Source organism: Corapipo altera, unplaced genomic scaffold (genome assembly GCF_003945725.1).
Source record: "Corapipo altera isolate COAL_440 unplaced genomic scaffold, ASM394572v1 140b, whole genome shotgun sequence".
Lineage (NCBI taxonomy): Eukaryota > Metazoa > Chordata > Aves > Passeriformes > Pipridae > Corapipo > Corapipo altera.
The window spans coordinates 1,182,645-1,471,002 of NW_020884956.1; the positions used below are offsets into that span (position 1 = coordinate 1,182,645).

General features: G+C 39.5%; 1 protein-coding gene and 1 long non-coding RNA gene across 4 annotated transcripts; one reads left to right on the forward strand and one right to left on the reverse strand.

Moving 5' to 3' along the window:
* Positions 1-44,387: 44,387 nt before the first annotated feature.
* LOC113956821 lies at positions 44,388-51,728 on the reverse strand. The gene is made up of 2 exons (XR_003530960.1): positions 51,511-51,728; positions 44,388-44,706 (listed from the first exon to the last, which is right to left on the reverse strand). It is a non-coding gene; the product is annotated as an uncharacterized LOC113956821 (long non-coding RNA).
* Positions 51,729-88,193: 36,465 nt separating this feature from the next.
* Positions 88,194-242,623, forward strand: CDH8 (cadherin 8). Of its 3 annotated transcripts, XM_027663734.1 has the most exons (14): positions 88,194-88,630; positions 104,157-104,247; positions 104,341-104,603; positions 145,690-145,984; positions 162,638-162,757; positions 175,175-175,342; positions 179,171-179,358; positions 181,973-182,226; positions 189,464-189,600; positions 202,531-202,575; positions 207,857-207,978; positions 214,898-215,015; positions 238,698-238,949; positions 240,566-242,623. In XM_027663734.1, the coding sequence occupies exons 2-14, from the start codon at positions 104,166-104,168 to the stop codon at positions 241,057-241,059; spliced, it is 2,538 nt and encodes an 845-aa protein (XP_027519535.1). In that variant the 5' UTR covers positions 88,194-88,630; positions 104,157-104,165; the 3' UTR covers positions 241,060-242,623. The 3 variants fall into 3 exon arrangements, with proteins under 3 accessions (XP_027519535.1, XP_027519536.1, XP_027519537.1); XM_027663735.1 differs by lacking the exon at positions 202,531-202,575; XM_027663736.1 differs by lacking the exon at positions 202,531-202,575 and having other exon boundaries at positions 104,157-104,603.
* Positions 242,624-288,358: the final 45,735 nt, after the last annotated feature.

Below are 288,358 nucleotides of genomic sequence, written 5' to 3' on the forward strand. Positions count from 1 at the left end.
TAGACAGGCTTAACTTTTCTCCAGCCTTGCCTTGCAAAGGCTGATTTTCCAGGTAAATGTTATTTATTCCTTCTCCCTCACCATCACTCCTCACGTCTCAAAGCTTGTGCAGTTCACGGTTGTTCTGATCCTCCTAAATTAAGAAACAAATGATCCTTCCCTTTCTGTGTAAAACTTAAAAGTGAAAATTAGTGGTGTGGGTCGTGCAGGTGTCAATCCAAGAAGCAAGAAAGATGGATTGGTTTAGTTTTCATGTAGAAAACACAACCCAGTCCACTATGTTAGGAGAAAGTGAAGGTTACAAAGACAGAGAGTTCAAAAGAGCTGGATTTAAACTCACCTGAAAAGCCCCCTTCATGTAATTCCATTAAGGACAAGCTGAGTGCTAGGGATGAGTTTTTTCACAGAATCACAGGATCATTCAGGTTGGAAAAGTTCTCCCTGAGTTCCTTGGAGCTGGATGGAGAATTTTAACTCGAGGTTTACAATACACCATGTATCTATGCACTTACATGTTTATATAGTGCACAAATACATTTATAATGTAGAGTTTTCTTTGCAGTGGGCTGCACATTTCTGGTATATTTTCAGTCCCCTGTCCTATATAGCTTCTGCCTCCTAACAGTACATTAAGACACTGAATTAAAACCACCTTCCCTGGTAGAACCCCTCTGCAGCATTTTTCATTGCTGGCTCATTGGTTTCTGTGGATAAAACAGTAATAATCATCTGTCTTCTGAAACCAATTTTCCAAGAAAAAGTCTAAAACTGCCTGTTTAACCTAATCTTTATTTTTTTTTAATTGAAACCCCCCCAATTTTTCAGCTACAACTGTTTCAGAATTACAAACTCAGTTCTGTTTCTTCCAGTGAAAGTAGATGTGACACCAGGTACCCAAATGTGACATGCATTTGGTTCATGCCTTAAACCAAATAACTGAGCAGAATTTCACAGAAAAAACCCCCAGATCAGTGCTAAGAGAATGTTACAGTTTAAACCAGTGTTTAGTACATTATGTGAAGAGGCAGCTGAACAGGAAACAAATCTATTGAGGTTCATCCTGTCCAGGAAGGCATATCAAGAGGTCTTAGCCACAATCAGGAGAGCAGTGTGACAGGGTAACTGTGATGTTAACAAATTCACCCTTACAAACTCAGAGAAAGTTGCTTGTCAACATGCAGCTATAGAGATGGGAGTATTTAACAAATTCAGCAGGTAAAAATACCTGATAAATGCTGAAAGAAACCCTCTAACACAAGAACTACATCGTTACATCTCAGATTTGATGATGCAATAGCAATAAAATCTAATTTTAGTATCTGCTTAAGGTTGAGAAGGATTTTTTTCTTATTTGGGTCAAGTCAAATGCCAGAAACAATTTTTTCTTTTTGTTTTATTTTTTTTAAATAAATCTTCTATACACTGAGGAAAAAACCCACCCCGTTTCATATATGTTCTTATTAGGTCCCTGAAACAACAGCTGTTCTCACAACAGCCAAATAAAATGCACATTATGTTGTCATGTCATGTGTTTTTTAAAGTGAATAGTAGCAATCATCTTCAAGGATGTGCTGGTATAATTGTATTTCTATTTTTAATACATTTCTAATACATGATCTAATTTACATTTGGCTATAGATATGTAAATTTACATTCCACACACAAGTATCACCAAGGCAAACTCCAGTGCTGTAGGAATTGAACTGTGCAAATGCTGAATGAATCATGACTTCGTATAAAAACTTAAATGTTATAGCTGAAATATTCCTTGTACAATAAGGAATCCAAACAAATGGAAGAAATCCTTCTGTTTTGATGAGATATTTAAAAGCGAAGAGTCTCTAAAATTCTTATGTGGAATTCTTACAGATTCTGCATCTGGATGTGCTGTGATAAGAACCCTCAGCAAAGAGCAAACACATTTTTCCCTTATATTCTGAAGAGGCAGTGATACAGTCTATGTAGTCTCTATGCAGTTCTCAGACAAAACTGCAGTTGGAACATGAAAGCACAATTCAATATCAAAACCAGTTAATGAATAATACAAAAAGTGAATAAACTGAACGAATGTTGGTGGTGAGATGGAATCTCAGAATGCTGCACCCACAGTTGTTTTTTCTTCCACCGTGGATCTATTACAGGTGATGAGATTAGATCGTCATTTAAAAGAGCTCTGCTTTCTGCTGCCTTTCAAATTGCTGATCTCCGATGGAAAAAAGTACCCTCAGATTTGTGACACTTCTTAATTCACTGATGAGAACTCTCTTGCTGCTAATTTGAGCACTGTGAATAAATTCAGCTCTGGCTGAAGAGCTGTGGAAGAAGGAACTCCTTGTTTACCACTCAACTAGAGAGAGACTTGAGGAAACAGTTCTCCAGATGTTATTGAAGGTAACTTGGCGGGTTATTTTACTTAAATGTAGCTGAATGATTTGGTAGAGAATTTGGAGATTAAGCCTCTGTTGGAAAACATTCTGTGTCCTGCGTAAGAGGATGCCCTGGGGGAGGCTTGTGTTTGTCAAAATGTTAATTCTTCTTTTTTTTAAGTAAATAAAAATTCTGTTTCTCAGAATTTTTCTCAGAGACCATCTCAAAAACCAGAGATGGTTTTTGCAGGCTCAGCAAACTTTAGCATAAAAATTTCAGTTGAAAAGTAATCACTAGATGGACCTAAAGCAGGTAGGTTAAGCTTCTGTAAGCTGATCTGGACAGTAAAATAGACATGATATTCACCATCATTCTGTGAAATGAGTTCAGAATTCCATGTGGTTTGTCTTTTTTTCTGATAAAGCTACACTGACAAGATTTTTTGCAGTTTTGCAACTGAGTTTTGCAGGCTATGCTACATCAATGCTTCCTCTAAATTCCTGGTTACTGTACCCAAATAGTTGCCAGGCTGATGAATCAAAATGTATTAATTTAGTCCTACTAAAACTTCTGGTTTGGCATTCATTTTCATATAGATTCACCTGCTTAATTTTTGACAAAAGTAGTTCTGCAACAGTTTAAATCCAGAATATTTCTGAAAGCAACACTGACCAACTGAACAGAAAAGGTAGATCTACCTTAGGAAAAGTTAAGCTGAGACCAAAATTTACAGCATATGCTGGCAATTTATTGGGTCAGGGAAGGTGGCAAGACCATAAGGAAATTGGTCCCAAAGAAGTAAAATAGAAGAATAAAAGAAATAGGTGGTGAATAGAACTGCAGACAAAAATGCAGAAAAATTAACAAAAATGTGAAACAAAATCTTTGTGATGAGACAATATCACTACAAATATTATTTTATTAGTCAGAGAGTGGTGTAGAATTTGCTTAGACATTCAGGGCTTCCTGCACTGAAAAGGTGAGTCACAGTAACTGTATTTTTGTGCTTTACAGAAAGTTTCACTGAGGGCTGACAAGGGGGTCTCTGAATAGTGCAGCATAAAGGGTAGGAGCAGGTGAACACCAGATGACTCTTTTTAGCAAGAACAGAAAAATTACAGTAATCCACATCAGAGAGCTGGAAAACACAGGGGAAATTTAATTCAACTCCTTTTTGCTTCAGTAGAGAAATAATAGTGATTCATTATATTAATTCCTTTGACATATTAGGTTTAGGAAGTGAGATTCAATATCTCCAGGTACTGCCAGGAGTGTTGTTTGGGTGGCCTGTCCAGGTCCACCACCGTGTGGAGTGGCTGCATCCCAGAGACACCGCGATGGAAACAGGCACTGATCCCACCTCAGCTGCTTCCAGGGGAGTGCAGGACCATTCCTGCCCAGCTGGAGTCTTTAGGGGCTCTTGGAGCACAGATGACAGAACATCTCTTAACTGCAGGAATGCAGAGAAATACAACTTTGCATGGGAACTGCAAGTATTATAGGTAAACGTGCTAAAATCATTAAGTGATCAAGAAGCAAAACGTGCTAAATTACCAAGGCTTAGTAACAAATATTTAGAGGCAAGTATATCAATTCATACAAATTTTAAACTGGGCAAGATTGTCAGGCAGCTTTAAAGAACACAACATTTTCAGAAATAAAATAGGGAGTTGTTTACACAAACATTTTGGAAGACGACGCTGAGCTTTTTTAATTACCTTCAGAGACATTTTCTATTATGATTATTAAAATTTTAATCTATACCTTGGTAACTCTGCATATTGTCCAGGTTCGTTAATTTAATTAATTATGATTACATGATATATATTCACAGTCCACAGGCAATGTTACAGTTATACCTATGATTGCTTTTTCCCTTTGTTATTCTAAAAGAGGACATGAAAGATTGCTCACTTAAAACTTTGGGGTTCTTCTACCACACTGTTATGCTCAGTCTCATAAAAGGTTTTCTAGCAAAAAAATACAAAAGTATCTTTGGTGAGTTCCAGTTACCAGCTGAGTAACTGGCTTGTCTTTGGTAGAAACCATTTTTTGTTCTTTAAAATTCAGTGATTTATGATCCTTTGGTTTTAGTTCTGTGCCAGACAGAAGAGTTTTTCTGTCAGTGGGAAAACAGATAAATGTTCCCAAAATTTTTCACTACATCAATACTTGAACTGTACTAAGATTGTTTTCCTAAATCAGTAGAGCTCTGGCTAATTTTGCCTAACTCGTGTCAGGATTTTCGGAACTGTAGTGGTGAATGGAGCATTATAAATATTGAAAGATATTGTTCATAAACATTTAGCCATTTCCAAGTGGAGTTTAACTTCAAAGCATATTGTTAACATCATTATTCATGTTTGGCTTGGATTTATCCTAAGGAAAATACATTAATTGGAATATTAACCCTGCCTTGGCAGGGGGATGGACTGGTTCATCTCCAGAGGTCCCTTTCAACCCCAACAATTCTGTGGTTCTGTGACCAAAACAAGCTTTTGCTGCAACTGCAACACAGTCAGTCATGGGAAAAAAAAATTGCTTTAAGCAGCACAAAAAATTATGATGGGGTTAAATTTCTTAAATTATTAAGTAATTTATTAAGTCCCAAGCTAAAAGAATGCAGTGCGACTCAACTGCTTATGCAGCTCAGTTTGAAATGTGAGTTGTGAATATTCTCTGTGAAGAAATTTGGGTCATCTGGGTTAGAAGTTATGTCTACAAAAGATAAACAAAATCCTTTGGTAAAGGCCTGGAATGTGTCTACATGCATAATGCTGACGGGCTTCCTTTCCTGAATACATATTTCCCATCAGTATTTAGTCCATATCTGCCTGTGAGCAGGTGGAGTGCATATATTCCAATGAAGTCATTAGTCTATAAGGGGCAGAAGTTGTGTTTGACCAGCCAAATTTGGATATTCTGCATTGAAATCAGTTTGACCCATGCTTGTAGGTACCTCATACTTTGTATTATTTTCTGTTGTCTTAGTTACATGGTGAGGGAGAAGAGCAAAAGGACAGATAAACATGCCAATAAAAGGAGACAAGTAAGCTCTTATCCATCCCTTTGACTGTTTACACTGAGTAAAACGGGAATTAGTATTCCAGGCTTGTGACTCTACCTCTTGGCTCTCAGACTTTTAAATGCAGTTGCTAATAATCTCCATGCACTCCTGCCTGCTGACAGATATGCCACAATACTTTAATCAGCACTGGCTACAAGGCTAATAAAGGTTACTAATAAAATAAAATTCTGTAGGGGCTCCCTCTTTACAGGCAATATCGAGCCCTATGAACTTTTAATGCCTACTCTCTCTATTTAGATAGTCATGGCTTAAAGCCTGTATTAAAAATAGCATGGAATGCTTATTCTGAAGTGTTGGAAAATATTGCAAATTACACTGTAGTATTGGCTCACTCCAAACCAATCTTATCCCTTACTGACCTTTGCAGAAACACTTCTCTTTCATTTGGCAGCTTCGTTTCCCTTCTTTCCTTCTGTCTTATTCCCCTGTCTTTTTACCTGTAGTTTATTTAGTCATCAGGAATTGGCGAGATGGGGCTGCTGCTTTTTAACTATGTAGCTGATAGGTTTGTTGTGCTCACCCAGAAGCAAATACCTATTTCTCATTCCATTTCCATTGCAGCTTCATTTTCATCTCAATATTGTATTCCTCAGGAGCTGCACAATACATTTCTTTTGAGGAAAGCAATGAATGTATTTACTCTTTTCTTTGCCTCTGTACTGTGGATTTTTCTGTCTTTTATTTTCCTGTTCATTTTATAAAAAAAAAATAAATTTATAAATTCATCAGGAAGCTAAAAATAAATGCAGCAGAAATGAACACGTACACATGCATTTGCAAAAAAGGTTTTCAATTAACATTATTTATTAAAAATAGATAGAATACAGCAAAAAAAGTGCAAAAATTAATAAGCCCAGTGGAAAGCTAAAATCTTCTTACAATGAAAGATGGATATATCTTGTATTTTTTAAGATCATCAAACCTCTATCAGGTCTAATTCTACCCTGATCGTTGATATAATTTCGAGACTTCATAATGGAAATTGAATCTTTTTACAGTCCTGAAGGAAGAATTGAAGCTGGAGTGGTCCTGACACAGTGAGTGCATTTAACTATGGAGCCCCTATTTCATTTCAGACCACATAAAATAAAATACCCAGACATTGATCTGTACCATAGTCTTGCTTCATCTCAGATCCTCCACTCACAGGACCAGGTGATATTGGATTTTTGTTTCCAGGCTCCATCCTAATCCAGCAGTCAGTGGACTTGCCAGACTCCCATGAATCTGTGGCAAAAGCAGCCTGTCACTGACATTCCCATCACAGCTGTTGTTATTTGGGTGGCTCATGAGTTTATGGGTCAGCTGGAATGGCATTATCCCTGTGTTCTGAATGGGATACACTCCAGTTGTGTCAGAGCCCTTGACAGGACACACAGTTTTTCCCAGTGCTCCTCCAAAGAATGCTATAATCCTGCAGGATATCATGCTGTTACACTCCAGGGCACCTCCAGTTCCTGTGGATGAGCTGCCCATGCTGTCAGAGCAATGCCTACATTGGCTGCAGTGTGTTTTGGGAGGTCCTCCTTTGCTGCACTGTGCTCAGCAATGTGGTTTAAGGAGCTGAAGCTCACAGAGGTTCCCTCATCAACATTCACAGCTTGCCTGGATCAGCCTCCATCCTCAAGGATAACACTCCAGATGCCCAGGAAACGAAGTGCTCCCAAAGGACAAATGGCTTTGAAGAACAGGTGCCCTCATGTTCAACTTTCAAAGTGTGGATGATCTATAAAGGAATGAATTAATGCTCTGCTCCTGTTCATCATGATGAGGAGTCCAGAATTACCCCAGAAGCACAGACCTGAGGAATGGACATTTCCTCTTCCTTTTCTGGGCCCCTGTTTGATGGGTCTCGGGTCAGCTTTTATATCTTACTGTGAGATGTCCCTCACCCTCAGGTGCAGGGAGGATTCAGACCCACTTGAAGGCCTGATAAAGCCTCTCAGTCTTCTCTTTCTGAGGAGATCTCTCTTCCCTCATGGTGACACCAAACACAGTGCACTGGAGTGCTGCTTCACTGCAGACTTCTTCAGGCTTTTCTGCCACATCCTGACCTTCTCCCTTGGCAGTTCAGTTGAGGTAATTCTCAAGATGCCCCAGAGCATCCCTGTACTGCCCTTCCTGCAGGGTTGCCTGCCCTGCCTTTGTAGCCAGAGATATGTGTGCATTTGCCACGCTGACAAATATCAAACAGTTCCAGGAATGTCAGCAGTGTGAGCTGAAAGACTAGACACTAAAAAATATTAAAAAAACCTAAGCCAAAATAGCAATAAACAATACAAAACAGGTCTTAATTTTACTTTTTTTTTTTTTTTTCAGTTTGGGCTCTACATCTTGATATTACTGAATGCAGCTTAATTTTCACTGTTTCATCCACTATGCTCTACTATAGGCCATAGATAATGAATAATCACATCTAAGTTACACATCTCAAAATTCTAAAGCCAAAACAAGACTAACAAGCCTCAAACCAAATGCTTATGTTAAATATGTCATCAAGATGCTTTAAAGAGTAAATCTGTGTTCTATTCAAGGACATCTGAGAGAAAAACAAGACCAAATTTCTTGATTACAGTATTTGTTCAGACTTTGTTCAAGTTAAGTACTAATTCTCTTCCTTTCATTTAAGATAAAAAAAAAAAAATTGGATTAAGTGCTTTGCTGTGAGGAGGACCAGCAAAGTGACTATTCTGCTTATGACTTATTTTCAGGGCTAAAGAAGGAATCAAATGATGCTTAAATTTTTGTGAAAGTTGTTAGCAAAGGTATGAGTCTTTTCCAGCAGAATAGCACAATAAAAAACTAGGTTATTTTCATATCCATGTATTACAGATGTTTAAAGATGTTTCTGGAAGGACTACTTGCAAACACAAGGTTATATCCTTTTTTTTCCTTTCTAGCTGTTTTCAAAAGGCTTCTTTTTTTCCTAATAGCTTTTACACTCCGTTCATGAAAGAAAACCACCCACCGTCAGTTATCTGTGCACAGAAAGCCTTATGTTTTGTAATAATATCCCCAATTTATGGTACTATTTTTGCAATCCTGCCAGTGTTTAAGACTTTGCTATTCATCACAAAGTCAGACTCAATTTTTTCACTACTTGATTTCTTCACTAGTGCTACAATTAACGCGTCCTCAGTCCTGTTCTTACTTATCTTCCTCTTTATCAACTACTGGCAAACCTAAAGTTTTGTGGCACTACAGTTCTGCAAACATTTACAGCCGAGTATTTTAGGTGACAGTTCTGGATGTAGAAACAGAGTAATTCTCCTTTACTGCAGTGCTTTCTTTTTGTTCTTACTTGACTTCATCACAGCTCTTTCCACTGAGGAATCTCCATCACATTTTTTGGCACCAGGATTTCCAGTGTGAAATCCTGCTGGTGCAAAACTGATGTGCTGTGCAAGAATTATGCCTGATACTCTTTGGAAGTGGTCTGTGAGGCTCACAGTGTAAAGAAAAAACTGGATTATACCTGGAATGTAATATTTGTTGAATATCAAAGCTGTCTTTTTTCCATAGGTGTACAACAAAAATTTAACTTTTTCACCACCTGGTTACCAATGATTTTCTGTTCAGGATTCAGTGGAATCATTCTCACCAAACTTTAACACAGTTAAACCACAACTGCACCTTCTGTCTGAGAAGGGTAATGTGCTGTTGGAGATGTTGACTGATATATGTGTTTTTTTACATTTAGGACACATCTATGTCACAGCAGTAAGAGTCCCAGAGTGAATTCAGAGGTGTGATTTGCAGTGAGTTGACCTGGAACTCTCTGCAGCTGATCCCTGTTTCCAACTGGCTACATTTCATTTGTTTGTAATCTCCAGGTACTACTAAACTACAACTAAACAACAAGAACAAACCAGTTACAGTTCTAGGTCTGCAGTAATGCTTTGCCAACTTGTTAGATGCCAAGAAACTTATGTGTAGTCTATGTGTGGTTGCTCAGAGACTTAACAATGAATGCTTTACGTCTTTCTAAAGGTTAATATAGTTTCAGAGTCAAAGATGATCCTACTCATATTATCCATCAATATCAACAAAAGCATTAAAGTCCTCGACTGTTATGTTAAAAATATTTAGTAATATATTTCTGTTCCTTTTTTCCCCTCAGTGTTTAATTGTTGAAAATTATTTTGGTGTAACATAATAGTATATTTTTATTACAACCTTTTTTGGTTTTTTCTATCCTTTTACTCCTGCTTTCTGTTTTTTCTTTCTCTTTTCACTGCACAGCAGTAGCCACATGTTATCTATACCTACATTATTGAGTAGTGTGACACGACATGACCATGTCTGTGAAGCCAAATGGTTGGTGCTAAGAGCTTATGCACATTATGGGAACTTCAAGCAGGTTTATTTCAGATTAGTTTTCATTAGGTCCAATGGATTAAGTACAAATTAGTGGTTGGATCTAATGATGAAAGGGATCAACTGAAAGGAATCAAGTTTGTCCTCTCCATGCCTGCTCCCATGGTCAGTAGTCTTCACCTAGACTCTTGGGAGATGGGCTTCAGAAGTGCCATGGTGATTAAAACTAAAATACAGATGAAGTTACAGAAAGTAATGAACATATGGGATTGTATTTGGTTGCTGGGCAGATTTGCAATGCACTTAATTTTAGTTTTGTGTGTCTCTACAAGGCTACTGCATAAACTTTGCACTCTAAAGAGCTAAAGGCAGTTCTCCACCCAGGAGAACCTCCACGCTGAGGAGAAGTAAAAGGTAGTAAAAGCCCACCCATGGGTGTTGGAAGAGAAGGAGCAGTCCCAGACTGTTTTCCTTCCCTCTGTTCCCCCACTGCCACATCTCTGAAGGACTGTGTGACAAGTCCCTGTGTCCATCGATCCCCCCAGCCCTGCAGGGAGGGTGATCAGGCTCTAAGAGGACGGGCTCTGCCAGGCTGGTGAGAGCAGGGCAGGGGCTCTGGGCCCTGCATCTCGCAGATGAGCTCCAAGGAGGCAGGAGCAGACACAGCAGTGATCATGTCAGCCTGGCAGGGCCAGCCCTCACACACAACAACAGCACCCAAGATGGGCAAAGCCGAGTGACCCAAAAAACTCTCCCTGAAATTGTTTTGCACAACCTGACAGTTATGGACAAGGCCTGCTCTAATGGAGGAAAGCCACTGCAGAGGGGAGAGGAGAGTGAAGGGAAAATTACCATGGGAAGAATTTATATGTGATTCTGACACTTCCTTTTTCCATGTAACTATTAACATGTTTTTCAAAAGTCCATTAAAATTTCCTTCAGATTGAGATATAAGAACAGGAATAAGGGTAATGCATTGAAAGATCCTGTGTTGACAATCAGTTTTAGGCAGTAACCTTAATCAAGGTTAATGTCATTTCAGTGCCTCATCTCACATCCTCATTTTGTGTCTTAGGTAAGCCTTGCATTTTTGCTTTTTTTTTTCCCCCAACTAATCTGTTTTTTTCGTGATATGTGCTGCAGACTAATTATTCAGGCTTATCACATGTTTAAATAACTTCTGTGATGGAACTTCATAAAATATTTATTAATAAATGTAAAGTACCCAAGATCTAAAATTATTTTTTGCATGGTTTTATTTAAAAGCAATAATATTTTATGTGGGCCTACATACCAAGTTCTCAGCAATTTAAGTACCTGATTGTTCCACTCTTGCTATAGAAAAATCTATAGGAATTTAATTCTATTTCTAGGAATCACAACAAATAATTCTTTTTTTGGTTTTGATCCCTGCAAGATCTCATTATGCTGTGCATGCCTACATTACACTGTATTAATTCTAGCTCATTAAATGTGTTTTATTACAGCACAGTTTCCAATATAAGCCTCCTGATTCTGCTGCATAATACATCCTACTTAGATAATCTATTAGACTGCACCACTGATGTGCCCTACTGACATTATGTAGTCTCATAACCTTAATACTTTTAGCTGGCAACTGATATTCCTTCAAATATAGACATAACCCAAATATGTGTGGTTTAAACTTTTGTGCAAAGGAGAGGGTGAATATGAAAATTCTCAAATATTTTAGTCATTTAAGATCAGGGTCTGAAATTGTAGAGTCTTTTTCTGGCAAAAATTCAAATCCTGCATTCAAAATGCTGATCTGACAAACTTGGTTACATGAGTCATCCTAATTATGCAAGTGACCTTACTGGCTGTGTCACATGGCCATGAGTTTTAAGGAAAGATTAAAAGATTTGGTAATTGGGAGGGGGTGTAAAATTTACTGCATTTAATTGAAAATGCAGGGAACACTGGGATGACAGGATGGTGTAGCTTTTGTATCTAAAGCAGACTCTAAGAACATTGTCTCGTTATTCACCTTATTTTCTAGGAGTAGAATAAGTTCTGGATTTCATTTCTTCTTTTTCACTATGTAGTATGTATTTTGCAAACAGCACCATCAAGTGGATGGAAAGACAGTTAGGTCATTTAGCTTCATTTTCAGAGCAAGACAAAATAAAATTACAGTTGTGTTTGCTTCAACGCAGGTAAAAATTTGATTCTCAGCCAGAAGGGATAACTAATGCATTTGCTGCACAAAGAGAATTAACATCATCCTTACATCTCCCTCTGTTTGAACTGTGCACAGATTTGCCTTGTTCTGTGTTAGATGTGAAGGTCCCAGTGTTGGTCAGGGATTGTCACCTGTGTTGGACCCAGGCAGAGCAGTGAGTTATGGGTGGGGCATCAGGGAGCTGCTGTAGCAAAGTCTCACCTCGTGGAAAGGGGGTCTGTAAGTGATGTCCTAGGGATGAAAGGCACCTTCCATCTCCTCCTAATAATTCCTTTTTTGACCCGCAATTAATATTGATTAACCTCTTTTGGAGCTGCATGTTTTGTTGAATGGAAGTTATCCCAGGCTGAAATGGGATATATATTCCTGGGCAAATACGTTGAGGATGAGGTTTTGTTTGGGGCCTCAAGTACGGGTGGGAGTGACATGTGAGGCAAAAATATACAGATGGTCATAATCTCCTGTATCCATCTGATTTATTCTTTTTTAATCACAGTACATTCTGATTATAGCTTTGACTTTGCTCTGCCTTTGCTACTGTTTTCCACTGCATATCAAAAAACTTTTGTCTGCTCTAAAAAATATTAAGCAATGGTCTAAGCTGCTCATCTGCTAAAAGCTACCCATATTTATCCACCTCTGGTGTTTACTGTCATTAATAGCAATTGCATTTCACAATCTGACCTTGAAATGACAGTTTATGTGCATAAATTCTCTCTCCCTCTAACACACATAAACACATAGTATTCATGAACACAAACATTACATCAAAAAACCTCTAATTTAATACTGGAAAAATGCAAGCGTGAAGAAAGAGTACTTAACAGTATTGAAAATGTTACTGTAAAATATATTTTTTCATTAAATATGTATTTTTCATTTTGAATTTTCCAAAATAATATCTGCATCCTTTCACTTCCCTGCCCCCTCAGCACAAAAAATATCAAGTGCAACTGCACAGTTAGAACAGAGGCACTGTGTGATTGTAGTGCTGTTCCAGAACAGAATAATAGCACAAACACTAGGAATTCTCTTTTCTAATAAAAGCAAATATACAGTCGGTTCTCTATAAAGAATTTTTTGATTGCACCTATAGGAAGTATCAGGAGACCAGCTGATGCTAAACTATTGAGCCTCCCACTTGGTAATTAATTTTAAGAATATATTCTCTGTTTTCTATTTTCCTCCTGTTCTGTGAGCATGAGGACAGTTATGGCACTGAAGATGGGGAAAGGATGCTTTGTCCATCCTACAGGTGGCTGTGTTTTTTTGGGATGAGTGGATGTTGTTCAGGGACATTAGTCACTAAAACACCCAGGAATCCTTCAAGACAAAAGGCACTATAGATTAACTTCTCTTAGAATTCTGTACCACATCTAAGTCTTCATTTTCTGAGGAGGATTGATAGTGTTTCTCATTACTGTAAGCACATTAGATCCTCCAGCCTTATATTCAGGCACTGATGGAAAAGAAACAGAGCTTATAAGTACTTAGATCCTCTTTTGCCAGCTTTCTCTGGGGGGACATGCATTTTCCTTACCATAATGAGGACCATAAAGAAGAGAAATGATGTGGTCTAAGTATAGATAGGGAGTCACATTACAGTAACTTTTCACCAGAATTAGAGTAGTTAGAGACTACTATATTATAGCAGGGGTTGGTAACTCTGCTACTGTTCGGAGTCAACTGTTAACATTTCTGTTATAAAACCCATTTTTCAGGACTTTATAATTCCTCTGGAAATTCCACTCAGGGTGAAGCTTAGTTTAGAAAGACTAAGTAAGGGAGTGATCCTTTGAAAATGAGATAAAGGGGCAAACAAAAGCAACCTGAAATCCATGCATTTCCTAATTTGTTTCCTTTACCTTCTTGTTTTATTTTTAGTATAAAGGACTTGCAAATAGAGTTTTCAAAAACAGTTCAGTGCTGATACAGAAATTATTATTGTATAGTTAGAATCCAGCTATTAAATGGGTACAGAAATGTCTGACTCCCCTGGGAGAGTCTGGTAACAGGAGGAAAAAAAGAAACTAGAAAACCAAGTCATCTACAAAATGAGCTGATGGAGATGATTTTCCCCTGTGAGGGTGGGGAGGCCCTGGCACAGGTTGCCCAGAGAAGCTGTGGCTGCCCCATCCCTGGAAGTGTCCAAGGCCAGGTTGGACAGGGCTTGGAGCTGGTGGAAGGTGTCCCTGCCCATGGCAGGGGGTGGGACTGGATGAGCTTTAAGGTTCCTTCCAACTCAAGCCATGCTGTGATTCCATGATTTTGAAGTCTGAAGGGAGTGTCTTACCCTGGCATTGAGGGCAGTGGAGGTACTGCTTTTCCAAGGGGACTTTAAACTAACAGCCCCTTGTAGGCACTGGAGTTTTCCTTGAACTTTTCTTCCAAGATCCTTGCAGTAACCTTAGTGTCATAGCCAAATTTGCCAAGTGATTACTAGCAGTGACAGTGCAAAAATAAAGCTGTGAGTTTTCATTCAAATTGCAATGCAAATTTATGGCTGGTTTTTGTGACCTTTTTGAATAAACCTCTAGAAGCATCCTTATGTTCAAACTTTATTAGAATGCCCGTTAAATGTCAAACTGTAATGATTTGCAAGATTAATTTCTATTTGCAGTGTATCTTCTGGTGTCAATTCCAGAAGCACAGAATGGTTTGGGTTGGAAAGGACCTTAAAGATCATCTTGTTCCAACCCACTGCCATGGGCAGTGAAAATTATCCATTATTGATGATATCTCGATGATCTTAGAGGTCTTTTCCAACCTTAATGATTCTACGATTCAAGAGTGTTGCAATGCAATGTTACATGCTAAAGCAATCATCAATATGATCATATCAGAAATACAGAAATAAGGAAACGTAAAAAAAAAAAAGGCTACGTATTTCATTCACATGCAAAGTTAAAAGGATGAGAAAGGTATCTCAAAGTTGTTCAGATTTCTTGCACCTTCTTGAGCCCAGGGAAGTGCTGGAGCCCCTGTCCTTGGAGGTGTTTAAAGACAGGTGGATGTGGCCCTTGGGGACACGGGTTAGTGGTGGCCTTGGCAGTGCTGGGGGAACAGTTGGACTCAATGACCTTAGAAGTCCTTTCCAACTGAAATGATTCCATGATTCATTGATGGAATGCTCCATGGAACACTGTGGTGTCACAGAACATTTCCACTTGGTGGTTCCTTTGATAGACTTCCATCTCCTGGAAACATGATGATGTTTTTCCAGCCTGGTTTCCCACCAACCTCTGGGGTCAGAATCCTCCCTGTGAGACATTTCATTGGGGGCCCATCTGTTTCTCTCAGAGCACAAAACCCATTCATACAACACGTTCCTTTTGCAGAACACAGTTTTTCTCTGCCATTCCTGCAACTGAACTCCCATCTTTCCGTTGTATGAAGCGAATAATTTTTCCGCATTTTATATTTAGTTAAATTACAGTGAAAATTAATGAAAGGTAAAAAAAGAACAAGCAGCAACAGGATGAACAATAATTCTAGTTGTGCAGTTTTATGCATGTTTTAAATTGTTGCTTGCCACTCATTCATTCTGCCTTGAGTCAAACAGATGAATCACCAGCTCACATTTTTCCTCTCCTTATTTTTTATGATTCTCTGTTCTTTCCAGGACAGTAAGTGGGAATAATTAATTGCCCAATTTCTTTGCTGGATATTCAAATAGTTACTCACAGTATGAGTGGTATAAAAAGTATCTCATCATTATCACCTTTTTTTAACTTTTTTTTGGGTGTGTGAGCATGTGCTCATTGTCCACAGAGACATGAAAGGACAAAATTTTATTTAATTTTATTTTTTATACCAGTCTTGACTTGGACACAAACAATTAAGAATGGGAGACGCAAGGACAGATTATTTTCTCTGAGAGTTAGGGAGCTAAGGATATTTTACAATTATCAAAATCATATTTTGTTGCTTCCTTGCTGTTATGACAACATAAGATAATTGTTACTTGTTATTCAAGGGCCAGAATGTCCTTACAGTCCCTTCCCTAAATTTCCTTCATAAAATAAAATTCTTCTTTTCTTTTCTGAAATAGCCACTTATAAATTTAGATTATTGCTGATATCTTACCAACTGAAGCAGAATAAAATTTGAAATTGCCATTAACACAGTAATTTCAGCCTCTATTTTGATATGCATTTTGTAGTGCTCCAGTTCTGAAAAATAAAAACAGCACTATGGGTGGAAAAAATCTTTTGTTAACTCTTCTCACAAAGGGAGATGTTTTGAATACACTTTTAATCAAATCAGAATCAACAATATTTTTTTTTATGACTTTGTGGTTTGAGATATATATCAAAGTATGTAAAACTATAGTAATCTCTGACATGAGGAATAACAATCACTTTAGGGAGGAGAATTTACATTCTTCTGGGGAATGGGTAAACCCATGTGGAAAAACCTACAGAAAAATTAACCAAACAGGTTGTTCTGGCATGTCAGATAATCTGTTCGAATGAAGTGCCTGCTTTCAAAGATAATTGCTTCTAGAAGGAAAAAGAAAAAAACCTTTTCTTTGATTTATAATAGAATAATATTCCTGGTTGAACACTGTGAGCAGATTTATGTCTATGAGAATATATTCAAATACATACTAGAATTCTGGGTTGAAACCTTATGTTTTCACTTTGGGAGACTGAGAGACTGGCAAACAAAAGGACCGAAATAAGTTTTATTTTCCTATTTCTGCAACTCCTGACTGGGGTAAGGTTATCAGCAGAGATAATAACGCCTTTAAATGACTTGGGATTTATTTGGTTCACAAAATCATATGGGAAGATTGACAGCATCTTAAGCAGCAGCAGCCAGGGAGGATGTGGCTGGAATATTGACAGAAGTGATTTTTCAAGTAATGAAGAACGTTCTGTGATGAAGTTCCCCGAAGCAAACACTGTCTGCCTTGGGCACTTACTGGATATTGTCACCCTTCTGTGGCACACAAGAGCTTCCCTTTTTCCAGGAGCAGGATCAATAGGATTAGGGGATTTGTGCTCAAAGCTTGCCTGTGGCTTCTCGTTAAGCATGTTGTGTGCTTTAGAGCTGCCTTTGACTGGCTCTCTGCACTGTTCTGGGGTGTTAATCACCTAAATAATATTCCTTCATCCTGCTGGTCTGGGTAGTTTTTTTTCTATTAGCACTCTAAAAAATATGGTATTTAAAGAGGAGTCAGAAGTCCCACTCTGAAATTCCTGTTTTGAATTTTCAATAATAGTCCTCCGAAATCGTGAGTCCTCTTCAGCTCTCCCAGAAACTGGTGGTGCTCAGGGTTTTATATTTCCTTATTAGAAAAGCTGTTTGACTGCAGGTGTTCTGCAGAGGAACTATGGTCTTTGTGCAGCAGACAGGATGCCCAGGGAAGCCTGCAGAGCCAGGGGAGCGGTGCAGTCTGGCAGAAACATCCAGTCAGATCTGGACAGGACAACCTGGCTGGCTCCTTGCAGGTCAGCTGGCAACCATCACAACCTCTCGGGCAGGGGAGGTGCATTTGGCAAGACATGATTTGCATGAAATGGTGAAGTTTAATGGTAAAATTTAATTAATGGGCTTCCATTGAAGTGTGGAGTTTAGGCATTTTTTTCTCTGGTCTTTATTGCTGGTGGTCTAAGGGATTGGGATAAAGCAACAAAACAAAGCTCAAAGAAGTGATTACAGCAGCAGCTGAGGAATCAAGCCCATTGCAGAGCCCTACACGAAGCACTTGAAGTGCCAGCTTTGAATGATGGCTAGCAATATTTCATTGCCCCAGTTCAACAACAAGCCAGGAACATCTTACCCACTTTAATCCAGTTTATAACTTCTATATCTGCCCCCTCTATGGAGACAGAGGCTGTTGGGACAAACACTGACTGCACACACAGGGGCTCACGAGGGGAGAGGGGATCAGCTAAACCTGGAGCTGGGCACCCTGGGAGGGCCCATCCCTATACAGAGCCCTTGAGGGGGAAAAGGAATTTTGTTACCAGTGTGGTATATTTTTAAAAGATCTCCCATAGAGCAGTTAGAAAAAAAGATGCAGCATACCTGCTTTGCAATTGAGCAGTTCATTAGAAAGCTAATTAGATGAAGTGCTTGATCAGTGATGGGTAAAATATGTCAGAACTTATCTAAGCACTGGTTTAAGGATAGGCTTATCCTTTTTCTACCATGTAACAGAAATAGACTCCAAAAGCAGAATGAGCTGGTTCTCAGGAGAATTTGGCTTAAGAAGTTCACTATTAAAGAGAGAGATTTAACTCAATTTTATTGTTTTGGAGCTGAGTTAGTGGACATGAATTAAGCTTTATCATCCTATCCATGGAAAGGAAAAAGCACATAATTTTATGTAAAGGAGTCCAGCAGGACAAGACTGCATGGAACTTGTTGAAACTCAATATGTGTAGATTTGAATATTTGGTACTTGAGCAGAGGCAGGTAATAGTGACTGAAATTGCAATAGGAATGGACATTGGTGCCAGCTCAGTGAAAATAAATGTACTGGAAAAACTGGGCATGAGGAAAAGCCTGGTTATATATACATCCTCAACTCTTTTATAAAGGACAAAAGGACACAGGAATCATTGAGAAGAGTGAGTTATATGCCTACTAAAGGATTAAACTTTCTCTGATGTTCCTAGTCTAGCAAACTGGGATGACTTTTGCAATGATACTCTTCAACTGCAAAAATGGTCAGCTAAAGAGAGGGGGAAACATTTCTACTAAAATTGTCATACAGACTTTTAATGAGAATCTTTGAGAGTTACTTTTCTAAGGACACAATCAATGATTTTGAAAAAAAAAAAAGATTTCTATTCACAACTGAGTACAGATATTCATCCAGGAAATTACACTAAATAGATTACAGATAGCTAATAATTTTCTAATTTATTCTGTGTTAGATACCTGGTGCCCAGATGGAATGGATGACTTCAGTTGTACTGGTTGTGCTACAACAGCAGCAGTGATGGTCAAAATAAAGTTTAACACCATGAGAGAAGTAGTTTTGATTAGAAAACATGAACAGGCAGTAGAACTGATAATAATCAGATATTTTTTTAAGTGATTATTGTCTTTAATTGGGGAAAAAAATTAATTTTGGCATAAATATTGGAGAATAAGCAGAACTGATGGAGTACACTTATGGCTTATGCTAAGGGAACCCAAAATTTTCCTGTTCTTGTCACAGATCTCTCAGTGGTTTTAATGTGTTGAGTATTTCAGTACCAGCTTCCATCTCTCCTTTCTGTTTCTAGATTACAAAATTAGTGAGAAAATAGTCTGAACCAAAAGCTTCCTTGAAATTCCAGCTGTTGCTAAACCTGTTCATTTTTGTCTGTACTAAACTTTGCTGATATTTTTATTTGTGGGTTTTTTTAGTTGTTTGTTTTTAGTTGTTTGTTTTTAGGCTTTGCTTGTTTGTTTTCGTAAATTTTAAACAGAAAGGAGGAAAAGAGCCTAAGTTCCTGTCCTCAGAATGAAAATTACACTTGTTGGTGGAGAACATTTGAGTTGTGATAAAAATAGTCCTGAAAGGTCCTGAAGGGAAGAATCTATTATTTTAAAATGTAAGGAACTGTGAGAAAATAAGAATTTCTTAGGTAGCTCTATGTGCTTTTCTGTCTCTTCACTTGGGTTAAGTTAATATTACCAGCTTTAGTATATTTTAATAATAAGGGAAAAGAGAATGATACAGTCAGTAGTGTTGTGGTGATCTGTATGGTTTCCTTGATTTTTTTAATGACAGTTTTTTCCACCATCCTCAGAGTGAAAGTTAGGATTTCCTAGTAGAATTATGGAGTAATTAAGTTTGGAAGGAACCTCTGTAGGTTAACTGGTCCAGCTCCAGGTACAAGGCAATTGAAACTGGTTAACCTATAAGAGACCATAGTTGGATTCCTGGTACAGGAATTTTTAGCTGCCTTTTGATTTAACTTAATTTATTTTGTTTTTAATTTTATCTTTACATTTTTTACATTTACATTATGTGCAGAGCATATTCATACTACTTATAGAGGTAATAAAACCAGGCCCAGTCTGAAGAGCGTGAAGTGACAGGACAAAGGGGAATGGCCTCAAAGTGACACAGAGTAGGGTTAGATGGGATATTGGGAAGAAATTGTTCCCTGGGAGGGTGGGGAGGCCCTGGCACAGGTTGCCCAGAGAAGCTGTGGCTGCCCCATCCCTGGAAGTGTCCAAGGCCAGGTTGGACGGGGCTTGGAGCAACCTGGGCTGGTGGAAGGTGTCCCTGCCCATGGCAGGGGGTGGAATGAGATGATTTTTAAGGTCCCTTCCAATCCAGGCCATTCAGGAATTCTGTGACTGTGACACAAGATTATCAACTTCAGAAACCATTTGCTGGTGGGCCACTGAGTTAAGATGGCTTTGGCTGCTGGGCTGGCAGATTATTCTGACTGCTGAGGTACCTGTCACAAATTGTTCATCATAAATGCAGGATTGTTGTTTGCAGTTCATGGCACAGAGCCAGGAGTGCCCTGAGCAAAATGACCCATCATGTCACTGTTTTTTTGTAGTTCAGGGAGTGCCAGGAGACCTTCCTGGCTGAGGTCAGGCATTCTGGATGAGAATGATGAAGCAGTAAGGAGTTAAAAACGCAATAATTTGATAATCTATTGTGATAATGCACATTACCAGGGTAACCTCAAGAAGACTGGGGAAGGCTGACAGTAACAGGGCTTCAAACAACTGAGAACAACCATCACAAAAAGCCACACAACTTCATAGGTGTAATGTGAATAGGAAATAGATGCCATTTTTAATAGTCTTGTCTGAGAATAAGGTGCAGGACTTCATTATTTAAGAAAAATGAACGTCCTGTTAGGAGAAAAAATAAGGTGTCAGAATTACCTTGTCTTTATAATCTTGATCTCCCAGTTCAGTCACTTTGCCCTCTCAGGAGTCAGTGGAAGTTTGAATTCCTACAGAAATTCCTGATGCAAAATGTCTTCCTAAGTCCAAATATGAGTAAGTAGAGGTATAAAATTTCACTTTAGAAAGTATGAGGAAAAATAAGGTGAATGTTCATTTTTTACATATAAAAGTACTAGGTAAGAAAGTTTGAGTTTGGACACAATAAAGTTTGGGGACACAACAAGTGTGTGGATAAGTTTATCAGCTATTATGGTAAGAAAACCTATGGAAGTTTATTATTTGATGATTGTAGAGCATCTGGATGCCTTTATCAAAGAGAAATCACTGCAACACATCTCATAAGTTCTTTTTCTGAAGAGCTTTGAGTGGGAAATCCCTATTTCTAATTTACTGGGGCATTTAGGAAATCACTTTATATACCCAGTGAAAATATTCAAAAGACTACTCCATCTAAATCAATCCAAAAATACAAATGACTAATCAGTGAGATCAGTAAGTTACAAATTATGAGCAGCTCAAAGATGCAGAACTTGATTGGATCCCAGTGGCAGAGGGCAAATAGGAACGACAAGACTTTGGCAATAAGAGGTAAAAATGCAGGTGCACAAAAGATCAGGTTCCAAACCTGCTCTCAAATGTGTTGGCTGATTTAGGTTATAAACAATTTGGAAGAAGAAATATAGAGTAAGGCACAGAAATATGCTGAGGAAACAAATCCAAGGCAGAGTGGTCAATACAAAGGGCAGGACAGTAACAGCAGCTCACTAGAAAGGAGGTTATATCCCACATTATTAATGGCCTAATGTGGAAAGATTTGATGTTTTAGTCGAGAGAAGCCTGGAAAAATTCAGGTGACAGTGCGAAAAGGAGCCTAAAAATGAAAGTCTGCAAAACTTCCCTGGAAATACAAAAAGACAAAGCTTCTTGTGAATTTAATGGGCGTTTTTATTCTCTGCCATAATGGCTATTTTAGCCCATAACTAGAAAATAACTCTTTATTTATTTTTATTTTATTTTGAGCTATTGTATCCATCTAAATTGGGGCCATGTTTGAAGGGTGTGAATCAGAACCAATGATCCTTTATTCTTTGAACCTGAAACCCCATTCTCTGAGTTCTGGTTGTTTCTCTACAGTAGAAGAGATAAAACTAATTCAGAAAAGAAAAGTAGATCTCATCTGAGTATAGATTTTTGTCCATCATCAATCTTTATTTAGTTTATTAATATTTTTTACAGAAATAAACATCATTACACTTCTGAGAAACACTATTTATGTTATTCTGGAAAGGGAGTTAAAAGTAATAAATAGAAATAAGATAGACCAAAGTAAAAAAATGAAAAATCCTTCTGGAAAAGAAGGCGCAATGTAGTAGCATCAACCATCTTTATTCTTAAATATTTTCTATGATTTCAAGTCACTAATCATTACACACACTTAACAAAAGGGAGAGATATGGTTCAAGTACCTATTTGAAGCCAATAATTTACAGTACCACTTTCTTAGTAAATCCAGGCATAAAGAGTGGGATGGGGTTACTATTGATTTGCCTTTCATTGTTCTCAGATTAACTTCCTTTGTCTTTACCTGGATAGTCCCCTTCCTGAGGCAGTTGGCTTTTTTTTCTTTTTCCCATAAAAACTGACAGACACATTAGAGATCAAAAAAAGAAATTTAATTTGTGACAATTCTGGCTCCTGTGTCATGGAACTGAAACACAGCCCTGAGTAGGTTCTTTTCCTTTGATGGACCAATTATTGAAAAACTTTCAGAGATAAACAGAGCAATAATAAAACAACAAACTCTGTGATTAGTCTTCTTATTGTAGTAGTCTTCTGAGTTTCCAGATATTTTCTGTTTAACATTTGAGCAGGAACACCCCAAAATGGGTTTTTGGTACTTTCTATACATTGTGATATTTGTTTTCTGTAGCTGTCACCGTTTCCCCACTAATTCTACTAAAATCTTGAATTTTGTTATGCTTATGCCCATGTAAACTATTGCAAAATGTGAGATAAAGGGTGGTTTTCCCATAACAAAATAAGATTATGTTTTTTCTTAAACAATATTGTCTGTTTGTCCATTTGATTAACTTATCCTAATGACTTCAGGATGTTCTAAAATCCAATACATGATTAGATGATTGAATTCAATCATCTATGATTACATGATTGAATACAAAAGCAAATTTGTGTTCCCAGGAGACCACCCTGAACGAACATGAGGAGTGGAAAATGACCACTTTAAACAGGTTAATTTCAGTTGCTCTGAAATCCAGTCTTGAAATTCTGGATATTTCTCTTCATGCCTTCAACAGCAAAGAGATAGTTCACATATCAGATGAGTGGGCAAATTTTGCCTATAGTCATTTTAGGGCTTTAAATGTTTGTGTTACTAAAATATAAATAAATAACAATTAATTAATTAATTAATAGGATATCCAAACTAGATGTCAGTACACAAGTAAATTAAAAGCTGTTTCATCCACTTCCACATAACCTGTTTTAAAATCTAGGACTTGTCAGCTTTGTCCCCAGTCACTTTGCTGAAGCTCCTTATCTAAATCTTATTACTAATATTTCTGCAGGGCTGTTTTCTGTCATCCTAAATATATTTTCTCTCCATAGTCATCACTTTTTTCATCATTCCTGGGACAAATCTTAAATGCTGAGGATGTGAAGGTTTTGTTCACATTTTCAGTGGAAGTTTTGCTCAACATAAAAGAGAAAAAAGTATCTATAGTTACCAAGAAAGAGTTGCAGGTACTTTGGTTATAAATCATAATTCCATGTTTTAAGGAATTCTGGTTCTAGGTGAGGATGTGAGCCTTAAAACTTTTAAAATCACAATTAAATTAGAAGCTCTGAAAGTAACTTCTGTTGGATAAGACACTTCTATGTTGGATTTGGGGTGCTTTTTGTGAAGATTAGTGCTACTTATGCAAACGAACAAGAAATATCTCCTACTCTTCCTTTTTATTTGTGGAGCAACAGCAAATAAGTTTTTTTCCTCACACAAAAAATATTTGCAGTAGCTCCTACAAGGTAGTGTGACACCTGTGAGTGAGATTGGAAGTGCAACTGTGCAGAAACTCCCAAAACCTTCAGAATGAAACCTTTTTTTTTTATAATTCTGGCAATTTCAGGATGCATATAAATCTATAAGTACATTTCTGTGGTCATAAACTTGCCACAGAGCAGCAGTAAAAGAGTAGAAATAAATCACCAGGCTAACCTTTTACTGAGACAATTAGCAGGGTGGGCATTTAACAGTGTGAGATAATTATTTTTATCAGAGGCAGGGGATTTCATACAAAACAAGAATAACACTGCAGCTGAATGGATGGACTCAGGGTGTATCTATGACTTGTACGAAATGTCTAGTTGTGCAATGATTTTAAAATATTATTTTTTTAAAGTATGTATATAAGGAAAAGTGTACACACACCTACTGATTATTTCCAGCCTTCTACTTTCACTGCAGATTGGGAAAAATCTCATTTTCTATTTCATCTCAAATTAGAAGTGACAGTTTTCTGCCATGACTTGTTTCTTGCAGGATGGCATGGACACAAAATTCACCCAGTATTGGCTTTCACCCCTTCCAGCATCACTGGGGAAATAGGAAGTGGTCATGTTCATCTTTCCACTGTGCCAAGGATTGCTTTGAACTATTACTGCCCAGCTTTTGAGCCCAAATCCCTCTCTATCTTGCTCATATTTGTTATGAGTATACAAATTTCTCATTGCTTTCTCAGAGGGAAGTCCACAGTTAAAGAATCACAGAACCCCAGAGTGGTTTGGGTCGGAAGGGACCTTCAAGGTCATCTTGTTCCAAGCCCACAGACCACAGACAGAAATCCCACCAGCTTTGAGGAGCTACAGGGTTTCACCCCAAGAATTCAAGCCTTCCAGCCTGTATTTGATTTTTACTCTCACGCTTTGCCTCATTACTGAAGGGTTTAACACACTGGAACATCAAAGATGAGACACCACAAATCACCTTTTGCTCTGACATCAGAGACTCCGACGTTTTGTTCAAAGGTGTAACAAATAGCAACACAAATTTAATCTCCTTCCACTTCTCAGAGACGCTCCTGGAAGAAGCACACAAAATGCCTTTGAGCCTTCCCACACTTTCCAGGCTGATCTGGCTTTGATAAAATACACAGCGTGAAGAATTTGAGTTTGAAGCAGATTCCACTAATGTTACCTATTTGTTTGAAACACACGTTGTTCGTGTTATCCTCAAGTGCTGTGCCCAACTATATTCGTGTTTTTACCAGAGAAAATGTGATTATCATAGTAATTATGGCATTAAACCTTTAAAATTAATGTACTTTTTCAGCTTTTATAATCACCTAAAAGGGCATTTTCTTTGAGCCAAAGTAGAATCAAATCTTACCATGTAAATAGTTTAGGATAGACCTTTAGGTTCCAGGGTTTTTTTCCCTCCCACAGTTACTTTAATATTAAAAAAAAAAATGTTCTTTGGGATAAGTCCACCTCAATTCCACCCACACATCCAGCAGAAGCTCCAAACAGCAAACAAATTAGATTCACATTTATAAAAAAATACTTTTAAAGCTCTACTGGAATCCAACACAGAATAATTTATGGAGAAGGGAGTAGTTACCAGGCTCTTCTAATGCATTTGAGTAGCTAATTATTAGCTATCTCTAAAATTGAGAAACATTTTTTTATTTGAAATTATTTAACTTTATGAATTTAAATAACATCAAAAGTAACACTTGTCCTGTCCATTTTCTTTCTTGTCAGTATTTAATATCTGAATATTTGTCTGCTGATCAAAGCTACAGAAAGCACTTTTCTGTAGGGAATTAGTGCAGTTTCACTAACAGCATCAGACATTTATCTATACCATATGTTAGACAAATAGCAGAATTCTGCTGTATTTCTATTTCTTTCCCAAGGGTAGCCATTTTAAAGATTTATTCTCTACCACCCACTCCTTTTATTTTGTTCATACTAAAAAAACACTTCTTACTTCTTCTTTCTACTGTGTTCAGCCTAATCACTGTCAATACCCCCATACCATAAGCTCTCAAAAAGCAGTATAAGGTGGAGAGAATATCTGTTAGGTCTTAGTTAGGAGAATAGCAAACCTTAAGTATCCAAACATTAATATCCAGCCTTAATTCTTTAGAGGGAGAAGTCAGAAAAAGTACCTCTTTACTTTCATCTAAATATTCCCCCCTCTACTCTGAAGGAAAAAAAGGATTCTGAAAGCTTTATAAATAATTATAAACAGCTTTTCAAAGAAATGGGATACATAGGGGCTGCACATTGTTTCAACGCAGTGATTGCTACAGCTAATTAATCACATTATTAGAACAGTGGCTTATTTTCCTCATGAAGTTGTGATGAGTGTTCCATTAGCTCCATAAGCCACAGTGCATTTGGTACATCCCAGGAGGAACATTGCAGTGGTGCCTCAGTCCATCCCCTGCTGTCGTGGTGGGCTGACCTTGGGGCAGTGCCAGGTGCCCACCCAGCTGCTCTGAATTGCCCCACCTTAACGAGGCAGGAGGAAAACACCAGCTAGAAGGTAAAAAGCCGAGAGGTCTCCTACAACCACCTTCCCAGGCAAAACAGGCTCTGGGACAATTCATTTTATTTGTTGCTAGTTAAAGAAGATTTGGGTGGTGGGAGGCAAAGTCAAAAACGCCTCCTTTCCTCTGGCTCCATTTCAGTCCTTCATTCCCGGCTCCTGAAGTCCCCACCAAGTGGCTCCAGGAGGTGACCAAGAGAGGCTGCAGTGCCTCCAGAACAACTGCTCCTTCCTCCTCGTGCTCTTCCCCTGCTCCAGCATGGATCCTGCCATGCACTGCAGTCCTTCAGGATAAACCTGCTCCAGCACAGGCTCTCCAGAGGCTGCAGTTCCTTCAGGACACATCCCCATCCAAGAGCTGCACTTGGGATATCTGCTCCAGCGAGTCTTTCCACAGGTAAACGTTGTGCCATGATAATCCTCTGCACAGGCAGCAGGGAACCCCCACTCCAGCACTCGGAGCATCCCCTCCTGCCCCTTATTCCCACCTCAGTGCCCCAGGACCGTTTGTTTCCTCCCTGCTTGACACAGTTCCACTTTTCCTAGATGCATTTTCCCGGTTGTGACACCTGGAGGTGTTTCCCCCAGAGAGGGTTGGGATGGTTTTATTTCTCCTGAAAATATTAGGGGGGTTGAAATATTTTTGGGAACCTTAAACTTCCTCTGGATCTTCACATCCAATTGTCTGGAGCTTAGAGGTTTTTGGAGGTTAAAACTTGTGGATTTAAAGGGAATTGTGTGCATCTGTAGTGATTTCAGTCTGTGTTGGTGCTGGTTTTTCCTGGTGTAATTTTGATTAATAGGAAGAAGTAGTGTTTGTTTCATAAGTGATACTTCTTAATTTTATCATTTCATGTGGTTTTAAATTCAAAAAGGACTTAAAAAGCAACAATGTGTGTGGCGTTTTATTCAATTCTATTCCTTTAGCAGTGTTTTTACATGAATGCTGGTTTCACTTTGAGATCTGAAGGCAAGACTAGTAGTTGGCATCCAGTATTAAGTGGATTCAGGTGTGGGAAAACTTTGTTAGGCAATTTCTCACCTGAGGAATGGCCTGGGCTGCTGGGCAACACTGGCTGAAATGGCTGTTTTTCTGCCTTTAGAAGACAATATATTTTGGCAGGGCCAAAATGACCTTTATTTGATTCTTTCAGTTGGCTGTTTTTAATTTTGTGTAATAATGCAGTTTTCCACGAAACATTTGCCTTGTTACTCTCCTCCCTCCTTACAAAATTTCTCAGCAGTTGTCCTTAATTGCCTCCTGACATTACTGCTGTGGACCTTCACACACTCCTATAGACAGCATGGCTCATGAAGCCTAATGAGAGTAAGTTCATTAAATTAATCCTAGTAATTAACAAACTTGCTGCTTACTTCTCAGTTGTCTGATTTGTGACAGTCTTGGCAATTGGCTTCCACTGTAAGTAGGATTGCATCCAAAAAGCCCACAAAAGTGAGAAGTAAATTCATCTTCATTAGAATTATATTATTGAATTTAAAATCTTTTGCTGATACCTATTGACGTAGAAATGTTTTTTCTCTTAGAAAAAGAAATCAATAAGAAGAGATTTCACTACAGTAGCTCTTCTTCCTTTACACTAATGTCTGAAATAGATTTTGGATACAGTACCTTTCCTTGAGTCCTTAGAATACACCTTTGGGCTCGATGGGAAGTCCAAGTGGACAAGGTGGATCTAAATAACATGTTCTAAAAGCCTAAAACCAAATACTCAATACCTTCTGGCAATGTCTCAATCTTAATTTAATATTTGTATTCAGTATTAAGAATGTCAGTCAGAATAAGATGAATCTTTTGTAGAAAGTCCTATAAAGGAGAGGTGATGGATCTGACACTCCTGAGTGTCAACCTTAATAATGGAGATTGATTGGGAAGACTCTGGATATGCTTCGATTTTTATTTTTACTCAGTTGACTTGAGTGAAGTTACTTGTTTATGTTCCTCTATATGAAACTAGAGTTGGGACTGTTGAGATTTTGTTATTGTTAAAAGGTTTTATCCCTGAGATAAATTTTGGTCTTTGATAGAATTAACCATTTACTGATACAGGAAAAAAACTTTAAAGCCTCTTTTCTTTCTCTGCCTAAAATTAAGAAAATGTGTTATTTCAAATGTTGAATTTAGGTTTTTGAAGCAGGTGGGGCTTTGCAATGAACAACCCTTCTGAGTGTTCATGGGTTTTATTTGAGGCGGGATGCAGAGCAAGGGGACAGTGTGCTGTGTCAGGAGACCCCAAAGCTTCCCCCAGCCCCACACTGCTGTGAGAGCTGAACTGGGGAGGCTGCAGGGCAGGACAGGGTTTGCCCTCAAGATACCAAACCCATGGAGACATCTGAGCTCAGCCTGGGGGGAAGGGGAACTCCAGGAATGTTGGCAGTTGCTGCCTGAGGTGGAATTGAGAGCGTGGCTGGAGGGAGGAGCCTGGCTTCCTTTCCCATGGGAAGGGTGAGCAACCCAAAAGCTACTCAAGCTTATCCCTTCCAGACTTAGACTACACTTGGACCAGATGTGCCTCTTTCTCCTAAAAGTAAATTCTGGAAAGACATCTGAAAGAATAATGATTTTCTTTCTCTTCTCACGCCATACATGTAATATCACAGTGGTTGGGCTGCCTGCTCCTGAGCCACTTTCTTGCAACTAAACTTGAATTCCTGACACCAAGGTACCCAAATGTATGTCTCGTAAACTGCAGGCCCTTCATGCAGTCAGCTGGGGTGCCCTGAACAGCTGCTTCTGAACATGTGGGGCTGTGCAGCAATTCCAAGTTGGTGGATGGGAGAGGGAAGCAGTGGGGAATGGGAGTGTGCTGGCCAGGACTGCACTGCTGAAGGGGTTCACGATACACAGACAGGCTGCCCAGGGCCCCGGGCAGGAGGAGCAGTTGTGGTGATTGCAGTTTGTATGGACATAGGGCACTCGAATTAAAAATAAAATTAAAAAAAAAAAAAGTTGTTAAATAGAATTCAGCTTAAAATAACTTTTCTAAAGTTTACTTTTGTAAATGTAAGCTGTTTGACCAAGGGCCTGCTTCCCAAATAAGAATACTGCTTTAATTGCAGAATTAGCAAGGCTGAGGAGATTTGTCTGATTATAAAATGCCAGAGAGATTATGATGTTCTCTACTGTTGCATATGGGAATTTATTTTTAATTTTGCTGTTGGGTGGCTGATTTTGTTGACTGTCCCACCATTCTTACAATTAGTTATTTTTGTAGACATTTGTCCATGGAATAGATTCACGGTGCTTTTAGGCAGGTGATCTAGGCAAAGATCTTCAGAAGTGACTGTGTCTACCTAGATTTTCAACAGCTTTATGAGTCTGCAAATCAGTGGTATGCATGTGAAGGGACACAGTGGTTTCCTTTTTTCTAACCTGATTTAATTCAGCTTCCCCAAGGTGATTCTGCTAATGATGATCTAATTCAAACTAGGATGCTTGGCTCCAAGGCAGGCTCTTTTTCTGTTTAAAGACCAACAGGAGAGAATGCTCTAGGGAAGAGAGAGGCTGAAAGCAGCTTATATCAAGCTAAAAAAAAAAAAGAGTTTTAGGAGGAAACATTGCTTCCTAAGATCACTGCAAGTACATATATAATCACAGAATCACTGCGGTTGGAAAAGACCTTCAAGATCATCCAGTCCAACATGTGCCTGAGCCCCACCTTGTCCCCCAGCCCAGAGCACTCTGTGCCACCTCCACTCCTTCCTTGGACACCTCCAGGGACGGGGACTCCAATACTTCCCTGGGCAGCCCCTTCCAAGGCCTGACTGCCCTTTCCAGGAATAAATTCCTCCAGAAATGCAAAAATAAATATCTGCAACATGTAACCAAGTGCCTCTTTCTTCTCAAACAAAGTTTGCAGAGTTCGACTTCCTGGTGCTGGTCTGTGAGAACTCGGAATATGGTGCAGGCTGTTGCATTATGAGATCTTATGCTTCCATCTGTTTTTTATGGCTTTTGATTTCACTAGTTGAGAGGCATCCTACCTTTCCAATTTCCTTGATTAGCTGCAGTTAGGAGGTTCTGAATGTGTCTGTTTGTAATCTTATATAATTGACTCCAGGCAAATTGTTTATTTTTAGTGTTTGAGTAACTGAGATCAAAATTATTCTTGCATTGTTAGCACTCATCCAGGTGCTTTCTTTCATTTAAAATAATGAAGTTGTTCAAAAAAAGAACCCAAACCCTTTGCATGTGAACATGTGCTGCATGTCTGATTTCCTACTTTAAAAAAAAAAAACCAGGAGAAAAGCTCAGATTTAAAGAGTTAGAAATCTTTGTTCAAGTTTTGTAGCTAAGATTCACCACAGTGGGTTTGAGTATGTTCCTGGGCAGAATCTAGAGATTAGGAAAAAAACCCCAAACTTTCAAATTGGCAATTTCTAAGATTTCTGACCAAATTGTAAACTCTTTCTTTTCATTTGTAAGTACTGAAGAAAAACAGAAGGGTAGTAAATATAAGAGTGAGAAAGCAACAGCACTGATAGCTTTTCAGACCCAACTTTAATTATTTCAGTAGTAGAAGTTTAATAGAAGATTGTATAGGATTTTCAGGTAACTTCAGAGGGAAGAGATGTGATTTAAATAGTCTGAATCTACTTGGTATAAAATATTTCTGTGTATCAAAAGCTAGACCGTTATATATATATTTTTTTTTAATGCAAAGTAAGGAAATCACTGAAAGGGCAATAGAAAGCTTAGTACTGAATATTACTTGGTGAAGGAAAGAATTATTATAAGAGGTTAATATTTAGGAAAACAGAAAAATGTTGTATCTGCTCTGAAAAATGAACCTTCTGTCTTCCCCTTTACCCTACTTTTTGGGACTATTATGTTTTAATAGAACAGATATATTAATAACTGATGAATAAACCATGATAACTTTCTGTTCAATAGAGGAGTGAAATTAGCATCAACCTTTTAATCTTGATGATTGGTTTAAGACTAAGTCATTAAAATCATAGTTAGAATAAGTCATTTATTCTGTAATGAATTCTGTAATCAATAACAATAAGGGATTTTGTGAAGTCATTATTTTCCTGAGTAAAATGTGGCCGTGTGCTTAAATCCACTTTTTTCCCCCATTTACTGATCTGTTTATTGCTGTTCACGTTATTTATCCTTGCACAAAGTCCACACTTTGTGGAAGTTCACAAGCAATATTCCAGCTCTCAGTTAAGTAGTCTGGGGAACAAAACTCATGGCTCCAGAATTGCCTCTGCTGTAATAAAATTTTGAACAAGTTATTAAAAAAACCAACAAAACGCCACATTTTTGATTGTAATTTGTTTACCTGCTGTGAAGAAAAACATATGTAATTGTATTTTCAAGATGAAAGGATTATTTATTGAAATAATCCAGCATATTACTCTCAATCTTAAATAAGTATTCATTTAATAAGCCTGGGATGCAACAGGTTCTTGTGTGATACAGAGAATACGGAACAGAGCCAGGAATTTTCTGAGGGCTGTGCTGAAGTGTGGCTGGGTAGTGATGACCAGTATTGATCCAAAAGCCTAAAACATCTTTTTATATTTTTTCTAATGGCATTAAGACAATTTTGGTGCTGAGGTAAGGAATGGAACTGTGCAGGTGACAGCGTCTTCTCAGTAAATTGGCAGGTGGTTTTGAGTTTTCTATTGGCAGAGTTGAATGTATCCTTGAAAGCTGCTTCAGATGCAAAGACAAGAATTCAGCCAAGGCTGTTTTGTGTCACTTGTTTGCCCCCCAAGACCTTTGGCTTCTGGATTCTGGTGTCATTCTGTGAGTTGAGCCACAGGGAATACACAGCTGCCACGCTGACCTGAGATAAATGTCCTGCCATGCTTGACACGTGCCTGCCATTATCAAATGCAAGAAAAACTTGATGCAGATGAAGTTTTTCATTTCAGAGTAAACTGAGCCGATTTATTCTTTGCTTGAGGGAGGTTAAGAACATAAACACAGGCAACTGTGGGAGTGGAGGGGATGGGAAGTGGTTAATCCACATTCCTGAAGCGCTTTTCAGTGCAGTGTGATCTGGCACCTCTTCAGCTGAATGATCCACAGATCTTTGCGTTTTTAAGTAATTTCTTTGATGGCCAAAGAAAAAGAAATAGGGAAGGATGAGTGTTGACAGGTCTTCATATTTGTTGTGGTAAGGTTCTGAGTGATAGGTGTGTGCTGAGTGGTCAGAGGGTGATAAAAAATGGAGAACCAACAAGAAAGTACTGCTGACCTGTTTATTTTGTGTGGAGTTCACAGACTCACTGAATGGTTTGGGATGGAAGGGACCTTAAAGATCATCCAATTCCACCCCCTGCCATGGGCAGGGACACCTTCCACCAGCCCAGGTTGTTCCAAGCCCCGTCCAACCCTGGCCTTGGACACTTCCAGTGATGGGGCAGCCACAGCTTCTCTGGGCAACCTGTGTGGGGGCCTCACCACCCTCACAGGGAACAATTTCTTCCTAATATCTAATCTAAATCTCCCCTTTTTCAGTTTGAAGCCTTTCTCCTTGTCCTCTCACTCCAGGCCCTTGTCCAAAGTCCCTTTCCAGCTCTCTTGGAGCCCTTTTAGGTACTGGAAGGGGCTCTAAGATCTCCCAAGAGCCTTCTCTTCTCCAGACTCTCTTCTGTAATTATAAATTTGGAGTAATGCATGAAGCTCTGATACATTTTCTTAGTGGATAACAGGCAGGAATTTACTTCCAGTCTCTTATATATTTAACTTCTTTCCAAAATATGCCTTTATACCATGTGTGTGTTTTTTCAGTGCCATGAATCCTAAATCCTAATATTTTCATCTACAGTGACAAAGTCATAACATCTCCTGAGAGTTTGACTTCTCTCAGATTAAGACCACAAAACAAACTCTCTCTTGTGCCTCTAAAAGTAACAGAAGCTGGAAATTGATTCTTTGCATTTTTTTTCATATTTTCCTTACTCCTTTAAAAAAAAGGAGATGTTTATAAGAATATTGAAATATCTTTCTAGCCTTTGTATTTTCTGTTGTCTCTTGAAACCTCAGATGCTCAACTATTTCTAGAAAATGTAATAATATTGCAGTGCTTTCCAGTGATCTGTCAAACCCAGACATTTATTCCTGAATCAGATTGTTTGTGTGTGTGGACATGGAATATATGATCTATCATTCAGCACCTTTTGTCTATTCTAGTCTTGTCTGGAAGCGTGTGTTAAGTCTTGTTGGTTTAATCCTGTGTTCCCCCGTTTCCCAACACACTCAGATAAAACATGAAAGGCAAAATGAAGACAAAGAAGTGACAAAAAGCCTGAATTTCTGCTGATTTTTATATTTGTGGTGGTTTCTTCTGTGCTGAATTTCAGGTAAAGGCATGTTGTACTAGCCTTTCATCCCTTTGAGTGTTAGAGTAAGATCACCATTTTATGCTGTCATAAAACCTCTTTTAAAGGCAAATCTTTCAACATATTTGAAATAGGGGAAAAGAATAAAACAGTTGAAACTACTCTCAAAGCTGTAAATGAATCTACCTGCCAAAACAAACCTGATGACAAAATTGAAGCATTCAAAAGACAACAAGGAGCACTAGAAACAACAAAAAGGTGTCTCAGAAGTAGATGGGCTTATTTTTAGTTTGAGGTGATGAGGTAGAGAGAACTTTTGATTTGTGATATGATTGTTCTGAAAAGTTTCCATGCAGACATGGAAAACATTCCACTAAGTTTTGTGTGTATTACATCACTGCTTACAGAAAGTGGATGAAATGAGCACGTTCTTCTCTTCTGTTGGTGAATATTTTCAAGCTTTGCTGGGATTTTTTTTTATTTTATTTTTTTTTATTATCTACTTGGGAGTGATTGAGTTCATGGTTTTGACTTCCACCCCTCTGCCAGCAGACTGTTTTTGAATCTCCAAACAACTTTCTGTAGACACTCTGTGGGGCTCAGAGTAATTTACCCCGTGGCTCAGTCTTGACATAAGAATGCTCATGTGATTTGCTGACCTTTATCTCGTACCTCAACGTGATACCTTTTTCCCCCCCCTTATCTTGCTTCATGTCTCTGTAGAGTGTATATTTTTTGGCAAGGTGAAAAAGGCTCTGTAGTGCTAAAATACACTTAGATTGCAGCGTGTTCTCTTTTCCCAATAATGCTTTGTATATTTGTGTTTCTGTGTGAAAAAAGCCTAGAGAGAAAGTATCATTTATTTCTTGCATTAAAGCATGAACAAAGTAAACAAGTGGGAAAGAAGTTGAGATATATCCAAGTATTGTGTTACTTTGCTCTTGTTGACTGAATTGGTATTTGCTTTGAGAGAAGATGTTTCCCTGTAGAGTCTGATGCCTTTCTCCAAGTTTGAACTGTTTGAGGAAAATGAGTGGGTTTTTTTGCTTTGTTGCACAAAGGTAATAACTAATTCAGTTGATCAATGTATGTTATCCTTTGAGAAGAGCTTGGAGATTAAATTTTTAGGTGCATTTTTGATGTTAAGACTTGTACAGTACAATTTCTTTTTTTAATAATAGAAATAGTATAGGTGAGGTTAAGCAGACTTATTAGTGCATGATGACCCCAGAAGTGTTCCATGCAGATTATAGCTTTTGGAGAAACTCTTTTCCATACCAGTGTTCACATACTTAGAAGCTTTGGTCTTGAGTATTTGGTAATGATACCATTATTTCAGAATAAACTTAATTAGGTTCCTGTGTATAAACTTCACTTTAAAAGACTAACTTGCAATGTGATATGAGCATAGAATATATCAGTTCTGTGCTCTGAAACGCAGAAAACTGCAGATATTTTAACTGATTATTGCTTAATGATTGTTGTTGACTTACAGGAATAATAAAAGCACAGTCAGCTGCAGAACTCAATATAAATTCATGCATCATGTAATGCTGTGATAGGTACACCAAGGACTTATTGCCACTGTAGTTTTTAGCCTGCTCATTTGTTTGAATGGTCTCTAGCTGGTCTGTGACCAATTTCTTCATCTCTTGTTGCAGAATGGAAGCACTAACAATAATGCTCATGTGATACTTGGGGATAAATTGAAAGAGCAGTGCCAGCAGGAGCTGCTCTCTAATCCACTGGCATTCTTTCAGACCCTGAATATGACAATTTCTTTGTCCTAGATTACATTTCTAGCAGGAGAGAACACTCCAACTCTGTGACATAGTTTCCCCTCTCTGAAGAATGCTTGTTCTACCCTGTTTGTGTCTGAGAGGGGATGTGATTTGTGCAACCAGCAGTTGGTTTCAGCACAACAGAACAACTCTTTTAGAGTAAGTCAGATTATTTACGTGTTGTGGTAGCACTGCTTATATCTCTGCCTGGTGACTTCTGCTTCAATTTATGTCACTGCAGAAAGCATCTGGTTGTTCTTTCAGTTTCCTGACAGTTCAGGTTTGGGTTTCACACTCTGCTTGCACTGTTTTCACATTTCTGCCTTCCCTGGCTGACTGTTGTTATAAATCAACATTTGGTCAATTTGTCTTCCACTCTGTCTCAAGGCTCCCTTAGATGCATGCTGACAGTCTGAAATAGTTTCTTCATACTAACCAAAATAGTTCCTGCTTGCATGCAAAATGTATTAACTTCTACCTCTCCAGGAGGAGGAAGGAGTGAATGGAGAAATTAAGCCTAAACTGTATTTATCAAATAAATACTATGGAAACCCTCTGCATTCTTTAGAGCACTTTAGTACAGCCCTGCACTTCATGAAATTCAGAGTCCCTGGTAGTTCTCACAGTGGCAAGTGTCACCATAATGGTGGTGCTAAAAGAATAGTTCCTTCTTGGGAAGGTTTTGTGTTCAGAAAGAGAGTCAACTCAGTGCAGAACAGCAAATAATGCACTGTTCAGAATGACCATTTCTTGGACAATAACTGGTTGTACAACTCAGTGCTGCATGTGGAGCTGATGAGCTCCCCTATGGAAACAGGCTGGGAGAGCTGGGGCTCTTCATTCCAGAGAGGAGAAGGCTGTGGAGACCTCACAGCACCTTCCAGGACCTAAAGGGGCTACAAGGGAGCTGGAGAGGGACTGTTCATCAGGAATTGGAGTGAGAGGACAAGAGGGAATGGCTTCAAACTGAAAGAGAGGAAATTTAGGTTGGTTATATGGAAGAAATTGTTCCCTGTGAGGGTGGGGAGGCCCTGGCACAGGTTGCCCAGAGAAACTGTGGCTGCCCCTGGATCCCTGGAAGTGTCCAAGGCCAGGTTGGATGGGGCTTGGAGCAACCTGGGCTGGTGGAAGGTGGACCTGCCCATGGCAGGGAGTGGAACTGGATGATCTTTAAGGTCCCTTCCATCCCAAACCCCTCTGTGAATCTATGACCTGGATGTAGTGCAGATTTTTAATAATGGTGAAGTGGTTCGTGGGTGACATTTTTCTTCAAGGCAGGAAGATGCTGAAATACCTTTAAGCCCAACAACCTCTTACAAAATGAATGAAGCATGGGAATGGAATTTGCCAACAAGTGAATTTCCTGCCTTGCCAAAAGAATGTTTATTTACTGACAGGTGAAACCAAAGCTTTCATCTGGAGTTTTGAGCCTACTTTAGTATGTCTGGCTGTACAAATTCACTAAGCTGTTTTTAAGTCTGCATAGGGAAAAGGTAGGAAGAATTCACCACAGTTTTGATGAAATCAAATTAAAAATTCATGGAACTAAAGCACTGTTCTGCCTGATCCAGCTGGAGACAAGTTTGGGAAATAAAAAAGCATTAGGAGATGCAGAAGCCTCTGGTGCATTATTTTATTTAATTTTAAATGTAACTTGTCTATTTTGTGATGATATTATCACTTGCCTCTTGAATACAGTAATTCTCAGAGGAATAATCTTGCCTCCTACGCTGCTGATGTAGGAATGTGCTGTATTTGATGATCAACAAGAGTATACTCCAGAAAGGGCTTTAAGCCAGTAGTGCTTGGAGGAAACAGAGATTGTATCAGTAGCAAATCAATACTTTCTTTTCATATGTGGGGAACATACATATTTGTGCTAGATAAATACAGCAATACCTAGCTTTGTTTAGTTTGCTTACCTGCACAAATTCCAGAGATCATATCTGCATTTTTTTCATTATGATCTCAAAAGTCTGTTCACAACAGATAGCTGCAATATTAGGCTGGGTTTTTTAGCATTCCCTTTTGCATGATGGAAGTAGGCACAGTCTGGAAAATAATACAGGACTAATAGTAAACCTTCGTTAAATTAGCTATTGCAGTCAGGATTAGCAAGGAAAGTTAAATATCCCTTACAGGGAGATTTGAGCTATTTCAGTGGGATACCTCACAGATGAGGTATTGTTCTTGCTTTAAGCAAGAACAATAAAGCAGGAATGCTATGTGACTCTAATTTGCAGCATAGTAACTCAATTAAAATGAGAAAAAATACAACAGTGTGGAAACGAAATGGTGTGATGAACAAGTGCAAATTGTATCTCCAGTTTCATACATTTTGATAATTACAATTTCTTGACTAAGTCTGTGTACTTCCAGCGGTGTGTCAGGCAATTTACAGAAGGAGAGAGAGAAGGTCAAGTTCAGTAAAAGTCCAAGTGTGGTCTCACATCATTCCAGCAATAATGAATCAGGTTCCTTAGAAGTTGGGGCCACTCAAACCCATACTGAAGTGTGCAGAAGAAACCTGCTCATTAGATGAGCAATATTTTGAGAACCAGGCACCTTGGTACGAGATCTGCAATGAGCAGATACCCTGAGCAGGAAACTGGAGGGGCAGGGATGTGACAAGGAGAGCTGAGCACAGAGGTGTGCAGACCATGGCTCAGTCCATTTTTGGGGCACCCTGGACTGCAGGGAGGGCAGGAGACATTTTACTCGTACAACATAGTGGCTCAGGGTCTGGGACTTTGTTCTCTCCATGTTCAACTGTGTCAATATTTTCACAAAACACTCCTGGCATCCAGGACTCTTCTCTCCTGGAGTTGCCTGTGCTGTCTAAGCAGCAGGAGACTTCCAAACTTATAATGATAAACCAGCCAGCACTCCAAAGAGCCATCAGTGAGGAGAGGGGGTGCATTTCTGCTTCCACTGCAAAAGGGCACATGAGAGGGACGGGGTGGGGTTTTATGAGTGCAGAGTTTTCTAATTGCTGAAGTTCTGTGTCCCACTTTACATATTAATGCTCTCCATACAATCGCTCAGTATGGCTGTAATTCCTGGGATGTAAATGGTAGCCTAAAGGAATAGATTTTATAAAGTACTGGGAAATTGCTTTGCATTATGTTCAGGGGAGTATTATGTAATGGAAGCAGTAATTTAAAAATTATGTGCTTTCGTCTCAAGATGGAGAAATGTTGGGAAATCTTTTTTGTCTAAAATGTTCAATGGTTGAGAATTCCATATTTACTGCTCTGGATCTTGTAATAAATATTGTCCTAATCTGCTATAGAAATGCAGCAACTTCAACTCTAGTAAATGAATAGTATTGTCTGGGTTCTGTAAGTGGATTGGATTTAAAATGGTTGGATTCTGGCTTTGTCAAGTAGAGAAAAAGGAGGGCTCCTTCCTGAGATAGCTGTCTAACTGAATAGTCCTTTTGAGATAAGGCATCAATAACTTTCTCCTAATCTTAGTTGAGCTTAATCAAACACCTCACTTATCAGACTTAGCTGCTCTCAGGTAAAAGCCTCCTTATCTGGCATTCACAGGGTTTTATAGGAAGTTAGTTAACATCAAAAAGCGCAGATTTTGAGCATGACAAAGTCACCTCTACTCTGCAGAATACAAGCAATCACACTGCTCACATCCATAAAAAGTAGCTAAAGCTGAGATCTTTAAAGGCTCCAGTCACAATTGGGGAAAATTTTCTTTATTAATGATGATTATTGCTGGGATTTTTGTTCTTTGGAGCTGTTGTGTTCCTGACCAGCATAGTGCCAGATTAACTGTGCATGGTGGGTTGAATCTTTACTGCTTAGGGGGGAAAAAAATCTAAAGGACAGTGAAAGAGACATAAATTTGCATTGTTGATGGATTATTTTCATAATAATTCAGTACACCAGTGGGCCTACATTGCCAAGTTAAGTTATATATAGAAGGCCAACTGTTAATTTTGCTTGTTTGATGCATTTCTATCTCTGAATTTTTACTTATTGGACATGTCATCCTGTGCAGCAGAGGAGGGCTACCTTAGGATCTGATTCTGCTAATTTCATTTAGAACAGTGTCTTTTTTTGTTAGTAAATACCCAGAGAAGATCCAGAGAAAGGAATTTGTTTGTTAAATAGTAAAGGAGATATGAGAGAAAAGATGTAATCCAGAAAGGGAATTGACTTGGCACCGATGTAAAGTAATAAGGGTGATATGAAAGTCTAAGGGAAATGTTTCATTTCAAAAGATAAAAAGCATTATGAAGATTTCAAAGACCTAGGCTGCTACTGAACTGTATCTGGTGAAAGAGGAGTGTGAAATATTAAGCATTTGAGATGTTTTGTTCATATGGGAATTCATTTGAAATTGTTGTTGATTTTATTATGCAGTTCATGTTAATGGATATTTGACTGTAAGGTTGATTATTAATGAAGGACAAATGAAATCTATGCCTAATGTTATGCCATAGCATGTCACCTTGAAACTTTAATTGTAAAAATTCAGTAGGGCCAGACTTGATCAGTATTTCAATGGAGAGCCATGGGATACATGAAGTGGTGCTGTGACAGGCCCCAGAACAGCTTTGTGACAATTCAGGCCACCTTTAGAGACCTGGACTGAAGGACTGCAGCCTTTCATGAGTTTATATTATTTTAAAATGGAAAAAAAAAAGCCCCAAACCAACAAAAGACCCCCATTTTAGAAGGTCTTGGCTGGACTCCAGTCAACAAAACCTGTGTAACACTTTCTATAATAAATAGTTTCTTGCTGGCTGTAATATTTATTTTAAACTGTTTAGAGAATGATAAGTGATTGTTTTGTTTTACCCCATGATCTACAAGTACAAATTTGCTTCAGAATTCGAGACCCCCTTATAAAATGTTTTACAATGGTACAGTAATACTTTTTGGAGCAGGACAGGACTCTTTGGTGTCCATGTGGATGTTGAGGGTGGAACTCTTTGGTAATTTTTTTTTATTTTTCTAGTAGAAAATATTGGTTTGTCAGAAGTGTTTCCCTGAATATCAAACATTAGCAGTAGATGGTGCTTTTCTCAGAACTAAGGAAAAGCAGTCTGCTTTATTCCCTTTCCACAATCCCAAAGCACAGCAGCTCCCGGCAGTAACCCAGCACTCAGGGTTGCACCCTTGCTTTCCCAGCAAAATGGGACCCCAGCAGAGTGTGGACTGGGAACCTGGCCTTGGCCATGGTTGTAAGTGATGGAGACTGATGGGAGCAGAGCTGGAGAACAAAGCAGCTGTTTCAGAGGACCTGTCATCCACCACATGTACTTTTCTATGGGTTCTGTCACGAGCTGTCACCCGGCTCGAGGGAAATAAGTGCACGTTTGCAGTTGGAATGTCACAGTGCCACGCTGTGGTTGTTTGGAAGATAGATCATAAGCAAGGAACTCGTCTGTGGACCCCTAAAACCATAGTACAGAGCTTTGGGCCTTGCTCATCCCTCACTCAGGTGACACAGGCTTGCATCAGGCTGATACTTGTGAAGAGGATGAGCAGGGCTTTTTGTCTCCTCTGTTATTCTTTTCCATGTCATTGGAACCAGTGCTTGTCTTGGGCAGGTTTTTATATTCCTGTGAGTAACTTGCTCTGAAGTGAGCAAAGGGGAATATCAGGAGAACCAACATAAATTCAGTAGTCTTCAGTTTGTTCTTGTTTTCATTTCTTTCCAAAGCAAAATAAATTTCAATATCCAGTTGCTTTAGTCAGGCTTCAGATGTAACCTGTATATTTAATATTATCTAATATTCATTAAACAATTCTAAAGATTCATTGTTCAAAACCGTATCTGCCACTGGAGCCTCTAAAGGATTCCCTCAGGTGATCCCTGTGGAACTGTTCCTCTGCAAAAATCCCTCTCTGATCTCATCTGTCTCTCCACTCAATGTGCTTGTGAAACTAAAAACCTGCACAAAATCAAAGAAATAAACTGGGAGGGAAGGACAAATCTCTCTTTTAAAGCTGCACCTTTATGTGTCTGTGGCCCAAGCCAGAGAATGGTCACCCTGTGCCTGTCAAACAGCTCAGGGTTTGTGAACGATGCCAGAACATCACCTGCACAGGTTCAGCCTGTAAAGTAAGCGAGAAGAGTAATACTCAAGCAATTATCCATCTATTTGAACTTCTGCACCTCCAGCTGGATTTCTTCAGCTGCCAGTGGGAAGCAGGCACAGATAATTGCAGTGTTATGTTGTTTGTCTTACATGTCCTAGGGATGTTATAGCCACACAAATTTCAAATCTTTTGAATGATGGCAATTTGAAGAGGCCTAAAGGGTAGAGAACAAAAGAGACGTAGTCAGGAGTGTGCAGTGGCTGTAGCAGAGCTAGAAAGAGAATTAGGAGTTCACTCTTCCACTTCTGTACGTTAGCAGAGATTCTTTAAGGGTGCCAGGTCTCAATGTTTTTATAGGTGTTGAGAAGAACAATTGAAATGCTAAAATTGATATTTAAATCAGATTTTTTAATGAACAAATGACTGTTCCTTTGTGACATGGGATACTGCTGGAATCTTTAGGATTGAGACATATGGCCTTAACATGGGTTGAACAACCTTCATATAATTAAAATTATAGAAGTCTTTTCAAGTTATAATAACAGTTCAGTGTTTCAGGCACTGTTGTCTTTTCCCATTCCTTGCTACCAGCAGCACATATGTGACTTGGCACTTTAACTCTGTACATTGTTCACATTATATCACATTAATAAGGTCAGTGCACCTGAGGTAGGATGAGCTATTGCACAGCTTTTCCCCCTCTCTGCTCCAGCATGTGTCACACCACAGGCTCCACAGGTCATTGAGTTGGTATCTCTGGGCTTTCTTCTGCCAGATGGTTGGGTTGCAAGTGTGAGGTCTCAATCTCATTCCTCTTTTATTTTTTTTCCCTTCCTTTGGTTTATCTTTAATTCTGGAGAGTTTGTTAAATCTGAGTGCAGCATGTATAATTTTCTCATTAAATCAAAGGACAAGGTCATTATATGTTAAAAGGAGGAAATAACTAGTTCACACATGTTATCTTCACAAAAATATGAGCTGAGCAATTCTGTACTGACCTTTCAATATCATTCAAAATTAAATTCCATATGCACTCTGCTGCTATCTTCTGTTCTGCTGCTATGATGCTGGATTGGCTTTTAGTAAAAATATAAATGGGAACTATTTCTTTGTAACTGTTCCACTGCAGTTGCCTGGCTCTGATTTTTGTTTGTTTATCTATATTTAACTTTGTAATGTAACACACACACATGTTTTCACTGTATTGGTCGCGGGAACATCAGGTAGTTGCTAATGGCAATAAACCCCACTATGATCTTTGTATGCACTGCTGTCTCCAGAAATCCAGGCCTTGATGTGCTTAAAAGTAACAAGTGGAAGGACTTGCATCGTTAAATACAGTAGAAAAGACATTAATATAGATTTGTAGTCATAAAATGAATTGGTCTGTCTCGGTGGCAGGAAGTAATTTCTGCAGGGTGTAATTCCAAATACAAAAGAACATTGCTACAAAGGTGCTGGGAAGATATAGAACAGTAACAGATAAGCCCCCAGAGCACACATTTACTAGAGCAATATTAGAGTGATTTGAGAATGGAGAAATGGAATAATAACACTCAGGGCTGCACTGTTCACATCTGTGAATATGCTTAATTGTTTTATTGCAGAGCTTTAAATGTGGTGCCTGACAAATAGAAATGTTTAAGGTGCCTCCTTATTAGGGCTTCACCTGAGGCCTTAGGATGGAGGCATTTATCTTTGGCAGCAGCAGAGTCCTGTGTGAGCTAATAATGTATGAAAATGCATGGATACTGTGCCAAGGGAGGCAGCTACTTCATGGGGAAAGCTTTGCCTGGCTCTGTTTTCAGAAGCTATCCAGAGATGGCTTTCAGTGTTTACTGTGGTCTTGGAAAATAGCAGAGCATAGAGAAACATTTGGGGGATGGGGTAGAGATGATGACTACTTACTTAGGCACTTTCTCTGCCTAAAAGTAAGGTTTGAGGCCAGAGACTGTGCTGGATAAGTGGGTAATATTTTATTGAAGTCTTGATTGAGACCTGATCTGATGGTGATGAAATTAGAGGTGGGTAAGAAAGTGTTTCATCTTAATGCAGGTTGTCTTTGGAGGCTCCAAAGTAAAGATTTGTGCAGCAGGAGAACAAACTTTGCCAAGGTTGAGGACAAAATATTAAACAGCAGTAGGAGTGCCATGTTTGGTTGGTTCTATTCCATCCTAGATTAATGTCCTGACCTTCCTATTTTATTAGTCTGGGATATCTCCATATCTTTCTGGGTTTGACCAGAGTCCTTTTTTCCAGTGTATTGCTGAAGTTGGTCTATTATCAGCTTTTTGTCTATTGTGGCTAAAAATAGTTTAGTTGAGCTAGTCAAGAATTTGGCTGTTTCAAATACAGACAGACAGGGTGACTTGCCAAACTAGAAAGAGCACAATGAAATGGTTTCAGTTTGAAGTTCAGTTCATCCCTTTGCTTTAAGATAAAAAATTCCTGAACTGAGAAGGCAGCTACAACTTCGACTTTAAGAAAGGACACAAGGAAAGGTCAAAACAATTTAGAAGAGATTTGCCTCTTCAAATAAGGCAAGTAGTTATGTTGTTTTAAAAAAGGAAATGAAATCTTCATTGTGGAGGACTTATTCATGTAAAACAGATTAAAATATGCATTCATAATATGTAAATATAGAGTCAATTAACATGAAGCTTTTTTACAGTATAAGTGATTGTAACCTGCCAGTGTCCTCTGGGACGACTTTGAAACTGAAATGCTTCTTCTCTGTAGTCCCAGTTAACAAAAATCAATAAACAGTAAACAGAGCAGTCTGTTGCCAAGTGAGCAGTGTCTGAATAGGACAGTTTAATTTTCAACAGATGAGCAGAATTCACTGGGAACAGATAGACTCAGGAGCCCTGCCTGCATTCCAGGACCAGTTCCAGTAGGCAACAGAAAGTAAAATTCAGAAAGAGGATTAAAATTGGTGTGTTTGGGCTGACTCCTGTCTGGTTTGCCTCAGATTTCATCAGTTACACCCCTATGAAATCAAGATGAAGGGAGTATAAAAACACTGAGACGTTTATTTCCCGTTCCAGTTTGATCTTTTCTTTGATCCTTGAAAGCTTCCGTCAAAGCAAGACAGCTGGAATCTGTCAGGAGGCCTGTTGGGGAAGAAGGTCGTGGTGTGTCAATTTAGCAAAGGTGACATCTTTCCCCTGCAAGTGATTCTGCTCAGAGTCCATGAAAGGGGTGCCAAGGACAGAGGCCAGGCTATTACTAACTCTTACCACTGCCACAATTCACTGTGACTGATGCTGTCAGGGATGCTCAAGTCAGAATAAAGACATAACATTGTTTATACATAAAATTAGGCAAGTCCATGTCTGATTTTTTTTTTCCCCTTGAGCAGGTGGGGTAACTGAGTGATCCTGTGTAACACAGTGTTCTAAGTGGCCATGCTTTGCTCCCTTATCTAGGAATTAGCCTTTTTGAAGTCATAGAATATCCTGAGCTGGCAGGGACCCACAAGGACCATCCAGTCCAACTCCTGGCCCTGCACAGACACCCCAACAATCTCACCCTGTCCCTCAGAGCATTGTGCAAACCCTCCTGGAGCTCTGGCAGTCTTGGGGCTGTGCCCACTGCCCTGGGGAGCCTGGTCAGTGCCCAACCAGCCTCTGGGGGAAGAACCTTTGCCTGAGATCCACCCTGACCCTGCCCTAACAGAGCTCCTGTCATTCCCTGGGATCCTGTTCCCAGTGACAGGATCTAAGGGAACAGCATGAAGCTGTGCCTCCTGTATGAATTCTCCCTATACGAACACACGTAACAAGATATTTGAAAATTATTACATGGGACCTGCTTATGTGCCATGCTCTGTTCATAGCTCTGAATTTCATTTTGCACATGATCCTTGATCCTCATGACCACACCTTTAATTGCATTAATCCAAACTGCAAATAGCCTGCATGTTTCTGGCAGTGCAGAGTTTGGCTCAACTGAGTACAAAACTGAGTTTTAAGTAGATTGACAAGGGTTTTGAGCATTTGGTATGTTCAGCTTTTGAAAGCAGTTTCTGCTGAAAGTCTGTCTGCTTAAAATTCAAGCACTCTGCAACTAAGGAACTCCAAAAAGAGGTAATGAACCATAAATTATTGCCGTTAGATATTTAATACTCAATCAGTATGTGCTCTCTCATGCATATCCCACTGGCATTGCATTTATTCTGACAGTGTGGTACTGGTTCAATTACTTTGCTCATTTACAATAAAAGATTAATGAAAAGAGGTATATTTTAGTTCACAGAGATTAATTGCATCCCCTACTTTCCCTACTCTAGAAATATTCAACCCATAATCCTGATAGCTTTTTCGTCAACAAGTACATGGAAAATTAATAGACTTTCTTCTGCTGGAATCCTCGGTAGGCTTGCAGATACAAACATCCAGGGAAAAGCTGACTGAAAGCTGGCTTTCTGGTATGGAGGAATTAATTTACCTCCTCTCTCTCACTCTTTCTCTTTCCTTTGCTCTGTAATCCGTTCTGATGACACTTTGAATTAGCCAGAAAAAAACCCCAAACAACAAAACAGGTTTTATGCAGCAAATGTTTGATACCAGAACAACCTTTGTCTTATGTCATCCAGCTAAAACTTGTGGTGTCTTTTCCTACTGATGTGTGTCCAAAGAGAGCTGGTCATTGTGAGGGGGGATGGACATTTCAAGAGCTTTCTGGGGTGTTCATGCCTTATAAAATTTATCAGCCTCTAAATTTGCAGAGTACTTGCTAAGGTTACTAGTAAAATTTATTTTTAACCTTGTCATGAATGGAGTTGATACCTGCTTAAAATTGCAAAGTTTCTCATGTAGTTTAAGGCTGAATAATCTCTTGGGAATTTCAGTTTGGAGTTGTGGCTCTACTGTGTAAAGATAACTGGGGGGGGAAAAAACCAACGAAAAAGGCATCATGTGTGCTTTGACATGTAGGGAGAGAAAGACATCTTGTTTTATAGGAGTTCTATCCACATTAAGAGGAAAATGAATCTACGAAAAAGGCCATAACTACGATATCACAAGAAAACACAGCAGGGAAAGTCACTTATAAAAACACAAATTCGAGGCTTCCATGCAAGCTGCAGGACCTCAAGGCAGATCTTCAGCACTCCACATTTGTAGCAGGGCAGATTTCAAGAGGATTGCTTTGAGTTCAGCTTAGATAAACATGCAGAAGTTCAGAACTTATCACAAATTGCTAAACCTGTTCAGCTTACAAAACTAGAAGGGAAATCTGATTAAAGGAATAATTCCTATAATGTTACGGCATTTGTGGATCTGTTCGCTACTGGAAACTAACAGTTGGGGGAAAAAAGGATAAAACATTTCAGTATTTTGAACTTTAAACATTGATATAAAAGTAGATGTACACTTTAAATATGTATCTAGTAAATGCACGTGTTTTACCTAAATTGTTTGCCTCTCTCCATGGTCATATAGAAAAGGCTCTTGGAACTCCCTTTGAAATGCTTCCTGGATATCCTGCTCCAGATCTACAGTAAAATATGTAACAACTCACTTAAAGTCTACATCCAACTCAACCTCAAAATGCAGTTTTATGCATTATGATTCTTTCTAATCTGTACTATTTTCCATCTTATTAAGGCTCAACATTAATTCAGACTTAGAGAGCAGAATGAAAGCTGACCTGGTTTGTGATGGGATGGCACAATTTCTGAGCAGTTTAGGCCAAGGTAAAGGAAGACTCCTGACTTCAAGGAGTCTCTGTGCTCTGTGGCCACTGCACAGCCAGATTTGTCTCTTCAGAGGTCTGAACAAAGCTGTGGATAAAATATTCAGGCTTGGGTTGTTGGCATCTTACTAATGAGGGCTCGAGAGGGCTGTTTAATCCACCTGGAGTAGGGCCTGTGCCTCTTTCTTCAACTTTGTCTTGCTACCGTTGGACAGTAGAAGGGATTCTGAGTTCTCAGCTTGAAAAGGAGGGATTAAATCACATATGCTTGTACAGGTTCTGAAGAACTGAAGTTAGACAATATTACTTAATCCGTGATACTCTTCTTGTATGATGCTGTTGTTCATTTTCCTCATCTCGCTGAGCATGGGGCATCTCTCCAGAAATGATTTCACTGGGGGGAAAATGTTGTTTGCTGTTCTTTGGGATAAACTGGGTTTGCTTCTTGGTACTCTTTAATGAGAGTTGAATAGTTTGCTGGTAGCTACATCTGATTTAGAAAACTGCAGCAAACCGCTGCTGCAGCATGTAATTCTTTTCTGTGTGAAGACTGTTTTAAATCTGAGTAATTTAGCTTATTTCATGTCTGTCTATGCCCACTATTTCTTTGAGTGCTGGATGATTCCATATTTAATTTCTGATCTTTCGACTAGCGGATTTTTTAATTTAATAATACAATAATATGCTTTAGAGCTGCCTGTAATTACTTGGAAGATATGACTTCTCTTTGTGTAAGTTATATGTCTGTAATTAAAAGAAGATCTGGCATATATATCTCCAGTTAATAATACTCATGATAATAGAAAACTTGTGTCGATTTTAATAGGAAACAATTTTTAATTTGCTTTTATTGAATCCTGTGTAAATTGACACAAAACTGCTTCCCTCCCATTGCACAGTATGCCTGAAGGAGGAAATCTGATACAAAGACAGTTTTAAGTTCTGCATGTAGAGCCTGCTTTGAGCACCTTTGCAGAATTCCACGTGGAGCTGTGTCCTGCCATTGGGTTTCTCTGCAGGGACATGACACAGCCAAACTTGCAATGGTGGAGAATCATTTGTCTTAACCCTTGTGGGCACCAAAGCCGCGTGCACAGCTCAAATTCTGACCTTCACCCCTTTGTGCAGAGGTGGAATTTTAGATGTTTGTCCTCGGTGTGTCACTCTCCACAGCCTGAGAGATGAGCCTGAAAGTCAGACCAGAGTTGGTGGGTTTAAATCCCCAGTGGCACAGAGCAGGCCTGAGGTCAGGATCGAGCTCCAGGTCCAGTGTGACAGGAGACAAAAGAGACTGTCAGAGCTTTTTTCTACAGCATCCTTTATTTCTTGACACATATCATCAAATCACAGACTGGGTTGGGTTGGAAGGGACCTTAAAGATCATCCAGTCCCCCCCTGCCACGGGCAGGGACACCTTCCACCAGCCCAGGTTGCTCCAAGCCCATCCAACCTGGCCTTGGACACTTCCAGGGATCCAGGGGCAGCCACAGCTTCTCTGGGCAACCTGTGCCAGGGCCTCCCCACCCTCAAAGCCAAGAATTCCTTCCCAATATCCCATCTAACCCTACTGTGTCAGTGTGAAACCATTCCCCCTTGTCCTGTCACTCCAGGCCCTTGTCCATAGTCTCTCTCCATCTTCCTTGTCGGCCCCTTCAGGTATTGGGATGTCGCCAAAGGATTTTTTTTGTCCCAACATAAGAATGAAAAATGTTTTGAATATCTTGAGGCACGTTGATGGTTCTAGACTAGAACTCCAGAAGTTATAAAAAAAGGAAAATCTTTACATTCTGCTATTCCTTCCTCAGTCTGATTACCCAGCTCATTGTTAATATTCTGCATGAACATTTTGTCTCTGTTTCTCTGTTTCATACCACAGAAGGACTGGGTGGTCTGTAATTTGAAAGTGCAATTATTCTTCAAGCAGAGACACCCCTTGAAATAACATTCACAGTTCAGCAAGTCTTACTCATACAGAACTCCATCTTATTGCACCCCAAATCCTGAGCCAATTAATTCGGTGTGTATTAAAAGATGAAAACAAAGGATATTTGAGAGAGAAAGATGTATTTTTGAACTGGATTTGTTGATCTTGTTTCACTTTCCCTCCAGTCTGTCTTCTGCCTTCTATCACAGACCACATCTTAAATTGTAACATTTTCAATCTCTTTGAGACTCTTCAAAAAAAATCTGTTGTAAAACCGTATGTTTTTCTACATCTTAAGTCTTAACTGATTCTTAATCTAAAATTTTGGACAGATAATTTTCCACAGCCCTCATTAGATAAATCAGAGCACCTGTTTCTTTAGCATTTGATTTTCTTGCTGTTGCAGTCAGGGATGGACCAACCAAGGGAGAAAAGAAGAGCATTGATCTCTTTTTTTCCACTTGACTGAGTAAGATCTCTGGTGATGTTTGCTTCTAGGATGTAATTCAAAAGTTCAGGAAAATCAAAATTTACTTCAGAAATCTTTGAATATGGCTTATAGTGGATAATTACTTTTTTTGGTGTATGTATATAAATATTAAACCCAGGAAAATCTCTGTATAGACCTAGCTTCATTAATTAAAAATTGGCTTATACAGGTATTGATTCTTTAGTTCAGCAAAAACAAGGCAAAGAGCCAAATGATGATGTGTCTTGGGGGAAGAAAATCTAGCAAAACACTTTACATCAAGCCAGTAAAAAGAAATATGGAATAAGAAACATGGACTGATGTGTTGAATTCTTTTCATGATCTAGAATGCTGACTCAGACTGCACAGAATTTGAATTATTTTCTTGAGGAGGAGGAAAATCACCTTCCTACTAAAAAATGCAATCAAATATCCAATGTAATTCTGCTCTTCCTTTAAGAAAACAAGGCAAACTTTAGTTATTTTACTTATAATTCAATTCTACTGAAACTTAGTGTCTCAACCTTATTGATTAATGCAATATTTTAAATCAGAGCAACTCAGTGAATGACTTTGTTAGGCAGAATAAGCAGAAATCAATCAGTGTACATATCAATAGTTGCATATAAGGGTGGTTCTATTGTGTTCTCAGAACTGTTGTCCTTTAACAACATCCTTTTTCCCTGGAGTCAAATAGGGAAGGCAGGGAAGAAAGAAGTTGCTTGAATGTCTGAGTCAAATATACTTTAATATTGCCCTCAGTGTCTCAAATCCTCATTCTGCTGCCTCCCTACCCTGACACTGCTTAACTCCCTGAAAATAAATGGACTATATCAGTTTATAGAAGGGTTTATATGGCAGAGGCAATTGCTCCTCAGGAAATTCCATCTGCCTCTACATACTGGGGCTCAAGAGGGAAGAGCAGGCGCAGTCTGAGCTGTAAAGCTTAAAATTACTTATGCATTATAAATCATGTAAGGGTGAGGAAAAGTTCTAGAAGCTTAAAGGGTAATGTAGGTCAAGCTTGGGTATCTTTTCCCAAAATCACACTGCAGTGCTTCCATGATCAGCCTTTCCATGCTTGAGATCCCGGAGTTCTCAAAATTGCTCTTAGTTGGGTTTTTATCCAATGTCTTATTTTTTCACTGTTGTTTTTTATCCTCCAAAAGTAATAGTTAAGGATGGTAAAACTGGTTAATAGTGGGAAAATTCGTAGATGCTTCATTAAGTGGATTTTCTTTTGTACATTTACAAACAATACCTCTGAATCTCCATAAATTTGGAGATTTTCTTGTGTTCAATTTAATGTTGATGTGAAAAAATATGGAATTTCATTGCCTGGCCCTTCTGTATCAAAAATTCTACTGGCAAAGCAACATATCCTGATACTGGCTATTCCACTAGATTTTGTGTTTCGTTTCTTAAGGGTAAAACTGTTGAAAACAGCATTTATTAGCTGAGAGAGTGGGCATTTTTACTAAACTAAACATCACCAAAAAAGTTGTTATAGATCACTATCTTTACAAAAAGGTAATTGGGTGAGAAAGTTGATTAGGGATCAGTATTTTCTGCCTTTTATTACAGATTATTTTGTATTTAAGTCTAACACCTGAGGCTTAACATTTTTTTATGAACTTAACTTTCTAGAAAGAAAACCAAAACCAGGAGTTGAATTCATGATGTTGGGATAACTTGTTCTGTACAACAGCAGTTCTTTGTGAATATATTTAATGACATCTAAAGAGCTGTCATTAACTACAGGGAAAAAAATAGTTAATTATGTCTACAAGTAAAGAAACAGCATTCTAAAACAACTTAGAAACTCACCTGTTGCTGAAGGAAAGGCATGTGTTTTCTTCTTCCTTCATCAAGAAGGTAATGGAGCAGTATATTTTTAGGGATAGCAATATTGATGGTGACATATGTCTCACTTAAGCAGACAAAGGAACAAAAACCTTCAGAGTACTATTGAGGGTCCAGTGGCTCCAAGATTTATGCCTAATTTTGTAACTGGTGTATGTTTGCTAAACTTTTTGAGCTTTTCTAATGGCAAAAAGAAAAGTAAAGTACACGAGAAACAAGTTAAAAGAAAACATTGCACAAGTGCTGTTTGACTAGTTGTTTAACCTTCCCACACAATATAAATCATTCTGAGGAAATGCGTCTGTGTTGGAGTTCTGAGGTTTTGTTCATAGAATTATAGAATATCCTGAGCTGGAAGGGACCCACAGGTCCATCCAGTCCAACTCCTGGCCCTGCACAGACACCCCAACAATCCCACCCTGTCCCTCAGAGTGTTGTCCAAACCCTCCTGGAGCTCTGGCAGCCTTGGGGCTGTGCCCACTGCCCTGGGGAGTCTGGGCAGGGCCCAACCAGCCTCTGGGGGAAGAACCTTTTGCTGAGATCAAACCTGAACCTGCCCTGACACAGCTCCAGCCATTCCCTGGGTCTGTCCCTGCTCACAGAGAGCAGAGATTGGAGCTGCCCCTCGTGAATAAGGTGCAGACCCCAGTGAGCTCTGCCCTCTGTCCCCTCTCCTCCAGCTGAACAAGCCATGTGCCCTCAGCTACTCCTCTTATGGCCCCTCCAGGCCCTTCCCCATCTTCTTTGCCCTCCTTTGGACACTCTCCAATGGTTCAATCCCTTCCCTACATTGTGTCCCCCCAAACTGCCCCAATGTTGAGGTGAGGCCGCTCCAGGGCAGAGCAGAGGGGGACAATCCCCTCCCTGATGCCCCAGGACAGGGATGTCCCTCCTGGCTGCCAGGGCACTGCTGACTCAGGGACAACTGGCACCACCAGGACCCCCAGGGCCCTTTCCTGGCTCTGCTCTCCAGCCTCTCATTCCCAGTCTGTCCGTCCATCCGAGGTTGCCCCATCCCAGGGGCAGAATCCACTGTTGTACTGTGCTGCCAATACAATCATTGGGTATGTCCTGCATCTGCTTCAAAACCACAGGAGTTCAGGTGTGGGATAAAAAGTAAAGGATTAAACTAAAAGTGGAAAGGGAGATGTGACTGAGCCATCTGAGGTAAGGGTGGCAAGTCAAAATAAGTTGTAGTCATTGCTTTTGTGAGCCAGCTAAACTTAGAGCATGAACCTTCTACATATTTATTTACCTTTTTTTAAACACCCTCAAAGATAAAAAGAGCCAAATTCAGGCATCAATTAATGCAGCTCTGCTGTTGATGTTTGAGACATTACTTGTCTAATAAAGGTATGATGACAATACTTGGATCCTTTGTGTTCTAGAAACTGAGTATTCTACTTCAAAGTGAGAGGTTAGATGTGTGTGAACATGCCTGGAGCTGAGAAGGAAAAGGAGATTGATGGTAGCCAGCCTCCACAGATGAAACTTGGGATAGATCAGTTCCATAAAGAAGAGAGAAGGTGAGGTGATGATTTCAAGGATAAGTACATAGACATCCTCACCCTGTGCAGGGGAAATCATATCAGTTTATTTCTTGCAGCAATGAGAAGCACCAAAATCCATTAAGACCAAACAGTTCTTTGTGACGTTCTTTACTCTGCTATTGCTCTTCGACTATGACATGTCTGAGCTGGCTCAAACACTCATTTGGGGGCATTTTTCTCATGAAGGTAACTGTCAGTATAATCAGTAGTTCAGCTGGACTCAATAGTTTGCTGTTCAAATAAAGAAAAGGAAAAAAGTGTGTATGTGTGGGGAACACCTTTATAAAAAGCCACTTTTCTGTATCTCTTTGCACTTAAGGCAATGTTGCAGCTACAAAGCTGACTTAAAGGGAACTTAGTTTGAAAGAAAAAAGGACTACACGAAACAATTGGCTGTAAATGCATAGATTCTGTGACATCTGGTAAAAGAATTGGTTCTTGTGGGTTAACAGGATAATAAAGAGAAATTCTTGGAGCTTGTTCTTTTGTTTGGTCTTTGTCAGAACATTGTTTTATTTAATGTCAGTCTTTTAAACAGACATCAGGTCTTTGCACTTAGTCAGCTGCAGAGATGTTCTACCAGTCAGTCTCTGCCACCACTGACTGTCTTGCTGATCTTGCCGTGACCCAAGTGTGGAAGAGAATGCTTTGAAAGGCTTATTTCTTCCTCTGAAGGAGTTAGGCACTATACCTTGTAGTCATTGAGATTATACTGAGAAGGTAAAAAAAAAGTCTCAAGTTGCCAAAGTAAAACTCACATTGATTTGTTTGTGACTCTGGGGAAGAGTTACTGCCAAAGATTCAAGAAAATAGTACTACTTTGAAGGGTGACAATAAAAGAAGCCAGGAGGTGTAGTGTTTTTTTCCCAAAATAGAAAAGAAATGGCTGGTGGGTAAACAAGAGAGTGGGAGAGTCTTGACAGGGAAGAATTGGGTCATTGTGGAAGGGGTGATGTGCCCCTGACAAAAGGCACCAGTTGGGCAGAGCAGTCAGATTCAGACCAGGAGAGAGGCAAAAAAATTATATGAAAGCTAATGACATTATTAACAAACTTATCACACGTATTTCAGAATAAGACTTGATGTGAATACAACTGAAATGACCAGCTGGTGCATTTGTAATCCTTGAACCTTTTGGTTTTATCCTCTTCCAAACTCTCTAGTGATTTTTCTTCTGTGAATTGTTTTTTCTTTGCAATCTCTATCTCACTATAGGGTTCTCTATTCAAAGCAGAAAATGAAAGAGTGGAAAAAGGAAACTGAACCATTTCACAAGAAATTTATTGCAGATAGCAATTTAGTAGACTCATTATCCCAGCATGAGGAAAATACAGTAGAATCCTAAGAAAACCAACACAATACAAATGCAGTGAATATACCCAGTCATTGAATAGACAATATCATAATTTCTCAGTTCAGGTTAATAAAGATCCTAATTCATTTTGCTGTAATAGAATGTATTAAGTAAATGTTAAGTGCTAATTAGTATCCTGCTATTGAAAAAGCAAGAAGTAGATCACATGAGATGAGTTCAAACCAGTAGAAATTCTTAAGTTTCTGGATAATTGAGAATTCTATACCTAAGGTACAGGCAGAAGCCTCAGTAGCAAAAAGGTTAAAAATTCTTGTAAGAATTATCCAAGCAAGTCTAGTTACAAAAAGAAAATAGATTCACCGCGGAGTTGGTGGGGAAGGGCAGTTTTAAGTTTTTAATATATATTTTAAGACTGCAGCAAACAAACTAGAAAGGCAGTTTCAGCACTGCTGGTACCATTAAGTTTTCTTCATTGCAGCAGTTTTAATGTATGCTGTTTCCTGATGGATTCCTTCTTGTATCCCCACTAAACACTTTTTTTAAATGCAAAGACACCCTTGTAAATGGAGTCACCAGAGCTGGTCAAAACCAGTGAAAAGGCAGTGATTTTGTGGAACATATTCTGACTGGCTGTGAAAATCAATAACACTTCAGACACTGCATTTAGATATATGCTCATCTCTGTGGTATATCCCAGCTTTTGACTCAATAGGAGGTTTTGTTCCGTGGATGTGCAAGCCATGCTGTAAACTCTGAGAAACTCTCAGTAAACTCTGCTGTCTTGAAGGGAATTGCATTTGTCAACCAGCTCTGACAGCCTAACCCAGGCTTTCCCCACCACTACAGAAACAGTAATTCTAATTTAGATGGTGAAGTGATAAGTAGTGCGTCAATTTATTCTTAAAAGACACATTTCATAGAATCCTAGAACAGTTCGATTTGGAAAGGACCTTAAAGATCATCCAGTTCCACCTGGGCAGGGACACCTTTCCACCAGCCCAGGTTGCTCCAAGCCCTGTCCAGCCCAGCCTTGGACACTTCCAGGGATCCAGGGGCAGCCACAGCTTCTCTGGGCAACCTGTGCCAGGGCCTCCCCACCCTCACAGGGCAGGATTTCTTCCAATATCCCATCTAACCCTACTGTGTCAGTGAGAAGCCATTCCCCCTTGTCCTGTCCCTCCAGGCCCCTCTCAATAGTCTCTCTCCATGTTCCTTGCAGGCTCCCTTCAGGCACTGCAGGGCCACAGTTAGGTCACCCCAAAACTTCTCTTCTCCAGGTTGAATAATCACAATCCCAGTTCTCTGAGCCTTTGCTCACAGCCGAGCTGCTCCATCCCTCTGATCACCATTTCAAGTCTCTATCCACATTATAGCAACTGTGAGCTGATGCAGAAAGCACAGTTTGCCTGACCAGCAGCACACACACCAGAATGTTGAGTTTACAGATTTAAACTTTGTTGACTTATGGTGAATTAACACAGCAACTAATGAAAATACTCCCTGCTGTTACTGGAGTTCAAAAGGTCTGGCACGTGAAGACTGCATGTTCAAATGAATTCAGGCAGGTAAGGGATACTTTCTCAGTGAAACTGTTCCCAGACACCTGGGAACTGTGCAGTATCCACATGCCATAAAAACCATCATAGCTGACCCTTCCAGCAGATCAAAGTTTACTGTGGTTTGGGCTCTCTTTTGTGTAGTTCAGTACCAAATATCTAAGTGCAGGTGTAATGGTGACTCTGTTAGTAAAAACCAAATATTGACAAGAGTAATCTCTGACTTGTCCAGTCTGTGTAGGATCCGAGTGCTCGTAACAGACTCGGTAGTACCACCCTCAAAAGGATAAATGTGCAGTGAGTGGCTCAGTGTGCTGAACGTTATCATGGGAATGAAATATAAAAGAGTTGCCACAAATAGCTTGTCGTGGTTTTGAAAGCTGCATACAAAGAACGTTGCCTTGTGCAGCAGTGTGGAATTGCAGCAGTTATTTGCAACAGGGTGTATATTACTGGTATCAATACTTGCAACACCAGGCCACCCTTCCTTGAAGGGAGAGAGGACAACCAACACATGATTAGGACATACTGGAACTTGGGTAGAGTAGAACTTAGAAACTTCAGGGCTGGAGATGGAAGGTCTTGGCCTTTTGCCCTCAGCAGCAGCATTTGCTTTATAGGAGGAACTCGACAGCTTGGCTGTCTTCCCTCTCTTCACCCCAATTCAGCCCCAACGCCAGCTGTGGTCTCATTACCTGCTTTTAATTTTACTTTCTTAAACTAGAAACCTGTTCTTTGGGGGTTTCTAGACAGCAAAGTAAAATATCTTCACCTCTAAGTTCCCCAGCTCCTCTGCCACTGCTGCACACGTGTGTGATTACTGCACCAAACCCTTATCCTGACTAATACCACAAAAATGTGGGCATTTATTGCTTCCTGAGGGGAACCAGCTACAAATCTAATTTTAGGCTTCTGCTGAACAGTGGGCAGAAAGACTGTTCCTGTTCGTTCAAGGACTTCACTGTATTGTTGCAAAGGCAACATCTGTGCAAGTGTTTGCTTAAACTTTGGTTTTGACTGACCTTTTTGGGTCTGTGAACAGTCTGAAATGTGTCGAATAGATATCTTATTGACACACAGAGCAAACTGGAGAAGTGGAGTCTTATGTCTCATAAAACTTGACAGAGTAGACTGAAAATGTATGCTTTTATTTAGTTCAATATAAAAAAGAATAGATGACCTTAATCCTTTCTCTGTTAAGAAGAAAAATGTGTTCTTATAATTAGTTATGTTAACTACTTGCCAGAGTCACTTTGTGCCATCCCAAGACCTTGTAAACCTTTACCAAATTGAGCTATTGAAATGCACTTTCAGATAGACTTCCTGTAATGGATTTGTATTTGTGCTGCTGATGCATTCAAGAGAAGTTATTGAGTCCTTCTATGCCTCTTTGCCCATTCATTCAAATGGTACCCATAGAAAGTGTTTTCCAGAGCTAATGCTGCATTTTCTGTGGCTATATTTTTATAAACTCATTAAAATTACTTTTTTATGTGAATGCTACTCTTTGGGGATGAGATTTCAAAAAGTCTTCTACTTGAGAACAGCAGGGAGAAAAATAAAGTCCATTTAGCAGTGCACCAGACTTGGTGTACAATAAAGTATGTATTAAGCACATGAAGAAAACTTGTACCAAATGAGGTGCTTCAGCATGTGAGGTGGAGTTCTATATGTGACATAAATGTGGGGAAACTTACTGTTGTCACTGAGCTGTTGCAGAATTAAGGATCTAATTTTAATTGAGTTTCCATGTAATGATGACTTCAACAGTAATTTACTAACTTTAATTAAAATACTTTCCAGCTAATCTTTGGACATTATCCCTTTAATTATAAAAGGCATCTGTTATATTAATAGCCTTGGAGATGGCCTTATTTGCTTTAAAATGTAGGTGCATGTACAATTAAACTTTTGCCATGTTTCACTGTGTTCTGGGCAGGATCAGTGACCATTAAGCATTACAAGGTTTACAGAGCTGTGATAATGAAGCAAATTTGTGCTGAAAACCTGTACTTCAAGGGAGTATTAAAGCTCATTAATTTCATTAGCTGAATGCATCTTCTTCAACATAATTTTAAAGAAATCTTGCTACACCATGTAAGAGTACTGTGGCACTGCAGAATGGACCAATTTATTTAATAACTGTGACTTCATAGCAAATAAACATTTTCACATGATTAGTCTAATAGTGTGCTAAGGCAGGATTTTCTTTCAAAGTTTGGCATTTTCTCTTTTGCATATTTCTGAACTGCATTCAGCAGTGACATGTTATATTCCACATCATTAGGAACTAGTACAGTCTCAAGAAATGATATTGCTGGTACAGAACAAGTGAAGCTCAGAGTTACACAAACAGGCTCAAGCGTGAGCAGAGCTGGAATCTAGGATGGGAGGACAAATCAAACTGATGTCTGAGGAGGCTGGAGTTGGCTGCTTTCAACTCAGCTCTTGTCTTATTCTTGCAACTCTTTCAAGCTTCAGTTGTTGCCTTTTCTACAGATATGAATCGGAAAAATCTAGTCTTTTGGGACTGCTGTTCTAGTTGTACATCTTTCTTCTGAGCTCTTTTATTTCCTGAAGTAAGAGAAGACTGCAGCTCTCTACTAATTTTTTTTTTTTCAGTAGCTGGGAAGGGTACACTGTGGAGGAGAAAGGAAAGAAAAGCTGTTTCTTTTGCTGAGGGGGTTGGTAAAAGCTTGAAGGTGCACAGTTTTAGGACAAGAGACATACTGAATGTCAGAGGAGTTTATGATGAGCAAGGGGAGTTTTAGGAGTGAAGTGGACTGAGCAAGGTTGGCTTTGAGGTGTGTCTGTGTCAGTTCAGTGTGGGGTGGTGCAAACAAGACCCAGAGTTCTTGGAGACAGAGGAACCCTCCTTTCCCCTGGTTGGGCGGGCAGAAGATGTCATTCACACCTGTTTGGGTCAGCTTTAAACACCTTCCTGACCGTTGTTTTGGGAGACCACCTACCAAAAGACGAACTCCCCTTCTTCTAATGAACCCATTTTCGTACTGATGCAATGGAAGTGCTAAATTAGGATCAGAAGGGACCTCAAGGATCACCCAGTCCAACCTTTCCTGGTAGAAACAAATGTTGGTTTGCATTTGTGAGGGCCCTTTATTGTGTTCTATAGGGTTGGCTCTGTCCAGCTACCAAATTGTGGTATGTCAGAGCTGACACCTCATAAAGGCTGTCTCCATATTTAGGTGAGTGTTTGTCAGGCTTTGGTTGCCTTTTCAAGAGTTTCATGTCAACAACAAAAGATGGTTCTCTACAAAATGTGATTGTGGTTTCTGCTGTGAAAGGAGCAGCATCCCAGGCTCCACTACTGGTTTCAGAATCCCACTGACAGCAGTGTTATTGTCAAGAGGCTGGTAAAGGGTGTCAGAATTTAACCTGAGTCAGCCTCCTGGAGATTATACAGCCTCAACCAGTTAAGCATTTTGGTTACCTAGCTGTTATTCCAAGAAATACTTGCTTTTCTAAAATAACATGCTATCGGTGATATTCAGTGCTGCACTTAAAAAATGAAAATGTCTAAATATCCTTTCTTTGACAATACACTATTACATAAATATTTTCCCCCTTTTTCTCTTTTCTAATGTGAGATCTAAGTGTTGTGGACCCTAAATTTAAAGAATCTCCATAACCCAGCTGCCTAACTAGAAGTGCTTACTGGAAATTGTTGCCTTCATATCTTCCACATGATAATTGTATGCTTTATTTATGTGAAGAGCTAAAGACAAAGAAACCCCACCTGCTAAAGTCAGAACAGTTTAGTCTGGCAGGGATGCATCTCATAAGGATAGCTTAGTCTAAAGGCTCAGTTTTGCTGTTAATTGAAGAACTTTACTGCACCCACTCAATGAGTTACTAAAAATGTACCCCCCACAAATAAACACCACTCTTTACTTTTAGAGAAGTCCCATATTTGTTTCTGTACTGAAGGAAGTAATTTAAATAACGACTTGATCATTATAATGATCATAATTCATCATAAAATTGGTTTAGCTAATATTAACTCTGAGCCTCTTTCCGTAGTTCTTGTTCCTCTGGAGTAAGAACCTTCTGTACAGAACCTTCTGTACAGTCTGAATTATGGTTTTGTTTCTGGTGGGTCATTCTCCCTGCTGGTTTGGTACTGTGTATTTCCAGAAGTGTCCCTTTGCTTTTTGCATAGTCACTATTCTTTTTTTAATAGGCAGAAGATGCAATAAGAAATCCAAGAGAACCAGATGTTCCTAAAACGGTAAAAATCAGGTTTGCAGTTATGAAAAATAAGTTTAAAAGTGATTCCTTAAGCATGAAACTTAATTTTTTCAAATAATGGCAGTACATTTTCTCATAAAAATATAAACCTGTTATTTCTTCTGTCCCAAGAAGGGTATTAAGACAGGGAAAGTGCAGCCCATATAATTTTCCTTGGTGCTGGTTATTTCCAAGCTCTCTGCATTCATTGTACACGCAACACAACATCAGCTGTAGAAAGAAGGGCAAAGATCTTGACACACGTGCAAGAAGCAGCCAAACCTGAGAGCAGGGAGGAAACCCTTCATCCAAAGCCAGGCTGGTACTGCAGGGGTTCACTGAGAAGACTGTTCTGAAATTTCAGTTCTTTCCTTAATCACTATCATGCGACACCAAGGGTTTTGTGTAAATCTTGTCTCCTGGCTGAGAAGGGTTTGCATTTCAACACGTTTTCACTGAACTGTGTTGTTTACCAGGTTTTGTTGGAGCGTAGGTTTGGTGGGGTTTTTTCCCTTCTTTCCCTGATTTGTCTGCTTTAAGTCACAAAAGTAGCATCTCCCCTGATTTACACAACCAAGAGAAATCCTCAACCAGAAAGCAATTGTTGTTAATTAGTATCACACTGCCTTAAAGAAGAGTTGTTGAGTCTTTTAATTTTGCATAGTTGATTTTATTTTAATGTCCCCGCAGACTGCTTTCTCCATGAAGTTTAGTGATGTTAATGATAGTAAAGTCATTTGCAATTACTGTGATACAACTTTGGTTAAGACAAGCTAAAAGGAGAATTGAGCTAGAAACTAGTGATCCTCTCCTTATTTAGTGGTTGCTTTTAATGATGTAATTTAGTTGAAGGGTATCTATGAGACGCCTTGGGGTAGAAAGATGTTTGCCTAAAATTAAATCAATGACCTGAACTTTGTGGCACAGACAATATTTCAGTGTGGTAAAACTGTGGGTCAGCTTCTCTGCTTCAGTTAACTTGATTTGACCTCACTGGAGTCTTTGTGCTGCTTCCAAAGTGACTTCCAGTCCCATTATCTTCCATGGAAATATTCATCAAAGCCCCGATCTGTTTTGAATAGGAACCACTTGGCAGAAGAGAGAACGTGTGCCACCCTCTCCCTCATGTTTTTATAATCCTATTTTTGAAGAGCATAACACTGCTTCTATTACAATGGTTCCAGTGCCAATGTTTTCGTTATGAATAGTCTATACTTTGAGGGGAGGGAAAGGTGAAAATAGAAGGCAGCATATGCTACATTTGGATTTTCTTAATGTGCAAACCTTTTTCTAATTACAGAATGAAAAGACAGGCTTTCATCACACTCTAGGTATTTGTAGAAATAATGTTGTCTGCAGTTACTGTGATAGGAGACCAAATAGAACACAATGAAAAATGAAAATAGAAATTTTTTCAATCTTAATGCAAGGTGTTGTTAATGCCCCTAACCTTGTTTGTCCTACAATGCTGATATTGAAATTGTAGTTGTGTGGTGTCTTGCTAACTTGCTAATTGTTTTATCTCTAATGGAGTGTTACTTACTAGACCTTGCTCTTGATCTTTTCAAAATTATCTATTTAAACACTCTCAAATGTAGTTCAAGACCGAATTAAGACAGATTTATTCTATTAGTGCTTAACTATTGCACACTACTTTCAGTTTGCAACACACCTGTGATTAAACACCATACATTACATAGTGAGAGTAACTTCTTAGTCTTTCTAAATGTCTCACTTGCTCTCTGTGCCACCAGGTCCAACTTATTGAGACTCAGCATCATGAGACTGAGGGTTTTTTTGTTTTAGTCATGGTCTAACCTGAGATAACAGATGAAGCAATGTTATTCGTGTAAAAAGTAAAAGGGCTTATGCCATTTTACGTAATCAAGTTTTTGACTGTTTCTGATATAGGACTGTTCTGTGATAGTCATCTTGCTTTTAGGATTTCCAGAGGTTTCAGCTTTATAAAAATCAGTCATTTAGTAGAGGTTTTTGCAGTAGAGTTAGTTCAGTAGTTATTAGTTGCTTCAAAAAATCATAGAATCATGGAATCATAGATGGATTTGGGTTGGAAAGGACTTTAAAACCATCTCATTCCCCCCCCCTCCCCCGCCATGGGCAGGGACACCTTCCAACAGCCCAGGTTGCTCCAAGCCCCGTCCAACCTGACCTTGGACACTCCCAGGGATCCAGGGGCAGCCACAGCTTCTCTGGGCAACCTGTGCCAACCAAGAAGTTCCTCCAAATATCCCATCTAAACCTACTCTGTCAGTGTGAAGCCAGTCTCCAAGTGTGTCATTTATAAGCATATGATTTTTAGCTTGCATATGTCTTTGTTTGAAAATCTGCCTTGGTCTTGGAGCCTTGCAAAGGTGAAGGCACTGCCTCGTATCTCTTTAAAAACCAGAAATGGGACGTTTGCCTTTGACTCCCAATTACATAGAGTTTTGAACAAACTGCATTCATATGTTCCTAATTTAGAAATATCTTACAGTGTATATTTTAGAATGAAACTGTTTTTTTGATAAGCAATCCTCCTGCAGGCGTTAGTAAAAAAAAATACCAAAGCAGTAATTTTGTCATCTGGGCCATGTTGATAAGAGACAGGATCAGCTGGACAACATCTGATGTGCTGTGTTGTGCAGAAGGGGTATGTGGGATGGAGGCCTGAAGCAGAAAAACCCAACGCTGGCTACTGAAGGGACAGGCCATGAAGTGAGAAGGGGACACTGGATGCTTGAAATTACATGGGTTCTTAGGAGAAAAAAAAACCAAACCAGAAGATGAAGGCCCTTGATTAAAAAAAGTAGTGTGAAGAGATTTCAAGGTTATCTTGAGACAAAATATCTCTTGAGAATCCTAGGACAATACTGTAATATGCTTTTGCTTTGAATTAGCTACCTGATCCGATCACTTTTTCCTTCCAAAGGTCCAACAAGGCATCTAAAATCATTTGCACTCAACTATTCCAAGCTGTATAAATATTTGATGACATAAAGTCCTGTGGGCACTGCAATAATTATACAAATTGTAATGCTAATCCTTGGTATCAATAATGCCTTTGGAGAAAATAGCATTATATACTTCACTCCCAGAGAATAATAACAATATTAACGCAGCGCTGACACTTGGCAGAACTGCTTCCCCAGCCTGTGTTCACTTGGCAATTGGAATTACAAAGAAGCACAGAAAGCAGACATTTCTGGCTGCAGTTCTGCTTCCAGAGTGGCAGAAAGAATTTGGCATTTAATGATATGCGAAGTGTTGTTCCTGTTTGATTGTAGTATACTATACATGCCTTGGAGCATGACTTAGAGTAATTTAACAACTAGAATAACAGGCATTTGGGAAGAAACTAATCTCATATGAAGGCAGATCACAGACATTAGGCTTGTTCATAAAAATGTTGCCTTGTCATGCTGTGTGAAGTTGGATGCCAAGCTAGCAAGGTGATGATGTGGGGGGCAACATCACTGAACTCAGACTGGATGAGATCCACTTGAGAAAATAACATCATTAGTGAGATGTGAACACCACCCTGACCTGCTCTGCAGTCCCATACCAAAAGTCAGAGGTCTGTGGTTTTTCTTAATTTTTCTCTGATTTTCAGTTTGGACTCTTGCACAGGTTGCCCAGAGAGGTTGTGGACTCCCCATCCCTGGAAGTGTTCAAGGCCAGGTTGGACAGGACTTGGAGCAACCTGGTCTGTTGGAAGGTGTTCCTGCCCGTGGCAGGGGTTTGAAACAAGATGAGCTTCAAGGTCCCTTCCAACCCAAACCGTCTTGTGAGGTTCTGTGAGATCACAGAACGGAAGGGTCCACAGTGGCTCATCTGGTCCCACCTCCCTGCTCCAGCAGGGCCACCCCAGAGCACATGGCACAGGAGTGTGTCCAGAGGGTTCTGGAATATCTCCAGTCAGGGAGATTCCACACCCTCCTTGTGTAGCCTCTTCAGGGCTGGGTCACTGCACGGCCAAGAAGGTTTTCCTCATGTCCAGGGGGAACTTCCTGGGCATCAGTTCCTGCCCATTCCTCCTGTGCCATTGCTGGGCCCCCCAAGCAGAGCCTTCTCCATCCTCTGCCCCCTCCCTCAGTAATGTTGGGTCCATCCCCCCTGGGCCCAGAGGCTCGTGGGTGTCTTAACAGTCATAGCAGGTCACAACTATTTCCTCCTGGACTATGGGGATTTGGAATGAGATGATCTTTAAGATCCCTTCTAATTCAGACAATTCCATGATCCTGTGAGGGCTTCACTCAGCTCCCTGGCACAAAATTCCAGCCCTGGGAGCTGGTTATCCTGAGGACAACTTCAATAGGTTTGGTATGGAAGACTTAGGCAAAAGTATCTCAGCCTTTTCCTCATGCCTTGACACTGCTGCCCTCTGCATCCAGCAGAGAATGGAGACTTGCCTGAGCCCTCCTTTTCTTACCCCTGTATTTACAAAAACTTTTTTGTTGCCTTTAGCTGCAGTTTCCAAATTAAGTTTCAGTCTGGCTTTGGCCCTTCTAATTTTCTTCTTCCATAACTAAAAAGCATCCTTGTATTCCCTCCAAGGTACCTTGCAGAGGTTCAGCCTAAGTTCTCCATTTAACCAGGCAGGTCTTTTTGCCCTGCCAAAGTGTACATGATGTAGCTCTAAATACCTTTAAATATAAAGGTATATAAATATATAAAATAAATATATAAAATAAATATATAAAATAAATATATAAAATAAATATATAAAATAAATATAAAATACCTTTCTGTGAGAGGCACATGTATCCTTACTTAATGCATAACTATATAAAATAGGGTGGGAATAATTCAGAAAAATCAATATAACCCAGCCTTCAATCAGTGGACTTTACAATTTCTTGATATGGATGTCTTGCTTAAAAAAAACCCTACCTACTTCCAAAATAAATTAGGAAATGGAGAACTAAGACTAAAAGTGGTATATTCTTGCCATTTCTGTGTTACTTTTCAGAATTCAATGTGTCTGACAATGCAATCTGACAAGTGCAGTAGGAGATGGGTGTTATATCCTATTCTGAATTTTGTTACACTTGCCATTTTTGGTGAATAATAAGTTCTATTTGACACCTCTCCTGAAACATTAGAATTCAATGGTATAATGAAAATCATAGTAGAACATGCCAATGCTCATTTGAGAGCTGTCTGTCTTATTCCCTTCAGTTAAATAAAAAAAATCACTTAGGAAATGCTTTAGGTGAAATTCTAGATTAGTGTTCTATGTGTTCATGCTTAAAATTGGGTTCAGTTTCATCTGTGGTGGCCTATAAATCTGATATTTTAGAGACTTTTTTTTCCACGTTAGTTCTTAAAGTTCATTGTGTATCAGCAAGTGATCCTTTTTCTGCATTTTTAGCAACTAATCTCTGATCAAAGGAATATAAAAACCTAGACATCAAAAGTGCTTTTTAAGGGTTTACAAATCTCTGCTTTCCTCTGTATCACAGAATGTGGCAGCTAGTTTTGAGGATACTGCATTTTATTTTGGGGGAAGAAGCCTTCAACCACGTAAACAGTAACAGATTTACTGTTAATTTATATCCCTATATATTATATTAGTTTTTCTATTTCTTCATCAGAGCCATCTGGGAGTTAGATCACAATAAAGACATTGAATATAATTATAGTAATTCAAACAAAAAAACCCCTCTTATTTAAGTAAAAATTAACATTGTTAAAAATTCTGGTATGACTTTCAATTACTGAAAACGCTCAGCAAAACCGACTAGTCTGAAGGACCAGCAAAGCAAGTGCAGCAGAGAAATCCATAAAAAGAAGGAAAAAAACAAAGGAGTCAACTAAACATCAGTGACTGAATGCTGGTCATCTCCTCCATTCCTGGTTTTTGTAGCAAACTTTTGCAGGATTTATTTCTTCAACGTACCATGTAGGTTTTTTTCTATTCATTATTATTCCTTTGTTCGGGAACTTTGACAGTACGAGAAAATCTGAACATCCACACACAGTGGTACATTTATCCAAATTTTAGGCATGAAACAGAAATCAAAGACTCCCAGAATGGTTTGTGTTGGAAGGGACCTTAAAGCTCATCTCATTTCACCCCCTGCCATGGCCAGGGACACCTTCCACTAGCCCAGGTTACTCCAAGCCCCGTCCAACCTGGCCTTGGACACTTCCAGGGATCCAGGGGCAGCCACAGCTTCTCTGGTCAACCTGTGCCAGGGCCTCCCCTCCCTCACATCCAAGAATTTCTTCCAAATATCCCACCTATCCTTGCCCTCTGTCAGTCTGGAGCCACTCCCCCTTGTCCGGTCCCTCCAGGCCCTTCTCAGTTGTCTCTCTCTAAGTTCCTTGCAGGCTCCTTTCAGATAAATCTTAGGTTAGTTGTGTGGTCTATATGTGCTGCCTTTGCTGTTAGAAACTTCAATAGATCTCAATAGTCAGCTGTGCTTTCTTGAAGTTTTCCAGTGAAAATCCCCTAAAATCCCATGTTTTCTGCCAAACTTACTATATTTTAATGTTTTCTAGTGTACTTTGCCATGACACTGCATCTCTAAAAGCATATATGATAAAAATCCTACCATCCATGTAACCAAAAAGAACACTTATTTCACAGGTCAGGTGAGATCTCAAGGTCTCTAAGACTCTGGTCTCATCTCCTTTCCTTTTGTCAAAGCTCAGGTGTGGTCTCTGCTCTACTTCCTTTGACTTTTCTGCTCGTTTTGAACTCTTTCCTTGCTTGCTTTCCGCTGGACACAACCCAGCATGTCCTCTTCTGCTCTGCTCCTGTAGTTAATCACTGCTGGGCCTTTTCAGGTTATCATAGAATATCCTGAGTTGGAAGGGACCCACAATGACCATCAAGTCCAACTCTGGTCCCTGCACATCCCCATGATTCTTCCTCTCTTACCCAATCTACAGGATTTCCATTTCCCCTCTTTTTTTCCTTCCTGCCAGAGATTCTTCCTAGCGTTGTTGTTATTGGGCTTTTAATTTACTCTGGATTTGGCAATTTCAACATTTGGATGCTCTTTTTCTTTTTTCCTCCTTCCTTCTCTCCTGCCATGGTATTACATGACAGATCCCTCGACATGAACATAGGGAAGAGTGCCCTGTGCTCCTGGTGGTTTGAAGAGGTTTGGTGGCTGCGTGTTCTCAGCGTGTAGGTGGTGGTACAGTTGTGTTGCAGTAGTAAACTTCAGCCAGGATAACACTGGTTTAAACCAAACTGTGACAGGTCATCACTTCATACTCGGGGGGAATAAATAGTAAGGGAGATAGTAATGATGCATGTGGGAAGAGGATCTGCAGCCAAAACCTCTGACCCCCTGCCATCTGCTTGTGTGGAGTGCTGACAAAGGTTACACACTGTGTTTTTCTGTAGCAGACCTTGGGTTGACCCAGATGTGCCAGGCATAGATTTTTGGGAGATCTGTGGAGTCCCCATAATTATCCAGTGTGATGGCATGGAATTCTGCACGGAGTAGCTACGTGGCTCTTCCCTTCTGATTGCTATTGTCCTGGAAAGTGATGTTTAACTCCACATTGATCCGTATGGGAACTCAGCTGGACTAGCTCCAAATGCTTCTGAAAGTCCTACTGGTTCTCCCTACACTTTGATTTATCCAGTCTATTGTAAAGGGCAGTTTCAATCCCTAATGGATGCCATCAGTATTTTCAAATGAGGCACCTTCTAAAATGTGGAAGGAGCTTGGGGAATAATTCCTGGTAAAGCAAACGTTGAGTGTTAGCTTTTTGTCATTGCTGTGCAGAAAAATACAGTTTTGCTTGGGGTCGATAAGAGATTGAAAAGTGTGGGTAATAATAAAAGCTGAAGTGGGAGTTACTTTAATAATGGGATGTCATGTGTAAGCCTATAAAATAAACAGTAATTATCACATTTGAGAAACGACTCTGTTAGAATTCACATTGCTCTTGACAGCTTCGTCTGTACATCAAGCCTTTCTGGAATATGCACTTTCTTGTTCTTAATGAGCAAACAAACGAAACAGGAATTCTTACCCTGATAGAAGGTGTTGATTTCAACAAAACCTAAACAGAAAAGTAGATAAAAGTGAGCCAGAGAAGCAGCCTGCAGTTAGTTCTTGCTAACACATTTTGCTGTTACAGAATAAGATGAAAAACCAGAGCTATAGTCTTATTATTGATGGTTTCCCTCCATCTTCTATATGGCACATGTTGAAGGAAATGGGCTTTACATGTTGCATCAGAAAATCAGAAGTTCAAAGAACAGTAGTGAAAATCAGAATAAAACTGTAGTTTTTGCAAAGACACAGTAATGTCACATGATTGCAAATCCAAAAACTCAGGTATATAAAATTTGGAGAAAATAGTGAGTATTTCTGGTGTTTTTATTCTCTTTCTCTCTGTATCCCCACACAGCCAACATTTAAGGAAAATTCCAACTGTATTTGTTCCTTGAGGAAATTTATTTCTTTATCTAATTTAACATGATATTAAAACTACAGATTTTTTCAAAATGCTCACAGTAAATATATCCAGGAAAATAATCTATTTGCCATATCACTTTTATAACTTTTATTTAATTATTTTTATTTTTTTTCATAATTTATAATTGAATTTTCATGTTGTTTTGCATTCTTTGGGAAGATTGAAAGTGTAACACTCTTTCTAGCGATGGAAAAAGCTCTTTGTCTTATCAAAATGAACTTCATCAATACCTAATCCATAAGAACACAGTCCAAAGTGGATTCACTTTGGCAGTAAATAACACATACTGGGTTACAAAGATAAAACTAACTTCAATAGATATTTAAAGATATGTGACTTATCTTCTACACACTAGTTCTGGATTTAGACTTTTGAGGCTTGGAGAGCCAGAGTCTGAATTGGGGTGTATCAAGAAATAGGAAGAGTTCAATCAAGGGAAGTAAGGAGCAGAAAATAAGTTGCTGGAATCTCATTACACTGTCCCTTGGAAAGAGTTTTGCCATGTTTTTAATTTTCTTCCTTTATTTGGGGCAATAAATTCACTAGTCTGTGAACTGGAGGCGCTGTGTGTGAGGAGGGTGTAGGGCACACACCCCACCACACGCACGGATTTGCAAATCCGAATCACTGCCTCACGTGTTTGTTCTTAATTTTTTTGTTTATTGATGAAACATATTTTCAGTAAAAGTTGTTTCAACCGCCGACTTCATTCCCGGGGAAGTTCGTGGCAAAGCCATTGATTTGGACATTAGCAGGATTAGAGAGTCTTTACAGTTTTATCTGAATTTAGCCTTGTGTCCGCAGGCACGCTCTGATGCCAAGGAGAAAGGGCAGACGTGCCCGTCCAGCGGGTCACATCAGAGGCTCAGTTTTCCAAAAGCACTCGAGGGAGCAGCACCAAAGAGCAGCGGCAGCGCTGCCGGAGCTTTGTTTGCACCAGTCTGGGAGGAGGGACCGCCCGGGCGGGGTGGGAGCGGCTCCCCAGCGCACCCCGGTCCCTCCCACGAGGTGGCAGGGCGATCCCGGTTTCATCGCGGTGACTGGGGAAGTGGAAGCAGCACAGTTTCGTTCCAGAACCTGTTTGTCATCCTGCTTCAGCGGGCATTGATGTTAAGTTAATCGCAGCGACAGCGCGGCGGTGGCAGGTCGGGGCTGCCCGCGGCTGTCGCGGCGATGCTCAGTGTCACCCTCCGGCCCGGGGGGGTCCCTGAGCCTCTGGCCGGCCCTGGGGCTGCTTTGGCAGCACTGAGGTAACAGCGGTATTGTAAAGGCTGTTTGCAGTTCCCTGACAGTCACACAACAGCCCGAAGCTTTGCTGCAGCAGAGATCCTTTTTGGACAAGGATAATGTTTGAGCTACAGTTCTAACGCAAAGCTGCAAAGCGAGAGGCATTTTATTTAAGCAGCAGGGGCACAAGTGCCAGCAGGTCAGGCTGCAGCCCCAGTCAGCTGCAGTCCCAGTGCAGCACTTCAGCCATTCATTTTCCCCCATGGTACTGGCTGTTGGCACCCAGTTCCAGAGAGTGAGGTACAGTCAGATGTTCCCACATCTGGGAACGTGGCACTGCATGTTGATGGTGTGGGGAGGGAAGGGAGCAGGGCCAAGCAGTGCAGATGGCATGAGGGGCTGTAAAACCCCAGGTGCATATTCCTGGGCAGGGTTTGAGCCATAGGGCTCTGTAGGGAAGAGCCATATCTGAAATCTAAAGAACTGGGGAGTTTATCTTCCATTGTTCTTGACTATTCAGCAAACAGTCAGGGTTTCCTGTTGACCCTGTCACAGCTCTCAGGCATTTGAACATGGTCTGCAGCTTCCTGGTGTGTTCCCCCAGTAAAGTGTTTTAAACCTGTGTGTTGGTGCCTTTATAAAGCATTATTTTCATTGTGGAGGTTTCCTTTGTGGTGATGATGCAAAAGAAAAATCCTATAAAACCAGAGCTGGTTACACACAAGGAATAAATGCTGTAGGAGATTGATGTGCTGTGGAAGCCTGGAAGGAGCAATAACACAGGACTAAAAAACTCTCCTGAATGTATTGAGCAAATGGATTGATATTTTTTTGTGGTTTGTGTCATCCCCCACTCCTACTCAAAGCTTTTTAATGTTCCAGAGAGAGCTAAATACAAAGAAAATCAAGGGAGCAACTTGACTGTATTTTTGAAAGGGTGAAATGAGACAACAGAATGAATGTTAGGCCGCTGTCCCCAGCATGATACACACTGTGCTGTGTCCAAGTTCAACTCTCTTCACTTATGAAGTTTTCTAAAGCTAATAAACCCTTCCTAATTGTGGGGTGGGAGGAACCTGGGATTTATGTTCATTTTGTGCTGCTTCATTGTTGCATGAGTCTGCATTTTAGTCATGGAATAAAAATCCCTGCAAAAGCTAATTATGATAAATCAGTGGTGGCAGAGGACAGTGCCAGCACGAAACCCTAATGATCAGGAATATCTTGGCTAGTCCACACCATGTTAGGCAGTCAGGCCTGGACTCTGCTGATGCATTCTTTTTATAGTTTGGCTTCTGTTCTCACTCCAGTCTAGAGCCAACTGGATCACAAAATGGGGAGACTCTAATATTTGCTGTAGAAAATAGTAAAGGTGAGGCAGAGAAGTGATCGAGAGCAGCCTTGGGAGGGGGAAGGACTTTGGAGACTGGTGGGTGAGAGGCTGGACATGCCCCATCCCAGAAACTCCCCATGCACTGGGCTGATCCCACAACGTGGGCATGAGGGGAGGGGGATTCTGCCCCTCTGCCCCCTCAGGTGAGACCCCACCTGGAGCACTGTGCACAGTTCTGATGCCCCCAACATGAGAAGGACATGGAACTAAAGTCCAGAGGAGGCCACTGAGTTGATAAAGGGAGCTGAAGCACCTCCCCTGTGGATATAGGATGGGAGAGTTGGGGCTGTTCAGCTTGGAGAGGAGAAGGTTGTGTGGAAACCTCAGAGCACCTTCCAGTGTGGGAAGGGGCTACAGGGAAGGTAGAGAGGGGCAGTTCATCAGGAACAGGAGCGACAGGACAAGGGGGAATGGCTTCACACTGACAGAGGGCAGGGATAGATGGGATATTGGGAAGGAATTCCTGGCTGTGAGGGTGGTGAGGCCCTGGCACAGGTTGCCCAGAGAAGCTGTGGCTGCCCCTGGATCCCTGGAAGTGTCCAAGGCCAGGCTGGACGGGGCTTGGAGCAACCTGGGCTAGTGGAAGGTGTCCCTGCCCATGGCAAGAGATGGAACAGGATTAGCTTTAAGGTCCCTTCCAATCCAAACCACTCCATGATTCTATGATTCTAATTCCAGTGAAATACACTTATTTTCCAAATGTCTTTTCAGCTGTTCCCAAATAATGAAAACAACTTGCTGTGGTGTTTGCATTTCTTTTCACTTAATGCAGTGCCTACTCTTTGCTTCCCTCTTTATAAAAGCAAGGATCATCCCAGATGGGGTAGAGCTATAGCTCTGCAGTAAATTTTACCTGAATTCAGAAACCCCTGGGAGTTAGTTTGCATTTGAAGCAGAGGTGCTAGCTTTTGCTGTTAAAAATTAACTTTCAGAGATGTAAGTCTTATTTACCAATGTCCTGCTGTGTTGAGAATAACATTAATATACGACATAGCTTCAACTAAGCTAAGATTTCTATCTTGTAATTATATTTTTTCCACCTGAATTTTTCTGTCCCTCACTGAGAAAATGCTTTGTGTTATACAAAGGAGTTTAAAAAGCCACAAACTGATCTGGATTTGTGGTGCATAATTTCTAGTCATTTTTATGTATATTAATGTTAAATCATGTTCTTGATTTCCATAAATGACCCACATAACATGCCAAATTTCTTCCACACTTTAAACAGCCCTAGGTTTTGATGAACAAAAATTGATAGGTATGAGATGAACAAAAGAATACTGATGACACATAATATAAGCCTTGATCTAAAGTTGTGAACTTGTCAGATGGTCTGCCAAAAAATGGATTATTTTCTGAAAGTTTGAAATATGGTCGAGAAGCATGCTGGCCATTATTCAAAGCCTTTAATTTATTCCATTGATGCTGTTGGACAAGTGATAATCATAGGCTTTAATTTCCTGCAGAATTGGGCATAGGTGTAGAATGCTTTATATCACTTAACATGCAAAAAACCCTTCAGAGCAGAGAATGGAATTTATATCCGTGTCACTATAGGTTGTCTAATCTGACACAGACTGATATTAATACTCTATATAAAATTGGAATTTTCCTAGACCTGTGGCATCCTTCATGTTCACACTTCAGGAAAAATGTCTATATTCAATTTTATGTCCATCTTTGGTCATATACAATCTGTAGCATTTTGTTTCATAAAGTGTCCTATCATTTTCTTCTGACTTCATAACACTCTTGTTCTTTATTCTTGCTGGATTGTTGAGATCTCTAGAAGATTGTGCATAAATCATAAACTTACTGATTCCATTGTCTTTTTCTACACTTAATAGTAACCCACAGTATCTGTAAACTGTGTGACAGTTTTCTAACACACATAACTGTTTTGAGTAAGCACATTTTTGATATAGGTTTTGAGGTTTTATTTGTGTATTTTTGTTTCCTTCTGCAAGAGATAAAAAGAAGGTACAAATTGGTGGGGAACTGCCTGAAAGAGTGTGTTCCCCAGGGCATGGCTCCTCTGGCCCTGCAGGGAGCCTGAGCAGCTCAACGACACTGATATTCCCTGGAATTTCAAAATATGGTAATTTTACTCAGCTACTTATAGGTTTCCAGAAACGAGATTTCCAAAGATTTATTTTTTTTTTTTTAGGCTCTTGTGAAAAATATATAATGCAAAATGTTTGTAGGATAACTCTGCCTTACCTTAAAGCAACTGGTTCCCTCTGCAGGTTTACAGTAAACTTTGTATTTCCTTCCTGAGGCTTTTTTATTAAAAACTTTAAGAATATTTAACAAAAGGTGTCATTTCAGCCTGGAGAAGAGAAAGCTTCCTAATTGCAGCCTTCCACTGCCTGAAGGGAGCCTGCAAGAAAGATAAAGAGAGACTATTTCCAAGGGCAGGACAGGGGGGAATGGATTCAAAGTGACAGAGGGCAGGGTTAGATCAGAAATAGGAAGATATGAAGGTGGTGAGGCCCTGGCACAGGTTGCCCAGAGAAGTTGTGGCTGCCCCATCCCTGGAAGTGTCCAAGGCCAGGTTGGACAGGGCTTGGAGCAACCTGGGCTAGTGGAAGGTGGGACTGGATGAGCTTTAAGGTCCCTCCCAACCCAAACCATTGTGGAATTCTAACAGTTTCATGGTCTTTAATTGATATTACTCAAGAGTCTGACACCATATTCTGTGGTCTAAATGTTCTAAAACATTTTCCTATTTAATGTATTTTTTTGTTGAACTAAGAATATAGAAGGATCTGACTAACTTCATGTTGTAGAAAAGAACAGGTTATGTCTATTTGTAAGTAAAAGCTAATGTTTTGCATTTTAACAGGGAAGGAAATGAACAATGGCACTAAAACCACATCTGCCAGAGCAGAGCCTGGTGGCAAAAGTTACTTCTTGTTACTGCTGTGACAGTATCCAGATGTCACACAGTAAGGGGCGTTCGCTAAAATCTTTTTGAAGTAGCAACACCTGTGACCGTCAAAAGTGATAAATATTAGATAATAAAATGCATTCCTGGTAGGCGTGCTGTGTAACCTACACAGTTAGTGATAGAGCAATCAAATTCCTTGCACTTCCCTTCAAAACACTTGCTTGCCTCTTTCTATTCCTATTTATATAGCACTTCTCCCTTGGCTGAATGAATCTTTGAGGGCCTCTTACTTTACTTTTTTTGCAGCTGTTTTATATATATGTATGTATATATTATTGTGTGGCTTCCCATTTACTTTCCTGCCTTTTTTTTTTTTTTTTTGACTTTCATTTTTAGACTGATATTCTGCAGGACTTAAGTTCAAATGTCTGTAGTTTTAGATTCAGTTAACCAAGGAGAATTAAGGATGCATCTCTCTGTACAGCTGCACATTTGCTTAAAGTCTGCTGGGTGTTGCCCCATTAAAAGTAAAGAAATTGGATACAATGAACACATTGCCATGAGCTACTTTTAAGCAAAAACATCTGAAATACTTTTCTATGGCTTTGAGATGTTATTCTGTGGTCTTTGCTTTCCTCAGTTCCAGTGAATCTGAAGTAGAGTTTGAGGCTCTTGTGGAAGCAGAACCTCCAGCACGCTTGAGTTCTTTATTCTTTAACTCAGAATATTGCCTCACCCAAAGCAAAAAAGAATCCAAACTCATTTATTTTGCAATGGGCCATAAAAGCTTGACCACTTGCAGTCCCTCTGTCTGGAGAGTTGACTGGTGCCATTGCTTTGAAGCTGCTGGCAATTCCCCTCTTCTCCAAAACAACAAGAGGATAGCACAACACCCTCCTATTGCCATGGAAAAGGATGTTGTCTTCTCTAACTGCACTGCTTCAAATGTGCATTTTCAATCCCCAAAGGATATTTAAGGTATCCTCTGAGTATCTGGGTTTAAAGGGAAATGCACACAATTCTGCATTTCAGGGGGAAAAAATATGATTACACTTTCAGTTTTTGAATAAAAATGAAATGACGTAAGTCTCTGCTGTATCAAAATCCCCTGTTTCTGTTTGATACATCAAGAGTGACCTCTGGGGCTGCTGTTCTGCTTCTCAAGGGGATTCTCTCTCTGCTATTCTGGCTGGACTCCAGGTTTGGATGACAATTTCAAGGTTAGAGTTTATTTTTTTATCCAGAGGCAGGGGAGATCAATCCTAATCTATAGAGAGAGTGAATCTCAAATGCCAGAGTGCCAAAGCCTTGACCCTTGGAAGTGCTGAGCACTCCTTGCAGGCTGTTGTGTGGCATTTGGCACCTCACGGGGTCAGACTCCCCACTGCCATCCCCTCCTGTGCCCTGAGGACTGAATTAGTCTCTTACTTTGCTTTCACACCAGAGGATTTTCTTCCAGTTTCTGTTGATGCCATTGAATTCTGTCTTTGCAAGTAAAGTGGATAGTGGCATTTACTAATTTCACTCTCAAAGTATTATTTGAGACTCACTGGTTGTTTTTCTTTTATCCTCAGAGTGTTTTCCACTGGTCTTCTCTGCTCTGGCACCCTGTGATCCTTTGTTTCCTGTGTTAGCTCAGAAATATAAGAAGCCAGGCTCCCGGTTCAGGCAGCAACATCCTTTTTTAGGAACTAACCTTTGGTCTTTGATGGACTCGAGGCAATGCTGAACAACACAAGGCACTGCTGTTCTGGCGTTGTCAGCAACAGCAAAGAGAGACGTAGGAAAACTGTTTCAATTCCTTCTGCTTCACGTGAATCCTGAAGACGTTTCCCTGTGGTCCCTGAAGGGGAGGTATCCCTGCCTGTCCCTGGTGCTCTGTGACCTTTAGCAGTCCCAGAAGGAAGCTCGGTGCCGGTGACAGTAGGGAGATGTCAGCAGACTGCAGAACCTGAGTGAAAAAAATCCAAGCGCAGCACTTCTCCAGGATGACTGAAATCCTATTTATGGAGACGATAACATCATAACCTTTTAATTTTCCCTTCTATTTTCTTCCCTGGTGACAGATTGACAAGCTTAGAGGATGAAGGTGTCTATTCATAGCTCAGGTTTGGCGTGGGCAGCAGCACCAAGTGTTTCTCACTCCTGACCTCGGGAGGCTCCTCCTGAGCCCTGGGAGTTTGGTCCAGAGTCCTTCTCCCTCCCACTGCCCAGGTGAGGATGCTCAGTGCCTTTTCTGCTCTCTGGTTCTACAGAGAGAACAGCTCCCCACCAGGCCTTGCATTGATCACTAACCAGCCGAGCTGTTCAGAGCCTGCAATTCCAAACAACCATCTCATTTCCTGCCCCAGCCAATTTTTTTCTTCTGTTCTCTTAACCACTGCTCCCGCTTCAGATGGCATAATTCAAATCTAAGAGCAAAATGTGGGTCTCCTCTTATGCGAAATTACTTTAAGTATTACTAGTGAGGTAAAAGAAATGGACAAGATCACATGGAATCAGTTTGCAAGTTGTTTAGTTAATGTTTGTTTACAGGTTGTGACGCAGGTTAAGAAAAAGATGTGCCACAAATTAATCTTTTCAGTTAATTTTTTCTCTTAGATAAATAACTCCCCTTTTCTAAATCCGTATTTCCAGTGTTGATAGTAGTATTGCCTCCAGTTTTTGTATGAGAAAGACACCACTTTTTGATAATGAAGACATTAGTCATACAATTACCAGAATTGCTGCTTCTGAGTGTTTTATTTTAAAAGAAGTTGGGGGGCCTTCCATCAAATATACAAGAGATTGTGCACAAAGAGAATGATTCTGCTGTCCCTGCTGTTGCTCGTGTGAAATCTCATCCACTGCCTCTGAGAATGAACAGCAATAAAGAATATCCAGAACCAAGATAGGATAATATCTAATAATTTCCTGCATGGACAAAGAAAGTTTTAGGGTGACTTTAATGATATGATACTTTATATTAATTTTAAAATCCTCAACTTCAAAATATACTCATGGCCTCCACTCTCAGCCCACACAAACCTGCTAAGACAAAGTACCTTTCCAGGCTAGAAAGAGCCATCAGTCAGCAGCACACAATAGATATCAAAGACATCACAGTTCTAAAGGCATCATTAGTACCAATGCAGAAGAAAGTGCACTGCAGCTTTTCATACCTTGCTTGAAAGAAAACCACACAGTAAATCCCACTTTGCGTAGCTGGGAAGGAGGAAGGGATGATGCACTCTAAGATTTCTCAAGGATGAGCACAAATTATGTCTGGTCAGACAGTGTTACTTGGCTTTATATTTGCTTGTGGATCACTCCAGTTATTCCTTTAGGAAATAAGGCATTATACTGTCAGTCTTCAAAACTGTGTATTGTTAATATTAGCTTTGCTTTGCATTAAACATTTAAATTATGTATGAGACAACTCAGGGTAAGGGTGTGCAGTGAACTGTGGTGTGGAGACTAAAAGTCTGTCTGGAGGCACTTTAGCAGAGCACTCTGTGTGAAGGCCATACCCCTGTCCAAGCATGTCTGGGCTGAACTGGAAAGGGGATGATGAATCCTGTCTTACTGCAAACGACAGCAGTCACCGATTTTTCAGAGGAGATCTTGCAATGTCCTGAAGGTTTGCAGAGCTCTGTGGTAAAAGCACACGTGCACAGCGACACCTCTGTGTGCACACACGTGTGCTGGTTATGAGGCTGTGGGGACAGAGCAGCTGGGCAGGATGGTGGGAGTCACCCACCCACACTGGAGTGAAAAGGAAAGGCAGAATTGTCCTGGGAAGGCATCCTTAGCTGGGGGGTCCCAGCCCTCCTGTCTCTGCTGGCAGCATCTTCCCGTTTTCCATGTCAGCCCAACCAACACGGAAGGGAGGTATGGCAGGGGGTCCTTTCAGACCATGGCACTCACTGAGACGTGCACCCAAGGGAAGTCTTGGTGGGGACACAGCTGAGAAGTGGTTGCCAGGGAATTTTCAACATTCCCTTCACTGTGCTTGGTTGTACCTGTGCCTAGGAGGACTGCCTTATCTTAGTGATCCATTTGGAACCATGATACATATTTTATTCCTTGTTTGTCCTACAAATTAAACTTTCTATTTGTAAGCAAAGTGTCACTTTTCAATAGTCAGTACGTTGCCAGTCAGAAACAGATGCCTTATTTATGGAAACTTTAAAGCAAAGTAAAACATAACACTAGTGGAAGCTTGGGTGTTATTTCTACTGCCTCTTGAGCCTTAGTTAAATGAAGTGATAGGAGATGATACTGCCTTTTTTTTTTTTTTTTGGCAACTTTTCCAAATAAATAATCTCCTGGAAATAAGGTATGACATTATGAGGCAGGCACTGAAGTGAAAGCTCAGTGCTTGTTTGCTTTGTAGCATTGTTTTACTTGTGCACTGAAAAGAATATTGTAGCAGTGTGAGTGGCAGCTTTACATAATGGAATATGTGTTTATCCTTGGTTATATTTGCAGCATCATGTGTATTAATTAGAAGACTATATCTCCAGTGCAGTCCTAGCTGCCACATGTAAATAAAGCTTACCTAGTTTTAGGTGAGTTATCCCCTCGTGTAAACAAGCAAACTAGACTTAGTTCAAACTTTTTGATAATTCTCAGGAATATTCTTTCACTAAGATTTGATTTATAAGATTCTTTAATATTCTGCACAGTATTTGCACTGCATAATGGCAGCACTCCTGCCAGCAACCCCATGCACTTGTCTACCAAAAAATAACATTTCTGTAATTACAGTACGGGTGATGAGGGATAGAGAAGTGGGAAATGGTGAGGGACTGGGAAGACAATCATAGCAACAAAACACACAATCTACAGAAGATAAGTCAAAAGAATATTACAAAAATAAACAAGAATTTGTAGGGATTACATCAGATTAAGTGTTACTCTGGTAAACAGAGAGAATGGCTTAGCTACAAAAAGCACAGTAGTTGAATAGAGAGGGCTTTTTATTTTTGTGTGCTTGTAAATGAAGAGAATTTCCACTAAAGCATCATTAAATTTTAGCCTCTGATAGATGTGAAATGCTGATGAGTTAGATTTGGTTTGTTACTCTTTACCATTTGATTTTAATCAATGTTTTTGTGCATGTCATGTAATACCAGCTTGCAGTGCAAAGCTGAGACAGGCAGGTTAGCTGGGTGTGGGCTCTGCACCTGCAGCCAAGGCACAAAGAGCAACGGGAGTGCCCTGAAGAGACAGAAATGTTACTTAGAAGTACCATAAGTGTAGGGGCACACTGAAAGTTTTGGAGGTGTGCTAGAAAAAGAAGTTTCCTTCTGGCAGGGCTGCAACGTTGTGGGTTAAACTGTTACCTGGCATTTGGTTTGATGCAGAAGCTTTTGGCTGCAGCAGTTTGTAGAATAATTAAAAAAGGCTAAGAGAGAATAAGCTGAGATAAATTAATGCCAAGGAAAGAGTCTGTGACATTGATACAGGGATGATGGGGGGGTTGTATCCCTGGCAAAGCTTTTACCTCCCAACCCTCTGCCACCAAACTGGCCCTTTCTCTCGTTTGCAAGGTGGGGACTCCCTGAAGATTTCCTGAATTTCCAGCTGTTGCTGTCACACCTGTGCTCTGCCAGTGACAGCAAGGGGGGGACTCATCCCTGCAGGCCAGAAACTGGTCTTTGAAGCCCTTTTAATGGGGTAAGATGCTAAATGGAATGCTAGAAACACGGGTGGTGACAAGCTTTCTTTGTGCCAGCTTAACTCAGTTCTTCAGCAAGGCCAAGCTAGGCCTAGAAAATGAGAATAACTGAAGAAAAATGCTTAGCAAAGATGCAGCCCCTTACCAGCCCATCCAGGCAGGGAGCTGAGGCTTGAGGAAGTACAGGTTGTTCTGTCCTGAGAGCTGACCTTGAGTTGAAGAGGTAACATATGGCTCCCATCTCCTTTTTCTGTAATTGCAGGGCTATCCAAAAGAAATACCTCTTCTGTTCTTTTTTTTTTTCCCCTTCTTTCATATCTTAAAGGCATTTTACTAATGTAATAGATAAAAAAGAAATATGTTAAATAAAAACATTTATTGGAGGGCATAATTTTAAATATTTAATGCTATAATTAAGTCTTATTAATGTAATGGTCTTTATTCTTCAGTTTAAAAATTCACAAGGTTATTTCCCTTTCATCTTTATTACACAATGTTTGCCACAATTATTTGTTATATGCTCTTATAAATATTTTATGAATATTAGAGATTTTAATTTAAATACAAATATGAGTTGTTTTTTACCACAGTGTTACTCCAGTATTAGGCTGGAATTAGTGAAATTAGCACAGTAGTGAATCAGGCCCTGCTACTCCTTCAGTTATTGCACAGATGGATTATTTGATTTGAGTACTTCATGGAGAACATGGGTTTTACTCCTGTCTCTTTACTTCTAAGGATTTGCAAAGAAGCTGAGGATCAACAAGTAGCAGAACTATTGGTCACATCCTTTTCGTGCTGTTTCCTCCTAGGGACATTATTTGCATCATCTCAGTCTCAGATACTTATTCACTTGATTTTGCTACATTTGACAACAAAAACCACCTATCAAAGTTTATAATTTAATGTTGAATATATTTCAGAAGGTATTTACTTGATTCCCTAAATTACTGGCATTAAAAATATGTAGTTTGAGTAAAATGGTCCTTCCTCTATATACTCTGCCATTTTAGCTCCTTACTGAAAAAACGTCCTTCAGCTCTAAGTCCTGTGGATTTAAATGGTTTATATTCTCCTTCATTAGCAGTATTTGTTATATATGGACCAGAAATATTTTTAGGGGAAATGGATGGTTTCTTTTACCACAGCATTACCTTTTTTCTAAGATCAGTCTGGCAAACTACGATGTCAGCAGTTGCTGAAAAATCCCTTTATGGGCAATATGTTGACTTACCTTCTTAATTAACTAAAGAAACAAACCAGAAATCTCTGGAGAAAAGTACTTTGAAACAAGCACATACTCCTAATCTGTCACTGCATTCAGAATGGCAAAACAAACAGGATTTGAGTTTGCAGCCAAATTTCAGCTTGTGCTGCCATTAGGTTTGTGGTATGAGGTGTGCAAAACTACCTTTCAGGGAATTTCTTCAGGTGGTATATGCTGGAACCTGAGACTTCTGCTACTTTTCCTTTTGTTAGTAACCACAGGTACCTTTGGAATCCTTGCCTACTGTCACTTCACATGGCCCTGAGACATGCTATTGCTGCTCTAGCGAGGGCAGGGAGTACATGGGGACAAACTGAAGAGATTTGTTTTGTTCAGAACAGAGCCAGCAGAATGCTGTCAATCTGGAAGTTATCCATTTTATAGCAGGAAGCTTCTCTTGCCACTGAGGGGCTTTCCCCTTTCCTTATGTGATCCTGGTATCCAAAGCAGGTGTACTGGCTCCTGATGGTAATGAATGCAGGTTGTTGTCCCAACTCACTGTCAAGACCTATCTAGCCCCTAAAAACATGTACATCAGCTCTGTACCTGCTCTGAAGTGGGACAGCAGCGTTTCTGGAACAAGTCTGATTGTTACATTACTGCCACCACCTTGCCTGGGTGCAGTGTGGCTGTTAAAATAGATAAAATAGGCCATTAAGTGTTAGAAAAGTGTGGATTGGCAAAGTGTGATGCTTAGGTCTCTATTCTGTAGCCTCCTATGCATGTTTAAGCTTTGCTAGAACAGTGTATTCTCTGTAGAATGCAGGAGGAATAGTTAAGGTACGAAAATTAACCTTCCAAAAAGCCAACCTGCCAAGCAGGGAAGAGTCTAAGCTGGCAAACAGGAAGCAATCCTGTGGGCTTCTCACTTGGAAACCACAGCCCCAGCTCAGAGAGAGCAGTGATGAGTCTTTCCACTTATAGGAAGTCCTACTGATTTTACAACTCATAAAAGATTCAATTCTCTCACCTTGCAGCGTATCCCTGTTATAGGCAACCATTTCATCTCTCCTGGGATCCACCCATCCCTCTTACCTCAGCTTTCAGAAGTCCATTAAAAATCTGGTTTATGTGGGGTATGCTTAAGCTTGCTATTATCTTGGAATTTTATGGTAAATCCTGCTTGAAAGTGAGTACTTGGCTCTGATTTCAGACCACAGTGAAATGAAGAATGGGGGGTAAAATTCCTCAGTGATTCCCCCCAAAATTAACTCGTTTGTGCAGTGGAGAAAGTCAGGTGGGTAACTCAAGTGTTAAGTCTGATTTTTAAATACAGGGGAGCCCCTCAGAAATAGGATTAAGTTAAACAACCACCTCTTGCAGGTACACCTACTGATATTTTTTTATTCTTTGTTCCTGGAGCTGCACCCGGTGATTTTACCTCTCCAGACTTTTATCTCCCAACACCTTCTCTCTTCTCCTCCTCCCACTGTTCTTTATCTCTTGTCAGGAAGTTGCTGTACAGAAGTTGCTCCCACTGACAGACCTGGCTCCATCTATCCAGCCCAGGGATGGCAGAATTTTGACCGACAGGGCAGATCAGTCCTGCTGGAAAGCACAGATGAGAACACACAGAGCTTGTTACATGTGTGCCTCAGTCATTAGATTCATGTAGAATTGCCTGTTTTCTAAATTGGGGACAAAAAGTACTGTTAAAAACCTCTGGAAGCATAATTAGGGGGGTTGTTGTTAAATCTTTTTCAAGGGTCATGCTTTGTTGATGAATATGTTAATTTTCTTTATCAGAGGGAAGGTTTGTTTTGATTCTGATAGCATGGAAAACTGTACCTTGACATTTGCACAATGCCCAGAAGAATTTTTGGGCTTTATTTAACTAATACCTCTGAGAATAAAACTTTGACAGCAACAGGGGTGATTTGATTTTCCAGAGAGGAGATAATTCATTTATAGCCACACGATTAATGCAGCGAACATTGAATTTCTCTTTCCTCTGGAAGAAAAGCAGCATTACACATTACTTTGGGATTTAGAAGAGTGGCTGTTAGGGAAAAAAAAAAAAAAAAAGGGAAAAAAATTTTTTAACCTGCCTAATTACTGCACACTAGAGGGCACTTGAGGTAGAGCAAACAATATTTGCACAGCTACTGCAACCGATCCAGTTATCGACGCTCACAAAGTACAGTGAAAACTAACAGCAAAAGATTAACTTCCCAAATTGCATCCTGTCTGACTTTTACCCTTTTGCACATTAATATGCAAATAAAAAAAAAAGGATTGAACTCCTTGCTGGATATAATTTTCTTTCGTCTTCATCCTAGGGTTTGATGCACAAAAGGAATAATTGTTTTTTCTAATAGCCAACCTGACAGCAACTAGTCAAAATTGCAAACAGTGCCCAAGGAATAACAAAACCTGATAATGTGTTGGTATTTTCATGTACTCCGTAATATCATTGGTGTAAATGGTACACAAATGAGTAGTTGGGGGTTTTATGTTTTATAATCTCTAGAGAGTGAAAAGGGCCCAGAACTACTTATGTTTTATAGTACTAAATGGAGTGATTTGGGGATGGGAAAAGGATAAGTTAAGGGCCCACCAGCCCAGTGCTGCTGTTGGGTTAAATCTGTGTTTCTGTTTGACTGTCCTTAGGCTGAAAGAGGAATTTCAAGGGTTATAAGGTTGTGTTTGTCAACAATCTTATATTGTTGACATACAACAACATATGTGTGGGGTAACAAGGGACTGGACTTGAATTGGGTGTCTTTCTCAGAGGGCCAGACTGGAAAGCAAGTAGTTTTGGATGGTTGAGAATCACTTTTGTCACTTATGGCTGCTGCTGCTACTTTATGGGCTGCTCTTCCTTCAGTGGGACTTTCCAAGCTTTCTGTTCCAGTGTTGGATATTGGATATTGGAATTTTAACCTCTGCAAATCCCTCACTTGAGTTTCTCAGTGTTCCTATGCTTCCCTGTTAAAATGTAAACTGGAATTACTTTCGGGGGGGGGGGGAAAGAAAACCAAACCCACCCCAAACCATATACCTTTATCTTCCTTTGTTTTAATCTACAGCATCAGTTGTAAGCATTACATAATGGATTTTTTTCAAGAAGATGTCTTCAGTGACTTCCAAAACACAGGAGATCGTTATTTTTCCCGATAACCAACTTGTGATAACTGTATACAAGCAGGTTTTAAAGGTTGTAAGACGGTGATAAGAACCCATGTTCTAAAGGTAATTATGTCTCTGTGCTGGCACAGGGAGCTGATAAAATCACATATTTTATTCAGAAATGTTCTGGATTTGAGATAAATCTTGTTTCTTCTTAGTTTATGGAATGTGTACTCTAGCATGCAAAGCAAATTAAATTTAGGAATAATCCCTCTCATGATCTGAGCAAAAGGTGCAAACGATGCAGTGTTTGGGTATCGCCTGAGAAAACAGCACTGATTGTATTTAAAGCTTTAACAGGATAATGGCAGGTGACACCACAATTCTGTAAACTTCCTTTAGTAACTTTCAGATCAGTTATTAATTTCTTATTAATAATATTGCTTTGAAGTGGCATTGTAGTGGTAATCCCTATAAGCAAAGGTAGCTTGCAGCAAAGTCATTTATCTTGATCAAGCAAGTCACGCCGGACCCATTAATTTTGGATCAGGCCTTATTTTGTGTATTAAAAACTGAAATGAGCTCCTGATGCTTTGAGGGAAATCTCTCAGTGCTAGGTGATCTGATGGAATAAAACCTGAACGGGAGGAATTAGAAGAGTGCCTTCTTTTCCCTTCGCTCTCCTCCCCACCCCTTTCAAGTCCCGGCTTTGGCATTGTAATTGAAATGAGGTGACGCCGAGCACTGACATCAGCAGCAGCCCTGCTAAGGCTGGGCTGTGATTGAGTTGCCCCTGAAGAGCTCATTTCAAGTCACTCCTATTGAATGTTTTTAAGCAGTAAGGTCTAAATTCTCTGTCTTCACAAAACAGTTTATTGCACTGCTGAGGAACAAAGAATTAGATGATAATCAACAACTGTTTTCATGAAAACATAAAAGCGAGAAAAGATGGTTGAATTCCATTATGACAAGTATTTTAGGTGATAGATATTTCCTGTCTTATATGAAAGGGAAGTCACACTGGGGTTTTAATCCTTCTTGCTCATAAAGCAAAGCAATATGGAAGAAAATCTCCAGGTTCTCTTCCAAGCAGAGGTTATTTTTTTCCCCATTGTCAGTCACAACCGGTCAAAAACCAAACAAAAATAATCCCAAACTCCACCAATAACAACGAAATAACAAAAAAACTGCCAAAACCCTTGAACTAAACCAAAAAAAGGAACCAAAGAAGATGAAAAATAACCCCAAAATAACAAAACCAACAACCAACTCATCCCACAAACCAATATACTTTTTGAATATTCTGGTTTGTTGTTTTTTTTTCCTGATCCAAAAATTTAATATGAAAATTGCATTCCAGTTTGATCCAGGATGCATTCGGTCATATGCATTTTGCAGATGACATTTGTTCTTCAGTACAGTTATTAAACTAAAAATTTTCATCCCATTTCAATTGGAGTCTGAGCTGCTTTTTGCTTAAAAAATGAAATGGCCATTTAGGAGGTAGAGGAATAATCTTCCTCTTAATATTTATTTAAGAGGAAACAATTTTTTAGCCAGCATATTCATCAGTGTTATGCAATAGTGTGTGTATATATATCTCACTATGGTAAATATCATTAAATCATTTCATTTGGATAGGATGCAGAAGGTTGCAAATGTTCCTTTGCTGTTCCAAGATTATTTTTACATTAATTTTAATCCATACACTTCTTGCTGTCAAGATTTACTCCATCATCTGAAAGGCTTTCCAGCAGGGGAATCCATGGATGACATAATCCATTTTAACAAGACACTTACATCCTCTCCTACAACTTGAGGATGAAAGAGCAGAGCATTTGCCCCAGTAATTTCCAACTGCAAGAGAGGTCACATAGAACAAATGGCACAAGTCAAAGGTTGAAATCAAAACAAAAACCTAAACTTTTAAGCTGCACTTGGAGGTACAACCTCCACCATTATCTTTCTTCCCACACCACCGCGCTGCCTGTTTAAAGCAGAGACACAGGGGATCTTATTAGAGAGAACTTTTATTCTTGGTGGCTTCCACTGGGTGTTTTTAATAGAAATTAAAGCAAGGTGTGCAACTACTCTTACTGAAACCCTAAAAAAAGTTTGAAAACTGTCATTGATTACCAGGAGTAAAGCCAGGCTAAGCATCCTCATGCTTTCCTTGTGACAAGCATCTGTTTTCTCACTGTGTTGTTCAGTTGGTAGAAGGACAGGGGAGAAAAACACCCTTTGCCTCTGGAGAACCCCAGGTAAAGGGAAGCCACATTTCTGACCTTATCTGTTGCACTGCAAAGTGTTTTGTATTTCCCTCAAAGCTCTCTGACTGCTTCAAGTGAGGATTGTGTATTTTTATATCCATCCTTCTCCAAGGAATCATCCCAGGCTCACAGCTTGGAAAGTGAATGTTTGGGCTGAGGGAAGCAAAGAGATAGTTGGATGTTTCTTCATTGTCCTTGAAAAATGTCACATTCTGGGTACATTTTGCTACATTCCCATGAGTTGGAAACTTTTCAGAATGAGGATTTGTGCAAGAAGAAACACACCTCTTATCTGCAATAACTTGCATTTAGTTAGAATAAAGTCAAGCAGGTAAGAGCTCCAAATGTGATCTCATTCACTGTCTTACATGTGTGTGTGCACACATTGTAGTATGAGCATGAAAAATAAGATTAATAATCATTCAACTAAATTATATTGTATTCCTACTATATAAAAGAATATTAGGGTCCACTTTCCATCATCCTAGATTGATCTTCAACAAAACAGTCATCTTTTGCTTAGGGTGAAGAGGTTTCCAGGTGCTCTGAATGAGTGTAAGACGACCAGCCTTTTAAACATAAAGTTGAGCAATGAACCAGGTTCAGTAATATAGAACCACACTGAATGAATGTTCATTTTAAACACAGCATATTACTGGTCAAGGAGAGTTGGAGAACGAGGATGGAACTGAGTGCACTTAAGCTTCCTCAACAGCACTAGTTCAGTGTTGAATCAGTCCTCCATTTTAAGTCACTGTCTGTACCTGACCATGTCTATACCTTGTGCCCTTACCCCTTCTCTTCTGGCAAACATTAAACTTGGGAAATATTCAGAGCTATGACGTATGTAATTATCAAAAATAATACATTTAACCTGCTGATGGATAACCCATGCAACATAAAAAGGGGGAAAACTCAAAGTCAGTGGATAAAGAGGGTGGTCATGGGGCAGGCAGGGTTCCCTTCGCAGGGTTCCTCAGCCCGGACCCGTGCGGAGCCCTCGGACGGGATGAGCCACCTTCAGCTCTTTAAGCCAAAGGCGGGTGAGGATCCCCAGCGCTCAGGATGCCCGAGCCTCTCCCGGGCTGTGCCGGATCCCAGCGCTGTCACTCACAAAGCGGATTGGGAAGCGGGGTCAAGGACTTACTGCGCGGCGCTGCCCTCCAGCCGGCTCCTGCTGCGGGGAGGTCTCGGCGCTGCCTCCGGGCTCCCGCTCCCCGTCCGGCCGCCACCCGCGGCTCCGGAGCAGCGCCGGAGAGCCTTCAAACCCGCCTGCGGTTCCCCGGGGCGCCTTGGGAAAAGGGCTTTTAAAGGATGCCCTCCCTGTCCCCGGGGCGCCCGCCTGCAGCGTCTGTCACACGGAGACGAACAGCTGCCCGCGGCCCCTCCGGGAGCATCCCCCGCATCCCCCCGTGTGCCCCCCGCGCCCCCCCGTGCCCGCTGCCTGTCTCCCGGCCTCCCCTTCCAGGCGGGCATCGCCCCAAAGGATGGGGGGCTCTGGGCACGTCCCAGCCCCGGCGGGCGCCTCCCCGGTGGCCCCGCGGCTCAGGGCCCGCCCGGTGCCACCTCCGCCCGTTCTCCCTCCCTCCCTGCATCCCTCCCTCCCTCCCTCCCGGGCGCAGGGAGATGCCCCGGCGCGGAGTTGGCGGCCGCGGGGAGCGGGCGGCACGGCCGGCCCTGGAAAAGTTGTGTGCTTCCCTCGCCGGGGGGAAGGCGGGGTGCGCGGGAGAGGGAGGGGGAAAAAACCACCACCCCAAAGTGCTTACACGAATTTCCCAGCGCTAGACCTGCCTCCGAGATCAGCCCAATAAGAGCTGTCAGGGGAGGCTCCCGGCTCACTTTTCCACATCGCTTCACAGTTACATTTGGCAGGCAGGCAGGCACGGCGGCGCGCTCAGCCTCGGAATTAGCGGATTTATTTGGAATATCCCTGCTTTCCTGGAGACGTGCTGCTGCCGCTGGCTCGTGCGAAGGGAGAAATTAATAACTGCACTCCAGCATGCAGGCACAGAGAGCCGGGAAGCCCAGCAACCAGCGTCTCCTCCAGCATCAGCAGCCTCGGAAAGCATGAGAAGAAAATCTGGAGAATCTTGCCTGTTCCCAGGGACTGGCTGATGTTTTTTTACCTCACCCTTCCAATCCGTGCGTGAGGTGGCTGTGGGCGAGCGGTTCCCTTGCTCCTTGAAAGAGTGAGTATTCATTTTATTAATACAATTTGTGGCTGGCTGGCAGAGGGCTCTCGCTCCGCGGGTTTCTGTCTGACTTGGGCTCTGTGTGCGTGCAAGGTGCGCTGTGCGAGCGCCTTCCTCGTCCATAGGTGCGGTATTGGGCTGAACTGTGGTGCCTCATTCGGTCAAGATGTTTTCAATTTCCCGATAATGAAAACGCTTGTTAGGATTTTTAAAATTATTATTATTCCCTCGAGAGGAGAAGTGGTGGTAATTGTATTTCTCCTCCCGTTTGGTTTTTTTTGGGGGTGGTTTATTTTCCTTCCCTTCTTCACCCCCCTATAAACGATCAGAAGGACTTTGGATCACAGAGGGTTGCTTCCAAGGCTGGAGAACCCGTTTCCTTTCCTTGTTTTCTTATTTAGTACAATAAGTCTCTGGGCTATTTCACTGTGTTGAATAGATGCAGGGCTGCATTCATGCATTGAAATAGATTGCAGTTTTCGTGCTGAGAATAAAAATCACCCACCAGCCAGATATGTAAATGAGGGAGGAGGAGGAGGCTGGAAGAACCGTGAGGGGGGGAAATCCCCCTGTTTTATCACCATCTTCCCTCCTTCAAAAGCTTTGCACTCCCTAAATAAGTAAATAAATAGGAATGGCTTCACAGCTTCCTTTCCTACTTTCGGAGAGGAGAGCATCCCAAAAATACCGCTCTTCCTCTTAAAAGCTCAGATGGGAATGAATCTTTAGCCATAACTAGCCAGGAGTCATCCTTGTCCCACAAGTTGTTTTGCTTTGGTTGACTAAACAGAGAATGCACCCAGCTGAAACTTGGGAGAGGGGGAAAGCTCCTCAGCTCCAGTCCCTCGCTGCCGAGGCTCCCAGAGAAGAAATACAGACTCTGTGGCCCCCGGAATCTGGCTGTGCCACTAAACGCTTCATCTTGCCTTTGAGGGAGGCAGAGGAGTAACACATCATTCCATTCTGCTTGGCTACAATATCTGCCGGGTAGCAGCATCCCAATCGGGAGCCCCGAGCTGCCAGGCAGCATCCCTGCTAGACAGCATCAGACCTGAGCACCGCTTGACTGGGGAGCCTGGGAGGCACTGCAAAGCTTCAGCACAGAAAGCCTATGGCAGCTTCTAGGAGGGTAATATAAAAGAGATTAATTCAAATCCTTATTTAGACTCTGCCTACCGCCATGAAGGTGACACTACTTAACACAGGCAGGGATTCCTCTGTGGTTCGTTGCTATTCAGTCATGTCTTGAATTTGTCTCAATTCAAACAGTTTGCATTTAGTACCAGACTAAATAGGGTGGAATCAATCCAACCTGGCACAGAACGGCTCTACACAAACCTGCTCGTGTTGCCAACAGGTATCAAAGTCTGTACCCTCGCTTCTCCCTCCCTCTTTCTCTCTTTCAGGCAGGCACAAACACACACGCTCTGTTTCATGCAAACGAGTCTGTCTCCTCTGAAAGTAGGAATAAACACTCATACAAGTTTTATAAAGGCTGACACCTCTAAACAGCCAACTTGATCTCATAAACGGCTCACCATTTGTGGCTCTGGTTATCACAGCCAGATGTTTTTTGGGGGATGCTGGTTGTAAGAACTCAAATAGCATTAACTGTTTATTGTTTCAAATCTACCATGTTAGTACTTAATAGAAGGGACGCTAACAGCTGCTCACTTCAGTTTCAATTAAAGAATAGAGCTGATAACTACCAAAGCTATAGATAAAGAATCCTCTTAACTTCACTCATCCTCTTTTGGAAATTCTTTAAGAGTTTCTCTGCAATGAGGAGAAGGAAAAATATGCAGTGCTCTTGTATGAATGATGATCCTCCTCTGTGTTCAATACTAGACTGCTATGAACCAGCAGAGATTTGACAATAGACTTCTCAGTAAATATAAGTAAGTAACAAATAAATTCAGAAGACTGAAAAATTACCCTTGCACATATTTTACCTCTCTTAAATAAAATGATAAAGCATCTACAAGGAGTCAGTATTTTGCATACCTGTGAAATTATCGAATTTCACACCCATAAAATCTGACAACATCAAACCCCAAAAGCTCTCTGTAGTGTCACCTCCCAACCTAATTGTGTGGATATTTGTGACAGAAGAACCCTAGGAAAGGAAGTGATTATTACATGATATTTTAATCCATTAAACCTTATTGTTCCACCTTACTGCTTACAGAGTGAGCCCAGCTCTCTCCCAGCTTTCTCCTTGGCTATTAACTCCTTTCTTTTTCCAAAACTTGCATCCTGGCTGTGGAGAACTTTGATTTCCATGTCTAGTTGTAAGCTGGGGGCCTTCAGTGTCCTCAGAGATCAAAGTATTTTGTGTAAGTTGGTTAAATTATCCAGCTGAGCAATTTGTTAACTGGGCATGCTACTGGCCAAGAAACTAACTTTGGACATTTTCTTCAATATTAAAAAATCAATAACACTACGTGTGCCTGCTTAACAAATGCAACTGGTTTTAACAAGAAGTATCCCCATATAGGACAGCTACTCCTTCTGCATCTTTCATTAAAAAATAAAGGAAGTTTTCATCACTGTGAGGTGAAGTAGAATCCTCCTTAGATGAAGTCACTCAGTGCTTTTTCAATATCCTTTAGTCATTCTCATCAGCTCCTTCTACTGAGATCCAAACCAGAGTTGTAAGGGGAGAAGTAACCCCACAATCAGATTTAAATTCACTTTTTATCACTTGTAACCATCAGGATTTTTCCAACCATGTTACACCCTTATCAAGTACATTTATTTGATCCCTGGACACTGTACTTGGATCGCTGTTAACATATGATGCATTGTCTTCTCTGGAAAAAAATATACTTGTACTCCCTCCTTCAGGATACACAACCATTCCAAGAACAGCCATGGATGTAGATTTAGGTTGTTACCCCGTGAAGTACTTCCTGAATTTTCTATCTCCTCTTGCACAGTTGCAGGTTTCATCTCTTTAAATCTTCATTTTGAAATGAAGTTCCTACAGACTTTAGCTGGGACTTTTTCAGACACTTATTGAAAATCAGGGCCTGGAACCCACCCACTTGACTCTTGATACTCACAGATCATTTAATTTCCAAAACTTGAGAGTCTTTAAAGGAAAAGAAATACTGACCTTTGAGTTTATGAGAGAGAAGGAAATGTGAACACGTACTATAAGTTATCGGAACCATGTATTTCTAAGTGTTGGTTGTGTGTGCTTTGTGACAGAAAGCAACTGCTCATGATACTTAGTAAAAAAGGTATTTTTATAGCATACCTCATAACCATATATCTTAGCAGTATTCCTTTTCCATTTTAATATTATTAAAGCCTGACCTACTGTTAATACTGACAGTTGTATGCTTACATTATACACTAAAGTGGTGTCATAAGAGTCTTTCAACTACAAGTATAAAATAATAAAACCTAAATTCTTGCAGTGGGAGGCAAATGCTAAGGCAATTTGAGCTTGGAACGTTTTAAGCATCATTGCTACCAGAAGATCACATCAATAGAATTAAATTAGATCATGGAAACTCAACATTTTTCTTAGTGTTGTTGCCATAGAAAAGGTGGCTCACTTCATATCTTTCCAAACATAACTATTTGAGCAGTAGACAGACAGAGAACAAGGTAAAGTCCAATTTGAGATTTCAAATGTGTGTGTATATATATATATATTTATTTGTTTTCCTCTCAAACAGATCCCTTTGTTCTAGAATCTCTTCGGCACGTTTCTCATTTTGTAAATCAGGTAAATAATGCCAACTCAGTGGCATTAATAAAATTTTGTTCCCAAAATACATTAGGTACTGATGGTATCTGGAGTAGTAAATGCAAGCTGAAAAGAAATAAAAAAGTATTTCTGAACCAGTTCAGTTACCAACAAATGGATTTCAAAGCATCTGACTCCAGACAAAAGACTGATTTCTACCTGCCTTAGTCATGAGCCTTCATCCATGAGCTGCAGTGATAACACTCATAGAATTGATTTTCCAAGGTGCTGATCATGATGTGCCTTGTGAAAATCATTTGAAATTGAGAATGATCAGCACCTTGGCTTGGCTTGCAAATTAGCAGTGCCTGCCAGTCCTAGAGCTGGGCGAGGGAAACCTTCCAGGAGAAGTGTCCCCTGTGCCCTGTGGTGCCCAAGTCATAGACAAGCTCAGGAAGGTGTTTCTCGGTGTGTCTCAGTGAGCTCTTTGCAACAGATTCGGGAGTTCAAAACATTATGAAAACAGTCAGTCTTGGCAGTCATGAATTCATAGTTTCAGCCTTTTCTAATCTGGTGTGTGTTTGGCTGAAGTGCCTTTCTGCAGGGAAGCAATGCTCCAACGCTCAGCCCCGTTGGAGGAACTCTGATAAACCCATTTCCTTTGCAGCCACTGATGATCATAATCATGTGCATGTATATATTTTATAGTTTTATGTGTATATATAATATAAATACAAACATAGGAATACATATTTGTCTTTATATGTATATATATTATATCCAAGCCCTTAATACTAATGCAAATGGACTGTATGCACTCAAGAGAGAGTGCAATTCACTAATTGAGTTTTGCAACACTTCAGATGTGAATCTCTCTCATGGATTAAATGTAACAGTTCTGATTGCCTTTTAAGTAACAGATTATCAAAACTTAATGTCACTGAAGCTTAGACTGAGTACTGTATTCTAGTCTGTGGCCTTTAGTTTTTGTGCACTTCCAAAAGTTAGATTAAAAAAACCGAAACAAATAAATGGGGGGAAAAAAAAACCCCAAACCCAAAACCTCAACTTGGCAACTGCCAAAGGAATAAGTCTAACATTGAAGAACGCTTAATTCTTTCCAAACAACTCATTTTAAATCGATGATAAAACTGCCATCAAATTCAAGGATGCAAAATTGAAGAGCTTCACTTCTAATTTCATATGTCTCAGCAGAAGAGATTTGAGTAGATTTGTTGCAATCCATATACACGTGTGGATGTTTATGTACATGTGCATACTCCAGGTAGGTTAACGTTTTTCCTTTTTAAAGATTTTTTTTATGTACACACACATTCATACATATGTAGCTTTCACTGAGTCATGATGTCCACTCATAATTTTATATTCTTAGTTGAATCTAAATAAATACCAGGAAAACTTATGGGGTTTTCCTTAATTATTATGTTTTGTTTAATTCTGTAGAGAACACTTAACGCTCTTTAAAGAAACCCAATAAAAATGAAAGTTCTGTTGTATATATATATATATATAAAGACTGAAAAAGAAGCCCAGAAAGTAAGATATTTATGTCCTTCATTAATATTTAAATGTTTTTTCGGGAAGTACAGGATAAGCACATCCCAGCTGCTGGAACTCTCCTGATAAACAAAGCCCCAGGCAGAGCATGGGTAACACCTTTCTCAGTCACAGCCCAACCTGTGTTCCCTTTTTATGAGCTCTCTGTGTTGTGCACAACTTGCCTTTTTTTTCCCTTCTCTCCTTTAAAAATGATGTAGGTCTTCAAAATCTGTAATACACCTTCCTAGAGCGGGCATGGCTGTGAGGGATGAGGTTGGTATGAGCTGAGGCTGTTAAGTCTATAAGCAATGCAGTTCTATTTTAGTCCAAGGAAAATCGCTTTAATCAGTGGACTGGAGAGAATAAAAATGACTTCAGATCACTTCTTCCTCTTACTACAATATGGGAGCAACACTGATGCACCTATTTTTGTTCTGTTTAAGTTTCTGGACCGCTTTGGTTGTCTGTCTTTCTGTTCTGAGGCTCCCTCATGGGATTCTCAGCACGATGGCATGAGGTGAAGTGATGTTCTGACACACATCAGTGGAGTGTCTGACTCCTATAAATCCCCAAACCTTTCTTTTTTTTTTTCTTTTCTAAGTGCAAGGAGTTGAAAGGGACAGTTTCAAACACCTTTTGTTCTATGGTAGAGCTAAAATAGCCGTGTTGTCATTTTAATGTCTATTCCTCTTTTATCAGCTGTCATGAAAAAGAAAAACAAAATCAACCAAAAAAATTCACACACACGAAAAGCCACAAACCCAAACCCACATCCAAAAACCCCAAACAAACAAACAAACCCAAAACAACCTTAAAATGTTGTAGATACACATTTCACTGGAGAGGAAACTTCAGCTTCCAACTGTGGAGCACATGGGGCCTCTTTGTCCTGTTCCTGTTGGATCCATGACTGGAAATCCTGAGCACTACACAGTGCAAGGAATCATAAAGGGAAAAAATAGTTTGAAAGTTCTAACAACACACTTGGTGAGGGGTTTTTTTAATGCATTCTGGTTCTCTAAAGTAGTGAACACCTCTGGAAAGACTGACAGCTTTATATACAAAGAGTCTGAGTCTTGGCAGCTATAAAGTTGGCCCATATTGATTTTACTACCAAAGAGCAACAAAAATATCCCCAATAAGCAATTCTGTTGATACCAGTAGAAGTTAAAAAAATAGCATTACATCACGGTTCAGGATACTCTCTTGGGGTTTGTTTGTTTGGATTTTTTCAGAAAGGGATTTCCTAATAGTAAATATTTGCCAAAAATTATAAAAAAAAAAAAAGATAGTCACTTATCTAAAATAGTCTTTGTAGATGTTAAGTATCATGTTGAGAAGTCACAGAATAACAGACAATTTGTTACAATAGATTACTTTGATTAAGGGAGATATATTTCAATGTCATGTACATGTAATTTTTTCCTTATCCCAAAGCATTAGTCAAGTTGTGTAATGACCTATATCCTCATCTCCACCAGTTATGGTGTTTCCCAGTTAAAGCACAAGAGTAAGGAAACTAAGGAAGAGGAATTTATCTTAGAAAAGCTTTTTTAAACCTTCCTTCTCTCTGCCTCTGAAACAGACCCCTAAAACTGAAGTGCCCCACTTTTGCTAATAATAACTTTCTAGATTGATTAATGAACCTCTCAATAAATATTAAAGGTCTAAATACTGAAGAAACTGTTACATTTTTGCACCTGCATGTGCATTTGTGCTTGTCTGTACTTCCTCAGTGCAAGTACATGGATTCCATCAGCTCTATCCAGTGCAAAGACTAACCCTGTGCTTAAAGCAGTCCCTTAGTATTTGACACAAGCTTAGGAACTCACTTAATAACCTAAAGAACTGTTGAGAAGTGTTTAACTGTAAAGAGTAGCAGTGCATGACTAAGCTTAAAAAAAATAAAGTAGAATATCTCTGTTCACTGATTTACTCCGTGTGCAGGGTAAAGAAAGAGAGAGATGGTGTCTGTTGCCATTGCTGCTGAAATAAATAATGCTTTAGATATCTCCTTTTGATTTTCCAGGCAGCCATAAGCAAATTGCCATGAGTAATATATCAAAATAAACTCGGACAATAGATTTGCACTTGCATTGGCAGGATCCCCTGACAGCACGAAGTATAATTCACCCTCCTGCAATCGTGTAACATTTCCCATCTCATTTCCCTTCCTTTGAAATTTCAGGTGCTTGGCCAGAGGAAAGGATGTGTGGATAATGCTTTAATGCTTTTCTGTGTTCCAGCTAACTCCAGGTGACGTAACAGTCCCTTAAAATCACTGTTAGTCGGGGAAATTTAGCGCAGCGCCCCGGGATAATTGTGACTTCCAGCAATGCCTGGAACGTGCCTGGCCCGGAGTGTGGCTGCTGGCTCGAGGCCACTGCCAGCCCCTCTGCCTGTGCAGTGGGATGTGCTGGATCACAGGAGTTCCCCTGGTCTGAACAGCAGTTTGATGTTGCCTGGCTGCAGCTGGGGCAGGGGGGAGGCTTCCATCCCTAAAATCTTCCAACACCGATGAACAGAGGCACACCGGATTGCCATGGTTGGATACTAGGAGTCCATCAGAGATTTAAGTTTACTGTCCCTAATTGCCTGTTTTCTCCTCTTCTCCAGAAGTTATCCTCCACTCAGTTTTGTTGATTCAACTATTTCTCTGACTGCTTTCTGAAGCATATAGTCAAACTTCACATGCTTTTTGTCAGCACAGTTGTTTCCAAAACTTCCTGTCGTTGTTCTGTAGTTTATGGGCTTTTTAGTTGTGGGTTAAAAACTTGAAGGAAAAGACTTCTTGAAACAGGGTTTTGTTGAAAATTCTTTTGTTAACCACATTTCACTGATGTGTCTTGCAGTGTTGATTGCAAACAGCACAACTGCAGGGACTGCAATGGAGAAGGGATGGGGATGGAGATGAATTATTTGAAATGTGTAGCTTGCATGTTGTGGGGGCTGAGGGGGAGTGGGACAAGAACCTCTTAAATTAAAATTGCTCTTGGTGGAATAATAGCATGAGCAATGCCCTAACCCAGCTCTGTCAAAATGATTTGGCTTTAAAAACACCTTACTATTAAAGGCGTTTAAGTTAACAAGATCATTTTGACAGAACTGGGTTAGGGAATGACTGCACACACAGTTCTGCTGGCAGATAAGAGGCAGTAAAGTCTAGCCAGGGCATGCAAGTGGCACTTTGCAGTGGGCACTGTGAGCAGGATCTGAGCTACTGCCATGGCAGTGTGTCTGATTACAGCCTCAGTCCCTCTGGTCTCACAGTTAGGTGGAGAATCGCGTCTTAATTTTAATTTTTTGGGAGTACATGACTGATCTTTGCTCAAATGAGTAATCCACTGAAGAATAGGAGTTGTTATTTATGGCAAGAAGTATTCATTCCTTTGCAGCATGACAATGCTGCCTTATCCAAGGGGATTTCAATCACATTCAGGTACAATTTAATGGATATGTACTGGAAACAGGGTGAGTGTAGAGCAAAGGTGTGCAGGTGAGGATGACATGATTATTTTTTGGTCATGGTTCTGGTGAACTTTGGTTTTGTTCCACTTTATTGGCAAATTAAAAACCTTATCACAGTTCTTGTAAGGGTGAGGGATGGAGCAACTCTGCTGGGAGGAAAGGCCGGGAGAGCTGGGATTGTTCAACCTGGAGAAGAGAAGCTTTGAGGTGACAACTGTGGCTTGGCAGTGCCTGAAGGGAGCCTGCAAGAAAGATGGAGAGAGACTTTGAACAAGGGCCTGGAGTGAGAGGACAAGGGGGAATGGCTTCAAACTGACAGAGGGCAGGCACAGATGGGATATTGGGAAGGAATTCCTGGCTGTGAGGGTGGTGAGGCCCTGGCACAAGTTGCCCAGAGAAGCTGTGGCTGCCCCTGGATCCCTGGAAGTGTCCAAGGCCAGGCTGGACGGGGCTTGGAGCAACCTGGGATAGTGGGAGGTGTCCCTGCCCATGGCAGGGGGTGGAATGAGATGAGCTTTAAGGTCCCTTCCAATCCAAACTACCCTGTGATTCTATGAAGAAGAGCAAGAAGAATTCCTACAAGTGGGACTGGAGCACTAAGACCTACTGTTTTTTCACTGAAAACTTAAGGCTCTGTTGTGCTGCCAACTGGGAATCAGTGAAGGAAATATAGTGGTTCTTATCATGGTGGGAAGCCTTTGCATCGTGCTGCTGCTGTTGTTGGAAAAGGACCCTGTCTGAATCCTTTAGAAATGGGGCTAGGAAGCATAAGTTGTTGTGTAGCCAATACCTACAGAAGTAAAAGTAAACCTAAAAAAGTTTAAGGAACAAGAACAGTGTGAAATAAATAATATTAATAATAATAAAACCCCAGAACCAAACGAAAAGATATTTCAGATACTGTGGGGACAAAAATCCAGGAAACTGAGAAATAGCTGGAGGCAAAAAAAAAAAAAAAAAGTGTAAATTTAGCAATAATAAGGAATTTGCTTGGATGATGCCAGAGGAAACACTGAATGGTACAACGTACCTGTGTACAGACAGCCATAGTGGATCCCAGTTTTCCTGACCTATTGAGAGGGGAAATACAAACCCTGATCATGAGCTGTGGAAAATGTGTGATAGTGTAAAGAGAAACTCATTGTTGCCTAATGAATTTCAGATAAAGGAAGCCACAAGATGTAAATTTTTCTCAAGGACACCTGCTTAACCTTCCTATTTTATTCTTGTAACCTTTATGAAAACCTACCCACAAGCTCTGTTTTGTAGTGTTAAGGATCCTTGTTTCTGGCAGACATTAAGTTAAATTAATTCTTCTGGATAAGAAGCCCATGTGGGTGTCTGGGTGGAATTTCAAGGCTCTAAAGGAATCACACAGAGTCCACTGGAAGTCTCTGGGTGGTCAGTAAATGAACACCACTCATCAATTATTTGAAGCTGCTTGTATTGCAGTGTGGATTCTCTTAAACTGAATTAGCATCAAAGGTAGAAATTACATATTTAACGTACAAAATATAATGGATCCTGAAAATTCTACAAAAAAACCCCCAAACAACTTTAGGCAAAAATCATCAACTTTTCTCTGGCATTTCTAGTGTAAATTATTTAAAGAAACCAGTACTCAAGGGGGGGGTCGGTATTTACCTTGATAATAGTTGCTTAGGAACTGATAAAATCTACCATAATGAAATAAGGAGGTCAAAGGGCTAAGATACTGCATATCAACACTGAGAATAAAATAAAGACTTTGTTGTAATTCTTAAGACAACCCTCCATGTCTCTTGTGTGAAAAAACACTAAAGTGGCTATAAAATCTTTTAAACTAAGATCACGGTGTAAATCAGTGCACTGGCATTGTAATAAAGTGGTTCATTTGACCAGATGAATATTCTGTGGTTTAACTAAAAAAAAAAAAATATTTTTTTTTAGTTAAAGCTTTTTATGATCTTATTTTGCTTCTTTTTCAGTAAGCAGTTTATATCTTCTACTACCTTTATTAACTTTATTAATCTTTTTAACAAATCTACTGCATTCCAGTGTTCACCTTTTAAAGCTATAAGATGATTTTAAAGTAATTTTGGTGAAATGAACCCCATCAGAGCTCATCATAACATTGTAAAGCTTTCCACCACTCATGCACAAAATGGGAACTGTGCAACTGTTACAGCTGTCTGCTGCCATACCTGGCTCTAACTATGCAGGGACTGAGCCTGTAACCTGGGTAGATTTTAGTTCCAAAAGAGTTTGTAGTGTATATTACATTGATTTCTGAAGTTGGTGTGCGAATACTGTGAGGTTATAAACTTCTGCTTTGTGTAACCACTTTCTGTGTTGTACTTACACAAGACTTAAGCACTCCATGGCCTAGAGTTTTATGAGTAGTGCTCCAAGATTCAAGTCCCTGTGAAGAGAATAATATTTTTCTAAAACTCTATCAGCTCCTACAGTAAGTAGACAACAAACCACTCAGCTTTATCTGTACTTCTCTATAGGCTGTGAAATGAGAACAAAATTTATGAACACAGAGTTAAGTTTTTGAAACATAACACAGTTATTTGAATCTCTGCTACCTAACATAGTGCCACATTTTCTTTCATCTATTTGCTACATTAAAGAAATTCTTTATATTTTAAATATCACTCTCCCCTCTCAGGGATGAAGGGAGAACTAAAGCTGTTTTGTAAACAGCTTTGCTGGATTAGGGTTTATCTGTAGTTGTATATATTGTACAGGGAGACCACTTAGAACAACAGTGAAGTTCTGTTAAAGGAAAGAGCCCAAAGCCATTTGAACATGTGGAAATTCAAAGCAAAAAAAGCACTTTTATCAACACTAGCAAAGTCTTGATGAGGATGGAGTAGTAGGAAAGACATGGAGTTGCTGGAGAGAGTCCAGAGGAGGCACCAAGAGGATCAGAGAGATGGAGCAGCTCTGCTGGGAGGAAAGGCTGGGAGAGTTGGGATTGTTCAGCCTGGAGAAGAGAAGCTTTGGGGTGACCTGATTGTGGCCTTGCAGGGCCTGAAGAGGCCAAGAGGAAAGATGGAGAGAGACTCTTGACAAGGGCTGGAGGGACAGGGCAAGAGGGAATGGCTTCACACTGACAGAGGGCAGGGATAGATGGGATATTGGAAAAAATTCTTGGCTGTGAGGGTGAGGAGGCCCTGGCACAGGTTGCCCAGAGAAGCTGTGGCTGCCCCTGGATCCCTGGAAGTGTCCAAGGCCAGGTTGGACGGGGCTTGGAGCAACCTGGGCTAGTGGAAGGTGTCCCTGCCCATGGCAGGGGGTGGAACGAGATGAGCTTTAAAGTCTCTTTCAACCCACCCATTCTGTGTTTCTGTGGTTCTACGAAATGCACTCTTTAAGGTCCCTGTACTTGTCCTGTTTTGGTTGCTTAGCAAAAGGTAGTTCTGGCTTCACTGGAATAATTTTGCTGTCATTCCACACTCACCACTTCTTTAGACCCTGACATAATACAAGAAGAGGAAGTGCCACTGTACCTTACCTGCTCCAGTCCTCCTTGATTGCCAGGTCTGCCTTTACATGTGGCTTTTTAATAGCAGCCTGATTCAGTAGCCAAATCAGTTTCTCCTATGTATCTAATCCAGAAGATTGCATTTTAGCTGCCAGGCATTTCTTGATTTTCCTATTAGCAAATGTGAAAATTGCATGGCCAAGTATTTAATAATACCTTCCATCAGCTCCCAGTCACATCCATGGTGTTCTGCTTCCAGGAATGGAGAAGAAAAGCAATTTCTCAATTTGGTAAAGAAATCTGAGGTCTGTACTATCTCCGTGCATTGCACAAAGTTGATGCCATGATTCACTGATAGAGCTGTGAATCCTAAAGGAGGTTCTGTTTCTCAAATAGCTCTTAAAGTGCTCCTGCAGTGCAGGTTAAACTGTAGAGAATTTTATCCAGCTCTGTTGTTACACGCTGAACACATTCCTCTGCAGAACCAGCATGTGCCAAAGGCCCAGTGGATTTTTTTCTTTGCCCTGCACTGTCCAACACTTGCCCAGCTTTGCTGAGAATCCCACAGCTTGGTGTTCAGTGAGCTTGTGTAACTGTGCTTCCACAGGGTTGTTCCACTGAATGAGGTTTAACAACACGGGATGTGCATCACTAACATTTCTGATGTGGTTTTGACTCGTTTGCCTTAAGGTATTGCTGAATACAGAGCTACTGTGAGGACACTGCAGTCACAGTGAATCTGAAGCATTAGTGTGAGTGGATAGGACCTAAATTTGATTGGAGTAAGTGAAGAGTAACAAGCAGGAAGTCTGGGGGAGGAACCGAGGAGGGTTGCACTGAAATGAACTTAATGCTTGCCAAGGATTGAGGAGCGACAGTCTGAAACCCAAATATCCTGTTCTTTCTTCAAACAAAAATGTTTCTTTTAGCATCACATTGTTTTATCTCATTTATTTCATCTCTTTTAGAAGGCAGCCTGTGTAGATTAATTAGGAACTGTTTTCAAAAAGCTTCTTGAATATGAAAAGAAGCATTTTGCTTTCTTTATTAACAAGACCAAATAATAATAATAGAACTATGCCAACTTGTACTGGAAGAGTAAGAAAATCAATCATGACCCACATTGGCTGTTTTTAAGGTTTGGACAGAGTGAGGTGTAACATACTATTCTGTTTCTGGGGTGACTCTATTTCTGGGTCAAAAATAAAACCTGGAAACTCAGCTACAGAAAAGGACTCTTAAGTTGGATTTTTAGTTTATACCCCCAGTTTTGAATTTCATCCTGGATGTTGTTTGAAGATGATGACTCGTACTCTGTTTTGAAGTGGTTCTATTTATCCTGTATTTTGATTCTTGCTCCACTGAATAAATCAGAAAAATCTGTCCCCTGGCTGGCACACACACCCACATGTCAAAGGAGATATGAACCCCTATGAGCAAACTTCACCACTTTCACTGGAAGTTTAGCTTTTTCTCTCTTTTGATACTTTCTACCACCAAATGTGCCCCAGGAAATCTCTTTTTATCATGTCCCAGGAAGCAGTAAACTCCATTTAATTCCCTCAACTAAAGAAGGTTTTCAGGTGGTGATTTGACCAACCCTTCCCATCAAGCCGTGAGACTGTTTGTTGCTCCTCCTTTTCTAGGATGGAGAGAAGGATGAGGAATCGAAGGCCTCTCTTGCTTCCCTCACATTTTTCCCAAAATTTCCTTGCAGGAGCTTGCTGTGTTCTCTGGTTTCTTTGTTTCCAGTTCAGCTGGCAGTGAGGCCCATCAGCCTGACAGTTGTGTCTGTAATGGATATTCCCTCATCCTGGATGTGTTGTCCCAGCACTGCACTATTAGCTCCCTGCTCTTCCGTGCTGCTTGAGATATTGAGTTTTACTTTGGTAGCAGCTCTTCTCCCCTCTTAACAAGACAAGTTTCTCACAGTTTCAGACTTTTGTGCAGCAGATTTCACAGCTGCTTTGGCAATTAATGAATTATAAAAAAGAAAATACTTTTTACATTGCTTTTAAAATAGCAGCTTACTTTTACTGGTGTTCTACATGCTTACAGATATTTTCTGCCATGAGTGTGTATGAACCTAAGAAAAGAACAACAAACCTCCACTATCAGAAAAAAAAAACCCCTAAGCCCTCAGCATTTTCATAGACATGCAACACTGAGAACTCATTTTAAATCGAAAAAACCAGCCTAAGACACAGTGTAAGCTTAAGAATAGACATTTCTACCTCTGTTGGATATAGTGAGAGATGGTTTGGATATGAATCAGTTAAAGAAAATATATCAGGAATCTTTTGACAGAAGTGCAGCCTCTTTAAGCAGCTGCAATGCACCCCTTCCCATCAAGCTCTCCAGGTGATCCATGACTGCATTTAAGGTTTTGCCATCACAGTGGCATCAGCCCTGCTAGGTTGTATTTCAAGGAATATTTACACTGAGATGAAACCTGATGTGACCTTCTGCTACATGAAAGGGTGGGCAGGGAAAGAAAGACAAAATGCTCCCAAATGTCTGTCAAGAAAAATGTCTTTGAAGTAAAACACGACTGTGTGTTTTCTCTGAAAGAGAGACAGTGAGACCTGTAGTGCAGATGTGCATAGTTGAGCTTCCTTAAGGTCTGGTAGGGGTCTGGTTTGAATGGATTTCACAGAGGATTTACCAGTGCTGTTCCTCTGCTGGGCTGGGAAGGTTTTGCTGGGCAATGTGCTGCTGCAGTGAGGTGATGACTAAATTGCCAGTGGATTGCTGGAGCCTTGTACACGTAGGAGAAGTTTGTTTTATTGGTTTTGGTTCTTTTCTTGTGGAGGAAGGAGAATAAGAATACAAGAATATTATTTTGTTTGACATACTAGGTGTTTATGATTGACCACATTAAATTGCAAGCCAGCAGGAAGGTTGGGAGCTTCTTCAGACCCTGAGAAAAACTGCAGGTAAAATCCCAGAATGGTCTGAGTTGGAAAGGACCTTAAAGATCATCTCATTCCAACCCCCTGCCATGGGCAGGGACACCTTTCACTAGACCAGGTTGCTCCAAGACCTGTCCAACCTGGCCTGGAACACCTCCAGCTCTCAGACCCAAATGTTTTCCTGAGCATGTGTAATCATTCTTCTGGGTTTTCTCTCACTATTTCAGGCAATGACAGAATTTACAGAATCAATTAATTTTTAATCCATTTAATACACAATAATATTATGAACTACACATTTAAAACCTAGCATGTATTGTTCATGATGTAAAAGTAAGTAAGATGTTTCAGAATGCTTTCCTAAGCTATTTAGTCACTGAGTTGACCACTTTTTTTTTTTTCCCCCACCAGGAATCTTTAATGACTGGAAAACTCAATGGATCATGTTTTTATCATCTGAGCTATTTTTACATTGACTGTGCTGTAAACACATGGAGGAGCTGTAAGTAAATGTTCTGTACTGCATGATGAATTGGATTGCTACAGTCTGGAGGAAAGCAAAATAATAATTTCATTTCTGTGGTGATTTGCGTAGCTCGTGGTACAATGCCAGAAAGACTAACGGAAATGCTTATGGATACATGGACTCCATTAATAATATTATGGATTACTGTCCTTCCTTCCATTTATATGGCTCCAATGAATCAATCTCAAGTGCTACCAAGTGGATCCAGTACAGGACTAAAAAGGCTAAATGAAGAACAAAGAGTTTTGAACCGTTCCAAGAGAGGCTGGGTTTGGAATCAAATGTTTGTATTAGAAGAATTTTCTGGACCTGAACCAATACTGGTTGGCCGGGTAAGCAAGATTTGGTTTTTTTTCTCTGAGTTTATAAATGTGTGGCATGAGAAGGTCTTCAGCCATTCAGGCTCTTCTGAGGAATTTGAATCTGGGGTCCTTTGTGATTCCAAAATTCTTCTCTAATATCCATACTTTAAATGTACCTCATTTTAAGGGCATGGTCTCCTTGTGAGCTAACCTGCTATTTTCAACAAAATGTTGAAATGGCATATTCCATTTGTCAAAAAGCCCCCACAAGCATGTACACATCCCTTCTTTTATATCATTAGTCACCACTCCTCACCTCTGCCAGCTGAAGACTTGTACCAAAACAGCCCTTTGCAATATGTTCCTGTGCATTCCAAAAGGTTGTTACACCTATAGGTTGTTTTCTATTGAAAACAAACAAACAAACAAACAAAAAAAACCATGAAGGGAAGCTTGGGATTTACAGCAAATTACAAGGTCCTGGTTTATAAGAAGGTCCTGGTATGCACACAGAGGAAATAATATTATTGCCACGGATTCTGTAATTTACTTTCAGAGTTAGGAAGGTAACACAGGGGAAATTATCATGTTGTTCTGCGTGTCCTGGCTTGCCTGTTGCCTTAAACCTTTGCTTGTTGCCATGCATTAGTTTATTCTGTAGCTCAGTGAGTTACCTCCAGTCAGTGAATCAGCTTTGCACTTAAAAGAGATTCTGAGCCATCTGTATCCATCAGGGATGAATTATCCATAGATTTATTCTTAGAAAAGAATGATCTGTTCATAAATGCACATTTGGCACTGAGCAGGTATAAATACCTGAATTGTTTACCACTAAAGTTCAGTTCTCTTTGAATAACCAGGGATGTTATTGTCATATTAGCTGGCTACTGAAATGGAGTAAAAAAATCTAGACAACCCAAATAATGGATAATTTAATTTCCTGATAATTTTAGAAATTCTGTGGCTAAATGGATAGCATATATTATAATATAGGGACTGCCAATAGTCATATCTGCTATTGAAGAGAACACAGGTCAAGTGCATTCCCAAATTTTCCCTACTCTAACCACTTTCTAATCAAAACTTGGGGTCAGAAGGTGTAATGAGCTTTGTATCCAGTGACTTTTGATGCTGTGCCAATTTACATTTATAGCAGGTATTATATATCTGTTCTCATTTATTTTTCTGTGGTTAGTAACATATCTCAATTTCAGTGAGACAGCAATGTGCTTACTCCAGATCTTAAAATGTTTTATTCAACCCATTCTTTTTGGAATTATTTAGTCGAGCTTTTAAAATGATTTTAAGTAGCTGAGGAGAATCCTGAGTTTGTACTCTGTAGTCCTTTGCTTTTCAGAGTATATCCAGGTCTCAATATTCTTACAATATTAGGGTTTTTTTGGTGGTTAAAATATCCTAAATTGAGTCATTAGTGAACAGAAATGGGTAGGTTAAACTAAGCCAAACCAATAAAGACATTATCCCATCTTCTGCAGGCATTTTGAATAGAATTAGCTACTCTAAAATGCTGTGACAATCTATTTGTTGAGGCTGCTGCATAATTAAACCACTGCATGATATAGATGGAAACGAGCAAGAAGTGAAGTTGTGTCCCATAGGGAGCAATCTGAGATTTATTCATTAAAATGACTTAAAATATTCTTGCAATTCTTCTCTGTATTTTTTTCTCGCTCTCCAGAACACTCATCCATATTTCTGACTTATTGTCTTTCCTGAGGCTCACGAGTGCTGTGAGTGCTTTCAGACTCTGGTGTGTAGTCAGAGGGAGCAGAGGTGCTCCACAGCTTTCAGAGCTGCTCTGAATCCTTCCTGACTGCAAAAGCAGCGACTCCCTCAATCACAGTTCTTGGCAACCCTTCTTCCCGAAACTTAAAGGTGTGCAGAGTGTCACCAGCAAAACGCTTTCCTTCTCCATGAAGTTGGGCTGTGGTTTGTCCTTTGTCACCCTCACGGGTTTGTTATCCAATGCAATTTAAAAATAACCTGCTTTTCAGGACTCACAGTAGGTTTGCACTTACCTGGTTCCTCCTCATCGTTTTTTCACTTATACTCTTCCTCCAGCCTTTCAGTTTTGCCCCCTGGCAAAGGGTTTGCAAGCTTGGGGTATCTCCTTCACTGTGTGACTTTCTTTTTTGACTATTTTTTCTGCTCTATGACTTCCCTCGATTTTCTTTTTTTTTTTTTTTTGGCAGACTTTGAATGAAGGATACCGAGTAAAATGTGATATAGTGAATTAGTGTGGAGAGGCTTAACGCTGTGGAGAGAATGATATCAAACCTGTACCACCTGTTTGCTGCATTTTCTGGACAGAAATATGCTTCTGTGCCCCTACAGAGGCAGTATTGCTGGCGTGTGCCTTTTACATGTTGAAGGTTTTTACTGTAATCTCCAAACAAATTTTTTAATTGAGAGTTCATTGCTTCAAAGGAAACTTCCTTGAAGCAAATCTAATTATGTAGATTTTAGTTGCATTTTTCGTCTCTACACTATTGTAGAGTGTGGTTGATCCTTTTCATAGCCATGTATGGTTTGTACAAACATGTAATTAGGTGCTTTAGGGACTAAATACAAAAATAAGTTTTGCACAGACAGAAATAATACACACACAGAGGCAGAATTTCTTGTATGTTCTCAAATGTACCTTCAAAACTCACTGAAAATTCAACTAAGAACTGCTCAGAGCAAAATTGATACTTAAATAATGGTTTTCATGTTAGTGTGTGGAAAGGCCTTGAGTAGGAGCATTTGATTCTAATGGAATTGAATTGAATATATCGGCAAAATAGAACTGAAGATTGAGATTAATTATAAAGAACACAGATAGAACACAAATCTCTTTGCAAATAAAAGCCTGGACGTAGAGTCCATGTGTTCCTTCTGTTAATTAAAAAGATCTTGTACCAAAGTTTCTGGAGTGCAGAGAAAGTTTATCAAGACAGGATTTATATGTAGTGTCATTTATTAAGCTGCTCAGTTTTTCCAGGAGAAACGGTTTCTAGGCATAAAGACCCTTCTTCAGACCTTTAAGTGTTGCAATGCAACTGCACATATTTAAAGGTGCTTTTTCATTGCTGTCCTGCAGGAATATATAGTAATAAAGGCATTCTCAATGTATTTACTCTAATAAATGGAATAATCTGGGAGACTAATAAGGCGAATTAACCTGACCACTTTTTTAAAGTGAGGTGCTTTTCTTGAGTGACTTGAGTATGTTTTGCTGTCATTCTTCAACTTCTTGGAATGGATTTGAGCAATAGGCACTTTTAATGTCAATTTTAGTCACCATATTCAGTAGGATCAAGTTCAAAATAAGCATCTCTTCTTGAGTGCACACATCTGTAAAGAAGGGTATGAATACTTATCTCTTAGGGTGATTACTGAATTTATGAGAGTTCTCTATAAAATGCCACAAACATTCCAGTTCTGGGGGTTTATTTTTTGCCTGTAATCATATCACATTTATTTGGCATTTTCATAGAATCCTAGAATAGAATATCCTGAATGGGAAGGGACCCACAAGGACCATCCAGTCCAACTCCTGGCCCTGCACAGACATCCCAACAATCCCACCTTGTCCCTTAGAGCATTGTCCAAACCCTCCTGGAGCTCTGGCAGCCTTGGGGCTGTGCCCACTGCCCTGGGGAGCCTGGTCAGGGCCTAGCCAGCCTCTGGGGGAAGAACCTTTGCCTGAGATCCAACCTGAGCCTGCCCTGGCACAGCTTCATGCTTCACCATCTTCGTGCCCCTCCTTTGGACGCTGTCTAATAGCTTTATATCTTTCTTATTTTAATAAGTTCCTTATTGTTTTGATCTGTACACTTAGAAATGTATATATACATTTTGAGAAACCTGCGAAGTAACCTTTCTCATGTTTGTGCAGCACACTTCAAACGAGTTTGGTTTTGTCCACAGCAACAGAGAAAGGCAGATTTGCAAATACCCTTTTGTACTTGATTTCTTTTCTTTTTTTTCCCTTTACCCACAGAAACAGGGACTTTACAAAGCCACTGTGCCTACTTTATAAGGCTCCATATACTGCACATTGCTGTCAGCAGTTTGCAGCCTCCCCATGGCTGACAACCTCATTCAAGTGTAGAGTGATATGTCTTGTGACACTGCATGCTGTCCCTGTGGACTTGATTAGTTAGATAGAACTTTTACTTGATATCCACTGCTGCATTTTCTCAGTCTCCTCTGCATGCACTTACAGCACCACGGCAGATGTGCTGTGAAATCTGTGCTGTACCAAATGCCACTGTTCCTTCACAGGAGACAGTCACTGAATCCACAATGACATAGATAATAAAATGGAAAAGCATTAGAAAACCAGATTTGGGGGGTTGTAGCTCCTGTTTTATGGAACATGTGTTATTCGGGATGGGTTAGGACCTGGTTTAATAACAGTTTTTAAGGAAAAATCTGGTGTAGTTAATGTAGTAACTGTTGTTGTTTGTAAGTAGAATCACAGAATCATAGAATATCCTGAGTTGGAAGGCACCCACAAGGATCATCAAAGTCCAGGACACCCCAAAACTCCCACCATGAGCCTGAGAACATTGTCCAAACCCTCCTGGAGCTCTGGCAGCCTTGGGGCTGTGCCCACTGCCCTGGGGAGCCTGGGCAGTGCCCAACCACCCTCTGGGGGAAGAACCTTTGGCTGAGATCCAACCTGAGCCTGCCCTGACGCAGCTCCAGCCATTCCCTGGGTGCTGTCCCTGCTCAGAGAGAGCAGAGATGGAGCTACCCCTCCTCTGCCCCTTGTGAGGAAGCTGCAGACCCCAGTGAGCTCTGCCCTCAGTCCCCTCTCCTCCAGCTGAACAAGCCAAGTACTCTCAGCCACTCCCTGTTATGTCCCCTCCAGGCCTTTCATCATGCTCATTTTTCTCCTTTGGACACTCTCCAATGGCTCAATCCCTTCCCTACATTGTGTCCCCCCAAACTGCCCCAGTGTTGAGGTGAGGCCGCCACAGGGCAGAGCAGAGCGGGACAATCCCCTCCCTGATGCCCCAGGACAGGGATGTCCCTCCTGGCTGCCAGGGCACTGCTGACTCAGGGACAACTGGCACCACCAGGGCCCCCAGGGCCCTTTCCATGCTGCTGCTCTCCAGCCTCATTCCCAAATCCATCCGTCCATCTGGGGTTGCCCCATCGCAGGTGCAGAATCTGGAACTTGTCCTTGTTAAACTTGACAAAACATGGAGAGAACAAAAGAGGGCATGAAGGCAACCAAAGGTGTTTGTTTGGGTTTTTTTAATGTTCTCTGACTCACAATAAATGAATCAGCAGTTAGGTCCAGACACAAAAGAACACTGATGGTCAGTCAGGTCAGCTCTGTCTCTGACACCACTCCACTGGCAACACTCCCCAGGTTCTCCCAGAACTTTCCCTGGACTTCTTTTGAATTTCTCTGTTTCTGGACACAAAATGGTGCCTATTTTGTATCTGTGATGAGAGATTTGGAAAATGAGCTGGGCAGGGAAGAGCAGCCCCTGTGCCATGCACAACTGCTGTGGCACGTCTGTGGCTGGCGGTCGGTGCCAGGGTTGGGAGAAGGTGCTCTGCAAAGCCTGCATGGGAGGGAACCAGTGAGACTGCGTGACTGGGGCTCACAAAGAGCACAGCCAGGTCAGCTCCTTATGGAGAGAGCTCAGGTGGGCGTTTTAGTGTGACTGTGGAGCTTTTCTGCCTTCTGACTTACGTGGTTTGTGTCTTTTCACTCAGTTAAACACAGACTTTTTTCTATGGCTTGTGGGATGAGGGAGTTGGGCAAGTTTTGCTGTTTAGAGCAATGAAAATTTTTCCCGTGATGTGAGGGTGCTTGGGTTAGGCCTTTAGAGGAGAAATCATTTTTCTGGAGGAGGAGCAGTGGAGAGGCATCATGTTTTCACAGTTAAGTGCTTCAGGCTGTGTTACTGTAAAAACCAAACCTGGAAATGCAGGGAGCACTTATAAATAGCTTGGAGCTGTATGTTCTACATTAGCCATGCTTTGTGCAAGCTCTGGTTTCTTCACCAACACACATTTTCTCTCTTAACAAGGAAATGGTAAAATGTTACTTGTTTAAACTCATGACTAGTTCTGTCGAAGTGATACATTCAGGCAAAGTAAACAAGGTTTTAATTAGACAAGTTCCTTCAGAATGTTTTCCTTTTCGTTCCTGAGTTGAGCTTGTGATTTTTTATGATGACTGCCTGGAAAGGCTGTTGTACTAAGTGATGCAAACCAGAAATGTATAGAACTAAGGCTATTATTATTTTAAGGGATGAATTACGAGCTGCTTCCCTGAGTGGAAGAAAGCCTTGTGAAATGTAGGTGCAGCACAGCCCCAGCACAGGTTTCATAGGGTGTAACATAGTCCTACGTTAATCCTTTGTAAGAGTTTTCACAGAATGACATAAATCAGAACCCCATATTATGTAGATTTCTCTTTTTTTTGTCTAATACACACTTGTATGTTTTGTTATCTATGATTTAAATGCATGCCATGAAATATTCAATATCTTAAATGTTGCAAAGTCAACACTGCCTTCTGAGCCCTCAGTTTTTGTTGTTGTTTTGCAACCATAATTATACACTAATTTTCCTACTTATGTTTAACAAACTCCCAGAAGCTGAAATGTATCAATTATTTTGCTACTGTATCCTTTATGGAAAATACTAATTCCCCCTGCCTTTTGTGTGCTTCTGAAGGGGAAGAGATGACTATAGTGCATAGAGTGCTGCAGTTTACATAGTCTAAATCAGCTTTGTAAGCAGGAGTTTAACTAGGTCTAAGAAAAACTCTTCTTAATTAAATGTAGCTGCAAAGACAATAAATACAGTATACAACATTTAATAGAAGTCTGATAAAAGTAATGGGTTTTTAACAAATATTCCTGAGCCTGCCCAAATTTCATTTGTTTCTTTCTAAGTACAAGTTCCAAGAAGAAATTTTAATCTAAAGTATAAATTTAAACAAGAACAGTTTGACTGAGCCGACAATGTCTCATTTTCTAATACAGTGTAAAAACATTTCACTGATTTCACTTGGAGTTAACAAACAAGACATATCTTCAGGCACTGAAAATCTCATTTCTGGAGGTTTCTGGGAGCATCACTGAGTAAGGCTGAACATTTTCATGCTCCTTCATCTCCAGTCTGGGGGATATAACCACAGTTTAGAGACACAACTTAAAACACTTTTACATCAGCCACACAAGTGGACAGGCTATAACTTCAAAGAGGTATTTTATCAGTTATTTATGAATCCAGGCACCTCCTAAGCTGTCTGTATTTTCTCTAATGAAGTGGGAAACAATCTGTGATGTGAAAAATAACTTAAAAGTTGGGTAGGGATTTGTTTGGGGTTTTGTTTGTTTTTGTTGTTGGTTGCTTGTGTTTTGTGATTTTATTTTAGTTTGCTTCTTTTTTTTTCTTTTTTTTTTTTTTTTTTAATAAGAGAGAATGCTGTATGATACCTGAGCATTATTCACTTAAATTTCTTTGTCGTGTTTTTCTAAAACCACAAAAATTTCTAATTTTCCAAAGGAAAAAAAAAAGTTAACATTTAGCATTTTGTTTGTTTGTAAAGAGTTGGAAGTTGTGTACTTTTCAGTAGATTGATCTGAACACTTTCTCTTTCTCACAGTGAATTGAAATGTTGTCCAAGTGTGCATGCAAAATGCTGAAGTGACAGTATGAAAAATTAAGTAGAGCCTTCCACATGATATTCTGCAGATGCCTTATGATCGTTTAGTCTTTCCAACGTTGCTCCAGTAAATGGTTTTCAATTCCTACCTGTAGGGCCCACCCCTGGTGCTGTCAGGATGCTTCAGTTCCAGTTGTCAATTTAACTCCCAATTAGTGCCAATTGTGATGGTAGTTTTTTGCTAAAAGTTTGTCCTTGCTGAACTTGACAAATGTATTTCCCATCCACGGATGAGCTTTCAGGTAGTTGTGACTTCCCAAAAGTGCCAGAATGTGTTGTTTCAATCACTAAAGTAAAAGGGTCTATTTCTTGTTCTCATGTCCTGATAGGATGTTCCTCAATTTTCTAGGGATTCATGTAACAAACCCCTTAATTTTGCATTAAAATGAGGAATGCTTTGGGATTAATTCCTTTGGTGTCTGTAGGCTTCCAGTAAGAACTCTGGAGGTGAAGTGGGTGATACCTCGTGAGTCACACCTGAGAAAGGCTGGTTTCTTTGGCTGGTGGGCAGCACTGCAGATTTAGGATGTAATAAACTCACGCTCACAGGAATCACGAGAAAAATGACTTTGCAGGTGAAAATAATGGGAACGAGTTTGCATAAATTTTGTTTCTCCAAAGTTCTGTTTTGAAAGTTGGGTTTTCCTTCTATTCTAGTAAAATCAAAGATAAAGAAAGGCATAATACATGTGGTGCAACAGACCAAGGACTTTACAGCTGAGGATCTGCTGTCTGGGTTTTGGTGGTGTATTTTTTTGGGTTATTTGACAAAGCTGGGGATGTCAATGCTGTGCAATATAAGGCGTCTCATTACAGAAATAATTTGCTGCAATATATATTTCAGGCAGTGTTTAAAGGTAACTATTATTTGAAAGCAATGTGTGAGGCACATAGCATTGAAAATAAATGTAGATAATTTTCCTGGAGATATTTAGGCAAATATTAATGTATTTGAATAGCCTCCCGGTGATCCCCGAGGAACACCTGTAGTGATGCAGAGTAATTTATAACTTTCCTTTTTCCTGAGGACTCCCTCTTAGTGTAAAAATTCTCCTTCAAGAATTCCTTTCAAAGCCTTTATTTTACAGCAGTCATGCCAGCAGCTAAGAAAAAGTAAGTGTAGCTCTCCCTGGAGACTGTCAATGCCATTCCTGAATTAACCAGAGGAATCATTAGGAGCCACAGAAGACATCCCTTATTTTTGCTTCAGGGTCTGAGCTCGGTAACTGTTTCTCACCCGGCCCCTGGTGAATAGAAGCAAAGCTGAGGGTTTGTGTTCCAACCTGATGAGCTGTTGGGTCACACCTCAACAAGGGGGAATGTGCTGAAATAAAGGACTGACTCAGGGAGGATCACTGGAGGCAACGAGCAGAGCTGTAGGCACAGCCAGCAAAAGAGATTTCTGAGCACTTCAGAGTGCCCATGTCATTTGCTGCTTTAAATCCAGAAACCATATTATCTCATTTTCTCTTCCCTGCCTGGGAGAGCTGCTTGTGCACAATAGGGCTAAGGTGGATTTTAGTATATGCAGAGCTGGTGGGGGGCATCCAGCCATGAAGAACACAGAGGATAAAGGAATTGAACCCAGCCATAGCCCTTCCATCCCATTATTTTCTAAGGTCATCATGCTACAAGCATCATTAGGATCTATGACATGTTGTACACCCAGCCTAAGAAGTCAGGATATTAAAGTGAGTGGGGAAAAAACACCTTATTTTTCAGATAATTTGGGATAAGCTGCAACAGAATTGATGCAACGTGAACCTGTGTGTGAAAGCATGATGCAAAAGGCTCAGCATTTGATAGCACTCACCTCAAAAAGCTTAGTGAAAATCTACCATGTTTTTACAAAATCAGTTTTCTAAATACAGTTACTGACACTCTGGATATTCCTTTTTCACTCTTATTTCCATTTTTTTTAAATTGCCTGGTTTTTTTTGACAACCTCTTCTCTAATATTTATGGAGTCTGAAGCATTTAATGTAGACCACTGGCACACTCTGCAATTCCTGGTGTTGTCCTGCCTTACAGACAAGAAAATACAATGTCCACAGGCAAAAGCATACTGTGTTTCTTTCTTTGTTCAAAGTCATCTGAAACAAGACAATGCCAGCACAGTATTTCCCATTTGTTCATTTATTTCTGCTAATTAGTGGGTCTTGATTATTATATCCCACATCAATTGAGAGCAGGTGCTGATCCAAATATACAAGGACTTCTTACTGAGTTTTCGTTTGAATTAATAGAAGTTATTGAAAAAATTTAAATTATTTAAATTATTTGAAACGTATGCCAGGATTTTACTTGTCATGAGAAGATTTGAATGGAGATTTAAGCCATGGGATTTTTTTTTTTAAGGGAAAGTCAGTGTGACCTTGTCTCTTGGGCAGATTTTTAAAGCATTTTACATATCCTCAAAGAACACGTGGAGGGCAGTTTTGTAAATGAGGAATAGTACACCAAGCAACAGAAAACATGAAAGCTGTTAATGCTGCCATTTATGAAGCCTTGACTGAAATTTTGATCTGTTTTGTTGGGTAGGAGACAACTTCTGCCTCAAAGCCATTGCTGTCTGAAAGGGAGATGCAATTTATTAATAACTTAAATGTGATGTAATAGCAAATATGTGTATACTTCAATATGTTGGACATAGGGCTCACTGACACAATGGAGAAATAAAGGGAGAAAATGGATAATTCTTAATTAGCCAATATTAGTCTTCTCATTCTGTGTAGAAGGCAACTGCACTGATCATCCCATTAAGTAATCATTTTGTAATTGATCTAAATTCTGTCCTTCCAGAAGGCCACCTGCTCATTACTGCAATTACTGACAAGCAAAGGAATGCTGAGCAATCTATATGCATAAATAAATATTTGGATTTTTAAGGGAACTTTGGGAGTAAATGTTTCTGTCTAAATCAAATGCATTCTGCACACACACTGTAACAGGCAATTCTCTGTGGGACAGTCTGATGGACAGGAAAGCAAAATCTTCCTCTGTCAAGGCTGGACACCCACTCTGAGACGTGGGCTCAGTGCAGTGCTTTGTGCTGGGAAATGCGTGTGCTTCGTACCTGTAGAGTGAGAAAAAACAGAGCACGACTGAGTCAGTATTTACTCCAACTGATGACATCTATGCAGGATCAGGAACTCATTCGTAAATCCTGGAAATTGCAGAACAGCTGGAAAAGGTCGGAGACTCTTTCCTGACTCTAAACCAGGCCAATGTGGCTCCGTTTTGTCCCAAGGCTCAGTTTCCATGGACAGGCTCTTTGTGAGAGGGCAGCTCTGATGTCACTCTCGGGAGGAGGGTTGTCAGCCTGGCAGAATACAAATCCTGCCTCACTTTGTGTTTAGCTCTGAGAACCTCCACAGCACAGGAGGATCCAGGCTGGTGGAGGACAAAGTCACTGACCTCAGGACTCTCTTTTTGTTGACCTTTGTGCTGTAATAACCATGATAAAGTCTTCAGGCACTCAGGTCTGTTATTGCCCCCAGGAGACACTATCAAAAGATATCTCTGAGGATCATTTCTTTGAGAATTCTCAGGGTAACCAATAATCCAGTAAGAGTTACTGATTAATTTATTCTTTTCTCAGCTGCTTAATTGATAAGTCACTTGTCATTATTATGCCTCGTGATATGTTCTCTTGCAGAGCCTGGATTTCTGCTTTGTTGAGCTTCCTGCTCTGCAGAGCTGCTTTTAGTTGATAAAAGTAATTTTTAGGGGTCCACCCTTTCTGATACTTTGAATTGCAACACATCCAATAGGTCAAATAATTCCAAATTTGGTCAGTAAAGTCATTAGGCATTAAGTCTGTGTTAATGCATTTAATGTAAAGCCTTAAAATATGGTTTATGCAGGGTCTGGTGGAGCCAGGGAGGTGAAACAAAAATCACTGACTACACTGAGATGAAAACTGGTGTGCATGTGTGTATGTGTGTCTATGAGAATATTAAATGAACTTCTGTTGAGAGGGACAGTAATAATCCGTTAGGCATGTGTTTCTCTAGGGGAACTGTTGCTATTTGTGAAGTGAACTCAGTGTAGGAGCAGAAGGAAGCCATATCACTTGGGCAGCTCCCTCTGCATGTCAAATGGCAGAAATTAGGTCACCCTTGAGCCTTCTCTTCTCCAGGCTGAACTATCCCAACTCTCCCAGCAGAGCTGCTCCATCCCTCTGATCCTCTTGGTGCCTCCTCTGGACTCTCTCCAGCAGCTCCATGTCCTTGCTGTGCTGTTCCCAGGGCTGGAGCAGCTCTGTGGGGTCTCACCTGAGGGGGCAGAGGGGCAGAATCCCCCCTGCCCTGCTGCCCATACTGGGGGATCAGCCCAAGATGCAGTTTCATAGAATGATTTGGGTTGGAAGGAACCTTAAAGCCCATCCAGTCCCACCCCCTGCCATGGGCAGGGACACCTTCCACTAGCTCAGGTTGCTCCAAGCTCCGTCCAACCTGGTCTTGGACACTTCCAGGGATGGGGCAGCCACAGCTTCTCTGGGCAACCTGTGCCAGGGCCTCCCCACCCTCACAGGGAAGAATTTCTTTGTAATTTCTAATCCAAATGTGCCCTCTGTCAGTGTGAAACCATTCCCCCTTGTCCTGTCCCTCCAGGACCTTGCCAATAGTCTCACTCCATCTTTCTTGCAGTCTGCCTTCAGGTTCTGGAAGTCCATTAGATTGATCATGGCCTTTCTCATTTCTATAAAAATACTGTTTAACTTTTCTGTAGTGACTGCACCTTCCTCCTTGATGCAGCAGGATTTTGAGCCAAAAGGGAGGGAGGGGAAAAGAAAAGAAAGAGAATGCACTGAAGGCAATTTTCCACATGGTACCAAGTTCTACTTTGCAGTAGGAGAAGAGCTGCAGCCACTCAGAAATCCTTTTTTATAATCAGACCTGTACTGAAATACTGTACGTGGAAGCTCAAATGTTCTTTGCTAGGGCTTCTCAGAGGTAATTGAGTTATCATTTATTTCATTGGAGAATCAAAAAGTGATAATGAGACATACTTTAATTTCTAAAAGTCTTTTGTCATTCTGCACCTTACCACTGGTCTGGATTCTTTTGGAAGTGCAGATTGCTCATTAGGAATGCGTGGAGTGAAATCGTTTGAAAGAGGGAACATTTATCCTCTGTGTTTCTAAATCTCTATTATTTTCAATCGACTCTTAATATGAAACATTTCTTGTCAAGTCTATTTTGAGAGGCGTAAAGTGTTTTGGGTGCTAAATAGCAGCTGATATGGTTTCACTTTTAGGAATTAATGGTGGGCTACGTAAGTAGGAAAGGTGTTCTTGTATATAAACTGTCAGAGCAAAACTGTGGAAAGGTTTGTCCTTGGTACTGTTCTGGCCTTTTATTACAAAGACCAGGAAGAACAGTCAATAACTACTTATTAATGATTTTCTCTCTCCTTTATTGTAGCTTTAGGTACATTAGGCTCTCGGTAATTATCTCATTCATAATCCTCTATAACAAGTAATATTTTCTGCATCTTGTGAAACATAATTGGAAAATATTTTCTTTGGATGTACACTATTTCTATTCCCTCTTTAATATAACTTTCCCCAAGAGTATCTTGCCTAGGAAAAATGAGCAAGCATAATTTTATACAGGTAATCAAATCTCTCAAATTGTTGGCGCATTTTCCTTTATCTCCATGGGACCAAAAGCTAACCTTCAAATAGACCTAGGCATTAAAGGGGAGGATTTCAGCACACAATTAGAACTCAAATAATCTTGTACAAGGCAACTTGAACAGAAGTGCTATTTTGAGTTATTAGTAGTGTATTTCTACTACAGAATATTCCATTTGATTAATACAGAACTGCAGGGGAATATATATATAAATATTAGTCTAAGTGCATGTATATATGTCTTTGTGTATATATAGATATGTCTAATACATTATTTAAACACTGGCTTATAGCAGGAGTTTACAGCCTTTCTAAATAGTTCTATTTTTGCCCACTTAGGGCTCCAAACCACATCTTGGTGCAGGTTTTATCTTACTGGGTTGAGCAAAATAAATGGGGGGGGGGGAGGGGAAATAAAGAAAGAAATCAGCATGTCTGTAGAATCAGCATGTCTGTAGTTGCAATACCCAGCAGAACAGTTAACTTATTGCAGACCTTCTGACAAAAATCCTGCTGAAGTGGGAGACAAGGAAGCCATGTGGGACCACAGGTAGAAAGCCAAGGACTGGTTTCAGGCTGAGCAGACACTTCCAAGCCATGGTAGACCCAGAGTGAAACCTTTCAGTCTCTTTTTTTTGTTGTGGAATTGAACATTCTTATTTTTTTTTCCACCCATTTTGGTACCAAGGGCTCTGGTGAGTACAGAACCCAGGGAAAGATGATACTGGAAGAATATATGACTGCCCAGCTGTAAATAATTTACCGGGATCCTGGTGGTGTGTAACCCAGCTGCCATTTTCACTGTGCCTGATTTAAGGGAGATAGTAGATGTCTCAGTGAAGATATATTTATTTTTTTTTCTACTTTAAAGTTTGGCTTGACTTTGGTTGCATATTTAAATGCAGCAGTGGGCTTATGCTGGTAATTAAGAACCTTGTGGTGTGAACATGCTCATTCTCCAAGACCGGTTTTTGGATTATTTTACATTTCATTTTCAGTTAGCTAGGTTATTCCATGGCTATCATATGTAAAGTCTGATAACTGGGGTTGAAACTTGTTTCTTTTATGTTCTTGGGCCAAGATTTTTCTATTTTGTATTACCATGAAAATATCCACCAAGTTCTTCCAATTATAACACTTGAGTTCTAAGATAATATGCTTAGTAAGATCCTTTTGTTAATCATTGTCTTAATTTACCATGAAAACATTGTTAAGAATGGGATATTTAGTAATTGACTTTTTAAATCTGGTGCAAGTATGATTAAAAAAACAACACCAAATACAAAAAACCAAAAGCTCTCAATACAAAAGTTACATTTTTAACATGAGTTAGTACAGCAACGGAGATGAGGTAACTTGGCTGATAGTTTTGATAGCCTGTTGGGTATATTTGGTGATGCAACAAGCTCAGATCACCTGTCTCTGCTTGGAATTTCAGCTCAGGTCGAAAGAACCTGTAACACAGTGTCAGTATTGATCCCCTCCTCTGTCAGGGTCGTAGCTCAGGCCAATATTCCTCCTCCTTCCCCATCATTCAAGGGGTCCTGGTAGTCTGAGGTGGGTCTGTTGTCAGAGTTCTTCCCTTTGCGCAAAAAAGTTCTTCCCTCATGAGCAAAATAAGGACCAGGGATGAAGGGAAATGGTATAATTTGAGGGAAGGAATTAAGAAGGGTGGAAGCTGCTGTTCAGCATTCTGGTCTTGGAGGATTTTCAGATACCTGCCTAATTGTGTGAGTAAAACATTGGCTTAGGAAGTTGTCAGCATGTTTCCTGTGCTCTCTGGGTGTTGCCTGTGTGATTCAGTGCACCAGGCCCTCTGGAGAGGGGGGGTCTGTTTGTGCACCCAAGTGATGTGGAAGTGCCACATACATCAAACTGATGGCTGGCAGCTTCCACAAACCTGGAAACAGGCAGTTCCTTGTTCCAGGGCTAGAGAGAGAGTTTACATAGAGTTGCCTGGAGCTGCTGGTAGATTCCTAAGTGTCTCTGTGACTCTAAGAACCCGTCTGCCAATCTCCATATCAGAGAACTCTCCTGAAATGGACCTAAATGGGCACTAAATGACCTGGGAGTTGCTTAGGAAATCAAATTTTGTCATCCTCTGATGGCATTTCTTCTTTGTAGGTGAATGACCTCTCACATTTCTTATTTCCTCTCAGTATTCTTTGAACTGTACCTCAGCCTATTTTATTTATAGCTGGTTTTAACATTATTTTAGCACTGTTTCCTGTGAAGCTGACATACACTTTGAGCCTGTCTGCAAACCAGGCCTTGCAGATAAAAGAACACGTGTTTGCACATTGTGTCAAGTCTTAGGGCTGGAAAATGTAGTCAGTTTTTAAAATATCACTTAAAAATAATGAAAAGCCACACAGTACAGACACTCTAAAGGCCACAGCAGGGTAGTCAGAGGAGTGGCACGTTCACTTGCATGAGTCAGAGCATGTGCCATGACATCTTTCTGAAGAGCTTCTCCATGAACTTGTACAGGCAAACTGTATTATTTGCTGAAGTAGAAATGGTACCTTGTGACTTTTCCAGTGGTATTGTGCCTCACTGGTACTGCAGTGAACTTCCACAAACTTCCCTTCAGTGTACGTGACATTTGTATTGTGTTTGGATTGCTTTGTCCTGTGAACAGCGTCCTTTGCACATTCCATTCATTATTCACAGGCTCATCTCCAAAAGGTTCAAGAACTTAGTGCAGCACTTCTGGTGTGAGTGTGTGCAACCTTTGTTCTTCATACTGGTTCTTCTCCTTCTCTGTATTCCTTTATGTTGATAAGGAAACTGAAGTTTGAGAGATATAAACAAATTTAAAAATCCTTTAACACTTACTTTCAGTTTGTCAAAGTGTAGCAAATCTATGATGACTCCATGTTCAATATGATCATTAGACAAATTAAGAAGGAAGAAAGGAAGATTTCAAATGAATTAATCTTTATTTTTACTAAAATACATTTTCTAAAAATTGTCCAGCTGTTCATTGTCATTTAAGATATTAGTCAACTTCACAAATTTACAAGACTTCCTCTGCTGGAAATAGGAATTTTGGAAAATTAGTTTCTTTCCAAACTTAATAATATCTGAGATGAATAGAGGCTATGGGCTGTTTTATTTATTTGCTTGAGAACTCCATTTTTCTTGGAATGACTTTTGAGTTCAGTGAGACATTTACACACCTTTCATCACCAAGACTTTTACACAGCCATAGAGGTCTGTGCAGGGAACTTGCTGCTTCTCTGTTTCTCTTAGTGTTCATCTTAATTCATTACATGGGGTTCACGTGGCATAAAAAAGTGATGCACTTCACTGAAAAACTGTGAATATGTACTCAGAAATGTGCAGTTGTATGTACTCTGAGATGAGAGAGTCACTTTTAGTATCTATATTGGCTTTTCAAGCAGCAATAAAGGAAACTCTGCAATAATAACTGAACACTTGTGACTGGCAAACACACTCCTGCAGTTCAGAACTGGAATATGAATGGACACCCTGGGAGGCTGGCCCATTTCTGATGAAAACAGTTTTTAGAAGCATGAATTTATGAATCTACTCAGTGCAAATGAGAGTTCATTATGCTGAGAGTCCAAAAATGATGCTTCATTTATTAAATTAATACAAAAATTGTATTCAGATACTGTTGGAGCGTTTTGCAAACCTTCCTGAATACCAGAGCTGAGGCTGAAACCATTGACTTGGGTTATGGGAGGTAATGGTGAAAACAGGACAAGCTGCCAAAAACTTCCCATTCTTTGCTTGATTGAAATGAATGTGTATTTGGAACAGCACCTGTCACAGTTTCCCAATCTGTGCACTAGAGAAAATGATACTTGCCTATTTTCAAAATTCCATGTTTGTTTAATGAAAGCTTTTTAGAATTATTTTGCCCTCTAAAAAATATTTTACCCTTTTAAGACCATCCCTGCACAACATGGATCAGCTACTTCTAATTGCTGCAAGACTGGGAGCAATGGCATCTCCTGTGGTACAGTCTGAAGTAGCTCTGTGATTTACATGAATGTGGGAGAATTCATCACATAAAATTCAGGCAGATTTGATACCTAGTCACACATAACTTGAAGGCTTATTGCCAGATTTTGATATCTAGTCTGCCAGCTGCACTGTGCACTGCCCAGCTCGTTCAAACCATATGCCTTGAGCAAACAATCAGCAAAGTGTGTTAAAAGCTCTGAAAAGTACCACATTAGCCATACGTCAAACAGCTGCACGTCCTGCCCTATTAATTTGGATAAAAGCTTACCCCTTCAAAACTGATTTCTTGACTTCTTTGTTCTAAAAATGTGGCTTAAATAAAATCTGCGCATCTGCAGTGAGGTTTATAGCAACAAATTCATTCTATCTGCAAAATAATATTGAAATTCTGGCTAGGTTTTAAAAGTTTCCCCAGAGACGGAAGAGTCCATTACCAGCTTTTCTGTAGCTGGAAAGGAAACAGTCACTCATAGAGGACCCTGAAGCCTTTGTAGCACATATTCTTCATACTCTTGAAAGAGCCTTGCTCGGAGTGGAGTGCTCATTCTTGTGCCATGAGCAAAATGAAAAATGTATGCATTGTTTTCCCTCCTTTTGTTGGATTTGGCCGATGCTCACCCTGGTCAAGTCACTCTCCTGAGGGTATTTGCAAGAATGAGTCAAGAATACACTGCCAATAATAAACTTGTAAACTGTGTGTTTCTATGACTTCTTGCCTCTGTGAAGCACTTCTTTGTCTTCACTTCTACACGTTTGTTTTATGTGTCCTGATTAAAATGGATTCTATGGTATTTACATTTATATAGTTATGGATTGTGATTATCTGCATATTAAAAGAAAGAATGAATATGAAAATAAGGGGATAGAGTTGCTATTGTGACTGCTATAAAATCATACTTTCTCAGGACCCAGAATAGTATTACTTTAGATTCAATTTTGTGGGTTTTAAAAAAAAAAAAAGAACAATGCATATATTAATAAAAATGTTCACAGTGTCTCTGAGCGAGAATGAAATATTTTGCTCCGAGCAGTCTTAGTTAAATAAAAAAGGGTAACAACTATATTGTGAATGAAATATTTTGATTGTTGCTTCTTACCTCCATAGTCTTCTGCTTTGATCCTCTGAAATATTTTATCAAGAGAAACCAATGTTGCAGCTGCTAATACAGAACAGCAGAGCAGCCTACTGGGGTTAGTTGTCTGTTCTTCATAGTGCTCACAGTTAAACCAAAGTGAGGCATAATTAGGCAGGTAAATTCGATCTGCTTTCTATCAGTCAAACAAGTTTGTACCATTATTAATATCACCCTGCAATGTTAGGAAAAAAATCTTTGAATATAAAGGTGGTAGAGAACCTGACAGACTTTTATTGTTTCTTTTGACTGGAACATCTCTGGGAGCAGCAAAGGCTGAGGGAGCTGGGGCTGTTCAGCCTCCAGAGCAGAGCCTGAGAGGGGCCCTCCCCAGGGTGTGTCAGGGGCTGCAGGGAGGGGGCAGAGGATGGAGCAGGCTCTGCTCGGGGGGCCCAGCAATGGCACAGGAGGAACGGGCAGGAACTGATGCCCAGGAAGTTCCCCCTGGACAGGAGGAAGAAATTCTTTACTGGGCAGTGACCCAGCACTGAACAGGCTGCACAGGGAGGGTGTGGAGTCTCCCTCACAGGAGATATTCCAGAACCCTCTGGACACACTCCTGTGTCATGTGCTCTGGGATGGCCCTGCTGGAACAGGGAGGTGGGACCAGATGAGCCACTGTGGTCCCTTCCAACCTGACCCATTCTCTGATCCTGTGATTGTGTTTTGTTTCTCTGTTGACTTGTGAAAGTTCTGACAGCAAATACAAATGCTGAGGACACAGTTCCTCTCTGCAGGGCTTAGACTGTGGGCCACAGATGAAGCACATCACTGTTTAGCCTTTGTTGCTGTTCATCACATCACAGACCTGCAACAAGTATTGCAGTTTATCAACTCAGCTTCCAGTTTTCTTTTCCCTTCCATTCTAGGTTATTGCAGATGAAATGTATCTTGAATTAGCACAAGATATCTCACTGTTCTACATAGCTAAAAAGCACTAAAACTCCTTTGCATTTGTGCAGCAGTCTCGGGTAGTTGCTGTCCTCCAAATTCTGGTCCCCAGGACTAACAATGTCAAACATGTAGTGTAAGACAGTGGCACATCCTTGGAGCTTCACACTTTCCACTTGTGGTGGAAGTGGCTGAAAATCTAACGGCGTTTTGCCAGGTCTTGATGGTGGCTATGAAGTCTTAGGACTTTAGGTCTGCAGGGGCATAATAACTGATATAAATACATGCTCATAAAGTTTGTTTCAAAACTGGGGATGTGGCTCCCTGCAGAAGAATTCCTCCAGCGTTAAACTGATGCTACACTGGACGGGATCCAACAGGCTCTAAACTTGCTTTTAAAAAACCTGAAGCTGGAAAAGCTTTTCAGAGAATACATCTGTATTTCTAATTTCCACCTTGAAGGATGAAATCAACTGGAGAGTTGGTGAGAATGAATAAATTGATTCACAGTGGGTTGACAACTCCCTGTGTCTCGTTTTCTGTGAAACATCTGTGGGTGATGCCACCACAAAATTTGACTGCTGGCTTGCAAGCTGGTCTACCACCACTATGTGATTAAAAACCTGTTACTCAGATATATGCAACTGGATTCATGGCACTGTTTTCCAGATTACTTTGTGTAACTTTGAATGAGTGATAAGGGGACTGGAGCAGAGCAAGGAAAAACCTGTTTCTTCGAAAAATGTCATCTCTCCGCTCTGCTGACTTTCTAGATGTGCAAGTGGAATAATGCAGCAGAAACTCAAGCCCAGAACTGAAAGTAATAATTTATTGAGAAAATATTTTTCTTTTGAGAAAGTATTTTTTTTTCAGTTTTAGAGAAAAAAAATAATGAAGATGACTAAGTTTTAGTAAATATTACAGGGTGAAATTTCTAGCAGCCAAATCATTAAATGCATTCATTTGTAAACATCAGCGATGGAGATGACAAGTTATAGAGATCACAATTCTTCTCTTCTTGTCATGAGGAGTAGTAATTTATTATTTGAGTAATCACGCAGCACAACACAGAATTTAGATTCCCTGAGAAAAAGACTTACATTGTTTATGAGCGTTTTAGTGTTTTATCATCATAAAATTATGAACTCAGAAAAAAAATAATTACTTTCTAAAATGCAATGCATGTACATTGAATACAGCTGTAATATAAACCACACAGGCAGACCTGTGAACCAAATGCTCTTGCACACAATATATTAACTAAAGATTTTCCTGATTTATTTCTGTAGTAGACAAAGTACCCTCACCTTCATGCCACTTTAGTCAATGATGAAGGTGTAGAATGTACTCAGAAAAACATCCTTATGTTGAGCACACTTATTAAGTACAACTGTGCTGCTCATCTTTCTTTCATCCTGAGAATTGTCCAATTTCATACAAAGATTAAATGAGACAAGAGACTCAGATGTCCTACCAGTCTGCACTTGGTGCTGAAGAATGAATGGATTAAAGACATGAAATTCTTGCCCAATATCTTTTTACAAAGGAAAACATCATCTGATTATACAACATGGGCATTTAAATTTATTCAGCCCTTGTAGAATCTGCCTGTGGTGCTTCCACCCCACCCCCAGACAGACATTATTGTAGCTTTATTCTAAGGAATAATTTGCTGTATCACAGCTGGTCATCAGTGAGGCATTGTAGACTTAATTCCATGGATGGCCTTCAGTGAGGCATTGTCTGATTCACTCAGTGCTGCTTGGTGCCAGCACACACACTTGCTTACTAGCACAATGAGGAGCTTTTTATGAGTATTTGTTGTGAGCACAAGCTGTAAGTTTGTTTTTTCAGGCTAAAGAGAAGGACTATTAACCACAAACTCCAGAGCCTCTGATTTTATAATTAGAAATCAATTGGGCAAAGCTTAGTTTTGCATATGTGACCTCTTCCCATGGCTGTATCCCAGAATGGTTTTCCCCTGAAATGGTTTGCTTAACAATTTTACGTTAACAGCTAATCTATTTGCAAAATCAGTTTGAAATAGTAAATTACCTGTGTGCTTTTGGTGGCCTCAGAGAAAAAGGCATAATCAACATGGAATTACCTGAATGGGTGTTTTTTTATAATTTACATTTTAATCTCATTGTTTATTTGTTTTAATTAAAAGCCATCACAAAACTTGTTGGCGCTGTGGGGTTGCATTGACTTTGGGAAGGGCAAACATCTGGAGTTTATGTTGTTCATTTGTGTCCCAGGAGGGTGAAATGCAGCTGGACTGTGTGATGCCAGACAGATTGCTAAAGCACATTGACTCAACTGATTTGGCCACCGTGGGCCTGTGTGGTGGGGTGGACTCATTCCTGTCCTGATTACCTTGGTATTTGGGAATCCTCAGGAGGCACAGATGCAGCAATTCCCATTCCACTTATTTGTCCGGTATTGTGCACAGAGAGCTGTTTAGCTCCCTGAAATGAAGGTGTCTGGCCAGTGTGTTTAATACCACTGACCTTGGGTGGGGGAACAGGACTCAACAGCTGTTTTGTTTTGTGGAAAGTAAACTGCAAAGTAAACTATTACCAGTGACAAGTGTTGTCCCTCAGGGGACAACATTCGTACCTTCATTAATGGCATAGACGAATGGATTGAGTGGATGGATTGGATATTAGGAAGAAATTGCTGGCTGTGAGGGTGGGGAGGCCCTGGCACAGGTTGCCCAGAGAAGCTGTGGCTGCCCCTGGATCCCTGGAAGTGTCCAAGGCCAGGTTGGACGGGGCTTGGAGCAACCTGGGCTGGTGGAAGGTGTCCCTGCCCATGACAGGGGGTGGGACTGGATGGGCTTTAAGGTCCCTTCCAGCTCAAATCATTCTATCGTTCTGTGATAATTTATAGCAGCCCACATTCCATATTTCTTCTGGGTTCCTGATATATAAGGGATGAATGCAGGGTAATGCCACTGTTGCTTTTTCCTGTATGTGGTGCTTGATTTTAACCAAACAGAACAACATGGTACAGATGTTATGTGTATGTATATGGTCTCAACGTATAAAATATGTTGCTGTTCTGGTTAATATTGTGTTGGAAGTGGAAAGCTCTTTCCGTGTTAAAGGGTAAATTTCTAATTAATAGCTTGGGATTTTGAATTTACAGTAATGAATTTATTGTGGTGGTAATTTATATGCTGGGGGAACACAAATGAAGACATTATCTTTTGGGGTTTTGTCTTTTTGTCTGAGATCTCATTATCTGTGCAAGCTTATTATTTACTACCCCACAGTAATGTTGTTGCAAAAAGTGCAAGAATATCTGAGATTTGTGGTATGATAGAGCTGAGTTGAATTGAATTGGATCTAAGTAACTGCAGATGTGGCTGGTTTCATCTTTATCAGCTTATCTAAGCTTTTGCACTTAAAGGCTTCTGTCAGTTCAAAGCATAGGCACTGCTTGGTTGAACAGAGCTAAACTGTGGTAGCACTTCTTAGCCTTTCAAAAATAATTCTAATTTAATTCAAACATATGTACTACAGAACTTGGAGGAGTTTAGATATATATCAAGTAAAAATTCCTTTCCATTTTTGTAATAGAAGGAGGCACCAAAAAAAAAAAAACATACCAAAGCTCTTGAAGTTTAATTTTAGTTTTCTCAAAAAATTCTTTTTCTTTCCAAATGAGCAAATAGAATTGAGTTCTTCTTCCCCCACTCCTTCACTTAAAATAAAGAAATCACTAAAATATAAATCAAGATTTAGCATCAAAGAGCAACTTTGTCAATGCAGGAATTTGGGGAGATTCTTAGAATGTTGGAATAATTATAACACTGGATTTCTTTTCAGCATAGGGATAGACAAAAATTTGCTACTGCAGAGCATAATGAGATATCTAAATAGATTTCTGCATTTGAAATGATGGCAGAGCCTACTAGTGCAACATAGATAAAAGGGCTTTTTATTTTGCCTTGGGTTTTGGTTTGTTTGTATCTCCAGTTTTGATAGTTTGTACTTCAGCTGTGCATCATGGCACATTCAGAGGAGAGCTGGCATCCTTCCTTTTGATTGCACTTTTTCAAAGGGCAAAAATATGGACCAAATATGGAACACAAACAGATCACTTCAAAAAGAGCCTCAAAAATTATGACTGGAGATTTCCGAAAGTCAGAGCAAACTCAGCCTCTTTCATTTGCTAGTAAAATATATTCAAAGCAGTAACAGAAAGGGCTGTGTGCAGGAATGATTGGGTTTGTGTGTCAAATCTTGTAATCCAAAATCCGTTGGCCAAGTTAGGATCTGTGAAAGATAAGCAGGAAGAAATGATTAGGAAGAGACTGTTGAAGGACTGAGGAGGTATCAGGTCTAATAAATCCTTTTCCATTCCCAAAACTGAGCGCATCAGCTTTCAGACTCTTATATGGCATTTGATATTTAAGAAAACTTGACTTGCCTCATAATGAGATGCTCTATAAGGTGAGAGTGTGTTTTAAAAACATAATATTCTGATCCCTGCAAAAAATAAGCAATTGAATGCCCTGCAGCACTTGTGGATTCAGCCTGGGCTGATGAGAACAAAGAGACCAAGTCCAGGAAACTGTCTGTAGTGCCTTATACATCAGTCAGGTGGCATCAGTGTGACCCTGTCTGAGGGATCATCCATCCAGAATGGCCCTGTCATCCTGCCCTTTGGTGCAGGGGGTTCTTATGTCTAACTCAGCACAGTCCTCAACACAAATTTTGGATGGGTCTCAGATAAAGCAGCAGCATGTTCCTTTAATGCACAGCACCCCAAGTGATGCAAAGAAAAGGCACAGTAGGAAAAAAGAGGGAGAAAGCAAAGGCTGAGAGGTTGGTTTGACTGAGAATCTGAGGCTTTCACTCTGTGGGACGACCCCCTCACTCCCTGGTCTCTGAATATTTCCTCTGGCAGGAGTAGACTCTGCCCATCCTTTTCCAAGACAGGCTTCTGCAGTGTTCCCCATGTTCTTTTGGAACGTGATTTATAGTGATTGTTTTCCAGGGGAAAATTATTGCCTTCCCAGGTGAGATTTCTCTTTGCTTAGTGTGGGTTTCTGACTAACTGGAAGGGAATTCTGTTACTGGGAATGAGGAAACTAATTTAGGAGAACATAGTGTGGGGGTGTTTGTCATCCTGTGATATAGGTCAAAGACTGTCATTACAAACTACAAAAAAGTTTAAATAATTTAAAGGTCTTTCTATTCAAGTCAAGAAGGGCTCTCAACAGGTACACAAAAATGTGGATTTTACTCCAGTCTACACTCGTCCTGCTGGGAATATTTATTCAAGTTATGCTGGCAGATGCCAAGTCATGGTTGTAACACCCTTTAACACAGACACACAAGACTTGTTTGTTTGTTAAGATATGCTAATAAGAGATATCTCAAGCTGTAAAACTTCAGAGTACAATCTGAGGTCTGATTTTAGAGATGAATAAGTATGTAGTAGATGGATGATTACAATGGTTGCTTGGCTTCTGTTTATTTGAAGTCTGGTGGACAACAGGCTCAATATGAGTGACCAGTGTGCTGCTGCAGCAAAAGAAGTCAACAGGATGCTGGGTCACATCACCAGAAGAGACATAAAAGTCATTATCCCACTCTGCTCAGGGCTTGCCAGGCCACACCTGGAATATTGTGTTCAGATTTGGTCCCTGCTGTACAAAATAGATGTGGGCAGCCTGGAGATGGTCCAGAGAAGGACCAAAAAATAAATCAAAGGACTGGGAAGCTGCCATGTGGGGAAAGGCTGACAGGGCAGGGTTTGTTCAGCCTCTGGAGTAGAAGGCTCAGGGGAGGGAGGCCTTGTCACCCTGTTCCTGTCCTTAAAGGGTGGCTGCAAAGAAGATCACAGAATGGTTGGATTGGAAGGGACCTTGAAGACCATCTTGTTCCAACCCCTGCCATGGGCAGGGACACCTACCACTAGCCCAGGTTGCTCCAAGCCCCGTCCAACCTGGCCTTGGACACTGCCAGGGCTGGGGCAGCCACAGCTTCTCTGGGCAACCTGTGCCAGGGCCTCCCCACCCTCACAGCCAACAATTTCTTACCAATATCTAATCTCACCCTGGCCTCTTTCAGTTTAAGGCCATTCCCCTTTTCACAAAGAGTCACACGGAAAAAAGGAGGGTTTATAGGTAAAAGTTACTTGTAGGGAGATTCCAACTGGATAAAACAGGAAAATTTTCCACAGTGAGAACAATCACCCGGTGCAATTATCTCCCCAGGGAAGTGGTGAATTCCCCAACATTGAACACTTTTCAGATTCATCTAAACAGGGTGCTGGACCATTTTGTGTAGACAATAAAGGTTGGACTAGATGACCTTTGAGGTCCCCTCCATCCTGGTGTTCTGTGGTTCCAAGAAGTCTTTAAAGCACTCAATAAAATGAATGTTTGCTGTCTACTCCTGAGTTGAATGCCAATTCTTGTTTATAACATTATAAAGTTCAAAAGAAAGTCCAATAATTGTCTCCAGCAGACTCATTTGCATCATTTCTTCATAGTAATTACATGAACAATAGGGACTCTCTACCTAAGAGCAAAATATATGTTGATCTGTATGTGCTGAAATATAATCACAGCAAATGTGTTTTAATTGTGTTTGTGACAGTGTAAAAGTAAAGGCAGGGCAGAAAGCTGCTCTAATATCTACAGAGTGAGTCATCATGTGAAAAGACCAAAACATTAAAATAAAGCTGGTTCTAATAAGGAAAATAATGAAATTATGATAAACAAAGGGAATGAAATTGCTTTATTTTTGTTGGAAGTAAAGGTTTAATTGCAGGATTTGTGTAGGCAGTAGGAATGGTTTTGCTTTTAAAGCAAATAAGAATTTAATTCTCCTAGAGCTCGAGTGCTGCTTCTGAGATGAGGAACAGATTTTCGTTTCATACACAGTTGAAGTGTTGGGGAGAAAAGATACTTTTGTGTCACTTTTGTTTTGGAATATCCAAAAATGTTTTGGGCTAGGCATGGTATTTTAATTAGATGGAAAAAAACCCCCTTATATGATAACAAATGAAATTAATTTAAAAGGAAACATTTTATTTACATTTTAGAAAGATAAATACTTCAAAAGAGTGAAATTAATGCATATACAGGTATAAAATTTGTTGAATAAAAAAATAACAGTGAAGTGTTCCGGTCAGGAAACGTTCAGAAAAAATACTGCCTTGGTCCTTTCCCAAACTATTTGTTTCCTAAATCAACTTTCCAATAATATTCAGCTGAATGGTTGAAGTGAGAGACTCTCTCCAACTCCCTGACAGGAGGGGGGAGCTGGGGCGGGTCAGGCTCTGCTCCCAGGAACCAGCAGTAGGACAGGAGGGCACAGCCTTGAGCTCCCCTCTCATAGGTTGGACATTGGGAAGAAGTTCTTTCCAGAGAGAGTGATCAGGCATTGGAAAGGGCTGCCCAGGGAAGGGGTGGAGTCCCTGTCCCTGGAGGTGTTTAAGGACAGACTGGATGTGGCATCAGTGCCATGGGCTGGGTGACAAGGTGGGATTGGGTCACAGGTTGGACTCGATGGTCTCAGAGGTCTTTCCCAGCCTGGTTGATTCTGTAATTTTGTGATTCTGTGATGAGTGTCACTGAGTTATTATCCTTGTCCGAAAAGAAAAAGAATCACAAGCGAAAAAATATATGCAGCTCCAAGGGTAAGGCCGGTATTTTGAGGGAGGCTTCGTGGTGATCCTTAGGATTTGTAACTACTCAGTTTGTCCTGAATATTGAGCCTCTATTTGTGTTTCACCAGCAGCAGAACGGGGAGACAGTGTCATCTTTGCTCTCAGGGCTGTGGTGCTGCTCCCTCGGTTACTGTGGTGACACCTTCAGCCTGTGCAGGGATGTCCCTGATGTCCCTCTGTTCACATCCAGGTGATGGGAACGTTACCTGATTGCAGGAAGGCAAACACGAGGGGTTTTGTGGCTCATGGAAAGCTCCAGGTGACTTGCTGGTGTTCAGGATGTGTGGTCACTCAGGGCTCTGCACCCCGGGCTGGGTGACAGGGCCGGTTTACTGATGAGTATCTGTGCTTGGGCTATCAATATAAAGTGTCACTTCTAGATGAGAATCAGGCCAGAAGAGAGCTTTAGCCAGAGGGAGGGAGAAGGAATGAGCTTGGCAGTAAGATTCAAGGCAGAATAAATAAAGTTTGGGAACATTCTTAGCAAAAAAATACAGTCACTCTTGAATATAACGTGATCCAAATCAGGTATTTTTCCCGAAAAAAAAAAAAAAAAACTCAGAATCTCCATATCCATTCCTTTCTCTGTCTTCTGCAGTCAGAGAAGCTTTTGAAATCCATGTTATCTTTGCAAACAACTTGTGACTCACCTTACAGAATGTAATTCTTTGTATTCTCCTTGATTTTAACCAGCTGCTATTCTAATTTCTTCTTATAAAGATTTCTTGGAAAAGCTTCTTCCCATCAAGCAACTCGCCCATCCCTTTGGTGGTGAGAGATTGTTTCTCCAGTGTTTCTCCACAAGCTTAAAAAATCAGTTATTGTCCAATCCCTTGTAGACAAGAGCAGGAAAAGGAAAGAAAAAGTACTTACCAAATGTAAAACTCTCCAGGTAAGCCTCGAAGTGAATATTATCACAGGCATTCCTGGATCTGGGGGGGTTTTTCCTCTTTGCCTTGGACTGTGGATTGTTAGGCTTTTACAACAACAACAGCAACAAAAAAGCCCTGACCATGTTGTAGTCAATAAACTGGCATCTGGAAGTTAAATATTCTCAGCTTCATTTTCCATGGCAATATTTAAATTGCCTAACATTAATGTAACTTTTTTCTCCGTGTGTTTTAGGAGCCATATGCTTGGTATTTATTTTCTTTTGTTTCTTCCTGCTTTCCCATTTATTTACTCTAGATATTTCTATTTCTTAGGCATTTTCATCCTCCAAACTGGCTGATATTTGGGCTTTGAGTTTCACCCCCGGTGTCCCTTTGGAACTACATCTCAGCAGGCAGAAGAAAGCTGAGATATGAGGATTATTTTTTTCTTGTGACAATATAGCATATTTTAGCTGGAGGCTTTTTACATTTTTCTCTGTTATCCATCACCTAATCTGCATAACCTCATTCCTTTTTATTGTTAAAGGACAGATGTCAGACTTGTAACTATTTAACTCATATTAAAGTTATTTTTTAAAGGCTGAGGAGTAAGTAGAGAGTATATAATACAACTCCACTGCAATCTGCCATTCTGCCTTAGAAATAAATACACATTCTGTCCAGGTCTAGAGAATGGTTGGAGTTAAGGTCATATTCATCTAAACTCTTAGAACTGGGCTGAGTAGAGAGTGACCAAACTGGAAAACGACATCCAAGGCTTAAAGTTACAGGAGAGCTGGAAAAACTCCAAGGTATTCAGAGATCTATTTGCAATGAATCTTTAAACTGATTTCTCTCAATACTTACGCATTCTACAAGCTCCAAGAACGTGACCCATCAACAAGGGACTGTTCAGGCAACAACTGACAAACCTAAGAATTTTTCAGTCTTTTCTGGATTCTTTCACAGGCTTGGACCTGTTTGTTAAACCTGCATATCAATAATATATGAAACCAGAGCAGAATGTATAACTCACTCAGGAGCTCTGCTTTTCTTATGTGTTTCTCTCCTATTATAGGAACTGTCAGTGTTGCAGTCCCACAGAATTTCTGTGTGTTTCCTCTTGGGTTTTGTGCTGGTTAGAAGGGCAGGGTTTCATTCAGGCTAATTATTTTTTTTTCTTAAAAAATAATGTTTGAGCCTGTTCTACCACTGTGTCATAGCACATTCAGGAAAGCAAAGGAGCCTGCAGAACCCATGGGGTTTCTCTGCTCAGCCACCTTGCTAACACTGATCTGTGGAATCAGGAGCAGTTATGCACCAGACTGGAGGGAATTATGGCTCCAAGCATCCTCATCCTGGGGGCTTCTGCCTTTTTCTTAGAGCAGCAGCTACAGTGGAGTTGGCACAGCTGAGACAGGGACCTGTGGCCCAGCTGACAAACACACACAAGCTCAGAAACCAGTGGGGAGACATTTAAAATGGCTTTGCATTTTTAGTATGGGTGGAAAAAGAGTTTGGTTGAATCGTGGTTTCTGACAGGCCACGATTCCAATTTGTCTCAAAAAAGAGTTAACACTTGGTGAGCCAAGATATCTTTCTTAATTTTATCAATTTTTGTGTCAGAATATTCACAACAGGACTGATTAACAGTGCGTTTATGCTGCTGATATTTTGTTGAAGGACTTCATGCAGCAGATTATCTTTTCAGTTAACTTTGCCATCAATGTCCATTTACATACCCAATAATCCCGTCTCCATAGGCAAACAAAATATTCCATCTCCTATATCCTGAGTAAATGTGAAAAGGCAGCTTTACAGGCTCGATAAATAATCTCAAATATTTTGCTTTACTTCAGGGTCTTGCTATTTTCAACACTTGATTATCTCACAGTCAGATAATTGTTAATCTCATTATGGAAGTCAGTTACAATTGATCTATTAGCTATCAAAAAAAGTATAAAAAATAAACTTGCAGATTAGTGTTAAATTCTGAATTTAATTGGACTATAAATTGTGGAGTCATAAGATGAATTCAAAACTGGATGTTTATTGTGGGGTTTTTTTTTGAGGGGTTATCTTTGGTTCTGTACCCTCCTTTACAAGTCTTTAGAGTTTTGTCCAGTGTCCTTTCAAATTTGAGACATAGACCCCTACTGAGTTCCTGGGGTTTATATCAGGTCCTAAAACCATACACATTTTAAAAAAATCATCCTAGGATTAGAAATGTATGAAGGAATTCAGCCTCATTTTTACCATGAGTTTGGCTCTTACTGAATCCATAGGTGGTAATTACAGAAATTAACCAATGCCTTAGAAACTCATTTCTAAAATTCTCCATTCTGGGTTCATTCTTCCCTGTCTCTCGTTCAGAAAAGAGGAAGGGGAAACCCCACCATTTGCCATTTCCCCATGAGCAGAGGGGAGTGAAGTAAACTCAGGGAAGGCTGTAGCACGTAATATAACAGAGTCCTTGTGTCAACAAGGACCTCTCTGTGTTATTGTAATGCAGGTAATTAATAACCATTATTTACAGGTGAGTACTGACTCTGCTATTGTCACTGCCCAGCTGCCATTTGGTACTCGCAGTGGGGTTCTTTCAGGGACTCCAGCAGAAATAGCAGGAATGTAGATGAGATACTCAGATTTTGTTTCATTCTAGTATCTAGGGTATGATTTGGAACATTTAAAAACTCAACTTTGCAATATTCTACCACTTTTTCATCTTTTTAAAGGTGAGTTATTTACTTTTTTCCCCTGAACACTCATTTTATTAGAGAAACCCCAGCAGAGTCCTTGGAAAGCTTCAAAGTTCCCTCTCACACAGTTGTTTTCCTCCTCTGTTGTTCCTTTTATGGTCTTTATGTTCTCAAGTGGACAATCTAATGATCAGTTCTTTGAAGGAGGGGTGCATGTGCCACTTGAAAAGAGGTCCTGAGAAATCATTATGTATCTGGAGTGCTGCCTCCAGCCCTGGGGAACAGCAGGAGAGGGACATGGAGCTGCTGGAGTGAGTCCAGAGGAGGCAGCAAGAGGATCAGAGGGATGGAGCAGCTCTGCTGGGAGGAAAGGCTGGGAGAGTTGGGATTGTTCAGCCTGGAGAGGAGAAGCTTTGGACTGACCTAATTGTGGCCTTCCAGTGTCTGAAGAGGCCAAGAGGAAAGATGGAGAGAGACTCTTGACAAGGGCCTGGAGGGACAGGACAAGGGGCAATGGCTTCAAAATGCCAGAGGGCAGGGTTAGATGGGATAGTGGGAAAAAATTGTTCCCTGTGAGGGTGGGGAGGCCCTGGCACAGGTTGCCCAGAGAAGCTGTGGCTGCCCCTGGATCCCTGGAAGTTTCCAAGACCAGGCTGGACGGGGCTTGGAGCAACCTGGGCTAGTGGAAGGTGTCCCTGCCCATGGCAGGGGGTGGAACGAGATGATCAGTCATTAAGGTCTCTCCCAACATAAACCATTCTGTGATTCTGTGATTCTTTGCCTCTTACCTTTAGTCTTGTGTATCCTGCTACTTGGAGCCCCAAAAGATATGAATGCTGGATAGCTGGTCACCTGTTCTTTCTGAAAAGAACATTAGAGAAAGGCAAGGAACAGCTGAATGGGGACAGGACCATCTGGGGTTTTGGCTGTTCTGTGCTCACAGAGTGATAGGAGCTCTACCCAGCTTGTGTGGGTAGAGAAAACCGACAGTGATTCAACAATCATTAAATTAGTACAGATGTCTCCTGCAGCCTCCCACAGAAGTCTTCTCCATGAGCTCAGACAATTTGGATAAAGGACTAGACTAAATCATTGCTAAGTCTATATGGATTGTGGCTGGTTTGAGATTGACATATGTTCCACACTTACAGCTCTTGGGATACTGATTTGTGTACAACTTGGCTGCATTCATGCTGAGCCAGAGTTTCTGTTTTGATGGGACACCGACCCCAAATTTTGGATGTTTTGAATGATGGGTAGGTTAAGTGTCTACAGCAAATGACATAAATACTCCAAACAGTGCCCACACTTACAGTCATAGCACTGCTATTTTTGCTTCCTTGGACATGGATCAGATTATTTGATGTGCCAGAAGAAAAGTGATAACGGTCCCTGAGACTTTAGTCTCCATGTGCACTGGGAAGGGAACTCAATACAAGTTGCTGGAGAAGCAGGGATAATAAATTACTAGATATCAAACCCTGCTGGAGTGGGCACAGTTGTTTATCCCTGCATATTTAATATTGGTGATGTGTAATGGTTTATGTCTCCTCTCCCCATTCAGTTCTTCCAGAAAAGCATTTACAAGGGCAGGAGCTGTGATCTATCTCTAGTGGTTTAAAAAATATTTCAAATTTAATGGTATTGCAAATTGATCGCATTATGAGAGACATAACCTTTGCAAGTGAGTTTCTAAGAAATTCACAGGAATGCATGACTTAGTGGAAATGCATGGAAAATTACATTAGGAGGCTTTGAAAACCACAGAAGTGATGAAGCAAATAACTTCTTGTGAAACTGCATGAAATCATAATAACTAGTTTCAACCAGGTTCCGAATAACTTACAATTCTTCATGAGTTATCCCTAATAAACATCTAACTGCAAGAGGAGAGGGAAAAATAATCAAATTATCCTCATGTTACATCTGTTTATTCTGATGTATGACACTGATGTTACAATGTAATTGCAAACGTAGCAACTCTGAAGAACTAATGTTTTGTTTGACATCTCATAAGGAATTTGTTTTGTAGCATTTCCTGGCTCTGTTTATTTTCACATTCTAAGTAATTTGAAAAATATTTCAAGTATGAAAAAACTTATACTGCACCCGTGTGCCCAGTTCACAGGTTAGTGGAAATGCACTGCAAATAAGTTACATTGTCACCTGTAAGCAGATAGTTTATAAGAGAAGCAATATGTAAGTACCCACAATTTAATTTTTCAGCTCTCTTTATTTCACTGTTACCTTCTCAACAGTTTTCAATTTTAGCTCGAGCTGGCTGCATAGCTGATGTTTATATTTCTGCACTGTAGCTGTGTTTGACAGCCAATTGCTAGAGAAGAGCTTTCTATTTGCACTGCCAGCTTTACACATTATGTGGTTTTAGACAGTACTTACTTCCTTATGTTAGACACTGAAGGATGATAAGCAGTAATCTTAAATTTGAAAAATTACCTACAAAAAAAAAAGGTGTTTTAATGCTTTCAGGCCAGTTTTATTAAATATTATTAACAGAAGGCATTCTGCATGAATTTAAAATTCTTTTATTAAGCAGGAAGACAGCTTAAATATATTATTACTGGGACCCTCGTAATCATTTTGAGCAAAATATGAAAAGAAGCCAGGCTGGTGAAAGCAGCTGAAAGCAGAGCCTTGAAGGATTGTAAAATCAGGACAACTTAAATATGCTTAAATAAATAGAAATATCTTCTCACCTTTGACCACTCTGACCTATTGTACTTTTTGTGCCTTGGCTGATCTAGACTGCAGCTTGTCTAGTTTGACAGATTTTGTAAGCAGCCTTCAAATTACTGCTGTGGGTAGGTAGTGATTAACTTTTTTATTCCTCTTCTGCAATCCTAAGAGTATGTATTCTAAGATATTGCTTTGACATTCACTTGAGAAAATCATTTGAACAACACAAAGAGGTCTTAGCACTCAAGTGCAGTGTACTCTGGGCCTGAGAATGAAGCCTAGCAAGTTATAATAAGCTTTTAAAGAGGAAAGGAAAAATAAAACCCAAACAACACGGAAGGAAAGCTCAGGCCATGGTGAATAAGACGATGATGATTGAAGGAACAACAGGGTAGGATTTAAGGTGCAGGAAGTGCTGGACTACTGGCTAGTTCATTGAATGGGAAATGCCTATGGCTTATGGCTTTTTACAACCATCCCCATCTTTTTTGTCTGTACTGAGGAAGGAGCATCAAGTCAGACTCTGCTGGCAGTAGAATTGACAGTCAAAAGGGAACAGTCCCCTGAAGTTGTTCCTGGAGACTTCAGTCAGTCTTACAGCAGAAACGACAGCATAGTTTGTGTCCAAGGCTGACAAGCAGGAGGAGGGAGGAAATGGCTTTGCTGCTCTTTCACTGAGTTGGGAAAAGAGTGACAAGTGCAGGAGGGAGGCACTCTTAATTATAATGCCTGAAGCACTGGAATTGTTAATGTAAGTGCTTGACCCCAAACAGTGGGAGATGACAGATACTTTTTTTCCCCCATAAAGACACAAAAGAGGGAATATGTTTTACAAGACTAGAGCTGCATGCAATTTTTGAGGCTCTCTATGCCCAGCTTTCAGATCTCCTGTGGTGAGCCACAGTGCACTGCAGATGAAATAATAGAGAAGTAAATGAGATGGGAAAGGATTCCTCTTTGGCAGTGTGGCACAACTTCCTCCCGTGTTTCCAAGTGTCAGAAGCAATCGGGTTAAAACAAAATCCAGGCCTTCTTACAGGAGCGGTGTCTACTGGAACACGGGGAAAGGAACAGCAGTCTGGGTTCAGAAATAGTTCCATGGACTCCCAGCTGGGCAGAGAGCCAGCTACAAAAAGGTGCCAGCCATCTGAGGCCACTTGACACAGGACACTTGGGTGTTAAAGAGCTGAGGAGAGCAGGGGCTGAAGGCGGCAGTCCAAGCTGCGGTGGGACACGGGTCGTGTGTGGTGGTGCTGTTCTCAGGACAGAAGGGAAGACAGATGGTATTCCCAAATGGAAAGGGCCAAGGCCAGAACTAGGAAAACAGAAAGCTTTAGCTATCATCTGGCTTGACATAAGGATTCTGGAACAGTAAGGTATATAAGAAATGCATAGAGGAAAAATCAACCCGAGGGGGCGGTTCGGGATGAGGGAAGTGGGATTGGAACAAATCTCCTTGTCTTTGTTGCCATCACAACTATGGAAGATATGTATGGGATTGTAGAGTTGGGGAAAACTTTGTATCTGGGGGCATGGACACAGCAGTGAAACAACACCAGTAATACATAAATTAAAAATCAGTATTGATAGTAACAGGAGATAAATGTGTAAAGCTGGCTCGAGTGGTCCTATGGTCTGGATGGTTTTTCCTAATATGAATCTTTGTGAGGCTGAATGCAGGTTTATCTCTTCCTTTGTTCCTCCCATCTGTAAAAACAAGTACAACTGTATCTTTTTCTCCCAAGACATCACACCAAAATAGATATTAAATACTATTAATTCAGCCTGGGGAGGAAGGTGATACATGATACCTACAGAAAGGACCAATGGCACTGTGACCAGGAAGGACTTAGATCAAGATTCATTTTCTTGCATGAGCTGGTCATAATCAGAGTAAAGAGAGTGTTAGATCCCAGTCTTGTCTCCAGTTTTCAAACAAAAGTTCACTCCAGTGTACTATGAGATGATACCAAAAGGTAAGCAATGAAAAGCCGTTTGTGCACCGTTGCAGCATGAATATAAACAGAGGCAAAATTAGCAAATCAAATAGAATGAAAAAGCAGTAGCAAAGAATAAACAGAAACATAAAAGAAGCCATCTGGAATCAAAGATACTCAAATGACATGGTAGGAAACTGAGGCAGACAAAAGCAGAGATTACACTCTTAAATGAAAGCGTTAGGGGTATTATTGCTTTAATTCCCTTTGAATGTGGTTATGAAAGTGCAGCTGAGAAGTGTGAGCAGTAATGTCTTTTGACAGTTACTCCAGAGGCTTCAAGTTACAGGATTCTGGGATCTTAAATGGAACCTTTGTCATCCATGGACATGTCTGTTTCCTTTCTGAAAGTGTTCCAAGTACTGACATTATGTCAAGTGCATCAAGTCTGTGCCCTAATTTGTCATTACCCTGAATAATAATGCAGAATATTTCTCCTCTTCCCCATTGTGCACTTATAATTCGCATTACTAAAGATGGGATCAGCCTATCCGTGGAGAGAATGACAGATTCTATTAAACTGAAATTACATTCACTTTATTAATTCTGTGTTGTGTGCAAGTGAATCAAATCTGTTTATAATAGTTTAATTATGAATGATTCTTTAAACCTTGGGTCAACAATAAACATGCTCATTGTCCATGATGTGTCAGAGCACATCAACAATACACAGAAAAACCTTCTGTAACACTTAAGGATGTTCATATTTTTAGGAAAAAAACCCAAAAAAACAAGCCTGCAAAGCCACTTACAGAAAGAAACACGTGAAGAATAAGGTGCATTACAGTCTTTGAAAGCACTGACATATATATAAAAATGATTGTAAAAGTCACTAAAATCCTTCCATACTTTCACAGAATGAGCAAGAGCTTCTTGGAACCCAGCAGTTTCAGAAAAGAGTCATAAAAAGCTGAAAATTCCATCTCTAAGTTCGTTAAATGGGGTCTGCCTCATAAACAAGGAATTTTATTGCAAGCCACAGGTAAAAAATAGGAGAACCTGAAGCATTAGGGTAGTGCTGCTGTGTTGTGTGTGTACCTGTGTAACAGCAGGTGAAAATCAGTGATGCACCCTTTAAAAAAAGATTCCAGATTTAGGAAGGAGAAGGATGATGCAAATTTTAAAATGAAGTTTTAAGGGCAGATGATTCCTTTTCCCTTGAAACAAGTATGGGGTAATTCCCCTGTAATTACACGAGAACGAATTAATTACTTTCTAACAAATTCAAATAAAATCTTGACTACATAATGCCACCTTCTCTTTTCTTAATTAAAAATGTCCAGGAGCATTTTGGTAATATGTAGATTTCCTCCCCCCTCCCCTTCATGTGACTTATCTCTATATTTATGCTTTTTTTTTTACTAATACTAGGAAATTGGGATTACAAATCCTTCTTTTGATGATGCATCTGTTATTGGCTGGGCTGTGTCAAGTTGTGCATCAGCACTGCACCCAGAGAGGACTGGAAGTGCCCAATCCTGCTAGAGAGGCCAGTCCACATCTTTGTGCTCATCCTGGGGATGGACCAGCCCCAAGTGCATTATGTCCTTTCCTGATGGTGAACACATGGCTTGAACGTGAAATTTGTTGTGCTGAGCAACCTGTTGTTTTGACTGCCATGGGTTTGCCAGGTAACACTGAGAGCAGGTGAGACAGTTTCCATCTGCAGAAGAGACTCATAAATCTGCTCAGAACTGCAAAAGAGCTTCACCAGCCTCTCTTGGAGCTCCTGCAGCCTCTGTCCATACAAAGCCTGTGCCTGCAAACATAGTTTTGGGCCAAGAAAACGTTGTTTTAAATATAACAATGAAATATAAAATGAACAAATAGCTATATAATAGGAAAATTTCATAACAATACCACACTCCTGGCTTTGTGTTTTACTGTAGAGTGGTACTTTTGCATCTATAGAATCTAGAGGCTCTTTGAATAATTTTCCTCTCTGCAGTTCCTCTGGTGTTGGTTGTAATGATGCATGTTTGTCATGTATGTACGTGGGAGACTCTAAATATGTGTTATGGATTTGAATAGTGTGTTGGCAATACTTTTAGATGGTTATTAATGAAAATAACACCCTGTGTGTGCTGTTACTGTTAATCCTGGCTTCATTGATTACCATCTGTGTTATAGGATAGAATAGCAAAGGAATTAATGGTGATTAGAAACTGCTGTGGTCCGAGGGTTTGTTTGGAATGAAGTTAATTTTTTAGGAAAACAAATGAATTATGCTGAGGATACATGGGAGCCATTAGTAGGACATTAATACAGGGCATCTGCATCACCATTAAAACTAGGAGAGGATCCAAAACCTTTCCTGTCACCATAAATCCAGGCACGAATTGGGTGATGGGGTTGCATCTGCTGCTTTGAGGGAGAGAGGTGTTTGGATTTACAGTCCCACAGGCAGGGCAGTGATGGAGCAAGAAGATTTCACTTCCTTTGAAGTCTGATAAACCAAATCTCACATAATGGAAGGGAGTTTGAATGTGCTGTTTTCCAGTAAATACACTTGTCTGCTTTTTTTGGGGTGCTGTCTAGGAGTGGGACACAGGGGCTGGTAGAGAAGTTTTCTTTTTTAAACAGAAATTCTTGTTGCGTTCTCAATATTGCTCTGAAAAAGAAGAGGTCAGCCTTCAGGCACAGGTGTAACAAATAAAGCTATAGATGTGGAAAGCAGTTTCATATTTACATTTTGTGAGGCTTTTTCAGCCGAAACCAATATTCATTTATCATATTCATTATGCCTCTCTATCATTCACCTCGACCCTATATAATTATGTGTTTAATGATCTTTAACCTGCCCATGAACATAGCTTGCTGAAGCTTGACAATTGCAGTAAATTATCATTCATGTCTGGTAGAAGAGAGGAAATATTACTTGGGAAAAAATACTGTGCTATCTGACTCACAATTTAACTTCAGTTCTGTGATTTACTTTTAAAATAGATGGTGATATTTAATCCTAAATCTAAACAATAAAATTATTGTGAAAAACTGACTCTTCTATAGGTCATTTACTATAAAATTCAGAAATTAATGTGTAAGAACTTAAAAACCTAGAAAAGCTGTCTTAATCTGTCAGTCTGGATGCTCATCATAGAAAATACATATGACTTTAGTAAATGCCACATTTATGTCTTGTGTTTTATAAAAAAAAACAAAACAAAAAAAGGATTATCAGTTTTGCTACTATAAATCTTCTGGTAAACAATACTGATCTTCTATTCATCACTCAATTTCAACTTCAATATTATAAAATACTCCTGTCTCTTCTCCTCTGTTTAATGTCTAGCCCTTCATTTTATAGTGTTTCAAATAGCAACATCAAATTCTTTCTTTTGATACAACAGAATTTAACATATTTTAGGAAACAATTAATAGTAGTCATAGGCAACTTTTTTCATTTTAACTATTGGTATCTGAGTGGCACTGCAAAGGTTTTATAGCTCGGCATTAATATCCACCAGAACTGATTTATGAGCCATAACTGCTGTTGGATATTATGGGTAAAACCTGAAATTGTACTGGCAGCCTCTCCTGCTCACTAGCAAATCGAAAATGGGAGAATCTTCGAGCATTCTCAGATATCTGTGTAGATATCTAGTTTATACTGCCAGTGCCTTCTTAAAAATTCAGATTACAATCTTTCAGTATGTGGTTGGGTGAGCTGAGCTGGGTGAACCTTTGCTGAGCTGTGGCTGTCCAGACAATGCTGTGATATTACATCACTGTAATCCAGCCATGAATATCCTGCCAAAACCTTCATGTGCAATTTTAATAGGATATAGATTTATTCAGGGATCAAACAGATGCTTAAATTATAAACAATCCGTTTAAAACACAGATTCTGGATTGATCTTGACGGGCTCTGGGGTCATAAGAGTCATAAAGACAATAATCTTAAAGGCAAAAAAGAGTTGTAATAACTTTCTGAACAGACAAAACTGTGGTACCAACCAACAGGAGAGTTCCATAACTGAGTAAATGATGCTGATTGTTCTCAAGCAGGAATTGACAGCAGGTGCAAAAAGAAAAACAGATTGAATTTTTGGAAAAGGGGCTCATCTGTCACTTGACATCTCTGTGAACGTTCCTGTATGTATGTTAGAGTGAACTGGATGCAGTCACACATATTCACAGCTCAGGTGCTTTTAAAAAGCTGTTCACACAGTGGTGCTGTGATAAAACCTTGCCCAGCAAAACACGGGGGATGAAGTTACACCTCGTGCAGTTGGTGGGAGTGGTGCTGTTTCTGCAGAGCAGAGAATGCTCTGGTGGCCAGGATTTTGGGAGTGCAATAAACCAGAGCAACAGGAAGATCAGCCCTTTCTGCTCTTGTCCACTGGGCTCGTTGCAGCAACTCCAGATTCGAGTCTTCTGAGGCCTTGAGCAGCCGAGTTGCTGAGCGGGTGAGCTGCAGATACAACAGTGTGTGACCAGCTCTCTGCTGCAGGACCTGCAGAGCTACTGGTGGGATGACATGAGACTCTCCTTGTGCCTTGGCTGTAGCTGCTCTTACAAGGCTTTTTTTTTCCTCACCTACTTTAATATCCTAATGCAAGTTCTTATATCAAATGATGATGCTGCCCAGCCCTGGCAACCACTGCTATCAACTGAAGAGTAAAATGCATAACCAGCAACAATTTCTACTGAGCTGTCTGACAAAATGAGCAAACAGGAACAAGTCTGTTAGTGGTTGTTATGTTGCAACCTAAACAGGCTGTATTTCCTTCAGAATAACTTTTCTGAGACAGAGATAAATAATAATAGATGTAAATTACATTTGTAATGTCATGTTATTCGCTTCTTATTGATCATGTTGTTTGTGTTAGCCTTACTAGTAAATAGAATTTAAAACAATATTACTGTATATTTAAGTTATTATCCTATATTTTGAATGTGTTGACACTAGTACATATGGTCCACCAACTGACATGCTCACCTCACAACTTAAAAATTATTGGAGATAATCTGGAGATTATTGGAGATAATTTATTACTTGGCTCTGAGCCTACCAAAAAAAATTAATGGAAGTCCTTTGTCTCCAGGCTTTTAATGAATTAAAAAAATTCAAAGTAAAGAAGAAAACCTTTCTTATACTGATTCAGATTATTATAATCCTGCCTTGTTTTTTTGAAAACTACATACAAATGAAATGCAATTGTTTTTTCTAATGGGGCTTTTATGAGAATGGGAAGATGTGTGTAAGGGTTCTTTTCTTTTGATCACCTACTTTGAGAATAAAGATCTTAGAATCTTTTAAATTCTGCTAAGAGGTGAGTTAAGACACGGTGCTGAATTCCTGCCTGTTACAACATTCCATAGATGCCAGTGTTCAACCATTTTCAGTCACCTGGAAATAAGCTGAAAGTAATGTCTAAAAATAAGAAGCTTGATTAAAACATATATTATTGTTAACCCTTCACTCACCCTTTGATATAATAGGTTAAGGACATTTTGTACTTGTTCATTTTGGCTGATAATGGTTCTGAAGGCATTTACATTTTAGAACAGGAATTTAAAATATATATATAACAGCTGCTTTTTAAATAGAAAGTCTAATTATGCCTATGATTGCATTCACTTTTGATTAGTATGCATACAAATCTCTACTTTCCATGTGTATTCAAGCTGAGCTATGGATCACTGGTGCCAGGATTGAAGTACAAAGGAACAGCTTGACAAAATGTATGATTAGCCCAAAGTAAAAAAAAAAAAAAAAGTTAAAAAAAAAAAAATTCTGGGTATACAGTTTTTTGTCTCTAAAATAATTCTTTTCTCCCCTTTTAGTTACACACGGACCTGGACCCTGGCAGCAGCAAAATCAAGTATATTCTGTCAGGAGATGGAGCTGGAACAATCTTTGTGATCAACGACAAGACCGGAGACATTCACGCCATGAAAAGGCTGGACCGTGAGGAGAAGGCTGAGTACACTCTGACAGCCCAGGCAGTGGACAGGGACACAAACCAGCCCCTGGAGCCTCCCTCAGAATTCATTATTAAGGTCCAGGACATCAACGACAATCCCCCCGAGTTTGTGGATGGCCCGTACCACGCCACGGTCCCAGAAATGTCTCTCGTAGGTAGGTGTGTCTGAACACCAGCAGCCTCTGCTCGCTCCCATCTAATCCATGCCAGGACGCCGTGGAGTTGCTGATGAATAATAAGATATTTATTATGTTGTTAGCATTAATTTGCATGCTTTCAAATCTCCTCTTGGCCGAAGCTTTCCTCTGCAGCACAACAGTAGAGTCCCTTAGTAGTAAGCAAATGACTAACAGCTGTATTAATGTGTCTGTCTTTGTCCAACAACACTTTAATGGGCTAAATTTATATTTCCCTTATGACGCTGTAGTTGAGAGTGTTGTTGTTGAGAAGGATTTATCAAGATTTGCTCTGGCATGACACTCTAATCCTATTGATATTTTGTTGATGTTTAATTATCTGTTTGTGTGTTTTCATACACTTACAGTGTGTTGATACGAACTTATTTGTTTTCCTCTAAGTGCAACTGTAATCAGCAAAGACACTGAAATGAAAGATGCTGTGTCTGGGAATTGATGGTTAGACTGCAGAGTGGACTTAACCAATTAGCCATAGGATTTGCATGGATGATGGAAGGGGAAACAGAGAAAGCTGTGGAAAAAGATGGTGAAAAGGGAAATTAACTGTGTGAAAGCAGAAAAGTGAAAAGAGTAGAACATAATCTTCTTAATACATTTTACTTATATTTATTCATTTTGTCGGATTAGTGTGAATCTATTTCCTCGTGGATTAATATATTAGAATTTTTTTTGCATGGTTTGTCCCTTGTTCTGTGTTTGCAAATGTATAAGTATGTAGTTAGAGAGGTAGATACTGATGTACCCAGGTCCTGACTCCCCACCTACACACATTGAGGCAGGTGATTTTTAGCTCTTGCTGAAGCAAAAAGGGAAGCAAACCCATCAAACCAAAAGACTCAATTTAAGGGCAATATAAGAATTCAGCATAAGCAAAGACATCAAAATCTGCCCATGAAGCACAGGGGAAATTCTAATATATTTTAGTGTTAGGTTGAGGATAATGTGCTTTTCAGTGATTTGTCTACATCTGTCAAAGCAAGGTAACTGAAGGAGTGCCAAGGCGCTTTATAAAATAAAGCAGCACCCTATCACAAAGTTCCAAAACTACCCTTCTGTCTTATTTAGCTAAAAAGAGGAGGAATGTGAGAAGCCAGACCCGTCCCCTCTCTCACACCCAGCACAGTGAGCTGCAGAGTCATTTTCAATGACAGGAGTGGTGTGCTGACTACATGGTGATACCTGAGCCTTCATGTCTTTAATCAACCCTTCTCTAACATGTTTTCATATCTTGGTTGCATTGAATTGCTTGTTCTGAAGCTGATATGTGAATTTTCAAGCCTGCACATCAGTTCTTTTACTAAAACATAGGCTTAATTTGATTAGTTACTTTTAATTATACAGCAGCACAAACATAATATGGCCCTGCTTTCATAAGATATTTTTGTCAAGCTCTAGGTGAGAAAATGACTTAATTAAATAAAATAACGTAGAGTAAAAGAAAATAAAGAAAAAAAGCAGGAAGTGGGAGAAGGAAGAAGGAAAATTGAATGCTATTATTCTTCATATGAATGGTACTCTAGGAGAAAAGAAGATGAAGATATATGCAGACAAGAAAAGATGGTTTATGATCACAAAGCCTACTATAAAAATAATTTATATCTGTGCATATGAGCAATATTTATAATCTTTAATAAAGACATGGCCCTCATCCAAGGAGTATTCACTGTAAAGAAGAGGAGGGGGAAAAACAGCCAAAAACTTTGACAGGAAATTGGTCAGGAGATCAGATGAGTAAAAATCTAGGGAGTTGTTTGACTAAAGGTTTAAAAGGTGGTAAATACAATGAGATCAGGAGAGTAAAAGAATAAAAGATGAAACATTAGCAAAAGAGAGGGAAAGTGAAACAATTGAGAAAAAAGTTAGGGTGAAAGACGAGGGGAACATGTAAAGAAAGGTCATGGGAGATGAATTATAAGATAAAACTTAATCTGGGAAAGCTATAAATAGCTAAAAAGGTTGGCTCCTGGAGGATAATATTTCACCTGTTCCTCTGGTATATTGGGGGAAAGAGAAACAGTTCTTCATTGAACTGCCTCTGAAATCACTTGGTTCCACATTTTTATGTATTCTTAGGCTGTATGGCAGAGTTTTGTCCAACAGCAAGTTTGTTCTAACAACACAAATAGGGGTAGAAATTTGCAATAGATTATCTGAGAGGTCTGAGGTTTATTACTGTAACTATGCAAGTTTTGCTCATTTATCCCTTATGATCCCTAGACCTTCCATGTGTTTTATGTGACATTCCTAACTGTGAATGCTTTCAAGCTGTTTCTCTAAAGAAGCACAAACATACACTCCTACTCTTTTGTTGAGAAATGAAACCTAATTCTCTGCTGTTGCTTCAGAACTCAGAGAATGTTTCCTGTTGCATTACATGGGTCACGAATAGCTGTAAAATCTGTGCAGTACAGGCAGTGTCTTATTCTCTGATGGAACCAAATTTCAAGGCTGGGAAGTGGAAGATGAGAGTGTTACTGTTGCTGTTACTATTTCATTCTTCTTTCCTCTCTTGACCCACAGGTAGCAACACCAAGAGCTGTACTAAATGATTCTCCCTAAATTATTTTAACTTTCTTGAAGTTGTTTTAGTCCTCTTAAAATTACTTAACTCCTTCATGATGTTTATAAGAAAACTGTTTCCTTTCAGAGTTCAAGGAATTTTTATTATTTTTTCCCCCACCAGGAGTATTTCTCTTCCATTATCCACTTAGTTCACCTTAAAGAGATCTCCACCCACTGCCAACTGCAGCCTTGGCATTTGTACCACACAGGCAGTGCTCTTATTCAGGATAAAACAAAGTTCTCCTAAACCTTTTCTTTCCTCAAAATGCGTATATCAATTCTGCTCTGAAACACAAGAGGAACTCATATGCTATATATATATACAGCACTTATGTAATGAGGATGCAGTACAAGGCATTTTATTTTTGGATGTCTGTGGAAAGCAATTTCTAACATACAGATGAAGGCAATAACCTTCCATTGTTCTGTGCCACAGAGCTGAGGCTCTAACACAATGCAGGTTTTCTAATGGTTATGTTAGATCCAGTCTTATGTTCCTTGCTGGGAGAGGTGTATTGATGAAAGTCAGTGGTATTTTTGCATAAGTATGCAAAAGAACACAAACGATACACTGTGGGGATGTGAAAACTGGGTTCAAACTGATGGAGAGTAGGTTTAGATTGGATATTGTGAAGAAATTCTTGTCTGTGAGGGTGGTGAGGCCCTGGCACAGGTTGCCCAGAGAAGCTGTGGCTGCCCCTGGATCCCTGGAAGTGTCCAAGGCCAGGTTGGACGGGGCTTGGAGCAACCTGGGCTGGTGGAAGGTGTCCCTGCCCATGGCAGGGGGTGGGACTGGATGGTCTTTAAGGTCTCTCCCAACCCAAACCATTCCATAATTCTATGATTCACCTCAGTGTCTGTGCCAGCATTCCATGTGTGATGTGTAGAGGTGTGTGTGTGGCCGTGGGTGAGATCAGTGCTGAGATCAGCACACAGGCACAGCCACCATCTGCCCTGGTTGAGTGTCACTCTGTGTTTCGGTGATCTCTGGAAAATCCTGCTTCCCTGCTAAAACAAAAGGATTTGCATGGCTTTCCTGCCACTGCTGGGAGCAAAGATGATTAGTATTACCCTGTGTTATCTGTGGTGGGAATGATGCTCACTTTTCAGCTGCCTTCACAGCACACACACCCACACACGCACCGAGTGCTGCACCGCGTCACTGGGCTCGGAGTTATTTTGAAATAATTTATTTCTCTCTTTGAGGAAAGAGAGCTGCACATTCTAGAAAAAAAAAAAAAAACAAAACACAACAAACCCACCAAATTTTGAGAACTAAATTGAATTTTCCCTTATTTTGTCTTTGTGATTTTTTTTTTAATGTAATTCCTACATAATCTACCATGGTAAGCCTTGTTCCCCAACACCAAAAAAGATGAATTTGCTTGTGAAAGCTAATAGTGTATATGGAGAATATGTTCTTTGCTGAAACTGTGCACTTTAATCTCTTAATTCTGATAGTAAGTATCTTAAGGAATTAAAGAACAAAAAGTGAAATCTGTGGAATCACTTAATTGTGACAGTATTGCATTTCACAAATAGGAAATAAATTAATTTGTCTGTAAACCTTGTTTAATCACTTTTAAATGTAAAAGGCCACACTGGGTTAAAAACCCAGTTAAAACCTTAAAAAAAAAAAAAAAGATCTATCTAAGCTTCTGGAAGGAAGAATGCCATGACTCTTTTTTTTTCTCCCCATTTTTCTGTGAGCTCTGTATCTATGCCTGCAAAGAAGACAGACAGAATATTATGTAAATGAATGAGCAAACTTAGAAGATCCACAAGGGTAATTGGAACTAGTCCTGTAACTAATTGAAGAAAAAAGAAAAAGAAAGAAAAGAGGAAAAAAAAAGATAAAACCACGCCCTCCCTGAGTATGTTCTGTTTCTGTATTACCTGCTCAGCCACACACAGACTCATGAGTTCCCCAAAACACGCTGCAGAGGTGGTAATGGCAGCCAAAGTGGATATTGTCTCCCAACAGTTTAGTTTCAGGATCCTTTTTTTTTCAGGAGAGAGATGAGGAGTGAAATTTCCTGATTTCCTTCTTAGCGGAGCCAGGAGTGTTTAGACAGCGAGTGTCATGTTGAAAGACAGGAGACGACGGAACCAGAGTGACAAACGTGTTGGTGAAATAAAAAAAGGACACAGATGGAAAAAGAACAAAAGACATAAGGGAAGAGAATTCTCTCATAGTTTGCCTGAATTAAGGTAAACAGACAAACTTTAATAATCTCCAAATATTAAGGATTCTCCTGGCAGTCATAAGAAAACCCATCTTAAAATGCATGCAGTGGAATTCAGTCTATTATTGGTCTAAAAATGCTCTTGCCTTTAACACTGTAAAATAATAACCATGTGAAAAAGCTTAGAACAATAATATTTTTGTCCTTAAATGCTTCCATGAAAACTACTTACTAGGGGGAAAAGGTCTTTACTGGCAATGAGAAAATGGCTTTTAGTTGAGTCAGAATATCAATTTTCAGTGTTGGCACAAGCACATCTACTCAGGAGTGTTTTCCTTTGAATCGAGGTTTGCCCTTGATTGCACCACTGCAGATAAGAAATTGTACCATTTTTATACTTTTTCTCAAAAGCAGAGCTCTTTAGCATAGCCAGGTGTAGTAGGAGCACGCTGTACACAGTGCAGCTTTGTTTTCCACTTCTCCCAAAGATATCAGTTCTCTCCCAGTCACAAATCGTTTGCAAAAGGGCAAAATCTGCTGCACATGAAATCAGCGTTCCACGTCTGATATGAATAGTGATAAAATAACTTGACAAATTAGAAAGTTGTGATAAAAACCTGACCTGAAATGTTATCAAGATCAACCACACTGTCTTACTGGGGTTTTTTTCCTGTGTATTCATTGATTTTTAAGGCACTGAGCATGACTGTTAAATCAATGATAGTTTGTGACAAAATTGTGGAGTAAAATGACTGCATTACTGGGGTCAACTACAAATTAGCCCAAAGGGTAAATGCAAAGGCAGTGCAAAAGCTAAGGGAAAAAAACAGCAGATGTTGTAAAATATGGCAATAATGTAACAGCTGTTAAAAAACAAGTATATTTTCATGTTGTCTTGTTCCTCTACTTGTTCATCTTGTGCATAATCACATTCCCTAGCTGTGGTACTGTTGAGCATTTAACGTGAGAGATTTATTTAGTGAGCACGTATGGGTTTAAAATCATCATACAGAACCTTGAGGAACTGGGAAGGATATATTCAACATGTCAACATATTCAATATGTCTGCTCCCTAATCTGACTTGCTCCTGAGCCTTGAAAAAATGTACTTCTGAGTATGTACTGTTATATTTGTACTTTTCCTTTCTCATGGGGTCTGATTAAAAATGTCATTATCTTTCTACATTGTTCTTAAATGATCATTAATGATCTTAGATGATCGCTGTGAGCTTGAGGGCCATGGATGAAATCAATATTGGTCTTTATAAGCTGACCCTTAAGTTGTGCCCACCTGTATAATCCTGAGTGTGCTGGTTGACTGACAGCACAAAACTGCCAAAATCAGTGGGATTGCCCAAAAGAGTTCATACCAGTGGCAGCAGGTACTTGAATGTTCAGGTTCTGAAGGCACTGCCTGGTTCTTAGAAGCAAGTCCTACCCTACCTGTACAAAGTATGGAGCTATTGATGTGTGCTGGTTCCTTACACAAATGCTGCCTGTCTTTCTCTCCATTCCATGGCAGCAATTTGTCACAGATTTTCCAGTTTTTGCACACAAGCATTCCTTTTGCACGAAGGAAGTTGTGCAGATGACACCTAGTGAAGATAAACTCCAAAGGAAAAATCCTCTTACATCAGACTTGGAGTCACAGTTCCCTGTGGAGTTCCATCCAGAGGAACACATCTTCCTATGATGTTCCTGTTTCAAGGACGAGGACAGACAGACAGACACACACAGCTTGTGTTGATCACATGATGGCAGAGCAGAGAAAACTTTGGCAGTTTTAGGTACAGGCTTCTCTAGTCCTACTGTTTTTTTCCCAGATGATTCCTGCCTCATAGCCACAAACATCTTGTTCTTGTTGCAGACATTCTGCTTCTGAAATCCTTTGGGGTTGCTTCCATTTGTACATATCAAACACATCATTGTGTTCTGTGACTGTGTGAAATTAAGTCTGACTCAGGGTTCTGATACATTCTCTTTTGCTTACAAGTTTAAATCTCCTCTTCGTGTGGATTTTTCACCATTTTGCTGAATTTCAAATTTTGAAGAAAAAAAGGTGTTTCAAACAGTGGTAGGGGTTGAAAGTGTGCCATCTCATTTTTTCCAAACATCTTGGCTTGTGGCATGAGCCCATTTGCTTGCCAGGGGATGATGCCTAAGTGGAAAACTGACAGATGAGAGCAAGCAGAGCAGCACAGATTCCTGCCAGACTAAGGCTCTATGAGATGCCACACAACTGGTCTGGAGCATATTCTCACTTTTTTCAACCACAGAAAAAGTGGACAAGCTCTAACCCTGAGGCAGAAACTTCTAGGTCAGAAAATTAAATTCGGTGTGGTTATATTTGCACAGAAACTTGTATTAATATGACTTCTTGCACTCTGTTAACACAAAGACTAGACTTTAGAGCATGGGGACCAATATTCCATTTAAAACTCTTAATTCAGGTGACCTTTGTTAGGTGTCTCTCTTTGAGGGACACACTTGATATTTGGCAAAATGAGATTTGGGTGTGATTCAGGCACTGGTCATTCCCCACCTGCCCCAAATTGATACCTCTGTCTTCGTTCAGCTACTGAATCTGCAGCACTTGATGTTCCTCCCTGAATACAGCCCAGCAGTTGTCCCTGGAGCTGCTGTCACAGGGCTTCCTCGGGAATTCAGTGCTGGAGATTCCACTGTGCCCCTTCCCTGGGGCTCAAACGGGCTCTGCTCTGTCATATGTTGACTCTGCAGCAGCCTGAGGGCACAATATTTCAGAGTCTGCTCTTCCACCCTGGATTACAGTTGGTGTCATTGTGGGCTTCCCTCCCCCAGACAAAGCCAGCAGAGTGTCCTGGCTGGGAGGTGACACCAGCCCTTCTCTGTTCTCACCGCAGACAGTCACAACTGAAAGCATTTCTGCAGTAAACAGCCAGGGCTGCTTTATTATTTATTTATATTTTTTTACAATACACCTGAGCCTAACCTGAAACTTTCATTGAAATCAACAAGACTTATGGTTCCTTTTTTTTTTCCTCCTGCTTGGTAATATACTGTACAGTGATCATCCAATTTTACTGCCTTTACCTGGGGACCTTGCAGAACGAATGCTGATGAAATGGTCAATTGATTAGAGACAAGCAGTCTTTCAAAAAGTCCTGAAGAGTAGCTATTTCCCACTTCTCTCACAAATATCAATTAATATTCTATAGAGAGGGTGATATATAAAGGGAGGATAAAAAAAACAGCATGAAAGGAAAACATAATTCTTTAAGCCAAACATAAAATATATTTTACCCTTCTACTGTTGCCTGTGATGTTCCAGACAGTGTACTAATCCTAACAAACAGCCACCCAGGGGAATTTATAAAGGAATACCTGCAGGCTCTCTAATGGCACCATCTCATAAGTTGTAGCAAAAAAGAACTGCCAGCCTTAAAATGGAAAAGGCAGTGTCCTTTCTTGTTAGACCCACACAAGGTAAACCCAAGCAACATCAGCAAGGATAATTGCCAGAGAGGAGTCTACATCCTAAAATCTGAATTTACATACTCCTCAGGTAAGATACTTTTTTTTTTTTCAAAAAATCACATAAAAAGGTGGCTTCGCAGTTCCAAAACAATTAAGTTTATGCACAAAAAATTGAACACTGTGCAGCTGATTAGATTTCCCAGCCCTGCCTTCCCCAGCCCCCATTATGACCCTGTGGTGCCCACCCTGCCAGCTCTCTCTGTTGGCACGGGATGGACAGACAGTGCCTTTCTCCCAGGCAGAGCAGGCACCTCTCATACTTCTGCTCTCACACATTTGTATAGAATGTGGGGTTTTTTTCCCCATTTCCCTCACATGATAAAAAAAATCCTTAAAATGACACGTGAGCAATCCACAAAAATATTGTTGTGTTGCGTGTGGTGGGTTGTTCAGTTGCCAGAGGTTTTGACTCGTGTATGTACTGCATGATATTAACAGTCTTCAAAAAGTTCATTAACTTTCTAAGCTATCTACTCCAAAAATTGCATTGAGAAATATGGAACATTTGCAAGAAACAATTTGGATACCTCTTCTGCTTCTGGAGATAAACCTCACTAAGTATATCAAAGGTATGAAAAGATTATTTTCCTTGCAGTTTCTTGCATTTTCCTCTGTGGTACTTTATAATTTATTGTAGATCAAGTTGCTCCAGTTGGATTCTTTCAGATACCTTCATTAAGTAATTTTTTCAGGTGTTAAAACGTTTGGTCTAGATTATCAGTTCTTTTAGGGCAGCACAAACCATTTCCTATAGGTCTATAGAGTACTGGGTTCTCAAATCTCTTTTTCTCTGCATTTTAGTGACTTTACATGCAACTACTTATATAAAACAAACTGGCAAAATAAGCAAGTAGTGATTTGTCTCTCCAATGTTTTATGTTAGTTTTAAAAGACTGAATATGAGCTATATCAGTTGCAACTTATTACACAAAGTGTATACAGCTGTTTGGGTAAGTGCATAAGTGCACAGAGGTGTTTATAGGTATATATGCCTACAAGAGAAAACAGCCTTCAGCTGTGCCAGGGGAGGGTCAGGTTGGACAGCAGGAGGAATTTCTCCCTGGAAAGGGTGGTCAGGCCTTGGCAGGGGTTGCCCAGGGAGGTGGTGGAGTCCCCGTCCCTGGAGGTGTCCAAGGAAGGACTGGATATGGCACTGAGTGCTGTGGGACAAGGTAGGCATTGGGCACAGGGTGGACTTGATGATCTTGGAGATCTTTTCCAACCTTAATGATTCTGTGATTCTATGAGATATATATATATATATATATATATATATATGGAAAATAATGTAAACAAACCCAAAAGTCTTGCAAGGTTTCTACTTGTCCTGTGCAGTGATGTTTCAGCTTTACATGCCTGAAGTTCCTGGAGGGCTGGTAGAGACTGGGGTGGCCTATTTTGAGCACAAACATAAGAGAGGAGTCATTATTGTCATTGAGGCACTCCCATTAACTGGCTGATTTAATTGGGATTCCTCTCTGGTCTTCAAAGAAAGGAGGATCCCATGAGAGGACAACTGTCTTCCTCTCTTAGGTAGAGCAGGAAGCTGGTGTAGCAAGGTATCTAATTTAGCCAGTTGTGCCTAAAACTGAGTTGTATGAATAACCCTCCTTTCCTTCTTCCTTACCTTAATCATCATAAACAAGATCATGACAGCATCACAGTATTTCACTACTTAGAGTCAAATAAATTACAGCTGGGAAAGACAAATTACCCTATTAGTTAATCTTCCTGTCTTTCTAGGGTTTTCCCTTAGAATACATTATCCAGCATCCTATGCAAGAGAGTGAACTCTTCAGTGAGGAGGATTCTGTTATTTCCCTTGGGGAGCTATTCCTCCTTGTACAATTTCTCATTGCAAGGAAGCTTTTGTTGTTGTTTTTCTCTTGGCAGAAGATTAAGTGAAGTCTTGTATCTGTGTATTTGTATGGTTCTCATCAGCAGCACATCAGTATTACATCTGTAGCACTCACAAATTTTCTTTCTCATTTCTCCCTCTAGAAATGACTGTATATTGGATTTCTACCATGGATACAGTAGAATGCATTCTGACCTTCCTGTCTCCCAGCATGTCAAGCACAAGTTGCTCATTTTTCCCTTAGTGGACTATTCTGGCCCATATCTCTACCCTTTACCTCTACTTCCATTCATTTTCTGTCACTGAAAGGACTCCACTGGACACTTAAAGAGCAAATATTTTTCTGTTTTTCACATGCTTTCCTTTAAGTGTGGGAAGACCTGAAAAACTCACACGAGACCTCTGTCAGCTGTTCTCAAAGCAGGCCTTAAAGCCCTTCCCTGATGCTGATGTCCTGTGGGCACATGTGACACTTGACACAGCACCATGTGCCAGCAGCATTCCTTCCCATGGTGATTTACAACATGGAATCAGAGAATCAGGGAGTATCCTAAGCTGGGAAGGATCCACAAGGATCATTGAGTCCAGCTGGCCACACAGGACAAACTCTTTGTCTCTCTTTGGTTGTCTGTCTGCATTTCCCTTTCCTGGCACTTGACTCTTGGAGTCTTTGCAGAGAGAACTTTCCTGGGCTGTGAGATCTGATCCATGTATTGAATCTTAAAGCTTTTGCAATAAAGCAGCTATTATTAATAATAAAAACACATTGAAGAACAGTGTAGAAGATAGGGATGAATTAACATATGATCTGCAAAAGAACCCTAAAACTCGTGCAACATACCTACAATATACGGGTGTTTATTTGCATGAACACCAAGCTATGCAATGACATTTTATGTGTGTAATTTGAATATGTTAACAAGTTCTAAAGTGCGTTATACAGATTCCTATTTCATATACATTTTCTTTATTTGGTTAGTGAAACCTCTAATTCATAGATTCTGTGTTTAGAAATGGGTCTGATAGAGAATAATAGAAGATGATAATGCTTGAAACTATGGTTTTGTATTTAAAAACCCAGAAACAATGAAAAACAAATAAGAATAAGTTTCTGCAGCTTTGAGGCAGTAATAATTTACATGTCAAGAAGTTATGCAGGTTTTTATGAGATTATTGCAGTTTTATTCAATAAAAATTTGTTACCATGACAACAACTGTCATGCTACCTGTGAGATTATAGCAAGGAAGGCCAGTGAAGAAAAGGCTTCATTTTGGAAAGAATGCTTATCTGACCTGCTGGAGACAAACAATGCCTTGTTGTGACCACCCCTGACTGCAGGGCTACTATCAGCCCAACTCCAAATCCAGCTAGGGGCTGGAAGCACAGTGATCCTCTTAGGAAAACAAAAGAGTTGGTAAATAATGGCAGGGCTTTGTCATGCAAATAATGCTCTGTTAGGTTGGTAATCAGATCTTTGAATGAAATGGAGATTTCAGCCTGTCAAGATTTGGGAAGATTAGGAGAGAAGGAGTGAATGAGATCAGAAAGGGCATCAGAAAAGAAAATAAAAAAACAACCCAGAAGTCCCTGGGAAGATGAGAAAACATGGTCCCACTAGGTTGCATTATGGTCACATTATTTATTTTCACCAGCCATTACAATCTTTCAACAAAATGGTTGCTTCATTGAATATGGATTCATGTAAATTGCTGGCACCGACTATGCATTACCTCCTCTAGAACATTCAAGTTTGATTTTTGGAGATTTTTTTTTTCCCCAGTACACGCATTTCACTGCCACACCAAAAAAAAATTTGCTTTCCTACTCCCTGTGGCAGCATATGCATTTTTCTTTCTGACTAATGTGCAGAATGTGTACCCTGACTTGCACATAAAAACATAGCCAAAACAACAGAAAAGCACTAGCTGAGCACACACATCTTATTTTTTTATGATGGTTTTTAATCTTAGTTTGCCAGCAAACACAACCTTTCCTACCTAGCCGTATAAAAATACTTTTAGTGTTAATTGTGTCTCTGACTGCTGGCCTGTTGTTAAAAGAAAGTCTGACACTAATGGAGTAAAACAATCAGCACTGGTTAATGGCTAAAGCACAGTAGAAGTGTTCATTAATTAAAATCTGTTGAATCTCTTTGCAGTCCATATTTATGGCGATTAAATCCATAATTAAGGGTCATTAGCATTTCAAAAGTACACCTCAGGAAAAAAACCAGAAAGTTTTTTGCCTAAACATCTTAGAATTTGCCTCATGTATTTAAAAAAAAGGTTTTGGTTTGCATAAGGCAGCATTAGGTACATAAAGAAAAAAAAAAAGAAACAGTGATTATGTTGTTGGGCCAGATTATATAAAACTGCAATATTATTGTAATTAGGACAACAGTGACTTGGACTATAATAGTGGCTTTCTTGTAAAAATGGCACCATTTCAAATTTATAGTCTCTGGCTAAATGAGTTTGTTGTAGCATTGACAAAGAAACAAACACAAGCCAAATGCAGTCAAAATTAAACACAAACACAAACCTTCACTGTTTATTTGCTGGGCAGAACCCAGAATGTTGTTTTTCCAAGAGCATTTACGTAATAAATGCTCTCCCCTGCATTCTTACAGCTTTTCCAGCGCAAGATTTTTATCTTTAAAACTTTAAGCGCATTACGCATGTAAAAAATATTTATGTACGTGTAGTTTATAACTGCAGTGGAGTAAAATCCTGCTTAAATATTGATAATCCAAAGCTTGGAGAGTTCTGCTGTGAGATTGCTTGAATAACAGGCATGGTGGCTGCGAGTTCCTCTTTTTCTGCATCATTTTTCCCCCTCAGGAATCTCTCAGTTCTCCAAACCTTTTGGTGCAGAGGGTTCTGTCACCTGTGGGATTGGAATCAGTTGCTACATCTGAACCCTTAGTGGAACCACTGATGGAGCAACATCACCTGCAGCTGCAGAGGGGACACAGTTTGCTCCTAAATATACTTATTGCCACTGTGAACAGAATAATGTGGCATATTTCACACCTGCAAAAGATTTGATTCAAGGCACAAAGAAAAAAAAAATCAAATTAAAGGTGATCAAATTTAAACTATGCCAAAGCTTAACTAATTTCCATAGTGGAAGCAATTTCTTTAATTTCTGTTTCATGATCATGTACATCTTTCATAAACAATTTTCATCAGTAAGATCGTTGAGAGCAAATTACTGACTTTGAGAGACCTTCTGAGAAGTGTGTGATGGTTGGCAATGAAGTGCTGAGTGTCAGAGACTGGGTGGGTAAGAAGTTGATTTCTAGGAGAAGGGAGAGTATTTTAGTTTTCCATTCCCTTCATTAGTTATATTAGGAGAGATTATTGCATTTCAAGTGACCTGTAAGGGAAAGAAAAAGAAATATGTGCCACTCCCCCCACCTTCTGTGTGTATAAACAATGAATGGGAAAACTGGCATACATATGACACGTGTATTTTTAATATATGTATAAACTTCAGTTGAACTCGGGCCTCAATAAGTGATTAAATTATTTTATATCAGAAGAAAAAAATCTTGATAGCTGAGCATCAGGATTTGAAGCAGTGTTAGGCACTGATTGCCTCTTTTTATTAGGGTGTATTCAACTTTAATATCTAATGAACACTTGGGATAAAGAATGCGCTTATCAAAGAATCAGCAGACCCATTTAAGTTTGGGAATCTTGAAATAAATATCTATAAAAAGTTCTTCAGAAATTCTCAAGTGAAATAAGATAAGAATAGACATTATATACCAAATCTTTCTAAACAAGCAATGTAATTATTTCTGAAGGCCTTTGAAATGAGAGCCAGCTAAGCAAATCAAACACAATCTCCAAGAAGTCAACAGTCTTACTTCTTTATTTTCCTTTGTGTATAAAGTATATAATGGAAAGAAAATGAAACAGCCTAGATAAAATACTCTTACAAAAATTTGTAAGAGTTCTGTGATGAGCCTTATCTTATTCCAGCCCTGCCCCAGTGTAGGATGTTCTGCACAAACCTCTTCTGCCTTTGAAGGTTACAAACCAAAAGTTTTAGGGTGGCAGCCACAGAAACAGGTACATCTCCTGCTGTTTCAGCTTGAATCCAGCTGAAGGAAGCTCTGACCCCCGACATTCCTCTCTGGTGTCCCACACAGCTGAGAACAGCAGGGAATGTTGTGCTGGGGCTGTAGCCTGGATTTGGTGAGAGAGGGGGCACAGCCTGGCTGAGAGATTGCTGTCTGTGGGAACACCAAAGGGCTGCTCTTGTAACTGGTGTAGGACTTGGGAAAGGTGAGCCAACAGAGCCTAAATATGTGGGACAATCCTGTTAGCTGCAGCTTTTCCTGCTCTGGAACTGCTCTGGGCAAGCCATGACAGTGCCTTCTGTTCCCCTGTTCCTGCAACATCCACACTCAAGCTTCCTACAAACTTCCTTGCTGTTGTTCCCTATTTTGTTTATTTTCTGTAGCCTGTGCCGTGGCCTCTGGGTGTGCCCCATGGTTGCTTCCCTGTTACTGTTTGTATTTTCCTATATATGAGGGAGGTCAGTCAGGGTATCACCTATAGGCAGAGGATGCTGTACTTGTCCCAGGGCTGGGGACTACATTTGTGTCACCTGTCCCCTTTATCATTTCCACTCAAACCTCTCAGGCACTGTCTGTGAGTGTCTTGGTGTACAGCAACATCTGTAGTTGGCTGGACAACAAATTTCTGACATTAATTCCCTACAAACCAACCATCATGTTGAGGATAAAGTCCATTTCTCAAGCCTGGTGGCAGGTTAAAGACTTATATTAAAGGTTGGGTATAAGATCACCTTTCAACACCAAATTAAGGTTCAAAACATGAACAGTTTACATGTTTGCAAGAACAGGTTCAGCAAGCATCTCTCAAAGATAAAGACAGTAGCATAATATTCCTTTTCCAAGGGGTGCATCAGCTGCAGGACTACTCTGGACCCTGCTGAGCAGAGGAGGGATTTTCCTGCCAGGTGGGGCTGTGGTGGAACTTGCACAGCAAACTGACCTGCCTCCCTTTGCTGATAATGTCCCCTCTAAGAATGGTTAAATTTACACAAAAATAAATGACCAATACAAACCATAGGCTTTTTTTTTTTCTCTAGTAAGATGTAGTTCTGCAGCCCACATTCCCTTCCCTGGGAATTATCCCATTACTTCCATGCAGCAAACCTACCACAGCTTCAGTCCCAGCAGAACGTGCAGTCCATAAGCAAGGTGTTATCCATCTTCCCAACCCCTACCAGCCCCACATCCTACTCTGATGTTGGAAGTGGCCAGGTGGGAAAGCGTGAAACGGCGTCTCCTGGGTCATATGCAAATTATATCTAAATGTGCAAAGGTTCCTCTAAATAATTTGCATGTGCTGTAACCCACAGGAGTGCCCGGAGCAGTATCAGCTCTGTGCCTACAGGGAAAGAGGGAGAGAGAGCACGGGGCCAGGATGTGCCAAAGGGATCTCCTTCCCCTTTGCTTTCCTGCTCCTGTCCTGAAGTGACCTGTCCTTTGGATTCAGCAGCACACAAAGTGTGAGAAGGCACAGGAGGCATATCCAGGAAGGGGCAGATCTGGGTGGGTGCTGTAATTCTTTTCCATTCTGAGCATAAGAATCGTAATTCAGCCCTTATCCTCCCTCCTGCTCTTGCTGTCTCTCCTCCTGTAGATATTGCCTTTAGATATTGCCTTTATTGTAAGCCCAATTAATGCAATCATACTTTTATTTCAGCCAAAAAAAAGGTCTCTGCAGCAACCTTAATGCAACCAACTGAATTTCGTTCCATTTTGCGTCTTACAGCAACTGAAAGTGCTACATTGCCTTAAAAAATAAAATGGGCAATTTTCTTTAATTTTTTTCTATTTATTTTTGACAGAGTATGGAATTTATAACTCTGGCTAGACAATGACCCCCTGAGTGGCAGAGGCTCATTTCAGAGGCAATAGTTGTTGTCCTAACTCTGTCACTGTGGCCACATCAAATCATTATCATGGCTGCAAGCCAAGAGAAGAAAAAAGAATCCTTTTTATTATTGTTGTTCAGTGTGGTCTCTGTAACTTGGCAAGGTTCTTTCAAATGTGAAATTGTGTTTTAAATGCAACATATTATATTTATTATTAACCTTCTATTTCGTATCCCTTTGATATGATTCCTTTGCAAGTGCTTGAAGTCTACACAGATCTATCAGGTATCTTTAAATGCATTCTACAAAGAAACCTTAAATAATACAGATACTAAAAGGGTATTTGTTTTACCCAGAAATTCAGGCTGCTGGCATATATCAGCTTGAAGGCAAAATGTTTTGTCTCTGTTCCACAAGTAACGTTTTAACTGGTTACTGATGGTTTTTATTTCTTACTATTGTTGCACAGCTAACAAGGAAATGAATTTTTGTTTCACATTAGTTTCTGAGAAATATATGCAAATCTCTAGTGAGTGTAAACATTAATTGTGTTCATTCTTTCTGTTTAGGCACCTTTGTTACTAAAGTAACAGCTACGGATGCAGATGACCCAGTGTATGGGAATAGTGCCAAGCTGGTTTATAGCATTCTGGAAGGACAGCCTTACTTCTCCATTGAGCCACACACAGGTAGGTGACCTGGAATGGGAGTCCCTGGGTTATGAAATTACTTTGAGCTGCACCAGGAGAGGCTTAGGTTGGGCATAGGAAAACTATCTTCGTGGAAAGGGCTGCCCAGCCCTGTGACAGAGTCACCATCCCTGGGGGTTTAAAGCTGTGAGGATGTGGCACTTGGGGACATGGTTTAATGCTGGGCTTGGCAGTGTGGGTGTGTTTGGACTCCATGATCTTAAAGGTCTTTTCCAGTGGAAACAATTCCAGGACTGTATTTATACAGGTGTCCATCCCGTGCCTCTCCTGTATCCCATGCAGCAATCAGAGAGTGTGGGTGTCCGTCAGCATCACCCAGGGGTGACAGGGTCTAACCTGGGTTCCCTCAGAGTCTGATCCTCTGACAAGAGAAAGGAAAAATATGGGTTAATGACAATAAGGGTGATGGTAAAATTCCAGAAGTTACCAAAGCAAAACTGAAGGCAGAGAAAGAGCTGTGTGTGACTTATAACTGATCAGGGATTTTAAGGCTTGGCCCAGGGAATTTAATGAGCATAATGTAATTTTCAATATGAGACTATAGTGTTTCCACTTAAAGCAAGTACAGTTTAGCTTGGGAATTCTAGTGAATATGTTTTGTGTTTCCATTAAAATTATTTTTCTTTTTTACTCGGGTGGATCAATCTGGGGAGAGAAAGAGCATCATACTGAGTGTTGTTGTGGAGTTTTATGAGCATGCATTTAGGATGACTTTATTTCTCTGTGGTTTTATAGTCTTGCAAGTCATCTGAAAGAAGTGCCAATAAATCCATTCCCACTTGTTTTCTGGACATATGTCGTACTTACAGTAAATTCATTTAAGTTATGTCTAAAAAGTGTTTTTTAAAGTAATTTGATATTATTTCTGATATTCTTTCACTTGTTACTAGAAGCTCTTTTTAATCACTGTGAGTCAAGCAGTTGTGATCTCCTAAGGAGAAGAAATCTAAAACTCATTTTAAAACATGCAAAAAACCTCCTGAATTTGTATAACTGTAAAGGATTAAAGCAGGAATAAAAATTCTTCTTCTCATGCAGATTAACTAAATTATAAAATAAATGCTAGGAGAAATCATTAAAGGATGCTTTTAACAGATCAAGTGTACTATGTTTTCTCACCAACATTGAACACAGTACTCTCGTGCTCTTTAAAATCTGGAATGTCTTTAAATTTTTCTGGTGAAATTACATGGAAAAAACTATTTGCCATTCCTGGAAATTCCTTAACTTGTGGGGACTTCATGTAAATAGTGTACATCAATAATATTAATAGATTAATGGATTAATCCATCAATAATATTAATAGATTAATGGATTAATCCATTAAAGTTTTTTCTTCTGGTTGAAGGACAACTCTCCTAAAAATGAAAGTGACCTCCAGAATGTGATTCAGTCTTTTTTGTATTGCATGTAAAATAGAGTTTTACAAAGAATAACTCCAGCATAGTACAGTGGGAGAAGAGCAGCTTGTTCCAAAAATAAGTATATCAAGAGAGAGTTACTGGTGAAGCCCCTTAGTTCCTGCTGGCTGAGTTGTCACAAGTCATGTGGAAATATAACTCTGACCAGACCTCTGACCATGAAGTGTCAAAGGATACTGTTTGATTCCTTTAATATTACAAATTATTGCATGCAGTGATGACTGGCATCACCTAATTAGAGGGGAATTGGCTGTAGGATTTTTCTCAGTTTCTATTAGGGAAAGTTAGTGCCTTAGCACGAGAACACCTCAGCTTTCCTAAAGGAGCTGAGAAATGTATTCTCCACCTACACAGAAGATTTTTCACTTCTTTCACAGAAAAATACACTGAAAGAAATATTCCAAATGTTAAAAAATGTTTGATTTTACTCGAGTTTCTGATTTGTATTGCATTAAAACCTATTGCTTAATCCAAAGAAGTAAGTATTCCTCAAGTAGGAAAATTGTTTCCATTATTGTGGAACTCCAGACAGAACTCCAAGGCTTCCTGGTGAACCTGAAAATCCTGATTTTTCTCCTGTTTCACTAGCATTAATTCCCCCCTCCCACCTTCATTTCCAGTCACAAATATTCCTTTACATAGCAGCTCAGTTACCATGAAAACGACATTTTAGTTTCTGAGGGGAATTTATTCATAAAAATTCACCTGTGGCCGCAGTCCCTGAGCAAGTGGCTTCATGTTGAGGAGCTGCTTGTGAATCAACAAATGGTTTGAGATTCCCCATTCTTCTAGATCAAAGGAGGACATCAATTATATTCGTCTCTAAACCATTTCCACTGGGTGAGTTTGTGTTTCTTTACCATCTCTATGCACTGGCCTCCACCCACAGTGGAACCACCCCCCTACTCTCACAGCTACCACCAAACAGCACACATTTGTTTGTTTGGAAACAACAAATATACATGAAATTCTAGTCATTAAGTCAACCAGACACAAGAAGTTATGTGGAAAGTGCAGTCACATGTCACTCAGGGTGAAAAAGACTGTTCTAAACCAAAATGTCCAAAGCAAATAGAAAGTGTGTAAGTGTTTCATTGTTTCTTTCAGTTTATCCCACGTTAGCAGTGTGAACCATCTCAGCTTTTAGTAACTAAGCCAGGAAAACACATTCTCTTGCACATTTGTATGTAGTACTTGGGACCCTCAGGGAAAGTTTTCTTGTAGGAAGATGTTTGGAGACTGTTGTGACAGTGTAAAACTGAAGCAGAACAGGTGTAGCAATGTTTACCCGACACAAATCAAACCCGAAGCTCATCCTCCAAGCCTGGTAGGTATTTTAGGGTCTGGGCTTGACTGGGATTCTTTTTGGGGGGTGGGAGGGGACGTGGATGTGTGTATGGCTGCGTTTTCTCTGTGGTTGCATTTCATCAGAGCCCCTGCTGAGTTGAAAACCTATTAAATTAATTTGAAAAAGAATTGTTCCTGAACACAGATCTTGTGTCTTTCCCAAAATGGAATCACTATTTTAAGAAATGGACTATGTGAAAGTCATCCACTGAAGAGTGTAAATATTTTCTATCATTCATGGGAGCGTATCAAATGTTATCAAAAGTATAGCTGTTTAGAGCTGATTTACTCACTGTTTTTATAAATGACTGGCCTCTTTTTATCTTTGTTTATTAGAAACTAAGAGTAAATTTAGATGTGTGCAGCTACCAGCACGAGGGCAGCCACAGTAGGCTGTACTGTCTCTACATTTTTTAATTTCCTGGCTCAGAGTAAGGATTGTCTGACCTTACTGCTCTGTTTCAATGGTATGTGGAGAACCAACCATCGGGAATAATCCCAGCTGTGCCTCCTGACTGCTCTGCCTTCTGTAGCACCTGAACAAAAAGAGGGAGCAAAGGTGTGGGATGTGGTTTCATACCTATGGTAGAAAGGATTGTCACACCTGAGGGCAAATGTGAGGAAAGCATTGCTTACTCTTCTGCTCCTTGGTTCCTACTGACTTGTCAGTAAGTGGGTGTAGTCCTCACCTGAATCACACTCGAGGTTGAAACTCTGACATTACTCTCAACCTCCTGACTGAAACAATTCTATAATGCTGGGCACACAGAAATAAGTACCTGTGAGTGACCCGTGAAACAATAATTTTCCATTACCTGAGATGAAAAATGCATATACTGCTGCAGTTTTGGTTCTCAGTTTCTTCTCTGTGAGTTATAGACACATGAAAGGAGGTAATTCAGAAGTTATTTTTCACTCAGTGCTCTGAATATGGCTTAGGGTAAATGCTTTTTTGATGGCTTGTTCTAAATATTTTTTGCTTTTCACAGGTGAATTTTAATATGACCACTGGTTTGGTGGGTAGAGGGTAGATATAAATAATACATGACAATAATACAGATTTAGATTTTTCTGTGAGAGTTAAAACTTGTGACAACATCAGAATGGTAACAAAACTCATGATAGACTGGAATACATTCCTTGTATCATTATTGTTACATCTCACTAACTGATGTCAGGCTTCCTGCCTACTGTGTTTTATTTATAAAGGTATGTCAGCTGTGTGGATTCTCTCATAATCCAAATTATGACAATCCAAATGCCTGAAAAGGGGGTTCCTTAAGGCTGCTAAAAGTAGCTGGAGTACACTTCTCACTTTTAAGCTTTTTCAAGGATATTAAATCATGACTGTCAGCTTTAAAATAAGATTATCATAATGGGACGTAATATGAAGTGACACTGTGTTCTACAATACAGGGATGGCAGAGGAAATACATTTTCAGCTGTGTCTGACTTATTTACATTTCACATGAGCTTAAATTATGTCACTCCTACACATATCTGAAATAAAGCTCCATGAACAAGGCAAATTACACCCAACGCCCTCCTGCACTGGGAAGCACATGGGATTAGTCAGGCACAGACCTTTACTACGTGTGAGAAAACACATTTCAAACTGGGCTATGGCCCTTTGGTACAAAACCAAGGCTCAGGTTACTGCAACTGAGATGAATAGAAGAGCCAGGAGAACTAGAAAGCTGAAGACTCTCCTGATAAATGTGGGTATTTTTACAGAGAGTGAAAAATCAACTCTTTTTCCTATATCTGCTTTAACTTGCAGTTGAAAGTGCACATGTTTTAACCAACAGAGCTTTTAATGATTTAGTGTGTGGCCCTCTCTGGTCCACAGTGTTGAACCCTGTAGTTCTGAAATCAGAACTTAAATGAACAGGTCTGGGAAAAATGAAAATTGCATTCAGCAGAAGTCAGGTTTGAATCTTTTTTAATTTACAGTCCAGCAGAATAAAAAGAAACAAGAGAACAAGAGGGTAAACAGAAGCAACTTTTCAGTTATTGACATTTTTGTGATGTTACAGAGTGTTTCTTCTACCTGGTTGGTAATGTCCAGTTCATTAGCAATGGTACAGCACAAGGTGCCCTCAGAATATTGTGTGTAGGACTGATAAGACCAGTCATCATAAAAAAAGCCTGCTGAGATACCAAGGACGGTTCAAAGCAGCGTAGCTGAGGTCAGAAGCATATTACTCATAATGAAAGATTGATTGAACTTAATTTGTATAAACTGGATAAAAGGTGATTAAAGAAGGATATGAAATCACTACACAAATATTTGAGAGGTGTTAATAAAAGAGAGACATGGGAACTGTTTCTGTAGTTACTCGTGATAAAATGACAAGGCAGCGTTTCAGACTGGAGGGAGACGGGAAAGCAGTGCTGGTACAGGAAGGACTCTGCAACTGTACAGGGAAAGTAATGAGCTGCTGGGAGCAGAACTCACTCGTGTTCAACAGAGCCTTTCTAAACAGTGCAGCTTCTAAATACTTTAGATTTAAAGCCTCGTGGGATTAGTGTAGAGAGAGAACTTGTTTGACATGAGTCAGAGTGTGGATTGAACTGCTGCTTTCTAGCTCGCTTTATTGACTAGTGCTGCTGCCACATCCTTGCCAGTTACCACAGATTTAAAGTAAGTAAACTTCTAACTGCAAAAATGAAAAGAGGCATGATGTAGGATGTTTAGGTGTTGTTCTGTCTTAGCAAGAGAGGTGAAGGAACTCCTTTTTATAGAATCATAGAGTGATAGAATGGTTGGATTGGAAAAGGGACCTTAAAGATCATCTCATTCCAACCCCCTGCCAAGGACAGGGACATCTTCCACTAGAACCAGGCAGGTCCATGCAGCCCAGACAGCAACATTCCCAAGGCAGCAGAAAGGTTCCAGCAAATTCAGGGATTTTTAGAGTTTATCACTGATCGCTGCTGTTGCAGCACCTTCAGCTCTGGCTTGACAGCATTTGATGTGCTTGGGCACAGGGCTGAAATCAGAGCCTGTGTTCAAGCCAGTGGGATTCCTTTCTTGTCTTTGTACACTGAGCAGACTGTGCAACCCGAGGAGTTGCATTGAGGTGTTTGTACAGAGAGTCTCTGGTGGCTCTGCGAGTTGTCTTGGTGACAGCCCATTAGGAGAGTGGGACTGACACAGAACACGGACCTGAGGGTCAGTCCCACCGCTCCTGCTTTTAGTTAGAACCATAAAGAGCAATTATTAGAGATGAGGTGCTTGGATTGAGCCCTTCAGTAGCAGCAAGAGCTGTCTTTTCAGATTAATAAAGGAAGTATAAAATCACTGCAGAGATGTTTGAAAGCAGTTATGATGGTCTGGAGCTGATAAAGCTGAGTGGCTTAAGATTAAGGCAGATTGGCATTTGGGAAAAAAGTGGTATCTGCTTCTAGAGTTTATCAAATAATGACAGTAACAAAAAAGCTGATGCTACACGTGTTTCTTGCATTTCAGAGTAATACCTGTATCATTTTAGAAAGCTAGTGGGGTAGTTTGAACTTGACTGTTCCTCACACTGAGTTAGGAAAATGGGCAACAGATCTAAATAATGTTGTGCTTCAAGAGCCTGAATTAGAGAGAGGAATTTGAACTACACAGCTGGAGCTGGAAAGCACCTGAAAAAGAATCCAAGGCTACTTTCTGTAAAGTGTCTAGTGTAATCATAGCTATTAGAGGATCGTTACAAATAAAATCCTGAGGAAACAAGGTCATAAATGCAGTGCAAAATGTCTATTTACTGCATTCAGTCTCAGTTGTTGAGAGGGTGATACTTTCACCATGTCACTGAAATGGCCCCAGGGAAAAGGAGATGGCTGGTAAATAGAGATTATAGCTTTTTACCCAGTCAATGAAACCCAGACACAAGTTCACCTGAATTAAAACATTTAATATTCTAATAGGTGTTATCCAGTCATATCCTATATTATATACTTCTAGCAGAATGCACACAGTGAAAGGTAGGTTGTGTTATTTCACATTCAATGGCAAATTGAATGGCATGATCAGAAAACACAAAACTGGCAGTAATACGGGCTGAAAAAGAAAATACAATAGATGGGAGGTTACACAAGAAACAAGAATTAATATAGCTATATTCAAACTTCATCTCACAGTTCAAAAAAACCTGCTGTCTTCCTCATAAAACTTTCCAAAATAAGTATTAAAATAAAATATGTACACTATTAGCTTCTCTATTAAAAATACAAAAATGGCACAGAATCCCTCAACAGAAAATGGTATAATATAGTATTTGATTCTCCACCTAGTCATTATTTTTACTGTGTCTAATGTTTTCGATTTGAAATATATCTATATCTTAGTGTAGTTCAGACAACTCCTGGAATTGATAATTTTTATAGAAAGTTAGACAACTTTACCAGAGATTGCAGATATTTTTTCTTGTCTTGCTGAAACAAAAATCCTAAGGCAGTAGAACTAAACAAGGGATTAGAATATATGATGATAATTCTTATTAAAGAGATTATGGTGAGGGTAATTAGAATTAAAACCAGAGGATCAGTATTCTTGTATCACATCAGCGAAGTACTATATTTTTTCAGATTTGGAATGAAGTTAGTTGTGATCTATTCATTTTTTAGGATTGATGGTACAAGTTTTCCATAGATCTCTACGTGAAACTTTTTTAAGGACTACTAAAACATCGCTGAGGTCAGTGTGCTTGACAGGAATACAAAGAATGCTTCTCACGGCTCTCTGAAGAAATTGCAAGATTGATTTTTCAGGAGTTTGGGTCCTAAAAGACTGTTCTATTTAATAAGAATCTCCACCAAAATTTTAGCACGGAAGGAAGATCAAAGCAATTACTGAGCTCTTCCAAAATGATGTAGGGAAAGTTCCAAAGTGTGCAAGTTGAAATAGCAGGAAGTCTTCAACAAACACGTGAGATGAATGAGATGCTTAAGAAAGGCTTTTCAGGGCCAGATTCCAATTTTGCATAGTGCCTGCTTGGTTTTGTTCCATGTTCTCAATTATTATTATGTATAATTTTATAGCATTTCCATAAAGACATCCTTAAAAAATGGAGAGAAAAATGAAAGCCAGATCCTTATTTCTTTTGCTTCTTTTGATTCTCCTCTTTCTCTTCGTGAACTACAGCCTCTGACACGTTACTTCTTTTCCCCTGGTCCTTTTCAGTGTGAGACAGTGTATATTCTTCCAAACAGGTTTTTGATAGTAGTCCACAGGGGTGCATTTTAACTGATTCAAGTTGTGAGGCAGATTGTGCAAATTGCTCAGTGTGTGCAGTTAAGGCCACTGCAAAAGTAAATCCCCTTCTGCAGCTGTTTTATTTGCCATTGAGCAGTGTGACACCAATGGCTGTTTAGGAAAAGCAACTCAGCCAAAAAAAAAAAAAAAGAATAAAAAATAGGTACTTCCAATATTGGGGGTTTTCATTCTTGAAAGGAATAAATTGCTTCTTGACTCCTTTACCTTCCAACCTGCTTCCTGATCTTTCCCGCTTGAGGCAAAGGATCTGTAGGAAAATTCTGATGCAGGTTTCTGTTTAGTGGTTGTACTACATGCCCATTGAATGTTTTCATAAGACAAGGTTTGTGCAATATTTTAGGCTGCATAGAGACAAAGCCTTAGCTTAGACATTATGAAGGGAGGAAACCTCTAGTGAAAACTGAGTGCCCTTTCCCTCCAAAGGATCAGGTTTATCCCTTCCCACTCTTGACAGATGATTGACTGATAGATTCTTGAAAACTTATGGGAATGAGAATACTAGAAACTCTACAGGCAGCCCTTTCTGTCAATACTTGCCTTCTCCTTTAGAGAGTGGTCCCCTAATGATTAACTGAAATCTCTCTTGGTGCAGTTGAAACCCAATTTGTGGTGTATGTTTTAGGCCTGTGATTTCTTCTCTTATACCCAGTGCAAAAGAAGAGTGGTTCCCAGTATTTTTTACATATTTCCTCCTTTCCCTGGCTGTATAAATCAACACTTTTCAAAACTGGGCACAGCAGTCCAGCTGCAGCCTTACCTGTATGAGTGAAGTGGAAGGATAATTCCACAGCTCTTCCGTATAACATGTTAACAAACATACCAGGAAATGTTTGAGCACTTTTATCAGCACTCAGCTCATTTTGACTCCACATTCTCTTCTGTCTTGTGAGTCATCTGCTCTATTGTAATTGGGAAGTTAATTGTTTCCCCCCATGCAAAATGCTCTTCACTTGCCAACTGGAGTTGCATCCTGCTATTTTAGACCATCCAAATTGTGAAAATTGTTTTGAACTGTTCTTCCTGTACTTGCAACGACTCCCAACTTTGTGTTATCTGAAAGGCTTGATAAGGCCTTCCTGCCTTCCATCATTCAGGAAATATTGAATGATGCTAGAAGCAGAACAAAGCCCATGAACCATGTCATCCATCTCTCCACTTCGACAGTAAGCCATTGATAACTGTTTGGAATACAATCTTCCAACAAGCATCTACCTGCCTTACATTAGTTCATGGTAATTCTCTCACTTTTAAACTGCTCCTGTTTGGCACATCCCATTTCCATCCATCATTGCATGCTGCAAGTGATTATGTTTTTATTCTCCATTTGTTTCTGGGTTGAATTGAAGCAGAGCAGGTTGAATGCTCAGTGAGTTAATGTTCTGTGTGCTGGATGTGTGTTAGTATTTGCTAAGCCTGAATTGTGTTCTAAAAATAAACAGGTTTCAGTCCTTCCTGCAAACCCTGGGCTGAGAGCTGGGGAATAAAGCAAAAGAACAAATAAATATCCTTGAGATACTCTGTGCATAGATCAGTCTGTGTTTGTCTTGATCACAATAGGTGAGGATGGAGCTTTATGGTGCTTATTAATTTGCCTCCTAAGAGGTATCAACACTTCTCCTTTGCTGACCTCAATTCTGTAGATTCTGAGTGTAGGAATACTGGTGGCAACAATGAGCCTGTGTAATTTGGATGGATTTAATGTTTAAAAACCTTCCGTTCCTCTTATAGTCCTTTAAACAGTAAACTGCTTTTTAGCTTTTTATTGTGTTTGAAATTGAAACTTGACTTTGTCTTTGACTCAGCTTCTGGCAAGTGGTTTATGGTCTGAGACAGTAGATATGTGTAAAAGTATTGAAATAACAGCTTGTGTTAGTACCTTTGTACAGAAAAAGAAATCTCCAAATCTTTATGTCTCAGAACTCAAAAATTAGAGGTGTTTTTTAGGCACTTTTAAAAGTATTTAATCTTCCTAATATCTTTCAAACCATAGGCGGGGGCTAGACTGTTCCATGCATTAAGAGACAAATTAAATAACATGTCTAGGAAAAATCATCAATTTCGTGAAATAATTGACTTGTCTCAGAGGAAACTGCAGAATACAAAATATGGCAACTTATACAAGTCATCTGTAGGCTAGACTTAACTATGTAAATTAGAGTAAAAAACCCAAACAGAGAAACTCTGCCTAAAAAATAATAATGGAGAAAAATATAGGAAGCTTAATACAAACCCCATTGAAATATGGTTTATTGATCTCTGGATCAGCTCTATTAATAAAAAATATGAATGTGGACCAAATTCTGATACCCTAAGTTTGCATTAACCTGCTTTTTATGAGCCATCTCATTTATAACAATAGACTTATTTGCTGAATGCATCATTATTATTCCTAAATAGTAACCCAGTCAGTCCAAATTGGTCTCAGCTGTCAAATGCCTTTAGGAATAAGGATCATTTCCTCTCCTTACCCAGGCTACCATGGAGGAAATGACCCTACTCTTTTACTGAATGCATTTTGCACCTATCACATCTGATAAATGTTTATTGTTATCTTCTGCGGGTTGCTGTTCTCCTGTTTTCCTTCAGAAAACTTAAGCATATTCTTCAGTGTGTTGCAGAGTAACTTCTGTTCTCTCCTAACTCACGTTTGCCTGCAGTGCTGTTGGCCTTGTGGCTTCAAACCTCATTTGTCCTGTCCTGGAATGAAAAATCACTGACTGTGCACCCCCCTGGCCATGTCCCTTTGTCACCTGCTGCAGGTGACCCTGCCTTGGCAGGGGGGTGGGGCTGGACCATCTCCAGAGGGGTCCCTTCCAACCCCAACTGTTCTCTGGTTCTGGGTTCCCAGGGAACACGAGATTTCTCTGGCTTGGCTGTGGCAGAAGTAAAACAGGGGTTTCGTTTTCATCCAGAATTAGACTTCCAAAATATCTAAGGAAACAACCAAAAATATTTTATAGCAATAATGTGCAAAAGTGTAGGTTGCAAGAGTGCTCCCATGTCATGTTTGGTGGTTATAGAATATTGCTGTGTTCTAAATGCCTTCCATCCCCTTGCTCTCAGTGTGGTTCTGTGCTCAGCCACGAAAAAGAGGGCTGATCACACTCTTTAGTATTATAATATTAAAGATAAATGGATAATTAATAAATATGAGCATTTACTTTAGAATTGATAAATGTTAGAATTTACTAAAAGGTATCTCTATTAATGGTAAAGACCAGGATCAGTTCTTTATTCTACATGAATAGATAATCTTAGCATTTCAGCCAGTGTCATTTCTAAGAAGCTTATTTAATAGAAACTGTGCCACACAAAAGAATAAAAGCTGTATGAAGTCTCCAAAGCTGTGCCAGTCCCAACAGAGAAATCAAAACTAACAGATTTACAAGAAGTATTGATTGACAACCAAAAACTCCTGACAATACTTAACAAATAATGGGTATAAAAAGCCAACTTAGAGCATGAGAGCTAATGAAATATATGAATTACAAAGATTTGGTGAGTTACTGTCAACGTCTGCCCAGACAAATGTGTTGTTTTTTGATTTTTTGTTTGATTGATTGATTGATTTTTTTTTTTAAATAAAATTAAAACATGAATTAAAAGAGAAAAAACAAGTCCATATTTCAATTTAACATTTAGAATTATTTTCCTTAGGCATAGAGAGACTTCTTTAGTCCATTATGACCTTATTATTATAGTGGACATTACTAAACTCTGATGAACACTTGTTAATTTTACCATTAAACTTTTAGTGTTGCACTTTGCATACATATTGAGAATATAGTGGTACATCACAGGTGGAAAAGTTTTGGAAAGAAAAAGTGGTTTTATTATTTTATTGTCCATAAAATCTATAGGAGTTTGCCCTGGATTTAGTTGTGTTGTCCATTGCTGATATTTTCTGCTATCCCACTGACATTTTATATCTTGATGTACAACAGATTATTTTCCTTCTCTACATTGAAAATGTTTTAACAACCTGACAGATGTTTACAGATTCAGTTTCCCATGTGTTTGTCTTGTTTGGAAATTCTGTGGGGAAACAATGAATGGATTTCTGTGGGTGGTGCCACAGCAACCAAGAATTTTGTCAGGAATAAAATGTAAAAAATAACGTTTATCACAGAGCTATGATTAAGTCTTGAGTTTTGAACAGCAGTTTCATTACATTGCTAGTTAAATCGAGGTAGGTGACCTCTATTATGCTTTTTTGAAAATCTCAAATTCTTCTTCATCCTTTGTATCAAGAGATGGACCTTTAGCAGTTTTTTGGATACCAGTATTTATGTTAAACCATAAAACCACCTGCAAACTGAATTTGGATTTGTACCTGACTGTTTTTCCCCCCCATTATTGTAGCTATAATTAAAACAGCTCTTCCCAACATGGACAGAGAAGCCAAAGAGGAATACTTTGTGGTCATCCAAGCAAAGGACATGGGAGGACATATGGGTGGACTCTCTGGAACTACCACAGTGACAATTACACTCACGGATGTAAATGACAATCCTCCCAAATTTGCACAGAGTAAGTGCCATTATGTGTATGTGTTCTATATAAGAAAGTATTCTAGTGCTGTTTTATTGGGTTTTTTTATTCAAGGTGGTTTTTTATTTATTTAATCTTTATATTGGCTGGGTTTGTAATGTAATTTTAAAAAAATGTGGCTTTTACTAGGGAAAGTCTAATAGCCCTCTGTCTCATTAAGAGCTTAGGTAAGAGGGAATTATGTCCACAAGAGTGTACACAGATCTGAGTCTTCCTTGTTACCCCTCTTACATCCACACAATGGCTTGGGGACTTTTAAAATAAACATATTTACTCTCAGCGCAGTTGTTTCTACGTGCTTTGTTGTTTCCATCTCATGCAGACAAGTGACCCCACCAGTAAAAGACATATATAACAGATAAAAGAAAAAAAGGTTTGACTAATTAGGTAATAGTGAAGAAAACAAAGAAGATAAGTCTGAGTCTAGATAATTGTTGATCTTTAATTCAAAATCCATATCTACTACTGTGGTTCCAGCGGGTATCTTGCTGAGCTAGGTTAAAATGATTTGGCTTCCTGCTGAGATTCTCTGCAAGCTTTGTAGTCTTATTTCGAAGATGAAGACAAAAAGAAAAAAGGAGAGGGATGAGAATATTGACTGGATCAATTTTATTTGGAACAGGTGCAATCTAACACACTATTAGAAACTTATCATTTTATCCAACTTACTCTGGAAAATTAAAATTATACAGTATTAAGAGTCAGTTTGGTTTGAGTTTGTGTCTAGACTTTGTATCATTTTTGCTTCATTAGGAGTATGTTTTTTCTATTAAGGTACTCATGGACTCAGTGTAAAATTAATTCTCTCTTACATATGCATGACCTGAAGTCCACTTTTGCCCTGTGCTGAGGGCACAGAGTAAAATGGGTTTGTCCTAGTACTCTGCATGAGATAAATACTCTTCTGTAGTCTAGAAAATGCCCATAAAGATGGACAGAGGGAGAAATCTGAAATAAATAAGCAGAGGCAAAAGCTTATTTGCACAATATATATTTTATTACCTCATCTTAGTGGTTTTTAACAGATAAGCACTCTGCACAATAAAACGTTTTCCCTCATAAAGTGGGAAACACGTAAATTTTTTACTTTGTATCCCGTTGCATTGCTCGTCCCTGTGTGTTAGCATTTTCCAACAATTTCCCTGATAATGTAAACTCCTGCACATGAACCATATCACCAGAATGCAGAGGGACATTTCCTTTATACCTGCAATGCACTGTCCCTGTAACTCAGGGACTGCAGATCTACCTTTGCCAGCTTACCTGGCCTTTATATTTGTATCACTGCTCCTGTCTCAAAAAGCCCTTGGCTGCCAGCATGACAAAAATCTGACCTGAAAATCAGCAGCACAACTGGTCCAAACTGGTCCCTTTAGGGGAGGTCTCAGCAGGGAGCACATGGAGATGAAAGGGCCCTTTCCCTGTGCAGTTGGCTCCCATCTGTTCTCCTGCAGTTTGGGAACAGTGACACACTGACTGGGAGCATCAGGAAGATTGCAGCACTATCCCTGGAATATATTTTCTCCTAAGATCTGTTTTCCTCCAACAAGCAAGGTGCTGCCTTTGAAGCTGTTTACTCAGTGCATTCCAGTGTAGGAGTCAAGTTTCCATCCGGGAATAACCACCCTGGTATAACCCTGACCATTATGCAAATTCATTAGGAGAAACAAACCTGGGTATTCTCTACATATTGCATTTAATTATGAGCCATAGTAATATTATAACTAGATATTGTTACAAATTCTACCTTTTAAACCCCAGCATTCAGAACTTGCTGCCCAGCACTGCAGATTAGCCACGCTCTGGCCTTAGACAGGAGCTGATCAAGCCTAACATTTTTTTATGCTGTTGAAGCACGGTTTGCATTTGCCTGGAAAGGAAAATAGGAAAGGATCAAACTTACAATCAGCCTAACCAGAATGAAATCGAAATTCATAAGATGTAATACATGCTGCTTGCACAATAAATGGTAATGAGCTGGGGAAGCTGTGTGTTTTATCGGGTTATTGTTTCCAGGCAGGACAGAAATGTATATTTATGGTTTGATTTCAGAGTGTTAGCCTCCCGGGTTTTAGAAATGAAAAAGATGAACTTTCACTACTTCTGTGATCTCTTTGAAATAATTTTAGAGGCGTTTTATAAGTCACCAAAGTTTTTAACCCGGCAGTTTACCACGGAATTGTAATGAGGAGAACCGTGGAAACCAAGGGCTTTCAAAGATGCATAACGTGGATTTTTGGTCAGCTCTGCACTATGACAGCACAATTGGTAATTCCAGAGAGGGATTTGTGTAAAAAGAGTCAACTGCAGCATTATTTTGTTGGTTACAATGCTTTGTAAACTGTCTTAATAAATCCGAGGAGCAAAATTTCAACTTAAAAATGCAATGGGCTGTGCCTGGAGACACAAACCACAACGTGTGGCCAGCACTATAAATGATGAATACATAACTTAGTCTCCCGAGGCACTTCATTGCTTTGGCTGCTCATTGTTTGTGAGCCCTTATGGATATTCTGAGGAATCTTGATGATCTCCAAATTATCTCTAATAATTTAGGCTGGAAACATTAAAACCAAATCACTTTGGGACAGACTCCATGAGTAGCTAATATATGTGTTTGTGAATTCCTCCCAGTTTCCTTCCTGTTTTCAACTGTTGCTGCTGCAATCAGTCTAAAACAGGTAAAGCAACAACTCCAGAACATTGTTCTTGGAAAAATATTACTGCACATAACAGAAAAAAATACAGGTTGTTGTAGAACAACAGGGGGACAGAGAAGAACAAGGCCAGAACCTTCTGTCAAAAACTATCTTCATGACCTCATCCTTGAATTCTTTTTACCTATTTTAACTGCTAAATAGCACTACATTTCATTAGATGATGTATTAACTGTAGCTTCAATAAGTTTAAATTAGGAAGAAGTAAAAAGACAGGGACTCCAGAGAGAATTTTTTATGTAAAACATGCATGTGTCTTCTGGGTTTTAAAATACTGTTAGGAACAGGGAGATACAATAGTAAAGTGGGTATTTTGAGGTTGTCTTAATAAAATTCCTATCTAAAATAATATATTTAAATAGATTTTGGACATTTTTTTGATCAAAAGGTTTGAAGCAAGTGTTACAAAAAATAAAATGCTGACAATTTGAATGGCAATTTCTAGTGGATTTCAGTGTAACTCTACAACCAAATAGTAAATACAGTAATGATTGCCATGAAAAGTTATTGTTGCCAATAAAACATAAATTTGGGGATGAAACATCCTTGGATGTTTCTTGATTAGTTTCTTACCACAGATGGGAGGTGGAAGGGCTTAAACAAACAAAACCAAAACAAATTTTAAAAATTAGTAAATATTTGAAGTTATATAAGTATTTGCACAATACTTTTTTTTAAAGTATTAGACCAGTTTTCTACAGGTTAAAAGCCAGAGTTTCATGGTCGATTTCTAACTCCATGTAAATAAAATGTCTATAAATAAAAAGGTAAGTTCAACAGTGTCTGCAGGAGAGAACTTCACGTGCTTCCAGTGTTGAAAATAGCTTGATATTTGTGTTTGCCAACACTAAGCATCCCTGCAAGGAAGATGCAGGAGACTAGTGGAATGAAAAGAACATTCACATATAGTAAACTGAATATTCCTGTGTAAGGAACACATTTTGCTGCTTTCAGTAAATAACTTGTGTAAATGTGGGTTGTATCAGTTGGGCTTCTCAAGAGTTTGCACTGGGGAAGTATAAACATTGAAGAGCACACAAGGGACACTGGAACCAGGTGTAATGTTTAGTGTTTTCCTCTTATTTGTAAGGTCTGTATCACTTCTCAGTAATGGAAGATGTTGCTCTTGGTGAACCAATAGGAAGGGTGAAAGCAAATGACCTGGATATTGGAGAGAATGCTAAATCATCCTATGATATTATTGAAGGAGATGGAATGGATATATTTGAAATTACTACAGATGCACAAACTCAGGACGGCATTATTAGAGTGAGAAAGGTAAATCATCTCTCTGTTAAAAAAAATACATGTTTATTGTGCATACAACTACCCAGCCAGGGATTCTTTTCTCTATGGAGGAGGTGTCAGGCCAGTGAAGTCCCTCACACTTTTCATTTAGATGATGACTAGGGAGACATCCAGGGATGCTGGGAATGTGTTAATCTTACCTGGGCTTCCATGGGGTTGAAGCAGAAGAGTAGATTAGATTTGGCTTTGGTGGTGGTGTAAACTTCCATAAAATCTTGGCTGAGTTTTCATCAAATACCTTTTCTCAATTATTTGCTTTTTCTGCATAGCTGTTATGGGAAAAAGTAAATCATAGGGAATTGCTTAAATTGCCTGATGTGTGAGAGGCTTAGTCTTCCACCTTTTCTCATGTTGAACTCTCAGCACTCAATGAATAAGGATTTCAGTGAATGTTATCAAGGAGATCAGTAGTTTCACACGAGAAGTGTCAAATTTGGGCCCTAAAGAAAATTATGTGAACTTTTCTATGCTTGTACAGTCTTGATGTGTGTAAAGGGAGGTATTTGCACGTACACAACAGAAACGCTACCCAATTATATACAGAAATATGGGGAGAGACAGCATATCCAGGACAAAACTTGTCCAGCTAAGCCAGCAAAACATTAATTGCAGATTTAGTTGTCATTATTTTCTGGGGAAGGATAAAAAAAGCTTTTTCTCATACTGTGTTCAAAAAAAGCACATGAATATAACTTACAGTGCTGGCAGAGAGGGTTTTAACTATGTACCACAGAGTACTCTAAATGAATCTTTGTTTTTAAAAAACAAAAGTAAACAAAACCCAAACCGTGACATCCCACTGAAAAAAAAGAGTCTAGTGAGTCCAGGTAATTAATAGTCCACTTTTACCTGTAATTAGAGAGGTCAGACAGATTGCCTGTCAAAACTTTTTCTCAGTGAGTAGGTCAGCACTGTAGATTTATAATAAGCAGATGTATATTTATCTAAATTTAGATTTCTTCTTCTAAAGAGAAAATTGTGATATACATCCCAGATTTTCCTTACTGTTGTTTATTGTGTGCTGTGGCCTCTTTTGTAAGCTAAGGCAATTAGCCTTTTGCCCCAGTTCCCTTGGCTTTATTTCATAACTGAGTCTCCAACATAATGTGGTTTCATATATTCATTTTGACAGCAATAATAATTTTGGTTCTACTACAGTAGATGATCTATGGAGGGGACTGTTCACCAGCAGATTTTCTTGAGCATAAATTCGTGGGCTCCAGACAATGCTGAGTAAATTTTCAATATGATATTCTGATTAAGCACAACTAAATGTATTGGGGTGCTGCAATTTCTGTAAAGCATATGAAAAGCAATGGAAAAAGTGCTGCAGGAACCATGATTGGGAACTTGTGAATATGCTGATTTGTAAATCACCATTCATAATTACAAAAGCTCACTAATTTAAGAGCTGCTAAAGAAGCAAGTTTTTCTCATGTTTACTAGAATTTGTGAGAGAGAGCAAATCCCATTAGAGCTTGATTCATACCTGAAAAAAATCAGCAGAATTTGAGCATATACATATTGAAGGCTTTGACAGACTTCCTGAAGATTCCTGTTTGTGCTCTTGCTGGTATTTGCATTGCAGATTCAGAATGTCTATGTCCTCTTTTTTTTATCCCTGGGACATTATAATGCAAATCTTAATATCTTTCCAATGCTTGGCAATTTACGTCTTTGAAATTTGAATCGTTGTGAGACACAAGAGAATTATATAGTGAATATACTGGTGTGCTTCAAGACACAAACTTGAATCTCCTCTGATGGAAAAGTCTAACACTCAAAAGTGTCACAGATTTGGGGTTTATTTGGTATTTCATTACTTTAAATCCACTGTGTTTTCATCTTTTATGCTTTAATATGGAACTGTAAAATAGTAAAAACAGTGATGACATGGCAGGTATATTGATGGAATAAAGTAATTGGTTTTGTGATTCTGTTTCTGGGGAAAAAAAAAATATATATACAGTAGTAGGAATTGCTACAGTTTTAAGAAATTCCAGAGAGATGTCTACCTCATTTACCCCTATAAACTGAAATACAGAGGAACCTGAAGTGCAATAATATCGAAGTATTTTCTTATATGATTAGCTCTACATTTTTCCACATAACACCTCTCATGTCCAACCAATAGTAATTGGTAGTTCTTTGAATTTTTCGCATGGTTCTGGAAGTAATAAAATATTTATTCTTTGTGGAACTAGTGTATTTTTTTTTCTTATCTCCAACTACCAAAGCACTGATCAAGTGCATTATTACTATGCAAGTCATGCCATCACCAACAAATGTGTAGTATTTATCTGATATGTAATTGTAATGGTATAATTCAGGAGAGAGAATATTTCAGTAAATTTCTTGTGAAAAGAAAGGAAACAGTTTTGTTTTCTCTGAGGCTGATAAATAAACAGGTATCAATACATGCCTAGAAAATCTGCAGGTTGGGTTTCTGGGAGTGGGAAGTGTTTGCATTAAAACTCACTGAACGTGCTTAAATGCACATGACTCCCATCCATCAGCATTATAGTCACTTGTTCTTTCTCTGTGGCCATTAGTAAAAGACATTTATCTTTATCATTCTTAACAGCCACTGGACTTTGAGACCAAAAAATCCTATACTCTGAAGGTGGAGGCGGCCAACACCCACATCGATCCTCGCTTCATCAGCGGAGGCCCCTTCAAGGATACAGCAACGGTAAAAATTGTAGTAGAGGATGCTGATGAGCCACCAGTCTTTTCCTCACCTACTTACCTTCTGGAAGTGCATGAAAATGCTGCTCTTAACTCTGTGCTTGGTCAGGTGACGGCCCATGACCCCGACGTGTCTTCCAGCCCTATAAGGTAGTGCTGCTTTAAAGTGCTCTTTGGAAAAACTACTGGCAGAGTCCTAAGTGTGCTTCCCTTACCCATTGTGTGACACTGTTCTGTTTCTCTGAAAATACTCATATAGCATTTGGTCGATGATGTTAAAGTTTATCAGTTCAGATCATTTTCAAAGTCCCCCAAATGCTCCTTGCCACAGGAGTAGTCTTATGAAACAGAGGAATGCAATGAAAATGAGAAATGTGAGCATTTCTTATGAGAAATGTGAGGTTGGATGGGGTTGAATCATCAGTGTGAATCTCTGCAGTGAATTTAAATAATCCTGTAGTGTCTGCACTAACAATACTGAGTTTGTGCCATGCAGCTGTAAGGTCGTCAAAATGTATTTTGTATTCCTTTGTCTAAACCCATTCCTGCTTTAAAGATAGAAAGTCAGAGATCATTATGGCCATATGACTTTTGAGTCTTCAGTTTACAAGGTTTTTCTCTTTTTGATTTAATTTGAACAAAATCTGTTATTCCAGTTCCATCAGATTGTTGGTTTCTATCTCATTTGACGAGCACACATTTTCTCCTCCCCCTTTGCAGCTTCCTCATGAGGGGCAGCTCCAATCTCTACTCTCTGTGAGCAGGGACAGACCCAGGGAATGGTTGGAGCTGTGTCAGGGCAGGCTCAGGTTGGATCTCAGGAAAAGGTTCTTCCCCCAGAGGGTGGTTGGGCACTGCCCAGACTCCCCAGGGCAGTGGGCACAGCACCAAGGCTGCCAGAGCTGCAGGAGGGTTTGGATGATCCTCTGGGGCACAGGGTGGGATTGTTGGGGTGTCTGTGCAGGGCCAGGAGTTGGACTTGGATGGTACTTGTGGGTCACTTCCAGCTCAGGGTATTCTGTGATTCTCATTTCTAAATCAGACTTTCAGAACTAGCTAAACATAGTGTTAACTAAGATTTGTGAACAACAGTGACATAGAGTGGGCAGTTTGATCTGTCACAATTGGAACAGTGGCTCCATCCCTTATTTTGTTACTGCTGACCACTGGTGTCTGTGGAAAAGGCCTTGCATTGCTGGTGCAAAGTCAAGGGCCTCAGAAAGGTGTGTGAAGGCAGACACAGGGACAGCAAGTTGACTTTCTTCCTTTTATTCCAGCTCAATAGTAATTTCCCTTTGTTGCCGTGGGATTTAGGTGCTGAAAAAATCTCCAGAGCAGTTAATTAGGGGTGAGATAAGAAAGAGTTTATTTGCCAAGGCTAAGATGTTACAAGACGCGCCCCCTGTGCCCGAGAGGTTACATTTTATAATACCATCCATCCAATCCCAGATGTGTCCACCCCGTGACCTTTACTCTGGACCGCCCCGGGGTCCACCCCCTTAAAATGGGTCTGGGGTGTATTTTGGGACCACCTACTTCATCACCTTCATCATCATCAGAGCACAAAGGGTACATAGTTACCTAATTCTTGACCGTATTCTGTGGTTTAGGCCCAGATATGTTGTTCTGTCAACCATCTAGGCCTTGCCTTGACAAAAGACTAAACATTTCTATTAGATTTGGGGCTGTGAGTGATATAGGGAGGATAGAATGGGGTAAGAGGGTTAAGGAATGTGTAAACAAGGGTGCTACAGGGAAAGGGACAAGGGACAAAGAAGGGAAGGGTTTCTGCTTTTAAAACCTACTTCCACTACTTATAAAACTTACAAGTCTTACAAATATTAGAAAAATAAAAAAACCATTAGGGGCTTAAGGCATCACCTTTCAGTTTAACCTTAGTTCCTTCCCTCTACCCTGCTCTGTTTTACTCTTGATTTGGTCCTGGCCTCCTCATCCTGTCCCATTTATTCCTCGTCTCAACCTGGCTTCACTTCTGCTTCAGTTTTAACTTGGCTATTTTTCCACTCTTGTTCTGTTGCCCTGGAACTCTTTTCTTGTCCTGCCCCAAACCCCTAATAATTTAGACCAGCTACAAGCCTACCTGTGTCCTAAAACTGAGCCTCTTTATTCTGTCCAAACCCAAAAAGAGGACTGAGTTAAAAATTTACTTGATTTCCATTTGTTCATCGTTTTATAAATCAAGAGACTTTCAAACTCTTAAAAACAAAAATATTTCGTGTGTGCAAACTGAATTAGAATGTTGTTACTCATCAAGTCATATAGAAACACTTGGCATACATGAAACAGAATTGGCCAAAATTCCTTACATTTAAACAAAGAGGTAATCAATTAGTATGATTTATATCTTCTTTTAATAATCATATGCAGTACTTTAAAAGATTTAATTTTTTTCCCACAGGATTGGCTTAATAGCTAATTAAGAAATATACAGAGCTCAATTTTCTATGCAACTTTTTTGCTCTTGTCTGCTCACCTGATTAATTTGTCTTTGTCTGAGAGAGCTCTGGAAAGCCCAATTTTTTTTTTCCATGACTTTGCATAAAAAAATATTTTAAGCTTAAAAAAAAAAGTGGATTTCAAATTAGTAATTCTACTACTAAAAGAGAAAATATATTCATCAGATACAAATAGGGGGCAGAGATGTAATTACTTTCTTTCCAATTTGGAACAAAATAGGAACATGTCAGATTTTAAGAAAAATAGAAGCCTTTTTTTCTTTCATTGGAATGTGCATTTCAAGTGTTTATTCTGCTGTTGTATCACGTATGTGATGTAAATTTTATGTATATGTTCTATGATACAATTTAAAAAATACTAAACTTTAATTAAAAATTAAAAAAACCCAGAGTTAAACCAATCTGTTTTAAAAATAATGGGCTGTTTTAGTGCTCAGTGTTGCCTGACCTTTTTAAATGTATCTTTTTTTCTTCAAAACAGAATTTTGGGAGGCAACAACCAATTGTAGTTCAAGGAAATTACATTTTTCAATAGCTATCTGTTCTATCAATATTTTGGTTAGACAGAGCTTTTGTGTATTATTTGTTATGAAAACCCAGGCAGCACAAACAGAAATGAATCACCTCATGTGCTCCCAATACCGCGTCTGCTTTACATGAGTCTGATACAAAAAAGCTCTGTAAATTCAAGAGTATTGCAGTGCCATAAATGAAATGAAACTTGAATATCTCTGAACATGGGAATGAATATTAAGTCATGGGACAAAACATTAAAGAATTCAGAAAAATTATTATAAACAACAGCCTGGCAAGAAACTTGTCTTTTGGTCTAGTGGGAGGCGTCCCTGCCCAGGGCAGGGGGTTGGAATAAGATGATCTTTAAGGTCCCTTCCAACCCAGACCATTCTGTGATTTCCTGTGGGGTTTTTTTTTAAGAAACAAAAAGTGTGTTAATTTCTGTGCAATACACCACTACTTTGTTTTTCATTCTTGCTTAGAAGAGGTGGAACGTTGTCTGATCTTTGCATCACTTGATCTAAAGGCGTGGAGCCTCTCAGAGGTTCACAAGCAGGTGTATAGTTGGGATTGGGGGGTTTTAATGTGAAGAGCCAGAAGTTGGAGTTAAATGATCCTCATAGGTCAGGATGTTCTATGACTCTATGATACTTTTCCTAACCTGTTGTTTTTAAAACCAAGCAGCAAAATCTCTCCTTTATCCTTAATTGCCATTCTGCAGAGCATGTCACTTTAGGACCTCCTCATTTTTAAGCCTGATGGTGGAAAGGACTTACAAATTTGGCTAATAATTGTAAAAACTGGGCTGTAGTTTGTCTTATTCTAGCCCAGTCATTTCAGAAGCATGTGTTGGAACCACATCTGGAGCACATGGCTCTCTCTTGGGAGAGGGACCCAGTGGGTTTAGCTAAGCTGGGTGCAGAGCTTTGCTGGTGTAGGAAGGGTGGTACATTCTGGGTGCAGTATCAGCCTTGGAGGATCATTCTCCCTTAACACACAACTATAGACTCCAGTAGCACTTCATGTTTCTGATGCTATTTTCTGACTATGTTCTATTTATCTGCAGTAAATTATCTTGGATAAAGCAAGATCCAAGCACATAGCAAAAAACATGAGTAATAATCTTTCTTCCTATGCTGCATCTGCCCCCCATAAATCACTGCCCCTCAGTGTCTCTTTGTGGAGAGATAAGCTTTGCTGTAGCAGCTTCTCCCCATTCATATCAGCAGAGATTTCATCTTTGGCAGCAGTTGATCATTTTCTTAATTCACAGCAGGCCTTAAAAACCTAGAGACAACATTTTGTGCCTCCCCAATGGTGCAGATGTTTATCTGTCACAAAGTAGGATGTCCCATCTGCCTGGCATTAATAAACAATGGGGATTTACCACTGGTAGGGTGTCAATGCTGGGATTCCAGCCTCAGCAGGGGCAGCAAAAAAGGATTTCTGCTCATATTTACATTGGTGCAAGTAAAGAGCAGGTCAAATCCAGTCGTAACAGCAGCAGTGCAGGAGCAGGACTGAAAATCAGTTTAAGTCTTCTGTTAAACCACTGTGGGGTCATTCCTATAATTGCCATAGCAGACTCATAAACTAACCCAAACTTCCCAATAACCTGTGCTGGCTTTATGGCAATTTCCAAAGATATTATTTCCCAAGATGTTCTTTTCTCATTTTTAGAGTAATATATGTTTTATGTATGTTTTATGGATCTGACAATGCATTCCCATTAAAAAGAGTTACAACACCATTATCATGAAAAGGAAACTGCAAATGAACTATTAGTTTTCCCAGGTTTATGACAGTACAGATTTAATTTTTTGGTTTAGCACCAAATATTTATCAAATAAAACCAGGGTAGGGGTTTTACCTCTTTGTTGGCTTGTAAAGACTTGTAACTTATGTTAAAAATGTTTCCTTTTGAATGCTGGGATTGTGTTGTGAATAAATACTATTGGGATGAGGTGAAATGCAACATAATAAACTCACAAATGTGTCACTCCCTGTTCTATAACTTCAAAATCTGTACAACAGGAACATTTAAAGAAGGATTGATCTTTAGAGAAAAACTGTGTCTTCTCTCAATAAAATTTATGTCAAGCCCAGGTCAACTAAACATTAAATAGCATACAAGCATTTCACATTTTATTTTGTTTATAGACTGCAAAAAAATCATAAATGTTTGATATCAGTAGAGTTCTTTCAGCATCATTACGTAAAAAACAAGAAGTAAAAAATAGGAATCAACCTTTTTTAAGAAGTCATCATTAAAAACTGTCTTTCCTGTATTTTCTTGAGTGAAATCTTAAACCTATGAAAGGCTATAAGGTATTTTTTACTAACTTCACTCGTACCAGAATTTTACTTTTAATACTTTGATTGGAGCTAGGGAGACATCAAAATAAGGTTAAGATCCATTTTCAAAAATGATTGCCTGAAGTTAGGCACCTACAGCTTTATTCTTCCACACAGGTGACCTGATTTTCAGAAGTGCTGAGTTTAGTACAATTCCCATTAAACCACTGAGCACGGAGTATGTGGAGCTCACTACAAAATCAGTTTACTTAAACGTCCAAATATAGATGCATGTGCCGAGCTTTGGGCACAGATATTTATAATTTTACTTCATTTTTTTCTGGTATTCTTCTTACCAAACTAGTAATTTTTAACTGAGTGAAAGTAGTTTCTTCTCAGAACTTAAAAACAGAACAAGTAAATATCCAAAAAATCCCATTTCTTAGTTAAACTGGGGCTTTCACTCTTAAGTTGTTAATGACTTTACAGTGTTATCATACTACCCTTGATCTTTAGGAATACATCTTTAAATGTTTTGATAAATTTTCTTAATTTAGAACTAAGGTTTTGAAAGTGAACTGTGTCTTGCAGAATGCATTGCACAAGCAATCTAATTGTAATGTAACTTTCGTTCTAAATATGAAAATATCTGGCACTGAAGTTAAAAGAAAATAAAAAAAGAACACAATAATCCCAAGCTTTGAAATCAGATCCTAATGCTATGTCTGTTAAAATCAATTGTGTCAGACTGGAATGAGATTGAGTTCATCAGAATGTGTTTATTGTAGCACATAAAGGAACAGCCGAATCAGAATTTTTTTTGGAAATTGCTTATGATAAAGCATAAACCAGAATGGAATAGCTGATTTTTAGATAACTGTGCCATTGTCACTGTAGCAAAATATGCTCTTGTTCTTTTATCAGTGAATTTGAACAGCGTACTTGCAAAAAGTAGAAATGTGATGAGAAACCGACAGTCTTGAGTCACTTTTCTGACCACTCTCTAATGTAATCCAGGCTGATACCATATCCCAGCTCACTCTATTATGCCTTGGTACAATGCAGAACAGATGTAAAAACTGTCAGTGCATGCTGTTAGTTCTGTAATACACAGACACAAAGGCTTGAAAGGCTTTTATATAAATCCACAATCAGGATTCAGTAAAACCCCTTGAAATCAATTTTTGTTGAACCGTATCAATAGTTTATCACTGAGCTCCCTCGTTCCCTACCTCTCCTTTTCTAAAAATTGAGGGCTCAATTTTGAGATTTGGTTTCTTTTTGCAAATAATTTATTAATAGAACAACTCTGTGAAAATGGACAAACATAAAGGCTTTCCTGGAGATCCAGTTGTGAGCTTTAAATCATCAGCCTACTTAATGCACCGTTGGACCAATCTGCCACAGCTCTGTCGCCTGGTCAGGCTGCCTCTGTTTAGGCTGCATAATTTACCTGGACACCCACATTTGCAAACTGTGACTACCTGTCAGATGAAGCTTGTTTTGTTAAAAATCAGTGATGTCAATCCATAAAACAATCAGCCCTTCAGCATTTGCAGTGTTTTACAGGAAAATGGTGATTCACTGACTGCGTTCTGCCCATGGAGCTGCTTGAACCATCACCAACTAATGTGCTTGGGGAATAGTTCATGCTTCATTAATCTGAAATATGTTGGTAAAATAATATTATTCAGCTTTTTTTTACAATAACCACGAAGCCCACCACTTTTGTGTGCTTAATGCATTACTGTTGAAATTATCATCATTTACTGTGGAATACCATAGAAACTGTCTAATAAATGTGATGGATTATGTAATTAACTCTTGATCAGCACCGTTTTTCAAAGACCTTACCCAGTGAACCTGAGGGCATTTTATGACCTTCACACTGGGTATACAGCTAATTACTCCTTGGGCAATAATTATTACGTTTTTTTAGTCTCAGTTTGTCATTTTGTCTTATAAATTATTGTGCTCTTAAGCTTCTCAATCCATTTGGCTACAAAACTGCAGCTCTCAGAGGGCTCCCTAAATTGTCCTGTGACTGTATGGATTACACCAACTTCATTAAGTAGATTACAGGGATGTCTGTTTTGCAGGTTTTCCATTGATCGCCACACTGACCTTGAGAGACAGTTCAACATCAATGCAGAAGATGGGAAAATAACTTTGGCAACACCACTGGACAGAGAAACGAGTACGTGGCACAACATCACTATTGTAGCTACTGAAACTAGTAAGTATTTGTGTGCACTGGCTGTTAGTTCCATTGGGTTTAGAATTGATTTTAACAGTGGAAACTATAGAAATCAGTAAAGTAAAACATACTGTGTGTTTAAATTATTGAAAGAAAACTTACTTTCTGTACAAGTCCCAACTTTTGGGGGGTTTTTTTGTTTGTTTTTTTTTTTTTTTGCAGTGAATTTGGTAGTCGAGGTTTTGAAGAGACAGATGAGTACTTATGTACAGGGCATACAGGGTAAATATTAAAAAAAAATGGTTTAAAAAGCCCAAACCAAAGCCTTATAACTAGTTAGTTATATTAAGACAGAAGAAAATTAAAGCTCTGCTGTCGTGGAGGTAAATTGTGGGCTCAACCCAGACGCTCTTAACGCTGAGTGCTATTATGTTTCAGTGCCATAAATGATTAAGCACAGGGGTAATGTTGCATGAAAGCAGTCCTGTTGGATACCTATGGATAAGTTTACTCATACACAGCAATAGACAAGAGCCTGGATTGTTCAGGCCCACAAACCCAATGCCAGTGCTCTGCACACCTGAGTTACCGGCAGCCAGGAGTGCTCTGCTTGGGTATGGGGGTCAGAGATCTTAATCAAGGGGAATTCTTAATTAATTTGGAGCTGTAAGAGCTGCTGACAGGATCACATGTGACAGTATAATTTATTATTAATATTAGCACTGTGTTTTACTCTGTGCATTTGACATAAACATATTGCAGCAAACGAACTCGTTGGGAATGTCTGGGAATGTCGGGCTCTCATCCCGTGTCATCACCTGGACTGAAACACAAACCCTGGCAAGGTTTCTGCTGATGTGTCTGTTCTGCAGTCAGTGGATAGGCACAACTCCCTTCTGTGCATACACACTTGACACATCGTTGTAAGGATATATGTCTTCAGAGCCTGCTGATCAGTGCTGCTCATGTAGAAAACAGGGTGATGTGAACATTTGCTTTTCCCCAGAGTATCTTTTTTGAAGGATGTAGTATTTTGATACAGAATTTTTAATGTGGTTTCATAGGACTGTAGCTATGAACATAATAAATTGGGGGATAAAATATGTTTATTTAGCCCATTTTTTTCATCTAATATTTCTTTCTGTGGTACTTCTTTGCAAAACCAAATGTTTTAGGAATCCATGACCTATAAGCAAAATGGCACACATAAGTAGAAAGGTGGGTTTGGGTGTAAACTAAACTCTCAGCTTACACCCTTTGTAACCTGTATTCCTATGACTCACCTCAGTAATTTGTGTATTTCATTGCCAGTAGTGCAAACAGTGCCCTGGTAATTCCTGTTACGTCTTGAAGGCAAACACTACGTTGATAAATTAGCAGGAATAGTTTGTGCTTGCAGGAAAGCCAATCCAACCCAGGGAACCAAACTACACAAGGGAAGAAAGGAAGGTCTGGTTTCACAGGACACATTTTCCCGGTTTAATATCTAACCAATTAATAATCTTAATGTTTTAAAAGGAGAAATATATAAAATTACCATACCAACTGCATCAAATCATGAGATTTACGAATGCCATGGAAAGCAGAATTATTAGTTTGTGATCCAAACATTGGAATAGTAGGATGTAAAGTGAAGTTGTTTTGCATTTTGTTTCCTCCAAAAAGTCAAAAAAGAACGAGATAAAATGAATAATTTTGCAAGAAACTCCTCCAATTCATTTTTCTATCTCCCTTAAATGTGTGTATCAGAGCAGTGTTAGCAGAAACGTGCTTTGCTGAGCACACAGGAATGAAGTCTGCCTGTTACATCTTCAGGTTTTTAAAATATAATTATACTCAGGACTTTTGTAAGAAATCAGCCTCGTCATTAGACTTCATGGGAGCCTCAGCATCTCTAGCTATTGTAAAATTGCCTCTTATCAGACTGGCTATGAAAATAATAATGCCAATCTTGTTCTAAGCATTTGTGTTCCTGCTGATGGCTTATTTTTTGCATTCCTAATATAATTATTTGACATTTACATAAAACAAGGGCTTAATTTCATAGACTACTCTTTTTGCTTATTTAAGTGAAGTTATTTTTAAGCTCCTCATGCAGAAATTAAATTTGTTCATAGAACTGTCAAGCAGAGTAAAATGGGCATTTTTAGCATTTTTTTTTTTCTAAGACAGTAATAAGCAAAATCTCTGCTCTAAAATAACAGAAATCTGTTGGAGGCAGACACAAGGAACAAATGCAAACACAAAGTGTGTCATTACAGTGCTTTCACTGACAGTCATATTAATGGACTGCTGATGTCTCCCATGACAATAAATATGTTGGCATCGCTTATACAGGAACATTTCCTCTTCCTGGGCCTGCTGCTTCCCAGGGCTGATTCAAGGCTCTCCTCTCTATCTGCAGGGCAATGACCAGACCATTTCACTGCCATTAAACTCACTAATCATAAGCCATGACACTGGTTTTCTCTTCTTGATCCCACGGTAGATCCTAAATGTATCCTGATTTAGCAACATTTTCATAGGTAAACAACAAGTTTTGCTGAACCATAATTGACTATTTCAGAACTTCATGCTGGCAGGTTACCTGCAGCTAACTTGTGCTATAGGCACAGGTAACTTTTGGCAGTTATTGTGAAAAAGTATCTTTGTGTCATCCCTCAGCCACTGCCTTAAGTAGGAATCTTCCAGGACAGGATTGGTCTGCTCAGTGGAGCATATCTGCTTCTGTGTTTTCTCTTGAATTGGGAATGAAGATCCTCACCTCCAGACTGGCTGATCTTTTTTGTGATCAGATTTAAAATATGTGTGGATAATTTAAACATGCTACTGACCCAAAATGTGCATTCAACCTTTTTGTGTCTAGCAAAACTAGGAGGAAACAGAAAAGTGTGAGCCAGTGGGAAATGTGACTCTTTTCTACATGTACTGGACAGGCAAAAGAGCAGTCAGTTGAGTGGGTGTTTTTGTTTGTTTGGTTTGGTTTTTTGTTGTTGTTGTTTTCTTTTTTTTTCTTTCTTTGTTTAGAAGAAGGACATTTTCTTTTCCTATTCATAGAAGTAGGAAATCTGGCCGGTTCTTTTCAGAACAAACTTCTGTTATTCGTGACAAATAGCATTACTGTTGTATTCAGAGACCTGTGCAAGGTGAGACATTTTGGATAGTGCTGTTTCCCTCCTTTACTTTCCCATTATTAGCAGGGTCCTTCCAGCCCCTGGGAAGGAGTTTCCAGTTTTCTACAGCCTCTGTTTTTGGGCAATTGTAAAAACAAACTACGGAACAGCTGCTTTGAGTGGCTTTCCCTCAGATACTTGCCCAACTTTTGCATTGGTTCCCAAAATACGTAAAGGAGTTGCACAGAGCTTTGTGTCCATTAATCAAAGCACAGTAAGGACACTGTGCTCTGGGTGTGTGGAGGAACAGTCTGAGGGGTGGGACTGTGACTGCCAGGGACAGTGAATGGTCACACTGGGAAGTTTCCTTAACACTTTGCTAATTCAAATATTTCCTCCACCTGAATCTTTTTGTGGTTACTAAAGATAAAACAATGCAAAGAGCCACGTGTGAAAAAGAATGAACTGAATATGATGAACATGGTACAGGCGACATTTAGGTGATACAGGTGATGTTGAGGTGGTGGTTTCATTATTTCACATTTAGTTAGACACTTTCCATTACATTCCTTCTGCTGCTTTGGTCCTCTCAGCTGCTACACTTAAACCTGTCTACTCCTAAATATGACTTTTGTTTTGCATGCTTTTTTGTGTTGTATTATTTCTTACATTTCTTTCTTATATTATCAGAATAATTTTTGCTTCTTTGTTGTTCAATACTTTTTGCTCTCTGGTCATGTGGTGACTCCTCTGTGTTGATGAATTCTGTCACAAGGATTTTTTTGAGAAGATAATATTAGAAAGAATTTTGACATCTTTGGAAGATCCCCCTGAAATACAGGCTTAGGGTGCTCAGAAGAAATGCAGGTATTAACACTCATGGCAAGGGTGAGATTGAAAGTTGTTGAACCTGTGAATTGATTCTGAAATTTTGTTTTTATGTTGCCATTCATCCAAGTTTGCTCTGGTGAATGGACAGGAGCAGGAACATCCAGGTGATTCCAGGCTACAGGAAGCAGGTTCACAGGCCAAACGATTCCCTGAGAATGTACCTTTGTCTTCTGAGGATACAAAGGGTGATCTTTGTTTTCTGTCACTGACTCTGGACTAAAAATATTGGACTAATGAGATTTCTCATTGGTTTGTGGTGTAGCTGGGACTTCTGTGAGCCTAGAGTTGCACACCAGGGGTGGGAGGTTTATTTTATCTAAATGCTTGAGAGAACAGGGGTGGATAGTCTTGCTTTATAAGTCAAGGTTGAATGTGCTGCTCACATGTTTGGACTCTCTGGAGCTACACCCTCAACAGGACAGAAATCTCTGGGCATGTGCAAGTATTTTTTGAGAACCTGAATTGCAGTGCAGTGAGAATGAATGATCAAATTACAGACGTTTCCTTTGGTGCATCTTTTCTGTCTGTACAAAGGCTCATCACATCTTTGGTTCTTTGGTACTTGTTTGAAATGAATTTTCTACCATTCAGGAAAATCCAGTGAAGTCAGGATCCTAATAGTCAGGTGTGATCCCATTCTTCTGAACACACAAATACATTTTTAGTTGTGCAGATTACAATTATAGCTGTAACTACTGCTCACATTGACACGCCTGTGTTGTTTGCATTAACTGGTTGGCAATTTGGCTGGGCAGTGAAGCAGAGCAGGGTTCAGGCTGGGTTAACCTCCTCAGCATTCTCCCAGTTTCTTGGACAGGTTTTGCAGTACTTACCACGTTATGTGTTGTCAATGTTAGTCAGCTAGGAAGAGAAAATCAAATAGCCATGACTTATTTATTAGAACATTTTTGCTACAGTTCACACAGATTCTGAATGGAGTTCAGAATCACTGATCATTCAAGCAACCAGATTGCCAGACATGTATAAGGCATATAATAATTAAACTCCATCTTCTTTAAGCCTCCAGCTCTGTGGATTTCCATTTCCATCTTCTATCAGCTGTAACAGCCATGTTTCAGACACTTCTCTAGCACACTCACCGTGTGACTCATTAATACTAAGGAAAGGCCCTGTACTTCAGCCATTGCTGGTTAATTGATATAACAGCAGTGATAAATGGAGAACTGATGGAGTTTGAAACCAAAGGAAAGACTTAGAGAAGCTGGTTTAACTTAGGCAAGAAAGAAGCAACCTAATTTGACTGCACAACATTCCTCCAAATTAAATATGAATGTCCTGATGTTTGCATACTCATCCCTAAGCTGTGGCTGAGGTCTGCTTGAGGTACAGGATTCTAGTGAATTCTTTGAAAACAAGAAGTGTACTGTAATGCCTTCACTATTAGCAGTGCTTCTCTGAAATTCTCTTTTTAAAAAGTGAGGTAACCTTCTTCCCAAGAATATGTGTATTACATAATGTAGCTTCATTGAATGACGCCATAGGTTGCAACGAGTAAAACCTTCTAAACGTATTCCCACTGACAGCCTCAGTGACAAACACACCAACAAATAACAGCAAGCTGGGTCACTGTCTTTAAAGACAGATGATCCCTTTAAAATCCCTGAACTTTCTGTCACCTGATGTAACACTGAGTGAGCTGCTCAAGGTTTATATTTTCCTCCTGGGTGTGTTGTGACACTGGATTCCTGAGCCTGCCTTCAGGTCGACTCTTGGTGACCCTTTTTAAAGTACTACCATGTGGATATTCAGGCACAGACAGGTCCTTCTATAAGGAGTTTAGACTCCACCCTTTTCAGACATATTGGGAAATACAGGAATGAAGTGTGGATATATTTGTTCTGTTGTGTCAGGTTGCAAGAAGGCTCTCCTAAAACTTCTCCCTCTTAGATTAGATATTGGGAAGAAATTGTTCCCTATGAGAGTGGGGAGGCCCTGGCACAGGTTGCCCAGGGAAGCTGTGGCTGCCCCTGGATCCCTGGAAGTGTCCCAGGCCAGATTGGATGGGGCTTGGAGCAACCTGGGCTGCTGGAAGGTGTCCCTGCCATGGCAGGGTGGAACAAAATGGTCTCTGAGGTTCCTTCCAACCCAAACCATTCCATGATTCTGTGATTCTCACTCTCTGCATCACACAGACAGACACAACAGAGCAGTCCCTGGGGAATTCTAAAACCAGAGCAGGACTACCTGGGAGAGGATATTTCTCTTAACCTAGAGCCATGCTTTCAGCCAAGTTTTAAATCTCTGAATGAAGGGGTTTAATGGGATTTCTGTTCTCCTTATTCTGCAGGCACTGCAGTCACAGAGCTGTTCTTTTCATTGTGATTGACTGCTTTGTCAAATGAATCTTGGTGTTCAGGTTCAGGTGCCAAACAAGCAGCGTTCCTGTGGCAGGCTCAGCCCCTGCCCAAGGAGTGGCAGGACTGCCACAACTAGTAGAAATTCTTGTGAGTAATTGGTCAAAGCATGAGATGAAAATCTGGACAAGGTCTGAAATGTAAATGGCCGTTTGCCCACAATAAATATTTTGCAGGCACAGAGTGGAGGAGTCTCAAGGACAAAGCTGTGGGCTCTGTCTGACAGAGGTAATTACCCATACCAACGGCATTCTTTAGAAATGAAGAAGAATGAGGCAATTTTGTCACCTAATGGGAAAGGGCATAAAGCCAGAAAGACTCTTTATGGTTTACCAAGAATATAAATACAATAATTGAATCATCACCCAGCACACGCTCTGCTAAAGTTATCTATATTGTGTATTCCTTTAAAAAATACAAGGACACTAATTAAAAAGGAAGAGACATAATTTTCTTCAGAATAATCCTTTAGCTACAATGTACTTTTTAATGCCATGTATACCTTTGCTCATGCTTTCATTTATTTAATTTTATTTAGCCTTTTACTGTAAAAATTACTATAGGTATTATTAGAATAATTCTGACAATTTAGGGAGTTACTTTGGTGCATCATATAAATTATCTTTAATTTAGGGCTGAGTAAATTTCAGTGAGTTTGAGGAAGAGAAGGAAAGGAAACCTTTATGGAGGTTTAAACAGGAGAAGCTCAGGAATATTAACCTTTTCTGCTTGACCCTTTTTGCTCTGGCTTAGTGGAACTCAAACTAGATAATCCATTATTTTTACACTGAAACACAGAATTTACTAAGGTAGTTATTATTCATTTGCACATAACCACAGGGTTACACAGAACTCCACAGATCCTAATGGGTCACTGAGCGTTTGCCACTGGGCAGTGGAGGGCTGGTGCATCCTGTCAGGCCACTTTGCAGTTCTCAGCTATGAAAGTGTATTCAAACATAGCACAAAGTTTCCAATTAGCGTTTTGCACAGGTCAAGAACAGCAGGAGAGGTGATCCACATGGAGAACAGCATGGCAGTGGCCATATGAGGAGGAAATAGAATGGGAATGGAATGTAGTTACCGTATAAAATGGCCTCAATGGTTCAGGTTAAAATTCAGGAATGGGATGCTGAGCAGAAGTTGGATGCCTCTGGTTTCAGAGGGAAGCATGTAAGGCTGCTGTGAATAAAGCATCTGAGTAATTCAGTGCAAAAAAAAATATGTCAGAGAAGGGAATAAACATCATTATGACAAGGAAAAGGAGAGAGATTTGCGTGAACAATCTGAAATATTTCATTTCTGATTTGCTGGCGTTACAAAGGCAGGCAAGACATCCTCGTTCTAGGCTTGCAAATATTCATTTCACAAAGACAAACTGGAGTCAGGACACTGTTCAAAGTTTAATACACAAAAGGTTGGGTTACTAGGTGGTGTTTTAGAAGGAAATAAGGATTCCTGGGGAATGAAACAGAGGGATTCATGTAAGGAATACAAGGTTCATTAGTGGAAATGTGCACAGATTAGTGACTAATTCATGCACAGCATGTTAAGTTACTTTGATGAAATCTGGAGGCATGGCTAAGCTGACAATATACATATTATATTAGCAAAGTGAGGGCATCTTTACCCTGAACAACTACCAGTTGGCCATCTGTACTTTGAACAGTTAACTCCAAAGCTCTAAAGAAAATAAGATTAATCTTAGAAACACTGGGTAGTATTCATCTTGTTTGGTAAGCTGAATTCATCAACTTTGAGTGGAATGTGACTGTCTAAAATCCCCTGGTTTTTCTGTGAGGCTGAAGCATAAGAGCAGGTCAGAGTAGAGGTTTGTAACTGAATGTAACTTTGGAAATGTTCTTTAAGCATATTTCTATCTAGAATAAAGACTCTACTCAGGATAGCATACTTTGAGCTTCTAGGAAAGGTGCTGGATAGCAAAAGATGACACTATTTTCTGGCTGAAAAACAAAGGAGGTGATTTTTTTAAAGGTTCATACTGATGTGTAGGGACATCTTTTTGCTTATTTCTGAAGGTATGGAAGTAAGAAAGGTTTGATGGTGCACTTCTAGAACCTGATTCATATCCAGCATCTCCAATAATATATTTGTGAAGGAAATATAAGACTAATTAAATTGCACTGTTAAGAAAAATCAGTCTCAGAAAGGAATAGGAGCTCTTAAAGTAATGACATTTGAATACTTCTATAATAAATTCTACTTTAATAATAACTTTTATTAAAGCATTTTGATGTTTTGTCTACCAGTAAGGGAGGGATTTCATTTGAGCTATAGATTATTTTACTTCAGTTATGAAATCATTTAAAATAAAAAAACCCCAAATATTCCAGACATCTTGTCCTCAATCAAGCTGCTTATTGTTATTATTGTTACTGCTAGTCATTAGAAAATTTCAGAGCTAATCATAATTGACAATAAGACCTTGCATATCTAAGTCAATATTTTATGATATTTTAATATGCATGAGGTATTAGCATATTAATAATATAATTGCTCCAAAGTGTGGGCCAGATTCCTGACTGGTTTATGGCAGCACAACTCCCTTGGTTAAGCTGGAATTGAGAAACAGAGCAGCAAATCATGTCCTGGAACTTCTGTTGTGTCTTAAAATTTTTCTTTTGCTGCCTATTCACTGGTTAATTTTTTAAGGTAAATCCTTTTCTGTCCCTTAAGGACACCATATTATTTTCTGGAGTTTTTGTCTCATTGTTATAGTTAGATATTAAAAGCTATTACTTCCTCACAACAATTTAACGCATTGCTCTGCCTCAGAAAATCTGGGCTCCTAATTAGGCTGGTGGTGCTGTGATCCACAAGAAGTGAAGATCCATTGGCATTTCATTACACTGTTATTATTTCTAGTGTATAATGAAGGGATCAGAAAGATGTGGTTCCCTCTGCTTCTCTGTGGTTCCCTTTTTCCTAACTATCTTTTCCTTCCTATTGATGGCTGCCACAAGGAGGTATTTTCAAAAGCATTTAGTAGACTCCGACTTTTGCTGAAATGATGTGTCTGTAGACTAAAGCTTCCTACTTTCAGATGCTTCCAGAGATTGCAAATGTTGCTTTGTTATTCCTTATTCTTGAAGTTAGATATCATTTTTTTCCACTTTTTTTTTTTTTTTTAATTTTCATTACTTTTTTTGCCAAAAAAATCCCAAACCTGTAAAACTTCAAACATTTCTACCTTGCCATTCTTTGGAGTTGATAAGTGCTAATAAGTGCTAAAACCTTGGCTGTATTTTTTATTTTTGCACTCATATAATTATTCCCCCCCCTTCAATATGTAACACAGTTAATTGACTGCAAACTTCCTCCTGACTTGTACCCTCGTTAGACACAAATAAGGCTCAATAACACGGTGTTTTATCACAAATACAGGTTGTTTTCTGCCAGCATTTGTTTCAGTTTGGTCTCTGGATAGATGTGTGGGTGGAAGGATGTTGGCAATATTTTTTTTTTTTATCCTTTTCCCTTAAGGATTTATCTAGGAGCTGTGAATAAACCAGAACTGTTTCATTGTCATAAACCTGACATGACTTTAGCAGCTTCCAACACAACCCACTCCAGCAGCTATACTAATACTTTATTTTGAATTATGTATTTGTTTACCCATATTGATGTGTCACATATATCTTGATTAGGTGTCACTATGAATATAAAGCTCACTGTGGTCAAAATTAGATATGCAGAGCAGTCTCTAAGGACATACTGTTTGCATCCAGAGCTTCTGTCAGGAGACAAGTTACCCAAATATTGCAAAGATGCTACAATTTTGAATTAGGATGCCCGTTTTAACTCTTTTCAAGCCTCATCCCATCCCTTTGTTCCCTGATTTCATATCCCCATTTCATATCCCATGTACTCCTAGAACCACAGAGTCACTGAGGTTGGAAAAGACCTCCAAGGTCATTGAGTCCAACCCGTACTCGATGCCCACCTTGTCCCCCAGCCCAGAGCACTCAGTGTCACGACACCTCCAGGGGTGGGGACTCCACCACCTCCCTGGGCAGCCCCTACCAATACCTGACCACCCTTTCCAGGGAGAAATTCCTCCTGATGTCCAACCTGAGCCTCCCCTGGCACAGCTGGAGGCCGTTCCCTCTCCTCCTGTCCCTTGTTCCCTGGGAGCAGAACCCAACCCCCCCCGGCTCCCCCCTCCTGTCAGGGGGTTGCAGAGCCAGAAGGTCCCCCCTGAGCCTCCTTTTCTCCAGGCTGAGCCCCCCCAGCTCCCTCAGCTGCTCCTGCTGCTCCAGCCCCTTCCCCAACTCTGTTCCCTTCCCTGGACACACTCCAGCCCCTCAGTGTCTTTGATGTCTTGAGGGGCCCAGAACTGGACACAGTTGAGGTGCAGTCCCAGCTTGAGCATCACTGCCACACTCCCACTGCCACACTACTGCTGGTACAGCCCAGGTGCCCTTGGCCTTCTTGCCCCCTTGGGCACACCCAGATCATGTTCAATCGCTGTTGACCAGCACCCTCAGATCCTTTTCCAGCTTTCCAACCCCTCTGTCCCAGCCTGGAGCTGCAGGGGGTTGTGGTGACCCAAGGGCAGGACCCAGCACTTGGTTTTGTTGACCCTCACACTGTTGGCCTCATCCCATGGATGATCCAGATCCCCCTGCAGAGCCTTCCTGCCCTGCAGCAGATCAGCACTCCCACCCAACCTGGTGTCATCTGTGAACTTAGAGGGTGCACTCAATCCCCTCGTCCAGATAGTTGATGAAGATACTGAACAGGAGTGGGACCAATCCTGAGCCCTGGGGGACACGACCAGTGCCTTGCTGCCAAGTAGGTGTGGCACCATTCTCTGGCACCACTCCCTGGGCACCAGCATCAAACAGTTTGTCACCCAGCAAACAGGGCACCTGTCCAAGCTGTGGGCTGGCAGTTCCTCCAGGAGAATGCCATGGGGAGTGGTGGCAAAGGCTTTGCTGGGGTCTGGGGAGACACATCCACAGCCCTCAAATCACTCCCTTATGTAATCTGTAGGTTACATGAAATGAGCACTTGTGTTATCCAGTACATCGAATATCTGCTATTTCTCCTAGCATTTCCTTCTTGGAGTCCGTGCCCATGAATAGGAAGTGATGACACCAAGGTGGACTTTTCAAAACAAGGTGGATTAAAGGCAGAGCACCATCCCAAGTGATTTAGAATAACCAGAAAGCCTGGAGTTTCTGGTTTGTTGGGTTTTTGGGTGGCACAAGGGGTTGGGGTTGCCTTTGCTTCCCATTCCTCTCTAGTCCTGAGGTGGATATCAACTTGCTTCAGCATCCTCTCCCTCAAGGACAAACTTACATCTCACTTATCCTGCCCCCATGTCCTCAGTGACATTGTAGCAACTGATAACTTCTCTTTTCTAAATACAAGAAATCTAAATACAACGTGGTCTTTTGATTTTCCCTTATAACCCGGGTTATGGTACAAGAAACCCTCTTCCCACCTGTGAACTATATTTGCTTTTTCAACCTATTTTTTTTCCTTTCCAAGCCCTTTTGATCTGTCTGTTCATTCAGACAAGACAATATCATTAATGAAAATATGCCAAACATAACAAGATACTTCTGAAAAAATTTACAAACCTTTCCTAGTTTTGCAAATGGATCTCACAATTCAGAGAGTATCAGAAGTAATTACTCTGTAGCTGTTTGTAAGACTCCTGAATAACTGCTCAGCTTCATGATATGAAAAAGAACAAAGAGGTTGCATTTGAATGCCAAATTTAGCCTGACCTCAGATAGACAAAATGAGGGTTAACTGATTCTATCAGTATGTATTGTGCCTCTGTGAAGGGAATATATTCACTTTTTTAAATTTAGTTTTATTATCAAGTTTTATAAATCAGTGTTGTTCCTTTGAAGTCAATAAAGTACCCAGTTAAAGTCTCTGTTTTAATTTAAATTATATTTACATTTAAAATCTTAAATTATTTCAAATTTAGGAAATAATGCAGTATTACTACTACACTGGCAGACAAAGAACTGAGTGCAGAGTTAGGTGGAATGTCACTGATAAAAATAAAATCCATTTGGTCTTTTTGCAGGCATGTTTAGTTTTTCTGCAAATTTTAAGTAATTGATTCAAAATCTTACGGGTTCTGGGCTACAGGAAACAATTTTAATGTCCTGCATGCATTAATGACCAAAGAATTTTAATGTCCTACATGGACTAAGGTGGAAATAAAAGAAAACCTCACAGAAATAGAAAGTGAGTGAAAATTTTGTCTGAAGTTTTCTGAAGGTCTGAAGGGCCTGAAGAATATGGTTTATTCATTTAATATTTTCTACCTTGACTTGTGCATGCACCACAGAAATTTTGCTCTTTATCTTTTCTTCTGGCCTTATCAGCAGCCTCAAAGAGTAATCTGTCCTTTAGTCCCAAGCTTTGGTCCCATCTTATTTATATTGTTTAAGGGTAGGTGTACGTGGCCTACCTGAGTCAACCTTTACAGATGGAGCTGCTGAACTTTGGGAACCTCTTAACTACAAATTCAGATTTGAATTCACGGCCTTGAAAAACTGGTCTGTCCTCAGTTTTCCCTCCTTCTTGTCCTCCTTTTCCAGGCTATGCAGTGGAAATTCCCTCCCCGCGCTCCCCCTGGTCAGCGGGTACGTATGGCTCTTCTGGAAGCATGTCTTGTACAAGAGTCTGACACTGCCCTGTGGCCATCAGAGGTAGAAAAGTGGACAAAAATGAAAGAGTTGGATGATATTAAGCAGCTCCTTGGTTAAATTTGTGACAGTCTATCAGTGAGGACATAAAACCAGAGTGTAACGTGGCTTTGCTCTTGACTCGTTACATTCTTCTTCTGGAGCCCGGAATAAAATAAACCCAGTGAGCTCCTGAAAGGAGACAAAACTTTTCAAATCTGCTCTCGTTTGTCTCCCGAGGAATGACTTAAGGAACAAACCCAAGAAATATGTTTCCCATCTTTTCCTTTCCACGCCCCTCCCACGCACTTGTACACACAGAAATCGCCACAATCTGCTCCTCCAGAGCGTTCCAGGGGGCTGAAATAAATAGAAATGGAATATTAATTTGGAAGCAGTGATTGTTTCTTGTCTTAGCAACTTGTACAGGAACCTTCCTGCTGTGTACTGATATGTTGATATTGCTGTTTAGATATTCCACAACTTAGTATTTTCTCATCCTTTAAAAACACAATAATTTCAAGGGAGAATCTAAATCTTCACGGTGAAAAATCCTGTCTGGGTTTTTGGTTTGGTTGCTTGAATTTTGTCCTAATTCAGAACTAGCTTGTGTTCTGGTATTTTTAACAGAAACACTGGCAATTCCTAATGTCTCCTGACAATTTTGGAGTCAGTTTGAGGCACGCAGTCTGTCTTGAATCAGATCATTACACAATGCTTCAGACAAATGAGCACAGGATTTGCTGCTGTATCTGATTTCTAGACTTAAGCTTCAACATAAATAAAACTTCAGTTTCACAATAGCATCTGTGTTTCTTGGGATTCTTGAAGTCAGATTTGTCAGTTTTATATGACAGAAAGATTGTTATAAGCTGTGCTGTTCTAGAGGTAAAGGATTGCCCAATGAAAACAACAGCATAAACTCTAACAGGAGAAATAAACTTGTCCTGCAAGTGGATTATCTTAATAAAATCATCAGATACAACTTTGATAAAGTCATGGGGGATGGATCTGTTAAAATACAACTTAATAAGTTTGAAATATAAGGGATGTAAACCAAGCACCCTTGTTTTTATTAAGTCAGTGATTCAGATTTTGGTTTGATTTCTTTGTTAGAACCAGGACTTCCTCTACTTCTAATTTAAAATATTATTATAGTAGAAATTTCAGTGAACCACAGAAGCATGAAATAGCCATTTCTGAGCTATGTAGTGATGATAATAATAATAATAAAAATGTGTTATTTTCTAGGAATCTACTTTCTGTTCAGGTACTTCATTTTAGTTAAAATGCAAGACCACTAACGAGTTCTTAAAGAGAACCTTGAAGTGGTTTTGGATGATTTAATTAAATAAAGAAAAACTGGATTAAACTGAATTCCCTTGGATTTAACAAATTATAAACTTCATTTTGGGCTGCAATAATTCTCTTTCTCAAAGACAACTTGTATGTGTATCTGTCAAGGAAAGACAGGGGGAAGTGTTTTAAGCATGTTTATGAAGTGTTTAAGTGTTTATGGGAGTTGAAAAGCTGCATTATGTTCTGTTAGTTATGGCACAAGACCAAAAATTTTATTTATAAGCTCCAGTTACTCCTAGTATGACTTGTTGCCTGCAGTGACAACGTTAACAACACTCAGTGCTTTGCAGTACAACTTTCTAATGAAATAGGAACATCTCAGCTGTGAGGGGGTTTTTCCAGGAAGAAGGAAAAATATTGGTGTGGTAAAACATGCATCTGTAACCTCCAAAGGATCAGGTTTAGAGACACTAAAGGGCTTGATAATGTTTTGTTGTTTGTTTTTGTTTTTTTTTTTTAATTTGACTTTGGTTATCTCATCTACCTCATCATTTTGGTATCAAACTCAGCACCCTTTTTAAATCCTGAGTGGCTTTGAATGGGTTTGTTACTCAGAGGCGTACCAGCAAGTTGTGTGTTTCAAACTTCTAGTGTTCCAGCAGAACCTTGAGAACAGAGGAGAAAAGCAGGAGGGCTTTTTTAGATGCTTATAATCCTTGTAGACTCTTCAATATGCATTTCTAAACTCAGTTGGATTTCCCAATATTTTTTTTGAGTTTATTTATTCTCACAAGTGAGTCCCACTAGTTATTTTTACATGGAGTTATCCTTTCCTTATTTCTGCCTGGCTGTTCGTTTCTGTGTGTGCTGTGCTCATCCAGAGCACCCTGCTGGATCTCAGGGCTGTGGGCAGTAATTGAGACCTCAGCAGAGCCACGGATGAGCTGCACTCTAGGAAGGGATGTACACAATTTGCACATGTGTTCCTTACAGCTCCACGCTGTGCTGTGCCACTGCTGTCCCCAGATGACCAATTGAATGTATTAACTAAGTCCTTCTGTGCAGCTGGGACTCGAAAAGACTTTTGGTTAACCAGACTAGTTGAAGTTTTCTCAGCGTTTTTTATAATTTTGGGCCTCAGGGTGCTAAATTTTCAAACGCAGCTGATGGTTCTCAAGTGACAGCCCTAATGGCACACTTGTATTGCAAGATTCAAGGTAGGTCTTTTTAAGCTGCATCACAATAAAGCTTTTAAAAATCTGTTTAGCTCCTTAGAGAGTCTTTAAACTGTTCTATGATTTTGCATAAAAGAACTGATTAGAATTTAAGCAATCAGTCTTACTGTCTACATGCAAGAAGACTCAGTCTCCTTTAATTCTATTGACTGAGGGGTTTGTTGGGAAAAAAATCCTAAAACAAACAAAAAACCCCACCCAATAATTAAATCTGGGTTTTGTCAGTAGTTTAGAAAGAACTGACTCTCCATTCATACAAATGAGGAAAAGTCCTGAAGGTTGAATACTATTTAGGGAGACATGAGGGGCAGCTGGGATGCAATGGGAGCAGTCTGTGCTCTCTGGGATCAGAGTGGAGCCACTTCAGTCCCTTCCCACTTCCAGTCCAAGGATTTTGGGCATTGCTAACAGAGCTGGATTCAAATATCCTCTGAGTACGTTTTACCCCTGAGAAGTTTTCAGATACTAGAAGTATGAATATGAACAGATGGGACTGTTTTATCTGGACACTTTTCAAGCTGGATTTGTTTAGTGAGGAGTCATCAATGTGTTGGAAAAGGTGTGCTCAGTAAACACTTAGCATAAAGTGAAATTTCCTTGAAAAGTTAGGAATGACAAAATAATTCAACGTACTCAGTGTGGTGGGCAGTACAAGCTGTAGATAAAATTCCCTTTCCATCTCTCTCTCTTTCTCAACAACAAATTTCATCACAGTCACAAGAACCCTAAAAGGCAGCAGATATCCCCTTGTTTGGAGATCTCCAAACCAGTTGGTTCCCTCTTGTGTTTAGTAAATTAATTTTTTAAATGAATTCTCATCAAGTTTCTAATTATAATATCTTTAAATTTAATGTTTGTATTTCTGATGAAAGACAAACATTTTGGGGGCAGTCACATGGGACATGAATAATTTCTTTAGAAGCTTATCTAATTAATTACATTTCTCTGTAATGTCTTTAAAATTTGAACTGCCATCATTTCATTAAGTTGGATAAAAGTAAATCTTTAGTGTTTAAATATGACACTAGTGCTGAGAATTCTGATAAGCTCGAGATTCATTGTCTGTATTTTCATCAAGCGAAGATTAAAAAAAAGTATTTAAAATGTTTAGGATTCATGATTTGCATATTAGCTTTTCTTTGGTTTCAAATACATTATTATTTCATGGCATGAGTTTCACCTCATGCCGCAAAATGGACATAAATATTGGTCTTACAATATTTTAGTGGAGTTTCCTCTTTTTTTCTGTAATGTATTTCCCTCCAAACAAAAACTTTGGTGTCCTTCAAAAGGGAAACATATAGTCTGATGTGTGGTAATCTTCCATATCCTATTCTGGTGGAATGTTAATGTTTGAGGCTATCCAGCAAATATAAAGCCTTTCTTTATAGCATCAGTACCTTAGGGCTTGTGTCTTTTGAAATTGTTATTTTTATGCTATTTCAAAGCAATGTCAGTTGAGCAGTTGAAATTTGCACATTTATAGGTGGAGCCCCACAAATTATGACCACCGCAGCATACGAGGAGAAAACAGGCTGTAAGATTTAGGGTTGGATTAGGTCACAGCACAATTAACCCTGATGGAAACCACAAAAAATACAGTGGTTCTTCCTTTATTCATCTCTGTCACTTGTGGGGCTACCACCAGTTGCTCCCTGTGCACTGGTGGAACCCAGTCTTTTTGTACTTTGTGGACATTTGAAATGATAAATACATTGAATACCAGGCAGTGGGAGATCTGCCATTGTTGATGGTAAAACCAAGGTAGAATACTGTGATTGTAAAATATCACTCACTAAGTGATGGACTTTGAAATCAGTACTGAGTTACTTGTAGGGATGTGTATGTGCTATGGAATTGTTTCTCAAACTCTTCAAATCAGGTGGTCACCCCAGTTTAAACCGAGTTCATGTTTTTGCTCTTTGGGGTAAAATGATCTCTATAAAGAATCTCTAAATAAATTAGCTATACTGAATTTAGGGAAAGACACTAACAACTGACTCTGAAATCCATTCAAATGCAAACTGATGTTTTAGCTTTTCTTGCCTTACAGCTCATTCTCCTCTTTACAGGGGTAAGCAATTTTATGCAAAATAGCTCTATATTATAAATAATGAGTCATTACTTCGGGGAAGAAAGAAGTTCACAGGTCATGGTTTTGGTCAGTGGGAGATGATCAAAGTGCTTTAATAGTCCAAATTACTGTCTAGTTTTGCCTGTGTCAGTCTACCATCCATCTTCCTCACCATGTGGGTCACCACATTAACCGTATTTGCAATGAAGAAATAATAGATGTGCAGTCAGAACAATTAATAGAGTGAAATGCTCTGTGCTCTGCCAAAGATAAACAAAGAAATAAATCTCTGCTGTTTACAGCCTTCCCTTTTCCACGTATAATGGACTTTATCAATAAAACAGTACAAACTTCATCAAAGAAAAATCTTACCAATTTAGCCCAGGAAAGGTCTTCATTGAGCTAATCTCTAACAAATGCTGTTTGCAATAGGGATCTATTTATTCTTTTCAACCATGAAGCACTGACCATCCCTCTTTATCTCCCACTCCAACTCCACAATCCATTATGGATAAGGCAGCCCAGTTAGGCAAGGACAGGGGACAGGTTAGGTTGCTGTGTGTGCATTTCTGGGTGTATTTAGGTTCAGGTTAAATATGCTCACCTTCTATACTTTGCTTTCTTGCCTTAGGGAACCACAGCCAGGTGTCCAGGGTGCCTGTTGCCATCAAGGTCCTCGATGTGAATGACAACGCTCCCGAGTTTGCCTCAGAGCACGAAGCCTTTCTGTGTGAGAACGGGAAGCCTGGACAAGTAAGTGTCTCCATGTGTTTGTGTTGTGTGAGACTGAGGTTGAGTTTCTCCCTGTCCCCTTATGTCATCTTCATTCCCAAAATATATACCTGTATATTCATGCTAACAACCCTTAGCATTAACTGAAGATAAACCCGTGATCACATTCTGTGGTACATCTCTTGTTATATGGGCATATTTTATTTAAATATAGGCTTTAAATTAAAGCTTTAAATAAAAATTCTGAGTGTTTTTATGCTCCCACTGATCCCACTCTGTGTGATGGAGCTCAGCACTTCATAAGTTCAAGTGTGTCAGGAGGTAAAAGTATAATCCAACCTGAATTCCAGTCCAGTTATTGAACTATATTGCCGCTGCTTCCAGGTATAATTTAGAAGAAACAGTTAAAACAATAAACCCATTTCTCCTTACCCTTATTTCAGTTATAATCTCTATTTAGTTCTTACTCACTTTTTTATGACAGTTGGGAAAAAACAAGGCAGCAAACCAAAACTTGATGGGAAATCACGTAAATTGTAATTGGGTTTAAGGTTTCTAAGGAGGAATGGGGTGATGGAGAAATGGAGTTGGAGTTTTCATTATATTTAAAAAAAAAAAAGAGAGAGAAAAAAAGAATTAACAGGTTATTCTCTCCCTGATTTAATGGGAAAAAGAGGAATTCACACAACACTCCACAAGGTGAGGTAAACATAGCAAGATATGGATCCAAACTTTATAGTCTTTTTCAAAGAAAATGAAGCAGATCAGATTTGTCAAAAAGCATCCACTTTGAAGGACAAATGTACAGAAATAGGGAAGGATATCTCATATCCCACATAAATGACAAGGCAAAGATTCCAGAATATGCACAGACATTTAGAAAGTAATGCAGTGTAAATGAGATGGAAACTTTTGTCCAGCATGAGAAACACCGTGTGTTGCAACAATTCACTGTTTTTAAACTTTGTAATTTATTTCTAGATTGTGACATTTTATTTGAATAAACAGCAGCTGACAGCATGACACTAGGCTTGTTAATCCAACTATTCCTGTGTCTCATGTGGGTGTTAGGCATTAAATTCACTGTTCTCCAAAGAAGGTTACCTGACAATAGAGTTAGAAGTTATTTTCTTTCAGCAGTGTGAAATGACAACCTATATAGCAGTATATGACAACCTACCTCTGGCAGGATTGCATTGTTACAGCAGATGACTTGACTTCTAGCACCCCTTTTTGTTTAGTAAAACGGTGTCAAAAATGTGTCATTTGAGAAATGAGAATTCTCTCTAACCAGTGAAAAGGAGATTATTGAGATGTGCCCTTATGGGCAGACAGTCATGTCACTGCTGGCATTTAAGTTCCTCCAGCTCAGGGTGGATTTCTGTTTAGCTCGGGGTGGATTTCAGATGCTGAGTAGTTAAGTTTTCTAGAATACATTAAATTCTAATGAGGATAACTTTACCCAGGACTCAGTAAGCTTCCCTAAAACCAGAAAGCTCTGTTGTACAGTGTTTTCTGACTATATTTATCTAGGCATTCCTGTCAAATTTCAGGTGGTTTAAGACGTGGTGAAAAATGTTCACATTTCATTTTGGAATGAAACAATAAATGAGATGATTAAGAGTCAGCTGTTAAAAGAGGCTTTTGTTTAAGCACTTACAGAAAACTTTCATTAAACCATGATATTCTTTATCTTACCATTACCTTTACACTCTTGATCTGATGGCAGATGTCACTCTTGAACATGGATCCTGTGTGAACTTTACAGATGGTTATTAAATATTTGGCTGCCAGCATGGAGGAGGTGGCACTGATCCTGCAATTTATTCTGTGTTTTAAACAAATAAAATTACTGGAACAATAACCAGTCCAGAATAATCACCAAGGTTAGGTTCTGAATTTGTCATTCAAAAATTATTTACTCCTATAGAGATTTTAGTATCTCCACAACTTTATTGTTTTTTTTCTTATGCTTATTTCTCTGTTCAAATTTCAGAAGAAATCATATTCATCAGTCAAGATGTAAAATTCAAAAAATTAAATATATGTCAGCTATGAAATAGCTGATATGAGAAAGATACTACTCCTTATATAGTAGCAAAAACCTAATTTGAATTGTTATCCAAAGTTTAAACCCAAATGTTACATGTGCAGGAAAGGTGTAACTGTGCAATTCCAGTCTATTTACACTTGCAGTTCAACTTGAATCTAAGTTTAAATAAAATTTGAATTACCATAAGGGAGTTTGCATTTGAACTGTTTATAAAACCTTATGTGCAGCCACTAAATAAATTGAACAGTCTATTCCAGTTCACTTTCTAAGGGTTCTATTTTGGGGTCTGATATAATTGCAGTGGCAAGTACAGCTGCTGGTGATGTGACAGAATGTATTAAAAACTGTTGATGTATAATGTTGCCAGATGCATTTTCGTTGCCTTCACCTACCTCTGAGAGTAGAGGTGCCACAGCTGATGGAGAGGAAAGGGAGGAGAGGAGGAAATATATTTGTCTATGTACATATTTATGTGCTGCTTGCACATTTTTGCACACAACAGAAAGTTGCCTGAGATGTTTTTTGTCGGTTTTAGGGGGAAAAAAATTAAATTATTTGAATGTAATGTTACAGTAACTCCAAGTTAACCACAAAACTCATGCCTTTCCCTGTTGCTCCTTTTTATTTTGGCATAATTCTACTATTAAAGCCAGAGTATTCATGGTTTGCTGGCTATAGCTGTGCACTTGCTTGTTCTCCAGCACAGTGAAATTATTTTCTTGTACTCTTAGAACAGAACTTCTAGGAGTACTTCTGTCATGTTTAGTAAGCAAAGTGCCTCACTCACTGTTCCCTAGTCTAAACCCAGACCTTTCCAATGAAGTGCTGTTTTCTCAAAACAAAGCTACAGAATTTTCACTTCAGTGCTCGAGTCAGTGTTTAAACCAGAGCAGTATAAAAGTGAGTACAGTGTTCCTCCAGTCTCTGGCAATTTGTCTCTTATTTTATTGGTTTCTCCTGCTAGAATTGCCTTTTTCTAATGGAAGAAATCTTCACATGGATCTTTGTCTGTCTGAAGAGTCAAATGCAGGTCCTGGCAATGAAGGGCTTTGGCTAAAAAGGCAAAGTGAAAATTATCCTGTGAAAAGTCTACTCTCATGGTATTTTGAGTCTGCAAAGTCATGCACAGATAACCATGAAGACCAATGGGACTGCAAAAAGGTTTTTCAGACTTGGAAGATCAGTTTTAATAAAAATAGGAAGGAGTTTACTAGTGATGAGGAAACACTGTCAGTGAGGTTAATAAATTGCATCCCACAAAAAGAGTTTAAACATTACCATGTATTAAAATTGCACATAGATAGTTATGATAGATTGATAGGAACTTTATTTTTCTATTTATCCTTATATGTTTTATTTCAGGCATATGTGGCTTCATAGAAATGCAATACAAACCTACAAATTATAATGCCAAGTTGTCCTAGGGGATCATTTAACTATTCACTACAATACAGAGCTGCTTGATAAGCAAAATATGCTGATTTGCTAAGTTTCTGCTAAATGTATGTACAGAATCAAATACATGCATGAAGACTTAATGAAACATCAAAGTTGAAAGGTGGTCAGGCATTGGAAAGGTCTGCCCAGGAAGGTGATGGAGTCCCCACCCCTGGAGGTGTCCAAGGAAGGAGTGGATGTGGCACTGAGTGCTCTGGGCTGGGGGACAAGGTGGGGATGGGGCACAGGTTGGACTCAGTGACCTTGGAGATCTTTTCCAGCCTAAATGACTCTGTGATTCCGTGATTTTGTGATTCTCAACCATGTTGTGAACCACAAATTAAGAGTTGGAGTATTCAGTAGAGTTCCATTCCATGATCACACTACACTGAGCAGTAAAATATACCCCTCAGCACACTAATAAAAACATGAGAATTACTGGACTTTTCGAATTACTGGACTTTTCTCACCCCTATGGAGTAAAAGATACCACAGCTTTTTATCACTGTATATACGTTATGCTTTTTTCACTTTTCTTTTTTTTTTTTTTTTTTTTAGAGCTTATTTTAATGCAAAGGCACAAAGAAATAAGGTTGCTATGGGAACACTAACTCTTAATTCCGTGATGTGTGTGTGTGTATAACACAACAAGTGTAGTATTCCACTAAGCTTAGCTTTTGCATAACATTTTTGGTGCGTTTTCAGAGAAAGAAGGATTTGGTAAACAAGGAAGGGAATGGATGGAAAGAACTGAAATATAGAAAAGAATTCCATAGGACAGATAGAAGTATCTATAAAAAGATATAAAGCTGTTGGGAGGAGTCCAGAGAAGGGACACGAAGATGCTGAAGGGCCTGGAGGGGCCACACGAGGAGGGGCTGAGGGCACTTGGTGTGTTCAGCTGGAGCAGAGGAGACTGAGGGGAGACCTCAGTGCAGTTCCAATTCCTGGGCAGGGGCAGAGGAGGGGCAGGGACTGAGCTCTGCTCTGGGGGGACCAGGGACAGCAGCCAGGGAATGGCTGGAGCTGTGTCAGGGCAGGCTCAGGTTGGATCTCAGGCAAAGGTTCTTCCCCCAGAGGCTGGTTGGGCACTGCCCAGGCTCCCCAGGGCAGTGGGCACAGCCCCAAGGCTGCCAGAGCTCCAGGAGGGTTTGGATGATCCTCTGGGGCACAGGAGGTGACTCTTGGGGATGGGCCTGTGCAGGGCTGAGGGTTGGACTCCATGATCCTTGTGGGTCCCTTCTAGCCCAGCATATTCTGGAATTCTGTGATCTATAGTTCCTGGAAAAAAAAAAAAAAAAGTACAAAAAAGATACCTTGCTTCTATTTCTTGAAAATTTCCAGTCTGGATGATATTCTAAGCTTATTTCATAAAATGTCTGTGAGCTGAAAATCCCTGTTACTAATGCTCTTGGCCACTGACTTTCAGGTATATTAATTGAAAACCTGGAGACAGTGAAGTGAATTTTTGCAGCCTGGAAAGAATTAACAGTTCTGTAGCCAGTACAGATAAAATTGTACAACAGTTTGATAAACTGCACCTGTTATGTGCACTTGACCTTCCAGATTTCGCTGTGCCATTATCCTTTTCTCCTATTGCTTTCCCATTCTAGCAGTGTTTGAAAAATTGAACACTCATAAAATATATCTGTCTAAATATATCTGTCTTGTTCCGTTTTAAATTGTCCATCTCTTCTAATACAAGGTTCCCTCCTTGGCAGATCCAGTTATAAAAAAAAAAATATCTTTTTATGTGGTATTTAAATAATCTAAATTTTTTCAGTAATTTTTTTATAATATTAATAATAAATCTGACCTATCCAGAGTCTGATTAGACAAGGAATTCATTGCCTCAAATTCCTTCCTGGTTTGGGTTGTCCTGGAAATTATGTTTGCTTATATCAGTAGCTGCTCAAAAATCTTTTTACGTACATGATTTCAAATATTTATGTTTTGGGGTTGCTCCTTGTGGTTATTTAGTAAGATTTATTCTTTCTTTGACTCCTGAAGAACACAGAATGTGGTTTTGACAAGTCTCATGTATGGAACACACACAGATTATAGTCATTGTGGTTAAACTAGTATAAAATGTTAGTTATTGACATTTTCTTAGGGAAACATTGAGGATTTTTAAAGTATGAGTCTATGAATTTGGACAGCAACAGACCCTGCTTCCATTTTTCACTCTACCCTTTAAAAATAAAATTTGTAGTGATTCCTAATTTGAATTTAATTGTCCAAGAAATTATTGGTGCGTTGCTTTAGGCATTGCAAGAATAAATACATGAGACAAACATGTTATTGAAATCAATGGACATGAGAAAGGCCAATAATTCTAATTAAATTTCTTATAAAATTCATCTAGTGTGAGCTAACTAGCACTGAAATTCAGCTCTGAGTGTGGCAACTGGATCCATAGTTGACTTTGTTTCTGTTTCTCTGGAAAATAAATGGAATCAAAAGTAATTGCACCAAATCCTTAAAAAAAAAACAAAACAAAAAACAAAAACAGTCCTCCTGATTATTTTAAAATAATGTTTCTTCCTTTCATATTCCTGTGCAACTTTGTGTGATTTGAAGACCAACTGCAGTATCTGAGTAATGTGGGAGATAAATGAGTAAATGGAGATAAATAAATACACTGTAGGTACTGGAGCTGGTCATATGAATCATGTGAGGTGCTTCATACAAACTTATTTGATTATTTAAAGTTATTCAAACTATCAAAACACTCTCTCCTCTTCCAACCTTAGTATTCTTCATTATTTGTTAATAATGTTATTTTAAAACAAACAAGAATATTTGTACTGTTCCTAGTACAGGAACAACTAATGGTTTATTAAAATTAAGAAAGAATAAAACCCACAAACATAGACTTAGATATTTTCTATTTTTTTTTCAATTTAGATTCTTTATCATCTAAAATTTCACACCAAAAGTTAATTAAAAAAAAATATTCATTGAAGTGAAAACTAGTGGTGGGGGAAAAGAGAAAGGATTAAAAATAGATTATATATCCTGGTCCAGTGAGAAGCATGGCTCTATAAATGAAAGACTGCTATAGGCACCACCAGTGTTTCTGACGGACAATTTTCTTTCTTTTTATTGTTGAATAATAATTTATTACTTGCCAAAATCAGCAGCAGTTTTTACTGGCCTCTCTCACCTCTCTCTCCTTATTCTCTGCTTCTCTGCCTCCTTGTTCTGGAAACAGTTTAAATGGGCCAGATATAGTTCCTGTTCCTAAGGAAGGAAAGGTCTTTAAAGTCCTTGCAAGGGTATAAAATAGCTTTTTAAATCTGGAATGCAGAGAAATTAAGCGTGTCCAATAAAATACAATTTTTTTTTCAATACCGTGTATATATCTATATATATCTATATATATCTATCTATCTATATATATCTATATCTCAGGAGTTTGAATAGTTAATGAGACTGTTTCTGTTGTAGGTAATTCAGATTGTCAGTGCTGTTGACAAGGATGATCCTAAGAATGGGCATTATTTCCTGTACAGCCTCCTTCCTGAAATGGTCAACAATCCAAACTTCACCATCAAGAAAAATGAAGGTAAATATAATACGTATGCAACGTGCATCTCAACAGCTTAAGTTTTGAATTGTTTTTTTTAACTTCCAGTCACTTTACCAGTTTGTCCTTTGGGCAATTACAGTGTAAATAATCTGCTCAGTGGTACCTTGGTTGTATCTCTTAAGCTATTTCCAATAACTTTACAGTAGATAAGAAGAAAGTAAAATGGATATGGAATTTAGATCCAGAAGACAGCTCACTGGCTTAAATAAAATGAAAGGATGGATTTACTGCCTGTATTATTTCTATTAATTTGAAATTGCAGAGATATGCTGTGAGATGAAAATCTGGAACTATGTTGATAAATAAATGTTGATCCCTGCATTGAGTGCTTACAGATGGGAACATAAAATTAAATATCTACTAAACCTCCCAAAGGAAGCACCTTTTCAGGCTGTTTGTTGTGTGTATAAAGGTTCCAAAGTATTTTGGTGAGGAACTTTTACTAGAAAGAGAAATCTGCTGGGCCAGCAAAGCCCCCAAGGGCACTTTGTATCACTGTGCTTTGGAGCACTTCTGGAAGGGCAAAATGTCATTTTGTAGTGCTGTAGAAGGGGACTTTCATGCGTGATGGAAAGAAAAGACCCATTTAATATTGTTGAGCCATAAATTTATACTGATCCTTTTCTCTGGCACACAGATATGTTTGAAGGTCATGTGAGAAAGAGCTAGGATTGATCCCAAGAATGCTATAAATAGTGCTTTATGTATTTGTACTGACTTGAATATTCAGCAAAGTTTTTCCATCTTGGTGGGATTTTTTTTTTTTTTTTTAAATAAAACATGCCCTGCCAGGAATTCTAGTCAAATTCAGTCCCTTATTTTTCTTATTTCAAATTATAATTATTCTTATTTCTTATTTCAAATTATTCTTATTTCAAATTATAATAAAGAAAATCCCTATTTAGTCTGTTACTAACAGGAAGATGTATGTGTGAGCTGTGTGTGCAGGAGTGTAAGAGTAATACATGAAATATCAAATAAAGAGTTGATACTGTTTTCATTTCTTGTTCTCTCTGTTCCAACCAAGAAGCATGATGGCACTGTTTTGTTAAATAACATTATGTAAACCTAGATTCTTAAATCTGCTTTAAACATATCCTGTATTTTTCTTTCCTTTCAATATTTTTTTCTCTTCCAGCATTCACAAAGTGTGTCTCTACTTCTATCTGTACTTTCATGTAGGAAATGAGTGTATGTTTTCTGCACTTACAGGAGAAGATAAAACAAACCTCTTCAAAATGCATTTCATAATCATCAGTGCTGTAACATAAATTGAATTAAGCATCCTGAATGTGAGGTGCTTTGCTTGGCACAGCATGACAAAGTAAAAAAGATCTCAGCATTTCTCTTCATGTTTAAATACTGAGCTCATGTTGCTAATTACCCTTGTCCTTCCAATCTGTTACCCATTTAAGATCCACTCTTACTCCTTGTCACAGACAGTGGCAAAATGAGTGCTGATCGGAGTGAGAGTGAGGAAACTTCCTTTATAACAAGGTTGAGAGAAATAAGTCCAATTTTGTTACAGCATTGCCACTCAGTTTTATACAGTTTTTAATGTGTTTGAATCAGTTAAATGTGAAAATCCTCTTAAAACAACCAACTGAAATCTCTTGAAATTAAAAATCCGCTTGAAGAGACTTTTCTGATTTAATCCTTCAGTATCCAATAATAAAATTCCAGCTAGGCATGCCATCCCTGTCTATCAAGATTGCTCAGTCAGGGGTGCAGTGCATGGTTGATGCCAGGACATGATCTCCTACAGGAAACAAATATTCCTGTCAAAGCCAAAATCAGGGTGTTATTTGGTTGAGGTGAGTTTTCATGTCCTTTAAACATCATAAATCTTCAGCAAGTCTTTATTTCTTTTTGCCACTTAGACAATGAACTGGGCTGTGACTTTGTCCTGCATACATCTGCTAGATAAGCGTGAGTGGTTATTCTTGCTGAAAAACCACAGTATGCCTAAAGTAACTGAATTCACAAGGCAAATTCCTCCTTTCTTTGTATTTCTGAGTGTCTGGGCTGCCCAAAAGCCAGGCTGGGGTGGTTTGTGAGCAGCTCTGTGAGGAAATACCTGTGACAAGGACCAACCTCATTTCTGGAGATCAGATTGGTGCACAACACACCAAAGCTTGGAACAGAAAAACATTTCCTCACACTGGTGGCCAAAGTCTTTGACATCTTCCTGACTGTGTCCTCAGCCTCAACCTCCTCCCACAGCTTTGGCCCTGCCGAATTCTCCAAGGCAGCAGAGACTGAGGTGATGATGCTGCAGAAGTGCTGTCCTCCTGTGGATATCATACAGGGATGGCATTTCCTCAGGAAGCCTCCTCTAGAAACCCAATTCTTTACTTGCTGGAACCAGTAATTTCTTTTCTTTATTAAATTGGTTTTCACTGCTTGCCTTTCTCCAAAATTCTCTCAAGGGCAGAGAGAAACAAAAGTAACCCTTCTCAAGAGCATTTGTGAAATGATATTGCCCTTTTGGGTCCTTGTTTTGTGCTTTAGGTAACTTTGGCATTTGGCCCTCACTCCTCCACCATGTAATGACATCATTTAATCTGCTGGCATTAATATGCAAAGAGTGCAGCTTGGCATCTGCCAGGAGCAGAAAGCTGCAATGTTCTCCCTCTGTCCCTCATGCTAAAGAATATATAAGATGCCTATGGAATTTTCTCTTGCTGTATGGAACATAAACCATTAATCAATTTAGTTTGTTGCACACAGGCTGATTCTGTTGTTTGAAACTTTCAAGATTGCCCTAAGGCAAGTTCATTTGATCCTTAAGTAATTAATTTACACTGCTAATATTATGATTGGTCACCATAAATATGTTCAACTGAGTGAAACAAGTATCTTCATCAGAAAACACAGATACCCCTCACTTCTCCTAAGATTATCTTATGTATTATCCTGTGCTCACAGCAGAATATAATTCCATATTTACAATCTTTTCTGTAGACAAGATGCCCAAAACTATAGAAACTTTAGTGCCTTTCTGATGTAAATAAGGTAAAAAATGTTAATTTAAATGCCATCATGCATCTCAGTAGATCCTCTCATATCAGTCTTTATTTTTCATATCTCCTGATCTATTCTCTGTTTCTTTCCTGAGCTCAGATGTCTCGTACTGGGCAGTTTTTGTGGATTTTGTGCCTCGGGTTCTTGGGCAGTGAGTGATAATCTGAAGTAAAGCAGTGCTGCTCTCTCAAACTGTAATGCAAGGAACACTGATCACTTAGATTGCCAGGTGCTAAAGCTTTATCTGCTCACCAGAGAAATCATAAAATTATATAACAAAAATATAAGGATTTATTGCAACGTGCAAATCATGCAATGTTTCCTGGTGACTAAACCTGTGACTATGACATAACAAATCCTTGACTGTACAAACTCCTACAGACTGACTGGGCACTTTACTTTTCATGTGTCTTTCTGCTGGGTGTGTGCAGAGGAGCAGAAATTGGGGGGAAAAGTGAAAATACGTATTTTGTGTAATGTGTCTGACAAATCAGAAAAACCTAAAACTTCAGATGAAAATATCTGATGTTTAGACAAGTGTTGTTACACTCCGGTAATGTGTCACAGGCTGACTGGAATTAAACCTTCCAAAAAACGGTAGGATCACAATAAATGACAAAAAACTGGCAGGTATTTAGACAACTGATGAGGATTTTATACTGTCATGGCACCAGCAAACCGAAATGAGACCTCTGGAAATGGAATTAGCATTTGTTGACAGTCTTTTTCTCAGGTGAGTGGTCTTCACAGAGCAACCTAAAATCCAGTGCCAGTACAAGGATCGTCTCCTGCATCCCAAAAAATCCCCTCACAGCAGTACCTGTTTTCAGCATTGAATTCTTAAGGTTTCCATAGATTGTTCAAGTGAGAACAGAATTCTGTGATAAAAGCCTTTTCACACATGAAAGCATTTTGATAGGCTGCCAATGCATTTTTTACTTTCAAGAACTAGCAAATGCATCTTTGCCATAAAGAGACCTAAAGTTTTTCCCAAAAGACGTTTCCATTGCTACTCCATGTTTCTGATGGGAGATTCTGTTTCCTAATGGAGTAAACCCCAAATCAAACGTTCCACACTGCCTTTGGGTGCACCAGTACTTCTGAGAGAAAAAGTGGTGCATCCCTAATGTATAGATGGGATATTCCACACCTCTTACTGGGGCAGAAGCAGTCACAGGGTTTCCTGGATTACGGGCAGGGATTACTTTTGGGTTAGAAATCTTAGTGGCACGACCTAATATTCCTGCAGAAGTCCAATAGCCTGATTTGGCTCATAATAGGCTGGTTATAAGTAATCAGCCTCCCCTCTCCCCAAAAATATTCATCAAAATGTCCATCTGGTGAGTTGAGTTCTGATTTTGGTCCAAATTGATTTCTGTTCATTCTCTATGACAAAATTAATATTTATTCTCAGCCATGCTTAGTCTGTTATACCTGTGACACCTATAATGGCTCCAGGAGTGTTCATGTTTAAATGACCATTTCTTTAGTTCTTTCCATGCAACAAGTTAAATCTGTCACTTTTGGCCTCCCTGTGCTGCCTCGAAAGCATAGGCAGTGAGTGTCTAATGTATTTAAAAGGAAATAGCCTAATATAATCACTTCAATCACTGCCTTTGTATACTATTGCTTATTTTAAAATATTTTCTATTTTCTATTATTGCCTCTTTACCCTTAATAAACAAATATTTCTGAACTACTTCACAATAGCTGGAGAAGCCAATTACATGCCAGCTCTCTTTTAGATATCTCAAATAACAAAAGCAAATTATCAGCTTTTTTTTTAATACTTCTGTGTCATTGTAGTTTTAACACAATAAAACCTAGATTTTTCCCACATCTTTCTTCCTGACAACATTTTTAGCAGCATCTGTCAAATACATACCTGGAGGGTGAGTCTTTTGTTCCCACCAGAGTAACTCTCCAGCGTTAAGATGAGTCTTTCCCTGAATCAGGTTCTTTTGGCATTTCTATATAAGTCTCTCTGCCATTGTCTCAGCTGCCAGCTAAAGCTCCTTTGGTGGTTTTGATTGACTTTTCTTTCCAAATGTGTTCCCCAGACAGCTCAGGGGTGGCACTACTGTTTCACTGCCCTCCTTCCACTCTGCCCAATTTCAAAGTTAACCCGCTGACCTCAGGTACAAATTGCCTTAGCAAGGACATCATTAAACCCATCATTTCCTGATGGGAGTGCAATGAGCACCCACAAGAACAGCACTCATGGATGTGAGCAGCACATCCTCACACATTTTTGTGCTTTCATGCAATTTTTCAAGAGCCTTGGGAAACTTTGTGGCCCAGCTGCCACGTGCCAGAGGGGGTTTCACAATGGCACTTCTCAAGGGAAAGCAAATGTTTATATATTTCTAATGTGCTTAATTATCACCCTCATTTCTTTTACATCTCAGTAATTAAACTTTCAAAGGACAACTCTAAAACATACCAAATCACAACCTTGTTAGTGGTTTTCTTGAGAAGTGAAATTAAGTGATGTGCTCAAGGATGTGTCTGGCATCTTATAAATAAATATTTTTCTCTCCTGTCTGCCAGTAGTAGTGGTATGGAATAACATCTAGAAGATGTAAAGGAATATGCTGCATAACCAAGGAAACAGCATTGATCAACATCTCTCTTTATAGGCATAGTTTTATCACCAGAAATCACAAAGAATCTTGCATAACAAGGTGCAATCAGTGTGAAAGGGGTAGAGTTAAAAATAAAGTATTCCAATGTATTAAAAAATAACAACCTGCAAGCTAACCCTTAATCTGGCACTTGTGTGTCAGTATCTGCCATCCACAGGCACACATCATGCTTCTCCAGAAGTGTTCATAGTGTGAAAAATGTATTATAAATATCAGACCATCAATCTTTTTCTCAGTATGGCATTTAAACTGGAATTGTTTAAATAGCGGAGTTCAACATTTTTATGACCTGTGCGTGCCACAAGAACCTCAGTTTATTGATTTTTTAAATGAATGATAGAGTTAATAATGAAATTGCTAATATAAAATTGTTGAAATATTTCCTTTTTAGCGGGGTTGAAAGATTTTGTTCAGGAAGGTCTTTTTTGCTTATGTTGGAAATTGTAAGTTATAGAAATTAGAAAAAAGCATAAAGGTATTGATATTTTGCTGGGTAGGAGAATTTAACTATTACCAAACCAAATTATGTGATGGTTAAGGTAGATGAGCTCCATGAAACATTATAGTTCTGTGGATTTAGACTATTCAGGAAAGCACTGGTTCCAGCTTCTCCTTGATTAATATGCAAAAAGTGGTGCTCAGCCAGTGCAAATACTTTTGCTGGAGCCAGTGGTTCTGTCTTGGGTGGTAAGTGTCAAGTCCTTGAAATAATTCATTTTTGTAACTGAGGAAATGCAGTTCCTTATTTATTGTACTCAAATTCCTTCATCCTTGGTCGTCAGAGAATTCACCTGATTGAAACTGCTTTGGATCACAAACTATGTTAGATCTTCCTCTGTAGGAAAAGTAATCAATTTTCTCATTTACATATCTGACAATTCTACGATATAATGTCAACCTGTGAAATAATAGACTGTGTCTAAAGACTCAAAAGGAGGAGCCTGTTCTGCCAGTGAGACAGTGCTAAAGCTACGTGAGGTGGAAATTGGTGCTATAGATCTTTAGACTATTCTCAGATTCCAGAAGACTGGTAGAATTTCAAGGTAATGACAGTATTACCAAGGGACCCCAACACACTCCAGCAGTGCTCAGAAGTTCTGCCTTGCCAGCCACGGAATGCATTTCCATTTTCACTGTATGATTTCACATTGCAGTTGAGGTGATATATCTTATTCCTTTCTGCTATTCCTAGCAAGGTTACACTTTTCCATGGTGCAGTAGTGTCAGTCTTGTCTAGTCTGAGAATGCTGGTGAAAATATTCTCAGTATCTATCTTTCTGCTGATAACTTTCTGCCTCCTTTCCCCCTTCTTTCTTGACTCTCATCACTATCAAACTCTGTTCTGTTATTCCCCAATGTTCTGTTTTACCTTGATGTTGAATATCAATTGAGTGCAATTTGAAACAACTTCTCTGGCAGAGGAGGACGTGCTGTTGTTTTCTGAAGTGATTGCATTCACATAGATGGAAAGCCAGCATTTTTCCTCTCCTGTGTGCCACTTCCTTCACTGACACCTGCTTCTGCTGTCTTCCCCATCTATCTTCTTGCATGAAGATCACTGCTCTTTCTGGATTCTTTTCTAATTAGAACCACAAAACAGGTGAAGATTAAGTTCAGTTCCTCTGCAAACAGACTTTTTAGCCCTGTCTGGGTGATTTACACCTTCTTACTATGGTTATGTGCTTTTCACCACTTGGATAGGCTAAAGAGGCGAGTCCTTGGTGCACAAAGCTGCTCTAGCTGAAGCAGAAAGCCAGAATCAACTCTTGGAAGGCTGACTCAGCTGCCACGCTCCTCCACACTGTGACCATTCTGTGTGTTCTGTCCATCTGAAACCTTATTCACTCCTCTCCTGTATTCAGGATGCAGGACTCCAGACAGATTCCCTCCCTCCTCCGCCCTAAGCCAGATGTGATCCATCAAGTCTCCATTCGACCAGACAGGCCAACCTGATGAATGAACCAGCAAGGAGGGGGCCATCTGGTAAGATCAGTGTCCTCTTCCAGGCACCTCCAGGCTCTTCCTCAGCTCTGCTGTGCTCCCCAGCACGTCTGTACTTCTTATATTTTTGTAGCTCCAAAGTGTTTCTCTGGGAGCACTTCTGCTCCAAATGCTGTTTAACCTTTCCCTCCTGTTTTGGTTTAGCTCTTGGGTGACAACTCCTTCCCGAGCCTCACACGTGCAAGCTTTCAGACAGAAGAATTGTATATGCACATTGTAAAATAAGACTCATTTCCACGGCATCACATCCTTTCAGAAAAGCGCCTTTCTTTCGGTCGTTTCAATCAACCACAATTACACAGTGATTTCAGAGCGTTAATGTAAACATGACCCAGCCCAAAACAGCATCAGATGTGAGGGATGAAACCCAGGATAAGCCCCTGTACATGCAGCCTGCCATTATGCATACATGACCAAAGACACTTTTACTTCACTCATTCTTAATTTATTATTTGTGCTGCTGGCAACGTAATGTTGCCAAAGCGTCAATTATGTTTCATTTTATAAATCAAACTAATTGAGAACCAGATGCAATCTGAGTGAAAAAGATCTGAGGTCAGTGTTGTGCACCATATGCACGACAGTGCTTACTCATGATGAGAGAATGGATTGGACAGCTGTGAATTCTCCTGCTGTAGGAGTTTCATCAAGCTCAGTAGTGGAACATACTCAGCTCTCCTTTTCCAGTTTATTTCATTAATTTCATAATAAAACTGAAGGAAAGTGAGCAAGGCTGCCATGACTTTAAAAGACTAAGTAAGGGATAAAAGGTTATGAAAACAAATCCGAAGAGGAAAATAATCTGGTCAGCAAATTAGCATGAAAATCTATCTATTTTAGTAACAATATGGAACATGGATGAAAGAAATAGCAGAGAAGAACAAATTGAATCTTCAGTGTGACTTAATTTCAGAAACATAATGGGGAAAACAGACATTAAATCAGGGTCTCAAAACTGAACTGCTTACCAGGCAGAAAGGTCTTATTCTTAATGAGTACAAAACTTCTGACTTCCAACAGTGAGGTCTGTGCAGTACTAGCTCCCTGGAATTTATCAACAGGCAGGAACTGAAGCCCAGGAAGTTCCACCTGGACATGAGGAAGAACTTCTTTGCTCTGCAGTGAGTGAGCATTGAACAGATTGCCCAGAGAGGGTGTGGAGTCTCTATCACCGGAGATATTCCAGAATATCTGGACACAATCCTGTGCCATGTGCTCTGGGGTGGCCCTGCTTGAGCCACTATGGGGCCCTTCCAACCCCATGTGTTCTGTGATCCTGTGAAATGTTGCTCCACCAGCCTTTTAATGTTCCAAGGCTCCCTAAGTGCTCTAAAAACATAACTCCTTGAAAACCAGCAGCACCCATGATTATTATATTCTAGGACCTTAAAAGTATTTCATAGCAGTATTTCTAGCTAAGTGAATACATAATGTTTGGAGATAAATTTCCAGATTTTTAACCAACTACCTTCTGGAAATATCAAGAGATTTCTGTCAAAGTACCACTTCTGGCTTGCTGGGTGCATCTAATGCCTCCATGAAAACATTTCTGCCAGAAAATATTTCTGTAGTTGAAGTGTTCACAGACAATACCCTGTGTAAATGGGTTTAATTCACTGAGGAGGAGGAATGATCTCCTAGGGCTGAAGGTTCTGGGAGGGCCTCTGCCCCTTCACCACCTCAGTATATTTGTTACCTGGCAGTCATGCTGCATATAAGAAGCCCATCTCTGTTTTCACTTCATTGTTAGGTTTGGTTTTGTTTTGAATATTTGGATTTTCTCCCTAAATACCTAATTAGTAAATATGGCACAGGATTACTTATCTTTCTTTTTTTTTTCTACACCTTGTAATTTTGTTGGTTTCTCTCATTATGGACTATTTGTTTGTTTTGTCCAGTCCAAAATACAGACTGTTGAAGGAGAATAACAATTAACTGATTAATTACTGTAATTGACAAAAAATGTCAATTAATGAGAAACTAGATAGGAGTCTAATTTTAAACTTTCAGTCTTAGTAAAGATTAAAAGAACACCAACACTCTTCTACTAGAGGAAAAATCTAAACAGGCTAAAAATGAAAACAATTTAAGCATGAATCATCACGTATTAACTGTTAAATTTTCCTTTGATTATTAAAAATCTCCTTTTGTCATTATATCAGACCATTTGCACGTGGTTCCTCCATTAAAATAGAAGGTATTAATTTTTCACACTTAGCCTCAAGGCTTATCTGAAAAACTATTACACAACTGACATTATAATGTGAATTAAAAAGACTAAGATCATGTTCCAATTTGCATCTTGTTTTGAACCAATCCCACAAGTGGTGTGCACAAGGAAGGAGTTAGTGTTGGAATCACAGGTGACCATTGCATTGTATTGGGATGTGAACTCTCTGTCTCTACATTCCCCTGACCCTGTCTGGTGTGGTCACACTTATTCCAGACCCTTTTATTTCCTCCTTAATCCTTTTGAGGAGGTGACTGTTCAAGAATGGGCTGTAATTCTCTGTCAGAGCAAATATAACAGTGACACGCTGAAGGAAAGATGAAATTTTTATATGAGTTTTACCAAAGCTTCTCACATCAACCTTTAAGGGAGACAAAGCTTTTATTCAGTTGGTTGGGCTTTTTTTTTTTTTTGTATCACTGAGGTTATTTTCCCATCAACTCCTGATTTTGTAATGCCTACGGGTGACCTTGTTGTAAAATATGTCACTTTGTTGATCTTCATTTAATTCTATCTAATTAGGATGTATTTTATCTGGCAAGCATCCAGTAATTAGCGATATATTTATGTAATTATTAGCATGTAATATTTATATAATAAATATGCCTAGAAGGCAATCCATTCAGAGGGCAGAGAAGAAGGAGAGTACATGATTTCCCTGAATGCAGAGATCTTACATTTGGAGCCAAAAGCAGAAAATAAATGAAAGGCATAAGTTGACCTGTCTAGTCTGGGGAGAGAGTTTGCATATCCTCAAATGATAGGATGTGCACACTTGGTAATCAGGGCTGATTAGAGAGGGAGTGAAGATGGGCCCCTGTTTGAAGTGAGATAATAAGCCAGCTTGTTAGGGAGAGATAAATAGAACTTGAAGAAAAGGACCAGATGTCTGCTTGATGGCGTTGAAGAGGAAGAGCTGGTGGGGTCCTCGGAAGGTAACGTGGATGGATGTGGAGCCAGATTCCAGGGAATCAGTAAAGCAGTGGTAGCTGTCTGCCTGTATTGAGAGAGCAGAGTCAGATCAGCCCAGCCTGGCCTAACTAACTGTGGCTTATCAAGCAAACTTCACTTTTCCTATAGGCCAAGGACTGTGCACATCCTGGAGCAGGAACTGTAACACCACAATTTTTGCCTTGTTTCATACATCTGGTTCTATGATAAGAGATAAATCAGGAATAAAGCCCTCTCTGTGGAATTATAATGTCAGTTGTGTTTGCCATTGAAGTCATAAACCTTAAAGGGAGCATCATCACTGAATGCTGATGAAAATACTCTGTTGTGCTCTGAGAATGTTAGACTGTCTTGAACAATAACACCAAATTTTTTCTTCTCTTTAATTTTTATAATGTGATAAATGACAAAAAAGTTTCTTCTTGCTTTTGTAAAAATGCATAAAACCTTTTGAGGTTGTTTGGTTTTTTTTAGGAAAAGTTCATTCAGCCAAAATCTAGGTTATAGGAAATAATAAAAAATAAAATAGAGCTGTTTCATGTAGCCTTTTTGAACTTGTCACTGCCTAACCTTGCTTAGCTCTGCCATGCCACTTTCTATAACATTTTCATCCATTATATGTGACCCTTCTGTAAAGTGCTCAGTGTTCCCCCCAACAAAGATTGAGACCTTGTGATCTCAGAGCACTCTCCAGGAGTGATGGTTTTTTGATTGAGGAATTGGTCTGGAGTTCAGAACAGTTTTGTAGAGCTGGGTTCTGGGTTTCCTGCATGAATTTGGACAAGTCATTTAATCACCGTGCCTGTCAATGTGCCATGCAAACACTGCAGAGCTGTGGGCAGTTCCCTCTGGAGTGGGGAAGACTGAGGTTTTCATGAGGGGTTTAAGGGGTCTCTTTGGATTCTTCTGAGACTCCTGTTAGAAAACATATAGAAATTATTTGTCAGCTCAGGGCAGGAAATGTGAAGCCCAGCTGTTGTATTTTTGATTCTAGCAGCAATACTAAATACTGAGGAAGGTAGTTTAGACTCAATTCTACATCATTTATCTCCTTCTATAACATCTTTATCCCACATTGTTGCAACTTCTTTGTACTTTCTATTTTTAAATGAGAAAAAAAATTATACCAAATCAACTTTCTCTTTATTTGTGCTTTTCTTCTGGTAACATGCAAGATCAAAACATGTAGTTGCCTTAAACTTTGCGGTCTGTCTAGTAGAACCATTTACTTCAAAATTTGTATACAGAACTTAGCTTTTTCTTGGCTAAAAGTGTTTTACTTAAATTTTTTTTCTTTTCTTTTTTTTTTTTCTCCCAGTAAGGAAATGTAATTTTCTCAAAGTATCTGTGCTTTTTTTGTTTTCTGTCCACCTTTTTGAATATATGTGTTTTTTCTTCAGGACTATGGAATTATTTTTGGCACATTGAGATGTATCTTCCTTTGCCAGTAGAGTTGCCATCTCTTGTAATACTTTTACATGATCCTACTCTGTATTTTTGTTGCAGCTTCAGCCTGCACACTTCACTTGTACTTTATAAGAGTCTTCATCATAAATGGGAAGACAACAAGCAACATTTCACTGTGATCTGCAAGGTTCTCTAAGCATACAGATGCATTATATATTTATACCTCATAACTTCTCAGCTTGGCACAAAGAGAAAGAATGAATAAGATGTCTGTTGTTTTGTGGCAGTTGTATTTCAACAGTGAATAACAGATGTTTTACCATTTGTAGAACCTCCATCCTTGGGGGTATTCAAAAGCCACCCAGACAAGGTCCTGGGCTTGAGCAGGAGGGGGACCAGATGACCTCCAGAGGTCCCTTCCAACCTCAATGATTCCATGATTCAGTGAGAACCCTGAGTTACCAATATCAGCACTGACTTTGCAATGTCTCTGCAGTGGTGAGGCAGAATTCAAATGTTGACCTCTTTCCCTGGCTCCTTCTTCTTTCCAAGTTATGTGTTGTGTCACACAATGTATATAGTAAAATCAGGGTCTTGCAGTAAGTCCCAGTCTTGAAATCCAAATGCAGATGTGTGTGTGTGTGTATCCCTGCTTTGATTCTCAGCTTTCCAACTGCGTATCCTACTTTGGAACTTCTGGTTATGCCGAGTTTTCTCCATGTAATGTTTGCATGCTGTGCAGAAACATTCCCAGGAGTATCAGGAATCTTTCATTTGAAAACTTTATGCAATCTATTCCACCCTATAAATGGGTAATTGTGGTGTTTTTTGTTTTTTTTTTTTTTTCACTTACTGCAATTCCTTCTCTGGATGCCTTTTGCTCTTCCCTGCATTTCAAATGGCCATTAGTCTTCACCATGGGAGACACATCCTCAGTGAGAGGTGTTCATATAAGACATTATGTGTATACTTTGGGTGTAAGACAGAGATATAAATTACTGCCATTAATGGCCTGATGATAACAAATTGTTATTGTTATATGTAATCTGCATTTCAGAATGTCTTCCAAAAGTCATTATCATGCTGCCTGTGTGCCCAGGGGCAATGTTATACCATAGCATTTCAGTCTTTCAAATTACAAAAAGCTAATATAACTCTTGATGACATTTACAAAAACGTATAATGGCACTTCTTTCAGTTCTCTCACAGAAATTATTCGCAGTGAAGTTAAAGGGAGTTCTGCACATATAAGAACTGCTGGATCTGGCACTTTTTAAAAATCAAAGCCACGTTTTTGTTTTTGTTTCGTTTTGTTTTTTTTTCTTCAATGGCACCAGCTCAAGAAAATGTTAAGTCAAAATTGTTTTTAATTTATTTTCAGACTTAAAATGCCCCAGCCAATGTAAGTCATATTTAACTTTCAATATTCTTTGGCAGAGAGGACACATTCTAAATTTCTTCTCATAATAAGTTGTTATGTCAGAGTTATAAAGCTCTGAAAATTGGCATTTTGTAGTGGAAGTGCTGACAAGACCTTTATTACATCAGTACAAATAAGCAGCATTCCAATAAATGCTGGTTGCTGGTTTTATAGTCTGGTGTTTGCTTTCTGCCACTGTATTTCAAAGTGAACATTACGACAAAAGTAAATAGCATAATAGAAATGCACTAGTATGGCTTGAATTTGGCTCTTACTGTTATAACAAAACTTCAGTATTGTTGATAGGTCTGATTCCAGATTTAGGTTTAAGGTCTGTTATATGATCTACTGGTAAATTGTTTTAAACTTTTACTATGTGCATAAATTTGTTCCATGGAGTATTGGAATGGAAAAGACAGTTATATCATGGCAAGGGAAAGTGGTTGTTTTTCAAGTTACTTAAACGCCAAGAACACATCACATTTAAAACCCAAAAGGTTCCTACTTAAGTTCTATGTTTCTTACTGTGGCATTCACAGTTTATATTCTGGAAAGAAAGATTCACTTCCAACATCTCTGATTGTCTTCATAGTCATGAAGGCTCTGAACCTTTCCAGACCCTGGAAGTAAGTCATTGAAGTAAGAATTGAAGGATGTGTGTGAAGAGGGGAAGGTGAAGAGCATGAGATGGAATTCTTGGAACTTTTCCATCACCTACCAAAAGTAGTATGAATTTCACTGAATCTGATAGAGATTTAGCTTTACACATAAGAGAACCCCAAAGCAATGTGATGTGTAAAGCTATACGTCTCACAGTGACCCAAGGGCCTTAAGCATCTGTCTGTCATCAGCTTCACCTCCCACACTGCATTTGTAAGCACAAATTCATAGAAAGAGTAAGAATCCATTATCCCTCAAGAGAAAAACAGATGGCAAAGCCTCGGGGTATTTTGGCTTTCTTATTTATCTTTGCAGCATTTCTGTTGGAATCTGGTAATACAGTACTGGAAAGTTCTTGGTTCAAATGCAAAATATAGCCATTATTTTATCAAAGCACTGTAAAACACAGTATTACTTTCTGAAACTTTTTGGTTAAAATAACAAGAGAATAGAATTAACTAGAATATGTAGATTTCAAAAATGATCCATCAGTCTATGCAAATTGCTGTGTTAATAATGTATTTTTAATGCTGAGCACATTTGACAGCCATTTCATCTCTCTTTCTAAACCAGAGCTTGGCAACCTGCATTAATTCTTACACTTTACAGATGTAACATTCAATGCACATGCCATGTAGTGATGTGATCCGAATAAAGTAAAGCATGTCAAAGCAATGGGATTATTAGTAAACAACTTTGTGGCTGGTTTGTTGAATACAGAAGAGAAAAATGAGAGGCAAAAGCCATCGCTGTTTGAGCATATCTTACATCCTCCCCGGGCTGGATTTGCTGCAGATTATGGGAGTGTCAGTCAGAAGTGGCACCAGGGGTTTAGAAAAGATAACTGGCCACAGCAGGGTGGGTGACACTCAGTCAGGTGTGTTGGATGCAGTTCAGTGTGGGAACTGGGGGGCTTAAACACACCCAGAGCCCAAAGGTCCCTGGTTTGACTTGCCTTATAGTTCTGTAAATTAAAAAAGAGGGAGAAGTACTGTGTCCTAATTATTTCTCTACCCCGTTAACAATAGAACCAGTATTATTTCAGACTCAGCCCTTGCTTCTACATCATTATTTCTTCAGCAGGGATTTTCTGTCCTTTCTTCAATGAGTTAAAAAACCCAGGTACAAAATACAAGAGTTGCTGCTAGACTGCAAGTGACCATATAGTTATGTTTGATTATAGCTCTGTGGACCTAAAGGTCAAAGGAAAGTTTTAGAATACTTAAGAGACAATTATCTAAAGTTCAGACTTTTCCAAAGGAATAGAACTAGAAATTATACAGACTATTATCTAAAGTTCACATTTTTCAAAGGAAAAAAGTAGGAGGAAATGCTCATTCATCATCACTTTGCTGGTAATTTGTCTGATTTTTTTTTTAAACTTCTGTCAAGAATTTATTTACTACAAGTTCCGTATCACACAGTAGTACTAACATAATTATTCCCCTTTCCAAGAAATTTGAACATATGAGAGTGATGTATACATGATTAAATATTACCTTGCTCATGATTCAAAATTCCCAATGGTGTTTTTTTTTCTGCAAAAGGATACATGGAAATATGTTTGTGGTTTTTTATTCATTAGTTGATTCAGCCTTTCAGTTCTGGCATAAGCTATTATTATTTAGGCCAACTGGCAAAGAGAAAAAAAAATTATCAAAGATAAAAAATATGTGATATATTCCAATTATTCTTCTACTGACACATTTTCTCGCATGAAATACTTTTTTTCCTGTGTTCTTTTTGTTGTTTTAAGGGATTACAGAAAGCCCAGGTCCCGAGGCAAAAAAAAACAATTGAAGAGTGTAATTTATTATAGGAATGTTTTGAGTGGCCATTAAGGATGCCAGTATGACATGCAACTTGTTATGGTGCAGGAGAGACAGTTTGATCAGTCAGCTGAATTTTTATAGCACAAAAAACTTTTTTCTTTTGAACCTGATGTCTGCTATCAAATTTGATGGCAGTCATCAATCTGCTTTTTTGAAGACATCACAATTTTTTTGACATTCATGAAAAGCAGGTCAGTTTGAAATACCTGTGAATGCTTCAGTGCCCATATGGTTTGACTGTCATAAATCAGAAAAAATATACTATAAAAATGGCACTTTTTATTTTCGGATTATTTTGTAAGCCTTGTACTTGAATAGAACATTTATGCCCTTACTATGCAGATTAGACAAGGGGTCACTTTTCGTGGAAACTGCTGTTCAACACAATTTTGTTTGAGACACACATCAAGGAAGGCCTAATACACATGTAAAATATTACACATGACACATTAGTGTGTTTATATTAACGTACACACAAGTTCTCATAAAACATATTTGATGTGCATAAATGCACCCATGTTGAAAACACCAGGTTTAATCATGAAACAAAACTGTGATAGTAATGCTAATGAACAAATAGATTATTTTTTCAACTACTAAAGACTGACAACGTTATTATATACAAACTCACAATTGTTCTCTTTTAATCAAGTATTACTTTAAAGAGTGTTTCAGCCTAAAGCAGAAATGAAAAAAATACCGCCTTAAATGGGTGTTTCTCATAAAACATTTTGACAACATTCTTTTGGAAGCAGGAAACTGATGCTTCCAACTTGTACCAAAGTGGAGCCTGAAATATATAAATCAGCTTTTCAGCCCAGGTCCTGTCTGTGAACAGTGTTCTTTTACAAGGGGAACGTGGATGAGGGTGTGCTTTGAGTCATTGCTCCTGGTCCTTGTGCTGGAACGGAAACCAGCTCGTGGTTATTCTTTCCCAGGGATTTTGTAATTATGAAAATTAAACAAAAAAAGAGATTTCAAAACAGTTGAGTTGACAAAGATGCCACATGTGAGACTAAGAGTAGGACCTGTTGGGGCTGAATTAATTTGGTTTGGTTCTACAGCGCAATCCTACGAGTATGAATATGTGTTATTTGTGAATCTTTTCATGAGAAAATATGCAAAAGAATAATGATTAAGGTAATGCTTAGAGCTCATGGAATGCATAGAGAGACTTTTTGAGAGATCTCTGTATTTTGAATTGATTGATTCCCAGAATCTAAAATGGGGATTGGAATCTTCCCTATATTCCGCTATTTCTCTGTCATTAGGTCTGAATTTTGAAGAAAACCTAAAATACCAGTATCACTACAGATCTTTTAAAAAATCTGTGTTTGACACTGAAAGGTCTCCAGTACTGAAGAGTAACAATTACAGAAAGCACTTGAATGAATCAATGGTTATGCAAATAGCTGAAATGTTACCTTAACATTCTCTGGAATGTTCTCTTCAAGTGCATTTGCAGATTGCTAAATGTTATAGTGCCAATATTTCGTAGAATGTCATATGTTCTGTTTTTCTGCCTGTAATTTTGTAGTTTCCACTGAAACCTTGATGATAACAACTTAATTGCTCAGTTATTTCAAGTTTGGGGGGGTTTTTATGTAAGAATAGATGCCACTTATGAACTGAGAGAGGAAATGAATGAGCTGTCCTTTCTTTTCATTATCAGAAAAAGCAGAGAGCATCACAGTAAGGATATTCTTGATGCTCTTCTACTTTTGTAAAGGACTCTGTTTTACAAAGAATGTCTTTTAGGTTAAAAAATGTAGACAATAAGATATCTCTTATAAACACGAAGACATGTATTTCTGGTGTTTCCAGCTGTAAAGTTTCCAATTAAAATTCTTTCTTCACATAAGTAATATATCCAGCATAGATAACAACTTCTACCACAAAGTCCTTAATACCAGTGGTCGTTTGATCTTTCTGGAAATGTTCTAAAAGGGATAGGAAAAGAAAGACAGAAAGGGTTATGTAGGTGGAAGGTTACCCAGCAGGGAAGTCCACTGATCTCCACATATTAGAGACCACGAGGGACTTAAAGAATTGCAATAGTGTGTGCAGAGAAAATGACACTTGGATGCAAACTGACTGCTTCTGATTTTTACTTTTGTTCTGTTATTCTATTGTCTGACTTAAAATTGCAACGTGTTCCTGTACAAAGTGGGAGATGAAGAAGTTGACTCCTGCCTGCTAATTTCCCATCCAGATTGGTGTCAGTGCTGTTAAAGTCACTCATGTCCAGCAAATCTAGAAACAGCTTTGTATAACAATTACTACATTTACATTTTCTTAAAATCTTGCATTCAGGAGCCTCAAAAGAGATCTGGGAGTCTTGAGAACTGTTGGGGGGATCTGCAGGAAGCACTTGGCCCTGTGGTAATTACGGTTATTCAAACTCCCTTTGTCTGGAAATCACACTGGACGTCTCATAAAGACCTTCTGCATTGCCATTCTTTGTTCCAGCTGTGAGGGAGATATTCCCAAAACAGTTTCTTTCACGATTGTTTCAAAAATCTTCTTATGAACTTCAAAAACTGAGAGTCAGACAATGAACTGATTTGGTTTTATATTTAAAAACAGTAAAAATGAGCTCCAGATATGAACTGCAGTTGTGTGTTCCTGGTGCTGTGTCACTCTGAGCTGACACTGAGGGTAAGGCAATTGTTAGGGTCCCTCATCTGATGCTATTCCTGAATCCTGTAGTACAGATAGAGCTCCTTGTCCATCCTGAGTAGTTGGAACATCACCCATGAGAGGGCATCTCACAGGACTCAGGCGTTTCCATGACCTTCTTCAGCCCCTTCCTCACATAAATGGGCACAGATTTCAGGGAGACTCGTTTTCATGGAGAACATCAAAGGCCCTCCTGACTGTACCTCAGTGACTGGAGGTAAACACTTGGTGTCTCTTTGCCTGTGGCAGGTTTACCTCAAAGCTTTATTAACAGACAGGTTTGGGGGGTTTTCTGCATGTAATTTTCCTTGTTTTGCTAAAAGTAACACGAATAAATAAATAGCCTGAACAGCACTATAATGAAGGATCAGTGGGTTAATTGGAAAGATGAGTGGAAAGAGGCTGTCCCCTCTCCTGTTGAGCACCTGCTGCCAAGATAATTCCTGCAACAGTGCTGGAGGTTGTTCCTGGAGGAGATTCCTGCTGTTTTGTCGCCTACCAGTAAGGGGAATGTCCGCAGAGAGAAGGAAGCAAATCAGATAAATTAAGTTTACTGCTAATCAACTGCTAGGATTTAGTTTCAAGTTCTAGGATTTAGTTTCAAGTTCTAGAAGCCAACTAAAACGTCAATTAGAGAGTCATTGTTCTTCACTCGAGCCATATTTCCAGCAACACCAAGGTATATTTATTTCAGGATGTAGCAATGAAGGGAAAGGAATTCATTGCTAAAGAAAATTGCCAAGGCAAGTGGAGGGCTTGCCATCCACTGGCAAAACAATTTGGTTGCTTCATTTTGCTTTTTCTATTGATGACTTTGATTGCCAGTTTCTTTCCAGGCACAACATATTCACCTTTAGTTAAACACAGCAGCTTTCAACCAAAAAAAACCAACTAAAAAACCCCCAAAACAAACCAAAAAATCCAACCAAGCTAGCCATCTGTAAGAAAAGAAGGGTTATTCTCTTCTCCTTGTTTTGCATCTCTTCTGCACAGTACTGATTGTTCAGCCATTACAACTTCTTTTTCACTTAAATATTTCAACTAACTGTCCTACATATCTTGAATATCTTTTACTTTATCTCATTTCTTTTGAACTGGAATTTAGAACCGTTCCTGGTATCAGGTGGTTTCTTGCACACAGTTACAGCTTCACTAATTAGCAGTGGTGGGCATATTTTCTCCATCTCTTCTTCCTCTCATTTTTACTGCCTCCTCTTATTTGTCTCTTCAGAGCACATACTTCCTTTTTTACTGAGTTTTACACCCTGATTCTGGCTTATTAGAATTTGCTGTACCAGGCAGGATAGCAGAGAGTGTGCCAGAAGGGATCTGAAGCTGCCACCAACAAGCACAGCTTCTCTTCGTTGTTTCTTCCTAAAGCAGGTGCCTTCCCTCTTTTGCATATCTGTAAAGTGCAGGGCTGCTGGGGCTCAGCTCTCAATCCTCTCCTCCAGCTTGGACAGAGGAGGACTGTACCAGGTTCCTAGAAAGGAACAGGCTGTATCAGTACAGATTTTAGAGCACAGGAAGTCACTGCGTAATATAACTGTAAAAGTCTCTGGAATTCTGAATAAATGACTACAGATGTGACACTTCTGAGTTGGATTTGTCTCAAAGACAGAAAGAGCTGGAAATTGAGCACCACATAGTCTTTTTCTTCTTTAAAAAGTTAAAGAAAAGGCATTAAGTATTCAACTTATGCTGAGATATTTTTAATTTTGTAGGAGAAAGTCAGTGGACAGATGAATTTATTTTGCAGTATTTGAAAATAGGGAGAGGTGCTAAGGAGGAAAAGAATGCTATCTGATAAAAAAAAAAAAAGTACTACCTTTTACAGATCCCAATGTGATGCATTAATGATTCTTACTTCGGTAAAGCTACACACACCCATATTCAGGAAAACTGAGCTACAGGGTTATTTTCCCAGCATAACCTTTCCCTTTGTTCCCTGCAGTTCAGCCAGAGAACAAGTGTGACACTGGAAGTGGTTTAATTTGACATGTAGTTTTTGCTCACTTCTAAATGTCTGCTAATTGTTGACTTAAGACATACTTGACTTTTCCACTGTAACACAGTGGCACATGTGACTCTGGGTGTCTTCAGGGAGTTTGGTCCTATTTGAGTTGTCAGGATTCTTAAGAGCTTATACCTGAAATTTATCTTCAGTAAACACACATGCTCCCTTTAATTTTCAAAAAGGGCACAAGAAAGGACTAGACTATTTATTTAGCTCCAGGGTGCCATCAGGTTTGATGTGACTGTTTCCAAATTAAATAGATAATAACTCAGGATTCCTGGGAAAAAAAGTTGTTAGGAATACTTTTTGTTCTGCAAAGTGACTGTATTTTTTCTGCTTTATTCAGTGGTTAATTTTTAGATTGATCTTCATGTGTTACGTACTCCAAATGTGTGAAAAATGCTGAAATGGTTACATCATCTCTAACACATCATTAGCAACATGAATTATAGAAAGAACCTCTCCAGGTTGCATAAGTGTGATTGGTAGGTGGTTCTGCTGTGGAAGGGTTAGAGAATCATAGAATGTTTGGGTTGGGAGGGACCTTAAAACTCATCTCGTTCCACCCCCTGCCATGGGCAGGGACACCTTCCACCAGCCCAGGTTGCTCCAAGCCCCGTCCAACCTGGCCTTGGACACTTCCAGGGATCCAGGGGCAGCCACAGCTTCTCTGGGCAACCTGTGCCAGGGCCTCCCTACCCTCACAGGGAACAATTCCTTCCAATATCCCATCTATCCCTGCCTTCTGTCAGTGAGAAGCCATTCCCCCTTGCCCTGTCACTCCAGGCCCTTGGGAACAGTATCTCTCCACGTTCCTTGCAGGCTCCCTTCAGGCCCTGCAAGGCCACAATCAGGTCACCCCAAAGCTTCTCTTCTCCAGGCTGAACAATCCCAGTTCTCCCAGCCTTTCCTCCCAGCAGAGCTGCTCCATCCCTCTGAGCATACACAGCAGGCCTGCAAAATCAGAGGTCCTGATCTTCACAAGTAGCCTACTTGGCTTCATTTTCTTAGTCACTGAGTGGGAAAACAACCCTTCTCTGTTCTCTGTGTGAGGCAATTATGCCTGTGCTTGAATACCAAATAATCTTTCTTCCTCTTTTGTTTCATGGAAGTAATGAATTAACTGTGGGAGTTATCTACTGATTGATATCTTGATATAGGTTGAGGCCATGATATAGTTTAGTAATATTTTGTTCTGTAATCATTGTATTCTGTATCTTTATTTCTTATTAATATGCCTCCTTACTAAGAAGGATATTAAGAATAAAATACCTAATTTTATTTTTTTGATGTGAAAAGTGTCTTTACGTTATTTGCTTCATGACCAGAACCAAGATTAAAGCAGACCCAATACTTTCTTACAGTCACGATATATATGCAAACACATATTTTCATGTGCTTCATTGAAACCTTAATTTGGGTTTCAACTCAAGAATTGGGTCTTTGCTGTAGTTGTCATATAAACACTGCTTGTCTTCCCAGTCTTCCCTGCCTCATGCCTGTCACATAACTCCCAGTAATTTCTTTCCTTCCGTGGAATGACATTTAACATTGAAAATGTGCATTTTATAACATAAAATATCAGGAGGCTTACTTTGGTTCATGATGAATCAGGAAAATCAACATTAACTCCTTCTCCCAAACATGATGTGCAGCTTTAAAACTGTCATTGGATCCTTCAGTAACACACACACACATTCCTATTCTGTGTGCCTCAGAATCCCTTTATTAAACAAAATATCTTTTTATTAAATATCTTTTTATTAAAAACAAACCCAAACTAGTGCAAATCAACATGCACTCTGTTAGTATATAACTCATAATACTGAATTTTTTTTTCATTCCACACAATGAAACAGTTAAAAGTTAACAGTGAATATATAAGTATGTAAATAAATCAGAGTTTTTCCCATGCTTGGCATGCTCACTAATCATGGTTTATACCTGAGCATTCTTACACATACAAGATCACTGATATTCAGTAGTAGTGTGTTGTTAACTGGCTAGAATCTATAATTTTTACAGCTAATACGTGAGAGAATCTATATGATTATCCTAAGTAAAACCAACTTGTATTCTTTTTGATGGTGAACTGAGTGACTGTGAGAGATTTAACTGTGTGACTCTGTGTCTGGGTAGGATGCCATGCAGTCAGATGCCTCTATATGTTTCTAAAATTAAGTTTCTGCATATGTGTGCAGAGGTAAGAATGTCCCAGACTCATTTCCTCCAGCTGCCTCCACAGGAGATACATTCTGGTTCCGTTTGCTCTATTTCCATCACCGGGGCCTAATAAATGTTTAAGTTGCTGAAAATCAGGCCTACAGCTTTTGATGCATTGAGCTTTTCTTTTGTCTTTATATGAAAAAGAAGAATCTTTTGTAGCAAGGGAAGATATTGTGCAATTTGTAACTGTAATGGAGGGAACATTTGTTTTAATTGATGAATGTGCTTTAAGTTTGGGTTACTTTAACATCTCATTTCTTTCTTGCTTTACTGGGTGAATTTTTATGACTGCATAACTTGAGAAACAGTGGTGAACCATGATGGGAAGATATCTATAGGAATGTATGCAGAGGAGAAAGTGAGGGATTGCCTCATGGCCATACCACAAGACACAAGAAAATCATATGTTGCACTTCTTCAGGGCAGGGACAGAATGGAGAGGGATTTCTGTGTCACGTGCTGCTGGTGTGAGGAGGTCATAAAACGTTTGTGGAGAGGTTTCCTGAAAGCTGTGGGGTCAGCAGCCCTTCCGTGTGGTGAAACGTTGCCAATTTTCCCTTTTCCAGACAACACCCTCAGCATCCTGGCGAAGCACAGCGGGTTCAGCCGGCAGAAGCAAGAGGTTTATCTGCTGCCAATCATCATCAGTGACAGTGGGAATCCTCCCATGAGCAGCACCAGCACCCTCACCATCCGTGTCTGTGGCTGCAGCAGTGATGGCATTGTCCAGTCCTGTAATGTCGAGGCCTATGTGCTTCCCATTGGACTCAGCATGGGAGCCCTCATTGCAATCCTGGCCTGCATCATTTTGCTGCTGGGTAGGTATTTGTGTCACAAGTCAAAACTTCTCTGCTTCCTGCGTGGCCATAAGGGAGCACAGGAGTCACAGAGAAGGACTGGCAGTCTAGTCCAGTGGAATGTGCAGCACTACTGAAATCCTGTCAGGGTTGTGTCCCTCCTGTCCTGAGAGCTGAAGCACACAAAGCAAAGTCCCAGTCTGAAGTAGTTGTACACATGAGTTACATGATAAGCAGGTATGGAAAGTGAAACCAAAAATCCAACCAGGATGTTAAGTAGCAAGGTGAACACAGTATGTGTTACACATGACAGAAGTGGGTTTGTTCTGTCTTCTAAGGCTTGTATGAATCATAGAATCTCAGAATTACAGGATATCCTGAGGTGGAAGCGACCCACAAGTCCCTCCAATCCAACTCCTGGCCCTGCACAGACACCCCAACAATCCCACCCTGTCCCTCAGAGCGTTGTCCAAATGTTCCTGGAGCTCTGGCAGCCTTGGGGCTGTGCCCACTGCCTTGGGGAGCCTGGGCAGTGCCCAACCAGCCTCTGGGGAAGAACCTTTTCCTGGGATCCAACCTGACCCTGCCCTGGTACAGCTCCAACCATTCCCTGGGTGCTGTCCCTGCTCCTGCAGAGCAGAGATGGAGCTGCCTCTCGTGAGGAGCTGCAGACCCCGATGAGCTCTGCCCTCAGTCTCCTCCAGCTGAACAAGCCAAGTGTCCTCAGCCCCTCCTTGTATGGCCGCTCTAGACCCTTCATCATCATCCTAGCCCTCCTTTGGATGCTTTTAAACAGCTTTAGAGCTTTCTGTTCTATATATTTGTATTTATATATTTCTAATATGGGCTTATTCTGGATTGTAATGGCACAAGACCCACTGCAGCTTTACAAGACAAACAGCACAGTATATTTTAATAAAACATACAGAATTTGTATACAACATCAAGCGAGGGAGAGAGCAGTGAAGGAAGAGGCCTATTTGCCTATTTCTGCACTTCGCAACTTCGCTTTGTAACTGAGATTTACATCAGTAACTGAGATTTCAGCATTAAGCTGCAAAAACAACACTGCAACTCATTTAGAGTTTTTTATACATCTGTCCACAATTCTGAAATCAAGCTAAGCTCTTTTTTTTCCCCCTTACTGTCTCATTTTCTTTTCAGTTATATAATGTGAGTCTCTTGCAACAGGTAAAAAAAAAGACACTGATTTCCTTCTGTCATTAGGGCTGTGTTTTCAGAACAACACTCTCTAATTTTGGAAAACACCATCCATAATGTAGATCCTTATAGACTATGTTCAGTGAATAATGATAGCTTTACTTCACTTCCAAAAGGAAAAGTTGTTTACTGACTTTGAAGCTCAAAACTAGAAGTACATGAAATCTTATCGCCTATATAAAATTGAGCTTCAGATGTAAATATGAGCTGATAATAAAAATCTTGAGGGCTACTCAGAGCTTCTGATCAGATTTCCATCACGTGAATGAGGTTGAAGTTATAGGTCTTTCAGCTTTTCACCCTTGTTTCTCTCAATTTCACAAAAACCACCCTACCACCTTCCACAACTGCACTTCCCATGTAATGTTTTGATTGGAAATTTCTTACCTAACCAGCCTGTGATGTTTTCTTTGCAGTCATCGTGGTGCTGTTTGTAACGCTGAGAAGGCATAAGAATGAGCCTCTAATCATCAAAGATGATGAAGATGTGAGGGAAAATATTATCCGCTATGATGACGAGGGAGGTGGAGAAGAAGACACGGAAGCGTTTGACATTGCGACTTTGCAAAATCCGGATGGAATTAATGGGTTTTTGCCTCGTAAGGATATTAAGCCTGATCTTCAATTTATGCCCAGGCAAGGTCTTGCACCTGTTCCTAATGGTGTTGATGTTGATGAATTTATTAATGTGAGGCTTCATGAAGCTGATAACGATCCCACAGCTCCACCATATGACTCTATCCAGATTTATGGCTATGAAGGAAAGGGGTCAGCGGCTGGTTCCCTGAGCTCATTGGAGTCCTCTACATCAGACTCAGACCAGAATTTTGACTACCTCAGTGAATGGGGTCCTCGCTTTAAAAGACTTGGAGAACTTTACTCAGTTGGAGAAAGTGACAAAGAAACTTGACAGTGGATTACAAACTTCTTCCCTGTTGACTTAATGATCATGTAATATTCTAGGGCCACTGCTGGTAGTTAAAACTAATGTGGCTTTTTGTTTTAGAGGCAAGTTTAGCGCCAGTCATCTATAAAATCAACTACATTGTAATGTTGAACCAAAAAAAAAAGTATATGTTAGGAGGTTAAGTCTTGTGGAGTGTGAAGTAAAGTATGTGGAGTGTCTAGAAGTCTTTGGATATTTGATATTCACTTGACCACTCTGAAGATGGAGATTCGGATCTTTGATTATCTTCAGTGAATTGAAAAGAACAAAAATTGGTGCTCTCTTAGAAAATGGACTTGCAGGGATTTTGCTGTTGAACAGTAGCTCCTGCCAGTGTGTGTAAAGCTAATGGTTTGTTTCTGCATTGCCAACAAAGATCCCGCCACAGAAATGTTTAAAAGCAATATCTTGGTCTTCTTAGCAATGCTGAGCAGAAATAGCATTGCCAATTCCTACTGGCTTCTACTGTGCAGTGACCATCCATTGTACATACAGTAATTGTTGGCCACGTAACCACAGACTGAATATCATCTTTAAATATTGTGTCAAGCCTTAAAATATTCACATGTTCTTAATCCATTCCAGTGATGGGTAATAAATCCTACTAATGTGTAGAAATTCAGAGGCAGGGCTACAAAACCTTGCTTTCCAAAAGGATCTTTTTTTCTAGAAGAAGGATCAGTCCTGTGCTTCGTCTTCTGAAAGAGAAAACTGTGAAATGGGATGGACTTACCTAAATGAAAGAATTGATGATTTTATTGCTAAAGATCGAATTTATTTGTTTAATCTTTGAAATAAATATTTTATTGATGTCCATTACTGCTTTTATTTATCAAAACTGATAATCTATAGAGTAAGATTATGAAGAAAACTAAATTATATCAGTTAGATTTTTTTTCTATATATAATGAATGTTTAATACATGTACATTTTGAAAAGAAAAATGACAAATTGTTGCAGGTTAAAGCAGTTCCCTATCCATTTGAAGTAGCTGAATTTTAAGAGAATGCTGGCAGGAATTAAACTTTCCCAGAGAAAACTTTTGACAGTTTTGTATCTTCATAAATCTAGTACCTGGTGTTTTTAATACAAGCACAAACAGCTGGAAGTAAACTGGTTCATGTGAATATTTAAACTATAGACTTTTAGAAATCCACACATAACACAGTACAGTAAAAAAAAAAAAAACATGCTTATAGTTCTCCACTGTATTAGAGCAGGAACCAGTGTGTACATAATTTTACTGCTTCTGTTATTAGCATTTCTTTTCTATAATATTCATAGTGATGCACCAGGGCTCTTGCACACAGAGAAAGAACACTAGAAGCTGCAAGCATACTCAATTTGTAATGCAAACTTGCCATTTAGAAGTAGCAATTGTATAAGAAAACTACGTATTACATGCAAATCATTTTAATTTTCTACTTTGTTTTGAAGCTATATTATTGTTTGTTTATTTACTCCATGTATTGTATTCAGAGAAACTCCTGTATTGTTTCCTACTTTGTGAAATATATTTTTATAAATACTTCTCTTGTTGCTGCTTTTCTTTCAGGTTTACCTGTGCACAGCAGAAATGAATCTGCCTGAAGAACTTCATAGGTTTTTTGAGGAATGTAGTTTCTTCAGAATTTATTTATTAATTGAATACAGTCAAGATAACAATAAATACAGGATAATATTTGAAACATTTTTTGACAGTGTTTGCAGAATTAGACAGCAGTCTGTGGCCACAGGAATTATGAGTGTCTAATTCACTTGTGCCTTTCTGAAAAACAAGCTCACAGATCTTTTGTTAAAGTATTGTCAGTAAAAACAACCCACTGACTTTAAATTCCTCAGTAACATTTGTTCTGCAAACAAAAAAGTCTTATTGCATCACCCCCAATTTTACCTGTGTTTCAAATGGAAACATTCACTTTGCTTTAGCTGCAGCATGGCTGGGTTTAATGGCTGTAGTCTGTGGACAACTAAGACACTAATACCACTTCTATATGTGTTATAAAGATTTTACTGAAATTAATGAAGTCTCCAATAGATTTTAGTTACATTACGTTAAAAAATTGCCTCTGAACAGCTTTATCTAGCAATTTTGGTGATACTCTAAACAGTGAAGTTTTCTAAGGATAGAACAGAAGCAGTTATGAAGATTTCAATGAAATCAGACATATTTATGGAACAGACTGCAATTAAAGCCAAACACACTCTTACTAATCACTTGCACCACGTGCCAGGGTGTTGTGAGTTGCCGTGCCAGATCTAATAGGAGTGCAAATGGGAAAGTCTGATTCAAAACTGAGCCAGTTTTCAGTCTCCCTCCCAGTCCTGGGAGCAAAGGAAGGTGCTGTGAGCTGTGGATCATGTTATTGTCTATGGTCCCATCAGCGTTCAGGGCAAGTCGCTCTGAGTAAGAGTTATAGTCTACACTGAAGAGTTTTGCAAAGCTCTTTTGTAGGAAAAATCACAAATGGATAACCTTCTGATTGCCTTTTTGATTGAAAGTTCCGTCTGAGACCACGACAGTGCATTCAGTAATAAGATTTCCAGGGAAAAAAATCCCATCACTGGCACTGTAGGAGAGGCAAAGCATGACAGAAATCTCATCATTGTCAGTCAGAAAGAGATGGGAGTTACTACTGCTGGGCAGAGCTCTAAATTGTGCATTTATACAGGTATTAAACATGAATAGCTACAAAGCAAAGGGAAGAAAGAAATGAATGAATTTCTGAACCTGTCAATAGACACAGGATGTTTCTTGTGTCATTGCTACCCCACTGAAGGGAAATGATTAATTCCACAGACTAGCTCCAGGTAATTTGAATATAAAATTTATACAAATTCATGTTAGGGGGTTAGTTGTTGATCATTCCGTTTTCCAGGACTTCTCCTTTTCTGACAATGAGATGAATTCAGTATAAAATTATTTTTGGATAACGATGGTATTTAGGGGGATTAGATCATATCTCTCTACATTTCACATCTAGATTTAGATGTATAAGCGACGCTCTTTAAAGCATGTAAAATGGTAATTCATCTTTTCAACAACATTTAATTAGTGATTGACTCATTGTAAGTGACAAGGAAAATGCATTAAATTAGAATTATTAATAGTGAGAAATCTGAGAATTAAATTCTCCGAATCTTTTACGAGTGCCGAGTGCCTCCCAGGCCCATTGACCCTGGCTTGCCTTCACCTCACTGTGCCTCACACTCATTTGTCACAACTGCTAAAGTAAATCATCCCACACATCAGAGATGGAGTTTTTGGCCTGGACGTTGCACAGACACAAAATTCAGCTCAGGCTTTTAAATATGCAAGTCCCGTGAAGTGAATGTGTGTACACGTTTACTAATTATAACTGGGATGACTAAAGGCCTTCATAATCTCCTGTCCTTTACTGCAGCTGAAAGCATGTGCTGTTTGTGTGCTATGACCTTGAAATCGGATCACAAAAAGCTCATTTAAATGCATTTTTTACCTGGTATCATTATACCTTTTTGTCTGTGATGACTTTGAAATGACTGTGAAATATGCAGGAGAGAAAATGGCTCCAGACTTTCATTTAAATCAGCAGTTGCTGATCACAGGAGAAACATTTAACACTATGGCAACTCCAAATCCCATCAGCTCTGTCGCAGCACAGCAGCAACAATTCTCAGTCTGGAGAACAGACAGAGTGTCTGCAAAATAGTCTGTTTGGAATAACTCTATTTGTACAGCTCTGCTAGGGATGGATCTGCTGATTTTAATATACAGAGAAAAATAAATCAGCTACACTACATCCATGCAGTTGCATCTACCTACAGATGTGTGTGGCAATCTTTTTTTACAGCCTGCGTGGTCATGGAATTCTAGAAATGGATAAATGGCCTTAGGAAGCTTCTCCAGGGTCTGTCCAGCTGGAGGAAGCCTTGGCAGGTAGCCTGTTTCTGTATGTGATTTCCTTGGGATATAATTTTAGTCTGAATGGAGCTGTTTGGTTGTTTCTCTTCTTTTGCTTGCTCCTCTCTCCACCAGTCCCCCTGTCCAGAGCTGTGAACATCAAATTAGGAAGTAGGGTCATTAAGACCACAGAGCTCTTTTTCAGCTGGTGTACTCAGTGCCTGGAAACAAGCAGGGTAATGAGGTTCACCAAACTCTCCCTCCTCACCCTGAGTTATTCATACCAAAGGACTGCTTCTGTATTTTAAATTATGCTGAAAAGTCTGAAGCTAATGATGGTGTTTTTTAACTGAGTATAAATAATAGAAAAATTGCTCACTAGTAGCAGACATTCAGAGGCATTTCTGATCTAGAGAAGTGAAAAGGTCCTCAAAAGTTCATCAGGACCTGAGTGACAGGACAAGGGGGAATGACTTCAAACTGAAACAGAGTAGATATAGATTTGATGTTGGGAGAAATTCTTTACTCAGAGACTGGTGGAGCACTGGCACAGGCTGCCCAGAGAAGCTGTGGCTGCCCCATCCCTGGAGGTGTTCAAGGCCAGGTTGGGCAGGGCTTGGAACAACCTGGACTAGTGGAAGGTGTCCCTGCCCATGGCAGGAGATGAGTTTTAAGGTCTCTTCCCACCCAAACTATTCTGTAATTCTATAATTCTGTTGCTCAGAAAATCCTTTTTCAGATTGGGAAAGTTTTTATAAGTGGTAGGATGTCCTTAGTAAAAATAAAAATTTAACAAAAAAAGAAAAAAAAAGTGAGTGTGTTGACTGTTGTTAGAGTTTGCTTTCAGACCAGAGCACATGTCATTAGCAGCAAATAGAAAGTACTGATGGAATGAGCAATGGAAGCTTTCTGTGCTCTGTCATTCAGAAAACCTGGACTTGTATTATTTCTACATTTGTACACCATTTGTGCAAGATAATATTCTAGCTTTGCAGAAGGTGGAAACCAATTTAACTTGCTGTATAATTCACAGTGATGGGTTTTGTAATCACACTGCAAGATGAGTCTTCCTGCTGTATCACCCAATACTGATACTGGCTTATGTGCTGCAGAACCAGGCCCTCTTCAAATAATGTCGTAGTATTCTAAATGAGAAAATATAAAAATCCTGACAATGATTTTTGTGCAACTGCAACTAAGACATCTTCCAAAATGGCTCATGAAAGCAAGCTGAAGCACAGAGTTTCTGGCAGAGACTTGTAAATGTGCTCATTAGCATTGCAACACAACTATCCCTCCTTTTTTTTTTTTTAAAAAAAAATCTCTTAGCCCCCACATTGTGAAAATTAAACAAGTAAAATAAACAAAATGAAAATTTCAGCCTTCTCTTCACAGTAATAATTTGCAAAATTCCCTTTCTTCTCCTTCCACTCTCTCTGGTGCCTGCTTGAGTAAGGTCTGTGTGATGGCAGGTACATAGAGGGGGTGAGTGGAGTTACCTCTTTTATTCCATGAATGGAGAAAGCCCTTCTGGTGTGGGAGCAGCAGTGCCCTCACCTGTTATTTTCTGTGCACTCCTGAAAAACTAAATAAAGTCTAATAGTGACAGCTCAAATTCCTCTTTATCAGGTGATCACAGGCCAGCTTTCCTGTAGTGGATACCTATAGAATCATGGCTTGCATTGGAAGGGATCTTAAAGATCATCTCATTCCACCCCTGCCATGGGCAGGGACACCTTCCACTGTCCCAGGTTGCTCCAAGCTCCGTCCAACCTGGCCCTGGACACTTCCAGGGATGTCTGTATAGAGTCTATATACAGACTCATCCCATGGGACTTACAAACACAGAGATTTCTTTCTTTCCTCATGTGGAAATGCTCTGATTTATGAAGTTTGGAAGAAGCAGCCAATAAGACAGCAGGCAGGTAGCACTGATGGCAAAGGATGGATGATTCTGGGACTGGTCCCCATGTTGGATCTTACTTGAGTCTTTGTGTTAACTAAGTCTAGCCTTGATTTTTTTACCTTTAAAATACTTACCAGCAAAAAAACTCAATTCCCTGCTTTTTATTACAGCTTGGTTTTTGAATTATAAAACAAGTCTTGTGGTTGGCAGGGGGTCTTTTTGTCATTTCTTTCTTTGTTAATGGAACATTCACTGATGGCAACATTGACACAGTTCATTCTGCCAAATTTCACAAGCTGGCAGTTTTATCAATGAATATGAAAACAAAAGATGTGCATTTTTTGACTGAAATATTATTTATATAATAGAGAGCAATGCAAAAACTGTTGAATTACCTTTAAAATAAACTCCAACAAACCCACATTTCCAGCCACAGATGGGACTGCTTTTGGACTCATTTTTAAAAGCACTGATAGACCAGTGTTGGTATGAGTTTTGTGTGCAAGGGAATAGCTCAGTGTCTTTAGACATTGTTGAGGAATCAGTTTCTTTTTTTTATAAAAAATTATATCATGACTTAAACCTGTGGGCATGGGAAGAATGGGGTTTTGTTACTCATGCAGAAGTAGAATTCAGAGCTGGAATCAAAGTCCTGGTCCAGGGTCTCAACTGAGAGACTGGGGTAAATGGATTAGAGGTAAGTAAGAGATTATTTTGGCAGTACATCTGACCTCCTCTTTCACACAACCAAGGGCAGTTTTAGCAACTATGAAGCACATGGTTATTTGTAGAGGTTTATCCCAGTCTCCTGCCAGGTAAGTCCCATGGCAAAGTGCTGAAGGTGGCCTGACATCTCCAGAGGGACAGAGGTACCTTCATAATCTTTGTATCAGGACAGCTTTTACTGTCTTCCTTTTACAGCCTTCCAGCCAAAATTGGCTTCCTTTCCATTTCTGCAGTTCCAGGTGTGAACTCCTTCAAGCTGTAGCAGCCCAGTGTAACCTGTTATACCAAATAAAGGCAGGGTATTGTTAGGTAAAATGTCAGTGCAACACAGAGCTTGAGACACAATTAATCCTTACAGGAAAAGGTCAAGGATGAATCATCAAATGCTGTGGGGTTTTAATGGATATTTTCCAACCCTCTTATATCACATGAAACAACAGCCATTTTTTTTATGGTATATAATATTTCTTCAATAAATAAAAGCGAGAGTCAATGGCAAAGGGGCTTTATTTAGTCTGTCATAAATGTCTGGTGCTGCTTTTTTAATATAAATTACAAACAAACAGGAAATTTTCAGCCCATGATTATACAGACCCAGCCTAATATCTGAATAGAGCAGAAAAATACATTACTATCTTCTCTCTGTCCTATCCTCATGAATGTTTTTGGCTTAATTAATTAGTTAATTAATTTAGTTACCATTGTGTCTACTCTTGTCCATGTGGCAGTTTCTTTGAGAGTTTTTTGACTCATTCTAGAGAGAACTATTTCCTTTCAGGTAGCATGATTATATCAGAGAGGGAACTAAAGTGTTATCTTACAAACCTGCAGTTGCCTTAATAGCTATTTTTCAAGTTTTCCCACCATTTCTGTTTCAGAATATATTTTATCCCTTAAAAATGCATGAAAGAATTAGGTGAGAGGGGTTATTTTCCAACCCAACATGAAACAAACAGAATCTAATAATTTTGAGGATATACTTCCCCTTATGTCACCATGATGGGCAAATGGGCACATATTGTTGTGAAGAGTTTTCTCAATTCTGGTTGAGAACACAAAGAAAAAAATAAAGACATTTAAAATTAAAAAAAAAAATAAAATATTTTTTTCTTAAATTTTCCAAATGATTGTCTAGTCTTAATTTTGATCTTAATTTCCTACATATGGATTCCAATAATCCCCAAATTGCACTGAAATCCATGTCTGCCAGTGAGCTTTGCATCACTAAAGGGTTTAGATTTAGCCCCAAGAAATGTTACACTAAATGTGTACATTGTGGAACAGAGTACATGGATAAAATCCATATTCTCCACTCAGAAGATAATAAAATGGCAGTTTAGGTAAGATATTTTTTTTTGATAGAAAGGTACATTTTACATTGAAAATCATGTTTCTGCTGTTGAACATTCTTAGGTTCCTCCTACATCCTTCAAGCCTGATTATAAGTACCAATACAACATACAAGTCTTTTGCAAAGTGAAAATTACTGTTTCTCCTTATGAAATCTTGAAGAGTGGCTGCAGTATTTTATTTCAGTCATATCTTCGATGTACTTTGGTGAATTTTTTGTGCTAAGACATACACACGCTTGTGCTAACAAATACTACACAGTCATAGGAATATAATTTGTCTTAAGAGAACACACATTATTGCTACAAGTGATCTTTTCATGTGGATCGTGAAACTTGATGGCCTGACATCAATTTAGTTCTCAGCAAGCAATCAGGGGAACTGTAGTCCTCTTGGAGAGCTTGGACATAGTCATTTGGTACAAGTGGTGGTGTGTAAAACATACAGTGAGAACTTCGGAGTGAAAGGGAGGTTTATAGGGTGTAAGAAAAGTTGTTGGGAAGACACTGACTGTGCTCTAGGTTTTAGTGGGATGCTGTTAAATGAATCCTCATCCTATGTTTTTGTTTTCATGTTGGACTAGAAAATGAATAAGCTCTTCAGGGAGTGGACCCGGCCACAAAACCTCTGGTGGGGACTGAACAACACTTTTGTTACAATCACCTGAAGTAGAGGAGAAAGTGGGGCAGGTCCATCTCTCCTCTGTGTGAGCAGGGACAGGACTGGAGGGAGTGGCTGGAGCTGTGTCAGGGCAGGCTCAGGTTGGATCTCAGGCAAAGGTTCTTCCCCCAGAGGGTGGTTGGGCACTGCCCAGGCTCCCCAGGCAGTGGGCACAGCCCCAAGGCTGCCAGAGCTCCAGGAGGGTTTGGACAATGCTCTGAGGGACAGAGTGGGATTGTTGGGGTGTCTGTGCAGGGCCAGGAGTTGGACTTGGATGGTCCTCGTGGGTCCCTTCCCACTCAGAATATTCTGTGATTCTCTAACGTGCTATTGTGGGAGTAAGGAATTCACTGCTGAGTGGTGCAGCAGTGAACTGCCTGGTTCCACCCAGTGCCAGCTGCTGCAGGTGGGAGGGCTGTGGACTTAGAAGGGTTAATCTCCCTAATTCTTTTTGGACCTTTTGTTTCTGATTGCTTTTAGGTGGTAGGTGAAGCCCAAAAAACTCAGCAAGGCACTAAGTCAGATGTAATACAATTCATCCTAATCTAACCTAATTCCTAATCAGGTAAGTGTGTAGCAACAATTTTTATATTTACCTAAAAAAATATCTTTAAAAGCTGAAATTCAATTTATGGATACTTGGAAGTGTTTATAAAATGTCGCTTGTATTCATAGAGCTTGATGCTTCATGTGAAACATTCAGACAAGTTTCCAGAAGTGTTCAAGGGCTAATAATGAAAAAGGGGTATAGCTGAAAAAAAGAAAAATAAAATTACTACTGTGAATAGTTCACCCAGCTCAAAGGGGAGAAACTTCCCCTGTGCAGGGAACCAGAGTGAGACCTATTTACCATTTAATTAACACTTAAACCCACAAAATGTGGCCCTGTGCACTGCAGTGATTTTCTCTGAGGACACAGGCACAGAGAATGAGCTCCAGACTCGCAGGCTGGTGCCATTCCTGTGGCAGTCTCATACATCACTGTACCTTTCCTGCCTGCACCCGGTGGTTTTACAATTGTGCCGTGCAGTGCAAGCTGAAAATGTTCAGAATTGTCCCAGTCAGCTAGTGAGAATTCCAATAATTCACTAGAGTTGAAAGTGAATGAGCAGCTAAAACATAAGGTGTCACTTATAATCCAATCACTGTGTTGCAGCCTGAGTGTGGGTATAATTGTTTTTAGTGTGTGTGCAGTAAACCCCAAATCAGACCAGGAATGTAGCGAATTCTGGGATGAGTAGCAGAGCAAAAAATAGCAGAAATGAGAATAAAAAGCAGATTTTTTTTCTCTAAAATACACTCTGAGACAGAGTATATGTGCGGAGGATGAGAGAGAATGACAAAGAAATTATCAACATTTTGAAAAAGATTCTGCAAACACGCACATTTAAATCCCTGACATGCAGTTTTTATAAACAGGACTGATGGGCCCGTTTATACAGTGCTCAAGCATTTCTATTCTTGTGAGATAACTCTTAGAAAACTTAGACATCTACTCGTGTTATTTTCTTCACTGCTCTTTTCTGCAACACAAACAACTTTATTTTTTTCTTGATATAAAGGAAACCATCATCAGAGTCACATGCTCTGAGCAGTAATGTATGTCTGACGATCTCACTATGTCCTAAATAGAATTTCATATTTCAGATTGCCTTTCACCCAGAGGTGAAAGACAATCAGACGTCTTACAGGAGTTCTTCCTGATGCTGCAGTATTTCATCTCTTTGATTTGATGATATTTATACAGATCCTTTGCCTGTTGCAAACTGAGTGGATGGTATGTGATGTTCTCTTTTTTTAAAAGAGGAACAATTCTGACTGGTCAACTTCAGAGAGACAGCATTGGGGAAAGAAATTATTTTCATCCAATTTAGTAGAATTTTACAACAATAAAGGAACGTAATTTTATTTTTTATAGACCATTTCCTAGTGCAGATGGCTTTGTGCATCACCACTGATTTGCACGTGTATTAGGGAGAGGACTGCAGTGATCCTGAAGATGTGAGTATTGATGCTAAAAGAGAGCTGGATAACTCCAGGTTTTTCTTGAAGTCACAAGTTTAAGGCTGAATTTGATTGCCACAATTGATTGTCACAGTGTCTGTGACAGAGACAGTGTGGACAATACTGACTGAGCTGGGAATTGCATCCACACTGCACAGCTGTCTGCAGGCAGGGAACACCACCGAGTCCTGGTGCCAGAGAACATGATTATTTTCCAAAGAATCTTAGAAAAAATGAGTTTGGAGGAAAGCTCCTGAGCCCTCCTCCCCTGCTGGTACAAGTTCTAAGCAAGCCCAAAATTTGTAGTGGCTTTCTTCCCCCTGTGAGTCTGGAATGTCTTTCCATGAAAACCAGTGTATGAGAAAAGTCTGTACATGGCCTAAGCCTGGGTTGCATTCCTGGAATTATCTTTTTAGATGTAACCTAAAGGAGTTCAGGTATATCAGAAAGTGTTTTTCTGAATCATCAGGGGACCAGAGTAGGACTATTTTGCTCTCTCAAAGTAATACTGGACACATTACTAAGGGTGAGTAAAGAAGGGCATTAGAATCAAAACCACAGCAGGTGAAGATTAGAAGTAAAATATCCAGTCTCTTGCTAAACTAATTCCTCTTGAGAGTTAAGAAAAAAGGACCTTCAGTTCTTGTTCTGTAAAAATATGCAATAAGCTTAAAGCAGATCTATGAGACTATAAATTACTTGAATTTTTGAGTAGGAATTGTCATTGTAATACATGGATCAATGAAGAGGATTTATATAGTTCCCAAGCAGATACTTCAGAACAATGGTCAATTCCTTATTACCCCTTTCTCTGAGCCTGTCTAATTTTATGTGCTATTCTCTCAAAATATATTCCTGAGTGATGTCTGTGTGCTTTGCTGGTGATGTTCCCGTGGAATGTGTTGCATGCCAAACCTTTATGTAGTGTAGGGTGGCCAGAAACAAAAAATACACCCCCCTGCCAATTCCTCTCTCTCACCTCTGCTCCATTTTCTGACAGGAAGGTAGATGTAGTTTACAAAGCTAAATACAGGGTTTTTTTAATTATCACCCCCTTTGCTATGGTATTGATGAACTGTTTGTTCACCACATGTTTTGAGTTACATTTGAGTCCTGGGTGATAAATATTTTTTAAAGATAATGTCATTCCTTTAAACAGAAAATTTATATGCTGAAATAGTGTCCTTTTCAGGAACTGGTACTGTGTTTACAGATATCTGTGCAAAAAGAACAACAGAAAAACTTTTTTTAAATTATGGACTCTGAAAAAAAAAATGAAATGTGACATTCAAGCTGCGTGATTTCTGAAGTCTATCTCATCAGTAAAGAAAGAATATGGACAATTTGCCTTCATATTGCCAGAAATAAGTGAAGGTAAAAAGGAACAAATGATACTGGATTGGTGAGAGACAAAATTATGGAGATTAAAAAAAAAATACTACTACTCACAGGAGGTTCCTCGAGCATTATTTACCTCCCCGTTGGAGCAGAGAAACAGCACTTTGACAGTTTAGTTAAAAGCCAGGCTTTACAGACTCTGGCATTTCAAGACACTGTAAGATTTTTTTTCTGGAGAGATTGGTTCCATCAGGAGTCAAACTGAATTAAAGGGGAGCTCTACAGTTCTGTGTCTTCAATGAACATCACTAGTTTCCATTGCTGTAGTAGCTGGATGCCTCATTTTTTTCTCCAGTTATCTCAATGATATAACAAGATGCTGTCTGGGACCTTGCACAAGTTAAGGAACTGAAACTGAGACATTGAAGGACTTGTGTAGGGCCACACAGAAAATGTGATAAGGCAGGAACCTTCACCTAAAATCTGTGCATGTCCTGTAAGACCAGGAGAGCCTTCTTCCCTATTTGTGTTAAAGCAGACAGTAGCTGGGACAAGTTAACAGAACACGCTGTAGGTAAAGAAAGTACAGAAAACACCAGATTATATGTTTCTGTTTTTGCTTATAACTTCTGTTAACAGAGTTATGTTGTTCAGCTGAAGAGGACAAGAATCTTCCACTGAGTTTAATCAGTGTGACCAACTAATGAACAATTTCTCAATATTTAGATGAGTGAGCTCCCTCGTTCCTTAGGAATATTTTAGATGAACCAATCTAGAATTTCTTACTCAGTTCAAAATCTGGATATTTTTTGCTCTGCAAATTAATTTGCATGTCTCTGCATTCCTGTGAGGGACCTAGGAGTGGAAAGCAAGTGCTATGTGAGGAATGTATTTCTGAGGAGTCCAAATGGGAATGGTAATCTCAAGAGATGAAAAAATTACTCTGGCTTGCTTTTGTACCAAAGGAATGCTCTGGATAATCAGCTAAAAAGCCTTTGAAATGAACCTTCAAAAATTTTAGAATCATCCCTCTCTCATAAAAGGCCTTTTCTGCATCACATCAGTGAGATGAGATGAAATGAAGATGAAGGTTGCTCTATTTAAAATTATTTCTTTCTGACATTAGTTTGAATTTGGCTTTTTTTTTCCCCTCTGCAGCAATCTCAGTGGAGATCCTGTGGCACTGGCTGCTGTTCCCCTGCTCAGAAATTTTACATTTCAATGATATGTTTGTATTCCTAGATCTAAGCAGATAGAGATAAGTAGCGACTTGAGCATGCCCTGAATCTGGGATGTGCTGTCCTCGAGCTAGGGAATAAATGCACTTATTATGGGTTAGTCATTCGTGTTCCTGAGGGAGCTGGGACTAGAGGAGAGGATTGTGAATGTCAGGGATGCTCAGCTCAGCACGGCACACACGGGGGGTGTGGGGAGTCCTGGGGTGCTGGGGCCCTGCTGAGGGTGTGTGCTGAAGTCAAGTGGCCCCCACAGCAAGGCACTGCTCCTCTGATTGAGTGGCTTTGGAGGTCTTGGACAAATGGTCACTATTGTGTGTCCTCAGCTGGGCTGTGAGGAGAAAATATAGGCGACCTTATCTTGGGAAAAAATGGAAGGTGGGTCTTGTGAACGGGAATAACACGTTCTCAGTAGTACTAGCAGCAAGTTTGCAGATTTCCCATTCAAATCCCTGAAATCCAGTATGTTTGACAACCCTGTTACTCTCCCTTGTTGGTACAATGTGATATATGTGACAGTGGTGAAAAATAGTTGGGTCTTCACTTACGTCCTCCCCACACACACATCCCCTCTCCCTGAGACCGTCTCTGATGGACAGTGTGATTTGTCCTGGGGTAAGAACCCCAGGCAGGAATTGTCCTAAGATAAATACCACAGGTGGGAGTTGCAGGAGGAAGTCTCTGGATGCTTTAATAATGAATAAATTTCAGAGATGGGGAGCTGTGGGGATGGACATTGACTTTTTGGTGCACACTGCCCTGCAGAAGGGTACAAAATGTTTCTGGAGACTGAGACAACAGCAAAAACTGGTCTCTAAAAGTTACAAGCAGATTCCAGGTGTATCTCCTCCTGGGCAGGGACACCTGCAGGGCATGTCCAGCCTGGCTATGGGGAACATTCACTTTGGGACAGGTGAATAAAAGCCCTCAGATCCCATCACACACAGAGATAAAATCCTGAAGCAGCTCCACAGGTGCCCTGTGCTCTGTAACTGTGCATTCTACAAGGCACAAACCCGTGCATTTCCAGCCCAACCTGCTTCTGATACCACCCTTTAGACCTGCTTTTATTCCATCCTGCACTGGTAATATTTAGATACTGTATTAGATTTATTATCTATCTAATCATAATCATCCCCTAAACAGTGCCATATTTCTCATACCTGACCAAGAGCCTTCTCTCTACTACTCTGCTGCAGCAAATAAGCAGGGGGGCTTTCTGGACACCTAGATGAGCTTTTTTGGTAACAGTTATGATCCAGAAGGCTTTAGGTAATGACATTCCATAAATTATCTGTCCAGATTCCTAACCACGTCTTACACCAGTGTGAACCTGCAGTAATTTCAGTGAACTTGGCATCCAGAGACAGCTGAAGCCAGTGAAAAGAACTGGTAGCACTGGGTTTGCCTCCTATCCTGCTTTTGATTTCTACTGGAGTAATCATGCCCACATACGGACGCTGATCCCTGGTAACACCTGTGTAAGAGTCTCCATTAGCAATTCTGCTTTCATCTTGTTTGCTATTTTATTTGTCCTGTATGATAAGAGGTCCTAGAGATTTTTTCCTTCAGTGTTTTAAGAAAAAAGAGTAGGCCTGAAGAGAATGTAAATGACTTCTGTTTTGCTTTTTATGTTGGTTATGGATAAAAGGATGAGATAACAGTAGTTCCATAAAAAATCAACATTCTTTAAAGTTATGACAGATTATGCATTATTTGTTATCTAAATATTTCCTTCTCCCCATTCTCTGTGCTTTGGAAATAACAAAAGTTATCAATCACCTGGAACTGCTCTGATGTTTCCATGGCAGTCCAGCAATTAGGTCTGTTCACCAGGGGTTCTGATTAGTCCAATAAAATCCTTTGTGCAATTCTTTCAGGCAGACTATTACCCTCTGTTGCCAGCCCATGAATAAAGTAAAATTATTCCAGCCGCAGACACTTATTTTCTCATTGATACACAATACTCGGGCTTTAAATACCTTTATTGTGTTTTTTTTCGGTTTCTCGAGACAAGAAGGACCTGCCGATCCTTTGCATAACAAAGCGTCCAGGGATCCGTGGCACAGCCAGGTGAGGGACACTCAGGGACAGAGCTCAGCGTGTGAGAGGATAAAAGCCCGGGGTGTCCTTTGTTCAGGGTCCCTCCTCGGAGGCACTGGCTCAAGCTGTGATTTTGTTATTTAGTTATTTCTGTCCTACTTCTGTCTCTATGCTCCTACCTAAAAGTATTACCATTTCCTAGGAGGGGATTGGTGTGATTGACACGGGAAAAATTTCACATACACATTGGACAGTGTAACAAATGAAGTAAGAAAAATATTGCAAGTAATATGATTTTTTTGCAGGGGTGGGCGTTTGGTGTTAACAATTAACTTCTTCGGGGATATTTTAAATTATAAAACTAATATTTTCTTTGATATCTTTGAAAAATTCTCCATTTCATTCAACTGGTAAATAGTAGGGTCTATGGTGGATAAATTACACTTAACTCATTATTCCTTGACAGCTTCCCTGCACCAGAAATTTGTGTGGTTTGATTCTGTATTCACTGAGATGGGACAAGTCTGTGCTGTAGGCTAAAAGAACATGGATCTTATGGGAGAGCACAACCAGGTGATGCTATAATAAATAACCTGACATGCACAGAAAGCTTAATTCTGGAACATTAGGTTAATGTTTGCAGAGTGGCATAGTTGGCTCTTATTTAAAAAAAAAAAGAAGTAAGAAGATAGTTCTTAAGAACGGGACATTAAGCAGATGACTCACCCTTGCTGACACTGCTTGTCTGCCAGTGCAGGATTCCAAAGCAAAAAGAAACTTTAAGGTATTTGAATATTTCACTATTTTCAAATCAAGGGTATAACAATCTATCTTCAGAAAACTCTTGTCATCCTCACTCTTTCTTCTGTCCAAGCAGGCAACCTTTGTTTTTAATTCCTGTCAATTAATATGGCCTCTCACCTTCTCCTCTAAGAATAGAGGGAAACATGATGGAGCGTGAAAATCTCATAAACAACTAGGTTGTGACTCTACTCAAAGATAATCAATGCCAAGTAGAATCAAAATATGGTCATCACTTTTTATTCAGAGGGAACAGATGCTCAACCCACATCATTGCCATGGAGACCTTGGAATTCCTGAATACCCTGTTGTTGAACCTTTAGAGATGTAAATGGGACACACGGAACACACAACTCTTATTAAGGCTTGAATATGCATAAATACAAAAATGAGGTATCATCCACCTATGTGCAACCTGTAATTTTCTTCAGATTGATTTGTGAGTGTTAGTGGTAATTTTAGCCTTTGTGAGGAAATGCTTGGTGTGCTATGAACTAAATGGCAGAGGCTGCCCTTTGAAAGTATCTCGAATTTTCAGATGTGTACCCAGAAGCTGGAGCAATGCCTAAAGTTTCCTGGTATAAAATCAATATACTTTTGCCAAGGGGTCTATTATTTTGAGCTTTTTATGTAACCAATGATTTGATAATAACAATATATAACTACTAATACTCTTTCTTGTGGAGATGCTTTCCTTGGCAGATATCAGAGGTTTACAAAGGTACTGAGGTGTCTGTCGGTATATTTGATGTATCTGAGGCTTTATTGCAGATCTGTTCATGTGTGTCCTGATCAGATAGCTGGTTATGTAATCACCATGATTATCCCAAATTAATGTGTTGAAAATTATAATGTATTGCACACTTCATTTACATTATTTAGTCTTACTGGATTAACTCAGATCAGTAATGCATGTTCTCTGCTGCATCTGTTAAATATTTCACTTTTGGGTGCACTGTTAGACATCATGCAAGTAATTCATGATTTGAGATGGACATTGACACAAAAGCTCCAAATAATTCCTATACAGGGAGCAATGTTAGACTAATTTGGAGGTTTTTTGAATGAGTGGAGAAGGAAGAGTGAAATATGAGTACCTCTGCTCTGGTAGATACTGAGACAGCACAGGGTAACACAGCAGCCTCATACTTAATTCTGTGCTTTTTTTCAGACTACTGGGTACATAGATTTTTAAAATTAAATATTTTCACTGCATTAACCATTTTTAAGTTAGGAGTGTTGTCCATACTCTTTCTCCTCTAGTACATTAAGCTGCCTGGGATTCTTCTAGCCATTCAATACTAAAAATGCAGGCAGCAGCAAAAATTTCCTAGTATAAAACAAGCAAAACCTCTATAAAACCTCCTTACCCCGCTCACCTCACCTTGAGATGAGTTTTGGAATTGAGCTTGGTTTTAATGAAATATAAAATTGAATGTTCACGTTCAGACCATGCTCCCTTTTGATACTGTACTTACTCAGTAGATATTTTTCCAGTATATTCATTTCTTCCCAGAGTCCATTTGAGAGCCACGTATTCATCAGCAGCTCAGTCCAAGCTGACACTTTTTTTCTCCAAGATAAAACAATGGCACAGTTCTTCCAGTAATGCAATATATTTTTGTTTAATTTCTCATTGTGTTATGCTTGAATGTCAGTTTTCAGTCAGATGAAATGAAAATTATATCCTTAAGCAAACAATGGGGGATTCTGCCAGTGTGACCTTTAGGGTCAATCATCTCATTAGCAGTCAGCTTTTACAACTGCAAGTTATTTATAGGAGAGGGATTTACAAGCTGTTAAACTAAACAACAAATTAAATTGTCCGTGAGCCATCATCATCTGATACAGAAATTCCCTGTGGGTAACAAGCTGCTGCTTTCTCAATGGGAAGTTTTGGAAAAAATTTAATACAGTTTATTTTTTGCCAGTGTAACCTTTATAGGGAACAGTCCCTTTTTTATGATGACGGAAAACTGTGCCATCAGTGCAAACAGCTCCAGATGCACAGTGAAATTCAACAGTCACAAACCACAAGCCTCATTTTAATGAATGCTCACAGGCATCTCTCTCATCTGCTAATTGTTTTCAATCAAATTTAAAATACCACAAATAGAGAGTAGCTCAGTAGTGCATTTACAGTCTCCATTAACTAACATTTTTTTATTAAATATATTTAAAAAGCAATAATCTGAGAAGATAGCTGTAGGAAAGGGTTCCATCTCTGCACTTGGAAAACAGTAGGATTGTTTCAAATAAGCTGTGAACCTGAGCATAATATGATGTAATAAAGAGACACATTGTGACATCATGCACCCAATGTTCTTGAAGAGTAGGTAGGGCAGATTTCTAACAAGTCTAATGATGCTGTTTTACACTGACAAACTCACTGTACAAGCACTTTAGTTACTCTCACACGGACCCTTCATTTTACATGTTTTGCTGTTTCTGCCTCAATCTTTCAGGTATTACAGTCTTATTGCTAGCCTTTCATACAAAGTCTGTTAATTGTTCTGTCTGCAATCAAATTGCTTATCACTTTCTGAAGTCTGAAGTCATTGCTCCATTGTGTGTTTCAGTTCACCTCACTTTTCTTCATTCTTTTTTAACACTGTCCTTATGAAAAAAAACCCAACATAGTCTGGTCCTAATCTATCATTTCCCCTTGTTTCAGTACTTTGTTCTTGACTGGTGTCAAGACAACTCCAAAGAAAACTCCTTCTGCTACTCATTGCTTTGTGCTTGTTCTGACCTCTCTTTAAACTGCACATGGATAGGCAGAGAAATAGAGAGCTGCTTCCAAGGCTTCTGAGCTCCTTATGGACAAGTGTTTCTGGAAAAGAAGCAGAATCCCAAGCCAGGTTCTTACTTAAAAAAAAACAAAACAAAAATCCCACAGAACCCACAGAACCTTTCCACAGTTCAATATTTAGTCTATTGGCAGATAGGGGAGGGGAGAGCCAATCCTGATACTGTAAGCTCAAGTGAAACAATGCTCACTTTTTATGAGAACTAAAATGTAATTTGTGAAATCTGCATCTCTCTGTGCCGTGGTCCAGCCAAGTGAGCAGACCTTTGATAACTTACTTCCTCTATGACCTTAACCAATGCAAGACTAGCTTCTCAAATATAGTTAAAGCCAATGATTTTTGAGAAGTCTGGTGACTCTGTAACTAATACCACCAACAACAGCAGGCCTCTGTGCTGACCTTATGCTTAAATTCATGATACATATACCAAAAATGCCCTGCAGGACATACAAGGTTACATAAAACTATTCTAATTCCTCACACAGCATGAACCTAAACCAGGTATTTGCAGAGAGAGCTTTTGTCAGAGTAGTGGCTTTACAAAGGTCATGACTTTTTTCCAGGCTTCCATGAAAAGGTGAACCTAAGTTTAGACTGGCAAGAAGCCAAGGAGGACATGGAATTTTCACTGCAAGAAGGGTAAGATCTGTACCTACATTTAGCATGTACCTGATATATTTAGCATGGATTAGACAATGGCACAAATTACCATGTTCCAAGCTGTGGCTGCCTCATCCTTGGCAGTGTCCAAGGCTGGGTTGGACTGGGCTTGGAACAGCCTGGTCCAGTGGAAGGTGTCCCTGCCCATGGCAGGAGGTTGGAACTGGGTGATCTTTAAGGTTCCTTCCAACCCAAACCACTGTATTGTTCTTTGATTGGATGATTCTATGCCTAATTCTGGATAGCTCTCAAATGGATTAAATTAAATATGATGTTACTCCGTCAAAACTCACAGTTAGATTTGCATTTTATTTTTTCCCCTCACATGTCAGAAGAACAGTGCCTAAATCCCACAGTGAGAGTCCACATTAAAGAAGGAATTACATTTAAGGACAGCTGAGGGCTTTTGGAAAAAAACCCTCAAAATAGCAAAATATGAATCATGACTTTAAACCCATGAAAACGTTTTAAGAGTCGGGTACTCCACATTCTCAAACGCTAATATTTCATACGCCGTGCTCAGCTCCAGAAACTGCATCTCAATGAAAGATATTGGGTATAAGCTGCTGCTATCACCCTGTCCCACATGACTCCTTCAAGACACTCCCAACCACTCGAGTGGCATTTGGTTTCCAGCTCTGTTACGGCTGCAGAGCCAATGGCACGACGAGCCGGGCTGTATTTTGCTCCCGTGCGTCATCAGCAGAACTGCAGCTGGGTCTGGGTGTAGAACTTTTATTAGAAGGATGATGTATGAAGCAGAAGGAACACAGCTTGACTTTCAGATCCCAGACTGAGTTTGCTGCTCTGGCAGTCGGAGAAGTGGGGGAAAGGCTTTTGACATGCAAATTTCGCATCTCTTTGGTACAAAGGCGAGTGATGGGTGATAAACACCCCGTCACACACACTTGGCTCTGTGCAGGCAGAACCACACTTGGAGATGGGCAACCAGGGCAAGGGACTGTGATAGGGACAGAAATGTCTACAAACAATGGAGCTGCAAGAATCCCAGTTGTGTTATTGACAGTGGCTGAAAACGACATCATAAAGAGCAACAGTGTGAAATTACTGCATACAAGGAAACATTTAGATCAGACATTAGGGAAAAAAGACTCTTTAACAATGAGAAAAATTAGGCAGCGGAAGTCCCTATTTTTAGAGATATCTGAAACACCACTATGAGTTGTTCCAAAGTGTGATTTCACTTGACAAGTAGTTATAAAAACTGCAGTTTCTTTGCCCATTGTATGTATTCATCCGCATTTACTGATTTTTACTGACAACAACTTGGTTTTACACCATGCAGTTCTTATCCTGGGCACTGATGAGCAAGAGAGGGAGAGAATAAGTTTACTGGGCTTCACTCATAATCAAACTTAGAATTGAGAAAATTCCTGAAAGAATATCTCTATTTTAGGAGTAATTTTATGGTAATAGAAGTAAGCATGTCACTCAAAGTGCAAAATTCAGCCACATGGCTATTCTCAGCAAAACCAAAACTTTTTAGAACTGTGGAGTAGAGAGTTACTGAGTTGGTGTGAGAATGTGAGAGAATCTAGGGGACCTTTTTTGAGAAATAAGATCTTCAATTAAACTGTGGATATTTCCATAAAGCCTCTTTTTGAAATGCAGCATGGCAGTAGCCTTTAGGTCTCAGTCTCATTTTGCAGGTCAGAGTGAAAAATTGAGTGAATTCCAAAGTTTGGAGTAGCATGAACAGGCTGAAATGGTGAAAGTTGGCACCAGATCATTCCTACAAGAGATAATGAAGCTTGCACTAGGAGGTTATTTTGTTCAATGAACTGTGATAGCACAATTTTTTAAACAAAAACATCCTGTGGCACAGGGAACAACTCAGTTGTTTTGCTGTGTTTTCATAGGAGCTCATAGGGGATATTTGGCTTTGGGTTTGAGTATTATTTTGGTTTTGTGTTTTAGCCTTTTGTTGCTGTAGAATCAGTTTGTTGCCCATTTGGGGTGTGTAAGGGCAAATTGAGGATCGATGGCAAGCTCTCCTACTTTTGGCTATAGGACAGAATCCACCTGTAAAGCCTTCTCCTGGTAAATGTGCATCTCAAAATGCAAACATGGAGCAAGTCCTTATATCAGGGACGTTTGCAAAGGATTACAGGTGACTTTCTGCATTAATAAGTGTGGAAAAATGAGTAAAAAAAAAATCCAGGCTGCATTCCTGAGTTCTGGGGGTTTGCAAGAAACAGTATCCTCATATAAAGTGGGAAGATACCTTCCAGAATTGGATGGTTCTGCTTATTAATTAAGATATATTAGTCATTATATCAAAATCTACCAGAAAACACCAATTTTTTCTTTTTATTTCTCACTTTTATTTCTTCAGTTCTTTGGAAGGAAATTACCTGTTTAGTCTTTTGAAAATTCACAATATTTTCACATACAGTTTGCCGAGACTCCTGTCCATCCCTAATTTGAGCTGGATTCAATTATGAGCACTCAATACTTGACACTCACTCATGAACCACAAGAAATCCATTACATGTGGTATGCTACAGCTTTTAATGTTGTATATTGTATGTGTTTAGCTTAGACTATTTTATTATTTAGCCTGGTTTATTTTAAGATAGATCAATACCACCTGCTGAATTTGTTAGTTTCCAAGGCATTTACTAGCACTGGGGCAAAGAGAATGAGTGCCCAACCACAGTGTATTTTCTTTTTTATCACTTAAGATAATTCCAGGTAAAGCAGCTTATGTACACTTTCAGAAATTGAATGTTAAAAGCATTTTAAGAGGATTCAAGGATAGAATTACTGATGTTCTGAAATCATGCTTGAAGGCCAATTTTATCTGCTATGTATTAAACTTTTCAAGGTTTTTTAGCTTTCCTCTTAGGTCACCCTTGTGCAGTTGTTCATTAGCCCCGGGGATGAACTCCCATGGCTTGTCACTTCTAAATCACAAAGATACTTTCTCTTTCAGTTCCCTGTGAAAAGTTATTTGGTAAATGTAGTATTAAACAGATGTTCCACCTTGATGAGTCTTTCTTGAACATACTTATCCCTCAAGAAGGGGGATCTGGCTGCCAGTCTGGAAAGCTCTGCCTGCGTTCAGAGTCAGGCAGGTGTTGGTTTGGGTTTTTTCCCATTTCAAACATTACTACTGGTTATAACCAGTCTGTTTTCTGAATTAAGCTCCTGGTGGTGCTTCTGTAGCCCCTCTTGTACGTCTATAACTGCCTGGAACTCACCAAACTATTTCCAGGATGTACTGGCAGCAATACCCTGCAGTCAACTCCAAACCATTTTGGCTCTGCAGGAGCAATAGGAATAAACTTTTGTCACTAATTAGAAACGACTGGATCCATATATAGATCAGATTTGTTGAGAAAGGAGGTGCCATTTTCTCTTGTCACTTCCCAGAGCAGAGCAGGGCAGTGAATAAGACCTGACAGAGCACTGCTCTTTCTGGTGTCTGAGTGGACAACGTGGGACATCACTGTGTAACATCCCCATTTGTTTGCAGTTCCTCAGCCAGCTCCCAGGCCAGCTGGCTTCTCTCCAAGTCATTTTGAATTACTCTTGGAAGATTGTGTAAGACATTCTGTCCAATAGTTTATTACCATAGAGATCTCAAGCAGGATCCTCCTTTCAGAAGCTTTCCCCCCCCTCCCCCGTATTATTCTATATTTCAGTCAGGGGGACCAGCCCCAAAGACAATTTGCAAAACCTTCAGAGGAGTTCTTCCAGGTGAAGATGAAATACCTTTATGGGTGTGATGGGGCTGTAGGGTCCCCATCCCTTGTCATGTCTGTTGTTTTCTGCCTTTCTACCTTCTAGAAATACCAATTTCCTTAGGTACAGTCTTATTTTATAATCCTGTAGAAAGATAAAATGAATGAGGGCAGTGAAGTGCATCATGGAGAACTTGTTTTCTTTTCAAACCTGCCCAGTTTGCAGATGGCACTGAGAGCTGGTGTTGTCTTTTGGGGTTCAGCCCTCAATTCTATTTCTTTGTCCCAGCTCTTTGACAGGACTTCTCTCCTGGTGCCTCAGTCTTCTCTCTGCTAAAATAAGATTAATGAAACTGACCCTTGCAAATCACTTTATCACTCCTATAAGAAGCATAAGTTGAAATGATTTTTTCCTTTATTGATAAGATTTTTTTTTTAAAGACCAAACCAGAAAGTAGTACTGAAACATTTGGGGAGGGTGGGAGAACTGTGACTTTTAAAAGCACTCTTCCCATGCAAGATGCACTAAGCAGTGTCTCCCAAGATTATCCTTTGGGGGCTAATCTTATCCTAAAGACTTGTTAATTTTGATATTTAAAAAAAAATAAAAAAGGAGTCTTGTTTCTCTCATACAGGATTTCATCTTTCCTTGCATCCTTTTTCCTTCAACAGTGGCAGAAAAGAACTTATAGATCTGTTCATTATTCAGTAAGTTCTAGTGTTGGAGCGAATTTCTTCAGTGCTTGGGTGGGTCATTGTTCTGCAAGATCACAATGTTTCTTGCGTTGCTGAGAAAAGAAATAACAGACCGGATAATTTTTAGCTTTCTGTTTTTCTAAAAATGTAATATCATAACTCTTCCATTTCCATGTTTTCTACTTCCTGTTATTTCTGAAAGAATGAGTCAGAGAAATAGAAACAGAGCTGTTGTGAATAATTTAAAAGTGGTCTGAGAATAGCTAACCATTACTTCTGGTGGTGCTGCTTGTGATGGTTACACAATGATAAGATTATCAAAAGGATTGTGGGAGACAGAAAAATGGAAAGGATGCATTAAGTCATGTAGTCATTTTTGTTATTGCAGAATTATGCCTTACATTAGCTTTACTAATGGCTTGTCTGGCTACTTTTAAAAAGTTTGAGAAAATGGATTTCCAGTATTTCTTTAACCTTATCCCTATACTTTCTGCTTACACTAAAAGATTTTATTATTATTATTATTATTTCATCCTATTATTTCTAGAGATTCTTTGTTCTGCTAAAGGCTCTACAGGTTAAACCAGTGATCACTCCCCTTCCTCTCTGTAGAAGTGATGAAAAAAAAAATCACACTTCATATTTGTGTGTGACAACACATTTTCATGAAAATAACAGCATATCATAAAAATGATTGAACTTACTGAATAAATGTCTTTACTTCTTTGCTTTCTCATCTCTTCTGCCTTTCCCTTATCTTTCAAACCAGTGAGGGCCAAGTATGATGCATAGCTCAGAGACTGGAATTATTTTCCAGCCAAAACATTAATGGTTTTTAATGAAAGCAGGATGTCCCCCATGCTTGTCCCCAGTAGTAAAAAAATAGTATAAATTTAATTATTTTTTTTTGCATCTTCAGTAACCCTCAACAATTTGTGTAGTCTCAATTCAGTAAATGTTTGATACTGAGCCTGAAGATGGGGCAGAATCCCATTTACCCCTTCTTACTTGTTTTAGAAGGCTAATACCATAAAAAGCATTTAAAATTAACTTATTCTAATTTGGTAACTGATTTCACTGTTCTGTGAAAAGAAACTTTGGCTTTGCCTTAAGCAACCAAATGCTGAAGAATTATAAAGATCAAATTTTATCTGGATGGGAGGATAGCACTTCCCAGACTGAAATTTCAAAGTTTAACTTCCATCTCAAAACTAAGCTTTCCTGTTTGCTTTTCTCCTGTTAACACTGTTTTCATAAGAGATTTTAATCCTTAACTCTGACAGAGAAAAGGTCTGGAATTAGAGATATAAATGGCTTAGGGATACGTAGAAGCATTGGGAAATTTTTTCCTGTGTTGCCTGCCAAAAGAGAACACTGGATATTTCCCATTTGGCTTCCCTTTAATTAGTTGATTTCATTGTAACTACACAATTACCTATCTATTAGTGTTGCTTAAGCCCTGTTAATTTTCAGGAAAAGTCTACCTGTGAAACTGAGCCCCTTTTTATGGCTCTTCACTGGGTTTTTTCTCTGGCTCTAAACTGCTCCACTGCAGGGATATGAGTGTGAAACAACCCAGCCTGGTGAGCCCCCAGAGCTGGATGTTTGCAGAATGAGGGAATCTGATTTTCCTGTTTGTCTGAAGGCTGAGCTGACCCAGAGGAGTCTCTACTTTCTGCTCCTTGGAGTGCTCAGAAGTGGCCTGGCCACTTCCTCGTCCTTGAGCTCCACTGACCAGGATCAGAAATATCATCTGCACTGGCACGTTTGACAACAATCATTCACTTCACTTGAGGCTTGAAATTCCTCCTGTTTCATCAGTTCCATGTTTCCACCCGAAGCTGTGCTGAGCTTTTATCACCACTGTTGCTGTTCCGATGGAAAAAGCAGCTGGGCAACCTCTCTGCTTCCTTTCTTCACAGTCTGTTGAGCTTCTGTCTAATGGGCAAATATAAAACCGGGACCAATGCCTTGGAAATCCCTGTAAGTTCCACTTAGAGGTCGAGTAGTTACAATCCTCTGAAGTGATCTGTAATGTAACCCTAACAGCTGCTGATTTTCAGCTGGCTTCTCTATTTATCCTTCTCTCAACTTTTTCTTCCTCATGGATTCAAGTAGTAGCTTTAAATCTGGAGGAGAACTGGCCATTTGTTGTTGCTGCCGGATCTTCCAGCAGGACGAAATCTACTTCAGGGAAAGACATCATCACCTCTCAATAAACTTTTCTGATATTGCTCTCTGCAAGAAACTACTTCCATTTGGGTTTTACTTCAGCAAGTTTCAATTGTGTCAGTTAAAAGGTTTCCAGCTTGGATCTTTGGTTTTGGGGATGAGAGTGGGAGACAAGACAAGACAAAAGGTTTATCAAGCAACCCTTAAAGTGGGCTCTTGCTTTTGCCTGTGTTGAGGGACAAAAGGCAATCTTTTCCTTTGGAAGTGCTACCTTGCTTACATGTGGACTGGACATTTTCCCCTTTCCTTGTTTAGGAGATACTATTGGAATCTTAACATTTGTGTGAATTTTCTTCTAAATTAATAATTCTTTGCTGTAAAAACACTATAGAGAACATCCTCTAAAATTGGCCCCACACAGCTGGTGTAGGATAATGTAGGGGGTGAGGTGGCTGTGCTGCAGCTCCACGTGCAGCAGCTCCTCTGCTGATTCCTGTGAGTGCCACAGAATGATTGAACTGTCAAGAAACTTATGGCTCTTCCTAAGGAAATACAGCAAGGTTTAGTAATTCCTTCTTAAAGGAATAAAATTAAGTGCTTAACAGCAAGGAGTGTTAATGTAGAACTCCCAGGCACCTGGCTACATGGTCACCAATCATATTAGGTTGGATTTTAGGGAAAGGTTCTTCCCCCAGAGGTTGGAACAGGCTCCCCAGGGCAGTGGGCACAGCCCCAAGGCTACCAGAGCTCCAGGAGTGTTTGGACAACGCTCTGAGGGACAGGGTGGGATTGTTGGGGTGTCTGTGCAGGGCCAGGAGTTGGACTGGATGATCCTTGTGGGTTCCTTCCCACTCAGGATATTCTGTGACTGTGGATCAATCATAGGTTGATTTCCTGAAGAAGAAATTATATTTAGCTGTCTGTCCTCCTTGGCTCTAACTGGGTGATTGAGAGCATGGGAGAGATGTTTCCTCAAGGTGATTTTTACATTTTACTAAACTAAAGGTAATTCCACTGGGACACATAAAAGCAGGCACTACTTGTTACCATGCAAGCAGGTTCATGAAATTAAGGTGCACGGGGCCACCTCAGTTTCTACGTTTTTTTCCAAGTGGTGTTTGCCCTTTCAGTTTTAAGCATTTTAAAATAAACTTACTGTATAAACTCCAAGGTATCCAAAGTGCAGGGATTTGTACAGAACTGTAAACCATGTTCAGAGGGTGGAGTGGGTGCAATCCCTGTAGCACAGCATATTAAACATGGGCTCTTTGGTAGCTCTGTGCTGGACTTAAGTCTGCCTTTGCTGAATTCATGTTTATGGATAGATTTAATGTAGGATGAAGTAGAGCTCCCTGAATGACTTACAAAGGCATCTGTGCTCCTTGCTGTGGGCTGGGCTCTATCTTGAGCTACCAGAACACATGGATTGGCCATGATCCTGATGAATACCTTAAAAGTTTAAACAGGCTTTTACACTTTAAGATGCTTTTCTTAGACAATAATTTTGTGATTAAAATTCTTCCTGTACCAAAATTTCCATATTTGATTTTACCAAGCAAAAAGCTTGTCGCCTTCATTTGAGATTTGTGGGGTCAAAGTTTTACCCCTTCCAGTGACTCATTTTCAGTGCTGCGCTGTCAGTTTAATTTAAAGCAGAGTCAACTGATGAAACCACAGATTAAGGGGTCACAGCAAACAAAAATAAATCAATAGCTTCAGTATTCTAGTAGGTTTTCATAACTCCTTGCAGCCTCTGTTTCGTCCTCCTTGCTGCTTCCTCCTTTCTTCCAAAGGATAACAGATTGTTTCTTATTTTAGTTATTGTTGCAGATGGCAATTTAAAGGAAGCAGAATTTGGCCCAAACTGACCATCTTGGAGCTCAGACCATTCACTAGTGGAGTAAAAGGGTTTGTGGCTGTTCATAAAAGCAGCCTCTCAATTTCTTTGGGGATATTTAAGCAATCACTGAGTGGTAGAACCAAGACATTTGGACTTTTGCCTCTTGTTAGTGAACATTTACAGAGCAATTACATTTTTATTATGCATTGAGTCTGTGTTTTTATTTTGAAACACAAAAGTAGTCTAAAATACTTGTGTTTTAGCTGGAGGGGGTAGGAAGGAATATATTTTTGTTTCATAACCATGGTAACTCCTATTTTTTTATTACTCCTTAAAGGGAAAATTTGCTACTCTTTAACCTCTTTTTAAAAAATTATTGAAACAAAGACTTTGTTTTCTATCAAAAATATATTCTGCTTATTAAAACATTGAAGTAGCTCTTTCTTTTTAAAATCGAGTAAAAAGAAAAATTAATATAGAAGATGAAACACTTTAAAGTAGTATCTTTCTCATTTCAATTCAACAGCATTAAATATTTCAATGCTATGTAACTCCCAGTATATTTATTTTTTATGCTAGAGAAGTGAAGCCGATGCCTTTTTAGAGAATCAGTTGTAAATTTTGGTTTCACTTCCAGCTTCTGATAAAATCCTGCTTTTCCTTTATTTTTTTTTTATATTTTTTTTTACCCCTGAGATACATGTCCCAGATATTAACTGCTCTGCATATACATTTTTCACGTTTAATAGGTGACACTTTATGTAGTGGTTTAGCCCTAGCATGCATTTTTTGGAAGGAAAGGAATCCTTCATGCTATTTATTTATCATTATTATTTTTGACAGGGAGAGGGGAATTATTATTTGTTAGAAAAATAAATAGATCAAACCCTGTTTTATATGTATGCACCAAAACAAGGCTGTTTTACATGTAGGCTCAAGAATATCAAATTAATAACAAAATATTGAATTAATCATAGTAAGGCTTTTTGAGTAAGAGTGGATTTTCATGAAATTTAAACAGAAGAGGAGCTGGAATGGATGAGGTTAATTGTAGTCTGTATTATTCCCAGGAACCACTTGTGCATGAATAGGAAATAACCTGGAGCTCTGTGTTGGTCTGCAGCAGTGTCCTCAGGCTAACAAAGCTGCTGTAAACCTGTCTTACTGGTGACCTGTCTTCAGGTTGGTCTCAGAGGTTTAATTTTCATCAGCCTTGCCACATTTTCCTTGAAGAATGAATCTAAAACCCCTGTTCAGGCTCGCACTGCTCCACCTGTGAGAAATGCAGATGATGCTGTCTGAGGAGCTGCTGAAGGAGTGGCTGTTCTGAAGAGGGACATTTGCTGTACCACTGCCACGGGAGAGGGGGGAGTTCACCTGTGGGTGCCCCCAGGAGAGTCCAGACCCTGCTGGTGTCCCACAGTCTGTCAGTGCCCCGTGACGAGACCCTTCACCGACAGATTCACAAGGCTGGGGGGTACTTTGGCCACCCTTTTCAGGGGGACTCCACAGAGCCAAGACCCCTCAGAGGACCCTGCCAAAGGTTTATCCGCTGCTGGCAACTGTAAGGACTCACCTGAACAGTTCAGGGAACAACCCTCTCTATTAATACAAGCTGTGACATGTTAATCAGGTTCGAAGGTTGTCGGGGAGAGTTTCTGACTGCAGAAATGGGTTTTAAAGCAATCCACCGGTGCAGAAATTAAGCAAGCACAAGCTCTAGTACAAAGCAATCCACTGATATACTGTAGGGTGACCATAAATGCAATTTCTAGTCCTAAAAGCAGCATTTAACATGTGTAGAGTATAATTCTCACCCCAGGCATCTCTGAGGGGGGAGAAGGTGTGCTCAGCCCCTTGACCTGCTCCAGCAGTCTTGGTAGAGGTCTTGTCCAGTTTCGTCCCTATCCCCAACTTACTTTGATACTATTTTCATTCTGTTTGGGTGGAGCTTGAGTGACTTGAGTCATAAATACCTTTTATTTCTGGTTGGAGTAAAGTTCTCTCACCACACCTAATGGGTGGTCGTGGCTTGGCCCCTGAGGAGGGGGTTGGACATGGTTGTTGGCTTCAGCAGCACAACACCTTGATTCTCCCTTGGCACACAGGTACTGCAGTCTCAGGACCACAGTGCTCCCCCATTCTGCTGGGATTTGAATGGAAGGGGGCCATGTGGTCTTCACTTTGTTCCCTGCTCCATTCTGTTCCTCTGAGCAGATGATTACTGTTGTGTTGGGGAGCATGTCAACCTCAGACCTCCAAGGAGTTGCAGCTGCTCTTTGCCCTAGAATTCTGAATCTCCTCTAAGTTTTAACCCTATCCATCATCTCAGAGCTACACTACTTTTCTCTGAAGGGAAGAGACAGACAAGGGGTCAAACAGATGATGTAGAATGTGTGCACTGAGAAAGGGAAAAAAAACTACTTTGGTTTTATTGCTTCTCCCTTTCTATCAGACGGGGGCTGGCTGGGGCGAGCCTTACATGGGATTTTCCTCCAAGATGTTGTAAATAGCACAACAATTTTGCCTTTTTAAAGCTATAAGAAAATGCATTTTTTTAAAAAAGTGAATGATTGAGACAGAAACATTTGAGTTTTATTTAATTTTTGCTTTTGCTCTGTGTTAGGCTGTATTAGTTTGAAGTGACTGCTGATGAAAACCTCCTGGAGGAAAGGAGAGCTCATCTGCCATGGGAGCAGCTGAGCAGGCACTCTCAAAAAATGGGAGGTTCAAGAGGCTGCAGGTGTGGTGGGAGGGAAACCCAGGCAGCCTGGCCAAAAACAGCTCAGGGAACTGCAGGTGGATCCAGAGGGTCAGGAAAAAGCTGCAGCTGAGGAAGTCTTCAAATGAGCAGCGCTAAGCCAGGGAGTAGGGATCTACCTGGAGGGATGCAGGAGGTAAGGAAATATCTATAATATTAATTTAATAGCAAGAAAAGGGTACAGTCACAGTTGCTTTGATGTTTTATGAAAGTGGTCTTGATGTTTCACTGTCCTTTCTCTTGTGTCAGTGATTTTTGTATCCAAGATATTATTTTTAGTTTCTAGGCTCATTTTTGAAAGGTATCTGGGAGAGAGGTCTTGGGACTGTGATGTATCAAGGGTGGTGACACAAATGTTTATACATCTGTTCAATTTTTGGTACCTGAGAGCAGCAGACTAGAGTTTACCCACAGTTTAAATTAAACTTTGCAGCAGATCCAGCCACATGAAGTTTTATTGTGTATTCCATAAGAGAGGCTGTGTGATCCATACTTTATATCTGTAATTAGTTGTGTGATGCATTTGAATTGTTAGCACTCAAAGAGCTAATCTTGAATATTCTTCCCAAATACCAGCATTTGGTGCAGGGGGAGGGAGGAAAATTATTTGTTTTCAAAACCTCTGATGTTCTTGAAGTGTAAAATGTTTTCTTTAGGTCAATTGATTATTGACATCAGATATTCCTGTTTCTCACGTGGTGAACTGAAACAAAGCCTGCTTGGTGAGAACAAAGGTTGTTCTATTACAGTGGATTATTAGACTTGCAAACCTAATTATCCCCTTTGGGACTCAGCACAGGCCTAATACAACTTGGATTAGGGAGGCAGGTTCTTACTTTCAACTTTTTCAATAGGTTTCTGACAAGTCTAGTCTTATAGATGATTAAATTTTAGTACAATGATTAGAGACTTTTCTGCAAAGGAATTCGTGGAATTTTTGGAAGCTGGGATGGAACAACTCTTTTCTTTCACTTTGAGGTTTTGTTGGGTTTTTTTCCCTGTTTTTTTCTTTTTTATTCGGAGGAAAAAAAGTAGGATTTTCTTTTCAAGTAGAGCTGTCCTTCAGGTGGGACATATGAGAAGTGATTGATGGGTAACTTCAAACTCCATAAGGTTTAAGTTTGCAGAATTAAATTGTCATAAATAAGTGGTAACTCTGGTTATTGCCATATCTAGAATTAATTGGTGAGCTGCTGAATGTCTACTGAGTGTCTCCTCAAGGCCATCAGTGAAGGTGTGAGAGGTTGTAGGGAGGCTCTGGAGCTTCAGTGATAAAGTCAATCCATCCAGCTTTAGGTGTTTGCATCAGTTGATTGTTGCTGAAGCTTCTGAAGGATGACAGTGCACTTCATTTCCCAGAAGAGGACAATAAAAAGAGAATTTTATTGAAATCTAAATCCTAAGCCTCAAAAACTTATCTCTGGAGTAATACCAGTCTAAACACCCGTTCTTTTTGCAGGCTCTACTTACCACTAAATGTATATCTTTATAACTAAGTCCAGCTACCCATAAAAATTATCCATCTCTTTTAATGTATTCTCCACTTATGTTCTGCATTCTTGTAATGAAGTTAGGAATATTTGCAAATAATCCTGAAACACTAATAGTAGAAAATTAGTAAGGGTTTGTCTTGCAGAATTGCAATTGTGAGCACCCTTGTACAGAAGGGTTTTCTTAGGGAGATTTTCTTGTATCCTTTTGTCCCTTAAGAAGGGTTTTAACAATCTGTCAGCCTATCCTATTTTCTGTGAAATGTAAATTATTGTCATTTATGAGACAGCTGTCTCAAAAAAAAAAAAAGGAAAGTAAGTGTCCTGTAGATTAAGAAATGACTGGGAGGAAGAGGTAAGTGAGCTGTTTTGGGCTTTTTTAAAGCCTTCTTTTTGCATGACACTAGGCTAAAATATTTTCCTTTAAATTTGTGATGTTCTCAATGAGCTACATGTTTTCTACACTGAAAGATGAATGAAGCTCCACAGCCCTACGAACAGCTATTAGACAGGCAGTCAAAATTTTGTTGCCTGTAAATAAATCACTCAGGTAATAATTTAGTGAACAGTAAGAATGCACTGTACATCAAACTGATTTTAAAAAAAATTAAACCACTTGAAATGTCATACATTAATAAGATCACTTTTACTGTAGTTTGGCACTGTCAAGCATCTAATGAATAGTACAGTAATTCTGAAAGTTATAAATATGTAGTCTGGACAAAATTATTGGCAGTCAAGTGTATTGTGCTCTATATTGGGTTGTGTATTGACAAATCTGTGCTGGTAGAGAAAGAAACATCCTACCAGAACAGCCTGGAGTTTTTCCTCCACTCTTTTTGATATCTTATCAGTGGCTATGGATTATTGGCAGGATGGGCTTGTCAGAAGTGAATTATTTGGGAAAGGGTTTTATGCACAACTGAAAGTAAAGGCTGTTGGATCCTTCAGAGTTATCTGCCTGCTGAAGAACAGCCAAACATACAAATAATGCAAAAACCCCAACCAACATCATCTTATTCCCATAAAAAATCCTGGGTGACCTCTTGTGTGTATCCTCAATCCCTATTTGGTGTTCATCCACATCAGAATTCTTGAGAATCCTTACTTTCCCACAGTAACCTCATGTAGCTCTTCTGGAGGACAAAAGTATCACCCACATTCAGGCATTTGAGATGGTTCAACTCTCCCATATGTTACACCTTCTTCTAACCAAGTCCTGGTTCTTTTTCCAGCTTCAGCTATTGTAAATTGACACAGAAAAAACAGAATTTGCTTCATTTTAGATATTTTACAGTGTTAGTTTTAGATATTTTGCAATATTACAGTGGAAGGAAACAAAAGAGAGTTCTGTGGGGAGAACCCTTTTGTATGATCCACGCTTCCTGCACTACCTGGTATTATTTTTGTGTGGTGGTTGTCTAGCTTGTTAGTTTGCACTAATATTTAGTCTATTTAATATAAGAATAATAGTTGTAAACCTGCATCCTAATCTCTCTGAATCCCTCCACAATTTACCTCTCTATAGGGGTAAAATGCAGCAGGTCAGTTCCTTGTGTGATATTAAATAACTAATGATTTCTCCTCTGGCATTTCTGAAAGTGTTGTCTCTATTGATAGGAAAAAGAAAACCCTGTTGAAATAGGAAAAAACCCAAACCAAATTCACCTGAACTTTTAAAACACATACTTTTTTTCCTGGAATCTTCACAGCTTAGTTAATGCTAGTCCCTTAGAAGATGTTAGTAGTGTAGGAAGATGTGGATAGTGGTGGTACCTTCAGCAGAATTCAAGTGTTGTACTGCAAAAGAGTCTATTTTATGGGTTCTTCTGTGAAATTAGGATTTGTCTGGAAGAATTTCATGTTTCTAAGCCCATTTTTGTAGGGTGCACAACAATATTTAGAGTGATCTGTCACAATAATAATGTCAGTGTTTCTCAAGATTGGACCCTTTTGTAAAATACAAGTAAATTGCTACCAATAAGATTCTTAATTTAAGACTGATTGTTGAGGTTACAAACGAGGACAGAGATCTTAAGTTCATTGTTCATTCAGATCCACACCTGTAAACAAGAGAAACTTTTCAGCATCACTGTCTTAGAACTTCCATGAAACTTGGATTACAGTTTGGGCTCAGGAGTTTTAGCCTAGGAAAGATTTTGTGTCACATGCACGGCCATTTATTGTGCATTTAGTGGGTTTATATTCTGTAGGAACATAAGTACTGATTAAAAAACTTCTTGTTTTAAAAACAAATAGTTCATTAAAACATATTTGTTGCTTAGTCTGTCATTTGCTTTCTGTTACTAAGGCAACTGACTTTTTCCTGAAGGGCAAAAAATTGATTACCAAGGCTATCTGAGGTGGCTTTTTTAAAAAAAAATAATTCTTGACTATAGGCTTTGCAGATTGTCTTGATTTACTCCCTTGGGAATTTTTAAGGAAGCACCAGCAAAAAAAAGAAAACCTGCTAGTTTTTAAAACAATGCATAAAATAACTTCAGCTACAGCAAGAATCTTGTGAGAGTATAAGATGCCAGGTGAGCAGCTGATAGCTTGAAATCAAAGTAGAAAGTGGTATTTTGATAACATTTTGGTAAATATTGCGTTGGACATGGGGTTCAATTTTTATTTTAAAATGTTTTGAATAAGAGGGTCATCATATTGTTGTGTGCCATGTGGCATTGGGAGCACAGTTAGACAACTTGCCTCTTTATATATTTAAAACTTCAAAATTTAACATGATTTTATTTTTGTGTGCATCCAAACAATCCAATTCTCTGATGCTGGGAGAGTTTGGCAGAGTATCTTATAGCTACAGTCCTTGGAGAATCCCCATTCAGCCATTCTCTGTGATTTGAATCAGACTTTTGACTGGAAGCAGAAAGAAAATTAAATAAAGCAAGAGCAACTTAAGCTTCCACAGTATTTATTCTATGTAGCACAGAGATAGTTTAAATTCTGAATACCTTTTTTTTCAATACCAGTTCAACTGTTTCCTACAATACCTCTTAGGTTCCAAGAACACTTGAAGAAAAGAAAGAAAAAGGTTGGTGGGGGAAACACTGACATATAAAATATTTGTAACCCTGTTATGAACACAGGTACATGTTTTGGAAGCAGCATCCAGAATATTTTTTCTTTGCTTCCACTCTTAGATGGAAATTAAAGGGAGTCCAACAGTGAAATGACTGTGCCAGTCTTTTTAGTATGTTTGGTTTCCTGTGTTGGTTTGGAGGGTTCTTTTCTGCAGTCTCTCTGTGACTTATAGAGGTTTTATTTTATTAAAAAGAAAAGATGAGAACAGGTTAAACCTTGCCAGTTTAGGCAGATTTAGAGCTCTGTTTCAGGCCTGTTCCTTGTTGAGTTGCAAGCATTTGATGTGGTTTAGCAGTGTAAAAACTTCTGTGGTGATTCCTTGGGAATTTGAGCCTTAGTTTTTTAGTATTTAGATCCAGTCCTGTATGAAAAACCTTTACAAATTGAGTGAGGACATCTCCAGGGGAGCACTGTGAGAAACATTTGTTTCATGTATTTTCATATATAATCAGAATATTATAAAGTGTTGCCCAATTATATTAAATCCAGGTGTCCAGGGGTGTACAAGAATTTGGGATAACTGGCCCCAATGACCCAAAGGATATTCCACACCATATACCTGCTAATATGCATAGTTCAAGATCCTAGATATGATAAATAAGGCAGGCATTGTATTTGTGGCTCACTCACACTGTTAAAAAGAACATATACCATAAATATACACACACACATATATATACATATATATTCAATGATCAGTAAAGAAAAATCTCACCCATCATTTGGGTTCTCAAATCTGACAACATCAAACACAGAGTTAAATTACCTCAGTCTTCAGCAATTACCAGCACTAGATGTTATCTCCAGTCTGAGGTGAAAATAGAGCTGATAACTTCAATATGAATCCTTTGCAGTAAACTGAGGAAACCCAAACATTTTTAAAAACCATACTAAAATACACAGCAAATGATTATTTCTCTGCTATGACCACGGAAAGACCATGCAACATGTGCACCTCAGGTATCTTATTTCAGTTGAATATTTCACTGGGGGAAAGGCAGCCAAATTACTACAATTTCAGTGATATTAGTGAGAAAATCTCCCTAGTTTTGTCCTAGATGAAGAAAAATACAAAGTATTTTGCCTTCAACTTACTAGTGAGTGAAATTGAAAGTCGATTCTCTCAGAGAAGGAACATTTTCAAATACTTCTTGAAGACCTGTATGGGATGGAACGTTGCTGTTGGGGGGATGGTCTGAGGAAGCAAAGGAGAGCAAGGTTTGTAATAACTTTTACTGGACCAGGTGTTAGAGTTGGTAAAGGCAGATGAGTTTTAAAGCACATAAGCCCTTCTCACAGTCTGAAATAGAAATAGGGGCTTTCAAAGCTAAATGCAAGTGGGGAGATATTTCTGAGTTTGCCTTGGCTTTACAGAAAATTTTCCCTAGGTAGGATCCCTGTTGGATGGCAGCCTTGCTACTCAACAGCACAGCAAGAGTCTTGACTCCAGAGCTTGTAGTAATTGCACTTTTTCCACTGAAAAACACAAAAAAATTTTAATTTTGGTTTTGATGTGGTGCAAGAAAAGTATGTGCAAGGATGTTTTCAGACTCTTCCAGCTAATAGTCATGTTATGCTATTTTTCCTCCTGAGAATTTGTATAACTGAAACTGAAATAATATACATTGTATCTGCTCCTGTAAAATTGTTTAGTGTTTGGAATTCATCTTGTGTTTTTTGTTACTGTTTTTTGTGTTTCAGATCAGAATGAATACATTCCTACTGTGGAAAGATTTATTTATTTATTTTTAAAATATAAATCTATTTGGTGAAGTATGTTTCAAACCAATTCTTAATTATTATTTCATGTTTCTTAATCTATCAATTTATTGCTCTTTAAGTAATGACATGACTTAAACTTCTTTTTTTTTACTTGTAAAATAAAGTGCTCAGTTGTTTAGTCACAGGCTGTTTCTTCTGAAATGCAATGGTAGTGGAAATTTGCCAAAAATCAGGGATGTAAGGGAAAATAAAAAACCCCAAACAGTGATTTGCTCGCTAAAGTCACAACAAACAGGAAGGTCTGGCCCTGCTGTGTGTCAGGTTCTCATCATGTTGAACATACTGTGAGATCAGACTCACGCTTGGCTAGTGTTTAAATCATGGTTTAAGAGAAGGTTGAGAAATTCCTTCTGTATTTCATGCAAGAATTGCAGTATTTCTTTTGCTGTGCTGTGAATCACTTAAAAATATTGCATTTTGTCCGTGCATAGAGTTGTGTTGATGCCAGTGGGTCTCCCATGTTAAGCCGTGCAGATTTGGGACTGGATTTAGGACAGGTATCCGGCTCAGATTTGAGCAGTCTGGCTCTGACCTAAGTGCTCTGTCTCCTGCTAAAGCTCTCTGCTGTTTGTCTTGGGAACCCAGTCAGCTGGAACAGCAGCCTGACTTCGAGAGTATCTGATTTCCTGTCAGCCAGGTGAAGATGTGGACACTTTAGGCAAGATGTTCAGCAGTGCCTTTGGATGGATCTGTTTTTCTACATCACCTGAGGTTTTCTATGTTCTTTTCAGTGAAGAGATATTGATGGAATTCTCAAAAATCCCTAGTGTGGCAGCTGAAGCCTTGATTCTGGGATTTTACTAATTCAGGTTGATATCCGTTCCCATATAGGAAATAATTTTCTACTGTTCAATTTAATACATTTCCATCTAGATAGACTGGTATGAGTCTTGCCAGTTTTTAACCTGTCTGGTTATTTGGTCATTTTTTTTCCAGAGGTATTCAGCAGCTCAGACTGTTCAGCTTCTATTGGAGATACTTTATCCCCAGTTAGAGATTCTTTGTGTCTTTGAAAACTGCTTGGCTGCTTCCTTTAGTTGCATGTAAAACATTCCACAGATGATGTACTGCCTCATTTCAGTGTTTGTGAGCCAGATTGGAACTCACCTGCTTAAGAGGTGGCCCCCTCTTAGGATGTTAGCAATATTTTCTAAATAATTGTAGTTGTTAAAGTGCAAGTACAATGCAATTAAGTAGAAATGTCACTTTATAGCATAGAATTTAACACACAGGCAGAGCTTGCTTTCTGAAAGGAGCAGAGAGCATGAAATGCAGAGCTATTTAATTCAGCAGGAAAGGTTTACAGCCCTCCCATTTTGAAATACAGAACAAAACTGTATTATTGCAAAGGTAATACACAATACTTCTTAAAATCAGAGGTGTCTAACCTTCTTTAAATATTCTTCAGAAGCAATCAGATGGCAAACACACATTTTCACAAAAGCAGTTTCTTCCACAAAGCAAGCAGGCTTTATAAAGCTACTAAGCCTTATAAAATCTGTTATTACTTGTGTCCTTTATACTCTAGGTGTTTTAGCTTTTAAAGTGATATTATCAATTTAATTAAAAACTTATCAAAGTCTACCTCTCACGCAGAAGCAATTCAGAGACTCCAAACACAAACATCTTACCATGTAAATTAGATGCTGGAATCATATCAAGCTTCAGGTATGTTAATTATTTAAAAAAAAAATAAAAATCCCCTGTGCATTGAATGAACTAGATAACCAGAGTACCTTGTTGTTAGAGCTGAAAGTGGCTTTGACCTCTGAGGGAGCGGAAGCAAGTAATCCCTTTGGTGCAAGTGAGCTTTGATTTTTGGACTTAAATATGTCTAGTAACATAAGTCTTTTTCACAGAAGGTGTTATTAATTATGAGCTGACAGGACAGAAAAGCCATTGAGAGAAGTATTATGCAGAAGTATTCATCAGCTGTTAGAAGACTGTTAGATCTGGTTTTCTGTAAGGATCAGGTTTTGCTGAGCTACTGTAAATGCACCTTGTGAAAGAACACACTTTTTCTCTGAGGATTGTCCACCTGGTTAGATTAAGCACCAGAAATAAGAGGTATTTTTTTCCCAAGAAATATAATGAATGAAGACTAAGAGCTTCTTGTGTCTATACTACTTATGTTCCTTTGATAAGAAACTCAGTTATTACTGAACTTTAAACAATAATAGTTCTTACTGTGAGTTTTAGTTTCTTTGAAGAGTTTGTGCTGCTTGGATATGGGCTGTATAATGGGCTGATGAAGCAGGTTCAGAGAAGGGTAACGAGGCTGGTGAAGGGTCTGGAGCACAAGTGATGTGAGGAGCCCTGAGGGAGCTGGGGGGGCTCAACCTGGAGAGGAGGAGACTCAGGGGAGAACTCATCACTCTCTACAACTCCCTGACAGGAGGGGGGAGCTGGGGGGGTTTGAGCTCTGCTCCCCAGAACCAGCAACAGGACAGGAGGGCACAGCCCTGAGCTGCACCAGGGGAGTTTTAGGTTGGACATTAGAAAGTTCTTTCCAGAGAGAGGGATCGGACACTGGAAGGGGCTGCCCAGGGAGGGGGTGGAGTCCCCATCCCTGGAGGTGTTTAAGGACAGACTGGATGTGGCATCAGTGCCATGGGCTGGGTGACAAGGTGGGGTTGGGTCACAGGTTGGACTCGATCTCAGAAGTCTTTTCCAGCTGGGTCGATTCCCAGGTGTTTTATTGACAGAGGATCAGTAATGTTGTTGCTTAGAAAACCGTGTCTTTTGGATAAGATTGTTACATGATGCTGCCAAGTCTCAGTGGATGTTGAGGTGGAAAGTGCACCTTTATTGTGAATTCTGGCATTCCAAACTAGATGGTAGGCCCTCAGCAAGTGTCTGGGAATGTCTTTCAGGGTTGTTAAGCACCAGGCAGAATCTTTCCCTGTGCTGAAATGGAGTGAGGAAAAAGTTCTCTCTGTAACTTGCTAAACGTGTAAAATCAGTTTTCCAACTTTGCACCTTTTAAGTATGTTATTAATAATGGGTTGATGGACATACATGTTTATTTCTGCAAGTATATTTTTAGGAGACTGAAGTTGTCTCAAGTCTTTCTTCGCTTCCCTTATACAAGAATCTTTATCATTGTTATTCATTGTGACAAATTAGCTAGACAGTCTCATCAAGTACTTATTAAAATCTCTTTCCCTCTTTCTTACATGGCTTCAAAGTGTAGAATAAATAGGGCTAATATAGGATTTTAAGAGTTAAAATTCACTACTTAAGCTGTATTTTTTTTAGTTGCAACTGGAGTATTTGTTGAAAACGCAGTGTAAATAATGTGCATATTTTAGTGTTTAGAGTCCAGTCAACTGCCTGCAGATATACACCATAAGCATGTCTATACTGTTCAGAGACAAATCTTATATTGGTGTAAATTTCCATAAGTTCAGTAACTCGCATGGAATAACAGATTTGCCCCAGTTGGAGTTGTCTCTGTTTTGTTTTTCTTTGTTTTCCATTTGTATGTGGTTTTTTTCAACAGGGTTTCTTTCACTGGGGAAGCTGGTGGGTGAAACTGTAGCCTTGCCTGGTCTGAATTAAGTATGGAGTGTCCAGAAATCTAAACACAGGACGTATGGAATCACTGATCTATTTTAAATGTTGAATTACTGTGGAAGATTATGGACATTGTTTTTTTTTTCTTCTGACATTTAAAGATTATTGATTTCTCAGCACCCAACAATAAACATTTATATTAGCAGTTGGAAACAAAGTAGTGGGTTCTTGTAGTGTTAATGCAGTAATGGATATTGTATGTTATATACCTCTTTGCCTTCAAGATATTTCATTTTTTTACTGGATTAGAGTACCTCCAGTCCCAGAGTAGACTGAAGATTTGCTGTTGTGATTTTGAGCTATGTTAGTTCAGCGAGGGAAATTTGTAGTGGGTTTTTTGGGGTGTATGTTTTGGGGTTTTTTTATGCCTTTGAAGTGTAACGAATTACTAATTCACTTTCAAAATAATCTTCTGTATTTGGGCAAATCCTATATAACTTTCTGATTAAATATTTCTGTTAATACCAATTTTAGATAAGCAGCTTGGATTGAGGACATCCAAAATCCTCTGGGGTCTACAGTTGCTGCTGGAGACGTGTTGTGAACCCAGAAATATGTTGTTTCCCAGTTGAACTGTCTGGGTTTCAGCTCTTTACCCAGACAAGCTGAGTGGAGCTGAATTTCTTGGGGGTTTGAAGTCTGTAGGTAACTGCAAGCACAGCTCAGACTTCACAGCAAACTGAGAGGGCAGAAGGAGACTGTTCTTAAAGAATGGGTTGTCAGAGCACAAATTTCCATGGTATAAAGAACAATACTCACTACATGATAATAAGGGTGGAATAATTTTGTCTGAGAGCTAAGGTAGAATTGGTTTTCTTCTGTCATTCTTAGGTAATCCTAAGAATTCTGAGGAAAACCATTGATACCAGTGGTGCACCAATGCCTCTAAAGCTATTTCTTTTTTTTACATGTGCATTCTCAATACTTTTCCACCACCCTTGCCAATCTAATTATACACTTTCACAGGATGTATTATTCTGAACAATTTTGATACTACTGATGAAAATCCAGACGCTTTCAGATCGATAACACAGGATTGTTCCCAGCTGGTATCCTCAGACTTACTCCCATTGGTTTGTTTTTTTAAAAATGAGCTTTCTTTTGCTATATATTGTTTTAAAACAAGCATGTAGCGTTCTCTTGAGTTGAATGGATGGTGGAGGAAGAAGAAAGGATTTTCCTAATGGTTCAACAAGAGCACTTAGTAAATAATTTATCATCATCAAGTGCCAGCTTTATCTGAAACTTGACAGGTCTTTCTCTTATGATTCAGTGGTGTCTGTGATGACCTGCTGTACAGGCTGACTGTCAGTGTTTTAATCCATTCTGGTGTTATCCAGGCACTGTTACACTAATCCACTCCTTTTTATGCTTTATAAAATGTCTGCTGGTGTTTGTGAAGTATATGTTAGTAAATGGAAGAGTAAGTATTTCAAGGCTCATTAATATCTTAAATACAGAAATACAACTTTGATATTTGAATGTGTAGCAGACACCTTGTTTTATGAGCACAGTAAGAAAGTGATTTTGCTTATTGACTGACATTATCCAGCAGCCAGGCAGACACTCTAGCAGGTGGAATCACCTTTTTGTGTTGATGTCTGCCAGGAGTTAACAGCAAATGTGATGTCCTTTCTGGCAGTGAAAGCTAATGTGCACCGAGGTAATGGGTTTTAAAAATGCTGCAAACTTTAATGGTGTGAGATCAATATTCCTGCTACTATGGGTAAAATGATACTGCATATATTATTAAGACCTTCTTCAAAAGTGAATTACTTGAAGCACTTTTTGACTGTTAGAGGATTCAGTATTTATCCTCACAATAAAATGCTAATGGACTTGTATTTGGGGAAATAATATTATTTTTCTTCTTGCTCAGGAATATGAAAATTTATTTTAGGAATGTAGAGAGGAATGTGACGATGCCCCACAAATCTGATGGTTTCACTGCTACTAGGTAAGGTTAAATTAGCTGATATAGGAGCTAGACAATTTTCCAAGGATTACATATATGCCTGCGTGTATCTTTGTCTGATGGAAAGAGAATGAGCAAGATAATCCTGTTTTGTTCTATTAACAGTATGTTCATAACCTCGATACCAAGGGTACATGTCCCCAGTGAGGCCTCAGAAACACTGTAGGATATTTTGCAAGCCCCACTGTTTGAATATTAATGTGTGTGTGTGACTGAGGTTACATGTGTTAAGTGCAAAGTACACAACAGCTCCTCACAGTGAACCTTTTTATTTCTTATCTCAAGATTGTTCTCACATTCTGCAAATTATCCTGTCAAATTTTAACCTGGCTTGGAGAAGCAACTGTCATTTAACCCTTTGGAGCTGGGGTTCAGACAGGTGGTGGGAGAAGGGTTTTGCCTTCCTGATTGTTTCCCCAAAGCATCCAGGGGAAACCATTAAAGTAAAAAATGAATTTTTTTACTAGTTAAAAAAAATGAAGTTGACTCAAATGCTTTAACTGGAAACAAATAGAACTGAGTTCAACTCAGGTTGAACTGAGTTCCTCCTGAAATGCATTACAAATATATTACAAATATGTAAATATTACTTGCAATTAAAAAGCTATTTTTCATCTTTTTTTTGTTTTGTTTTAAAACAATTAGATTACATTGAAATGTATTATTCAGTATCCTTGTTGTCTTTTCTGTTAGAGTATACAGTGTTCTCAACAACCTTGGCAGTAAATTATAAGAGGAGCTGTGTCAGGATTGAGACTTTATTGCCTGTTTTCCTTTCCTGTAACTTTGACCTTTTCTGAACAGTGTATGGTTGCTTTCTCTGTGGTGTGTGAGAGACATTCAGCTTTAACATGCTCAGACCAACACATAGAAAATGAAATATTGTGGCATAAGCACCCAGCCTGGTCTCTACTCCAGGACAGATGGGCAAAATCATAATTCCCTAGAGATTTAGCTTTATGGCTGGATCTCCTGTCACAGTGAGTATATTTGGTGTTCCAGAACATTGGCACAGTCCAACATGAACAAGTATCACTGCAGTTGTTAATCCTCCTCAGAAGCTTTCCAACACTTTCTCTGTTGCAGGGGTGTGTCCAAACACGTGACCAAACATGTTTGACATGGAATGGCAGGGGCAGGAATAATGCCTGTGAAAAAATAATGATTAAATATTGCCATAAGGTGAGAAGCACGTGGAGTTCATCCTGCTCGAGCCTGTGTTTGGTAGAGATCTCCCAGATCATTTGCCAGTTATTCTTTTTTTATTTTTCTATGCTTCTCCCTTCAGTGCCAGTTGGAAAACATAAAAACTCGTTTTCTCAAGAGAAAAGGAAACAAATTTTCCTAGGTTTGTGTATATGCTTTCACCCACATACATATGTGTGTGTATATATTTGTATATATATAAACTTGTGTGCAAATCTCTGTATACATTAAAAGTTCTTTATCTGTGTATCACATGGCAGCAATGTGAAAATTTATAGCAAAAATAAGAGACAGAAAAAATGTGGAAAAAAAGAAAATGCAGACTTGGAAAACTGAGGTGCAGCATGCAAAATATGACACTTTTTTTTTATTTTCATGGTTATGTCTATGTGCATAAAGTGTCTTTTAAATTATTTGCTAGTTTAAAGCAAGATTGTTACAACTTAATTTATGGATAAGTTAATTCCTGGCATATTTAGACAGGAGAAGAGATGAGTCATGCTGGAAAATCATGAATTTAATCCAATTACCCATGTTTGCCTTTTCTCTACACACATGTGCTTGTAAATGCATAAAAATGCAGTTAATATTGAAGTATAACGTGTACCTGTGTTTTATTGCTAATAAGTTTAAATCATTGTACTGCAACAAGAACTCATTGTAGTTCAATGTTTAAGGTGAACGTGTTTAAAAGTGATCTTTATTTACTTTCTTCAAAATTTATTACTTTTTCTTCCATGGAGCAGTAAGAAAGTGAAATCCCAAAACACTGTTGAACCCTAAAACATTGTCAGCATTTCTTTAGATGCAGCAGCCTCTGTTCTCCAGTGGGGAATCAGAAGTCATAAAGAACATTCCTACCTTGCATGTAGCCACCCTCCTGCAGAGTCAGTCTTTTTTTAAGAGAAGGTGAGGAACTTGAAATGAAAATGAGCTTCCAGAAAGTACCACTCATCTGATGGGCATGGAAATATATTTGTAACTATAATGAGTCTAAATCTCTGGCTTAAGCCTGGGAGGCAAAGGGTACAGTTTCTGATAAAGAGGACTTAACAGTGACTGCAGGGTACATGATACTGGAAATAGAAAAGTGCTACAGAATGGTGCATTTTCTGAGTTAAAAATATTTTGGGGTGTCATTGGCAAGTATATCCAAGTAGGTTCCTCTGGAGTTACATCCAAGCGGGTTTGACAGCTGTGTCTGTGTTGATAACAAGCAAACCTGGATTACAGTGTAGAAAAATGTTGAAACTGTGTCTTCAGTTTACGTCTTGTAGGATGGCTGCTTTTCAAATTTTGAGTGTACAAAGCAGGGTGACACGTCAAGGTGATAATTCATTGTCCTCTTTACTGCTCTAACTTGGCTCCTTGTAGCTCAGATGAACAAGAGCAGTGAATCTCCCCACCTAAGAACCAGTTTCACTGTCCTTCAAACTGCATTTGCTTCAAGCTGCTGGCAGTCTGAAAGGTTCTGCATGGAATGAGGCTAAAAGTTCTGAACAATGCAGTGTATTCATCAGTCTGGCTGTGCTTCCAACAACTATTGTTATATGTGCATACACACAAACACAGAACACCACTGCATTGCTGTCATGTCCACTTCATTCAAACTCACTCAAAATATTACTGTGTTCCCTACTATCAGAGTGAGAACCACACACAGAGCCAGGCTGGTCCCAGCACAGGAAGGACATGGAGCTGTTGGAGCGAGTCCAGAGAGGCCACCAAGAGGATCAGAGGGATGGTGCCTTATTTACAGGAGTGACAGGACAAGGGGGAATGGTTGCAAACTCTCAGAGAGTGGGGTTAGATGGGATATTGTGAAGAAATTCTTCCCTGTGAGGGTGGGGAGGCCCTGGCACAGGTTGCCCAGAGAAGCTGTGGCTGCCCCTGGATCCCTGGAAGTGTCCCAGGCCAGGTTGGACGGGGCTTGGAGCAACCTGAGCTAGTGGAAGGTGTCCCTGCCCATGGCAGGGGGTGGAATGAGATGGTCTTTGGGGTCTCTTTCTATCTTTCTTATGAACTCACTTTAGGTGCTGCAAGATCACAAAAGGTCACCTTAAAGCCTTCTCTTCTTCAGGCTGAACAATCCCAGCTCTCCCAGCCTTTCCCCACAGTAGAGCTGCTCCAGCCCTCTGATCCTCTTGGTGCCTCCTCTGGGCTCACTCCAACAACTCTGTGTCCCTCCTGTGCTGCTCCCCAGGGCTGGAGCAGCTCTGCAGGGGGGTCTCACCGGAGGGGGCAGAGGGGCAGAATCCCCCTGAAGTGGTCCTGAAGAACAGGATGTGGTGGAGGAGGGCAGGTAGTGATGGGTTATAGGTTTGCATCATTTGGAATTGGGAAATTGTTGTCTCCCTGTTCCCTGGGGCAGTATCCTGAGGTTAAAGCATAAAAAGCCTTAAGTCAATGACAATCTGAAAAATATGGTACCAGGTTATTTCTGGAAAACTACAGAGTGAGGCTGTGCCATTCCAGGGGAACTGAATGAGACATTGTGAAACCTGATCAAGTGTATCTTTCATTGTAGCAATTTTATCATAGTTCTTAATAATGTTGCTCTTCATAAATTTTCGCTACTCTTTTGTGTTGACTTTAGTCTGCCTAGTTTTGAGTTTGTGCTCTTCTTCTTTTGGTTGTAAAACTACTTGGGAATGAAAAAAGTTGCATTCTGCTAAACGGGTTTTTTTGGGGTTTTTTTGCGGGTTTCTTTTGTTTGTTTTGTTCTGGGTTTTTTTGTTTGTTTGTTTTTCTTTGTTTGTGGTTTGGTTTTTTTTGAAAGTTACCCCTCTATTTAAGAAGTATTTGACCACTTGTCTTTTTTTTTTTTGGAGATAGATGCCTTTTTCTTTTCTCTTCTAACATCTACACTTTAAACACATTTTTATATGAGCATGTGAATAATAGAAAACATTTCACACATCTGGTGGCACTTTATCTGTGGAAAGGTATTTAGTTTTACTTGAATTTCTAACCCTGCAACAAAGGCAGACAGGGGGTGCTTTTGTTGTAAGTCTGTTTAAGTTGTAAATTCCTGAATCCTGAAAATTACTACCGTTTCCTTGGTTTTGTGTAGCTACAACTTTCTTCTCTGGAAGTGCTTTTCTGTGAGTGGGCTGTAAAGGCATTTTTGTGCCAGGGTCACTGGCTGATGACAGACTTACACTTAGGTTTTCCATACACTTAGAGATACTTTGTGTATAGTTAAAACTTTCAGAAGCTGAGGTTTAATTCTGGCAAATAGGTGTGACCAAAGTATTCTTTTACTACAAAGGATAGAATTGCTTTCAGTTCACTCTGTGCTGATCCAGCTGCAGTAGGATCCTGTCTCCTTGTGTTGTTTTGGAAGAGAATTTACATTATGTGAGTAAATCCCACAGAAAGGACACTTTGTGTGGTTATAAAACCATAACTACTTTTTACTGATGTTTCAGCATCAAAATGTTTGAGAGAGAGAGGGGAGTATTTTTGTCAGCCAGTTGAGGGTTTTATTTGTCCTCCTGAGTGCTGTCTTTGGTTGCTCTAGGCACGAGTAGCTGGGCTGCA

What these genes read in the sequence shown, in the direction of transcription:
- CDH8 (XM_027663734.1), top strand. Translation starts at nt 104,166, where the DNA reads ATGACTGGAAAACTCAATGGATCATGTTTTTATCATCTGAGCTATTTT. An exon ending in TGTAAACACATGGAGGAGCT is followed by an intron (nt 104,248 to 104,340) that starts GTAAGTAAATGT and finishes TGATTTGCGTAG; the next exon opens with CTCGTGGTACAATGCCAGAA. An exon ending in CCCAGAAATGTCTCTCGTAG is followed by an intron (nt 145,985 to 162,637) that starts GTAGGTGTGTCT and finishes CTTTCTGTTTAG; the next exon opens with GCACCTTTGTTACTAAAGTA.